General features: G+C 43.7%; 1 protein-coding gene across 2 annotated transcripts; it reads right to left on the bottom strand.

Moving 5' to 3' along the window:
• Nucleotides 1–101,072: 101,072 nt before the first annotated feature.
• EBF2 (EBF transcription factor 2) lies at nucleotides 101,073–250,219 on the bottom strand. 2 transcript variants are annotated; one of them, XM_073557143.1, is made up of 16 exons: nucleotides 249,951–250,219; nucleotides 242,087–242,243; nucleotides 203,742–203,805; nucleotides 203,448–203,503; nucleotides 202,956–203,029; nucleotides 187,205–187,273; nucleotides 132,314–132,395; nucleotides 130,010–130,151; nucleotides 121,352–121,482; nucleotides 119,175–119,301; nucleotides 115,583–115,671; nucleotides 115,168–115,233; nucleotides 114,893–115,067; nucleotides 114,563–114,748; nucleotides 114,062–114,220; nucleotides 101,073–102,743 (listed from the first exon to the last, which is right to left on the bottom strand). In XM_073557143.1, the coding sequence occupies exons 1-16, from the start codon at nucleotides 250,088–250,090 to the stop codon at nucleotides 102,712–102,714; spliced, it is 1,749 nt and encodes a 582-aa protein (XP_073413244.1). In that variant the 5' UTR covers nucleotides 250,091–250,219; the 3' UTR covers nucleotides 101,073–102,711. The 2 variants fall into 2 exon arrangements, with proteins under 2 accessions (XP_073413244.1, XP_073413245.1); XM_073557144.1 differs by having other exon boundaries at nucleotides 130,034–130,151.
• Between the last annotated feature and the right edge of the window lie 38,139 nt (nucleotides 250,220–288,358).

Raw genomic sequence — 288,358 nt, 5'->3', positions numbered from 1 at the left:
AGATTTGCCTTAAGGGTTATCCGAAGGGAGAAGAGACTAAGGACAGGGGAATAGCAATATCCTGAAGTAAACGACAAGACATAGACGCCATCCGTATAGAGTTCCTTGGACAGGACAACAAGTCACGAGAAACCTTGAGCTTGCAAACACTGAAGATAATGATCTAACAAGACTGAGTTCGTAGGACTGGTGGGGATCCTGGTCGGTAGATCTAGGGTGCCAATAGTGGACGAAATAGGATGCGGAACAGCTACATGAGTAAAGAGTCTTGCTGTTCAGGACTGTTGCAAAGAAGCTGGGTTGTAATGAAGTAGGGTGAAACAGTGTACTTCACCAGCCCTGGAGTAGACCACAGAGGAAGGATAACGTGTGAGTAAAAATGCTTCTTATTGTAAAGGAAATGTCCATAAGGCCACTTTCACACTTCAGGCTTTCGGTATCCGGCATGGTGCGGCGAAAAACCGGACTGCCGGATCCGGCGCCTGTTACAACCAGATCCGGCTTTCTCCCCGTGCTGTTTCATTGGTGCCGCATTGCGCCGGATGACAATGCGGCGCGTCCGTTTTTTCCCCGATCCGTAGAAAATAGCCGGTCCGGCGTCTGCAAAAAACATTGCATGCAACATTTTTTCTCAACGCCGGACCGGTTTTTCATACTGCGCATGCCCGGAAACCTTCTCTGCCAGGAATATATCCGGCAGAAAGAAGGATCCGGTGTCTGCGTTTGCGGCCGGATCCGGTAGTCCGGTTTTTCGCCGCACCATGCCGGATACCGAAAGCCTGAAGTGTGAAAGCGGCCTAAGACTTTGTACCCGCTATCCCTTGTACATAACCCTTACCAAGTTATCGTTCAGTTAAGAGTTTATTTTTGAACGGGAATCTCCTTTATTAAACTGCGGAACCTATGGTCCTGGCCAGCCAACACCACTGGCTACAGGCGGCCTGCATAAGGCCCTCACAGCACGAGTGCCAACACACAGCCGGTACCTTCACTTTCATGTATCGCGCCGGGGTGTATAAGGAGGAGACGAGTGCCTCACCAATGGCTGATACCTCACGTCGCGCTACAACAGCAGTAAGTTTTAGAGCTCAATTTTATTTCCTTTTGTGTCATCAGCAAAGACTGACACTTTTCTTTTGATCCCTTCCATGAGGCGACTAATAAAGAAATTAAAAGAACTCTGTTCCTTGCAGTCGCCACTGCTGATATTAGCACATTTATGGGCCCAATACCAACCTCCAGCTTTGTACATACTTATACCTCTTCACAACTTTTTCTCACCACTGATGACAAACTTACTGGACAGATCCATTTTCTTCCTCCAAATTTTGTGACACCGACTCTTGTTACAAGAGAGTCTAAGGGCTCATTCAGACGTCAATGATTTTCATCGTATGTTTAATTGATCTATGGCCATAGCCTGGGTTTTTCATGCAGAAAAAAAAATGGATCGAAAAAGCTACGCCCTCCCACTGATAGATCTATATGGAAATATCCTTTAAAGGGGTAATCCGGGACTTTAACATTGGTCATCAAAGTCTGATCAGCGGGGGTTCGACACCAGACAACCCCACCGATCTGGATGTGCAGTACCCGGCCGCGGCCTCTATTTTGTTGACTGAGCAGTGTCCAGCCGTCACTGAAACTGGGAACCGCTGATGGGTTGTTGTTCTAGGTGTCGCATCCCCACCGATCAGACATTGATGACTTATCCTAAGGATAGGCTATCAATGTTAATGTACGGAACAACCCCAATAGGACGCTATAACCATATTATTACATATACGTGTGTGACATTCTGAGATGATCCCCATGTGCGCTGACAACCTTCTTCCCATACATTAATGTCATGTAGTCTATAGCACATTGTGAATAATTGAGATCCAGTACACACACATCAGCCCGATAATTAATTCTTAATATCTTATTTGCATAATATTTCTCTTCACAAAAACAACTTCCTTCTCACTTCCATCTACCTCTGCAAAACTATAAACCGTCTCTAATTAACCTACAGACACTGCGAAAAAAAAAATCCAGATGGAAATTGGGATGACTGGGAACACAATTAGCATCATATATGTAAATGACTGTGAGCAGGAGCCCAGCCATGCCATGGGGAGAGTCAACCATCTATTCGCTTCTTTTTAAAGACAAATAATATATTTTATTGGAAAAAAATGGCACAAAATATATCAGTAATTTTTAAAATGTTGTTATTTTTTGGAAATTTTGAGATTTTTTTTAATTCCAGAGGAAATTGTGTCTAGAGAAAAATATCACCTTTTGGAATAATTATTTCTCAAAACTGTAATAAGACTGCATTTTACCATCTGTACTTCGACCACCACATCTGGACCCCCCTAATAACCAAACTTGAGGATATGATCCTGCAGGGTATATGGCGACTGCGGTGGCCGCTTTCATAAGAAAGTGAAGATTTTTGCTTTTTGGAAGGAATAATAAACTTTTTGTGTTGTCAAACACAAAAATAAAAAATTGGAGAGTGAAATTAATTAATTTTTTAAATAAAATTTTTTATTGTCTTTTTTTATCAGATTCGGTATTACGTCTCAAAATATATTACCCTTGTGAGACTAAATCAGAATCTTATTATAATTTTTAGTACATGAGGAGATAGAAAAGAAAAAGGTGGGGTATATGTAAGGGGGTGGAGATTCGAAGATCATCAATGTTCCACAGCACTTGTGACCAAATGTTGCCATCTACAGAGTATACTAAGTAAGGTGGAAATGGAAGATGAAAGGAGCGTTCCTGGGGGATTGGATTTGAAGAAAGCACCAGGTCAGTTGGTAGCTGTGGTACAGTTACCAAATATAAAAGGGCAGAGCGGCAAGGCAGAAAGGCAGTTAGCGATAAATAGTTAGAGAGGAAGGACGTGTGAGCAGTGGAACTCAGAGGCAGAATGACCAAGGAGTGGCCGGAGACTGAAACCAGAGGGAAGTCGTAGGTCAAGGACCAAAGTCCAGTCGACGCCAGTCGAGACAACAGATCCAGACTGCGTCATTGAAGACCTGAAGCCCAATCTTCCCCAGTTGAGCCCCATATCTGGATGCAGGTCAAGCGCTGAAGGTCGATATGAGGGAAGCAGACATTTACTTCCATAGTAGACATATGGTACAGTGTTATGATTGAGTCACCGTAGGAGGCAAAAACAGAACTGCCAGCTAAGTCCTGAAAACCAGAGAAGTTGGCAACTATCAGATTGCAGACCCCTGAACCTATCAACACAACTAGCAGTAGCCGTGGGGGGTTCCTACGATGACCTAGACCCCTCGATCACAGCCGGAGAGATACATAGGCCTAAAGAAGGAAAGGGGAAATCTAACTGCCCCAGAGCAGACCCCAAAGCAATAGGCAGCCCCCCACATATAATGACGGTGAAGCAAGATGAAAACACTTACACAGACAGAAAGACAGACTGAGCAAAGACGGGGCCCAAAAACTACCTAGATAGGAACGGATAGGAAGGCTGCTGTCTGCAATCTGCCAAAACCCTATCAGAGACAAAAGCCAACAAGCTGATATAAAAATGGCCCTGAAGCAACTAAGCTTCAAAAACTAAATCAGCACTCAGGTACTTTCAGAAGACAGAGCTCAAGGAACACTGCACACTCCAGCAGGGAGTGGCAGAATCCAAAAAGCAAGAAAAACAAAAACAAAACTTAGATGCAAAGAGGCAAAACAGAAAACTTAGCTTTAGGAGAGCAGGAATCAGACTGGTGTCCAAGAGTCCACAGAGAAATCACCTGCAGGGCAGAAAGGGCGTAGGCTGCCTTAAATCCAGTCAGTGACTCTACTCAGCCAATCGTCTTCATTAGTCCCAGGTACCTGATAATCAGGCTCACTACCTTCCTTCACTAGAATAGGGAGTTCACTAGGCCTCAGTGATGGAGGGGAAAATGAACTCACAACAGTACAGGGTGTGGGTAAGGGCAGAGCAGTGGAATGGACTGGTGCTGGTCAATGTGAGAAGCTCACATAAAGTATTAAGGAACTGGCTAGTAAAGACTTGCGGCATATCGGTAAGTACCGGAGACCCGTGCTTTTCCCAGTATACAAAGAATGTTAGGCTTGACGGGCCTATCATTGTGTGTGCCACCAGTGAAAGTTATAGCAGAAGAACATTAAAGCTCTGTTCAGAGATAGACTAGAGAATAAGATATTGAACTGTTATGCTGTTGTTAATGCCATTACTGCTAATATTGTGTTACTTGATACCCTATACACAAATAGCTGACTGTCTCCATAATTGACACCTTCTTTTTCGATTTAGTAAAATAAATTGCTTAGTTGGTTACTCCCGCCTCATCTCTAGCTGCATGTTGCATCCCAGTAACCTGTTTACATATACATCAGGCATAAAGTAACATATATTAAGATATAAGGGAAGGTGAAAAGAAGATCCCTCTGAGGCGTGTTTTTCCTTCTGCTCCCGCCCCCGAGGACATTTTCAGATTTCTATGCCCTTTTAGCATTCAAGCTACCATGATATTTTCGAGGTAAACCTAAATTCAGAAAAAAATAGGGTATGACAACTGGCTTTCCAGTAATATTGGATGTATGTCTATAAAAGGTGTAGTGGTTTATATTTGGAGGATTATACTGTGATGGAGATGGGACCTAAAGGGAATAAATAAACCCTTTGTATAGCATTGTGGAATCAAAAAAATAGTAGCAAAATCTGCAATCAATCAAGCTTATATTTCGGAGGCCTGGGCTGTACTTGGGTATGAAGACAACTCCTAATACCTGTAAGTTGAAATCCACTTTGTTGAGATTTGTTCAGCATACCTAGGGCAGACATTTCCTCAATAGCAATTTCCTATGGAACAAGTGCTGAGGTCTCGTGCCCTCTGTCCCTTGCAGATATAAGAGAGCCCCTGGGAGCCCCCAGTTCATTAGCTGCCTGATTAGTGAGTCTGTGTCCCCTGAATCCTTGGAGCGGGGTGTGTGATTAGCTTAGTGCAGGGGGCGCTCCCTGAGCACAGTGACACAATGGCAATACAATGTCACTCAGCATGACATTTAGGTCACAGTCACAGGCCAGGCGTCTACTCAGAAGACAGAGAAAAACTTATTCCTGGAGTTAACCTGTGCGTGTGCGCTGCGCGCGAGGCATTCATCTGAGGCTGGGTCTCGGAGTCAAGGCCTGAGACAACAAAGGGTTACTATATGGATAATGAGTGGATGACCCACCGTGGTCTGGAGTGGTGTCTACATCCATCAGCTAAGTCCACGAGTTACAGAATGACTGGGAGCACAACATTGTGCAGGTGATCACTATATGTGCCTTCTGCAGGGGGCGCTATAATGTCATTGGCTTATTCAGCGACTTATAGAACTTTCTAAATAGGTTTAGTTTTATTTATTTTTTTGTTTGTTACTTTACTGGAACCTATCAACGCTCAATCATTTTATTTTTTTACTCACAATGGCTGTGTGCCAAGGAAATCTATCTATCTATAATCTATCATCTATCTATCTATTATCTATCTTTATCTATCTATTATCTATCTCTACATATCTATTATCTACCTATTGTCTATCTATTGATCTAGGCTGGGAGTCGATTTGTCGCCTGCTGTGTGAGTTCTCATTGTGTGGGTTGTACTGGAGGGAGCTACGCACAAAAGCACAACTTACCCTCTTCCACATGGCGTATCCTAATGTTTTCTTGCCCCTTTCCTGGGATGCACTAGACCCTTTAAGAAGGATGCCCTCTGTGGATCATCACTGGTCATTCACGGTAGCACTAATACCTTTCACGAAAGATCTGCACCCAGAGCTAAAAGGCCACAATCTACCTGCTGTCACACCCCAAGAAACCGCAGACCATTAAGGAGCAGAGTAATTGCTACCAGGATGGTGAGCGAACTGCAAACTATGTCCTATGAGGAATGGTTACAGGATTTGATTAGCTTGCAAAAAAGAAGACTGAAAGGAGACTTAATAGCTGTCTACAAATATCTCAAGGGCTGTCACATTATAGAAGGATCATCTTTATTCTCATTTGCATAAAGACTAGAAGCAATGGGATGAAACTGAATGGGAGGAGACACAGATTAGATATTAGAAAAAACTTTTTGACAGTTAGAGTGATCAATGAGTGGAACAGGCTGCCACGAGAGGTGGTGAGTTCTCCTTCAATAGAAGTCTTCAAACAGAGGCTGGACAGACATCTGTCTGGGATGATTTGCGAATCCTGCTTTGAGCAGGGGGTTGGACACGATGGCCCTGAAGGTCCCTTCCAGCTTTAATATACTAGTATTCGACGAATTGGTTGGACTTGTATACACGCAGCTGTTGCGACCAGTATACTGTATACTCCTTCTTATCCTTCCATACAAAGCAATGTGACAATGCGGTTAATGGGAAAGATGAGTATCTGAAAATAGTTGCTCTTCCCCCGAGTCCCCTGTGACCAGGAGCCTTTAAGGGATCCATTCGTTCTTCTGCATGGCGGGTACACATGGGACTGGGCCGCATCCATAAAAGAAGCGGTTTATAGATAGAAATAGCTGAAGCCAATGATATTTATCTTCAGGTTATACCTTGTTCGGAGACCGTAAGAAGCGTCGTATACTCGTTCTTTCTTTGTACTGCCACTTCATTGCTTCTGATCTTACAAATCTTTCATTTCAATTAATGGGACAAGATGTGTGTCTGACTATCAAATATGGGGCTCATATATCACCGGGAGAGCCCACGCCCTCGGCCATGGTACAGATCAGCGCTATATGGACATCTGTGTCTCGTTATAAGGCTTGCTAATGGCGTCGGACATCCAATAGGTGGCACTTGAAAACCAGTTGTTTTTTTTCTTGAAGGAAAGCTAATTTCCATACCCTTTTCCCAGGGAGCATTGGGTGACCTACAAGTCTCCATGAGGAGAATCATCACCTCTCCATGAACAAACAGAAAAACAGCTTTGGGCCACCATAGTATTCACACTGGGTATAGTCTGCTGGGTGCTCATATAGTCATCCGGTGGGGTAAGGTTCAGAGCCTGAGGTGCTACATGCCCCAGGAGTGGTGACCTTAGGGTTCCTTCACTCACTGGGCGTGGGAAACCCACTTGAGTTTATGGCACATTTGCACTTCCCTTTTTCATTCTTTTTCAGCACACACCCTTTTCTGGGCCTTCTGGCTGTCTGGGAAACTTCAGCGCAGCGCTTACAAGTTCCGTAGAAAGGAGCTTGTAAGCGCTGTGCTCCTTGACTAGGAGACTGGTAATCTCTGATAGTCTGTAATGGTGACCAGTGATCTAGACAATGAACAGTAAGCTATTGAATAAAAAATCCCATCATTCTTGAGAAGGTAGAGAATCCATTTATATAATTGCCTTGTAATGTTTACATTTCCTGTTCTGTCTAGATGTCACCGTATCCCAGAATTCCAAGCGGAGGAAGTTCACCGACCGCCATATTGGGACACCCAAGTGATAGGTGTCTCAATATGGAAACTGCTGCTGGTACCAACCTATTGGGCGGTATCACCAGCGGAACACCGTCACACCACACACACACTCTCTGTATGCCGTACGCACCACACACACTCACACACTCTCACACTCCCACACTCACACTCCCACACTCACACTCTGACACACACACTCACACGGTACCACCAGCGGAACACCGCCGCACTGCGCCTGCATGAATTCCGTACAGGCGCAGTGAATCAGTAAATCTAAGCTGATTTATGGCACAAATGTTTGGCTGAACTTTAATATGGTCCTAAATTTACACCAGAGGAGCTCAGAAAAAAAAGTAAGAGCGTTATAACTCACTGAGGGATTCTTATTTTACTCATTCAATACGCGGTGCAAAGCAGAGGCTATATAAAAGACAAACGGTGCAAAACTAGTAATAAAACCCAATTGCAGAAATGATATTTAGCTTAAAATACGGGCATTGCTATGATTTTGGTGGCCCAGTATATACGCGCGTGTAGTCCGCCATGATTGTAGCCTGTGTGTTATTATGATGGACCCATTTTGCTCAGGAGTTTCCAGTTCATCTGATTCTCCATATCGTGTCACATCGGCGGCAGCATGTGCAGCGTAGTACAGCGGTGCACGGCGGATAGCGGACATATTGTCCTCTTCTGTAATGATGATGTGAAATGACACTTGTTCTATGGAGCCGCCGTCGCTCCACATATCCCAGTGTCGTCTCCGCGGTGGTTTTTCCTTTTGTGCTGGAGAGTGCAGTGTGATAAATGTGGACAGATGGCAGGCATGGCGCACCTGGAATATGTGCGGAGGAGAGGCGTCCCGTGGGGCGGAGGACATCTGCCCTAAAACACCACATATAACATAGGAATATGCCCACTTATATACCACTCATCAAGGAATAGATTACCAGACTACATCTGATGTACGACACGATTATCAACAGGATCACACAGCGCTGGATTATATATAATAACCAGTGATCTCCTGACTGTAGATTATCAGGACCAGATCACACAGCGCTGGATTATATATAATAACCAGTCATCTCCTGACTGTAGATTATCAGGACCGGATCACACAGCGCTGGATTATTTACTATATAATCGTCTAATTCTGTCTGTCTGTCTGTAATGGAAATCCCGCGTCTCTGATTGGTCGTGCCCGGCCGGCTGCGACCAATCAGCGACAGGCGCAGTCCAGCCGTGAATTTGCGCGGCATTCGAACGATGCATGCCACCCCTACCGTCGGGAGGTCTGCTGATCTCCCGATGGTTGCCGCGGGTCATCTCCTGCTGCACGGAGGTCAGCGGCGATGCAGCAGGGAGATGACCGGCGCAGCGCTCAATGTGCGGAAGGTACCCAGGGTCCAGAGGAGCGGAGACTTTCCTCCAGGCCCTGGGTACCATAAACCTGTAAAAAATAGAATTAAAATAAAAAATAGTGATATACTCTCCTTCCGACGGCCCCCAGACTCCTTCCCTCCTCTCACCTCGCTCCCGGGATCTTCCGGTCCCAGTAATGCTTTGCACAAAAGACCGCTGATGACGTCGTGCTCTCGCGAGAGTGACATCATCTCAGGTCCTTCGCGCTAAGCATTACTGGGACCGGAAGATGCCGGGAGCGAGGAGAGGAGATCGGGGGCCGTCGGAAGGTGAGAATAACCTTTTTTTTAAATTTTTTTTATTATTTTTTACATTCTATCTTTTACTATTGATGCTGCATAAGAAGCATCAATAGTAAAAAGTTGATCACAATTGTCAAACACTATGCTTGACAAGTGTGACCAACCTGTCAGTCACATTCCAAGCGATGCTTCAAATCGCTAGGAATGCGCTTGAATTCTGCACTCGAAAATCGCGGGAAAAACGCATGATTTCCTCAGGAAAATGCATGTGAATTTCGCATGCGTTTTTCCTGTTGCGGGAGTTGCGGAAATGCTGCGGAAATTTCCGCAGCATTTCTGCAATGTGGGTACTTAGCCTCAGTGTGACACCCAGCAGCGACCAGGCCCCCGCTGTGAGATCGCCGATCGTGGTGGATTGTCCTGGGCCATCTTTTGAACGTCGGTCTCCCACTGGCCATATTCTAGAATACCCGATGCGTTAGAATCGGGCCACCATCTAGTATCTAATATCCAGTGATCTCCTTACTGTAGATTATCAGGACCGGATCAAACAGTGCTGGATTATATGTAATATACAGTTATCTCCTGACTGTAGATCATCAGGACTGGATTCCACAGCGCTGAATAATATGTAATATCCAGTAATCTCCTGACTGTAGATTATCAGGACCGGATCACACAGTGCTGGATTATATCTAGTATCCAGTGATCTCCTGACTGTAGATTATCAGGACCGGATCAAACAGAGCTGGATTATATGTAATATACAGTGATCTCCTGACTGTAGATTATCATGACTGGATCCCACAGCGCTGGATTATATCTAATATCCAGTAATCTCCTAACAGTAAATTATCAGGACTGGATCCCACAGCACTGGATTATATGTAATATCCAGTGATTTCATGACTGTAGATCATCAGGACTGGATTCCACAGCGCTGAATAATATGTAATATCTAGTAATCTCCTGACTGTAGATTATTAGGACTGGATCACACAACGCTGGATTATATGTAATATCCAGTAATCTCCTGACTGTAGATAATCAGGACCGGATCACACAGCGCTGAATAATATGTAATATCCAGTAATCTCCTGACTGTAGATTATTAGGACTACATCACACAGCGCTGGATTATATCTAATATCCAGAAATCTCCTGACAGTAAATTATCAGGACTGGATCCCACAGCACTGGATTATATGTAATATCCAGTGATTTCATGACTGTAGATCATCAGGACTGGATTCCACAGCGCTGGATAATATGTAATATCCAGTAATCTCCTGACTGTAGATTATCAGGACTGGATCACACAGCGCTGGATTATATGTAATATCCAGTAATCTCCTGACTGTAGATAATCAGGACCGGATCACACAGTGCTGGATTATATCTAGTATCAAGTGATCTCCTGACTGTAGATTATCAGGACCGGATCAAACAGTGCTGGATTATATATAATATACAGTGATCTCCTGACTGTAGATTATCATGACTGGATCCCACAGCGCTGGATTATATCTAATATCCAGTAATCTCCTGACAGTAAATTATCAGGACTGGATCTCACAGCACTGGATTATATGTAATATCCAGTGATTTCATGACTGTAGATCATCAGGACTGGATTCCACAGCGCTGAATAATATGTAATATCCAGTAATCTCCTGACTGTAGATTATCAGGACAGGATCACACAACGCTGGATTATGTGTAATATCCAGTAATCTCCTGACTGTAGATAATCAGGACCGGATCACACAGTGCTGGATTATATCTAGTATCCAGTGATCTCCTGTCTGTAGATCATCAGGACTGGATCCCACAGCGCTGAATAATATGTAATATCCAGTAATCTCCTGACTGTAGATTATCAGGACAGGATCACACAACGCTGGATTATGTGTAATATCCAGTAATCTCTTGACTGTAGATAATCAGGACCGGATCACACAGTGCTGGATTATATCTAGTATCCAGTGATCTCCTGTCTGTAGATCATCAGGACTGGATCCCACAGCGCTGAATAATATGTAATATCCAGTAATCTCCTGACTGTAGATTATCAGGACTGGATTACACAGCGCTGGATGATATGTAAATATCCAATGATCTTCTGACTGTAAATTATCAGGATCGGATCACACAAAGCTTGATTATCTCTAATATCCAGTGATCTCCTGACTGTAGATCATCAGGACTGGATCCCACAGCGCTGAATAATATGTAATATCCAGTAATCTCCTGACTGTAGATTATCAGGACTAGATCCCAAAGCGCTGGATTATATGTAAATATCCAATGATCTTCTGACTATAAATTATCAGGACCGGATCACACAAAGCTTGATTATCTCTAATATCCAGTTACCTCCTGACTGTAGCTTATCAGGACTGGATCCCATAGCGCTGGATTATATGTAATATCCAGTAATCTCCTGACTGTAGTTTATCGGAACGTACCTAATTAAGCACTGAGGCCATTTAGAATAAAGAAAAATGATGACTGAATTTTGAAAAAAAAATAAAAAGTGAATCTTATTATGCTATAGAATCCATTCTCTCATCTCTCATCTTTTTACAGGTCAAAAATATCCCACCACTTTTACTTGCATTGATCATATATCCTAGTGTCAGATAAGCCACCAAGTATTTATATGCACCAACAACAGGGTCTTTCCCTACAGCTTTTGACACTCCTGGTGCAGCTGTATTGTGTTTCCATAGTTGGAAACAGTCTCGAATTTGCTGTGATTGTAACAAATTTTTGGAAATAATCCTAGGAAATTCGAGACAAGAATGCATGGTGGTTTGTGAAGCTTCTGTGTGCCTTTGGTTTTATCAATTACCATGGGCTACGTACTATGGATTCTCACTACAAGGAGGCGTACCTTGTTTGTCTGGAGCCCCAATGAAAATTCTGTCATTTACAATTTTTAATGTGGCCATTTGCCCCCATAAGACAACATGTACTACTTTTGCAAACCAATAGTAATATACCCATGTGCCTAGGCCTGGGGTTGTAGTGTAAGGGAGGGCCAGGACTCTGGTGGCAGCTGCGTCCAGCCCTTCCCCTACATGAAACAATACTATGCTCCTCGGCATATCTGCATCTCCAGATACATCCTCACCCGGGCACTTCCCAGGCCATAACGGTGCCTCTTCTAGGCGACTCACATCAAGGGAGACACAGTCCGACACAACTTTAACACTTTCTTTACTTAGGATTTTGCACGTTACCTCCACAGTTGGTACATCATCACATTTACTTGCTTCCTGATTTTTCCCTTGATTGCTGTCACCTCTGTGCAGTACACACCCGGACCGGACTGTACTAGACTGCTTCCCAGTTCCTTCCAGGTCTGACCTCACTACAATGACATTTTCTTCTGCCTGTTGTGCCCCAGACATGAATTCATCAATCACTACGTTTGGTGATCCCCGGTGAAGCATCCGGCCCGTCTGTACCGATCTCGTCGAATCTCCATCTCCCTTCCTCTCCTTAGTCCAGCCAACATCTGCCCTAAAAGCATTGGCCCAGGCAGAGAGACGCCACATGTTCCTTTTCCTGTTCTGACCCCCAGCCAAGACCTGCAGTGGCCATGGGTAACGTGGGCAATAATGACTTCACGTTACATGACTGCCAAGCTGTCCGGGCCTATAGCCCATGTAGATGTTGGGCACCCTGGCCCCTGTCTGACTAAACCACCCCTCCTCACTAACCTTATTCTCAGCAGCCCCTCCTACAATTAACCCTCTAAGAACCTACTAACAGGCCCCACTAGTATATCCCCACCTAGTTGCCCACAACATAATTACAACTACCCAACCTATGGGGAAACTATATACTAAGAGTGCCCTCCTCTAATGTCCCAAGAAAGGATGCATTAACTTTCCCTAACTGTACATATACAAATGAAACATAATATACATGCAGTATTATCTTACAAGAACAGTGGTAGTACCATAAGTCATGAGCGGTAATACATCGTTATACATGTAGCAGTACCACAGGCAATAATCATAAAAACATGTCTGTAAACATCAGGAACTGGAAGACAGTCAGAGGGAAGAGAAGCATAAGAGACATCATATCTTACCCCCTTACAGTATCGTGAATGCATTGTACCCAGTAGTGTAACTACCAAGTGGCACAGGAGGCGGTTACACCAGGCCCCACACTCGGAGGGGTCCACCCGGAGTTACTACCACTGCTAACAATATCGGCGTGTACAGCACTTTGATATACAGGTGCTTCTCACAAAATTAGAACATCATCAAAAAGTTAATTTATTTCAGTTCTTCAATACAAAAAGTGAAACTCATATATTATATAGAGTCATTACACACAGAGTGATCTATTAGTCAATGCCTGATGAAGAGCCTTGAACAGTCTCGAAAGATTGCAATGTGTTACCATCTTTTCAGTTAGCCATTAAAAAGTATCAACCACTGAGGACTCTCAATTCTAAATATTTTTTTATTTCTGTTAATGTTGATGATTATGGCTTACAGCCAATGAAAACCCAAAAGTCATTATCTCAGTAAATAAGAATATGTAACAAAAAACTCCTGTGAAGGCTTCCTAAGTGTTTAAAAAGGTCCCTTACTCTGATTCAGTAGGCTCCACAATCATGGGGAAGACAGCTGACCTGACAGATGTCCAGAAGGCAGTCACTGACACACTCCACAAGGAGGGTAAGCCACAAAAGGTCATTGCTAAAGAAGCCGGCTGTTCACACAGTGCTGTATCCAAGCATATTAATGGAAAGTTGAGTGGAAGGAAAAAGTGTGGTAGAAAAAGGTACACAAGCAACCGGGATAACCGCAGCCTTGAAAGGATTGTTAAGAAAAGGCCATTCAAAAATTTGGGGGAGATTCACAAGGAGTGGACTACTGCTGGAGTCATTGCTTCAAGAGCCACCACACACAGACGTATCCAGGACATGGGCTACAAGTGTCGCATTCCTTGTGTCAAGCCACTGATGACCAATAGACAACGCCAGAAGCGTCTTACCTGGGCCAAGGAGAAAAAGAACTGGACTGTTGTCAGTGGTCCAAGGTGTTGTTTTCAGATGAAAGTAAATTTTACATTTCATTTGGAAATCAAGGTCCCAGAGTCTGGAGGAATAGTGGAGAGGCCACAATCCAAGCTGCTGGAGGTCTTGTGTGAAGTTTCCACAGTCAATGATGGTTTGGGGCGCCATGTCACCTTCTGGTGTAGGTCCACTGTATTTTATCAAGACTAGAGTTGAGCAAAACAGGTCTGTCATATTCAAAAGTCGCCGACTTTCGCTGAAGTCGGGTTTCATGAAACGAAACCCGACCATAGCGTGAGGTCGGTCACGAGGTCGGCGACCAGAGCGCCAAAGTTGCGTTTCAAAAGATGCTTCCAGCGCCCTTTTTCAGCCAATGATGGAGGACGCACACTGTGGGCAACGCGATGACATAGCCACATAGGCATCGGTCACCACCATCTTTGAGAAGGGCATGCAAGTGATTGGCTGGCTTTGTGTGGTGTCACAGTGGCTATAAAAGGGCGTGAACGCCGACCGCCATCTTACTTATGGCGATCTTAGCATAGGGAGGGCTGCTGCTGATTCTGTAGGGAGAGCGTTAGGCAGGGAAGAAGAACCAAAAAACTGCTTCGGCTGTTAGCGATTTCCACTTACAACACAACACTTTGTGTGCAGTGACAGGAAAGGCTTTATTTTTGTGCATCATCTCTGTTGGTTATTAGGCTGCCTTATAAGGCTCCCTGATAGCTGCATTGCTGTTTGCACACTGCTGTGCAAACTGCTTTTTTAAAAGCAAAAATACTTTTCTTCCTCTTTTCTGCACAGCTACCAAGGGTTCATTTTTCTACCCTTTTGTTTGTGCAGCAGTCCGGCTTATTAGGCTTCCTGCGTCCATACTTGGACTGAGAGCATCATTGTCAGCGTCCTCAAATCTATAGTGAGATCCAAATTCTCACCAATACTACATACACCCTCTACCTTGTCATACACCATCCAATTTCAGCCTGTTACATTGAGGTGTAATCTCTACTGGGCCTGAGACAATAGTTCTGCGTCCTCAAATCTATAGTGAGATTCAAATTCTCACCAATCCTATAGACACCCTCCACCTTGTCATACACCATCCAATTTCAGCCTGTTACATTGAGGTGTAATCTCTACTGGGCCAGAGACAATAGTTCAGCATCCTCAAATCTATAGTGAGATTCAGATTTTCACCAATCCTATAGACTCCCTCCACCTTGTCATACACCATCCAATTTCAGCCTGTTACATTGAGGTGTAATCTCTACTGGGCCAGAGACAATAGTTCTGCGTCCTCAAATCTATAGTGAGATTCAAATTCTCACCAATCCTATAGACACCCTCCACCTTATCATACACCATCCAATTTCAGCCTGTTACATTGAGGTGTAATCTCTACTGGGCCTGAGACAATAGTTCTGCGTCCTCAAATCTATAGTGAGATTCAGATTCTCACGAATAGTAAATACACCTTCTACCTTGTTTTATAGTACCATATAGCTGGTGGTAATTTGGGTATATTTTCACAAAAATGAGCAAGTATGGTGGAAGACGCCATGGAAGTGGGCGGGGGTTGCCTGCTGGTCCCGATGGTGGTGGTGTTGCATCTCTTGGTAGTGGCAAAAGCACAATAGCACCTAAGGCAGGAGGTGTTGAGCCTGCATCATCGTCTTTCTCCACAAAGCCTCGAAGGCTCTCTTTTCTGGGAGTAGGTAAACCACTTTTAAAGCTGGAGCTTCAGGAGCAAGCTTAGGCTTACATTGCTGACACAGCCTCCAGCTCTCTCGACTCCTCTTCTGAAGTTTCAAAAAATGAAAGCACTGAGTCGTCATTGGAGGCTCCTGGTCAGGAACAACACCTTTCCTTGTGTCCTTCACCCCTACCAAAAGTGAAGGATGTGGCAGGCCACACTACCGATTACTCCATGGAGCTCTTTTCACATACCATGCCTAGGTTAGCAAGTCAAATCGTGAATTCCCCAGTACAAGATGAATCTGACATGGAGTGCACTGATGCACAGCCACTGCTAGATTTTTCTGCTGGTACATTCACTCAGAGCACTACATTGTCCTCGCAGTGTACTGAGCCAGAATCTGACCCTGATGAAACTCAGGTGCCCCTTCCCGCATACTATACCACCTTACATGGTGACACAGAGGAAGGTGCACATGACATTGAAGAGGATGTGATGGATGACCCAGTTGTTGACCCAGATTGGCATCCATTGGGGGAAGAGGGTGCCGCTGCCAATAGCTCAGAAGAGAAGGAGGAGGATCCGCAGCAGGCAACGACATTGCAACAGCTGTTATCTGGCATGACCGTAGCAGTCCAAAAACGTATTACAAAAACCCAAAGAGTTGCAGGACAGCTTTGCCAGACGGTCAAATTAGCACAGCGTGCAAGGCCTCAAAATGTCTTCCATAGTAGGAAGAGTGCAGTGTGGCACTTTTTTGAACAAAATCCTAATGATCAGGCAAAGGTTATCTGTAAGAAGTGCGCAAAGACCTTTAGCCGAGGGAAAAATCTGAGAAATCTGAATACCATTTGCATGCTTAGACATTTAACCACCATGCACTTGCAAGCATGGACGGACTACCAAACCTCACGTACCACATGTGCACCTGCTCCGCATGAAGGTAGTCAGCAACGCTACATCTCTTCCCCCACTGTAAGCCCACCAGTTAGCACAGCACCAGCAGCAAATGTCGAGGTGTCGTCGCAAGGGCAAAGCAGTCATGGAATCACAATGTTATTGCTGCGAAAGACTGAATCTAGGCCATCAGCAACACCACCAACACCATCGCCATCACCAACCCTCTCTCAGTCCGCCATGTCCACCGCTAGTTCCACCATATGCAGCTCTCAAGTCCAGCTCACCCTACCAGAGACTCTGAGTAGGACAAGAAAGTACTCATCCTCTCATCCGCGTACACTGGCTTTGAACGCCCACATTGCCAAACTAATCTCGTTAGAGATGATGTCCTACCAGTTGGTTGAAAGCGAAGCTTTCTGCGAGCTCATAGCCTACGCAGTACCACGCTATGACCTACCCAGTCAGCACTTCTTTTTGCGAAAAGCCATCCCAGCCCTCCACGTGCATGTGAAAGACTGCATTGTCCATGCACTCAAGCAATCAGTGAGTGGAAAGGTGCACCTCACAACAGATGTATGGTCCAGTAGGCATGGCCAGGGCCGTTACGTGTCCATGACTGCGCACTGGGTTAATGTGGTGGATGCAGGGTCCACAGGGGACAGCGGCGGTGGGACAGTGCTGCTGTCATGTCGGACGCTGTTCACACCACAGCGTCCGGCAGGCAGCGGTAGTTCCATCTCCGTCCACTATAGCCTCAGTGGCGCCGGCTTGATTTTACTCAGGTTATCTGGGGTTAATCTAGCTGGAAATCAGGTGGGATGTTTGGTCACGCCCACGGTCTTTAAATAGTCGTGCTGGCCTGTGGGCGTCGCCGATTATAGCTTGTGTTTTGTGCCAAGTGGTTCCGGTCTGGAGTGGAGGTGTTGGAGAGAGAAATTCATAGCTGGTGTCGTATGATCCGTTGTTACCTTTTCGTCTTCCTATATTTGTGCTTTGTTTTGCCCTGTTCACATTATAGTATTGTCCTGTGTGGTTGCGGCGTGGTGTGGTTTGAGTTCTCCCTGTCTGTCATTACTGTGTGGGTTTTGGTGGTTTGACAACTCACTGGGTGGAGGGTGGAGGGTTCAGCTTAGGGCTGAGCAGGAGATAAGGAGAGGCTGGAGGCTCAGGCATTTGCACCTTTAGCAAAAACCCTGGGTTGAGGGTCAGACAGGGTTTTCCCTAGTTTGAGGGACTCCGCAGGGGCCCGGGTTTTGTCAGCCTCCTTCGACCTAAGCCTCGCATAACATTATAATCGGCCCAACATTTTTCCATGGATTCCATGACTTCCATAATCCGCCAGTTGGCGGCGCTGTCCTTACAGGTCACTGAGTTGAAGGGGGCAGTTCAGCAGCAGGGCCTGGTTGTAGCTAATGTACAAGCGGCTTCTGCAGGTGCAGGTGCAGAGCCTAAGATTCCGCTGCCTGAACGATTTTCTGGGGAACGCAGCAAATTTGTCATCTTTCGGGAGGCCTGCAAGTTATACTTTCGCATGCGCCCGGTCTCCTCAGGTAATGAGGCTCAGAGGGTGGGTCTGGTGTTGTCATTACTGAGTGGGGACCCCCAAGCATGGGCGTTTTCCTTACCAGCCGACTCTGCTACATTTCATTCGGTTGAGAATGTTTTTTCAGCACTCGGGCTCATTTATGATGACCCCGACAGATTGGCTTTAGCAGAATCTAAGATCCGCGCCCTCCGTCAGGGGGAACGTATGGCGGAAGACTATTGTTCAGAATTTCGCCGTTGGGCAGTAGACACACAGTGGAACGACCCAGCGCTGCGGAGTCAGTTTATTCATGGGGTCTCAGAAAGAGTTAAACAGGCCCTCCTGATGTATGAGACTCCTGCATCATTAGAATCTGCCATGAGTTTGGTTATCCGTATTGATCGCCATTTGCGTCAAGGGGCGCAGGAGACGCTGCCTCTGGGGGAAAGCAGGGGTGCCAGTGTGGTTGCTGCAGATGAGCCCACGGAACCTATGCAAATCGCTGGGGTATCACATGTGCAGCGTTGCGTTCCTGGGTTCAGGAAGCATGGAGCATGTTTTTACTGTGGTAAAAGAGATCATTATGTAAATGCTTGTCCTGTGCTACCAAAGAGAGTCGCACCGGCGGAAAACTGGTAAGCTCAGAGGGTATGGAGGAGGCCCAACTGAGCGTATGCATATCCTCCATGATGGTATCTCAATGTATGCTCCCTGCCAGGGTTATTATTGCGGGCAGAGAGCTACCAATATCAGTGTTTGTGGATAGCGGTTCAGCCACCAATCTCATGGATGAGGAGTTTGCACGCATGGCAGGTTTCAAGATCGAAAAACTCCCTCATCCTATTCGCGTGGTTACCATTAATGCCGCTCCCCTCCCACAGGGGGAGATTACTGAGTTTGTAGCTGAGGTTAAACTCCACATTGGGGTCCTACATTCTGAGTGGGTTACATGTAAGGTACTCAATAATCTCCCAGCACAAATAGTCCTGGGTTTCCCATGGTTGTCTAAGCACAACCCGGTGATTGACTGGAGAACCCAGGACATAGTCCAGTGGAGCAGTTTCTGCCAGGAAAATTGCTTGGCCACATGTGTGTCCGCCGTGAAGTCCAGCCTTCCGGAGGCATTGCTGGATTTTGCGGACGTATTCTCTGAGAGGGGTTGCTCAGAACTACCTCCACATCGAGCCTATGACTGTCAAATTAGGTTAAAACCCGGGGCTAAATTGCCAAAGGCGAGGATGTTTAGTATTTCTGGTCTGGAGAGACAAGCTCTTAAGGACTACATTGCGGAGAGTTTAAGTAAAGGGCACATCCGGCCTTTATCCTCACCTGTAGCAGCGGGGTTTTTCTTTATTAAGAAGAAAGATGGGGGGTTACGCCCGTGTCTGGATTTCCGGGAGTTAAACCAGATTACGGTCCGTGATCCCTACCCGATGCCTCTGATCCCTGATTTGTTCAACCAGGTGGCTGGTGCGAAGTGGTTTTCCAAACTTGACCTCAGGGGGGCATATAACCTCATAAGGGTCCGTCAGGGGGATGAGTGGAAGACGGCATTCAATACCCCTGAGGGTCATTTTGAAAGCCTAGTTATGCCATTTGGGTTGACAACCGCGCCTGCTGTGTTCCAACATTTCATAAATGATGTATTTGCTCATGTGCTGGGGAAATTTGTGATTGTGTACCTGGATGATATCCTTATTTATTCGAGCGACCAGGACACTCATTTAGAGCATGTCAGGCAGGTGTTACAGCTGCTCCGTGAGAATAAGCTCTATGCTAAGCTTGAAAAATGCGTGTTTTTTTGTTCAAGAGTTGCCTTTTTTGGGATATATTGTGTCCGCCGCAGGGTTTAAAATGGATGCCGCGAAGGTGCAAGCGGTGCTGCGATGGGAACGGCCTGGTAATCTAAAGGCGCTCCAGCGGTTTCTTGGGTTTGCCAACTATTATAGGAAGTTTATTAAGAATTTCTCTACTATAACCAAACCGCTCACGGACATGACGAAAAAAGGTACCAATCTCGCTATCTGGTCTGAGGATGCGGTGCGTGCATTTGAGCTTCTGAAGAACCGTTTTGCTTCAGCCCCCATTCTGGTGCAACCGGACGTATCTAAACCTTTTACGGTGGAGGTCGATGCGTCTGAGGTGGGAGTGGGGGCAGTACTGTCACAGGGCTCGTCCTTGAGCAATTTGCGTCCATGCGCCTACTTCTCCAAGAAGCTGTCGCCGGCCGAACGGAATTACGACATCGGCAACAGGGAGTTGTTGGCCATCAAATTGGCTTTTGAGGAATGGCGACACTTCTTGGAGGGGGCGGCCCACCAGGTCACAGTCATCACCGACCATAAAAACCTGCTCTATCTGGAGTCGGCCAAGCGTCTGTCTCCCAGGCAGGCTCGCTGGGCATTGTTTTTTACACGTTTTAACTTTCTGGTGACTTACCGTCCTGGGGCGAAAAACACCAAGGCGGATGCCTTGTCCAGGTGTTTTCCGGGGGGAGAACCTCGGGAAGAGCCGGTACCCATCCTCCAGGAAGGTGTAGTGGTTTCGGCTCTCACGACTGAGGTAGAGGCGGAGATTGCCGAGGCCCAGGAGGAGGTACCACCAGGACTTCCCGCTAATAAGTCGTTCGTACCCCTTCATCTTCGTCTTAAAGTGTTGGGGGATCACCACGACTCGGTCCTGGCCGGTCATCCAGGGGTTAGGGGCACCTTGGAACTGGTATCGCGCCGCTTCTGGTGGCCAAAAATCCGGCAGGATGTGGTTTCCTACGTGACAGCTTGCATCACGTGCGCCAGGGCCAAGTCGCCCAGAACCCGTCCTGCTGGCACTCTACAGCCTCTGGGGATACCTAGTAGGCCATGGACAGAAATCTCCATGGACTTTATCACAGACTTGCCTGCCTCGGCGGGGAACACGGTCATCCTGGTGGTGATTGATCGATTTTCGAAGATGGCGCATTTTGTGTCGTTGCCTTCCTTGCCCAACGCGAAGACGTTGGCTCAGGTCTTTGTGCAGGAGGTGGTCAGACTGCACGGAGTTCCGTCGGACATAGTGTCTGATAGGGGTACCCAGTTTGTGGCGAAGTTTTGGAAAGCTTTTTGCTCACGATTGGGGATCAAGTTGTCTCATTCGTCGGCGTTTCATCCGCAGTCAAATGGTCAAACTGAGCGCATGAACCAAAATCTGGAGCAGTATTTGCGATGTTTTGTGTCTGACAACCAAGAGGAGTGGTCGACGTTCCTTCCCTTGGCCGAGTTCGCATTAAATAATCACCGCCAAGAATCATCGGGAGAGTCTCCGTTCTTTTGTGTTTATGGGCACCATCCTCAATTTTGTACCTTGCACCAGGGGGGCTCTGGGGGCGTCCCAGAGGAGGACCGGTTAGGAGTTCAACTATCATCGGTCTGGAGGAGTGTGAAACAGCGATTGCTGAGCATGAGTGCAAGATACAAACGTGTGGCTGACTCTAGACGCGTGCCAGGTCCGGACCTGTGTGTGGGTGATTGGGTGTGGTTAGCTACTAAAAACATAAAACTCAAAATTCCATCATTGAAATTGGGTCCAAGGTTTATTGGCCCTTTTAAGATTGCTGCCATCATAAACCTGGTTGCTTTTCGGTTGGAGCTTCCTGCGGTATACAAGATACACAACGTGTTTCACAGGTCTTTATTGAAAAAGGTGGTAGGCTCTGTGGACACGACGCCGATGCCACCTCCAGTCATGGTGGATGGCGATTTAGAGTTTGAAGTCTCCAAAGTGGTGGACTCTCGAGTACTGCGCCGTACTCTTCAGTATTTGGTGCACTGGCGGGGGTATGGTCCGGAGGAGAGGTCTTGGGTTCCAGCCTCAGACATACATGCGGATTGGCTGGTCAGTTCCTTTCACCGCCGTCATCCGGACAAGCTGGGTCCTAGGAGTCTTGAGGGCCCTGGGGTCCCTCGTAGAAGACGGGGTACTGTCATGTCGGACGCTGTTCACACCACAGCGTCCGGCAGACAGCGGTAGTTCCATCTCCGTCCACTATAGCCTCAGTGGCGCCGGCTTGATTTTACTCAGGTTATCTGGGGTTAATCTAGCTGGAAATCAGGTGGGATGTTTGGTCACGCCCACGGTCTTTAAATAGTCGTGCTGGCCTGTGGGCGTCGCCGATTATAGCTTGTGTTTTGTGCCAAGTGGTTCCGGTCTGGAGTGGAGGTGTTGGAGAGAGAAATTCATAGCTGGTGTCGTATGATCCGTTGTTACCTTTTCGTCTTCCTATATTTGTGCTTTGTTTTGCCCTGTTCACATTATAGTATTGTCCTGTGTGGTTGCGGCGCGGTGTGGTTTGAGTTCTCCCTGTCTGTCATTACTGTGTGGGTTTTGGTGGTTTGACAACTCACTGGGTGGAGGGTGGAGGGTTCAGCTTAGGGCTGAGCAGGAGATAAGGAGAGGCTGGAGGCTCAGGCATTTGCACCTTTAGCAAAAACCCTGGGTTGAGGGTCAGACAGGGTTTTCCCTAGTTTGAGGGACTCCGCAGGGGCCCGGGTTTTGTCAGCCTCCTTCGACCTAAGCCTCGCATAACAGCTGCCTAGCCCACAGTATAGGAAACAGTTGGCTGTAGGCGTTCGACCCTCCTCCTCCTCTTCCTCCTCCAGAAGCGAAAGCTCGTCCACAGAGCGCAGTCGCACGAGCACTCCATCCGCAGCTGCCAGTGTTGCACACGAGGTGTCCCACTATCGAACAGCTAGTGGTAAGTGTCAGCAGGCTGTGTTGAAGATGATGTGTTTGGGCGACAACAGACACACCGCGGAGGTACTGGCCGACTACTTGCAGCGACAAACTGAGTCATGGCTGGGCAGTCTACATCTTGAGGCAGGCAAGGTAGTTAGTGATAACGGCCGGAATTTTGTAGCAGCCATAGCTCTTTCAAAACTAAGACACATACCTTGCCTGGCTCACACCTTGCACCTGGTGGTGCAGTGCTTCCTCAAGAATTATCCGGAGTTAACACCCCTGCTCTATAAGGTGCGAAGACTGTGCTCACACATCCGCCGGTCGCCCGTACACTCCAGTCGTATGCAGAAGCTGCAGCTATTGCTCCACCTTCCCAAGCAGCGCCTAATTATCGATGTTGCAACAAGGAGGAAATCCACCCTGCACATGGATCAGAGGCTGTGCGAACAGAGGCAGGCTGTAATTCATTTGTGGGAGGATACACGGGCAGGCAGTTTGCAGGTAGACATGGAGTTGTCTGGTGTGCAGTGGTCGAAGCTGAAAGACCTCTGTAAAGTCCTTCAGTGTTTTGAGGAATGCACACGGCTGGTAAGCGCAGACGACGTCATCATAAGCATGAGCATCCCACTTATGTGTCTGCTCATGCAAACTTTGACGCACATTAAGGAGCAGGCGTCTGCAGCCGAGGATTAAGAGGAGGAGGGAAGCCTTGATGACAGTCAACCATTTTCTGGTTAGGGAAGTCTCGAGGTGGAGGAAGAAGAGGAAGAGGAGGAGGAGGATGATGGGGATGATTATTTTGGGGAGGAGGATGCTTCTCAGGGGGCAAGAAAAAATGTTGGCGTGGCAAGGTCAGGTACAGGGTTTGTGCGTGACTGGAGGGATGTGGATTTGCCAGAAAGTGCTCCTCCACCCAGCACTCTCAGTGCATCAATGACACCGGGAACATTGGCCCACATGTCTGATTATGCCTTGTAGATCCTAAAAAGGGACCCCCGCATTGCCAAAATGATGAACGATGACGACTACTGGTTGGCCAGCATCCTGGATCCACGCTATAAAGGCAAATTCCAAAACATCATGCCACAGGAGAACCTAGAGCTAATATTGGCTAACAAACAAGCAACTCTGGTAAACTGTTTGAGGCATTCCCAGCACACAGCGGCGGTGATGGCTGTCACACGAGTCGTAGGGGGGCAACATGGAAGAGGTGTTCGTGGTGCACACAGCCGAAGTGGCGTTGGACACAGGGGTTTCATGACCATGTTGTGGACTGATTCTTCAAGTACCGCTCACACGACTGGTAATACTGCATCGATCGAAAGTGACAGGAGACAGCAGTTGTCAACTATGGTAACAAACTACTTCTCCTATATCGATGTTTTCCCTCACCGGTCATTTCCCTTTGACTATTGGGCCAGTAAACTTGACACCTGGCCTGAATTGGCACAATATGCCTTACAGGAGCTCGCTAGCCTTGCTGCTAGTGTGTTATCTGAACGAGTCTTCAGTGCTGCTGGATTAATCCTGACAGAGAAAAGGACCCGTCTGTCGACCCAAAATGTTGATGAGCTAACCTTCATTAAAATGAACCATGCATGGGTTTCAAAGGATTTTGTCCCACCCTCCCCTGCTGACACGTAGGTTGCCAGAAAAATGGCTTGCTTTTGTCGTCCTCCTCCGCGGACTTCTCCAATTACTCCATTTGCTGCTGCTGAATGTCCAACATCAACATATGCCAATTTTTTCACCTCCCTAACTGGGCTGCCTCCCCCCACAGGGCCGGGGTTACCACCTGGCGCATGCACCCGTGCGAGTGCCGTTGCCCTGGACAGGTGGGTGGACACACTGTTTGGCAACGGCACTGGCACAAGGTCCCTCATAGTACAATCAAGTGTCTCTGACGGTGGGGGTGCACACCCGCCGTCAGACACACCGGCGTACTATGAGGGGCCCTGTGCCAGTGCCGTCGCCAACAAGTGGGCCCCCCTGCTTGCTCAGGATCCCAGCATTTGCAAAGTTGAAATACTTACCTTTCCCTGCTCCACCGCCATGACGTCTTCCGCGTTTCCTGACAGTGACATTCTGGTCAGAGAGCGCGATGACATCACGTCTGTACACCCTCTGCCTAAACAGTCCAAGTGCAGTGAGATGGAAGATGGGGACGACGAGGAGTCCAGACTAGTACAGGGATTCCCTAGCGAGGAGACTTATTTAATTGTTTTCAATGTTGGGACAGCAACTTTTGGGGAGCACTATACTCTGGAGAATGATATATGGGGCCCACCATACACTGGAGCATTCCAAAGGTGGACATCAGACACTGGAGCAGCATTTACAGGGCCCATTATGCACTGGAGCATTAGAAATGGGGCCCATTATATATATAGCATTATTTGGGCCCATAACACAGTGGAGCGTCATCCATGGGGACCAACATATACGGTAGCATTATGTGGAGCTCATCATATACTGTTTCAAACATTGTATTTGACCAATGATTCTGTATGGAGAAATAGATGGGCCTCATTACTCTGTATAGCGCACTATGCGGTGGCATAATACTGTATGGAGGAATATACTGTCTGTTTTTGGAGCTATTGGAGAATTTAAAATGGATATCAGTCATGAGATGTAAGAAGTGAAGTATTTTTCATTGTACTATACCGCTATTTCTCTGCCGTATCAGAGGATCATGAATTGTGGAATGTGTTAAAGGAGCCCATTGACACTCTTTGGCCCTGGGCCCACGAAAATCTGGAGCCAGCCCTACCCCCCCACAACTTTAGCCAAATAAACCCCAGTTTTCAATGCCTAACTATTATTATGAAGTAAATTAAGGTTGACAAGCTTAAGTAATAAGAATTGATGTTTTTGGCATTAAAAAGGACACTGTAGGTGTGTTTCCTGTCCTCCACTCACTGCCGACTTTTCTTCCCCATTGACTTGCATGGGGTTTCGTGTTTCAGTCGGCCTTCGACTTTTCACGATAATTGGCCGATTTCGTTCGACCCGACATTTGAGAAAGTCGGGTTTCATGAAACCCGACTCGACCTGAAAAAAGCAAAGTCGCTCATCTCTAATCAAGACCAAAGTCAGCACAGCCATCTACCAGGAAATTTTAGAGCACTTTGTGCTTCCCTCTGCTGACAAGCTTTTTGGAGATGGAAATTTCATTCTCCAGCAGGACTTGGCCCCTGTCCACACTACGAAAAGTACCAATACCTGGTGTACACACAACAGTATCACTGTGCTTGATTGGCCAGCAAACTCGTCTGATCATAACCCCTTAGAGAATCTATGGAGTATTGTCATAGGAAGATGAGAGACACCAAACCCAACAATGCAGACGAGCTGAAGGCTGCTATAAAAGTAACCTGGGCTTCCATAACCCCTCAGCAGTGCCACAGGGTGATCGCCTCCATGCCATGCCGCATTCATGCAGTAATTGATGTAAAAGGATCCCCGACCAAGTATTGAGTGCATTTACTGAACATACATTTCAGTAGGCCAACATTTCAGATTTTAAAATAATTTTTTCAAGCTGGTGTTATACAGTATTCTAATTTACTGAGATAATGACTTTTGGGTTTTCATTGGCTGTAAGCCATAATCATCAACATTACCAGAAATAAACACGTGAAATAGATCACTCTGTGTGTAATGGCTCTATAGAATATAGGAGTTTCACTTTTTGTGTTGAAGAACTGAAATAAATTCACTTTTTGATGATATTCCAATTTTGTCAGAAGCACCTGGAGGTAAGCTTTGCAGTAGAGCAGGGAGACATGATCTCTCTACACTACCACTATTTGTTGGGGTATTATACGTGGGAGCTAATGCGGAGGCCATTTTACAGATTGAAGCCTACCTTTTTGACCTTCATACTATGTGGTGACTACTGTGGTAGCCATCATAAAGTGTGGGAAATAATGTGGGGGCCATTATACAGTTTTAAAGCTACTGTGGGGGGGGCTATCATTCATAGTGGGAGCGACTGTGAGGGCCATTATACAGTGCGTGAACCTTTATACAGTGTGTGAGCAACTGTGGGGGCCGTCATGAACTGTGGGGACAACTTTGGGGGTCATTATACAGTGTGGAAGCTAAAGTGAGGGCCATTATACAGCTTGGGGGCTACTGTGGGGGCCATTATACAGTGTGGTGGCCATTAAAGAGTGTGGAGGCTACTATGAGGACATTAAGGAGACATTTTACTCTGTAAGGAGCACAGTGGTGGCATTTTTATGTGGGCAGTAAGAGTAGCGCTGTTTTTGTACCACAGCAGGTGGAGTAATAGGGACACATACGGCAGCAGCAACACAGTATTGGGTTATCAGCAGGATGAGGAATTTGTGCAGGTTGTGGATAGATATAGACGGTGCTGGAAATGTGAGACGTCAGATGTGTCTGTTGTAATCTCTGCAGACAAGTCCTGGCTGGAGAAGTTGTCATGTCGGTCTGGGCCAGATGGAAAAGACGGGAAAAGTGAATGACTCCATCAGAAAGAATGTCAGCTGTACTGTAAGTCACCATCTATAACTGTACTGTAATCTCCTATATGTTCTGCAGGACTGGTATCTACCACTATATGGTCACCGTATGGTGGTGATATCAGTGTCAATCTTTGTATAGAGATATATTTTCAGTAACAGCGCAGTCATTTGCTGAGGTTCCCCTATACCCACGATAAGGGGCCACCACTGTAGTTGTAATCATGGTTACCTGGTTAGGGGCCCATTCAGATGTTTCATCCCACCTGAACTGAACCCCTAGCTACGCCTCTGATTGTACCTCAGGCACCAATCCACAATGTGGGTCATTGAAATTCCAAGAAATAAATTAGTTAAATTCTGGAAATATCTAAATTTTTGGCCCTTTTGCCTCTATTTTTTCCACATACTGGATTGTATTAATAGACACCTCATGCACTCGGTATTATATCTATTACATATATTTTGTCTTCTTAGTTATTGGTATATTATTGTTGACCAGCGCGGTTACTCACATACCTTATAAGCTTCTCCCTTTTATATTTTTTAGTAGATTTCTGCTGCCCCTCTCCCACCTCCAGTGTCACAATGATTAATCGCAGTCTCAGACCGAGGTCAATTAGTGAGGGTCAGGTGGCATCGGAGGGTTAGGCTCATCTCTTTATTGAACACAATATTTTAGCACACACTGTCACCCCTCGGCATGATTTATGGCTGGACCAAGCTCACATTGCATCTCCTGCACCTCACGCCACCTCCATGGCTTCAGCACTCTCAGCTAATTATGAGCAAGCCAAGAGCACTAGGGAGAGAAGACGGGTTAAGAGATGCCAGAGGTGGGGGGCACGGTGCGGAAATGATGGAGGAACAGTAAAAAAAATTATATACAATGAGTAGAGACTGTTTAATGTAAGAAATTATTGGAGAGATGGGATTTTATGAACGTGAATTGATGTAATCCCTCCAGACTCCTGAGCTCCGTGTCCTCATCAATACATCATCAATAGTCGTCTAATGTGTGACGCGATCATCCATCAGCCAATAAGCAACTTTACTATTCTAGATTTGGACATAAGATGGTTGGTGCCCTGTATAGTACCCTCTATGGACGCCCCAACACCACCTTATGGTATCACAGCCCAACAGCTACCTAATCAACCAAAGCCATGGAAATGAAGCTCATCCCGTTTCTCAATAGGTTCTGACTTCAAGAATGGCCTTAGGGGAGGATTGCTTTTTTTTAGCCCAATTCATGGGGACCAGTGGTGCTCCCTTTTGAATAAAAGATATAACTTTAAAATATGTTTTGTCCTCTTCATTTGTGTTGAGTTTGGGGAAATATCTGTACACACTGCCATTGTTTTGGTGGTGTACTAGAATTAGAAGCCTTTGTTGTTAGGTGTTAGGTTTAATACATATAGGCTGTAAGCAGGAAATTAGTGTGTGGCTGCGACCATATGAAAGGCAAAAGTCCTTTGTGCTGAGGATCGCAAAGAGGTGGGCAACTAACATGCTACAGTACCCAAAGAGAGAGTCTTATGAAGGGTAAGCCGAAGGACAACTATTGAAGTCTTTTTCAGGCAGATTCTGCCTGGAACCCAGCTAAAAAAAATGCTAATATGTAAAGGGGGGTTAAGTTAATTGTGTTCATTGTTGTGTTTATGTCTTTTTGCTTACTGGTATTGCTACATGTTACATGTAGTACCTCATGTATGATATGGTACTGCTACCCCTTCTGGGTATTACTATTGCTGTGTCTCCATGTTCTTCATTGTATATAGTGTGATAATGTTCACTATGTTTCGTGTACAGTATAGGGAAAGTGTAGTGCTCTCAGTTGGACACTAAAGGGGAGCACTCTAGTATACAGAACAGCTAGTAGATGGTATAGGGTTAAGTATAGGAGGGGCTGCCGAGAGTTAAGGTTAGAGCAGAAGGGAAGTTGGTCAGACGGGGCCAGGGTGCCCAAAGTGTCCACATTGGCTATAGGCCCAGGATGACTAGGCAGCCATGCAAAGTTTAAGTAGCGACAGCCCACATTATCCACGGCCACTGGGCATCGTTGCAGTGGGCTAGTACAGTAGAAAGAAGATGTGGCGACTCATAGCCTGGGCGAACGCCTTTAGGGCAGGAGTCAGTTGGAGTGAGGAACAGAAGGAAGTTGAAGCTTCACAGGGAATGGAACAGATGGGCCGGATGCTTTTCCAGAGGCAACTAAACCGGGTGGCGGGTGATTTCAACTCTGGGTTGAAACAGGCAGAAGGGGTTGTCATCATGGCGAGGATAGGCCAGGAAGAAGCTGGGAAGCAGTCTACGACGGTCCAGTCCGGACGCGTGCCGTACAGAAGCGTCAGCAAAGTAGGGAAAGCTGAGGAAGCAAGTAAAGTTGAATGTGAACTCCATGATGTGCCAACTGTGGATATAATGTATGAAGTTCTAAGTAAAGAAAACGTTCAAGTTTTTCTGGACTGTGTCTCCATTACTGGGGGTTGTCTGGAAGAAGGGCCGATGCCGCCTTGGAAGTGCCCAGGGGGACCTGAACCTGGAGACGCAGGTATGCTGAGCAGTGGATTACAGTTTTCTGTGAGGGAAGGTCGGGACACAGATGCTTCAGGGTCTCTGGCCATGAATACAGTTCTGGCCTCCCCTTACAAATACAGCAAAAAGAATCAAAATATGCACAGCAATGTCAAAACGACTTGCTGTGCACATGTTCTGTCTTTTATCACTTCTAGTAAACGATTCAGGCTTCGAAAGCAGTGAAGTGACTAAAAGAAGTGACGTGAACAGAATCTTCATGTGTCTTCCCCTTGGAAGCCACCACTAACTTGTATATTAAAAATAAAACTGAGGCAAAAAACAACACAGAAGACGTCAAAGAAGACGTTTCATAAAAACACAAATAGCGTTTTATTGAAGCGTCTTCTGCTTCTAAAATTATGTGGGTACGCCGGCATCTAAAAGACGGCAGGTAGACATTCCATGATAGGTGCAGCTGCAAAGAGATGTAAAGTCGGTGGACTGATTGTGTTGGCTTCTCTCACAGGTTATGTGAAACACGTCTAAGGAAATGGAAAATATGGCACAAGTAGACTGTAGCCATGAGAGTAGTGGTCTGCAGAAAGTGAGCCCACCTTTGAACTTGTTTTTGTGCAGTTGTCATATTTTGCACTGTTTTGAGAACCAGAACGCACACAAAACATATTAAAGCTTAAAGGGGTATTTTCGATAAAGGATAACTTTTTGATTGCTGGGGTCCCAACCAGTTTCAAGTTCTGGGGCTAAATGGAGCTGTCGTTGATCATGCGCACTGCCACTCTATTCCTTCTCATGGTGATGCCGAAGATCAGCCGAACGCTGGTCTTCGGCACTGCCATAAGTATAAATGGAATGGCAGTGTGCATGATCAACCACTGCTCCATTCACATAGGGCTCTTCAGGTTGGTGAGGGTCCCTGTGGTTGGACGCCGAGCAATTGGGAAGTTATCCACCATCCCTTGGATAGGGGATACCTCCCAAATTTGAAAATACCTCTTGAGGTTCTTCTATGTCTTTCTTGGGATCGTGTTGCCAAATCTGTTCACATCAACAATACACAAATTTATAACATGTGTTATATTCTCTAATTATCACGATAATAGCCAGAGAGTCTGAATCATTTTTACGTAGGACCGTAAAATTCTCCATCCAAAAAGGATGCAAAAAATAAATTGGCATGTTCAGAAGACCTGTTTCCAGAATTAAATAGGTGTTTAAGGCAATAGTTTAGGAATGAGAAGTTTGGCATGGAGGAGATTGTGTATGAGCTGTGGCATATTATGGGAGGGTATAGTTGTTTTTGCTATAAAAATGAGTAATAGGAATCAATTATGATTTTCAGACACTAAGAGTACGAAATAAGATGGATTACTACAATATTACATCTGATAGAGAGATGTGTCATTGGAGAATGCTTAATGAGTTTTACTATGGTAGTCAGGATAAATGAGATGTTTCGCTGTTATTTATACCTAAAGTGCTATGGTATGGGCTCTCCTTGTGGAGATCTAGGTGGTGTAGGGGGGTCTTACAGGAAATGCTTCCTGGGGAAAATATGCAAATTAGCTCTCCTCTAGAAGTTGAAAACTGTATCTCTAGTGCCACAGATTGGTAATGCTATGTAAATCACACACTGATTTATTAAGACCTAAAAAACATGGCTAAGGATATCCCTGGTGATGTTTTATAGATAGTAAAGCAGACTTTGACTTACAGGCCACTACCTTTACATAATAGACTAGAGAGATAATTTTCTTCCTTATTGTGCAGAACTAATTAGCATTCCGAAGTGGCCAAGATATCTAAGATTGACACATAGACGTGGTAAGGTTACGTTTAGACTTTTTATATTGATTTGAAAAAATCAGCCAAGCCCACCGATTTAGCTGTGTCTACCCACTATATGGGGCCTCCAGACACTCACTTGATGGCAAATGTTATGAAAAAAAGAAGAATCAGGCCCGATATTAACATACTTGATTCTTTAGGCCTATGGGAGACAATTATGGAAGTGGTTTTTAGACTTCCTGTAAAGGACTGGGTGGTGGAACCACTGTAACATGATCCAAGGAGAACCTGTTACCTGTAGGCATGTGACTAGCTGCCTCACCAAGTCTGACGTCAGATGCATGGCAGCTGGTGATACCGCTATCTGAGCAGAGACAAGGGAAACGGAACCAGGTGCTACACCAGTACTGACATCAGGTAGATGGCAGCTGACTCCCAAGGGACATGAGACAGGAACAGCCAGGAATGGTAGAGTAAGCAAGTACAGGCAGGCACGGCTGGTATAATGACTGGCAGGACGGACACACAGGTAGGCGGGTACTGAAAGACATGACTGGTATACTGGCAGGTGGATGAAGGAGGCACAGCTGATATCCAGACAAGCAGGCGGGCATTGCTGAAAGACAGGCAGGCAGGTGCATCGGATAGACAGGCAAGCTAATAGACAGGCAAGCAAGCACGGCTAATAGACAGACAGGCAGATGGCTAATGTGAGGACAGATATACTGGGATACAAGCACTGGTACCTGAGAACTAGCAAGCGTGTTAGAAGCAAATTACAACGTTGCACAGGCACCTCGATGCAGGTGGAGGTGCCTTAAATAGTACTTTTCTCCCTGCCATTGACTGGAGACCCTTTATGACAGTGTATGGAGGAGGGAGCGCATCCTAAATACAGTGCGCAATGCACGTACCCCAGATATCAGCAGCAGAATAGGAGGGAGGAAGTGTGGTACCGCGGCCATGAGTGAGCCGGCATCTCTGCTGGGGAATGGCGGCAGAGGGCAGAGACGCCGGCGCTGCACTTCCCATTGACAGCTCGGACTGTTCTAAATCAAGGGTCAGGACTCCAGTTCAGCATATTGCTCCCATGTAGACATTTTATACTCTATTGTGTATATTTGGATGCAACCAGAAACAGAGATAGGAATTTTTCAAAACATTTTTTGGCCTCTATAAAGTAATGGAAAGTGGCTAATATTGTCACTACTAATATTTTCAATACTGGGTTAAAGGGACTCTGTTAGCACAGAATGACTGCTCAAACTAAGTCCCGCCGCTCGGTGCTTCACGGCGGGGCCAATATTTATATACACCTTCTCACCTGCCTGTTTTTCCTTCTATCTCCACCCGCTCATCTCTGATTGACAGCTCTGGTTTTCTAAAGCCAGAGAAGGGTGGAGATAGAGGGAAACCAAGCAGGTGGGAGGTGTATATAAATGATAGGCCCCGCCATGAACCACCGAGCGCCTGTACTTGGTTTGAATCTTCATTCTGTGCTGACAGAGTCCTTTTAAGTAGTATCCGTTCTTATATTTTACTCAACCTAGCCTTCCCACACACCAAAAACACCATCTACAGCATTGAAATAGCAGCCCTGACAATGGTCTTATATGGGCCTCTACAAAAAGCTATAAACCTCACTAAGAACCCATATCCTACAATGTGTGGTTGGCACAATATTATTAGATACGGTGGATCGAGTAGAATTGTGGAATACGACTCTGCCAGAGAGAAAGTGACGGTAACTAAATATCAGAATAAACAAATCAGTTTAAATGGTGCCTCAATAAAATAGGGGACACAAAATAGGACCCTAGAAATAACAGATACAATGCATAAATGGTATACACTGTACATGTGAGCATAAAGGGATATCAGTAGATCCCTACGTGTCACCAGTCACTCCATCCCTCCATAGCATGCATTCTATGGTGAATAGATAGCTAACCAGCAAAGTAAACAATGATAAAGGATATTACATTTTCCAGTGAAAGTTTACTGTAGCCTAAGTAATGACCAACACTGTGTCCTTTCACTCCGATGGGCGTTTCGCCTCGCTTCTTCTGGGGGCGTGTAATATTAACAAGCTTTTTTCAATCTGGTCTAATGACTAATATGGGATAGACAGCCATTCAGATATGGATTTCCAAGGTAAGCACATCAGCCTCATGCAAAAGAAAAACATGTTCATCCAGCAGCCACTGTGTCAAAAAGCTTCATACTTATTCAGTCAAAAACTGGGAAAGAATTAAATCGTAACAGTAGATATCCAGACTCCAGGTCTACGTGTTTCAAGCAGGCATTCTTAATCATGACGACACATCAGCCTAATCGGGCCTAGGAGGTCTATTTAATATCATGTCGGTTGTTTGTATTGTGAAATCTGGTGACAGATCCACTTCAAAAAGAAGGGGTCTTGGTTTCTCCCATTAGGGTGGAAAGAACGAGCTTTTACCACATCAGGAGAACAGCATTGTTACAAAGACATGGACGATTGTTCAAGAGTCATCGAGGCGGGCGTAAATCCCAACATCATAACTGGTTCTATGAGGATAGAGAAGGAAATAGGTAAGAAGTAAGAATAAGTTACGAGGTGGGGGGGGGGGATTTTTCTCCTTGACGAGATCCCTTGCCGGTGATGGAAATCTTATTGGGCTCCATAAGAAAAAAAACTTTCTCTTTTCACCATGTATAGGAGACAGCAACTCTACAAGTCAATTTCCAGCTCAGGGCCTTTTTATATTAGCCGTTTCTTTTTTTGCCTCCCGATTCTCACATCTAAAAATTGCAAAAAAAAAAAAATCCCCAAGCTATACAATCTCTGTGATCCGGATCAGAACCAATGAGATTCATGAAGGCACATCACACCTATTAATATGGGCACACACCATTTCTTTGATCTCTTGAACTTATAAAATTGGTGATATACCCTAAGTTAAAAAAATAAAAAAACAACTCTGTAACAGTAAAAACTTCCAATGCTATTCTTCATTTATAAGACGGACACTACGGGGAGATGTTGTCTTCTTGTTACCTCATTGGCAGGTTGGCGCTGGAGTCAGATGGTCCTTGGTTGCAAGTAAAAGGCGTGTAGACCTCAGACAGCACAGAGTATCGTTACAAGAGAGACAATGCCCCCCACGCGATGTTCCGTGTGTGCCAAGGTGTAGGGGGCAATAACAAGGCCCTTTCACATTATTGGATCATTTAAACCATTGTAGCCTGGAGGCCCAGCGAGCGGCGGTGTAATTACACACACACTGCTCGGATAATTAGGCCTGTGCACTGGAGGATCCTTCGGCCGGTGTGTGGGAAGCACAATAAGCAATGAACTCTCCTTGGAGACAAACACAGAATGAAGGATCTGCGGCTAGGCACCAATGCAATAAGCTGAACCTCAGCCAGAGCACAGATCAATAGTTTCTAACCTCCTGCTCACTATCTATTTAACCCCTTTCTGGACTTGCCGTTGACCTGTGATGACACTAGGTAAGAAGACGACATAAATAGGACAACTACTGTACTTCTGTGGGACTTTTAGAAGATTTGTCTTTAGATGTCCAGTTCCGTAAAGCTATGTGTTACAAAAGTTAAGAAAGGCTAAAATGTGCTAGCCATGTTATTGTTTTCTGATGGAGACCTTAAGTAAAGTCATCAGAAATGTATAAATAATATGAGAACCAACATTGGAAACTAAAATATCAATGCATGGTAGAAGGATTGGCATCTTCTTTTCCCATTCCTCCCATCACATTTATAAAAGTGGCCATACTATACAACGTGTAGAAATTCTAACACCCCTTCTCTACAAGGCACGCCTGAATTGAATGAACGTCTAGAAGATAGGGCTTAGAGTTGCATTACAGGAGGATTGTGTGGTGCCCAAGAGACCTGCGAACTCTTCATAGGGGGCCTCCGGATATTTCAGGAGAGTTGGCAGGAAAGCCCTTGACCCAATATATGTGAAGAAAGCCCGTGACCCAATCTTCGGCAAGAAAGCCCATGACCCAATCTTCAACAAGAATGCCCATGATCCAACCTTCAGCAAGAAAGCCTGTGATCCAATCTTCGGCAAGAAAGCCTGTGATCCAACCTTCGGCAAGAAAGCCCGTGATCCAGTCTTCGGCAAGAAAGTCCGTGATCCAACCTTCGGCAAGAAAGCCTGTGATCCAATCTTCCTAGCCCAATATAGTGCCTTTGGCTAGGGCACGACTCCAGATCCTCATTCTTCCTCCCATTGTTTATAAAGAGGGAGAGATCATCAAAAATGTATAATTTCCCATGGAGAAGAAGGATGTAGCCAACCTGAACTAGACCTTCATAGGCTGGGATAGATGACCTAGAATGTGGAGATAATAGTAGCATGCTACGTTACATCCATTCATAGAGAGGCGCAATGTTTGGTACATGGCACTTTGCACCCCTTGTGAAATATGCCAATAATAGGTAATTAATATCACCCTGTAATCCGCTCTCTAATTGTGAAATGGGAGAAATAGTTTTCCTACTAACATCCCATCCTCCAATATTTAAAAATGGAAACAGGAGCTTAAAATTTAGTCATACTTGTCAACTCTCCTGGGATGTTCAGGAGGCTCAAAGAAATGAGAGGAACCCTCCAACTCTTGCACGATCTAGTTTTATGAACATATCACATTATGCTAAAAATACTTTACCCAAATATCTACATAATAATGCCGTACAATGACCAAATAATAGTGCTTTTTTAATTTGTACAAATTTTTATTTAGTATGTCTTATGAAACTCCAGCTCCAGGATAAGGTGATGGATGAGACCCCACCAACGCGGTTTCTAAATAATTTCCTTTATTTTACGCTGATTTTACATCTCGTGTAACACGCAGTTTGTATGTTGTCATCCCACCTCCCATTGCTTCTGTCTGTCTCTGCAGACACCAGTCAAGTCCCAGTCAAAGTGTGGTGTCTATGAAGGGCATTTAGGGTTAAGTTGGGACCCCAAAGTGTGGGACTTCAAAGGGAGGTGGTGAGAGAAGCTGTCACCCGGAGGCCTTGTGTATAGGCTCCATACACATGCTGTTTGATCAGAATCAGCCGCACTTCCTGACCTGAGAGCCCAGACTCCCCTGCCACCTCCCGTCCTTTCACTCGTCAGCTCAGCAGGATCTGATTGAATGATGCCAGTAACAAGGGATGGCGGGTGGCTGGTGAAGCTAAATGGGGTGAAAGAATTAAACAGGGGGTCATTAGGAACCAACAAATCTGATGAAAACAAGCAATTAAAATGCATTCCCTCCTTAAATAAAAAACAAAACCCAGAAAAAATGAATCTGCTAATTTACATCATGTTGCGAGAAATTCTGTAGGAATCCTATTTCTTGGAAATCAATACTAAAACTATTATGGCTGCCATTACAATTTCCAAGGGGGTTAATGCTCAGCTCTGGTCTGGGGGTCCAACGAAGATCCAGTATTTTTTAAACTGTAGGTGGGGGTCTTTGTGACAGTTTTTCATTGGGTCCCAGGAGCTGTAAATTTTGCTTCTAATACCCACTTTTATATCATTCATGGTGTATCGAATGTGGCCTACCTGCCAACTTTTTTCATCTTATCCACTGCCCACATCCTACTACCATTGTAAATAGTGCAAACGACCCTCTTTGTCACACCCCAAATTAAACACAGACCCAATCAGACCCTCTAATCTAAAACAGATATCCTAAAAACAAACCCCAAACCCACTAAATGCAGACCCCAGAAAAGTTCCCGAAAACTAAAACAGACCTTAAAATTACAGTTCCTAGTCCAGACCCCATAAACAAACACTGACCCAAAGATCAAACCTTTGAAAGTAATACAGACCCCAGATCATACAGTCTAAAGTTAAGTAGACCCCACAACAGACCCCTTCCAGTATTACAGACCTCAGGCCAGACCCTGTAAACAAAAATAGACCCCCGACCAAACCCTAGAAACAAATAATGGTCTTAGACTGAACCTCCTAAATTAAGTAAGACCTAGACCAGACGCTCTAAAGTTAAATAGAACCCGGATCAGACCTCTTAAAGTTATACAGAACCTCTAAGGTAATATATACTCTAGAATCAATAAAGTTCACAGTCTAGAACCCATTACCGAACCCAGTTCAGACCCCTGAAAGTAATACCCATACCATAAATTACCTTGGACCTTTGAAATTAATGTAAACTACAGGCCAGACCCTCTAAAGTTATACACATCCTAGACCAGATCCCTATAAACAAGTAAAGAGCCTAGACCTAAACCCCCAACCAGTAATACAGACCTCAGACTGGAGCCCAAAACCAAATACAAGTCTTCAACCCAACCCCCTAAGATGAGTCAGAAATCAGACACCATTAAAGTTATACAGTCCCCAGATAAGACCCCCTCAAGTTATATATATCCTTGACAAAATCTCTACAAACAACTACAGACCCCTCAAAACAGACACTAGAATAAATATAATTCAGATTCCAGACCCCAAATAATGACCCCAGATCAGACCCTCTAAAATAAATACCCACTACATTCAGTACAAACCCCAGACCCAAAAATACTTCTAAAACTTTATTTATGATTGATGTTTAAGATCCCAGACCAGCATCAAATAGTGTTTGAGATAAAGTTTCAGTCTTATTTTGAGGTGGCCAGATCTAGGGTCTGCCCTATATGTAGAGGGTATAATTATTTGGTGGTCTGATTTGGGTTCATTATTTTATATGGTGTCTGGACTGGAAACTATCTTGATTCAGGAGCCTAGACGTGGGGCACCCAGGAGACTTGTCCGCTCTTCTGGGCAATGTAGGGGAGTGGGTCCAGGAAAGAGGACCGACTGTGTTTCTCGGCCGGAACTAAGAGGGCTGTCACCTGTGTTCCCGGGGGGTATGATTGCAGGCCGGGACCGACCTTTGACCAGGCAAACAGGGGGCGGGTCGACTATAAAATGAGCGTTGCAGGTAAACAAGTGAGATTGGGCATAGGAGGGAGGACCAAGCGGACCGGTCCCCTCAGATGTGAGTCAGCACTTCCGAGCGAGAGGAGACAGCATCCGACCTGACCAAGAGGGCTCTGACTACGTGCCCGGAGCAGAGTCTCTTCCCGAGCCGCTACAGAACGCAGGCCACGGTGCACCCTCAGGCGTGGTACTCCCCGTGCATTAAGCGGCTCTTCTCCACGGGCAATCCGGCCGCCACCATCGACCCCGTCATCGGGACCCGTGGCCGCCTCTGCTCAGTTACACACTGCGGCTACGACCTCCACATCGGAACCCTCGGCCGCCCCTGCTCCACTACACACCGCGGCTGCGGCCTCCACATTGGGACCCGCTGCCGCCTCTGCTCCGCTCCACGCCACGGCTGCGGTCTCCTCACCAGGACCCACAGTCTCATTCACTCCGCTCCTCACTGCGGAAGGCCCGGTGTCAGGAGAGCTACACGGGGCCCATATGCACCCCGCTGTACCAGAGAGCAAGGACTTCCAGACACTCCGGCAACACTTCCTCGGCTGGACACGTCAACTGAGGCACCGCCAGGACATTCCTCATACACTAACTCTGCAGGACATCAGAGACCGATAAGTGACTCTCCGTTATTCGTTCTCCCGTTCTAGCACCAAGGGTCCTTAGTTGCCCAGTTCAATATGGTCACGTCTCGCCCCGTATATTGTTTACTCTGTTTGCAATTGTGTATTTGTGCTTTACTTCCCTGCGTGGAAAACTCCTTGTCAGCTTTAACCTATATTTCTATATATAAAACTTGCGTTTAACCCTTTTTCTGCCTCCTGCTCTTCACTGCATCCTGCGTACCTGCTAGTTACCACAGCTTCTAGGAGGGTTCCCCCTTTTCTGGGAATCTTCTATACACAGACCTGGAGAGCTGACAAGTATCAGTTCTATCATGGCAGCTATTAATGGTGGTCTTCAGCTAACTGGGCTGAGATGATCCAGTAATACCTCCATAGATCGTTATTAGGCATTTTTAGAGACTAGTGATATCTTCTGGAGGAATTATCCTTCATTCTCCAAGATACCACCCACTAATGTCCACAAAACTCGGCCTGTGCCCATCACGCTGCTAATTATTTATGATAAAACCATCGATGTTCCATCTATATCTCGACCCATCTCCTGACTCCAAAAAATGACAATCACATCTCCCCCCCCCACCTCTCGTCTCTAAGTGCGCTGTTGGCTGTGAGTTTTGGAAATGTGACTCCTAAGTGACAAACGCTCAGTGGGACATCAAAGCTTCTTGTGTGAGAAGCCAGTATGTTTGTGAACAAGCGGCTTCCCAAAGGAGCCTCGGCTAATTGTATCACATCTCCAGTGCCTTTCAAAACAGTTTGCCGAAAACTAATCAGCGGAGGTAAAGTGCTTCCCGGGGGCCCTGTTTGACTGTCCCCTGAAGCTGCATTATTCCTGCAACTTTTCTTGTAATAGGGTACTCCATTAACCAATTTACTACTGAATCCGTCTGTCATACACGGCATAAGAGAGAGTCTGCTCTTATAGGGACATTAGATCGAGGCAAATCATATCAATCTACTCTACGTTTACTAGGCTGTAAACACAGGCAACTATTTCATCTATTATTCTCTTTAATTCCTTCCCAACTGGGCAGTTTTTCATTTTTGCACTTAAGTTTTTTTCTCACCTTCTTCTAATTTTTTCACCTTTCGATCATCATGACCGTATGAGGTTTTGTTTTTGGGGGATGACAAATAGGTTTGAATGACACCATTCATTTTACCATATAACGTATTAAAAAAATGTTAAAAAAAATGGGGTGAAAAAATGTAACTTTGACATTGTGTTTTTGGGGGGCAATTTGTTTTTACGGCAATGATTGCGTGGTAAAAATGATCTGACAACGTGGTGAGAGCAATTACTGTGTTATCAAGCTTGTATAATTTTAATGGCTAAGAAGAATTCCAAATTTTGTAAAAAAAAAATTTTGGTTCGTGTCAGCATTTTATGAGATTCGTTTCTGTCGAGCGAGCTGCATGTAAAGTGCTGCAGAGTGGTATTCATCACCGAGCTGCTGTCCCGTCACGCTCTGACACTTCACAGAAAAATTGTGTGGGTCCTGGTTGGGTGTTGATGTTGGTGTTTTGTTAGGGCCACCGGAAGCCGGTGGTATTGGCTGGCTAGGACCACGACTTCCACAGATCAAAGAAGGAGACTTCCATGTGTGGCGCCCTGCATCTTTACCGCCACAAAAGGGTTAAATATGTACTGTTTTGCATGTGTTTTGTGAGCAATGGGAGTTATGCTTTCTCTGCTAGAGACCACAACACACACACAATTTACCTCACTCCCTTACTTGTCTGAAGCTTAGAGCTTTGCAGACATACCCTATCTGGGAGGGGAAGGAGTCGAGAGTTGTTGTTTTCAGTAAGGAGGAGGAGAAGAAAAATGCTCTTGGAAGCCATTACACATGTGCTTCATCCAGGAGTAAAAGCTAAGAAGCATCAGGGAATCAGCCCCTAGGCCATCCATGCTTTCAGAGCAGGGTGGTAAGCTGAGAGACTGTGGATTTATACAACCAACAGCAGAGTGTTTTTCCCCGGGAATACTGCAGTGACTAGGATCAGTGAAGGATTGTGCTAGAAGGAACTTGAGCTGCTTCACACAGGACTGAAGCTGCAAGTTACCAAGGGGGAAATACACAGTGAGTAGTGGCTATACTGGAAGTTTCTAAACTCCGGGAAGCCTTGGTCCCTGAAGGGATTAGAATAGCAGGAAGCTTACACTGAGTCACAGCAGAGAGAAGTATAACTCCCATTCTGCAGAACAGACTTTAACCTGGTAAGAGTTGTAATATCTCCTCTGAACTGCACCTGAACTACAGTAAATGATAAAGTGACTTTCCTTGTCTCTTGCCTTTGTAGGGAAGATGACCTGACGGACGGACGTGTCAGAATAGAGAAAGATAGGTTTGCACAGTTTAGACAGGTGTCAGTTACTACAGTGGGGAAACAGCTATGAAAGTGTAGTGGACGTGCAGTACCTTGGGTTGACCATTAGATGGCAGGGAGGAGTGTGAGCAAAGGACTTGACATCAGCTTAGAGCTTTAGAAACCGTTGGTCATGGGGGGCGGAGTTAGTGACAGGGGCCCGGGAGAGCTATAAATACTGAGGGAGGGTTCCAGAAAGTTCCAGTCCCCAGGGGGAGCTCAAGTGACAGGAGGACTACGACAGTCTGGGCACTCTGAGGAAAACTAAACCAGGGGGACTGAGGAGAGAGAACGTCAGGGGGGTGGTCCTGACAGGAAAGTACCGCAGAATAGACGAGGCATCGAGATAAAGCATACCGTACTGAGAGAGTCTACTGTTCAGTAAAAGTACTGTTGGTTACAGGCCTAGGGCAGCCACAGTGACGGATCTGACAGGAGTGTCAACGAGTGAAGAGGGGACGGTGTACGCATACACGTCCCCAGTGTAAAGTACGGTGTGTGGGAAGCGGCTCTGGAAACGGAGGGCCGACAAGTAAAGCAAGTAAAGTGTATTGCATTGAAGTGCGGTGTACTGCAGAGGCTGTCAAGTGGGCGGCCAGAGAATAAAGCTTGGACCTGTTGCACCCGACATTTGCCTCCATCGTGTCTCTGTTACATCTCTGCGCGGTATAAAGAGAGACCACCCCCCCAGCTCAGCCCACCTCTACACCTTATTACTCCGTGCCTTCTACTTCCATCAAAATCTCTGGGGGTCAGCCCTGGTTGGAGAGGGTTTAGCATCTGCACTGCCATCACCATCTACTCCCCCAGGGATCATCTGCAGTGTCGGCTGTTCTACAGTCGAACACTCCAACTGGCGTCGAATCACTACATAAACTTTATCCCTAATCAATACTCCCCTTTTACATGACCGCCTGGGGCCATGGACCGGGTCACTGCCACTGTGACGCATCTCTTTAAGATGACTGGCCCGGTACCGAGTATTCCACGACCTCTGGGGCGTGTCACATGCAAACATGGGAACTTTACTGAACTTAATCAGGGTTATGTACAAGAAATAGCGAGTAGACAGTCTTAATCACATTTCATTCACAGCAAGAAGCCTTTGCACAGGCATCGTTTCCTTCCACTGAAGTCTACTCCAGGTCCGGTACAGCACACTGTTTCGCCCTACTTCATCACAGCCTAGCATGTCGCCACAGTACAGTTCAGCAAGTTATTCTACACCCACTCAGCGTCTTCATGTCCTATCACTATGGACGCCCAGGATCTACCACTCAGAACCCTCACCAGTTCCACAGTCTCAGTCCTCTTTAGATCTGTACCTTTGACGCTTATCAAGCTCAGAGTTTCTTGTGACACATTGTCCTATCCAAGAATCCCTTTAAGGTGGAAGTCCACTCTGTCTTTTCTGTCAGTTCCCGTCTCCTTCAGGCTGTGGATCTCCCTATGGCAGCACCGTACACTCATTGTTCTCCAACTTCTCTCTGCCTCTATTCAGGAAGTAATCTGCTTTCTCTGGCACTATCCTTTCCCACTGTGGGCTCTTCCCAAACATTAACTGTGACATGACTCTCTCTGTCTCTGTTAGCTACCTGTGTCTGGGAAGACAACAGCTCAGGGCCAGCTTTAGGTTTTCGTGGGCCTCAGGCAAAAAGAGAGTTTCAGTGGGCCCCTTTAACACATACCATGGTTCATGATGCATAGATAAGAAATATAGGAATAGTACAATGCCAAATATCCAAAGATTTCACTTACTTCTTTCATTACATGAGTTATATCTATTGTAAATTTTACAGTAGCTCAGAAACTGGCAAATCCTCGCAGAGCACAGTGCTTGTGCTGGGGGATTTAAAAGTCTGCAGTCACACAGAGTGACTGCAGACTTTTCATTTTAGATCAGAAAGTAAAATCCTCCATACAGTATTATGGGCACCACACAGTCCTCCATACAGAATTATGGCACCACATAGTTCTCTATACAGTATTATGGGCACAGCATAGTCCTCTATACAGTATTACGAGCCCCAAATATTGCTCCACACAGTTGACTGGGCACCACATAGTCTTCCATACAATATTATGGGCGCCACATAGTATATTGCTCCATACGTTATAATAGGTACCACATATTGCTCCATGCAGTAAAATAGGCACCACATCCATACAGTATTAAGGGCCCATGTATAGCTCCTTGCAATAAAATTGGCCCCATATAGTGCACCATACAGAATAATAGGTCCCACATATTGATCCAGACAGTACAATTGGCCCCATATAATGTCCATGCAGTATTATGGGCCCCATATACTGGTCCATACAGTATATTGGCCCATATAATGCTCCATACAGAATAATGGGCCCCACATATTGCTCTTTGCGGAATAATGGGCCCCACATAATGCTCCATACAGTATAATGGGCCCCACATAATGCTCCATACAGTATAATTGGCCCCATATATTGTTCCATACAGTATTATGGGCCCCATATATTGCTCCTTGCAGTAAAATAGGCCCCATATATTGCTTCATACAGAATAATGGGTCCCATATAGTGCTCCATACAGAACAATGGGCCCAACATATTGTTCCATACAGAACAATAGGCCCAACATATTGATCCATACAGTATAATGGGCCCCACATAATGTCCATACAGTATTATGGGCCCCATATAATGTCCATACAGTATATTGGCCCAAATAATGCTCCATACAGTATATTGGCCCATATAATGTTGCATACAGAATAATGCGGAAGTGATGTAGTAAAAATGAACACTTATTGCCATTGCCAGGCTTACTCATAGTTCACAGCAGATTATTGGGAACTGTCGGTAATAATATTATCATTGTGGATTTTTTATATATATACTGTACAACTATATATATATACTTGTCCAAAGTGTACAACTCCTTAATGTAAAGTATGGACTCTAGGCTTGCTTTAATGGGGTTTTGGAAAATTAGGAGAGCTCTCTATTAAAGGTTCCTCTAGCTCACGTAGATGTAATTGGGAGATTGCTGGTCACTTACCGTATATTGTTTCCCACTTCCAAATTTAAGGTCCCATAAATTTCAGAAAAAACAGTCAAATTCCATTGATTTTTGGGTAACCATTGGCCATCTAATATATAAAGGGACCTACCGACTCTATACCAAACAGGGAAAACTAGGATTGGACTTGTGGAATTTCAGTACCCGATCTTTTTCTTCTACGAGGAGATAAGCTGCCTTCAGAAGTATCTGGCAGAGGCTTACTTTATTCTTCCATTGGAATTATATGGACACTCAGATTAGCCAAAAGTTAATGTTGTCTGAAGACTCGAAAGCAGTGGGCCGGTTGAGCATTTGGCCTAGAGCTGGTCTTTATTGGAATAACAACAAAAGGCTACGCGTTTCGCCACCAAACCAGTGCCTTCCTCAGGGCTTAATGCAGTGACAAACATAAGAGATTTAAATGCAGGATTAAACAGGGAAGAGAAATTGAATCATACATATGAGTCAAAGGGCACAATACGAGAGGGAATTAAAAGAAAAATATGTTTATAATTGATAACACCGCCCTCGTTAAATTCAAGCCCGACGCTCTAGTATTCAGAACATACCAGTGTTAACCACAGTGAAACTAAGCAAGGAGTTGAATTTACAATTGATTTTCAATAATTCATAAATATAGAATATAAAAGGTTTGACTACAGAAAACAGAATCAAAAGGGCACAGTGGCCGGACTGCGCGCCACACAACAACGTTATGAGGATGTAAAATATAAAATAATGTTTACAAGTCTGTATTGCACATAAAAAAAAACAAAAACAAAATAAACACTTGAATGATAAAAATTATTTTTATCATTCAAGTGTTTATTTTGTTTTTTTTATGTGCAATACAGAAAGTATCGAGAGCCACACTCGGCTCTGAGAGAGGGTCATAGGTCACATCTAGCTACAATGGAAACCAAAGCCCCCATTAAAGATGAGCGAACTTGGGAAAACGTCCGCCAATCTCAAATTTGGTAGAACATTGCACATCCGTTTTCGTGTTTGTATTACCGAGCTTTTTTACTACAATTCGGCAAAAGTTGACAAAAGTTCCGTAAATGACAGAGGTAACTAAGGGCTCTTTCAGATATCAGTGGGGTAGCTTCTCTGGGGTGGCTGCGGGCTGCTATTTTTAGTCTAGGTTGGCAATATCCATGGCCCGTTCTCAAGGGGAGAAAGCTGTACCCTGGACAGCGAAACGCGCATCGGGGCCGCCTTTTGTGAGGTTATTCCCTCCTGTTGGCACTTTATTGGTAAGCCTGATCGTCCTTACATTTTACTTTTGTAATTGGATCATTAGGCCATGCTTCTGTGATCAGGCAATGCCTGCAGATTGACACGTGCATTGGATTTTTCCCTTAATGCTCTTTATTATGGAGGGTTTACCCCTATTCCCATAAGTACTATTGTTTGGCACCTCTGATATGTCTTGTATTGTGATTGCTATATTAACTGTTTATTAATAAAATTTCGATATATTTTTATTATAAAGCACTCGTAACTTCATTTCTCCTCCTGTGGTTTAATTCAATTCTATATATGTATATGCTGCTGTGAGCAGGTTGCGGAATGCAGTGTCAGACAGGAGACAGAGCAAGTGTTAACGTATTTTAGTTTAACAAGAATGTACTCCATGCAAGGAGATGAAGAGTTAAACAGGGATAATGAAGATAGTAGGTAATAGAGGGTATGCGGTTTTGGAAAATGCACGGGACAATGACGGTAACAGTTCTTAAGATACAAGTTATTCAATCCGACGACTTCCAGACTGTAGAGTCCACGAAACAGGCGTTGGCGTTAACAACGGTGAGCACGGGGTTAATCTGGTGTAGTCCTGAAGACAACGACAAGCTGAGTCCTCTCGGTAGTAGTCTCTGATGCCTTCTGCGGGATCTTAAGTTCAGCAGGTGCTTTGGAGGGTAAGGCACAGGTCGCAACAATGTCGGAGCCCAACGTGGCCCGACAAATATGCACCGGGGGGGGGGGTCAGGGTTCAGTTCACGGTCACACACCTGGTCCTTTTTAGGCAGCACGCACGCGGTACTCACGACCCCAGAGTGTTTGGCAGCTTTCTTAGTGGGGGTCAATGGGCACACAGTACATCTTGGTTCACAGTTTCTACGGGCGGCAGCGGGGATGCTGGAGCGCTGGCCTGCACTGCTACGGTGCGTGAGGGACGGAGCACTCACCTCCCCCTGCTGCACGCTGTCAGTTCCTGCCAAGTTTGCCTGTTTCCGTGCGTGCTTTTGCTTTTTAGTCTCTGACGCGCCCCCTGCTGCCAAGTGCATAGGTTGGTCCGGTTCTTTAAGCTTTCCCCTGGACAACAGAGAGGAGACAGCCCAGACAGTTGCAGACCCGGTGCAAGAAAAGTACCCCAAGTCCGGGCCTTCTGCTTACACTGCCCAGAGATAAATGTTTTTCAGCCCTTGCATAGCTTTACCAGTCTAGGAGTCTCACACCTTAAAAAAAATGTTTTCTGAAGTTTGCCTCAATGGGTCTTCGAGAGTGTATTACAAAAACCCTCCTTCTAATTTTTGCAGTCTTTGCATTGTCTGCATAGGATTTGTGAGTTTCAGAGTTCCTCCTTCATAAATTAAACGGGATGTGTCTGACCATGTCACACACACCACATGCCCAGATAAGGTAGTAAAATGTTGAAATTACATTTAGCCATGACAGCCGGTGGGTGTAGTTTTTTTTCCCTCTACTATGTCTTCCACTGTAGTTGTTACGACTGTGACTGCGGACATGGCCCAGCCGACGCCTCCTCGTCGCCCGACTATGACGACGTGGGACGAGCGTCCCAGATGGGGACAGACTGTGGACCCACTGGAACACATAGGGTAACCTAGAGATGTGACGTACAGAACTATATGACACCGCACAACTTCAGGAATGAAGAACATAAAGTTTACTCAAACGAAATCACAGTACATAAACGAAACATAACTATGCCAGGCGCCCGATTCCGCACAACAGGGAAAGGTACACGTCTCAGGATAACAGACGAAGGCATGAGGACATCACGGGTTGATGCAGTCCTGGGTTGTCTGGCACGGGCATACTAGGACGGTCTCTCTCTCAGGCCTCAGGCGTAGCACAGGCTCAGCAGGAGAACATCAGACACCGACCTCGGACAGACTTCAGATGATGGCAGGGGTCAAGGATAGGATCTGAACATCTGGCAGAGGACATCAGGCACCGGACATCTAGAAGTAGTCGTCAGACACCGGACATCAGGTCGCGGTCATCAGGCTCCGGACAAGAGGCCACGGTCAGCAGGCTCCGAACACCTGGCAGCGACCTAAAAAGGAACTCAAGCGGTCTGGTGCAAACCCCGCCGGGTTAGACTGGAACCGGCCGGGGATTGCACCGAATAACAAGCTTAGCACAGAGTAGCAGAAACTCAGCAGACACACCGGACTCCTACTTCCAAGATGAACCCAGGTTAGATCACAGAAAGTCAGTTAGCAAAGAGTCACAGTCACTGGGCACAGGGTTCAAGACAGAGAAGGACTTCAGGAACATAACACAGAGGACACAGTTCAGACAGGGTCAGGTACAGGAACAGATCTGGGTTCAAGGATTCAGGAAACAAGACACAACAGGAACATGCCTGGATATGCAGCATCCAGGAAAGCCGATCTGGGTATTCTGCCCCCAGAGCAGGCAGAAAACAGGACCCAGTTCAGACAGGGACAAAGGGCATCAGCTCTCCTCTCCCAGAACTGATCGCAATCAGAGCAGGAGCTGAACACACAAACACACATGGCTAGGTTCAGGAACTCAATGCAAAGCTCTGGCAATGCCCCACAGGGCAGGGAACTTTATATAGGAGCTGCCTCACAGCTATAGGCTGGAGCAGCAATTCTAGCACACACCCATTCCTCATAAAAGCAGGGGAGGTGTGGCCGCGCGCACACTAAGCACAGCCAGAAACAAATCAGCATACCAGAGGACAACTGGCAGCGGCGGTAAGTCATGCACACTGCAGAGGACCTTGCAACCCGCGGATAGCTTTCCACAGCGGCAGCCAGGGATCGCACATGTGGGTGGTGATGCAGTGCAGCTGAGCCACACTCGCATGTACGGATGCGCAGTGGAGCAGAGAACTGAGCAGCATCCATACAGGTAACAGACAACAGTATCCCTGCTAGTTAGGGGGAAAGGAGGCTTTTTAAGGGAATACAGGCTTTACCATGTTATTAGCCAGAGGTTAGTTCACACTAGGCAGTTAGAATAGTGACCCATTCGATTATGAGATTACCTTGACGTTGGTGAATGGGCTCACATCTTTTGGCCAAATTTTGTGCTAAGTATCTCGTATGTTTTTTTCTAAATTTCAAAAGCCATTATGCTATTCAAACTTCATATATTTCATATTGACATGCCTTAATGCAATTGAGTGCAACCATTTCCTCATTTTGATATGAACACATGAGGTTCAGAAACTCAATGCAAAGCTCTGGCAATGCACCACAGGGCAGGGAACTCTATATAGGAGCTGCCTCACAGCTATAGGCTGGAGCAGCAATTCTAGCACACACCCATTCCTCATAAAAGCAGGGGAGGTGTGGCTGCGCGCACACTAAGCACAGCTAGAAACAAATCAGCATAGCAGAGGACAACTGGCAGCGGCGGTAAGTCATGCACACTGCAGAGGATCTTGCAACCTGCGGATAGCTTTCCACAGCGGCAGCCAGGGACCGCACATGCGGGTGGTTATGCAGCGCAGCTGAGCCACACTCGCATGTACGGATACGCAGTGGAGCAGGGAACTGAGCAGCATCCATACAGGTAACAGACAACAGTATCCCTGCTAGTTATGGGGAAAGAAGCAAAGGGTTAAAGCAGAAACATGCAGAGTAACGCCGGGGAAACAAGGTACAAACACACCGCCGTTACAGTAGTCATAAGTGACTGGGAGATATGGTGAGAGATGGCCCAGCTATTAGGGGTGGAGGAGGCTTTTTTTTTCTCTTTAATTTTGCCATATATACAAGTCATTATACAGTAAAGAACGTTTCTTAATAGAGTGGAGCGAAACGGGTCGGTCAAATTCATAAGTCGGCGACTTTCGCTGAAGTCGGGTTTCATGAAACAAAACCCGACCATAGCGTGAGGTCGGCCATGAGGTCGGCGACCAGAGCGCCAAAGTCGCGTTTCAAATGATGCTTCCAGCGCCCTTTTTCAGCCAATGATGGAGGACGCACACTGTGGGCAACGCGATGACATAGGCATCGGTCACCACCATCTTTGAGAAGGGCATACAAGTGATTGGCTGGCTTTGTGTGGCGTCACAGGGGCTATAAAAGGGCGTGCACGCCGACCGCCATCTTACTTCTGCCGATCTTAGCATTAGGGAGAGGTTGCTGCTGCTGATTCTGAATAAGGGAGAGCGTTAGGCAGGGAAGAACCAAAAAACTGCTTCTGCTGATAGTGATTTCCACTGTACAACACAACACTTTGTGTACAGTGATAGGGGAGGCTATATTTTTGCGCATCAGCTCTGTTGGTTGTTAGGCTGCCTTATAAGGCTCCCTGATAGCTGCATTGCTGTGTGCACACTGCTGTGCAAACTGCTTTTTTAAAAGAAAAAATACTTTTCTTCCTCTTTTCTGCACAGTTACCAAGCGTTCATTTTTCCACACTTTTGTGTGCAGCAGTTCTGCTTATTAGGCTGCCTGCTGCCATACTTGGACTGAGAGCATCATTGTCAGCCTCCTAAAATATCAAGGGAGCTTCCAATTCTCCCCAATACTATAAACACACCTTGTGCCTGGTCATACACCTGCCTATTTTAGCCTGTTAAATTGAGGTGTAATCTATAGTGGGCCTGAGATAATAGTTCAGCCTCCTAAAATGTCTAGGGAGCTTCCAATTCTCCCCAATACTATATACATCTTGTACCTTGTTTTACAGTACCATATAGCTGGTGGTATTTTGGGTACATTTTTCCAAAAATGAGGAAGTATGGTGGAAGAGGCCGTGGGTTGCCAGCTGGTACTGATGGTGGTGGGGGTGGGGGCGGTGCATCTGCTGGTAGTGGCAAAAGCACAATAGCACCTAAGGCAGGACGTGTTGAGCCTGCGTCATCGTCTGGCTCCCCAAGGCCTCAAAGGCTCCCTTTTCTGGGAGTAGTTAAACCGCTTTTAAAGCCGGAGTTTCAGGAACAAGTTTTGGCTTACATTGCTGACTCTGCCTCCAGCTCTATCGCCTCCTCTTCTGAAGTTTCAAAAAATAAAAGCACTGAGTCGTCAGTGGAGGCTCCTGGTCAGGAACAACACCTTTCCTTGTGTCCTTCACCACTACCAAAAGTGAAGGATGCGGCAGGCCACACTACAGATTACTCCATGGAGCTCTTTTCACATACCATGCCTGGGTTATCAAGTCAAATCGTGAATTCCTCAGTCCAAGATGAATCAGACATGTAGTGCACTGATGCACGGCCACTGCTAGATTTTTCTGCTGGTACATTCACTCAGAGCACTACATTGTCCTCGCAGTGTACTGAGCCAGAATCTGACCCTGATGAAACTCAGGTGCCCCTTCTCACATACTATACCACCTTACACAGTGACACAGAGGAAGGTGCACATGAAATTGAAGAGGAGGTGATGGATGACCCAGTTGTTGATCCAAATTTGCATCCATTGGGGGAAGAGGGTGCCGCTGCCAATAGCTCAGAAGAGGAGGATCCGCAGCAGGCATCGACATTACAACAGCTGTTATCTGGCAGGCCCGTAGCAGTCCAAAAACGGTTTACAAAAACCCAAAGAGTTGCAGGGCAGCTTGGCCAAACGGTCAAATTAGCACAGCGTGCAAGGCCTCAAAATGTCTTCCATAGTAGGAAGAGTTCAGTGTGGCACTTTTTTGAACAAAATCCTAATGATCGGGCAAAGGTTATCTGTAAGAAGTGCACAAAGACCTTTAACCGAGGGAAAAATCTGAGAAATTTGAATACCAGTTGCATGCTTAGACATTTAACCACCATGCACTTGCAAGCATGGACGGACTACCAAACCTCACGTACCACATGAGCACCTGCTCCGAATGAAGGTAGTCAGCAACGCTACATCTCTTCCCCCACTGTAAGCCCACCGGTTAGCACACCACCACCAGCAAATGTTGAGGTGTCGTCGCAAGGCCAAAGCAGTCAGGGAATCACAATGTTATTGCTACGAAAGACTGAATTTAGGCCATCAGGAAGACCACCAACACCATCACCAACCCTCTCTCGGTCCGCCATGTCCACCGCTAGTTCCACCATATGCAGCTCTCAAGTCCAGCTCACCCTACCAGAGACTCTGAGTAGGACAAGAAAGTACTCATCCTCTCATCCGCGTACACTGGCTTTGAACGCCCACATTGCCAAGCTAATCTCGTTAGAGATGATGCCCTACCGGTTGGTTGAAAGCGAAGCTTTCCACAAGCTCATGGCCTACGCAGTACCACGCTATGACCTACCCAGTCGGCACTTCTTTTCTCGAAAAGCAATCCCAGCCCTCCACCTGCATGTGAAAGACCACATTGTCCATGCACTCAAGCAATCATTGAGTGGAAAGGTGCACCTCACAACAGATGCATGGTCCAGTAGGCATGGCCAGGGCCATTACGTGTCCATCACTGCGCACTGGGTTAATGTGGTGGATGCAGGATCCACAGGGGATAGCGGCGGTGAGACAGTGCTGCCTAGCCCACGGTATAGGAAACAGTTGGCTGTAGGAGTTCGACCCTCCTCCTCCTCCTACAGAAGCGAAAGCTCGTCCACAGAGCGCAGTCGAATGAGCACTCCATCCGCAGCTGCCAGTGTTGCACACGAGGTGTCCCACTATCGAACAGCTAGTAGTAAGTGTCAGCAGGCTGTGTTGAAGATGATGTGTTTGGGCGACAACAGACATACCGCGGAGGTACTGGCCGACTACTTGCAGCGACAAACTGAGTCATGGCTGGGCAGTCTACATCTTGAGGCAGGCAAGGTAGTTAGTGATAACGGCCGGAATTTTGTGGCAGCCATAGCCCTTTCAAAACTCAGACACATACCTTGCCTGGCTCACACCTTGAACCTGGTGGTGCAGTGCTTCCTCAATAATTATCCGGAGTTAACAGCCCTGCTCCATAAGGTGCGAAGACTGTGCTCACACATCTGCCGGTCACCCGTACACTCCAGTCGTATGCAGAAGCTGCAGAGATTGCTCCACCTTCCCAAGCACCGCCTAATTATCGACGTTGCAACAAAGTGGAACTCCACCCTGCACATGGTTCAGAGGCTGTGCGAACAGAGGCAGGCTGTAATGCATTTGTGGGAGGATACACGGGTAGGCAGTTTGAGGGAAGACATGGAGTTGTCTGGTGTGCAGTGGTCGAAGCTGAAAGACCTCTGTAAAGTCCTTCAGTGTTTTGAGGAATGTACACGGCTGGTAAGTACAGATGACGCCAATATAAGCATGAGCATCCCACTTATGCGTCTGCTCATGCAATCTTTGACGCACATTAAGGAGCAGGCATCTGCAGCCGAGGAGGAAGAGGAGGAGGGAAGTCTTGATGACAGTCAGCCATTGTCTGCTCAGGGAACTCTCCTGGACAAGGTGGAGGAAGAAGAGGAAGAGGAGGAGGATGATGATGGGGATGATTATTTAGGGGAGGAGAATGCTTCTCAGGGGGCAAGAGAAATTGTTGGCGTGGCAAGGTCAGGTGTTGTGAACTCATTTTCTGGTTTACCTCTGGGTTCTGGTGAGGGTGGTGGAGCTGGCTGTGTTGACAGGGGAGTCGTGAGTTCTCCATCTGGGCTCCCTCTAGTGGTGACAGTAGGTAATGAAGCTGATCTAAATGGCAGAGACCTGCCATCTGAGGAGGAGGACTGTGAGTGGACATCAGGAGTCTCTGACTCGATTTAAGTCAGCCGACTCCCTAATTTTGTGCTGATGATTTTCCTGCCCTGAGGTTCTGGTTTCCAGTTCTGTTCCTGCCTTCTCAAGCTAAGTGTGCTCTGCTATTTTTTCACATGAGATTTGGTCTGGTTTACTCAGTTTTTGTGGTCAGCCAGCCCCTGCTGGGGCTGTGCTGAATTTCCATTCTTATGTCTCTGTTTATGCCAGCTTGCTTTTTGTCCCTGATCAGATTGGTCTCTTTTTTGCTCTGTCTTCAGAATATACCAGAGTGCTGATATAGGGAATTGAAGTCTAGTGACTTCAGGGTTTTTGTTATCAGAAAGTGTTGGACTTTTTTTGGCAGGGTTTTGTGCGTGATTGCAGACAGCATCTTTCCTTTCCTGTCCTTTCTAGTTAGTGTGGGCCCCATCGTTTGCTCAGCCTATTTTTCTATCTGTGTTTGTGTTTTCATCTTGTCTCACCGACAATACATGTTTGGGGGCTGTCTATTGCTTTGGGATCTGCTCTGGGGCAGTTTAGATTTCCCCTTTTCTTGCTTTAGGCTTATTTAGTTCTCCGGCTGTGACGAGGCGTCTAGGATCATCGTAGGCACGCTCCATGGCTACTGCTAGTTGTGTGGATAGGATCAGGGGTCTGCAATCCGCTTAGTTACCAACCTCTCTGGTTTTCTGTGGCTTAGCTTGTTTTTGTTTTTCCTCCTCGGTGACTCATTCACAACAGAATCACCAGCCATACCGCAGAATCTAGGGTACTCAAAAGTAGGAAAAAAAAATTGTAAAAAGAAGTCCAACTCTTTCTGATAACAAAAACCCTGAAGTCGCTAGACTTCAATTCCCTATATCAGCACTCTGGTATATTCTGAAGACAGAGCAAAAAAGAGACCAATCTGATCAGGGGCAAAAAGCAAGCTGGCATAAACAGAGACATAAGAATGGAAATTCAGCACAGCCCCAGCAGGGGCTGGCTGACCACAAAAACTGAGTAAACCAGACCAAATCTCATGTGAAAAAATAGCAGAGCACACTTAGCTTGAGAAGGCAGGAACAGAACTGGAAACCAGAACCTCAGGGCAGGACAATCATCAGCACAAAATTAGGGAGTCAGCTGACTTAAATCTAGTCAGAGACTCCTGATGTCCACTCACAGTCCTCCTCCTCAGGTGGCAGGTCTCTGCCGTTTAGATCAGCTTCATTACCTACTGTCACCACTAGAGGGAGCCCGGATGGAGAACTCACGACTCCTCTGTCAACACAGCCAGCTCCACCACCCTCACCAGAAGCCAGAGGTAAACCAGAAAATGAGTTCACAACAGTCAGGTACAGGGTTTGTGCGTGACTGGAGGGATGTTGATTTGCCAGAAAGTGCTCCTCCACCCAGCACTCGCAGTGCATCATTGACACCTGGAACATTGGCCCACATGTGTGATTATGCCTTGCAGATACTAAAAAGGGACCCCCGAATTGCCAAAATGATGAGCAATGACGACTACTGGTTGTCCAGCATCCTGGATTCACGCTATAAAGGCAAATTCCAAAACATGATGCCACAGGAGAACCTAGAGCTAATATTGGCTAACAAACAAGCAACTCTAGTAAACTGTTTGTTTGAGGCACTCCCAGCACACAGTGGCGGTGATGGTTCTCCCAAGAGCCGTAGGGGGCAACATGGAAGAGGTGTTCGTGGTGCACACAGCCAAAGTGGCGTTGGACGCAGGGGTTTCATGACCATGTTGTGGACTGATTTTTCAAGTACCGCTCACACGACTGGTAATTCTGCATCGATTGAAAGTGACAGGAGACAGCAGTTGTCAACTATGGTTACAAACTACTTCTCCTCCCATATCGATGTTCCCCCTCACAGGTCATTCCCCTTTTACTATTGGGCCTGTAAACTGGACACCTGGCCTGAATTGGCACAATATGCCTTACAGGAGCTCGCTTGTCCTGCTGCTAGTGTGCTATCCGAAAGAGTCTTCAGTGCTGCTGGATCAATCCTGACAGAAAAAAAGACCCGTCTGTCGACCCAAAATGTTGATGATCTTACCTTCATTAAAATGAACCATGCATGGGTTTCAAAGGATTTTGTCCCACCTTCCCTTGCTGACACGTAGGTTGCCAGAAAAATGGCTTGCTTTTGTCCTCTTCCTCGGACTTCTCCAATTCCTCCATTTGCAGCTGCTGAATGTCCAACATCAACATATGCCATTTTTTCAACCTCCCTAACTGGGCTGCCTCCCCCCCCAGGGCCGGGGTCACCACCTGGCTCACGCACCCATGCGAGTGCCGTTGCCCTGGACAGGTGGGTGGGCCCACTCTTGGGCGACGGCACTGGCACAGGGTCCCTCATAGTACAATCAAGTGTCTCTGACGGTGGGAGTGCACACCCGCCGTCAGACACACCGGCGTACTATGAGGGGCCCTGTGCTAGTACCGCCCCTGCTTGCTCAGGGCCCCAGCACTTGCAATACTTACCTCTCCCTGCTGCTCCGCTGTGTAGTCTGGGCTGTTAAATCCTTCACTTTGACTGCTAATACAAATTTGGTGAACTGATAGATGATGATTTCCATTTGTTATGGACATCGACTCACAATGAGATGCAGTGGTGGTTTATCATCAGCTTTCACGGTTTTCCTACTCACAGACGTGTGACATTCCTGCCCACATTTTTAAATGTGTCCTCTCATGCCAATCCAATAGAATCGCCTACGGCCTGTGGCTTTTGTCTTTTGCACTCCAAAGTTACCTGACAGATCATGATAGGCAGTGAGGACAATGTCTACATCTCTCCCTGTGATCACAATTTGATGGAGATGAGTAACGGTGATGGATCCACTGTACTGCGATACAGCAAACCTTTCTTCACAAGAACTGTTTTCGCTGTCTCCACAGACAAAGTAATTGAGGGTCAGCATCGCCTCTGAGAATTCTCCCGGGAGTTTTTCCCGTGATTAGTAATTCCAAAATTTCTGCAACTTTCCGTCTGTACTTGTATCCATCTCGTTTCCTCTTGCGGAGAGTCTTGACTGTCTTACTGAGACTGAAATATATATGAAGATTGAAAAATACACCAACAGTGTATACTGGTGTACGCTTCAAATACATTACCCTCTTTCTACTTTTTAGATTCTTGTCTAATCCATACTGAGGCTGTGAGTGTCTTTGTCGGACTCCAGAAATATACACAGAGATTTTTAATGTTTAAACTATGCTATATATACCTGGTATCCAGTGATACTGTACCGTTTCTCGACTTTCTACAATCTTGTCGAATCCATACTGGGCCTGAGACCGTCTGAGTATGCCTCCTGATATATAGACATAGATTTTTAATGTGTAAACTATGCTACATATATACCTGGTATCCGGTGATACTGTACCCTTTCTCAACTTTCTACAATCTTGTCGAATCCATACTGGGCCTGAGACCGTCTGAGTCTGCCTCCTGATTAGAGATGAGTGGTGTTCGAGTCGACCTGTTCGCCAAGTTCAAATTCGAGCTGTTTTGGGCGGTGTTCGAGCCGTTCGTAGAACTCGAACACTTTACTTAAAATTCAGCTGTTCGAGATTCCGTTCGAGAACGGTTCGTTCACCAAAAGCGTAACTTTATTTTCACATTAATAATGGTTTTCAATATTAATTGACAGTTTCATGGCATAGTAGCGGTGTCTGGTAGCCAGCGGTGTAGTGCACCTGTCAAGGAGCTACACCATGTCTGTTTCTAATAATTTTTTACCGCATTTTGTCCAGAAAATCCTTTTGGGCCTTGTAGCACTGTCTGCTACTCAGCAGAGGCGCCCACCCGTGAACCTAGCTATGCCGCCTATTTATGAAAGAACCAGTTTTTGACTGCATTTAGCCCAGTAAGTACTTTGGGCCTAGTAACTGTGTCTGCTACTCAGCAGAGAAGCCCACCCGTGAACCAAGCTGTGCCGCCTGTTTATGTAAGAACCATTTTTTAACTCCATTTAGCCCAGTGAATACTTTGGGCCTAGTACCTGTGTCTACTGCTCAGCAGAGGAGCCCACCCATGAACCTAGCTATGCCACCTGTTTATGTAAGCACTGTCTGCTACTCAGCAGAGTTGCCCACCCGTGAACCAACCAATGCCGCCTGTTTATGTAAGAACTGCGTGCTTCTCAGCAGAGGAGCCCAGCTGTTAAGCAAGCTACAGCACCTGTGGTTTGGACACTTTAATTTTTCATATTCTTTCTGGAATGCTGGTTAGGCCTAATTCCGGATTTCTGGTTGACCTGCACTTACTGGGAAATCCTTGTTCGCGGGGAAGAATTGGAATCCCAGATCCCCATCACTAACGGGGTTCAGCGGGTTATCCGCACTTGTAAGCGACACACGCTGGTCCTTTCAGTGTAGTGCACATGCAGCCCTGGACATGTAAGGGCATGACAGACCTGTTATTGCTCGATCTCACGTGCCAGAGCCTCGCGTGTCCCTCTAGTAAGCTGGACGCGGACCGCGGGGGCATGCCAGAGTCTCGTTCGTTAACGGAATTAAGCTGACAAATCGCTAGCAAAACTAAAAATGGCCATGCACCACCACCTACAGAATCGACAAAGCTTGCAATCTGTGCATCTTTTCCGTGGCTGGCATGGTTGAGGTTGCCCGTGTGGAGTCCAATTAAGCCGCAGGCTCCACTCCTGGTGGTGCCCTTCTGGACATTCCTTTAAGGTTCAGCTTTGCAACCATACTGCCCCCGGAAACCAAACACTTTGCCTTCATGGACGCTGTTTGGAGGGTCATGGGAATAACGCCGCCCGATCGGCAGTTGGCATAATTTATGGTGGGAAGTCCGACGGTATATGATCGTCTTCGATTTTAGAATTTTAGATTTTTTTTTATTTTAGATTTTTAGTCCAGCCTTTCTTGACTTTATAAAGGCATGACATGCCTATATCTGTGTCTCCTCCTCCTCCTTTTACTCCTCCACCTCTTTTCTATATGTAGTTGCCCTTTTCCATATGTTATTTTTGTCTTCTGAGCATTTTGTCTGCTTTGGGACACCTTTTAAAGTGTTTTGTAATTGTTTTCTATGTGTTTGTATGTGTTTGTGTTTGCCTGACATTGTTTTCAACGGGGTTCGTCGGTGTTCGTCGAACGTTCGACGAACATTCGACAAACTTGCCTCCTGTTCGACGAACCGAACCGAACTCGAACAACAGCGGGGTGGCTCAACACTACTCCTGATATATAGACGTACATTTTTAATGTTTAAACTATGCTATATATACCTGGTATCTGGTGATACTGTACCCTTTCAGCCAGGAAGACCTCCTCCACCCACCACTCTAAGTGTATCATTGACACCTGGAACATTGACCCACATGTGTGATTATTTCTTGCGGATCTTCTTTTTATATTGTGGTGTGATCCATCCTGAGCGTGTGAGAGTCTGTGGGTTACGCCTGCAATTTATATGTAGATTTAAAAATTACCCCAACACTGTATAGAGCTCTACGCTTGTGATTCATTACCCATTTACTGCTTTATATATTCTGGTCTTATCCAAACTGACCAAGTGAGAGTCTGTTTCTGACTGTGGAAATAAATACTGAGATTGACAATGACCCCTACACTGTATACAGCTGTGCGCTTCAGATCCATTACCATTTTATGGCTTTTTATATTGTGTTGTAATCCATACTGAGCCTGAGAGCGTCTGTGTCTGCCTCCTGAAATATCTACGGAGATTTAGAATGTTTAAACTATACTATATATACCTGGTATCTGATGATACTGTACCCTTTTTCTACTTTTTATATTCTTGTCTAATCCATACTGAGCCTGTGAGCGTCTCTGTGTAACTCATGAAATATATAGGGAGATTGACAATTATCCTTTAACTGTATAGAGCTGTACGCTTCTGATACAGTACCATATATCTGATGTTATTTTGGGTACATTTTCTCCAAAATTTGGAAGTATGGTGGAAGAGGCCACGGACGTGGGTGTGGGGGGGCAGCTGGTACTGATGGTGGTGGTGCATCTGGTGGTAGTGGCAAAAGCACAATAGCAGCTAAGGCAGGAGGTGTTGAGCCTGCGTCATGGTCTGGCTCCGGAACGCCTGGAAGGCTACCTCTTCTGGGAGTAGGTTAACCGCTTTTAAAGCCGAAGCATCAGGAACTGGTTTTGGCTTACATTGCCAAAACAGACTCCAGCAAATATGCCCTCCTCTTCTGAACTTTCAAAAAATATAAGCACTGAGTCGTCAAGTCCTGGCTCCTGGTCAGGAAGAACCCCTTTCCTTGTGTCCTTCACCCCCACCAAAAGTGAATGATGCAGCAGGCCACACTTCACATTAGTCCATGTAGCTCTTTCTCATATACCATGCCTGGGTTATCAAGTCAAATCGTGAATTCCCCAGTCCAAAATGAATCTGACATGGAGTGTGGGTGGCCAGCCAGGGCAGTGGGGTTAATCGGTACCGGGCCGGTGTCTCAGAGGGATGTGTCACGGTGGTGGTGACCCGGTCCGTGGGCCTGGACGTCCATGCAAAGGGGTGAGTAACGTTTATTCGTGAATGATATGTGATGCCACCTGTGGTTTCTGATCAGATTGACCAGTGCTGCAGTGTCGCTTCTCTGGGACAGATGTTGTGGTGCAGCTAAGATGTAGAAGCCCTGCACAGGTAGGGCCGTAGTCGCAGGGCAGATGAAAGAGTTGGTAGATGGTGTGCAGTGCAGGATGTAGCAGAGTCGTGCGCCAGGCGCAGGCGAAAGATTACAGACACAGTCTTGCAGTTCCTTTACCTGTACTTGGTAAGTGCCGTCCAGGACCCAGAGTACAGATGGAGAAGGAGTTGGTCAGCCTGGAAGCAAATTAGGAATTCTCTCTCTGCAGATAGGTAGTGTGGCCTCCGTTCTAGCGCTTATCTGAGGTACTCGCAGTACTGAGTTCACTGAAGTTCCCCCTGTTGACTCTCTTTTGAAACTTTCTCGTAAGCCTTTTCCTTCTGGCTCACACAAGTCGCTGCTGGGGCTTCCGAGCCTTAGTTGGGAACAGAGCATTTACAGCTGCTACTTCCTCCGGTTTCTGCTGCAGGACCGTCAGTGTCCCTACAAACTCGAAGACCGGAATCCGGACCATGCGCTCCAGCTAGGAGTGAGCCTTAACTCTGCTCATCCTCCAGCTCCCCTTCTCACGTCCACACACTTCCCCTTCCCTTCACAGAGTGCCCTAACTTACCTCCTCCTGACCACAGAGAGCAGCTCCTCAGCAGTCAGGTTCAGAGCTCTCCCTGCTGGTCTGGAGTGGGAACTGTGTTGTGTGTTGGTTTAACTGCTTGAGAGATCCTTCGTTGCTCCCAAGCATGACATCACACTCCCTAGGAGGAAGGTAATGCCACTGTGGCGACCGTACTCCTGGGGCGCCACAAGTGCACTGATGCCCAGCCACTGCTAGATGATTCTGCTGGTACATTGACCCAGACCACTACATTCCCCTCACACTCTACACAGCCAGAATCTGACCCTGATGAAACTCAGGTTCCCCTTCCCGCATACTATACCACCTTACATGGTGACAAAGAGGAAGGTGCAGATGAAAGTGCAGGTTCCTTGAGCAGCTGGGGGGGCATACTCATGGGCGACAGCACTGGCACAGGGCCCCTCACAGTACGCAAAAGTGTCTCTGCCGGTGGGATCTGCCGTCAGACACACCGCCGTACTATGAGGGGCCCTGTGCCAATGCCGTCGCCAACGAGTGGGCCCCCCCTGCTTGCTCAGGATCACAGCAACGTTGAAATACTTACCTCTCCCTGCTCCACCGCCATGATGTCTTCCGCGTTTCCTGACAGTGACATTCTGGTCAGAGAGCGCGATGACATCACGTCTGTACGCCCTCTGCCTAAACAGTCCAAGTGCAGAGAGATGGAAGATGGGGACGACGAAGAGTCCAGACTAGTACAGGGATTCCCTAGCAAGGAGACTTATTTAATTGTTTTCAATGTTGGGACAGCTATTTTTGGGGAGCACTATACTCTGGAGAATGATAGATGGGGCCCACCATACACTGGAGCATTCCAAAGGTGGACATCAGACACTGGAGCAGCATTTACAGTGCCCATTATACACTAGTACACTAGAAATGGGGCCCATTATATATATAGCATTATTTGGGCCCATAACACAGTGGAGCTTCATCCATGGGGACCAACATATACTGTAGCATTATGTGGAGCTCATCATATACTGTATCGAACATTATATGGGACCAATGATTCTGTATGGAGAAATATATGGGCCTCATTACTCTGTATAGCCCACTATGCGGTGGCCATAATACTGTATGGAGGAATATACTGTCTGTTTTTGGAGCTATTGGAGAATTTAAAATGGATATCAGTCATGAGATGTAAGAAGTGAAGTATTTTTCATTGTACTATACTGCTATTTCTCTGCCGTATCGGAGCATCATGAGTTGTGGTATGTGTTAAAGGAGCCCAGTGACACTCTTTGGCCCTGGGCCCACGAAAACCTGGAGCCAGCCCTACCCCCCCACAACTTTAGCCAAATAACCCCCAGTTTTCAATGCCTAACTATTATTATAAAGTAAATTAAGGATGACAAGCTTAAGTAATAAGAATTGATGTTTTTGGCATTAAAAAGGGCACTGTAGGTGTGTTTCCTGTCCTCCACTCACTGCCGACCTTGGTTCCCCATTGACTTGCATTGGGTTTCGTGTTTCAGTTGGCCTTCGACTTTTCACGATTCCGTTCGACCCGACTTTTGCGAAAGTTGGGTTTCATGAAACCCGACTCGACCCGAAAAAAGGCAAAGTCGCTCATCTCTATTTCTTAACATTTTTTTTCCTGTAAAATCCATTTTATCTTCAGTTTAGTAAGTTTTATTGTTAGTCCGTAAAAGTGGAGTAATCCCCTGACAACATTGTTCCCAGCAGCGACCTGGGATTCAGAGATGCATCCAGACGTCTTCCCTATGCTGTTCCCATTCCATTTTAGAGCTGTTTCCATCCATTTCAGCATTTGTCTTGCCCCCCCCCAACCCTTCTGTTAGGGTTTTTTGGAAAAATTCTTAAATTTCCCATTGCCTTCCTTATATTCGGTCCTCGACTTGAGCCCCTCCGAGCATCTGACCTGCTTAATTAGCGTACCGAGCACTTGAGCATTTCAGTGCTCGATCGTCACTAATCAAGGAGCAGATGTTTACACCTGACTGTATCATCTGACTACACAGGGTTTGTTTGTAGTCTGTAACTATGGAAACGCATAAATCTACATAGCATCTGTCTGCAGAAAATGATAGATTTTTCAAAATCTTTTTATAGCAACTAAAGATCTGCACACATAGGACAGTGCCCAATCCCGTATTATAATTTAATTGCTTTTTGAACCCAATTTATGTGCAGTAAAAACAATACAGGCTTCTCCATCTGCACGTAACAGAGCACGAGTGTCACTCGTGTATTACAATAGCCCTCCTTTGTACTATGGGAAAATCTGTCACTTATGATTTGTAAGTTCCACGCATGCCGTTGTTTATAACCTCTCCCATGAATATTTCAGCGAAGGCGATGAGATCGATGTAGCCTCTCACACCGTATTGATCCGTCTGCCTAGTCCTCTTTCAAGTGATTTAATACAGACCTTCTCCCCAGTCTACCATATTAGCCTTCTTCCCCGGAATATTAAGGGGAAGCGCGACACTGAGGGGCTTTGCCATTACCTCGTGGGCATTTAGCCGGTCAGGCGTGTCAGTGATACCGATTACCATCATAATGAACGTATAAATGTAGCAGGACTGAATTTTTCTTTTAACTCAACATCACTTGTGTATAATGATATTGTAGAATTACCAGCAGTCTGGATGATACATTGGGGAGATCTATCAAAACTAGTCTTCCATTGAGCAACCAGGTACCAACATTTCCTTGCATTAGTTCTGAAAAAAATCATCATGATTGAGATGGGTTGTGCCAAATGACAAACCTAGGTCCGAAACGCTGGAACTTAGCAGAGCTAAATTTATCATAAACTTTAGATACCTTAGTAATAATGTGTAAAGTTTAATGGTTTCAAGGGGTTCTTACCTTGACAGAAGAGGAAAATTTAAGTTTCCACACTAGGAATCCCAAATTAAGTAAGTTCACCTACTTTTGGGACAGATTTACCCATTTTCAGCCCAAGATAGGGCCAAATTTAGCAGGATTGAAAACTGTGATATCCCACCAGCTGAGAAGTTTGGAGATCCCATTGTAAAATATTCAACAGGACTCCTAACTGTCATGGGTCTTTAGAAGAATTGTTTGGCCCAAAATGGACCAAAGGGACCTTTAGAGCTCCAGGTCCATGGTACGATTGCAACTATTCCATCTGCCATAGTTATGTCAATGCCCACCGGCAACGTTTATTACCTACAAATAGGTACATGTGATAAGGGAGTCTGAAGGTTATGACCACCACCGACAATGAAACCACCACCAATAACGAGAATGGTTTGATTCAGCAACTTTAGATGAGAGCAGTGGTCTCATGTGTTCACAATGGCTCCATTCACACAAGGGGCATGCAGGATCTGGGACCCCTATTTTTGTGATCGATGGGTTTCTGATGGTTAGGTAGTAAATGTTCTTGGTCGAAAAAGCCTTCTTTCATCATTTAATTGCAGTCCTATGTAAGGTTGTCTTCTCACATACGTGTTTCACAGCTGATCCTATAAGTCTATAAGACTGCTGAATTTGAGAAGACCCACGGCCTATCAGTCCATCACGGATATATGAAACCGGCCTAGAACTCATTATTATCACACCTCTATCATGACGTTTTGGAGCCGACCTAGGAATTCTTTCACACTTGCATATAAAAATATGGATGAAACACGGATGCGTAATCCAATTTCTTTCCGATTTGTTCTGTATTTTGTGAAAAGTTACCTTATCTTAATTTTCTTTCATCAAGTTTTTGTTATGGGATTTGTGGTAGCATTGGTGAAATTCACATAATAAACCAAGGAACAAACATCTAAATGTGAACTGTTCAACAGTAGACCCCATGCGTATAAATTCAGCTGTATAGGATAAAATCACTGTTCATACAGATCAGATTGTACAAGAGGTGTATGCCATGAACATTAAAAAATAATTAAAAATAATACACATTTATGGAAAAAAAACAGACCCGATATGGAGAAAGCTTTTGAAATATAATGGCCCTGTCCATAAAAATTGGAATGAATGAGGATCCCTAATATGGAGGTGTGAATGGGACAAGTGCAAGAGCTTGAAAACTAGACCCGTTGGTTCATCCAGACCGTAAGGGTAAATTATGAGAAGAGACATGTTCCCAAGGGATTACTGGAAAACTAGCTGTTACCTATCTGTAGAAATCCCTATTGTGATGGTTGCACTTACTGCACAGCAGATTACATTTTCCCAACAGGCCACGATGTGTGTATATGCACGCTCCTGATATTGCTGATTGTAATGTCTCCTTTCAAGAATAATTCCAAGTGTTTTAAAGGGAACCTGTCACCAGGTTTGGCTGATACAAGTTACAGCCACAACCTTTCAGGGCTGATATACCGCATTCTATAATGCTGTAGATAAGCCCCCGATACTCACCTGCAGGGCGGTCCTGTCCGATGGGTGTCGCTGGTCTTGGTCCGGTGCCTCCCATCTTCTTACGATAGCCGTCCTCCTGCTTTGTTCGTGTGGATGACGCGTCCCTGCATCATCCACACAGGCTCTCCGGCATCGCGCTCCTACGCAGGTGTACTTCTCTTCCCTGTTGGGGTCAGAGCAAAGTCTTGCAGTGCGCAAGCGCTGGGTCCCTCTGACCTTTCCTGGCGCCTGCGCACTGCAGTACTTTGCTCTGCCCTCAACAGGGCAGATAAGTACACCTGCGTAGGAGCGCAATGCCAGGGAGACTGTGTGGATGATGCAGGGACGCGTCATCCACACAAACCAAGAAAGAGGATGACATTGCAAGAAGAAGGGAGGCGCTGGACCAAGAAGAGCGACACCCCTTGGACTGGACCACCCTGCATGTGAGTTAATACAAGTTATTTTTCAGTTCTTCCAGGTCAGGTTGGGGGCAATTATACAGTATTATTGAATGCTGTATTTCAGCCCTAAAACGTGGAGGCCACATCTAATATCGGCCTAACCTGTTGACAGTTTCCCTTTAAGGAGATGGAGGGAGATATTGCCTGTTTTGTCCCTTGAACAGCAAGTGTGTTATCATGATGTGTAATGTGAATTGTGCTATGTGTTAATGGTGTTAATTATGTGTGTTGTTCAAAAGAAAGTGAGAGTTAATGGTTGGGACTAGCCCAGAATGGGAGGGACCGATATTCCCCTTAGTAATTTTTTTTTTTTAAATCAGCCATACGGTTCCTAAGAAATGGGTCTTTTTATTTGCTGCTAATTATTATGGTCTTTAGCCAAAGGGTTGTACTGACAGGATTCAAGGCAGCATGTCTTTAGGCTTCATGGAAACTGAACATTTGCTTAGGGATAGGTACAGTGGATATAAAAAGGGAAAACCACCCCTGTCACAATGCCATGTTTTGTCATGTAAAAAAAATCACACAAATAAGAATCATTTCAAACTTTTTTCATCTTTAAGGTCACCCATAGTCTGAATAAACTTGAATCTTTATGGATGGAAAAGGAAAAATGAAGAAATAAGATAATGCGGTTGCATAAATTTGCATACCCTTAAACTAATACTTTATTAAAGTATCATTCAAGGAAAAGAAGAAAATACTCACTTGGATTTAAAAAAAAGTTAAATCATTAGGTGCCAAATACTTTGCTAATATTTCTGCAACAAAGAAGCAAAATTAAACAAATTCATAAATAATTTATTTTGCTTTGCAGCCACAATTACATGCTGTATCCAGTTTAAGATTTTGTGAAAGGTCCTCTTTAGGCTTCATGCAGACGTCCAATTTTTCCGCCACGTACGAGAAAAATGCACCGATTATTCTGATCAGACCCTGATCTGAGTGTCATCCGGTTTTCTCATAAGTGGAGAAATAAAAAAAAAAGTCCATATTATCCTAGTGCGGTCCGATTTTTTCATGGATCCATTGACTTGTGTTGTCGATTTTGATACAATCATCAGATCAAAATTCGACATGTCTCAGCAATTTTCCGCAGGCCGATAGGTCCGCGAAAATTCATGGACATGTGAATGGCCCCAAGGACTATCACATGTATGAGTGCAATCCTTTAAAATACACGTGTGCGCGAATAGCAGACATCTGTCATGAGTCATATTATTTAACCCCTTCAGTGAAATCTGTTAAAAAAATAAAAGACTATGCTTTTTCATTATACCACCAAAAAAGTGTAGTAATATGCTACCAAAAAGTCGAAGGTAAATAAAAATTATATAGCTGAAAACGTCATCTTGTCCCTCAAAAAATTTGTTGCCATAAAGCTCCGTCAGTGTAAAAATAGAATTGCCATAGCTCTCAGAATAAAGTGATGCAAAAACAATTTTCTTTCTATTAAATTGTTTTTATAGCGTAAAATCAGCAATAACATACAAAATTATATAACTTTGGTATCGCTGTAATCCTACTGACCCCAAGAATAAAGCTGTCTTATCAATTTTACCACAAGGAGAATGGCATAACAAAAACTAAAAAACAATTCCTGAATTGCTTGATTTTGTTCACTCTGCCTCCCAAAAATCAGAATAAAGCGATCAAAAAAATGACACGTGCCCGGAAATGGTACCAATAAAAACGTCAACTCGTCCTACAAAAAATAAGCCCTCACATGACTTTGTCGGCAGAAATACAGAAAAATTATAGCTCTAAAAATATGGTGATCCAAAAACTATATTTTGCAAAAAGAAAAAGCGTCTTTTAGTGTGTGAAAGCAGCCAAACAGAAAAAAATATATAAATCTGGTATCGCTGTAATCGTACCAACCAGAAGAATAAAGTCGTCTAATCACTTTTACCGTTCGAGCCATAAAGGCATAAAAAATAAATAAAAGCAATTCTTGACCTGCTGTTGATTTGTTCATTCTGTCTCCCAAAGATTGTAATATGGCTTGGCTCAAATTTATCCTGCACTCTGCGTTGAGAAAGTACACTGGAGTTTCCATGTAAATCTCTTTAATACGTGATTCTGGCTGAACCTCTTGTGGAACATTCCCTATAATGAGACAGATGGAGGCACTGTGGAATACGTGTGTCCTATGATCTGGTGGAGTCCGGCGTGCATTTCTGCATGTCTGATAAAAAGGACAACGTTGAACAGAGGCCAGACAGAGTCCAAAGTAACTCTGCTGCCTCATATAGTGAATGGACCCTTTGGAGGTTTCATCTGAATCTCATCATATGGAGATTTAGATGGAAACCCTGATGCAAGTGCTCAGCGTAGAGCATCAGATAAATGTGATCCTAAGCGTTATGTAAAATGTTCCCAATAAAAGCTTCAACTCAATCCACAAAAAAAAAACAAGTCCCCACTCAGGTCCATCACCTCTCAGTAGAAATATAGAGGGCTTCCATGTTACTGGTAGTGCAAAGGCTCTGGAAAAGCAAAATGGCTCCTCACCTCCCAAAAGAATTTCAGAGAATTCTGCTATACAAAATTCAAATGCCCCCCACTCCCTTCTGAGCCCCAGAGTGTACCTAAACCACATTTAGAGTCCACATGTTTTGGAAAATCCTGTAGCAATGAGAGCCACTTAATTTGCAGGTGCATGCTTCCAGAACCACGGGCTGGCCATAATGTGCAGGCACCACAATGTATCTGCCATACAATGTACTGGGCCCTACACTGGCAGATTTGAAATTTTCACTCAGCACCATCCACTGCTGCTTGTTTTTGTGAAACACCCATGGAGTCAAAATCGTCATTAAACCTGTAAATAAATTCCTTAAGGGGCATACTTTCCAAAATGGGGTCACTTAGAGGCGATTCTGCTCTTCTGGCACCTAAGAGCTCTGTATATGGAGTCCGCACACTATTCTACAATAATTTCTCCAAAATTCAAATAGCGCTCCATCCCTCCCGAGTCTCACCATGTGGCTAAGCAGTAATATGCTGCCACATATGGGGTATTGCCACATTCAGTAGAATTTATGTGACAAATTTTGGTGCCATTTTTACCTGAAAATTTTAAATTTTGGGCTAAAAACATTTTTTGGTGGCAAAAATGTAGTTATTTTTTCTTCACTGCCCAATGGTATAAAATTGTGTGACACATTCGTGGTGTCAATATGATCACTGCACCCCTAGTTGAATTCAAGGGCTTTCTGAGCTGGGAAATCCATCCTGTCTGGCCTATGCTTTTACTAGTGGTTCAGTCGCTCGATCCTTGTTCACGTTCACGTCACTTGGCAATTGAAAAGGTTTTAAATACTAGAGTTAGGACTGTCCCACAAAGGGTTGCCTTGACGTGGCGGGATGGCTTGTACATTATTTTGATCAAAATTATGTTTACTATATACCCTTATTATTATTTATTACCTTTATGCATTATTTAAAGTTTATTTTTTACTCTTTTATTTTAGGATATTTGTGTTTTTTGCTTTTTGTTTTCTCTGGTTAATGGTCATGTGTTAATATGCACTTACATTGTGCATACACATTAACTTACTTTCTCAGTTCAGACTCCAGTTTTTTTTAATTCATTGGGGGTGTAGTTTGGGTCAAAGCAACATTTTAGTGCAAACGAATGGTAGTTTTCCATCTACTCAGCCTAATGTTATACAATTCTGTGAATCACCTGAAGGTTAAAAATGCTTAATTTATCCCTTGATGAATTCCGTGAGAGGTATAGTTTCCAAAATGAGGTCACTTGAGGGAGTTTCTGCTGTTTTGGCATGTCAGGGGCTCTTCAAATGTGACAAGGCATCAGCAATATATTCCAGCCAAAACTGAACTCCAGAACTTAGTTGGCGCTCCTTTCTTTCGAAGCTCAGCCGTGCACCCAAACAGTAGTTTTCCACCATATATGAAGTATCGGCGTACTTTTGTAATTTCATAACAATTTTGACTATCCATTTTCTCCTATTTCCATTGTGAAAATGAAAAATTTTTGCCAAAACCAAAATTTGTGCAGCAAAAAAATACTTTTTCATTTTCAGGGCTCAACGTCATAAAATTCTGCAAAGCACCTGTGGGTCCAAGGTGTTCACCACATAAGTGGTGATAAGTTCCTTGAGGGGTGTAGTTTTCAAAATGGGCACACTGTTTCCACTGTTTAGGCACATCAGGGGCTCTGCAAAAAACATCAGCTATCAATTCTTTTCAATTTTGCACTGCAAAAATCAAATGGTGCTCCTTCCCTTCCGAGCCCTGCCGTGCCCCCAAACAGTAGTTTTCCACCACATATGAGGTATCAGCATTCTCAGGGGAAATTGCACAATGGTCCATTTTCTCTTGTTAACCTTATGAAAATGCAAAATCAAATTTTTTGAGCAGAAAAAGTAATGTTCATTTTTTTTTTCCTTACACGATACTTTAATCCCTGTGTGAAGCACCTTAAGGGTAAATAAACTTCTTGATTGTGGTTTTGAGGACTTTGATGGGTGCAGTTTTTAAAATGGATTCACTTTTGAGTATTTTCTGTTATAGAGGCATCTCAAAGTAACTTTAAATGTGCTGTGGTCCCTATAAAAAATGTTTTTTCAAAATTTGGTTGGAAAATTGAGAAATTGCTGATTGCTTTTAAACCTTCTAAACTCCTAACAAAAAAAAAAATGATGTTTCAAAAATGATGCTAATGTAAACTACAGATGTGTAAATGTTATTTATTAACTATTTTGTGTAATATAACTCTCAGGTTTAAGGGCATAGCAAATTTAAATTTTGAAAATTGTAAAATTTTCAAAAGATTTGCCAAAATGTCGATATTTTTCACAAATAAACGCAAAAAATATCTGCCTAAATTTACCACTAACATAAATTACAATGTGTCATGAAAATCATTCTCAGAATCACTGGGATACATTGAAGCATTCCAGAGTGATTATCTCAAAGTGACACTGGTCATAATTGTAAAATTTGGCTTGGTCATGAAGTGAAAACAGGCTCAGGGGTGAAGGGATTAAAGAGAGTCTGTTTAAACCAAGCACAGGCACTTAAAGGGAATCTGTCACCGGAAGTTGTAGACCTATGTAAATAGTCTGGGTCTGGTCCAATGGGCGGTGTTTGTTCTTCTTTCTCCACCCCATCCGTGGCCCCCGTCCGCGATCTTCTCTGGTATTAGATTAATTCTTCTCCATAGTTCGCGCATGCGCAAAGCAATCTTGCTTCGCGCACGCGCAGTATGCTTTGCCCAGCTGCGGGCAAAGCCGATAATCATTACTGCGCATGCACCGGTACACTATGTCCTGGAACACAGCAAAATACTTCCATGACAGATTCCCTTTAACAAACCCTTGGTGTGGCCACACATTTAAGTACTCCTTCCAACCTACTTGCTTTTCATCGTCTCCCGTTCTTCCCTGGCTCTATAAAGCCTGAGCAGTCAATCAAAAAAGAGAGGTGTGAGGTAAGGATAGAAGGAATATAAACAGGTGTGAAGGGACGTAGGCAATGAACAGTGTTTATCCAATGTAGACAATTTTATTAGTGCCATGTCCTGATTAAAAAATTGTTAAAAATTGCATAAAATTTTTTATATAGGAGACCTGGATTGACTAGGCTGCCTATAAGGAGGCTTTGGGGTTTCGACATTATAGCCATTCCTGCTGGTCCTTAAAATGACTTATGAAAACCCCACATGCCACCTGGAAAAGGCTTTTTATGAATCCACTGGTATTATTTTATGTGTATGAGCCAACAGTGCCAGATCTGTGCTTGGGGGGGTCTGGAACAAAATACAGTTCACCGTATGCCGTAGTGACATTAACACTTGGATGGTGACCCCTCAAAATGTATGGAAATATATATCCTATGGTGTATTGCAATTTATGTTTGTAAGTCTCCCATGGCCCTAGAAGTGATTAAGTGCTGATGTATAAAATCTTCAGAATTCACACCCGTTGCTCGCTGCTCCCACTTGGCACAGGCACATGTAAGGAGTAGTGCTAGCCCTTTGGTGTGAGGAATTTGCACCATCTAAGTCGTTAATTAAACAGTTGTTAGTAGTGTTGAGCATTCCGATACCGCAAGTATCGGGTATCGGCCGATATCAGCGGTATCGGAATTCCGATACTTAATTCCGATACTTTTTTCATATCGGATTCCGGGATCGGAATCGGAATAGGAAGTTCCCATCATGCTATGAGCCTGCTTGCTTTGATTAAGCCAATGGGAATCCTCCGAAGTGTGGGCACATCCTGTTAGGCATGTAGGCATGTTAACTATTGGCATGGCTGTGATTGGCTGCCGAAATGATGTCATGATGCACTATAAAAGCCACCGCAGCCGCCATTTCTGGTCACTCTGCTGTGAATTCAGTTAGGGACAGGCTGCTGTAGAAGACTGTGAGGGACAGTTAGAAATAGCGATTCTAAAAACAATATTGTGCTTTATCCAGGCTACATAAACCACCACTGTAGCTTGCTTTTCCCTAGCAGCGCTGTTTTCACAGCTGTCTGCAAGGGCTGTGTGAGTGCAGCTCACGCTGTGGAGTGGGTCCTGCAGCCACGTCAGGCTGTAGGCCACCCAGTGTGATCACTGCTGCCTCATACATCTTTTATTTTTTGAGCTGCATTTTTTAAATAATTTCAATCTAGTGTGCTTCCATCCGTATCCATATACATTGGTTGCAAACACTAGTAGTAGACAGCGGAGCCTTTCTGCAGCCTTTCAGTGCTAGTGTCCACTTTGCTGCACTGTTCACGGCTGTCTGAGAGGTCTCTGACTGTGTGTGAGTGCAGCTCATGCTGAGTAGTGTGTCCTGCAGCTACGTCTGGCTGTAGGACGCTCAGCGTGCGTCACTGCCTCACACATATTTTTATTTGAGTGCAGCTCATTTTTTCTTCTATTAGTGTGCATCCATCCGTCTCCATCTACGGTGGTTGCAAACACTATATAGGAGTACACAGCGGAGCCTTTCTGCAGCCTGTCAGTGCCAGTGCCCACTTAGCTGCACTGTTGACGGCTGTCTGAGAGGTCTCTGACTGTGTGTGAGTGCAGCTCACGCTGAGTAGAGTGTCCTGCAGCTACGTCTGGTTGTAGGACGCTCAACGTGCGTCACTGCCTCACACATATTTGTCTCTGAGTGCAGCTCATTTTTTCTTCTCCTATTAGTGTGCATCCATCCGTATCCATCAACATTGGTTGGTTGCAAACACTATATAGGAGTAGATAGAGGAGCCTTTTTTTCTGGCTTGTGCCCTGCCGGCGCAGCCAGATTAGTATTACCCAATTTTTTTGGAGCCTCATCTTTTGCATTGTAGGTTACCTGCCTGCATTGTAATAGCTCCAAAAAGTTGGTGATACTATCAGTTTCAATTCTTTGTTCTCATACTTTGAGTTTGTTTCAAACAAAGAAACCACATAAAAAGTTCACCAAACACTACATTTTGAACTTGTGTAGGCCACATCAGCTCCTATTAAAGTCTAGTCCACACACACACACTTCATAAAATTAGTGTTTCTTGTACCTGTAACCAGCTGTTCAGGAATAAGCACACTAAGGCCCCCCTTTGTCCTTTTTTGCCTATCTTAAGCAGTCTTGCAAGATGAAGAAGGCAGGGAGTAAGGCGCGGGGGCGTGGGCGTGGGCGTGGAGTTTCAGCAGGGAGAGGACGTGGGGATTCTGCAGGGAGAGGACGTGGGGATTCTACAGGTAGAGGACGTGGGGATTCTGGGCCTGCTGCGGGCACCAGTGGATCAGCATCCCCCAGTTTTAGCAGGCAACAGTCCTTTATGCGCAGCTTTGTAGGACCTCAACGTACCCCACTGCTGCGGGAGGAACAAATTGAAGCCGTTGTCGGATGGATGGCAGCTAACGCATCGACTTCAATTACTTCCGCATCCTCTCAGGGTCAGAGCACCGAAGAGCAACCATCTGTCTCTTCACCACCTGCCAAAGTGCCCAGGCAGTCAGAGAGACATGGACAGGAGCCATCACAATCTCTACTTCTGTTCTCGGAATCTGTTGGCTTGGAAAGAGGGGGCCAGCCAAGCAGCATTCCTGAATGTGAAGAAGAGGGAGTATGCAGTGATGCGCAACTTCTTTGTCCCTCTGAATCTGAAGAGGCGAGTGGGCCAGTGCCTATGGTCAGCACACCTCAGTACGCATCAGATGATGACGAGACTCAGTTGCCACTTTCTGGTGCGTACGGTGCTGGCGAGACAACCCCGGAGAAGCAGCTGTTTGAAGAGGGGAGGGAAGATGATGAGGTCCTTGACCCATCATGGCGTGAGCAACAGGAAGGTGGTGGGAGCAGCTCGGAGGAAGAGATTCCCCTACCGGCCAAAACAGGAGGCAGAGGGAGGGGGAAGACTTGGTTGCCTGTACCCTCCACTTCGGCACCCGTTAGGAGCATTCCTCCTTCCAAAGGCAAACCGGGCGCTCACAAGAGTTGCAGTGCGTGGTCCTTTTTTGACACAGTTGCAGATGACATTTGCTTTGTCAAATGCAAGCTGTGTCATCAGAGAGTCAAAAGAGGGAGAAATGTCAGCAACCTCAATACCACAAATATGTGGAAACATGTGCGCACCAAGCACGAGTTGGAGTTGCATAGACACCCTCAAGACGTAGGCCAACGTACAGCACCACCTACCACCTCTTCAGTTCGTGTTGGGCCCTCTTCCTCCAGCTCACACACTGCTGGTTCGGCTTCCTCACAGGATCGCCAAGGAAGAACCTCTGCCACTGTTGTCCGGAGACCCTGTCAGATTCCACCCATAACAGCACGTTCCCATCCATCACAGCCATCGGTAGCACAGGCATGGGATAAAAGGCGCCCTTACTCGGCAAACCATCCCCGAGCACAGTCTCTGAATGCTGGCATTGCCAAACTTCTGGCAGTTGAAATGCTGTCATTCAGGCTGGTGGACACTGACACCTTCCGGGACTTAATGGCATTGGCAGTCCCCCAATACAACGTGCCCAGCCGCTTTTATTTCAGCAGGCGAGCCGTCCCTGCCCTGCAGAAACATGTTGAGGGCAAAATAAAACATGCGCTACTAAACGCCGTTAGTAGCAAGGTCCACCTGACCACCGATGCGTGGACCAGTAACCATGGACAGGGACGATACCTTTCCCTCACTGCCCACTGGGTCAATGTTGTGGAGCCGGGTACGGATCTGGAGAGTGGCGCTGTACGTGTTCTTCCAACGCCACGGATTGCAGGACTCCAGTCTGTACACATAGACTCCTCCTCCTACTCAAGTTCCTCAGAAACAGCAGAGCAGGAGCCTGTTACGACCGATATGAGCACAGCCGTGGCCAAACGTCAACAGGCTGTACTCAAATTAATTTCTTTGGGGAATCGAAGCCACACAGCGCAGGAGCTCTGGAATGCTATCAAGCTGGAGAGCGATGTGTGGTTTGGGCCAGCGAATCTCCAGCCGGGCTTGGTAGTGTGTGACAATGGCCGAAATCTGGTGGCAGCTCTTGGCCTAGGCAACCTCACACACATCCCATGTCTGGCACATGTTCTTAACTTGGTCGTGCAGAGCTTTCTGAGGGACTATCCGGATCTTGATGCACTGTTGCACAAGGTCCGCATAGAGTGCGCTCACTTGCGACGTTCCAGCACGGCAAGATCGCGCCTCGCTGCTCTGCAGCAACGATTTGGCCTTCCAGAACATCGCATCATATGTGACCTACCCACCCGGTGGAATTCAACGTTACATATGTTGGAGCGGTTGTGTGAGCAGCAGGCAGCAGTCATGGAGTACCAGCTGCATCAGGCGCAAACAAGTCGCACTGTGCGCCGTTCACACTTCAGCACCATTGAGTGGGCCTCTATGAAGGACATCTGCCTCGTTTTGCGTGCCTTCGATGAATCCACGCGGATGGCGAGTGCAGATGATGCACTAGTCAGCATGACTGTCCCCCTTATCTGCCTGCTTCAACAAACACTGCAAGCACTAAGGGATGAGGTTTCAGAAGAGGTGGAGGATGAGGAGTCCCAAATGCCATCTGCTTCTGGACAGTCTGCGCTACGTGTTTCCTCACAAAGGCCTAGGCAGGGGACACTTTGTGAGGAGGATGAGGAGGAGTCGATGGAGGAGGAAGACATCTCTCCAGAGGAGGGAGGTACACAAACCTCTACTCAGTATGTACAGCGAGGGTGGGGTGATGCAGAGCAGGTCGAGGTCACGCCTCAAACAGGGGACAGCGGTTCTTTGGCAGTTGGGAGTCTGCAGCACATGGTTGATTTCATGCTGCAGTGCCTGAGAAACGACCGCCGCATCGCCCACATTCTCGTCTCGGCTGATTATTGGGTGTACACCCTCCTAGATCCTCGCTACCGGGACAGCGTACAAAGGCTCATACCAACGTTGAACCGGGAGCGTAAAATGCGGGAGTACGAAGAGTCACTGGTGCAGTCCATAATGTTTTCCATTCCACCCGACAGCATTGTTGCAAGTGCTTTACAAAGCAGCTCTGTGCGTCGAGGCAGTGGAGGAAACTCTGCACAAAGAGGGAGCAGAGGCAGTGCCGCAGCACAAGGCAAGACCACTATGGCCCAAATGTGGCAAAGTTTTGTGTGTCCACCACAATTGTCTACACCATCAGCGACGCCTCGAGTCAGCAGGAGGCAACGCTTCCGTCAGATGGTGTCAGACTACATGTCTTGCCCTGTCGCTGTACTCCCAGATGGCTCTTCCCCCTTCAAGTTTTGGGTCTCTAAGCTGGATACATGGCCAGAGCTTAGCCAGTATGCATTGGAGGTGCTGGCTTGCCCTGCTGCCAGTGTATTATCGGAACGTGTCTTTAGTGCCGCAGGTGGTGTACTAACAGACCGTCGCACGCGACTATCTTCCGATAATGTTGACCGGCTGACTTTTCTGAAAATGAACAAGGCCTGGATCTCCAAAGACTTTGCTATTCCTCTTACAGACTAAATTAGTGGTAGGCAACTGTATCCAGGTCTGCTGGTGTGTTCATTTTTCTACCACCTGAACTATAATCCCTGTGCTTCAACACAGCCAGTTGTCGCTCAGATGTGTCGTCTGCACAGAGAAACACACTAGCTCCTGTGTTACTGGGGTTCAGTAATGCCAGCTGATCCCCTGCTGTGTGGACGGCAGAGTCACCAGCTCCATCAACATTCAAACCACTACTGATTTTTAACCGTGCCCAACTTAGGTCTCTGGCTCCACTGTCTCTACTATTTCCCCTGACCTCCAACCCCGCCATCTACATCTCTGAAGTGGCGTCAGCACAATCTACACTTGTTCCTGTGTTCCTGTGGCTCAGTCCCATCAGTTTATCCCCTGATGTGTGTCCGGCAAGGTCTCCTGCTCTGTCCACATTCCCATAACCAGTAGTGGGAATGAGGACAGAGCTGGCGAACTTGCCGGACAAACATCAGGGGATCAACTGATGGGACTGAGCACCAGTAACACAGGAACAAGTGTAGATTGTGCTGACGCCACTTCAGAGATGTAGCTGGCGGGGTTGGAGGCCAGGGTAAATAGTAGAGACAGTGGAGCCAGAGGCCTAAGTGGAGCATGGTTAGAATCAGTAGTAGTCCACAACCTCCATAAAAACCGCTGCCCATTGGCCTCTGCATGCGGCATGCGTAATCCTGGGCACCAACAGCGTCAGTTGGTGTTCAGAAGTGTCGTCTCCACAGAGCCAAACACATTCGTTCAAGTGTTAGTGGGGTTCAGCACTGCCAGCTGTTCCCCTGCTGTGGAGATGGCAAGTCTCCTGCTGCCTTCACCTGCCAAAATCCAGTAGGCCCCAGCCTGCTCCTCGCCTAATCCTGGGCTCCAACAGCGTCAGTTGGTGTTCAGAAGTGTCGTCTCCACAGAGCCAAACACATTCGTTCAAGTGTTAGTGGGGTTCAGCACTGCCAGCTGTTCCCCTGCTGTGGAGATGGCAAGTCTCCTGCTGCCTTCACCTGCCAAAATCCAGTAGGCCCCAGCCTGCTCCTCGCCTAATCCTGGGCTCCAACAGCGTCAGTTGGTGTTCAGAAGTGTCGTCTCCACAGAGCCAAACACGTTCGTTCAAGTGTTAGTGTGGTTCAGCACTGCCAGCTGTTCCCCTGCTGTGGAGATGGCAAGTCTCCTGCTGCCTTCACCTGCCAAAATCCAGTAGGCCCCAGCCTGCTCCTCGCCTAATCCTGGGCTCCAACAGCGTCAGTTGGTGTTCAGAAGTGTCGTCTCCACAGAGCCAAACACGTTCGTTCAAGTGTTAGTGGGGTTCAGCACTGCCAGCTGTTCCCCTGCTGTGGAGATGGCAAGTCTCCTGCTGCCTTCACCTGCCAAAATCCAGTAGGCCCCAGCCTGCTCCTCGCCTAATCCTGGGCTCCAACAGCGTCAGTTGGTGTTCAGAAGTGTCGTCTCCACAGAGCCAAACACATTCGTTCAAGTGTTAGTGGGGTTCAGCACTGCCAGCTGTTCCCCTGCTGTGGAGATGGCAAGTCTCCTGCTGCCTTCACCTGCCAAAATCCAGTAGGCCCCAGCCTGCTCCTCGCCTAATCCTGGGCTCCAACAGCGTCAGTTGGTGTTCAGAAGTGTCGTCTCCACAGAGCCAAACACGTTCGTTCAAGTGTTAGTGGGGTTCAGCACTGCCAGCTGTTCCCCTGCTGTGGAGATGGCAAGTCTCCTGCTGCATTCACCTGCCAAAATCCAGTAGGCCCCAGCCTGCTCCTCGCCTAATCCTGGGCTCCAACAGCGTCAGTTGGTGTTCAGAAGTGTCGTCTCCACAGAACCAAACACTTTCGTTCAAGTGTTAGTGGGGTTCAGCACTGCCAGCTGTTCCCCTGCTGTGGAGATGGCAAGTCTCCTGCTGCCTTCACCTGCCAAAATCCAGTAGGCCCCAGCCTGCTCCTCGCCTAATCCTGGGCTCCAACAGCGTCAGTTGGTGTTCAGAAGTGTCGTCTCCACAGAACCAAACACGTTCGTTCAAGTGTTAGTGGGGTTCAGCACTGCCAGCTGTTCCCCTGCTGTGGAGATGGCAAGTCTCCTGCTGCCTTCACCTGCCAAAATCCAGTAGGCCCCAGCCTGCTCCTCGCCTAATCCTGGGCTCCAACAGCGTCAGTTGGTGTTCAGAAGTGTCGTCTCCACAGAGCCAAACACATTCGTTCAAGTGTTAGTGGGGTTCAGCACTGCCAGCTGTTCCCCTGCTGTGGAGATGGCAAGTCTCCTGCTGCCTTCACCTGCCAAAATCCAGTAGGCCCCAGCCTGCTCCTCGCCTAATCCTGGGCTCCAACAGCGTCAGTTGGTGTTCAGAAGTGTCGTCTCCACAGAGCCAAACACATTCGTTCAAGTGTTAGTGGGGTTCAGCACTGCCAGCTGTTCCCCTGCTGTGGAGATGGCAGTCTCTCCTGCTGTCTCCGCATTACAAAGACAGTAGGCCTCTGCCTACACCCTCCTATTTCCTGGGCTTCAACACAGCCAGTTGTAGTTCGGAAGTGCCGTCCACACGGAAAGAGATACTTGCTCCCGTGTCTCAGTGGGGTTCAGTAACGTCAGCTGATCCCCTGCTGTGTGGATGGCAGTCTCTCCTGCTGTCACCTCATTCAAAATACAGTAGGCCTCTGCCTACACCCTCCTATTTCCTGGGCTTCAACACAGCCAGTTGTAGTTCGGAAGTGCCGTCCACACGGAAAGAGACACTTGCTCCCGTGTCTCAGTGGGGTTCAGTAACGTCAGCTGATCCCCTGCTGTGTGGATGGCAGTCTCTCCTGCTGTAAACTCATTCAAAATACAGTAGGCCTCTGCCTACACCCTCCTATTTCCTGGGCTTCAACACAGCCAGTTGTAGTTCGGAAGTGCCGTCCACACGGAAAGAGACACTTGCTCCCGTGTCTCAGTGGGGTTCAGTAACGTCAGCTGATCCCCTGCTGTGTGGATGGCAGTCTCTCCTGCTGTCACCTCATTCAAAATTCAGTAGGCCTCTGCCTACACCCTCCTATTTCCTGGGCTTCAACACAGCCAGTTGTAGTTCGGAAGTGCCGTCCACACGGAAAGAGATACTTGCTCCCGTGTCTCAGTGGGGTTCAGTAACGTCAGCTGATCCCCTGCTGTGTGGATGGCAGTCTCTCCTGCTGTAAACTCATTCAAAATACAGTAGGCCTCTGCCTACACCCTCCTATTTCCTGGGCTTCAACACAGCCAGTTGTAGTTCGGAAGTGCCGTCCACACGGAAAGAGACACTTGCTCCCGTGTCTCAGTGGGGTTCAGTAACGTCAGCTGATCCCCTGCTGTGTGGATGGCAGTCTCTCCTGCTGTCACCTCATTCAAAATTCAGTAGGCCTCTGCCTACACCCTCCTATTTCCTGGGCTTCAACACAGCCAGTTGTAGTTCGGAAGTGCCGTCCACACGGAAAGAGATACTTGCTCCCGTGTCTCAGTGGGGTTCAGTAACGTCAGCTGATCCCCTGCTGTGTGGATGGCAGTCTCTCCTGCTGTAAACTCATTCAAAATACAGTAGGCCTCTGCCTACACCCTCCTATTTCCTGGGCTTCAACACAGCCAGTTGTAGTTCGGAAGTGCCGTCCACACGGAAAGAGACACTTGCTCCCGTGTCTCAGTGGGGTTCAGTAACGTCAGCTGATCCCCTGCTGTGTGGATGGCAGTCTCTCCTGCTGTAAACTCATTCAAAATACAGTAGGCCTCTGCCTACACCCTCCTATTTCCTGGGCTTCAACACAGCCAGTTGTAGTTCGGAAGTGCCGTCCACACGGAAAGAGACACTTGCTCCCGTGTCTCAGTGGGGTTCAGTAACGTCAGCTGATCCCCTGCTGTGTGGATGGCAGTCTCTCCTGCTGTAAACTCATTCAAAATACAGTAGGCCTCTGCCTACACCCTCCTATTTCCTGGGCTTCAACACAGCCAGTTGTAGTTCGGAAGTGCCGTCCACACGGAAAGAGACACTTGCTCCCGTGTCTCAGTGGGGTTCAGTAACGTCAGCTGATCCCCTGCTGTGTGGATGGCAGTCTCTCCTGCTGTCACCTCATTCAAAATTCAGTAGGCCTCTGCCTACACCCTCCTATTTCCTGGGCTTCAACACAGCCAGTTGTAGTTCGGAAGTGCCGTCCACACGGAAAGAGATACTTGCTCCCGTGTCTCAGTGGGGTTCAGTAACGTCAGCTGATCCCCTGCTGTGTGGATGGCAGTCTCTCCTGCTGTAAACTCATTCAAAATACAGTAGGCCTCTGCCTACACCCTCCTATTTCCTGGGCTTCAACACAGCCAGTTGTAGTTCGGAAGTGCCGTCCACACGGAAAGAGACACTTGCTCCCGTGTCTCAGTGGGGTTCAGTAACGTCAGCTGATCCCCTGCTGTGTGGATGGCAGTCTCTCCTGCTGTCACCTCATTCAAAATTCAGTAGGCCTCTGCCTACACCCTCCTATTTCCTGGGCTTCAACACAGCCAGTTGTAGTTCGGAAGTGCCGTCCACACGGAAAGAGATACTTGCTCCCGTGTCTCAGTGGGGTTCAGTAACGTCAGCTGATCCCCTGCTGTGTGGATGGCAGTCTCTCCTGCTGTAAACTCATTCAAAATACAGTAGGCCTCTGCCTACACCCTCCTATTTCCTGGGCTTCAACACAGCCAGTTGTAGTTCGGAAGTGCCGTCCACACGGAAAGAGACACTTGCTCCCGTGTCTCAGTGGGGTTCAGTAACGTCAGCTGATCCCCTGCTGTGTGGATGGCAGTCTCTCCTGCTGTCACCTCATTCAAAATTCAGTAGGCCTCTGCCTACACCCTCCTATTTCCTGGGCTTCAACACAGCCAGTTGTAGTTCGGAAGTGCCGTCCACACGGAAAGAGATACTTGCTCCCGTGTCTCAGTGGGGTTCAGTAACGTCAGCTGATCCCCTGCTGTGTGGATGGCAGTCTCTCCTGCTGTAAACTCATTCAAAATACAGTAGGCCTCTGCCTACACCCTCCTATTTCCTGGGCTTCAACACAGCCAGTTGTAGTTCGGAAGTGCCGTCCACACGGAAAGAGACACTTGCTCCCGTGTCTCAGTGGGGTTCAGTAACGTCAGCTGATCCCCTGCTGTGTGGATGGCAGTCTCTCCTGCTGTCACCTCATTCAAAATTCAGTAGGCCTCTGCCTACACCCTCCTATTTCCTGGGCTTCAACACAGCCAGTTGTAGTTCGGAAGTGCCGTCCACACGGAAAGAGATACTTGCTCCCGTGTCTCAGTGGGGTTCAGTAACGTCAGCTGATCCCCTGCTGTGTGGATGGCAGTCTCTCCTGCTGTAAACTCATTCAAAATACAGTAGGCCTCTGCCTACACCCTCCTATTTCCTGGGCTTCAACACAGCCAGTTGTAGTTCGGAAGTGCCGTCCACACGGAAAGAGACACTTGCTCCCGTGTCTCAGTGGGGTTCAGTAACGTCAGCTGATCCCCTGCTGTGTGGATGGCAGTCTCTCCTGCTGTCACCTCATTCAAAATTCAGTAGGCCTCTGCCTACACCCTCCTATTTCCTGGGCTTCAACACAGCCAGTTGTAGTTCGGAAGTGCCGTCCACACGGAAAGAGATACTTGCTCCCGTGTCTCAGTGGGGTTCAGTAACGTCAGCTGATCCCCTGCTGTGTGGATGGCAGTCTCTCCTGCTGTAAACTCATTCAAAATACAGTAGGCCTCTGCCTACACCCTCCTATTTCCTGGGCTTCAACACAGCCAGTTGTAGTTCGGAAGTGCCGTCCACACGGAAAGAGACACTTGCTCCCGTGTCTCAGTGGGGTTCAGTAACGTCAGCTGATCCCCTGCTGTGTGGATGGCAGTCTCTCCTGCTGTCACCTCATTCAAAATTCAGTAGGCCTCTGCCTACACCCTCCTATTTCCTGGGCTTCAACACAGCCAGTTGTAGTTCGGAAGTGCCGTCCACACGGAAAGAGATACTTGCTCCCGTGTCTCAGTGGGGTTCAGTAACGTCAGCTGATCCCCTGCTGTGTGGATGGCAGTCTCTCCTGCTGTAAACTCATTCAAAATACAGTAGGCCTCTGCCTACACCCTCCTATTTCCTGGGCTTCAACACAGCCAGTTGTAGTTCGGAAGTGCCGTCCACACGGAAAGAGACACTTGCTCCCGTGTCTCAGTGGGGTTCAGTAACGTCAGCTGATCCCCTGCTGTGTGGATGGCAGTCTCTCCTGCTGTCACCTCATTCAAAATTCAGTAGGCCTCTGCCTACACCCTCCTATTTCCTGGGCTTCAACACAGCCAGTTGTAGTTCGGAAGTGCCGTCCACACGGAAAGAGATACTTGCTCCCGTGTCTCAGTGGGGTTCAGTAACGTCAGCTGATCCCCTGCTGTGTGGATGGCAGTCTCTCCTGCTGTAAACTCATTCAAAATACAGTAGGCCTCTGCCTACACCCTCCTATTTCCTGGGCTTCAACACAGCCAGTTGTAGTTCGGAAGTGCCGTCCACACGGAAAGAGATACTTGCTCCCGTGTCTCAGTGGGGTTCAGTAATGTCAGCTGATCCCCTGCTGTGTGGATGGCAAAGTCTCCTGCTGCCTACACAGTCGTACCACTACTGATTTTTAACCGTGCTCCAATTAGGCCTGTGGCTCCACTGTCTCTCGTATTTCCCCTGTCCTCCAACCCTGCCAGTTACAGCTCCGAAGTGGCGTCTGCACAATCCACACTTGTTCCTGTGTTACAGGTGTTCAGTCCGATCAGTTAATCCCCTGATGTGTGTCCGGCAATGTCGCCTGCTCTGTCCACATTCCCATTATCGGAATGTGGACAGAGCAGGCGACATTGCCGGACACACATCAGGGGATTAACTGACCGGACTGAACACCTGTAACACAGGAACAAGTGTGGATTGTGCAGACGCCACTTCGGAGCTGTAACTGGCGGGGTTGGAGGACAGGGGAAATACGAAAATCAGTGAATCCACAGGCCTAAGTGGAGCTTGGTTCAAATTAGTAGTCTACAACCGATCTTAAAATTTCTTCAATGCAGCCTAAGCCTGCTCCGTGCTTGTCCCTGGGCTTCAACACAGCCAGTTGTTGCTCGGAAGTGCCGTCTTCACAGAGTAAAACACTAGCTCCTGTGTTTGTGGGGTTCAGTAACGTCAGCTGTTCCCCTGCTGTTTTGATGGCAATCTGTCCTGCTGCCTCCCAATTGACAGCACATCAGGCCTCAGCCTGCTAAGTGCTTGTCCTGGGCTCCAACATCGCCAGTTGCTGCTCATAACTGACTTTGGCACGGGTACTCCCTCCTGCCCAGCTTGGTTCCAGCCCTGCCTGCTGTTTCCGGGAAGTGTCAATGTCAGTTTGCCACCCCAAGTTGCCATGTCGTGTTGCGGTTGGGTTAGCCGAGGCTAGGGTGCCAGCAGTTTAGGTGCTTCCTATGTGGACTGCGGGTTCTGGTAAGAAAGGTTTGTTCCATAGTGCCAGTAGGACAAGCACCCCCTGTAGGACTGTGTGATTCGGTAACTGCGGCCAGCTTGCGGCATGCCAACTTTGCTTTTCAGGGGTAACTTCTGATACCCCTCCGGGTTCCAGCACCGTCAGCTGGTTCTCATCAGAGCCTTTGGCCTAGGTGCCTCCATCTCGGTATCCGAGTTCCAGCAACGTCTGCTGGTCCTTGGTAGTGCTTTGTAGCACAGGTACCTCCTGCTTAGTAACCGGGTTCCAGCACCGTCAGCTGGTCCTCGGTTGTGCCATTGGCTCTTATTCCTTCTGCTGCCCCTCCGGGTGCCAGCACTGTCAGCTGGTCCTCGCTATTTCCATTTGCTCTTGCAGCTTATGCTACCCCTCCGGGTTCCAGCACCGTCAGCTGGTTCTCGTCAGAGCCTTTGGCCTAGGTGCCTCCATCTCGGTATCCGAGTTCCGGCAACGTCTGCTGGTCCTTGGTAGTGCTTTGTAGCACAGGTACCTCCTGCTTAGTAACCGGGTTCCAGCACCGTCAGCTGGTCCTCGGTTGTGCCATTGGCTCTTATTCCTTCTGCTGCCCCTCCGGGTGCCAGCACTGTCAGCTGGTCCTCGCTATTTCCATTTGCTCTTGCAGCTTATGCTACCCCTCCGGGTTCCAGCACCGTCAGCTGGTTCTCGTCAGAGCGTTTGGCCTAGGTGCCTCCATCTCGGTATCCGAGTTCCGGCAACGTCTGCTGGTCCTTGGTAGTGCTTTGTAGCACAGGTACCTCCTGCTTAGTAACCGGGTTCCAGCACCGTCAGCTGGTCCTCGGTAGTGCCATTGGCTCTTGTTCCTTCTGCTGCCCCTCCGGGTGCCAGTACCGTCAGCTGGTTCAAGAGGACAAAGAACAGGAAGACAACCACCAAGATGCAGAACAACAAGAGAGAGAAGACAAAGAAGCATAAAAAAAACAAAGCAGAAGAACATTAAGCATAAGACTAATACTCTGAGCAAATGATATTATCTTATTTATAAGCAGAAGAAGACTAAGCAGTGTATGGGGGTGAGTCCGTTCCTCCTCGTGGTGCCCCTGGAAAAGGCCTGCTTCTGCAGGCCAAACTGAACGCGGACAAATCCTGTTGTAAATCTTTTGTGACAGGCAGAACGGAAGGTGTAAACTTCTAACTTTTCTAGATAACAACTACAGGAATGCCTGACACAAACAAGAATATGATGAAGAAGAATAGGAAGAAGATGAAGAAGCTGAATATGTAGAATAATAATTGTTGAATAAGAAGAATATGAAGAATGTAAGAAAAGGAAGAAGAAGAAGAAGAAGAAGAAGAAGAAGAAGAAGAAGAAGAAGAAGAAGAATGTAAAAAAAGGAAGTAGAAGAAGAAGAAGAAGAATGTAAAAAAAGGAATAAGAAGAAGAATGTAAAAAAAGGAAGTAGAAGAAGAAGAAGAAGAATGTAAAAAAAGGAAGTAGAAGAAGAAGAAGAAGAATGTAAAAAAAGGAAGTAGAAGAAGAAGACATACATGTCTGGCAAAATATAAATGAGGCTAACATAGTCAATATCTTTGTAACTCCTAACATCTTTAAAAAAAAAAGTTTAATTCCTGCTATTCCATTTGATTGGGCTAAACCTCTATGGCTTTAATGTCTCCTCCACCTCCCACAATACATTCTACATTATTCTTAGTTGTTTTTCTTCATGTAGAATTAACCTACAAGGAAAGAAAGGTTTTTTTTTAATTCCGATATTTTGGCCCCATTGACTTGCATTGGTTCCCGGTATCGGAATCGGCGATACCGATACTTTTTTTTAAGATCGGCCGATCCATTCCGATCCGATATTTTCAAGTATCGGCTGGTATCGCTCAACTCTAGTTGTTAGTAATTGGCACAACATTTAATAAGGAAAATTTACAAAAAGTGTTTTTTTTTTCTCCATGGATTCCAAGAGACGGCATTGACTTCCACCATGGAGGTGCCTAATTCTGCTCTGGTAAATTCAGATAAACATATTAGACCATATACCACCTAAACCCAAACCAGCTCATGTTACTATTATATTAATTTTGAAGAAAACTCATACGGATAAAATATTAGGCCTAATTGATCAAAACTGTCAAAGTATAAGATTAGCTCTCTTGCTCATAGCAACCAATCAGAGTTTAGCATTCATTTATCCACAGCAATTTAAAAAATAAAAGCTGCGCTCTGATTGGTTGCCATGGGTGACAAAAACAGTCTTGATAAATGAGGCCTACTCTCTAGTGTATAAGAAGGACATAACTATTTATTTTACTAGCTTATATAGCAACTAGCTATTGAACCCGTTCTACTACCGAGTGGCGAGCATTTTTATTGGCACATTTATACAGTGTCTTCAATAAAATAGCTCCGGAGATCACGGTATGTGCATGCTCTGACTCTGCCGCCATTTTATTGAAGTAATGTACTACAATGTCAACATAGCAGTGCACACATGCCGTCTATAAGTATTGATGGCGACGACTGGCGCATGCGCACTGCTATGTTGACGTTGTAGTACAGTAATTCAATAAAATGGCGCCGGAGTCAGCACATGCACATACTGCACTATCCAGCGCCATTTTGTTGAAGACACTGTGTCTGCGAATTTGCCTACACAGTATCTTCAATAAAATGGTTTTGTAGTGCAGTATGTGCACACGCACTGACTCCGGCGCCACAGTACCCATCCTGGCTCTGCACAGAAAAACACATCCACAGATATATATACAGTATGATCCACAGCACTTTACACACATCATCATCACTGTCCCCGTTGGGGCTCACAATCTAATTTCCCTATCAGTACTTCTTTGACGCCGGAGGAAGCCGAAGGAAACCCACATGAGCGCCATGCAGATGTCCTTGGTGGGATTTCAACTTAGGACCCCAGCGCTGCAAACCAACAGTGCTAAACACCGAGCTGAACTAGAGCAGGTGGAGAGGAGGGTGACAAAAATTATTAAGGAATGGGTGGATGGTGTCCATATATAATATATGAATAGGCAGTACACAGATCTTTCTAATGAGCTCTTTACACCTCAGCCTGCAACGGTAACAAGGGGGATTCTTCTACATTTAGAGCAGTGTTTCCCAAACTGAAGTCCCCACAGCCCCCTAAAAGGTCATATTTTTAGGATTTCAATAGTATTGCACAGGTGAGAGATTTTCTGATGTCTTGATGATACTTCCACCAACTGTGCAATACGACATAAATTCCAAAAACATAACCTGTTGGGGGGCTGTGAGGACTGGTGTTTGGGAACAACTGATTTAGGGAAAAGAAGAGACCACCCCAAAAGATCCTTGCCTAAAAACTCAGCCACTGTAAGGCCACAGAACAGGCCAGAATGTGTGGTGAAGGCTCAGGAGATCAGACATTCGCATGGTTCAAGTCCCCTAACACGGCTAAAAAAAAGCTTTAAAGAAGTTAAAAAAAAATTATAACGACAATGGCACAGAATAAGCAAAAACTTATCCTAAATTATTATATAAATGGGGTAAAAAATGTTCCCACTTAATTTTAACTTTTACTTTTGTTATTAAAAGTTAAAGTTAAAAATGTGAATATTAACTTTATCCAGTTCCTAAGATTACATGCAAAAGCTAGTGTTGTTTTTTATAGTAACGGTGATCGGGTGGCCTGGCCTGTAAAATCGATTTAATTTTGTGATTTAATGTTCTTTACATCAGTTACTAGATTCCTCAAAGGAACTAGTTGTGGACTGGGGTCTTGTTTTAAACCCATTACTTTTTATATGTATAAAAAAAAATAGCATGATCAGGAAGGAACGGAAACGGACAGAAGAGGGCCCCTGAGCAAGAACAGTATATGGTCCTTTTCTGTCGAATAACTCATCGTAATGCACAATTCCACCTTCTTTGGGTGGGCCCCCGCTACCTCTTGGGCCCATGTGCGGCTGCTCAGGTTGCATCAATGGTATGTCGGCCCCTGTGGTCAGGGACTAAAAGAATCTAGGTCTTCTACTGATGAAATCAAGGATAACATAATGACATGGCTGGCAAAGTTGACAACAAATCCAACTTTGAATCATACAGATTTAGTCCAAAAGAATGGAAAAACCTCTATGAGGTGGTTACCAGTTGCTCCATATTAAGGGGAAATTTTCTTTCTTTTTTCCTGAATAAATGTCTGGATCAATGTCCGATCTCATAAATCCGTAGCCCTTAACTCTGTACATTAGATTTTAAAGGTTTTACAAAGTTTACTATTCCGATCTGTAGAAAAATACATGTGAGAGGTCGGTTAGAGCCAAAATCACTGGTCATTTAGTGTCAGGAACGTTACTCCACTGTGGTTTCTTGGGCCCAACAGAGATTGAAGGTCCCATCTTCCAAATAGACTTCAGTGGCAAGTGAATAACTCTACAGTTCTCTTCAAATTTCTTTTTCACCTTGCGGACGTTTGTTGACCATTAGTGTGTCACAGCTTGGGTTCGTTGGAGGAACCCTCAGTGATTTTGACTCGTTGAAAGTCCTGGTAAGAACAGCAAATCATCCCAAAGTTGAATATCCCTACCTATACAATTTACTTGTAAGTGAGCTTGAGGTCTCAAGATGTTAGACTTATCCAAGGTATGAAGTATCAACAACGTAATGGTCATAATACGGCTGGCATAAATGTTCATTAGGTCTAAGCTAAGTACGTGGGAAAATCCATTCATAACATTTATGCAAAATACAATTTCTGCCTTCACAAAGGGCCACACAACTGGATTTCATAAAAAAGTAATGCCTATTTTCTACATAGGTGTTGGCATGTAATAAAGTTTTATTGCTTAAACCAAAGCTACACTTCAAAACAGTCTATATTCCACCGTGGACCCGATGGTTGTGAGTTGAGGAGGGTCTCATTACTGTGCTAGACTAGGTGTTAATGGATGGGCTGTCAGTGGTAATATGATATGTCTACAAACATAGTATGTGTACGTATTGCTACAACCGCAGGGCCTTTTGTACTCCAAACAGCCAGACTTGTATGTTCAACAACCGTCATAACAAATGCACAGACTTTATCACAGTGCTATACACAAGGAGACATGTTGTGATACATACAAGTGAGATGGATAGAGCCAATGCGTGAGAACATTTTGGATGGGATTAGAGGTATCTGTGAAAATTATTTACCCCATCTCAGAGTTTATGAATGATATGTAAAATGACATTGCATGCAGTGAATTTCATTATGCCTTTACCACTCACCATTTTTCCCTCCTCAACCAATTCCAGTGGCTCATCTCTATGAGCCTCTCCCAACATCTGTGTCCGGCTGTATTGGCAATGCTTCTCCTCTTCTGCTCTCATCTCTGATGCAGTTCTTTAAGTTCAGCCCACGACTCAACTCTTACTAGAGTTGTCACCTATGTGAATGAATATGTACCTACCAGACTTCCTAGTGATCAAGGTTCTTCCTTCCTAGCTCCCTGTTTAGGAACTTCTGTGTTCTCCCATTCCTGGCCCCTTGTTTTCTCCCATTCCTGGCCCCTTGTTTTCTCCCATTTCTGGACCCATGTCTCTCTGTTTTGCCCCATGTGTCTCCATTCTTCCCCATGTCGTGTCCACTCAGCCCCATGTCATCTCCATTCTGCCCCATATTCTCTCCCATTCTGCCCCCATGTGTTTCCATTCTTCCCCCATGTATCTCCATTCTGACCCCATGTCATCTCCATTCTGCCCTCATGTGTTTCCATTCTTCCCCCATGTATCTCCATTCTGACCCCATGTCATCTCCATTCTGCCCTCATGTTGTCTCCACTCTGCCCCATGTGTCTCCACTCTGACATGTCACTCCATCCTGCCCCCAAATTACTCTATTCTGTCCCCATGTGACTCCATCATGCCCCCATGTCTCTCTATCATGCCCCCATGTCTCTCCAGTCTGCCCCATGTCATCTACATTCTTCGCCAATGTCATCTCCATCCTGCCCCCATGTATCTCCATTCTGCTTCCATGTATCTCTATTCTGCTGGTCCCTCTGCTCACCAAGCCCTATACGCCAGTAAGGGCTGTAATGCCCTGATGGCAGCCATCTCAGACTACCTGGGATACTTGTTATATACCCTCAGAACCTGAAAATGCATAGTAATGACCATTGTAGAATATATGGCTGTGCATACCCAGGCGCTCAGGTGACCTCTCTCCTTCCTTGGGAAATAGATGCAGGAATATGCATATATAAACATATATACTGTGCTCCGTACACCTAACCTCGTCTATAAATATAAAGCATTTGCTGTAATGCAGATACATGCATATGGATACATATTACTCTGCAGAGACTTTGCACTCTCTCTGCTCTTGAATTTGCATTTCTTGCATATTAATGTTGTCCAATTTACATAAATATGTAAATTGCTATCTTGGCTAGTTAAGCAACTATGGGGTTAATTCTGGAGATGTGGGTTATAAGCTATTTTAATATGTGTATCAAATAACATATGTTCTTACCCTTCTATATTCTCGCTCATATTCTCTGGAGGGGAAAACGGAACATATTTACTGTAGTGACAGTAAACCGGGCAGTAGATGAGATTTAAAGGGGGCTCTTATATAAGAAACCTCAATTAAGGCGCTTATAATATTCTTAATTTTAACATTTACTGGTGTTTTTTTTCTACCTCTCCTCCCTCTTTTCAGGTCCCTCGGTCAAATCACTACCCAGTTTTTGCAAACAAGGTAGTTTTTGCAGAGTCATTGCCAATTATTACCAAAGGTGATAAGACTAATCTGGTGTGCACCCCCCCTCCCCATCCAAGGCCCCTATTGGTCACCATTGCTGTTAGTCATTATCTCACTCCAGGTATAGTCCATCATAGGATTTTGATGTGAAGTACCGTATATACTCGAGTATAAGCCGACCCGAGTATAAGCCGACCCCCCTAATTTTGCCACAAAAAACTGGGAGAACTTATTGACTCGAGTATAAGCCTAGGGTGGGAAATGCTCCATAGATTATTCCCCCATATGCTGCCCCCCATAAGAAGCTCCATAGATTGTTCCCCCATATGCTGACCCCAGGAGAAGCTCCAGATTATTCCCCCATATACTGCCCCCATAAGAAGCTCCATAGATTGTTCCCCCATATGCTGCCCCCATGCTGCTGCTGCTGCTGCATGTAAAAATAAAAAAAAAAGACATACTCACCTCTCCGTCGCTGGGTGTCAGATTCTCACCTGTCCTGCGTCCATGGCTGCTCACCGCTATCTGCCACGTCATCAGTCAGTGACGTTCAGACTGCAGGGGGCGCGGCGCGCACTAACCACGTCACCGCGCCCTCTGCTGTCTGAAGTCACTGACCGATGACAGACAACAGCAAGCAGCCATGGACGCAGGACAGGTGAGTATCGCTATACTTACCCGTCCTGACGCTGTGTCTTGAGCCCCCAGCTTCTCCGCGCTCTCTCTTCCTGCCTTCAGCGGTCATGTGGTACCGCTCATTAAAACTCATGAATATGCGCATATTCATGAGTTTTAATGAGCGGCACCACGTGACCGCTGAAGGCAGGAAGAGAGAGCACGGGGAGAAGCTGGGGGCTCAAGACACAGCGTCAGGATGGGTAAGTATGACCTGACACTCCCGCCCCCCTCCCCCTCTGACCCCCTTTGTATATGACTCGAATATAAGACAAGAGGGGGACTTTCAGCCCAATTTTTTTGGGCTGAAAATCTCGGCTTATATTCGAGTATATACGGTACTTAGAGATGCCCATCAACAGACAAATCTGGGTTTTGTTTTGCCTTTTGAACCTTTAGTCCACAGCAGGGTGGTTGAGGTATAACCACACCGAAACAGAAACTCTTGTCACAAATTCGGCACGAAGATTCCAAATTTTGATTCGTGTTCTGATTTCCAAGCTTTTTTCCGAAAAATTGGCTAAAGTCGGACAAAGTTTGGAAAATGACCGAGTTCACTAAGGGCTCTTTCATACGACAGTGTTCCCGGTACCAGCACGGGCTGCAAAACGTCCTCGCACACATGCGCAGTGATGACACATGGATTACATCCCTATGTCATCAGTGTGACATGTACCATCGCCTGGGAATCAGCGCTATTGTTCATGCTGTTTCCCGATGCTGGGTGCTAAAGTGAAGACAGCTCACATCACTGTACCCTTGGGACAATGTTGAGAGTTGTATGCAGCGATTAAGAGCGAGAGCAGGCGGCGGCTGATGGGAGTAATTATCAGCAGCCACCTGCACTATCTATATATATAAAACTGAATGTATTGTGGGGATGTGACTCGCTTAGGTGCAGCGGGAGACAAATATGAGACAGGTTCTTCAACAGTGCATGCGGTTTATTCATGTCATAAACGCACAAGGCAGCGTAACACCAAAAAGTAGCCTTTAGCTCACGCAAAATAACACAAAATGTCCGTGGTTGAGGACTCAGAGCAGGAGTCTCAGCACACATGGGAGGCTTAGTCCTCCCCACACACAACTGCCTGGTTCAGGAGCAGGCCACATTATAAGGCTGTAGCCACACCCACAACCCAGCAGCTGACTGGTCACCTGACTGTGACCTCACCACAGGTCCTTCAAACAACAACAATAACCATATCTGGTATGCTTTACTTTTGCCTTACATTATAGAGACAAGCCATTTATGAGGCACATATCTCCCATCGATTACACGACCCTTAGCCCTGCCACAGTATGTATGTGTGTATCACCAACCAATCACGAAGCATCTTTCATTTCACCAGAGCTGTTCAAAAGAAGCTCAGCTGTGATTGGTTGCTATGACCAACAGTTTTCCTTGCAACCAATCACTAAGCATCTCTCATTTCACCAGAGCTGGTTAAAAGAAGCTGAGCTGTGATTGGTTGCTATGAGCAAGTTTTACCACTTGACAACACCTCAGCAGACACTGACATGGTGGGAGAAATCTAGCATCCCTGGGAACATAAGCTCCCAGCCACTGTCTGCCCCCCAGAAAGGAGCAGCGAGCACATGACAGAAATGAATCCCCCTTCCCGTGCCTATATACCCATCACACATCTTCCATTCCAAACCGTCAAAGTGTGAAAAAACAGATTCGTTGCAGATTTGCAAAAAACTGATGCATCGGATCCGGTTTTTGGACGCATCCGTCGCCGCAGCCAGTGTATGAAATTTAAAGGAACGGAACTCTGGAAAAGGGGAGAGTGACCCCAAGGTCTCTTAAAGGGATCATTGGTATGGAAGTTAGGGCAAATCCACACTGCGCTTTGGTACTGACCCCAGGCCTTTCTTAAAGGGATCTCCGGTATGGAAGTCAGGGCAAATCCATCCAGCGCTTTGGTTCTGACCCCAGGCCTCTCTTAAAGGGATCCCCGGTATGGAAGTCAGGGCAATTGCCTTCAAATGCTCTGGTACTGACCCCAGGCTCTCTTAAAGGGATCTACTGTATGGAAGATAGGGCAAATCCTTCAGCGCTCTGATTCTGACCCCAGAGTTCTATCAAAGGGATCATTGGTATGCAAGTAAGGGCAAATCCACTCAGCACTCTGGTTCTGATCTCAGGCTCTCTTAAAGGGATCCCCGGTATGGAAGTTGGGGCAAATCCACTCAGCGCTCTGGTTCTGACCCAAGGCCCCTCTTAAAGGGATCCCCGGTATGGAAGTGAGGGCATATCCACTCTGCGCTTTGGTACTGACCCCAGGCCTCTCTTAAAGGGATCCCCGGTATGGAAGTTAGGACCGTTCTACTCAGCACTCTGGTTCTGACCCCAGACTGATGGGATGATGTGGGATATTATGGGTAGTAGTCCGGTGGCTCTGGCTGACGAGATGATGTAGGATATTAGAGGTAGTAGTCTGGTGGCTCTGGCTGACGGGATGATGTATGATGTGGGATATTAGTGGTAGTAGTCCGATGGCGATGATGTGGGATATTATGGGTAGTAGTCCGGCAGCTGTGACGTGATGATGTGGGATATTAGTGGCAGTTGTCCGGTGGCTCTGGCTGACGGGATGATGCAGGATATTAGGGGTAGTAGTCCGGCAGCTGTGACGGGATGATGTGGGATATTAGTGGTAATTGTCCGGTGGCTCTGGCTGACAGGATGATGTGGGATATTAGGGTTAGTAGTCCGGTGGCTCTGACGGGATGATGTGGGTTATTAGGTGTAGTAGTCCGGTGGCACTGGCTGACGGGACAATGTGGGATATTAGGGGTAGTAGTCCGGTAGCTCTGGCTGACGAGATGATGTGGGATATTATAGTGAATGTGGCTATGCGGAGTGGGTGGGACTCTACACTCAGCTTTATATATATATATATATATATATATATATATATAATCATTATAATTTGTTATAACTAACCGTAGTTAGTTACTATGCCCGGGCAGCGCCGGGCTCTTCAGCTAGTAAATAAATAAAGGTAAAAAATTGTTTCCCCTGTATTTTTTATAACCAGCCAGGCAAAACTGACAGCTGCAGGCTGCAACCCTCAGATGTCTGCTTCAGCAAGGCTGGTTATCAAGAATAGAGGGGTCTCCACACCGTATTTTTTTAATTATTTAAGTAAATAATTTAAAAAAAGGCATAGGGTCCCTCCCAATTTTTGATACCCAGCCAAGCTAAAGCCAATGGCTGGGGGCTGGTAGTCTCAGGCTGCTAAAATAGCAGCCCGCAGCTGCCCAGAAAAGTAACATCTATTACATGCCCCAATTCTCGCGCTTTGCCCGGATTTTCCCACTTGCCCTGTGGCGGTTGCAACTAGTGTTAATATTTGTGGGGTTGATGTTATCTTTGTATTGTCCGGTGACATCAAGCCCACAGGTTAGTAATGGAGATGCGTCTATAACAAACAGCTGCATTGAACTCAAGTGACCTTACTGTTCTTGTTGGCAATTAAAAAAGTAATTAAAAAAATGTGTGGGGGTCCACTGTTATTTTCATAATCAGCAGAAGGAAAACCGACAGCTGGGGCTGATGTTAATATTAGTTTTTTTTTTTTCGTTTATTTATTTATTAACAAGTACACTAAATTACACAAGCAAGGCACAGCTCCACTCCTCCACTTGGATCTACAACTCCTGCTTTAAGATTATTATTCTTCACATATATATTTTTTGTATGTTATTTTAATTAATTTCCCTATCCACATTTGTTTCCAGGGCAATTGTCCTGCACTTACTCCACATTTTGCTTTCTTTTGCAGCCCCCAAGGCCTTGCTATGACAATTTTGCAGTCATTTTACAGCATTAATGTTTGGGGTCCAGGTTCGGGGTCTAGTTTGGGTCAAGTTCTGGTACTTGAACTGAATTTTGGACTAAAGTTCATCCGAACCCGATGAACCTGAACATCAGCGGGTCCGCTCATCTCTACTCCTAGAATTTCTTGATAAATGATTGAATCTTGTTCTCCACCATCCTCTATCCAATGCCATGCTTCACTGTAGGTATCATCGAGACCCCATGATGTTCACTCTAGGCATCACAGAACCACTGTCATGCTTCACATCTAGGTATTACCGTTCCATCACCATGCTACACTTTAGACATCACCAAGTCACTATCATGCTTCAATGTAGACATCACTGAGCCACTGCTATGCTTCACTGTGGGTATCACTGAGCTACTCCCCTTGCTTTACTGCAGATATTATTGAGCCACCACCATACATCACTGTAGGGTGTTGTTTTTAGGACATTCTTCATTTTCCCCCTCCAGACATACCGCTGATCTATAGGAACAAAAAGTTCCAGTTCCATATCATCACTCCATAGAACAGAATGAAAAACTTATTTTTCTGGTTTTAACATACTGGAGCTGACTTGAGCTTTTGGGTCATCAGATGTGTAGATCTCATAGAGTCTGGGCATGGAGACATTCAGTATTTAGTATGTTACTTACTGTGCAAACAAACATTAGCTCCTGCTGTCACCAAATCTTGCTGCAGGTCTCTGGCTATAACTCTAGGATTATTGATAGAGATGAGCGACTTTGCCTTTTTTTAGGGTCGAATCGGGTTTCATGAAACCCGACTTTCTCAAAAGTTGAGTCGAACGAAATTGGCCGACTATTGGGAAAAGTCGAAGGTCCGACTGAAACACGAAACACAATGCAAGTCAATGGGGAAGCAAAGTCGGCAGGGAGTGGAGGATAGTAAATACACCTACATGCCAGACCGCTTATTTAAAGTGCGCAAAATCTCTCCCCCCCCCCCGGACGCTGCACATGTAATCTCATTGCCCACAGTGTATGTCCTTGCTCAGTGACTGAATAAAGTCACGTGCAAGCATTCTGGGAAATCCGACTTTGGCGCTCGTTTTGCCGACCGCATGGCCAACTTCACGCTGCGGTCGGGTTTCGGTCAGCGAAACCCAACTTTGCCATAAGTCGGCGACTTATGAATCTGGCCGACTTTTTTCACTCAACTCTAGTTATTGACTATCTGATTCCTCAGCAAACTGGCTGCAGCCAATGACGACTTGTCAGCTTCCTATTTCAAACACATCCAGGTTATGTAGCCAAGTTTACTATAATTTTGCACTTTTGCACTACCAATTAATATATTAGTGAACTTGAGACTATTGTCCATGAGGAATAGGCTAAATCTCTCAGGATGCTGCCAGAAGCTGGAATCCTCAAGGTACCGTGAACTGTCTTCCCATGGGAGCGGTTGTCGCCTATTTCGCAGGAATGCACCAGTCATTATATCTTCTTTGACCAGAGATCAGTCAAAATCAAATACCTGCCTCGAAGACTGCAAGAACTGGCAGCTGGTATCAGGGTCACCTTCTTGAAGATGGAGTGCCAGCAGAGGTGGCATGCCAGCGACATGAACTGAGAAGAATAACCAGGTGAGTCCTTCCTGTGGAATAAAAAAGCCTGGGAAAGAGTCATTGAGGCATCTCGAGTTGGGTCCATCTCCTACTCTATATCCCACAGTCACTGGGGTCTCCACCTCCCATGAGAAGGTTGTAACCCATTTCTACATGTCAGGGGTCCCGACAAAACACCAGACTGTCAGGAACACCGCACTGCACCTGCTCACTGAGCCAGTACGCGTGTCCTGAGTACAAAACTGTGCACAAAGATACGGGTGGAATGGGGCAGCAGTGGTGACGATGCATGCTCCAGGCTCACAGGACCTGAAGCATGTGACTGCTGAGACTTGGTCTAAACTCCAGAGACCAAGGAGCTGAGGAAAACTCCTAGAAAGGTAACTACATGACAATGTTACCATAGACAGAGACAGAAACCAGATCAAGCCAGGGTCAAAGCACAAGATAGCACAACAGTACCAAAGGGTTAGGCAGAATGGATAGTCAGGACGTAGCAATAGATCAGAAAACCAGAACGGGCAATAGATGGTACAATAGGGACAAACTGTAACGGAGTAATGATAGCCAAGCCAGGAGGTCAGAACCGGAAAAGACAATAATACCAAAACGAGAGACGGAGTACAGAGTGAGGGGACAGACCGGGTCATACACGGGAAGCAAACAAGCAATGCAGTGCACACGCACACCAGGGGGGTCAGACACACAATCACAACAACAGTATAGCTGACAGAGAACCCTGGTAAAGAGTTAGTATAAATACCCCTCCCAGATCCTGAAAGAAGCCACGTGCACTTAACCCTGTGAGTGCAGGGCAAGAACACTGTCCAAACCATGACACAGACAATGGGTCACTTGCGGCCCAGACACCTGGGAACCGGTTTCCGGGAACAGGTAGGGGCAGTTCTCCCTCCTTGCCGCACCGCAAGATTCAGTTGTGCTTTTTGCACTGGAAAGGAATCACTAAGGAATTGTTCTGCATTTCTGAGGGCATAATACCCTAAAGAGTTGCGGGAATCCTGTTGCTGGACAGGACAGCTTGAAGAGTTTTGTTTTCCCCCTCACACTTTGTTTTTGCGCACATTTGCGCATTTCCTTGCTGGATTTAGGGACTCTGAACTCTCGATGGGCACGAAACCCTTTATGTCTCTATGGACTGTGCTACTGAAAGGAACTGTTACCTAGGTCAGGACTTTTTTTACTGTATCCTTCGATGAACTGTGCCAGTTGCACCCTTGTTGTAAAAGATTGTAAGAGACGGATGAGGGAACTGTGCTCATGGACTGATAAGCCAATGTTGTGTGGGCCTAAAGGCCGTTGTTATAGGTAACCATAGACTCAGATGAACACTAGTTGTACATTTCTGACTGAAAGGATCACTCTTGTTTAAACAAAAGTACAGGAGGAGGACTGGAGATGTGCTTATAAACTTTGTCAGACTGTATATTGGCCAACGGGCCTTGGATTATAATGACTGTCTTCTTTATCCTGGGGGTCAGTGAGCTGGCCAGGGACACTATATACCCCATGAAGAGAAGTCACTAAAACTTTATGATGAAGTGTATGAATGCATTAGAACTGTGTGATTGTCTTGTAGGTTTCCAGATGGTCGAGGACGACTATGTGCAAAGAGGGAAGAAATGTGAGGATGTGGACTGTCTTACCCCATCCCTACCCTGAATGCAACAGCGGTGTGCTTATGTGTAATGTGAACAGTGTTATGCATTTAATGTACATGTGTGTAATCCCTATGTAATATGTTATGGTAATGTGTAGAATAACAGGGTAGATGCTGAAACCCCATGATTGTGTATAAAGATAAGTGTTTATAGATAAAATAAGGCAAGGAATATTAGTAATATATGGTAAGAGATAGGAAATAGATAAGGAATAGATGGGCCGGGCGCCAAGGATTCGGAACTAGCAGTGATTTGGACACAGCTCATGTTTGCTGCTTCCAAAGCGTTGCCTTCTATTCCATGCAGGTAAATCTGCATGTGTTCACTGAACCGTGTGGATTTACCAAGTTCGATACAGTCTATTGGTATAATTTCTCTTGCGGAGACGAATGTCTCTGCAAGAGAAATTGACATGCTGTGGTCTAGAAAGACACGCCATATAGTGGACATGGGATTTCTTGAAATCCCATCCACTATGCTGTAACATCTGGATGCTGCGTGTTTGACTGCATAAATACGCATAAATATTCAGCCTTACTGATCATGGGCACAGACCCTTAATGTTAGGTACAGGCCACAAGATGGAAGGGGAATAGTGTTAATAAAAGGAGAGGTACTTCCTTGTTATAGGTGGTTAGGATTAGTGGAAGGTTTAAGCAAGTTATTTGTAGAGTTCAAGTGCAGTGGGTTGCTAGAGTCAACATGGGCCTATCACTCGGGGCAGTGGATTACCATACAACTCATCCATGCAAAGCCATTCGCCCTGGACCTTGACAATGGGCACATCACACTTGCAGGCTTGCAAGGGAAGATGGACATGGATCCTCACAGGTGGAGGATGATGGAAACCAGATGCACTGTCGATGGAGAGGGATCCCTAGAGATAGTGGAAACAGCAGGAAAAGGGATACTCTATCAAGTATGAGTGCTAGGGCTGAAGTTATGTCCGTTACCTGAGGGAAAGGCTGTAACTTGCTGTTCCCTATCCCACATGCTCCACTGTTATGACTGTGAACTGTTTAGTAAAAGTTTGACTGTTGAAAAGCACTTGGTGTCCAGTGGATTGTGTGCGGTGCTTCTTGACAATGGAAGCTTGGAGTCAGCGGAGGCCTATGGCCCACATGTGAATGTGATGCACCTCACACCTACCAGCACACCGGGACTGGCACACAATTTTCTCGTAGGGTGCCTGAGCATGCAGACGTAGCAGCTCATCCATGACTACTTTGCTTGGGCACCTTACGGTATCATAAATCAACAAGAAGAATTAATTTAAATGATCTACTGGGAGTATTTTTTAACCGTAATATCGAGTGATCTCCTAACAGTAGATTATCCTTCCAGGATCACACAATGTTGGGTTATATCTAGCATCCAATGATCTCCAGACTGTAGATTATCAGGACCAGAGCACACATTCATGGATTATATGTAACATCTAGTAATCTCCTGACAGTAGATTATCAGGACCAGATCACACATTGATCGATGTAACATCTAGTGATTTCCTGACAGTAGATTATCAGCACAGGATCACACAATGTTGGATTACATCTAACATCCAATGAACTCCTGACTGTAGATTATCAGGACCAGATCACACAATGATGGATGTAACATCTAGTGATCTCCTGAGAGTAGATTATCAGAACGGGATCACACGATGTTGGATTACACCTACAGTAGAGATGAGCGACTTTGCTTTTTTTAGGGTCAAGTCGGGTTTCATGAAACCCGACTTTCTCAAAAGTCGAGTGGAATGAAATCGTCCGACTATCAGGAAAAGTCGAAGGTCTGACTGAAACACGAAACCCAATGCAAGTCAATGAGGAAGCAAAGTCGGCAGGGTGTGGAGGACAGTAAACACACCAACATGCCGGACCGCTTTTTTAAAGTGCGCAAAATCTCTCTCTCTCCCCGGACGCTGCACATGTCATCTCGTGGCCCACAGTGTGCGTCCTTGCTCAGTGGCTGAAAAAAGTCACGTGCAAGCATTCTGGGAAATCCGACTTTGGCGCTCGTTTTGCCGACCGCATGGCCATCTTCACGCTGTGGTCGAGTTTCGGTCGGCGAAACCCGACTTTGCCATAAGTCGGCGACTTATGAATCTGGCCGACCTGTTTCGCTCAACTCTAATCTACAGTTAGGTCCATATATATTTGGACAGAGACAACATTTTTCTAATTTTGGTTCTAGACATTACCTCAATGAATTTTAAACAAAACAATTCAGATGCAGTTGAAGTTCAGACTTTCAGCTTTCATTTAAGGGTATCCACATTAAAATTGGATGAAGGGTTTAGGAGTTATATATATGGACCTAACGGTAACTTCCAATGATCTCCTGACTGTAGATTATCAGGACCAGATCACACATTGATTGATTTTATCTAATTTCCAGTGACCTCCTGACTGTAGATTATCACAGTTTATAATATATTATGAAAAGAACAAGCAGAAGCAGCTTTTATACAAAATTCCTTAACATGAAATTTAATCTGGATGGACATCTTGAATAAAACAAATAAAATAAAAAATAAAACTGACATTATCATTAATATTACCATTATTTGTCTTGTTCCTCTAACAAAGCAGATATCATGAAAGCAGCACTGTAAAAACCTAGAGAAATCAGAAGTCTTAGAGACTGGTCCACGATCTATCATCATCACAGGTATCTTCTTCTCGTCTACACATTGAGATAAGTCGCTATCAGTAGGCATGAGAGTTCCAAAAAGTCCAAAAAGAGATATTCTTGGCATTGGCACACACCAACATAATGAAGGATGGAAAATAAGGACATGTCTTAAATTATCATTGGTGCATTAATGTGGTAACGCAATAGTAGATAACATTTTCGCATGGCCAACACAAATCGCTTGATGGACGTACAAAGTGCTTTTTATCATATTGGTACAAGCGGATTTTCTTCTGTGTGCAAACAGATTTTGTTGTGCCTGGTCTATAAATTTATTTTTGGCCAGATATGGGATTTGTTTCTACTTTTTGGAATGCTATGAATGTCTTGTTTGTTTCATTAAGAAATATTATTCATGTATGGTAATTATTGGTAACCTAAACCAGTGATGGGGGGCGCTAGAGAGGCACTGTAAAATATCCAAAATGGACAACTTGAATCTTTAAAGTGACTGCATTGTGGTCTACGAAGGTTTCTCCGTCAACTCAACATCTCGAGTTCTGGTTCCACCTAATCTCTTAAAATATCACTAATCTGTCCACAAGTTTTAGACTTGTAGGAGAATAAATTAAACCACCTCTATAGACACAGCTATATAACTTTATGGCACCAGGTGGCTGCTACTTACTAGAGGGACGCTAGGTCAGGTTGAACCTGCCATAGGATCTAAGAAAAGGTGTTGGTAGATAGTCGTTTGTGTTCAAGGCGCAATCTAGAGGTGTGAGTCCAACCTTGGGTATAGATGCATGCAACCCTACGTGACACTCTACACATGTGTCTGGCATTTGTGAGACCACAGATCCCATCACCCATTTCATTATTTATTATTATGTATTTTTTTTTCTACGTCTAAATACAATAAGTTACAAGTTTATTCAATTAAATAATGTAAAACATATTAAAAATTAAAAAAAAAATGTAAGCATGTAAGCAGAAAACATACAGCATAGGAAGCAGATTATCCTTGTAGATAATGGCTGCACAGTCCTCCCTGCCGATACCCTGTTCGGTTCCTTTTTTCTAAAATGCTTTTTTTCTTTTTATTTTCTTCTCGACTCTCAAACATAAAATTGGTATCAGAAAAAGTTAGTTGAAAATAGAAATAGTTCTTTTTTTTCCTACAAAGAAGAAAAAAAAACCTAAGAGTATCCAAAATATTCCTTGTAGTTGTCCGAATTTCCAGCTCTGTACAGGACTTAGTGAAAGTTGTTCCATCATGTAGACATAAGATGCGTCGTATCCTTACGGATCACTTCTCCTTGCTATGACGGATGGTGGATCTCCATAGATAGGACCAAGAGGTCTTCTCACTTTTGTAGATGCCACCTCAGATGTGGACCACAACACGCAATGTCTTCATGCTGTCCCCCTGCTTCTCATAAATATACAAACAGTCCAATGCTTCCTCACATCGGTGGGACGACCAGGCCAGTCATAGCTGAAAACAAAACCAAAGATGAGTCAAGGTTACTTCTATCCCCAAAATACTTAAAAGACATTTATACAGACCCACCATCTTCTAAAACACCAATTAGGAATGAGTAACCACCACAGTCTTTTGTCAGACTTCTTATTTGGCCACTATATATTTGGCATTATTTGAGGACTGTATGGGAATATTGTGTGGCCCTGCTACGTAGGTTCTTTACAATAAAATTGTTTTGTAGCACTGTATGGGATCGATATTATCAATATCATGGATGGCAAGAAGAACAACAAATCAAGTTTGGAACAAATCAAGCTCGACGTGACTCAAAGCAAGGATCATCAAGCTACGACTTGCCTACTTTGGACACATCATACAAAGAGAGCGATCACTAGAGAAGGACATCATGGTCAGAAGAATAGAAGGAACAAGGCGAAGAGGAAGACCAACAACCCGATGGCTTGATACTATCAAGATAACGGTGGAGAAGACTCTGTTGGAACCATCTAAACTTGCACAAGATTGATCTTCTGAGAGATTGTTCATCTATCAAGTCACCATGGCTCGAGATCAAGCCGAAGGCTGCTAAATAATAATAATAATAGGATCGGTATTTAGTTTAATAGGAAAATGTTATCTGGTTAACCTATGGCACCGTTATTTCAGCACTAGGCATGGTTATATACTCATTATACAGTTATGCCAAAGGAGTTTCAATACATCTTATGTTGGGCTTATATGGGGTTGTCTGATATCCTAACTTCAGGACCACACTGCTCCCCTGCTAACTGGCTTCCTTCTTGCCGTGGGCTGTATGCTCCCAAAGATTGGCAGTTTGGCCAGCAGCATTGCTGCGCCACTGGCCCAATTGGTACTGTAAGGGGGTGAGATAGAATTACCTTCTTACTTCCCTTCTAATTGTCTTTTATTTGTTGGTGTTTACATATGTTAATATTGATAATGTCTATGATAAATGCTTGCGGTACTGCTACATAGAAATATGTATTACCGCTTATATTTTATGGTACTGCCACATTTATATATGTGTTACCATCCTTTGGAGAACTGTATGATGTTGTGTTTCTTAGTGTCAAACTGTAAATAATGTAATGTGACTGATGTTCTTGTACAGTTTAGGGTCAGTAAAGTGCATCCTTTTGGGGACATTAGAGGAGGGCACTTTAGTATATAGTTCTTATAGACAAGGGTAAGTGTAGTTCTGTTGTGGGCCACTAGATGGGGCATACTAGTGTGCACTGTAGGTAGAGTTTATAGGACGGTTATAGAGGGTTAAGTGTAGGAGGGGCTGCCGGGTGGTAAGACAGGAGTTTCTAGGAAGTTAGTGTCAGGAACAGCGCACTGAACTTGCTCACTGAGCCAGTGCGCGTGTCCTGAGTAAAGTAAACTGTGCTCAACGATACCTGTGGAGCGGGCAGCAGCCGAGTAGATGCGTACTTCAGAGCCGCAGGACCTGAAGCACGTGACTGCTAGGGGCGTGGCTTAAACTCCAGGGAGCTAGGAGCAGCAAGAGAACTCCTAGCAGGGTAACTGCGAGACAAAGTTACCAAGGGGCATAGACAGGGAGAATAGTCAGGACGTAGCCAATGAGTCACACACAGAGATAGCTGCAAGGTACAAAAGGGGCGAGCAGAGAGTAGTCAGGTCACAGTCAATGAGTCATACACAGAGATAATAACGTAGTACAGAATCAACAGACAAACTCACAATGGGAAACAGAACCGGGTCACAACCATAGAAAAAAGCTATAACAACGAACAGGCACAGGCACACAGGGGTCAGCACACTAGGCCAAAGGCAAAAGTATAACTGGCAGGGATTGAAGCTTCCCAGGGGTTTAAGAAGCTCTCCCAGAACCAGAAAGAGGCCACCATCATTAACCCCATGTGTGCAGGTCCAAACCTGCACTGAGCTCCAGACATTAACCCCTGACGTGCAGCGCAAAAACCTGCATTGGGATCATGACAGTACCCCCCTCTGAACGGGGGGCCTCTGGACCCCCAGGCTTCCCCGGGTACTTGGCATGGAAAGCCCGAACGAGGCGATCTGCATGTACAGAACGAGCATGGACCCATGAGCGCTCCTCTGGTCCATATCCCTTCCAGTGGACCAGGTACTGCAAAGAGCGGCGCACCTGCCGAGAGTCCACAATATGTCCGACCTCATACTCCAATTGACCCTCCACCAGCAGTGGAGGAACAACAGACTCAGAGTCCTCTTTGACAGACCCTGTGGGTTTCAACAGAGATTTATGGAACACACTGGATATTTTTAAAGAGGCGGGGAGGCGCAACCTATATGCCACTGGGTTGACTATCTCCATAATCTCGTATGGACCAATGAACTTTGGTCCCAACTTAGCTGATGGTACCTTTAAGTTGATGTTATGTGTGGAGAGCCAGACCTTCTCTCCCACCTGAAACATGTCTCCCGAAGTTCTCTTTTTGTCAGCAAAATATTTGTATCTCCCCTGGGCCCGAGAGATATTACGCCGGACTTCAGCCCAGAGGTTTTTTAACCGTTGAACGGACCCCTCTGCCCCTGGACAACCGGAATCCACCCGTGAAAACTCCCCAAAATGCGGATTAAACCCATAGTTAATCAGGAATGGGGACATGTTAGTGGACTGACTCACCCGGTTGTTAAAAGCGAATTCCACCAGCGGTAACGCATCACACCCATCCTCCTGTCTGGCGGAGGTCAGACACCTGAGAATTTGTTCCAGAGATTGATTGGTGCGTTCTGTCTGACCATTACTCTCCGGGTGATATGCCGACGAGAAGGAGAGTGAGATGCCCAATTTCATACAGAACGCCCTCCAAAATTTGGCCACAAACTGCACACCTCTGTCAGACACAACATTCAGGGGTACCCCATGCAATCGGACCACATGCTGCACAAACAACCTTGACAATGTTTCTGCTGATGGTAATGCTGCCAAGGGAATGAAATGGGCCTGTTTAGAAAACCTATCTACCACCACCCAGATCACGGTATTACCCCTGGAAGGTGGAAGGCCGGTAATAAAATCCATGGAAAGGTGAGTCCATGGCCTTTCAGGAACCGGTAAAGGTATGAGTTCCCCAGCCGGTCGGTTATGCGAGCTTTTGGAACGGGCACACATGCCACAAGCAGAAACAAAATCCTTGACATCGGACCTTAGTGAAGGCCACCAAAAACCCCTGGCTACTGCCTCTCTAGTGGCCGTGATACCTGGATGAGCACTCAGCCTAGACTCATGAAACTCCTGCAGAAGTCTAGGCCGCAACGAATCTGGAACGAACAGTTTATCCCCTGGCCTGATTGCCGGAGCTAGGGCCTGAGCCCTTAGATTTTCTTGTTCCAACTCAGTTGAGACCCCCGCTACTACCATCCTGGGGGAAGAATGGAGGACGGTGGCTCAGGGGGAGACACTGGATCAAAACTTCTGGACAAGGCATCCGCTTTAACATTTTTGGACCCCGGTCGAAAAGTAATGGAGAACTGAAATCGTGAAAAAAAAAGTGACCAACGGGCTTGTCTAGGAGTAAGCCTCTTAGCAGATTCAAGGTATGCCAAATTTTTGTGATCCGTGACAACCGTGATAGGGTGAGCCGCCCCTTCCAAAAAGTGCCTCCATTCCTCAAACCCCAGCTTGACCGCAAGAAGTTCTCTATTGCCTACATCATAGTTTTTCTCAGCTGAGGAGAACTTCTTGGAGAAGAAGGCACAGGGTTTGAGACTGGTAAGGGTGGCCGGACCCTGGGACAGCACAGCCCCCACCCCCACTTCAGAAGTATCCACCTCCACAATGAATGGTTTGGTTGGACGAGTCTGGTTGTACCAACACCGGGGCAGACATGAAACATTTCTTAATCGCTGAAAAGGACTCCTTAGCGAGTACAGACCAATTTTTTACATCAGTGCCCTTCTGGGTAAGATCCGTGAGTGGTTTAACCACTTGTGAGAAACTTTTAATGAATCTTCGATAATAGTTCGCAAATCCTAAGAAGCGCTGGAGCCCCTTGAGATCTCGAGGCTGAACCCAGTCAGCGATCGCCAGCACCTTCTTAGGATCCATACGAAACCCCTCACAGGACACAATAAACCCCAAAAAAGACAGTTCCTGTACAAAAAACAAACATTTTTCCTATTTAACGAACAATTGGTTCTCCCTGAGTCTCCGGAGAACTGTCCTTAGATGTTGCAAGTGAGATTGACTGTCCGGGGAATACACCAAAATGTCATCCAAATAAATAATAACAAAATGGCCTATCAGGTCAGAAAACACAACATTGATGAAATTCTGGAAAATAGCGGGTGCATTAGTTAACCCAAATGGCATAACCAGCTTCTCAAAGAGTCCTTCTGATGTGAGGAATGCAGTTTTCCACTCGTCCCCTTCCCGAACCCTTATCAGATTGTAGGCCCCCCACAGATCTAACTTGGAGAACCATTGGGCCCCTGCTAACTGGTTACATAAGTCTGGGATGAGGGGAAGCGGGTAAGTGTTCCTAACCGTTATCTTGTTAAGTTCTCGAAAGTCGAGGCACGGCCGCAAACCACCATCTTTTTTCTTCACAAAGAAGAATCCTCCTGCCACAGGTGACACAGAAGGCCTGATATGCCCTTTGCGGAGACTCTCAGCTATGTACTCCTTCATGGCTTGGCGCTCAGGCCCAGACAAATTGAACAATCGAGCCTTAGGTAACTTGGCTCCGGGTACTAAATCAATGGCACAATCGTAGGGTCTATGTGGTGGCAGCGCCACAGCCTCACTTTCGGAAAAAACGTCTTTGAAATCCTTCAGGTACTCCGGAATACCTTCCAGACCGTCAGAAGACACAGACACGGATTTAACAGTGTTAACAAGATGTCCCAGGTTATCACATTTATCATTGCATCCCCATTGAGTGATTTCCCCTGTAACCCAATCAATGGTAGGATTATGGCGTTGAAGCCAAGGCATCCCCAGTACCAGTCCTGCAGGCAAGTTATCTAGCACAAGACAACTTAGTTTTTCCACATGAGTGGAACCCACTTTTAGAGAAAAAAGTTCAGACCTGCAACAGATACCGCCCTGGGTAAGAGGAGACGAGTCAATTGCCACAAGTTTAACAGGATCCTGAAGCCTGACTGTCCCTATCTTATTGAGAGTCATAACTATGGTATCAATCAGATTCACAGCAGAACCACAGTGAACAAAAGCAGTAGTCTGAACAGGACCATAACCAAGTTCCAGTTCCACCTGCAGCACCATTTTTGCACGTGAGGAAAATTGTACCTGAAGGGCTGGGTAGCCTCCTTGACTACTACCCAGACCTAGTCGTTTCCCGCCATCTTGGAGGATGACGGACAGGAGGGGCAGTCCTTCTTCCAGTGTCCGGATTCCCCACAATAGAAGCACAACTGCTTCTCCCGGCGGCGTCTTCTTTCTTTTTCCTCATAGGTGACAGCGTCACCTCCATAGCCACAGGAAGAGTCCGGGTGTCATCTCCACTGAAGAATAATGGTGTTTCCAAATGCATAACGCCTCTAGCCCGCAGTCTGCGATCCATGCGAACCGCTTGGGTCATGGCATCCTCCAGGGAGTCAGGCTGAGGATGGAGTGCCAAAGCATCCTTCAGACATTCACACAGGCCTCTGTGGAACAGCCCCCGAAGGGCGGCATCACTCCAGGAAATCTCGGCTTCCCAACGTCTGAATTCAGTACAGAACCATTCGGCTGAGTGCTCCCCCTGACAGACACTCATCACCTTGTCCTCAGCCAACCGCACTCTATCAGGCTCATCATAAATAAGCCCTAAGGCTTCAAAAAACGCATCCACAGACATTCTCTCAGGGGCAGAAGAGGAAAGCGAAAATGCCCAGGCTTGTGGGGACCCCCTAAGCAGGGACATAACTACCCCCACCCTCTGTTTCTCTTCCTCAGAGGAGCGGGGTCTCAAAGAGAAAAAGAGCTTACAGCCCTCCTTAAATGCCCTGAAATCATCTTTATTACCAAAAAACGTATCTGGCAATTTAACCGAGGATTCGGGTGGGACCTAAATGACATCTCTATTCCCCACCTGTTGGAAGCCTGCGGAAAGTACCCCCTGAACTGAATCCTCAACCCGCCGTTGAGACTGGACCAGAGCTTAGTGTTCCAAACTAAGCTTCTGCAGTGACTGAGTCAAGCATTTCACCTGCTCAGATAAAGCACACATTGGGTCCATGCTGCAGAAGTGAGGAGAGAAAAAAAAATTGCAGGCCAGTTATAATGTCAGGAACACCGCACTGAACTTGCTCACTGAGCCAGTGCGCGTGTCCTGAGTAAAGCGAACTGTGCTCAACGATACCTGTGGAGCGGGCAGCAGCCGATAGATTCGTACTTCAGAGCCACAGGACCTGAAGCACATGACTGCTAGGGGCGTGGCCTAAACTCCAGGGAGCTAGGAGCAGCAAGAGAACTCCTAGCAGGGTAACTGCGAGACAAAGTTACCAAGGGGCATAGACAGGGAGAATAGTCAGGACGTAGCCAATGAGTCACACACAGAGATAGCTGCAAGGTACAAAAGGGCGAGCAGAGAGTAGTCAAGTCACAGGCAATGAGTCATACACAGAGATAATAACGCAGTACAGAATCAACAGGCAAACTCACAACGGGAAACAGAACCGGGTCAGAACCATAGAAACAAGCTATAACAACAAACAGGGACAGGCACACAGGGGTCAGCACACTAGGCCAAAGGCAAAAGTATAACTGGCAGGGATTGAAGCTTCCCAGGGGTTTAAGAAGCTCTCCCAGGACCAGAAAGAGGCCACCATCATTAACAACATGTGTGCAGGTCAAAACCTGCACTGAGCTCCAGACATTAACCCCTGACGTGCAGCTCAAAAACCAGCACTGGGATCATGACAGTTAGGTTAGACGGGGCCAGGGTGCCCAAATGTCCACATGTGCTATAGGCCCGGACAGCTCGGCAGCCACGTAATGTTAAAGCGCTGCAGCCCATGTTATCCACAGCCACTGCGCATCATAGCAGTGGGCCAGAACAGGGAAAGAAAGATGTGGCGACTTATCGCCTGGGCGGATGCCTTTAGGGCAGGAGTTGGTTGGAGGAGGTGAAAGAAGTTGGAGCTTCGACGAGATCAGTACAGACGGGCCGGATGCTTTACCAGAGGCAACCAAACCTGGTGACTGATGATTTCGAGTCTGGGGCAAAACAGGCAGAAGGAATTGTTATCATGACAAGGTCAGGCCAGGAAGGAATTGGGGAGCAGTCTAGGACGGTCCGGGCATGTACTGGACAGAAGCGACAGTCAGAAAGGGAAGGATGAGGAAACAAGTGAATTCCATGATGTACTAACTGTGGATGTAACATGTGAAGTACTCAGTAAAGAGAAAGTTAGTGAACTTGGACTGTGTCTCCATTGCTGGAGGTCGCCTGGAAGAGAGACCGTCATTGCCTGGGAAGTGCCCAGAGGAAGCTGAATTTGGAGATGCAGGTATGCTCAGAAGAAGAATACAGTTTTATGTAAGAGAAGGGCTGGACATAGATGTTGCAGTAATGCAGGTTACGACTACAGTCCTGTCCCTCCCTTACAGTGCCATCTACAATGCTGCAAGCAGAAACATCTTTGCCTATGCAGAATCGGTGGAGCAAAAGGACGCTGAAGCTCGCCAGGTCTAGCATTCAGGCAAACTTGCAAGCATTGCGCTCCTTGCCTAGGAGATCGGCCACCACTGATAAACCGCAGAAGTGGGAGGTAACTTAGACAATATGCAGTACAGTATAGAAATAAAAATCCTTCCATTCTGGAGAACTAAGCAGATTTTTTTACTAAGAAGTAAATTGCAAAGTTGCTTATTTTTTAGAAGCAGTTTGCAATTTTAACCATTTAACAAGATGAGACAAACGCCTTAACAAGTCGCTGTTAAAGAATGAGAAGTCACTATATATATAGTATATTATACAGTATATTAAATAATATATGTATAAATAATCTGAAATTGTATATGTTCTATATTTCATTTTAATTACTTTTTAGAGCCATCATATTTATATTCTTTAGAATTATTATCGCTTCATTTTTTTTATTTGACCATTTTTTGCATCCATTTATGAACGTTCTTTATACGCTCCTTATTTTTATTCTTCCTGGCCATCTCATAATATCCACCGACGTAGGAAACCAACAGCTCGTTCCAAGGAGCACACGTTGAGCCTTGGCCCGATCGGAGAGATTGGAAGTGTCCGTGGTGTGTAATGTCCACTGTTCTCTATAGGAATGGCTTAGACTGAGTTTCATTGTCCTGAGCGAGCGGTATGACTGACAGGCGGACATATGTACACACAGCCTGCGCTCTATCTGATGTGTAACACAGGCCGGTTTCCTGCCTGGCTCCACATCTTCCCTCTGCCCTGCAGAGTTTTGCTGGCAGTGAAGGGATGAGGGGAGCTCCCTGGGGTGCGAGAGAGACCTTTTTGAGCCCAGTGCTGAAAGACCGGGCCTGGGAGTGAAATAAGATCTGCGGATATTCCCCAACCTCTCCACTGCTCAGGTTACCACCATCACAACCTATAATCACTTTACTGCCAGAAATCATACATACGACTTAATGTATACAAACTGAGGAATAACCCTGCAATATATGATATAGTAATATATCCAAAGCTACATATGCACATGTCATAATAATATAAAGCAATCAAACATCTGATAGCATAACATAATATAAATATGATATAACATTACCTAATAAATAATGATAATATAAATAATATAATACAATATAAAACATGATAATATGACAAAATATAAATAATATAACATCACCTATAAAAATAATGATAATATAAATAATATAATACAATATAAAACATGATAATATAATCTAACATAATATAAACAGTATAATAATATAAATAATAATATAATACAATATAACACATAATTGCATATCATAATGTAAATAACATATAATCACATAAAATAATAATATTATAGAAATAATATTATAATACAATATAAACATGATAATATAATATAAATCATCAAAATATAGCAATATAATATAAATAATAATAAAATATAACTCATAATATTATAACATAATATAAATAATAATATAATTCAAATATACATAATAATATAAAACAGCATAGCACATAATAGTATAGCATAATATAAAAAATATTATAATATAACATAATATAATATAAATAATAATATAATAATAATAATAATAACAATAATCTTTATTTTTATATAGCGCTAACATATTCTGCAGCGCTTTACAGTTTGCACATATTATCACTGTCCCCGATGGGGCTCACAATCTAAATACATAATATATATTATATAATATATATAATATATAATATAATACAATATAAAGCATTTTATTATTATATAAATAGATAAGTAAAATAATAATGTAATATAAATAATAATATAATATCATATAAATAATTTAAATAATAAATATAATGCAATAATATAATATAACATTGCATATTATAAATAATATATCCTAACAATGTAAAAGAGCATAATCTAATATCATTTACAAATTATGTAATATATGTCATTCTATTAGCCTTTTGTGCATTGCACATGTCGATATGAAGTTTTGTGAGTAGCCCTGTCTCTTTCTCCCTTAGTCAAGCAGAACAGCACAGCCCCATGCTGGGATCCCTGTAGAGATTTCCCAGCAGCCTCTCTGCTCATGCTTTTTGACAGGTCCCAAAGGAAGAGGGACAGTGAAGCTTCAGTAGAACTAGCTGGGGCTGCGAGTCGCTTATGTAAGGTGCCAGACTCATTGGAGAGAGCAAACATCACTCCGTGATCATGGGAATGGTATATACATGTTAGGCTATGTGCACACGGAGTTTTTTGCCTCTGCGGATTTTGTAGTGGTTTTGCCCTGCGGTTTTACACCTCATAATGGATGAGGTGTGAAACCGCAGCATTTCTGGACAAAAGAATTGACAAGCTGTGGATTGTAAACCGCAGCAAAACCGCGCGGAAAAATCCGCAGCATGTGCACAGTGTTTTCCAGTTTACCATTGAAAACAATAGTACTGTACAACGCACCTAAATCTGCTGCAGATCCGCAGCTGCAGAAACGCTGCGGATCCACAGCAGAATCCGCACCGTATGCACATACCCTTACATTACTGGACAGTGAAGTTAAAAAAAAAATATATATATTCAGGAGAATGTGAACTTCCCCTTTAAATGGAATATGTCTTTTTATCTGTAAAGTTCCGCTTTCATACACACTAAGTAGTAATGACAGGGTGAATCAGGGACCGCAAGGTGCAATTTTTGCACTGGCAGTTGGAGGATTAATAGAGAGCACAGAAACAGATACAGGGTCCCCTGTAGAAAACATGTGGTCCACCTCTGTCAGGCACTACCTACCTATACACACATGTATATACAGGCATACACACATTCCAACACATATCTAAAAACTACACGTGATAATACATAATAGACGTGTTCACACATATACACTGTACATTACACACACGCGCACAAGCATATACAAGATCCACAATTATATATACCTATGCACAGTGGGGTTTTTTTAGCAAGACAACCTGAAGATTATTTAATTACATCTTGGCAGAAATCTTTGTAAGCATTACGTGTTCACTTTTTTATGGGTTCTACAGAGGAAAAATAAATAATTGCGCCATTTTTTTAACACAATAAATAATCTCTTTACTGTATTGTAGGGGTTTATACAATTACAGGAAAATCAAATAATTTAAAGCTATTTTCTGGTTTGTGACATTTTTGGGGGGTTTTGACTTAGAAATAGTGATGTAAAATAATGGCCAAATACTTAATGTGTGAATGTGGCCTAATATACTAGTAAATAGAGATGTGCTGGCATATAGAGAAGTTTTTATGTACCAGTACAATATGCCTGTAAAGAAGAAGAATACTATTTATACTTTTCATGTACCAGTACAATATGCCTGTAAAGAAGAAGAATACTATTTAAACTTTTGGGCAGAGAAAATTATCTTATACATAGTAGTACAGTCTGTGGCTCACTGTTAAAGTTTTTGATGCCATATTACAGGTTGTGAGTTTGAATGAGTCAGGGAATCATGTAGTGTATACGTAAGTATTACCTCACTGGGTGGCATCTAGTCAAAAGACCCCTATGCAGCTGCATATATATATATGGAATGTCCACCCCTGATTCAGGCTACATTCATCAAATATGTATGGTCACCTTAGAACTTTCCTGATACTATGCCTTGTTTTCCATATAAAAATATACTTTTTGTTTTAAACATTTCAAAACATGCTATGTGGGATGCCCTCACCTCTGAAACCATTACCATTTCCACTGGAACAGGCTGGAGATGGGGAACCCTGCGGTCGAATAACTGGGGCGAAGGCACTCTTCTGTTTCATGGAAGGGAAGACGGAGGAGGAAAAAGGCAGGATGGATGAACTTCCAGAAGGTGGGCTGGACGGCATGACTGCAGAAAAATAAGGCATGAGTAAAGACACAGCCATTAGGACAATTAAAACTATTCTTTGAAAGGCAAGCCAAATTCTGTACATTCATTCTAGCAAAACCTTGACAGGCTGCAATTCATACCACAGCCACTGGGGGAAAACATATAGACACTACAGCATAAACATCTCGTGATTGAATATCACAAAATCATATATATATATATATATACAGTATATATATATATATATATATATATATTTTAATCTAGTCATCTCACACCATTAACCTCGAGAGGAAAGAAGACATCTGTAAAATTGTCTCAGCCTATATATTCCATCAGTAGAGTGGATAAATTACTCACTGCCATAGGGCGATGTAGTGGGTGAACCATTGATGAAACCTGGAGACCCAGGGACCCCCAGGTTAGACATTGGGACGTTGCTGTAGCCATTCATGCTGTTGCTAGGGGTGCTGTAATTAGACTGTTGTGGGGTGGAACTGGTGGAATAGCCGCGAGGGGAGATACTGCTTGTATTTCTTATGTATCCTGTGGAGGAAACACATAAAGGATGATCTGTTATGACGGGAGATCTGACGAACAGTAGAAACAATCAAAATGGTAATGACGGGAAGTACAAAGACTAGGCGAGATCACGGATCCTATAAATACACATTGTACGATGCCACTTACCCTGATTATTGGCCTGTGTTTCTGAAATTGTGACTCCTAGTTGCCCTCCATATGAATTAATGCCCATCATGCCACCGTGTACAGGAGAGCTTGAGAGAGTAGGGATTTGATTGTGGTTGCGAGGGACACTATATAAAGCCTCAGCAATGTCCGCCGCTCTCTTGAGGATAATATCCTGTTGGAAAAAGGAAGAAGAAGGTTGTCAAGATGATCAAGAAGATCAAAGACCTAAACATGAGAAATTTGCTCCCAAGAAGGATTGTAAGAATCGTTACCTGATTATTATGTGGGGTCCCATACAACGCTTCTACCAAATCTGCTGCTCTTTTAAGTAACATTTCCTAAGGAAAATAGAAGAAACTGGTGAATGACGAGAACCAGAAATTTCCAAGGACTTGGTGACACTCAAGACAAAGGGGGCACTGGATGGAGCTGTCCCTGGTCCTGGTCCCATCACTATGAGGCTGACTTTGAATATATGTGCTGTATACAATATATGTATATAATTATTTTTTTAATAAAGCAGATTTTTTTTAAGCTTTTTTGCCCTGTAGTCCGCAATTTCCACTTTTACTATTTTGCTTAAACGTATTATCTTAAAATTGCAAATTGGCAGAATGTGTCCTTGAAGAACGGCATATAAAACATCTGCTGTGGGCATTTCCTAGTAGGAAGCTATGCTCGTCTTACCTTTGCAAGCCTCTCAGGGTCTCCAGGATGTCTAGGGATCACCTTCTGTAACCTCTGGAATCCATAATCAATTGTAGGCTCATTTAATGCTGTTGAGAGAGAAAACAATCATATTAGTGATCATGTAAATGTATGTAGAATATAAAGGAGTCGCCAATTAATTCATAGTTGTGGTCTTACTAGATAAGCTGATATGGATGTGTCCACCATACTTACCCCGAATCTCGCTAAGGGCTCCACTTTTTCATAAAATCCAAAAAATTCTCATGCAGACACATATAGCACAAGAAACCCGCCGCCCAGAGATATGCCTTTTTTTAAGCAGGTCATCTTCGCCATTTAAATGTCTTGAGCCAAGAAGAAATGTAAAGAAAGACATATCTGTAGTTGGTAGCCATCTTGACTATCTAAGAAAGACCAGTAGACCACTCCTCATGTTGTTTCCTTTTTCATGTATTACATAAGTGGGTTTTTAGAAGACCATAAAAGGTGTACGTTTATCCCATCAATCTGTATATATTTTGGAAGTGATGATATTCAATGATATCTTTGGAGTAAATGAGTCCCTCTCCAACATCTGTTTCAGGACTAGGACCAGTATCTCCATTACTCTATTGCACGTCAGGGATCTATATGAGTGTCCAATTCATGGGACTCCATAATCAGCCCCTCATCTTGTCAACAGGAGATTAAACTGTAATAATAGAAGGATGCAGAGTAAAATCATATGTTAGAACCTACATGGTGGCGTGATAAAGTCACCACCAAAGGTTACCTCCCCAGCTTTTGGGTCAAATACCAAGTGGAGTCCATATTCCTTCCATTTCCTGAGGTTGCCTGTATATAGTATGTACAAATTAATGTTAACTAAACCTCTGATTTTGGCAGGTTCAGCTCATTATCCAACATCTTTTATATTAGAATTCAACATGATTGATTCTTGTCTTGATCCTCCGGGAAAAGAAGGATGGGGCATGTTGAATTATTTTGCCCAATCCTTGTAGGAGATATGCCACTGCCAGAGTTGTCTGTCAGCTGCTTATTTTCCTCTCCCTGTTGAAAACATCTAAAATCTTGGCCAACCACTAGTCGACATTTAGAACCACCTCAACTTTAGGTTTAGTTTCCCAAATTTCCGAAAGACCTGAGATCTTGCGTCTGGGATCCATCACCCCTTTGTACAATCCATTGGATTGTATATTTTGTAGACTAGGAATGCTATCGATATAAACCATGTGGGTAAATCACTACTAGAACATATAGTACAGCCTCCGCCTCCTGTTTATCTACGTGAAACATCCTCCTATTAAAGAGAAGGTCACGTCCCCACAGAAGCGGCATTTCTATTTACTTTTTATTAAGTAATTACAGAGAACATGAATTTTAATATAACGGGAGCCAGACGAGAGGGAATCTAATAGAAAAAAAAAACTAAAAAAAAAAAAGTAACGTTGGCTAAACTTAGATTTTCCCCAATCCCAGTGGGTGCGTTTAAGCAGTTTAATAATACCCATTTCATCTGTCATTGAATTGCAAACCCCAATTGAATTAAGCTGGATGAGATTTACTGTATATCCTGGGAACGGTGGAAGATGGAAATGCTTCTATAGCATGTTCCATTGCTCTGCTGGCTGACACACATTACACCTTGCAAATTGATGTAAAATAAGTGTTTTTTACCATAAATGTTTTCTTATTGAACCTAGCAGCTCCTTCGAGACACAAACATTTCCAATAACGATGAATCGCAATGTTGATAATTTGCCGCCAAAGCAAGGTGCGAAATGTTGACTATTAACTCCAGTTTAGGCTGCTAAAGTGTAATTTAATATTATTGTACTTATCGTGTCTTTTTATTTCTTTTTTTAAGCTTTTTTTATTTTTACATTTCTAGTACTGGTTAACAATCACACACCACTAACCACCAATCCAGGAAAAAAGTTATAGTCGTTGGTGCCCATCTACGGTACTTTTTCAAACCTTTATTTGTCCTCTGTAACATGGATCCCTGCTCAGATTTTTTTAATACTCATAAAGCCAAGTGGGCTTTTCCTCTTCCCTCCTGGAACCCATAACTGATAACTGGGTGACCTCTATGGTAAGTACACCCTTTCATATTGATTAATAGACCAACTATAGTAAGGATAAAGAGAGAGGTCTCCATAGGAAAAATAAAAATATAGTTCTCTACCCCATCTTTAAGGGTCAGTAAAGTTAAAATGGTGGCCCTTCCTGGAACCGGTTAGCCCCATCACACCAATAACTATCAGGGCCAGGAAGACGTTATAGTTGTTGGTGTCCATCTGCTTTCCAAGATTTTTGGGTTAATTTCCAAAACCTTTGTTTATCCTCTGTAATGTGGAGCCCTGTGGAGATTTTTAGTACTCATCACACCAACTTGGCTTGGCCTCTTCTCTCTTGGGACCCATAACTGTTGAATGGGCTACATCTATGGTAAGCATGCCCTTGAATGACGCTTCAGCTAAGATTAGGATAAAGAGAAGGGGGTCTCTCTAGAAAAAATAAAAATGGAGTTCTCTACTCCTTGGAGGATATTGCCACTAAACTTCTAGAGTGATGACATGATCTACAGATTGGTCCTTCCTTGCCTTTGTTCTTGGTTTGAGATAATTTTGAGATAAGTAGTGCAAGAAAACGACGTATGAAAAATTGAAAAATAAAAAACATTTACAAAATTTGATTGGGTGATGTGAGTTTTCCAAACATGTTTTTTTTAAGCTGGTCATCTCACCCACAAGAAAGGCAAGGAAGGACATAGGAACAATACGACGGTGGAAGGGAAAACTTTGAGATAAGTGGTAAAAGACGACCATGTATGAAAAATTGAAAAATAAAAAACATTTACAAAATTTGTTTGGGTGATGTGAGTTTTCCAAACATGTTTTTTTTTAAAAAACTGGTTATCTCATCCAGAAGAAAGGCAAGGAAGGACATAGGTCTTCCCCATTAAGAACAATACTACGGTGGAACGGATAACTTTCAGATAAGAAGTGCAAGATGACTATGTATGAAAAATTTAAAAATAAAAAACATTTACGAAATTTGATTGGGTGATGTGAGTTTTCCAAACATGTTTTTTTTAAGCTGGTCATCTCACCCACAAGAAAGGCAAGGAAGAACATAGGTCTTCCCAATTAGGAACAATATGACGGTGGAAGGGAAAACTTTGAGATAAGTAGTAAAAGACGACCATGTATGAAAAATTAAAAAATAAAAAACATTTACAAAATTTGTTTGGGTGAAGTGAGTTTTCCAAACATGTTTTTTTAAAAAAACTGGTCATCTCATCCAGAAGAAAGGCAAGGAAGGACATAGGTCTTCCCCATTAAGAACAATACTACGGTGGAACGGATAACTTTCAGATAAGAAGTGCAAGATGACTATGTATGAAAAATTTAAAAATAAAAAACATTTGCGAAATTTGTTTGGGTGTTGTGAGTTTTCCAAATATGTTTTTTTTTCAAACTGGTCATCTTCCCCTTTAAGAACAATACTACGGTGGAAGGGATTGCGTGGGGTGAGAAATAGACAACAAGTGACCTAAAAATAACTTCTGGTCCCTATGTTTTACCTGTGTATATAAATCTCCCCGGGGCTCCTTTGCAAAACTGTTTGGATTTGTATGATAATGTCACCTCTACCACACCTGGGATGTGCCGTGGCGGAGTCTGCACTCGGATGGCATGTGGAGTGATAAGCTGTGGATAAGAAAAGCAGTTTGTTAAAATATTAAAGGAAATGTGTTATCAGAAAACAACCTATTGTTTTATCAGGTTTTTATGTTTAATATCTGTAAAAAAAAGTTGGCAATGCATTTTTTTTTTTATTTTTCATATAATGATCTATATAAAAATTAAAAATCTTTCAAATTTCACCCTGGCCACTGGGACTATATTAGACTCAAACTTCCTGTTTTCTATAGAAAACTTTTCAGAAGTCTCATTATCATCACAGACAGCATTACAATGACAGATGATAACACAGGACCCACCATTCAGAATAGGTGATATCAAAGCTCACCTCCTCCTTTCAAAATTACCTTTGCACACGGAAAGTATGAAAAATTAGCCAAATGGGCAGCAAAATTGGCTGATAGGATTTCATATTGATGAGTGCAATATTATACATCTTGGGAAAAGATTTATTAATTATATTTACATTGGGTACAGAAAGTATGCAGACCCCTTTAAATTATTCACTCTTTATTTCATTGCAGCCATTTTGTAAATTGAAAAAAGTTCATTTTTTTCTCATTAATGTACACTCTGCACCCTTCATGACTGAAAAAAACAAATGTAGAAATTTTTGCAAATTTATTAAAAAAAAAACTGAAATATCACATGGCCATAAGTATTCAGACCCTTTGCTCAGTATTGAGTAGAAGCACCTTTTGAGCTTGTACAGCCATGAGTCTTCTTGGGAATGATGCAACAAGTTTTTCGCACCTGGATTTGGGGATCCTCTGCCATTCCTCCTTGCAGATCCTCTCCAGTTCCGTCAGGTTGGATGGTGAACATTGGTGGACAGCTATTTTCAGGTCTCTCCAGAGATGCTCAATTGGGTTTAGCTCAGGGCTCTGGCTGGGCCAGTCAAGAATGGTCACAGAGTTGTTCTGAAGCCACTCCTTTGTTAATTTAGCTGTGTGTTTAGGGTCACTGTCTTGTTGGAAGGTAAACCTTCGGCCAAGTCTAAGGTCCAGAGCACTCTGGAAGAGGTTTGACTTTAGTTAGTTGACTTTGTGGAACTTTCTCTCATCTCCCCACTGCATCTGTGGAGCTCAGCCACAGTGGTCTCAGTATTCTTTATCTCTCTCACCAAGGCTCGTCTCCCACGATTGCTCAGTTTGGCTGGACGGCCAGGTCTAGGAAGACTTCTGGTGGTCTCAAACTTGTTCCATTTAATGATTATGGAGGCCACTGTGCTCTTAGGAACCTTGTGTACTGCAGAAATTCTTCTATAACCTTGGCCAGATCTGTGCCTTGCCATAATTCTGTCTCTGAGCTCCTTGGCCAGTTCCTTTGACCTCATGATTCTCATTTGGTCTGACATGCACTGTGAGCTGTGAGGTCTTATATAGACAGGTGTGCACCTTTACAAATCAAGTCCTATCAGTTTAATTAAACACAGCTGGACTCCAATGAAAGAGTAGAACCATCTCAAGGAGGATCACAAGGAAATGGACAACATCTGACTTACATATGAGTGTCTGAGCAAAGGGTCTGAATACTTATGACCATGTGATATTTCAGTTTTTCTTCTTTAATAAATTTGCAAAAATGTCTACATTTCTGGGTTTTTTTCAGTCAAGATGGGGTGCAGAGTGTACATTAATGAGAAAAAAATGAACTTTTTTGAATTTACCAAATGGATGCAGTGAAACAAAGAGTGAAAAATGTAAAGGGGTCTGAATACTTTCCGTATCCACTGTATACGCTAAATGAAAATGATTGAGAACTAACTATTATTATCAATGATAAGCTAAATGATAGAGATCAATGCCAGTCTGCTGCATGGAAAGCTAGCAAGATATTGTCTCATATTGTAAAGTAATATTCTATCCCTTTCTATATACAGGCATTTTCGACTTTTATGGCAAATTGGTCAATCAATGCCCGTTTTTTTCTTTTTTTGACCCAGTAACTACGTCTTTGCCCAACAGATAAATCTTAGATACTATCTTTATTTTACCAAGTTATGAGATTTAACTAATATCCATACTGTCATAAAAACAAGATAAAATGTACTAACCTCACTCCAAACCAACATCGTCCCAAACACCACTTGAAGACCATCAAAGAAGTTGTCCCCGATAATGATGACCATAGCACCTCCGGTTGTCCAACCCTCACTTGGACTGATGGCTTTGATGCATGGTGTGGCTGTAAACATATGAAAAAAAATTGTCCTGTTATGTAGAGCTTGGGCTACTTTACCTCACTTTATCGGTCATCTCCCTTGGATTTATGCCAGTAATAGACAAATCTGGTGGCAAAGTTATGTGGGCATCACATTAGGTAACATCTCAACAATATACAAATTAGTGCCAACAAGATGTGTCTGAATATTACATGTATTATATATGAGATGCATGTACATAACATACATGCTAACCAATGTTTTTCAAATATTTTTAACTTTTTTATTACATTCAATTTTCAATATTTTCACAACTTATCAATAAAAAGCAGTCATTAAAGTTAGAAATGTAAACTCAAAAAGATCCAAAATTAAATATGGTAAGAAAAAAGGGAACGTTTTATATAAATACAATGAAAAAAAAAAATCTATCTATATTAAAGTGAAAATAAAAAATAAATTATAACCATCCCCGGGTATTATTAAGAGAAGAGTCAGATGCCCATATAAATTTGACAGGGATCGGAACGCAATGTCCGACTGGCCGGCGGCTCTTCCCACCCGAGCATGACAGCTGCATAGAAATACATGATGTCACACGCCAGACGGGAGAGCCTCCAGCCAGTCCAAGCATTGAGTTACGATCCCAGTCCAATTTATACGGCCGTCTGACTCTTCCCTAAAAGTGGAATATAACACCTATATTATTCATGTGCTCAGCCAGGAATAATACAGAGACTTTGTGCTCGTGGGATTAATATAAGCTTTACATGATTTCAATAGTATTTTAAGAGGACCTGACTCTCCTTAAGGAGACCCGCTCTGTATGGAGTCTTATTAACAATGCTCTATGGGAAAACCATGCAAATTAGATCTTTTCTGGTAGGCTAAAGCTCACACGTACTGCCCATACTGTACAAGACTGCTACTCGGTGTTCGACCCTTCCCCAAATCTTAAAGCGTGAATAAAGACGGGTCAGAACCCAACGTTTTTAGCCACACTTGCAAAAAAAATGCTTCCACCGGAAAGAGAGAATTTGCAGGTTTTAATTCTAAGGGTATGTGCACACTGAGTTTTTTTCCAGAGTTAATAGAGCAGAAACTGAGAGTAAACTCAATGTTATTGAGGATTTTTAAGATTTAGAGGAGGATTTGGAGAGTTTCCGTTCAGTTTTCATTCAGTTTCTGCTCCAAAATCTTCTCAAAGTTCTATCCTAAGTCTATGTGCACACAACTTCTTTTAATCTCAGACTAGCCCAACAAGTTTTTAAACCAGTAGACGCTTCAGGAACCTCCGGAGGTTTTTTTTCTCCTGAAGGTTTTTTTTGTGTTTTTCTGTAGGTTCCTGAGCATTTTTCTTACGATTTTAGCCACCAACGTTTTTTTGGTGGGTCTCCTCATGGTTTTTATGAAGTCTTTTTCTTTTGTCGTTTTCTGGTCATTTTTTTAAATTCCATTGAATGATGAAACCACTAGTGCTTTTTTACCCACCAAAAATGTCCGCTCGTCTTTTGAGCTTCTCCATTGACTTGTCTTGTGAAATACAGAGCGTCTTCAGAGCGGAAAATCCCTAAAGCATGGACAAGTTATTTCTTTGACCCACGTGGACATTTTAGAAACCTGAAGCTGTTCTGAAGCCTACACATGTGCACAGCAAGTCATTTTTACATAGAAATGCACATGTTCATTCTTTTTCAACTTTTTTTCAGGGGGTTTCTGCAGCGAAACCCCTGAAAAAGACATTGCGTGCATATAGTCAATGAGTGTAAACTCCAAGTTTTTGAGCAGTTTTGATCCTTTGAGGGGAATTTTGGCTATGTGCTCATGGAGTATTTCAATGAGTTTTTAGAGTAGAAACTTAGCAGAAACACTTTCGATCCTTCTAAAAGTTGCTAAACTCAAAAACTTGGAGGTTCTGCTCAGTTTCTGCTCAAAAAAACTCGGCAAAATGAATTGGTGGGCATATATACAGCCTTGGAGAGTTTCTGTTCCCAAAACAAAAAGACTCTGTGTGCACATACCCTTACAGAATGACAAGAGCCGTAAAGTGGTACATGGAGTCCTAACGAATCTACCCTTGGCACTCAGAGATGTTCTACCCTAGGAGAAATGGCGCAGTAAGCTTCCATGAAATTTGAGACCCAGTATGGACTGCATTGGTTTCTGTGGGCGCCATACTATGACTTTATACAACTTGAAATATGCCGAGTGCATAAGGCCCAATTTAAAAAAAAAAAAAGTCCTAAGAATGAAACATTGTCCAGATACATGACGAGCACATAATAGGATGTATCTCCGCAGAGTAAGCTCACTAAGGGGGGGTATTTGGTATCATGAAGTCGAGCTGTCAGGACGAGGGAGAACTCGCACCTGCGCTGGGGCCCACTTCATGTTTATTCTGGGGGAATTGCAACCCTATATTTCACACTTAAGTCCCGAGTTTCCTTTCCAAATTCTTTATATGGGTGTGTTCTGACTACAATCTCATTTCATTACAGAGTTGTGGATTACAACCAGACATGAGCAAAACTATATATCCTGTGAAATAATGGAAATACCCATCATACCCAAGCCAAAAAAGCACATTTTACATCTTTATAGTGCAAACTGAGAAACCTATCGGAAATAAATCCAAACCTGAGAAATTCAATCTAAGCATGGCAGGGGGATAAAACAGGGGAGAGAGCAGGATACGGAGCAGGGGATGGAGCAGGGGACAGAGCAGGTGAGAGCAGGGGACATAACAGGGAACAGAGCAGGAGAGATAGCAGGGGATGGAGCAGGGGACAGAGCAGGTGAGAGCAAGGGACATAACAGGGAACAGAGCAGGAGAGATAGCAGGGGATGGAGCAGGGGACAGAGCGGTGAGAGCAGGGGACATAATCGGGAACAGAGCAGGGGAGATAGCAGGGGATGGAGCAGGGAACAGAACAGGGGACGAAGCAGGGGACAGATCAGGGAACAGACATGGGGACACAGCAGGGGACAGAGCAGGGGACAGACAAGGGGACAAAGCAGGGGACGGAGCAGGGGACAGAACAGGGAACAGAGCTGGGGACATAGCAGTGGACAGAACAAGGGACGGAGCAGAGGACAGAGTAGAGAGAGCAGGGGACAGAGCAGGGGACTTAACAGGGAACAGAGCAGGGAAGATAGCAGGGGATGGCGGAGGGGACAGATCAGGGAACAGACATGGAGACACAGCAGGGGACAGAGTAGAGGAGAGAGCAGGGGACAGAGCAGATGATGGAGAAGTGGACACATCAGGGGACAGATCAGGGAACAGAGCAGGGGACACAGCAGGGGACAGAGTAGGGGAGCTAGCAGGGAACAGAGCAGGGGATGGAGAAGTGTATATAGCAGGGGATAGAGCAGGGAATGGAGCAGGGGAGAGAGCAAGGGACGCAGCAGGAGATGGAGCAGGGGACAGAGCAGGGGAGAGAGCAGGGAACAGAACAGGGGATGGAGCAGGGGACTGAACAGGGGACAGAGAAGGGACTGAGCAGGAGATGGAGCAGGGGACACAGCAGGGGACAGAGTAGGGGAGCTAGCAGGGAACAGAGCAGGGGATGGAGAAGTGTATATAGCAGGGGATAGAGCAGGGAATGGAGCAGGGGAGAGAGCAAGGGACGCAGCAGGAGATGGAGCAGGGGACAGAGCAGGGGAGAGAGCAGGGAACAGAACAGGGGATGGAGCAGGGGACAGAGCAGGGGACTGAGCAGGGGACTGAGCAGGAGATGGAGCAGGGGACAGAACAGTAAACAGAGCAGGGGAGAGAGCAGAAGAGAAAGCAGGGGACTGAGCAGGGGATGGAGCAGGGGACAGGGCAGAAAAGAGAGCAGGGGACTAAGCAGGAGACGGAGCAGGGAACAGAGCTGGGGACAGAGCAGGGAAAGGATCATGGGACAGTGCAGGGAACAGTGCAGGGGAGAGAGCAGGGGGTGGAGCAGGGGACAGAGCAGGGAACACAGAATCAGCCATGTAGCAGGATAACTGGGTAAATAGTTAAGAAGGATATCAGATTTCAATTTCTCCGAAAAGTAAAATAGAGCTGAATCAGATTTTTTTTTATTTAACAACAGTTTGGAGTTTCTCCAAAATGTAAAATAAAAAAAAATATATTCAAATAGTTTTTGCGGAGATTTGAGATCTAGGTGAGACATTAAGGAGTTTTTACTCAGTTTCTGCTCCAAAATCTCCTAATAAAAATTTTGTGTGCACATAAGCATGTAAAGAAAACCTAAAACAGCACTGATAGTAGAAAAAAAAATTATGTAGATTGTAAGCTCTCACGAGCAGGGTTGTCTAATTTTGCTTTAATTATTGTATTGTTAACGTTGTTACTTATGATTTGTGATTTGAAACTGTTAAACTGTAAAGCGCTGCGGAATATGTTGGCGCTATATAAATAAAAATGATTATTATTATTATGTGCTAGGTCATCTAGAAAGTTCTTGTATATGTCAATTAAATTGGAAAAAACACCGGAGGTGGAGAAAATGCGTAAATATAATGTATCACACAATCTAAAATTAAAAATTGTACTAGTTGTATTTGTTATTTTATAATATTTATATAATATTAGTTATATACATTTTATATATTATAATTTTTTATGTTTTTATTTATTGAATTACAAATTATCATTATTGCTTATATATTTTTATATATAAATGTTTATATATATATATGGTAATTCAATAACTTATTATTATTGCTGTTGTTATTGTTATTATTAATACTGCTGCTTATATATATTTTAATATATAGATTATATATTTATATAATTTAATTACAGAATAATAATAATTATTATTGTTATCATTATATTATTATTATTATATTTATAGTTGTTGCTGTCGTTGTTTTTGCTGTTATTATACAAATTAATTTTCTGCACAGTTTGTCTAAAAAACATATAAAACTAATATTTTAAGTTAAAAACTAATTTACGTTTACATATGCCTTTTTCAACATCCAAACCTGAGATAAAGCTATAGGAATATATATATATATATATATATATATATATAAAGCATAGTGATAAAAACAAATTAAAAAGACTATAAGACAATGCTAAGAAGAAAGGCATTGAGCTGCCATAAAACACTATACTGTGTAGACTCTGTAGTTCATCGTTCATTTTTATTCTTTATGATATAATTTAGGAATCGATATTCCTTACAAAACATTCATCATTTTTTTTTATCATCTTATGATTTGTCGATCCACCCAAAAATCTATATATTTTTTTTAAATTTGTCTTAAATGTTTACAAGTTAAACTATCCTCTAGAAATGCAAGCCAAAAAAAAATGAATCAGAGAGTCCTAAGGAAAGAAGCAAGTTTTGTGTGCATATTTTTTATTTTTTTTTTATGGCTTCTTCCCCTTCCATATGGATAGGCCTCACAACTCCATTTTCCATCAGGAGCCATAACCAGCCTCAATCTATCACTCGGCTTCCACCACTGACAGGGTCAAAGGTTCCTCAGATCTCTGGCTAGGTTCCAAAAAAACGGAGCAGCCAGTCAATCAAGTCCAATCAGTTTAACCAAAGCTGGACTCCAGTCCAGCCCCGCACCCTGGGATTTATTTCCACCATTTGACCGCCCGCCGGGGGAAAATTAACACCACACTAAATTCCTCACTGATTCAATCATTCTCTTCCAGTTCATTAATCCCTCACATGGTTAATACAAGATGTGTTGAGTAGGAATAACCAGTCAAACCATACAGAAGTGATACTGGGACATCAAGCAATCGTGATCTAGATCTCCGACACTTAAGGAAATCGTTCTCTGGGCTAATACGGAGGTAATTATTAAATCACTTCACTTTCAGTGTATATTATAGGGCGGGAACGCTACGAGATGGGCTCACATCAATGCCTGTCATTCAGACTTTAGAGAAAAAAGTTACTGAACAGAATGATTTACCAAAGCAAAATGCTTGTTTGTACATGCTTACACATTAAAGGGGTTGTCCAGGCTCGGGGCTCAAGTCTGCAGACATTCTAGATGACTACAGACTTGTGAATTCTCACAGTGCGCACAGCGATCATTGTCAGGATTCTCCGATGCAGGCACTGGAAGCAGGTGGTAGTGTATACAATCTGCATACTTCCGGCCACATTCCAACTAGACGTCCCCAGCCTCACTCAATTTACGTGTATAGAGCACCCCTGTGCACATTTAGTTGGCACATGGCAGTATGTATCAGGATTCTCCGGCACCGACATCGGAAAATCTTGACAGCGTGCACCCTGCGCAATGTGAGGAATCAGAAGTCTGCAGTCAAACAGGGTGACTGCAGATTTAAACCACCAAACCTGAATAACCCCTTTAAGATATTCAGGCCTAGGGTTTAAATCTGCAGTCTCTCTGTGTGACTGCAGACTTGTGCTTCCTCACAGTGCGCAGGGTGCAAGCTGCCAAGATTCTCCGATGTCGGTGCCGGAGAATTCTGATACATACTGCCACAAGCCAACTAAACGTGCACAGCTAGTCTCTATACAAGTGAATTGAGTGAGACTGGGGACATCTAGTTGGAATGTGGCCAAAAGTATGCACAATCAGTGGCTATATATTGAATTTTTTTTTAAATCTTTTATGTATTGTGCTGTGGAATTTCAAGAGGACTTAACACCATTTTTCTAAATGATAGGTATTAAATCATAACAACATATTTAAATACAAGTCATTAAAAAAAAGTATATTAAAAAATGGCTCTAAACTCTAAAAGCCAATTTTATATATCAGGTTTTTTTTGTCATTTGTGAAAAACGGTCTGGGATTTTTTCTATATGCTGGATCCAGTTTTGGTCTGTGTGTCAATTTTTGCATCTGCTAGCCTATAACCATTAATGAGGACATGTCACTTGATCAGAAATGGACAGTGTTTGCTATTATTTTATTCTTGCTTCTCCCCTGTGTATTCTTTAAAAAAAAAATCTGCCATACGGTTCCAGAGGTATGGGCCTTTTAGCTTAAAGCTAATTGTTATGGTCTTTACAAAGGGAGTGTGATGCACAGGCTCCTCTGGGGCATGTCTTTAGATTGCTCTGCATAATTACCCTGTTAGCCACGCCCCCTTGCTAAAGACTATAAAAAGTAGCACTAATTAAAGGCCTATATCTCTGGAACAGTATAGTGGATTAAAAAACAATCGGAATACTCAGGGAAACAACTGGAATAACATAAGAACAGAAAGTCTACACTTGACCTGTTGAAAGGTCCTCTTTAAACTGTAAAATACGGACAGCAAAATTGCTTACTTCTGTATAGTAGATGTTTTTTTTCACCGGGCCATTGCGTTTCATTGGCGCGTTTGATCTGCAGCATGGGTCGAAGACGGACATGGCTGCATTCTTTTTTTTTGTGTGGACATTCGGTGAAGAGGCACATTGATTGTAATGGATCTGTGATCAATCTGGAAAAATATGGGACGGAACACATACCCCAAAAAAACTGATTTATGAAACTGGCCATATTTGCGACCAATGATGGGTAAGGAGGATCTTTTTATGTCCTTGGTACCTCTCCACAATCCTCAATAGTAGACTGAGAGAGACCTCGCTAAATATCATGAATTTTCATAGCGCCGGTAACTATCCATGGCAGTAAAAAGCGAGTGTCAGAACCATGACATCACCCCAACTTCTCACACCTGACAATGTATGGCACCGAGGATAGTCACTAGGGTTGCTCTCCGTCATAGACATTACACCTTATGATAGCTAGTAATCTTTCTATAACATTTTTTAATTACTGAGAATTAGAAATTTAACTATTATTTGAAAAACAAATTATAATAGATCCTTTCTAATTTTAGGTGTGTCTAAGTGACCTCAAACTATCTGGCTAGGGGGAAAGAGATGCTAACTTGTGGTAACCAGCATCCGATTTAACTACACATTGCGGTATCAGAATTTTTAGACTTCTTGCAAATTGTTTGAATTTGCAGGAACCTGATCGAAGACAATTCACAGCGGCTTGATCCGCTCATTGCTAGCTGCCATTAATAACTCGAATGGCAAGCATGTAAAACCTTGGCTGCCATAGTAAAAGTTGCTCTTTGTATGCAGTCTTTTTCTATGCCTCATATTAGTAGGTCCCAAGTAGCGTAATGCCTCTACGACCACCATAAGCCTTAATATGGAACTATACAATAGAGTTGTCTTCATATTTGGTCTTCAGGACCAGAAATAACTTTGGAAGAAAGCTCTGACGTGAATAGAGGTTGTCACGGTCAGTATCTTGATAGTAAGTCAGATATGGCCAACTGGTTAAGGAGAAAATGGTCCTACAGTTACAAAGTGTCTATGGAAGCGGTTGTATATTAGTACATGAATTGAAGGAAAGAGTTCAGAATACTATGAGTAGTTACAACACGATAGTTCACCAGTAGAAGTGGAACATCCAGCTAATAAGTTGTGTGCAAAAACAAGTCAGTTAGAAATAAATGAATCAACAGTACTGTCAGCATTAGCGTAGGTTAATGTAGCGTTGATGTCTCTGGTTGCAGATAGTGAAAGAATGAGAAGACCGTACCGTACTCCAGACAAGGGTCCGTACCTTCGGTAGGGTCTAGCCTTCTTGCCCGCCGCCCATGCTTCGAGTTGTTATGAACAAACATATTATCTGACACGGCCAGGACATGTCCATCTACGTTCACTGTGGTGGAGAGGACAACCTGTAAGAACAAACATGTCAGATATCGAGCCCCAAATTTCCTCATCTTCTCTTTATTCAAAAGGGAAACTCATAAGTGGACTGAGTTCATTATTTGGGTAAAATAAATGCAAAAACTTTAGCAGAGGTAGAGCCTGAAATTCAGAGTCCTTTCTGAAATCTAAATGCGAACTCCCAACTATAGAAAGAAAGCCTTTGTGCAATTGTGGGCTACAATCTGGCTGGGAAACTAGCATGTAACTCAAGTAAGACCCCCTGTAATGCCTCTAAAGTGGCCCACAATTGTAATTTTTTTTTAACCAATTCTCAGCCTTCATTTACTATGGCTGTGGTGGTCTCACAATCATTTTCTTCCCTGGGTCAAGGGCATTGACATTCTGATATAATTGTTGTATTATTTTCACGGAACTTTGTAACATAACTCATGGTTTCATGAGATCTTGTTTCTCAACAGGATATGAATATGCTTAAAATATGCACAACATCTTTATGACAATGTTATTAATTCCTACAATAAGTTGTTCTGTGCACATTTACATCCAGAAGTATAAACACATCACTCAAGTAAAAAGCAATCGAACACCTCCTGGTAATATTTCCATCCTCTACGATAAACCCTCTTTAGACTCCACCTCGGGTTCAGAGCCTCTAGGGCTGAGGGTCAGACAAAGTCAAGCTCAGAAACACTACACAAGAGACCCACTGACCTTGGGAAATCTTTACATCTTATCTAAACAGATCAAGGTCAGTAGGTCTCTCCGCCACCTTAACTGTTTCCATGTTTAAGAGGGCTTGAGGTGTCAAAGTGTCCCTGAGACATGACAAGAAATGAGACTGAAGGTTCAGACCACATTTTAGAAAAAGCTTCTAATTCACAAGCAGCACTAGTATGAAGGTGTTTATGGAGAAATTGAATGATATTTATGGTATAAGAATTTGAATCCCACAAGACATATGCTCTATCTGTAATTGTGAGATGTTCAAGCGATTGAGAAAACTGGTTCTGGTTTAATTTTGGTTGCTAATCACTTACATCTCTTAGCATATCTCCTCTATAATCAAACTCAATTTTGGATAAACATTTTTTTCTTATAAGGGTCATTGAATGATAATCTGATGACAGATCGTCCCACTGCTGAAATCTTTACCTATCAATTGTAAACTGTTCAATTTCCCTGCAGTGCCTCCACTGGACAAATAAAGTATTACACAATTCTGTTTAACATGTATGGGTTGACGATATAATGTATATACAGTAAGTAATGGGTCAACGATAGAAAGAGATTCTCTGTACTGCCTCTCTTACTCTCTAACCTACAGAGCATCGTGGGTTCTTAATCCGGAACCTCCATCTTTTAATTCAATGGTCTGAGAAGCCCTCCTACAGAAGGAACAAAATGGCATAGAGGAAGAACTCAAAAACATCGATCGATGTCTACCAATTCAATGTTCTAAGAAGCCCTCCTACAGAAAGAACAAAATGGCATAACATCGATGTCTACCGATGGGTGTCTTTACTTTACGTTGGCTTAAACCACTAGACATGCTTGAAAGCTTTTTAAAGGGAGTCTGTTAGCACAGAATAACTGTTCAAAACAAGTACAGGCACTTGGAGAATCCTTGGTGTTGTCAAGCAATTCAATACACCTTCCCACCCTACTTGTTTTCCCTCTATTCGCACCTCTCCTCTTCTTTGATTGACAGCTCTGTCTTTATATAGCCAAAGAAGGGTGTAGATAGATGGAAAACAAGCTGGTGGGAAGGTTCACTGACCTGTTTGGCCACACCAAGGGTCCACCAAGCACCTATACTTGGTTTGAAAAATCATTCTATGCTGACAGATTGCCTTGACTGAGTCGACTTTCCCCTACAGGGTAGCTTCTTGTAGGTGGTACTAAGAGACAGTGTCCTCTCTGGAGTGAACCTAATTAGCATATTTTTTCCCCAAATAGCATTGCCTTTTTAATTCTCTAAGCAAGTTACATCTGCACAATTATTCCATAATAAGATATTTTAAAATTGACTCTCTAAACCATTTTTCAATTTTGTACCCTGTACATTTGTATTAAGACTCTTCATGTATTAACCCTTTTCAATGTGTTATAATCTATGTGTATTTTATACTTGCTTGAATAGATTTTATTAGAAAAATTAAATACAAACCTGGAACCGTCTCATGTCTCGGGGGTTTCCTGCTGTCTTTAGACAGTTCTGGTTACATTTCAAAAAGAACTTGAGGAAGAACCTAATGGAGATAATACAACATATTAGTCCAAGAATCTAACATCCCAGGGCTTGACATAACATCATATTACAATACATACTTCAATTTGACACCTTACAAAATAAGCATTATATACAGCAATAATCCTAATTGACACAAACTTGGCTCCATCCCTCATGACAGATTTGTATGATCATGAAATACTGTATACATTTTACTATTGTATGTTTATATACTGTAATGAGGACCAAATCATTAGTACCTATATATGAGGGCTTAAAATCTAAAAAGCATAACTTTCAGTGTACAAAAACATAACATACAAATATATCCTAACTGTATTAAACATTCATTAACTGCAGACCTCTCGGGTGAAGTAATGCTAATGCTACAAAGCAGAGACCAGGTTGATGACCTAGATCTGAATGAAGAATAATCAGGCTATTTGTGTGAACCGTGTAGACAGAAAACTTGTGTGGATGCTTGATGAGTGTTATTTTTCTTAATATGTAATTATGGTACTTTGTATATCTTTACTTTAAATACCTACACACACTATATTTGAGATGTTAAATGTATGTAGATCATGTGGTGTTATTTAAAAGAAATTCAATCATTTGTAAAAAGTTGAGGACTATATTAATGATATTAAAGAGTTAAACTTTCAGTAAAAAAAATTAAAATAAGGGACCGCAATGGGGTCAAATATTACCCGCAATTGTGCAATAATTTACAATATAATATACTAATCTATTTTTTTCATACTGTATGCTTATTTAGATATACACTGGATTGAAGAAGATCTCTACAACATTCAGCGCGACTGTTTTTTTTTTTTTTTTAAAGATTTCTGCCATGTATAGCTTCAACATTAAAAATGCAAGATTGACAAAATGTCCTTTTATGGATTGTGCAGTTAAAAGAATATTTTTCAAGACCTTCTTGTATTTATAAAAGAAGCATTATATATGCGGTATATTATATTCCTGTTACATACAATTTTATAATTTCATAATTACACACATATATTTACTATATTAATGTATTGGGTGTAACATACTGTATATTATGTCACATTATGATAAAAAATATAATATTAAATGTTTATAAGTAGAAATGAATAAAAATGATAGTATATTTCAGACATTATTTATTTTATTTAATGATGGATGATGAGCATTTGGAGTGTAGTAGAAATAATACACCTAGTTATCTCTTTTTATCACTTGCTCCAGGCTGAGAATTATGCTGTTTTCATACTACTTCTCTGGTTACATAATACATTTAATTTCTATGTATACACATGAAGAACATCAGCATAATGTAAGTGCTAAAATGAAACATTAGATACCTCATCATAGAAAGCCACTGACAGCTACATGTCCCATATCCAGTCTACGACTAGAGGAACATTTAACACTTCTTCTAAGTTGTACAAACATGCAATTTGCTGAACGACTCTCATTTACTTCTATTCTCCATCTAGTTACGTCTTTGGTTAAACAGCAGCTGACATTCCTGAATATTCAAGTAGTTTTTTTTTTCTCAAATTAACACACTTTTTATTGCAATTTTAGCACTTTAGAGTCTACTTATCCATAACAGCAGTTTCCATATTAAAGACGTGGCAAACGATCTGAAGACAGGATGACTTTGATATGAGATTTCCTAATGATTTACAAATGCTTCATCAGTGTAAATAATGTTTGGCAACACATTTATCAGATTTAATGATTGGAGGTTTGTTTTGTTTTTTTTCTCTTGCTCCTTTAACTATGGAATTTGATGCAGTTTTTTTTTTTCAATCAGTTTACATCCATACCCAAAATGAAAAAAAAAAAAAAATCTAAAAAATATTGGGTGTCAATTAAAAAAAAGTTAGTGTATTTTATCTAGAATTTTATACTTTAATTTTTTCTTATTACTTTTTTTAGTATTTATGTTTGCTAACTACTGAGCCTTTACTAAGTGTTTAGAAACGGTACGGTACATTTAGACCTGCAGATTTTATCATAGATTTGGATATTTGGTATGGCTGTGGATTTGTATGTGTATTTAATATAATTTATTATACCATATGCGTGTCTCTACGTATATAGGTAGAGTGGAGTGTGTGTTTGTATCTATATATATATATATATATATATTATATATACATGTTCTGGTTTAATATTTACACACACATATATATATACGGTTTTGTGGGTAGCTCTGTTTATATATACAGTATATATATATATATATATATATATATATATATACACGAAACCAAAGCTAAATGTACAGTTCAGACAAGAATACATATATATATTATTTATATGTATATATATATATATATATATATATATGTGCCAGCCCATGTGCAGATGTAGCCGAGCTGATGATATATATATTATATATATATATATAGTATATACAGTATATATATGCATATATATACAATATATACACGCACTAATAAAGGTTTATGCAGAATGGCTAGTACGGAATGCTAGTTGTGCTGGGACAAGCCCTTAGTTCCCATATATACACTATATACAGACATATAATATTATATACACGGTGAGGCCAGTCCGGCAGGCCTTCTGCACATTAATACCGAGCTGCATGTACACACGGCGTATGTATGTGAGAGGCAGGAGGAGGGTGGGAGCGGCGCAGGAGACGTGTGTGGGTCATAGCTGTATGTTCCCGCAGTAAGTTTGGGTCCCAGGTGAGTCGGTCGGTTCCTCTTGTTACTATGACAACCACATTTACTGCAGTCCCAAAATCCCATCACAGCGCACACGTACAGAGCAGAATTAAAGGCAGAGGCACACAGCAGTCTGTAACACCAGCCGACACACACCGCGCCGCACCACACAAACCGCACACAGACACACGGCCAGGGCTGCAATTAGCGGGAATACTACATACCACGCCGCACCGAAAGCACATAGAGCTGAGAGACAGAGCGCTAGATCTCTTTTCCACTACATTTAGCCCTAAGATTTGGCTCCTGAGAGGTGAATTGGGGGGTCTGCAAATGTATGGGGGCTAATTGTCTGTTTACACACATCTGAACCGAAGTGGGGAAAGTCCATAGGGATTAGTGTGCGCAAGTGTCCACAGGAAAAGGGGTGCAAGGTGTAAGAAAAGAGCGATACTAAAAATAAGCGAAATATAGCACAACATTAAATAAAGGAATAACAGCTCTAAAATTCCATAATAGTTGTGTATATATATATATATATATACACAGCTCTGGCAAAAATTAAGAGATCACTGCACAGTTTTATAAAAATCTGCTTCTCTACATGTCTGACAACCATTCCATTCCGGTTTCAATTGAATTCCAACCAGAGTACACCTCATTCTATTTAATGTGCTTCTGATTAGGTGATCACCTGAACCAAATCTCATTTAACAAAGGAAAGTATAAAAACCCTGCTGTGGTGTTCACAATCCTCTTGCAATAGGACAAGCTGGATGGTAAAACAAGTGCTAGTAATATCCCAAAAGTAATAGGAATGAAAAAAAAAATCACTTTTAACCATGCCAAAGGAGTTGAAAAGAATAGTCTTGAGTGAGGGCTCAATTCTGGCTTTACTAGCAGAGGGATACAGTGAGTGTCATGTTGCTTCCATCCTTAAAATTTCTAAGACAGCAGTCCATTACAACAAGGTCAAGCAGCAGACATTGGGGACAACAAAGCTACAGACCGGCAGAGGGCAAAAACGACTCTCCACTGACCGGGATGACCGTCATCTTATTCATATGTCACTCAGCATCCGCAGGATGACATCAAGTGACCTACAAAAGGAATGGCAAATGGCAGCTGGGGTGAAATGCACGGCAAGAACAGTTCGTAACAGGATCCTAGAGGCAGGGCTCAAGTCATGTAAAGCTAGAAAAAGCCTTTCATCAATGAGAAACAAAGGAGAGCCAGGCTGAAGTTTGCCAAAGTTCATAAGGATTGGACCATAGAGGACTGGAGTAAGGTAATCTTCTCTGTTGAGTCTAATTTTCAGCTTTGCCCAACACCTGGTCATCTAATGGTTAGCCAGAGACCTGGAGAGGCGTACAAGCCACAGTGTCTTGCACCCGCTGTGAAATTTGGTGGAGGATTGGTGATGATCTGGGGATGCTTCAGCAAGGCTGGAATTGGGCAGGTTAATCTTTGCGAAGGACGTATGAATCAAGCTGCATATAAGGTTATCCTGGAAAAACAGATGATTCCTTCTGCTCAGGCAATGCTCCCCAACTCTGAGGACTGGTTTTTCCAGCAGGACAATGCGCCATGCCACATTAGGTCAATCAATGTGTGGATGAAGGACCACTACATCAAATCTCTGTCATGGCCAGCCCAATCTCCAGACCTGAACCCCATTGAAAACCTCTGGAATGTAATCAAGAGGAAGATGGATAGTCACTCACAAGCCATCAAACAAAGAAGAACTGCTTACATTTTGGCACCAGGAGTGGTATAAAGTCACCCAAAAGCAGTGTGAGAGACTGGTGGAAAGCATGCCAAGACACAGGAAAGCTGTGAAAATCATGGTTATTCTACAAAATATTGATTTCTGAACTCTTCCTGAGATAAAACATTAGTATTGTTGTTTCTAAATGATTATGAACTTGTCTTCTTAGTATTATTTGAGGTCTGCAAGCACTCTGCATTGTTTTGTTATTTTGACCATTTCTCATTGTCTGAAAATAACTACAAAATTTAGTGCTTGGAAATTCGGAGACATGTTGTCAGTAGTTTATAGAATAAAAGAGAAATTTACATTTTACTCAAAAATTCAAAGAGAAAAATCAGAGAAAATGAAAAATTTGCAGTGGTCTCTTAATTTTTGCCAGAGCTGTATATAGCTCTACGTGTGTGTGTGTATATATATATATATATATTGCTTACACACAGTTTATTAATTATATTACATACACACAGAACAATATATATAGGTATATATATATACTGCTCTGCGTGTGTGTGTATATATATATATAAATATACTGTTCTATATGTATATACAGTATATTGCTCTATGTGTATGTATATATATATATTGCTCAATATGTGTGCGTGTGTGTATATATTTACTGTTCTGTATATATATATATATATATATACTGCTCAAAAAATAAGGGGAACACTAAACAATGCATTGTATTGTTTAGTGTTCCCTTTATTTTTTTTGAGCAGTATATATATGTATAACTCTATGTGTGTTTATACAGTATATATATATATTGTTCTGTGTGTATATATGGTTAAAAAAACAATGGTGATGATAGTACAGAAATTCAGAATATTAATAATATTGAGAGAATAATGATATCAGTTATTAATAGGACGCATGGACACATTCAGCACTGACTCTCTCCTAGTCATGTTGACTGTGTCTTTCAGGAGTTAACGCTCTCTTGCACTCTTCACACCCCTTGCCGCTCCCAGCAGTAGCATGAACAGATAAATAAGCCATTATTTCCACACTAAATACGTGGCAAACGAACTGACGACAGGATGAACAGAGATTTTTTTTCACCGAGACCACTGCACCTCCTGTCTATCGCCTTAGTCAACTATGGCAGCTCTGACCTGTTTGAGTAAAGAGAATGAGCTGTAATACCAGATTCGGCCAATGGACAGAAGAGGCGCTGTTTCTGGGAAATAAGTGTTTTGGACAATTACTTTAGGTCTGTAAGTATTGGTATGGCTGCATAGGCGCCTGTCCCCCAATAAGAATGATACCTTTTTTATAACGATCCGATATGCCAGTCATGAGAAATCTTGTGTACAAGCCATATGCAAATCAGGCTGGAAGTGCACTGGGGGCGTGTCAGGGCACTTGGTAGAAGCACCTCCAGCCTGATTTGCATATCGCTTCTAAGGTAGATTTCTCATGACTGGCACATCGGATTTTTACAAAAAAGGCATCATTTTTATTGGGGGACAAGCGCCTACACAGCCGTACAGCTACTTTCATATATAAAATTATGCTGACAGTTTCCCATTAAGTCTCTCCTCAAAAGTCACAACTTATTATCACCCAACCACGGACTCACAACAATACACTCCAATCACTTTCGTTGACCACAAGCGTTTGTAAAAACTGGGGTTTCCCTTTGCAATTACTCATAAAGTACTGGAAATAGGTTTTTGGGTATAATTTAGCAGTTAGGGCTCCATTTATATATAAAGCTTCAAATCCCCTGCATGAACATAAAGTCAAATGATAAAATTCTGCCTACCAGTAGTCTCCACTAGAGGGAGCTTATCTCATTACTGTTTACACATTGATCTTAAAGGGAAACTGTCAGTGGGATCACCTCTACTAAGCTGTCTAGATGGGCACACAGCTCATACAAACATAGAATTGTAGAGTTGGAAGGGACCTCCTGGGCCATCTGGTCCAACCCCCTGCTCAAAGCAGAATTCGCTAAATCATCCGAGTCAGATGTCTGTCCAGCCTCTGTTTGAAGACTTCCATTGAAGGAGAACCACCACTTCTCGTGGCAGCCTGTTCCACTCATTGAGCACTCTAACTGTCAAAAAGTTTTTTCTAATATCTAATCTGTGTCTCCTCCTCCTCATAGGAAGCCGAATAAAATGATACCTTGATATCTGTGATCCAATGTTTTATTCCTGAGAAATACATATTTTTCTTAATATGCAAATCAGCTGTTAAGATCTATGGGCGGGACATATATCTTCCTGAAAATCTGCCTCCAGAGCTTATTTTAAATGAAAGGTGTCGTCACCAGTGTGAGACATGTAGATCAGACGCGCACACTGTCAGTCACTACATGTTGCATTGGTAATACCCCCTCTCATTTACAATAAGTTCTGGAGGCAGATTCTTGGGGTGATCTATCTCCCACCTATGGAGCTTAACGACTAATTTACATATTAAGAAAAATGTGGATTTCTTTGGAATAAGACATCAGATCACAGATATCAAAGTATCATTTTATTACATTAGTAATGCCCCCGTTTATTTACAATAAGCTCTGGAGGCCGATTCTAGGGGAGATCTATCTCCCACCCATAGATCATAACGGCTCATTTACATATTAAGAAGAACGTGGATTTCTCTGGAACAAGACATCGGATCCCAGTTATAAAGGTATCATTTTATTCAGCTTCCTGTGACCTACATGGCCACGTAGACGCTTAGGAGGGTTGACCCTACGGACAGATTCCCTTTCATAATAAAACAGTGTCAAGTGAGCGCCGTCTGGTGGTTGCTACAGGCAGACTTTTTTTTCTCCTAACTTTATGTATATACATATACATTTTCGAAAAAATATTTAGATTTTATTTATATTACATATTTTGAGATATTTCAAGGGATTGATAAAAATGGAGGTTTGCAACAGTTTCAAAGCGATGTCACATTCTTACAACCTGAACCAGATTACCCACTGCGGGGTAGGATTTTTGCAAAACGCGTCTCACTTTTTTTTTACTTTTGATTCAATTTTCTCCAAAAAATGGCAAAAATGGCAAAAATTGCGGAACATTTTGCCTGTCTGTGTGATTTTTGCACCTCCTTCGCGACGAACGCTCCATTTTTTCTCGAAAACCGGGCCGCGATATCCGACAGCTATATATTTTTTTTCCTCTCCCCTTATAATCATCCAATGTTTGTTAGGATCATTAAACTAAAACTGACTTTTCACCTGCTCCCATACCATATGCAGCTGCAAATTTTTAAATTAAACTATGAAACCATGCATACATTTACATATATTACGGCATACCCTCTCCATTTAACATGCAAATGTACTCCAATGTTTCAGAACACCTTCTGTCGCTAATTAATTTGCTGAATTATAATTAGACTAATCCTGCATAATTAATAAGCGCAGACTTCTTTTTTTTTAATGTGTTTGAGGCTCTGTAAGACTCAGCACGGGCTTTCGATAAACTGCTAAATAAGTGTCGGGGAGAAAGGAGTAAATAAACAAGACGAGGAGGGGCTTAGGGCTTAGGGAGAAAGGTAGAGGGGGTGGGTAGGCAAACAAGCGCTGGAGGGGTCCTTGGCACAGGAGGCGCTTTGTGCGTGGCTGGTGGGTGCATCAGGGTGTGAATGTACCGAGGACGTGGAGCGATGATCGCGGAAGCCTTTTCGAATGTCGCTTGTAGTACAGGGCGGGTGGAAAGGATTAGCGAGGCCGTATGTTGCATTAGGATGTGTAATTCTATTAAAGTCGGGGTATATCAAAGCCCGAAGCGCGAGCGTGGTGGTTTGCGAGCTCCGTCGGACGTCGGAGTCATTTTGCGTCCCAGGTGCCAGGAGCAGCTGAGTGATCCAGTGAAATGATTAAGCTCCATTAGTGTCGAATCCGCTTGGTGATGGAGAGGAGGGCATTCCAAATAGCCGGTGTTTAATGCCAAGAAATACTGCGGGGATACGCCTGGCAGCGCTACAGCATTCAGGGCAGTGGGGGGGGGGGTTATTGTGTGTGCAAGAATAAAATCAGAAATATAAATAAATAGGTTGCATTGTAAAAATAAAAAATAGATGTGGCTCAGTGGTTAAGAGCGCCAAATAGAAAAAATAAATATTTTTGTTTATTTTTTGTGTGTGGACCTTGATCAGTACTTTGATTATTGACGTCAGGGGCCAAATTGGCATTCTGTTCACAAAAAAAGAAAATCTGTGTACAAAATCTGTAATGGGGGTCCTAACCTGTATGGAGAAACACTGTAGGAATGAAAATGGCACTGCTATGTCATTGAGAGCTGTGGGACCTGCCATGAACTCATACACAAGCACATACTCAAATATTAATTGAAGACATAAGAAAATTGCCACCCGAATCCATTGACTAAATACTCTGGCTAAGGAAGAATTGGTTGAAGCCAACCTCTCTCACCTCCTTGGCATCCAGCACCTGCATATCCTACCCTTTCCCAGCTGCCCTGTAGCATTCATGATTGAGAAAACCATATATATACAAAAAAAGCAAGACGACTATAGAATAGGTGAAATGTAAGGTGGGTGGTTCAGTGGTTAAGAGCACACCAGTAAATCATATAACAGGTATACTTTATAGTCCTAGCTGCAATTTATGGTTGTAGATCTATACTTACATAAAAATACATATTCTTAGGAAAACAGCAACATGTTTGAGTGAGTGGCTCAGTGGTTAAGAGCACACTCGTGAATAAAATAACAGGCATACATTATAGCTGATGGTTGGGAAACCATATGTATAAAAAAAAAGACATATACAAAAGAAAATAGCAACATATTAGAATTAGTGGCTCAGTGGTTAAGAGTACACCAGTGAATAAAATAACAGGCAGACATTATAGTCTTAGCTGCAATTGATGGTTGGGAAACCATATACATACAAAAGAGACATATACATAAGAAGATAGCAACATATTACAGAGCGTGGATCAGTGCTTAAGAGTACATCAGTGAATAAAATAACAGGCATACATTAAAACCTCAGCTGCAATTGATGGTTTGAGGACCATATTCACGCAAAATGACATTTTCCTAAGAAAATAGCAATATATTAGAGTGAGCGGCTCAGTGATTAAGAGCACACCACTGAATATAGTTTACCGGCATGCTTTTTATTATTTTTTTTTTTACGCACTCATTTAATTACTTATTTCAAGGAATTCTGACCAATAAATCACTCTCTAACGCCAATTTCTCACCGAAATCCTTTGGAGCCATTTTCAGTGTTCATTGCTTGAAGCCCGTTCACATTGGTTCAGCTTATAAATGCTCTAAAATCACTTAACCAATGGGCACAGTTAACCCACTCGAATAGTCCCTAATTGTGCCCGTCTGTTAGCCCCTTCGATCCCTGAACGTCTTTCTACGATTGTCCCAATATTTCATCACAGATTGTCATTGCAGACTATTTTGTTAGGCAGCATATTCCCCGAGAAAGTTTTTCCAACCTCATTCAGATGACAAAACCAAGTCAGCAACAGCTTTTTTTTTTTTTTTACCTCTCAGTACAAGGACTATTACGAGGCAGAAATGTGCAGATCACTGAGCTTTTAATATCCTCTGGTAGTGATTAATTACCTCCAATACATAACATTGGAACAGTGCCACCCGGTGGTCAAATTAATCACTGCGCATCGACAACAGTTGGGTGACAGTAATATAAAGTAAAAAAATAAAGTGAAAATATAAAATGTCAGGCTGGAAACGTGTGGGCTTAATTCTAATTTATATCACCCTCTACTCCAGATGTATCCATATCTTAAAGAATAAAACTTAAGGCAATACACTTGTAAGCCATGACAGCCCTAGGAGCGCACTGCCAATGACCCGCACCTCGCTGACACACTTCCGTCATACAGGGAATGATATCAGCCCAGTACAGCTGTTCTATATCCTCCAGTATCACATAGCGGCGTCTTAATTAAGCGGCCGTGTGTGTATACAGCTGTATCGCTATCTCGGTATTATAACATACAGGTGTTTATAGGAAGGGACTTGTCAGAAAAATCCTAAAAAGGAGGAGTGGGGTTTATAAAAATGGAATTGTTCCATTTCGGAAAAAAAACTTAATCCAACATTCTAAATCTGCAGACTACCTATACACAGCGCCACTCCTGTCTACATGCTGTGTCTGGTATTGCAGCAGAGCCCCATTCACTTCAAGGTTGGGTTGTAAATATGTTTGTGCAGTATTTAAAGGGATATTTCATTGGCTTTTTTAAAATTTAAACTGAGTTCCTCCTCTAATTGCCACGGTTCCACTGATTCTGGAACAGTTTTTCTTTTTCTTCTGCGACCCACCATTCCAAAGTTAGGCTCCCTGGTAATAAAAATGGGCGTTACTTTTTTCTCCTCTACAACGCTGGCCAATGAAAACGTGGCCACACCCACAGATAAGTTCTGTAGCAATTTCCAGCTGGTTGAAGGGAACATTTTCATCTTTATTACCAGTAGGCATAACTTTGGAACCGACGGGCACAGAAGAAAAAGAAAAACTGTTCCAGAATCGGTGGAGAAGCAGCAAATGGAGGAGGTATTCAGTTTAAATTAAAAAATCCAGTGAGAATTCCCCTTTAAATGGTGCAACTGTATTTGCAGTAAAGATTTATAGGGCAATTTACAGATACTTAAAGGGATCCTGTCTCGTTGATGAGTTCTCTTTAAAAAGGGAAGAGGAAGGCACATAGTGACCTGAAATTACATGGTTGTGAACAAAACGGAGTGCGTAAACTTATACCGACCCAACAGCGGGTGACGGGCACCTGCCCGGGCAGACGTGCTGTCGCTCCGCTCCTGTGGATTATCATCCCATGTTATATAACAGAGCAGCGAATATAAAGACCCGTGATGTAAGACGTCGGTATAAATCTCGGTATTTCCAGGGCAAACATATGATTTTAGGGCAGTAATTGGAAGCGCACTTGTATTTCCATGAAATATTGACTCTCCCACCCAACACTCAGCGCAGCCAAAAGCCTGGAGATGGCGAAGAATAAATCACTCGCTCGCTGCTTTACGGACAAGGAGAAAAACAAATCAAATTTGTCTGCGGCCCTAACTGCGCAAAGTCGTTGCTTCCAATTTAAAGGAGCTCAATAGAGTCTGACGCCAGCGAGTAGCACTTAATAAGCAGTGATGGATGGTGAAACGAAATGTGTTCTCTCCGCTCGTGTTACCAGCCACGCCGAGGGGGAATCTCACTCCATGCCTGCCTTACTGACATGTGTGTCTCAAGGGGAGGCTGCCATCTTTAATTCATAGCGCCCTCCCTCCGCCCCTCCGGGCAACACAAACATACAACTTCCCATCAATTTACAGACACAGATTTGCAGTGAAAAAAAATCAATGAACTGATCTTTAATTCTTGTTTTTTTTTCTTTTTGTTCTTTCAGGGTGAAGGTCGTGATAAGGAAGATGAGGGGGCGACCTCCCCTTATAGGGACCATGGACTGCACAAGGGGGTCTCATGTCTGGGTGTGGACCATGGGTGAATATGGACAGATTCAGATCTATCTATCTATCTATCTATCTATCTATCTATCTATCTATCTATCTATCTATTATCTATCTATCTATTATCTATCTATCTATCAATCTATTATCTATCTATCTATCATTTATCTATCTATTATCTATCTATTTATCTATCTATCTATTATCTATCTATCTATTATCTATCTATCTATCTATCTATCTATTATCTATCTATCTATTATCTATCTATCTATTATCTATCTATCTATCTATTATCTAACTATCTATCTATCTATCGTTAGGCCATAGACAGAGAATATTTTAAAAATATTTTTTATTGATCTCTCTATTTATAATACAACATATCTGTTTTTCTATCTATTAAATTCTGAATATCATCTGTTTGACAGCGTACGTGGGACGGAGGTCTATAGCAAAGAAGTAAAAGTCCATAAAACTGGCTGATTCAGCTCCATCCTGCCCACAGTCTGGCGAGAACAAGAGGACCTGATGCTGGTTTGTCACCCACTCCCCTTGCCTGACCCATGGGTGGTCTTCTCACCCTTCTATGCCAATATATTATTGCCTTTGTGGAGAGGTGGGCCTCTGTCTCTACGAGGGTCCTACATAACACATATAGGCTGCATCCCCCCGATTATTATTTTCTGAGTGTATTTGTTGAGGATATTCGTACTTAGAAGTAAAGGATGAGTAGACGTCTAGGGTTGAAGGGTTACATAACACGCTCCCATATATGCTGCCGATATGGTGCTTTGTGCCACATGATACATGACTTCATGCCTATTAATATGCATTATAAAACATACCTTTTAATAAATGTATTTTTTATTAATAGTGACGGGAGTTATTTGGAAATTAGAGAATAAAAATCACCATACTATAGAATAGTAATGATATAAAACCGACATAAAAAAGTCACATAAAACAATTAAAGAAAAAAGCATTAATAATAAATAAATAAATAATACTAAATAAAATACTAAAGTAACAAAAACTTTTAAGAATGCAAATGAAATAAAAAAAATTGCAAAATACGTAAAGAAATTAATAATAAAATTATTAATCAAATAATTTCAGAATAGATATGCAAAAAATGTAAAACTACAATAAAACAATTGCAAAATAAATAATAATAAAACAAAATAAATAATAGCGTCATTTCAAAACACACACGTCAAGAAGAAAAATAAATGAAATAAAAAAACCTAATAAAACAATCGCAAAATAAATATGTAGCGAAAAAACTTTAAAACAAAAGAAATAAATGATAACTACATTTCAACATAAGCGCGTAAAGTAAGAAAAATGAAAGGGTTAAAAAAAAACGTAAGAAAACAATCGCAAAAAAAAATACTGAAATAATAGAAGTAAATGACAAGCTCACGTCAACATAGAAAGAAAATAAAAAAAAAGAAAGAAAAAAATAAATGGAATAAACATAAAACTATCAAAAAAAATAATCGCAAAACAAATCTGTAAGAAAAAATAATAATGAAAGTAAGTAATAAAAAAGTCTTTATAAGACAAATAAAGTAAAGGAAACACATAACTGTGATACTGATAACATAATTATTCTGTAAATTAGTAAAAAAGATGATTTAAAAAAACATAACTAAAAAAAAAATTGCAATAAAAAATATATAAAATAGGTAAATAAAAAAAAAAAAAATGAACCATGATAAAATTGTATATATATATATATATATATATATATATATTGAGATGTGGGGCAGTGGAAAGGGAAAGTGATGATGCTTCTCCTCATTAATGATGTGACTGTCATCCCAGCCCAGTGTGATAATATTAGTTGAAATATTTTCTGTAGTCACCTAATGTAAACATCCAACAGGGGGGAAGGTCACTTCAGCCTCTTCCAGCACCTCCCAGGAGACCCCCCTGTTTACATAGGCGTCCCCCAGGACCTAGAGGAACAAGCTGAGCAGATGTCTAGGGAGGAGAAGACGCCACTGACTGTTGTGGGGGGAGGGAGAGGAGTTGAGGTTTGGAAGACTTGGAACAATAAGGATGAACATAGATCTGCGCGTGGGGCTGTCATGCTCTTTGTCCAGGTCTTTGTCCCTCCATCATAGGGCGGGGGACCGGTGTTAGTAGTTTTGTGCCTGGGACAGGGTCTCCTTCCCTTTAGTCCTCTATGGACTATCATAGTCACTCATTGACCTTCTCTCTATTCCTCCCTTCCACCTGCGGGATGCTCCGCTTTTGGGAAGTACACGACGCTTGGGTCTCTTCTTGGTCATTGGTGTGCGCCATGTTGTCCTCCTCATCTTATAGATGACAGTGTCTTACATTGCTTCACTTAGGCTTCACTCTTGGTTTCCACCACTAGTTGAATCCAGAAATTGCATTAGACTATATTTGGTTATAGCAGGGGGGAAAGAGTCCCTCTAGTCTAGATCCGACTATTCCTACTCCCCCCCCAAACACGTGTAATAAGGGTCTCGGTGCTGCGTCACTGGGGACATCACTGGAAGATTTCTGACAAGTGATGGACAGATAAAGCCTCTCCTGAATGGGCGCAGGCAGATGGAAACACACAGCTTGTCTTAAATATTCATTTCTTTCCCTTAACCGGATTCCCCAGTTTCCACAGAATCGTTTTTTCCTGCGATATCAGGGATATATTCCACGGGGGAATATGCGGAGGGAAACGTGGAAGGAGATAGGGTGAAAGATGGCAGAATATTAAGTCAATATCGAGCAGCATCGTCTAGTTGTTTTGACAGGAGCCGCGTTCACATGTAGGGTCGGGGAAGTGTGTTTGTCAAACGTAGCAGAATTTAGTTTTTTTTTAATTTGGCAAAACTTAACAATAATATTGCCATATGTTATCTGCAGTTTTACATAGGACTGCATGTGCACCTCCTGCACAGATGATTTGGTCCCAGAGGTATATGATAATGTCAATTCACCTCGTAAGATCTATGGGAGATTGTGCTCAAATTTTCTTGTAGGGTTTCAGGAAGCTGATATGTAGGTCACCTCAAAGAAGCTGTGACCCATCGAGGCCTGGACTCCACCAGATCTCTTCAGTGCCCTGAGGTATCTGGCACAAGACGTAAGCGGCAAACCCTAGTAGTCTTGTACGCTTCTTGCTGCGGCCTACATGGATCGGACTTGTTTTTCACCACATCCCATAGATGATCAATCACACTGAGATCTTGGGGATTTGAGGACAAGTCTTCACCTCGATATCTATGTCATGTACCTCACGCCATTTCTGAAAATTTCTGTATTGTGGAAGGGGCATTACCCTACTGGAAGAGGGCACTGCCAATAGGTAGTCTCGCTACCATGGAGAAGGGTGCAATGTTTTAGGTAGGTGAGAGGTGTCACATCTACATGATGCCAGTATCTAAGTTTTCCCAGCAAAACATCGCTCCATCACACTGTTTGTCTTCTTCGGATAGATCATCCTGGAGCCATCTCTTCCCCAGGTAAGTGATGCACATGAAATCAGCCATTCACAAGATGTAAAATGTGATCCATCAGACCAGACATCTTCTTCCACTGCTTTATGGTCCAGTTTTGATAACCATGTGCCAACTGTAGGCAATTTTGGTGGTTGACAGGGATCAGCATGGGCTCCTTATGACTCAACAGCCCTGTACACTGCAAGCGGAGATGTTCTGTGATTTCTGACAACTTTCAAAGGCAGCAGTAATTTTTTTAGTCATTACTACTACAGATGTCGTTCTTTTGTTGGATCACAAGAGACCTGACCGACTAGTCTTCTCTCCCCACACACATCAGTCAACCTTAGGTGCCCAAGACCCTGTTGCGAGTTCCCAAGTTCTCCTTCCTTGGACCACATTCTGTAGGTACTAACTACTACATACTGGGAACTCCCCGCACTATCGTTTCAGAAATGATCTTTCCAAATCGTACAGTCATCACAATTTGGCCCTCGTCAAAGTCCTTACGCTTGGTCATTTTTCGTGCTTCCAACAAATCGACATCAAGAGCGAATTGTTCACTTGCTCCTAATATATGTATCCCTGAGAGGAGCCATTGTCAGTAGACAATCAATGTCATCCATTGATGTCAGTGGCTTTAATTTTTTTTAATTTTATGGTAGTAGATATAAAAGCACCACTTTTGTCTATAGGCATAGGTCCCACTTCATTATTTCTGTTTCTCCACTATTCTGGGGTAATTTCTGCTTTTTTAGTGGCTTTAGCATTTGCGCCTTACTATATACGTTTTACGTCAGTGTTTACATTTTTTTTAATTGAGTCTTTTTGTTTTTTACTTTTCCTCAACAACTTTGCTTAACTTTTACCAAATGTTGCTTTTTTTATACTGTATATACAGCTCACTCCAGTCTTTGCCAAGAAAAAAGTTTCTGGAAGCGTTTCCAATTTGATACATTTTTATGACTTTTTATGAAAAGATTTTTGACCTTTGGTACTGAAAAGTTACAAAAACGTTAGATACAAAAATAAAGGGCATTTTTTATTTTCTGCCAAATTTATAACCCCTAATTTTAAGAATTTGGCCCAAAAACCGTCAGCGAATACTACAAGACAAAAAGAAGAGTAACTTCAATAAATCATAAATGATGAACAGGGCCTTTAGTCTCTTGTTGCAGCTCAGCTCGACATATACACAATTGAATGCAAAAAAAGCTGCCATGCCAGGGACATCCTGTAGACAAGAGTGACGCTGTTTCTAAAAAAAATGAAAAAAACTATTTTCTGAACCTGAATCATTCATATAAATATGATTTTATTATCTCAGTTGTGAAGATTTTTCACTCAAAGCACGAAGTGAAAAATTTGCAATTTTGCCCCCTTCAAAAAGAGGTTTACGAGTAATTACCATGACTGATAATCTATTCTGTCGCCATATCTTATACGATTTGTGACCACTGAAGAAACAAGTCCAGGAGCTGTCTGCGCCTAAATGAGATACCGGCATGTCTTTGGCCCTAGAGACGTCGTCCTAACCGTCCCTCAGAGTTTCTGTAGGTCTCCTAATTTCACCATTTAGCGCTTTCCAGCAACGGATTCGCTTCATTTTGTTCTTACTGCGACTTTCACCCCTGTAATCTGCAACTTATTCCCTTGTCTGCCTCTTGTAATGGGCCTTGCACATTTACGTTTCTGGCGCTGTATAAGTCCAATTGCCTGCATGAAGCGATTTTCCCATCGAGGAGTATGCATTCATTCATGGTCACATTACACTCTCTGTACTTTGACCACTAATGTTCCTTTTTTTAATAGGTCCTATTACTTTCCAGTTTCGTATTCTCTTCCTTTGGCTTAATAAGTATATCTGAACTACTAAAAAATGCCAAAAAAATACACTGCTCAAAAAAATAAAGGGAACACTTAAACAACAGAATATAACTCCAAGTAAATCAAACTTCTGTGAAATCAAATTGTCCACTTAGGAAGCAACACTGATTGACAATCAATTTCACATGCTGTTGTGCAAATGGAATAGACAACAGATGGAAATTATTGGCAATTATCAAGACACCCTCAATAAAGGAGTGGTTCTGCAGGTGGGGACCACAGACCACATCTCAGTACCAATGCTTTCTGGCTGATGTTTTGGTCACTTTTGAATGTTGGTTGTGCTTTCATACTCGTGGTAGCATGAGGCAGACTCTACAACCCACACAAGTGGCTCAGGTAGTGCAGCTCATCCAGGATGGCACATCAATGCGAGCTGTAGCAAGAAGGTTTGCTGTGTCTGTCAGCGTAGTGTCCAGAGGCTGGAGGCGCTACCAGGGGAAAGGCCAGTACACCAGGAGACGTGGAGGGGGCCGTAGAAGGGCAACAATCCAGCAGCAGGACCGCTACCTCAGCCTCTGTGCACGGAGGAACAGGAGGAGCACTGCCAGAGCCCTGAAAAATGACCTCCAGCAGGCCACAAATGTGCATGTGTCTGCACAAGCGGTTAGAAACCGACTCCATGAGGATGGTCTGAGTGCCCGACGTCCACAGGTGGGGGTGGTGCTCACAGCCCAACACCATGTAGGACGCTTGGCATTTGCCATAGAACACCAGGATTGACAAATTCGCCACTGGCGCCCTATGCTCTTCACAGATGAAAGCAGGTTCACACTGAGCACATGTGACAGACGTGACAGAGTCTGGAGACGCCGTGGTGAGCGATCTGCTGCCTGCAACATCCTTCAGCATGACCGGTTTGGCAGTGGGTCAGTAATGGTGTGGGGTAGGATATCTTTGGAGGGCCGCACGGTGTTGGGCTGAGCACAACTCCCATCTGTGGACGTCGGGCCCTCAGACCATCCTCATGGAGTTATATTCTGTTGATTAAGCGTTCCCTTTATTTTTTGAGCAGTGTATATTAAAGCCAGAATGATAACTCATCAGACTTTAAAGCAGCTTACTGGCATTGAGAAGACATTACTAGCAGAAATGTTTTCCTTCAAGCTATAAAAGCCATAAAAGTCGAGGGGCTTATGCCAAACTCATATTTATGTTTAGCCTTCTATTTTACTTCTTTTGAACTCTTGTTTTGTACCCCCTTTTTTAAAAATTGAGAAATGGGTCCTAAATGGATGGTTATAAGAATCTGATGAATGTAGGTCTCAATCCTTGAGGCGATATCCAGTGTAGATCAAGTTTTGAGGTCAGTATCATTGTATATTAGAGATGACTTGGCAGAAATCAAATTTGCGTCAAATTTTTAGGAATTTGTGGAATTTGAAAAATTTGTGATTTGCTTTGGCTAAAAGCCAGAAAAGGATCAAGTGATGTCGGGTGGGCTTTCCCCATAATGCCTGACATCTATCACATCACATGCTATGGCAACAGTCAATCAGGAGGGATGTTCATAGCCTGTATAAAAGCCAAGGCAGGAAATGCAGCAGCCATAACATGGCGAATCTGAACAGTGAGAGGATGTCACAACTTATCCATGGAGAATATGCCATAAAATACTGAATAAACTGTAAAAGATAATGTATGACAGCACAGAAGTATAGAAGATTAGTGTGTGATGAAAAGAAAATAGTGTCATACCCGTCTTTTCAAGCTGATTGGAGGCCTCGGGGTACATTCAATTTGCATTAAATTTTGGCAAAATTGGTGTATTTGAATTTCAAAAATATTCGATCATGGCTATTGTACAGACTTTTGTATACTTTTATGTGGTTTGGTAGCAATAATTCCGCGATATTTTAGTAGTTCTGTTCTCGGCAGCCAGGATGCTAATCACACACATGGTGTGAGGCTCCCTATGTAGACGTGTAAGGGCACGGAGAGGTCTGTACAGTGAAAACCTCACACAGGATCCCGTCTAACGCTCCCTCCTGTACTTCCTCTCTGCAGGACCATATTTTGTTTCATTGACACCGTCCAGTCCTCGGCGCTCGGCTTTCCAACACACCAGCGCACCTCATTAAATAAAATAGTGTAAAACATGCCAATTAATATATTAATGTGCAGGCTGCGGGGCGGGAGGGGGAGCAGGCCCCAAATGTCCCATGTGAGAGGCAGCCAGCTACAGACCAATCCAGCAGAGACTCGTTTAGAAATTACCCACAATGCCTCACCAAAGTGTGTTTCTGATACCAGAATGCACAGGGGGGCTTTAAATAATGGATTGCACCAGGAATCATTAAAAACAAAATGCAATTTTTTTTTTTCTTCCTGTGGATTTTTCTTTTCCTTTGGCGAGGATAAAATGCGAGATGTAGAATTCGTGCGCCTTCCGACACATTCGGCATTGTTACTCGCTCTTAACCCCTTGCTTCCCGCCAGCGAGGAAGGCTTTTATGCATGCGAGCGGCGTACACAAACGCTTGCCCACATTTTTCTGTTTTCCATCTGAAGTGTTTGGGACTTGTCCTTTGGGGGGGAGCAGAAAAATACAATCTCAGCAAGGGCTGTTGGGTAAATTCTGGCAGACCGAACTCCCACCTAAGAATGAGTTCCCACTAAATTGTCTTCTTACATCCGTGATGTGATCAGAATTTAAAGGGACTATCCAGGACTCCGAAACAGCGCCACTCTTCTTCATAGGTTATTTTTGGTATTGCAGCTTAGTCACATTCGCAATAATGCTGTAATAGCTTAGACAAGACCATATGCAAAATTGATGCTGATGTCAGACTAATGAGGTCCTAGTGGGACAAACTCCCAGTAATCAGAATGTTATATTCTGTCCTTTGGATAGGGGTACTTGAAATTTTGAAAAAACCCCTTTAAGGTGCCCATATGGGTAAGAGCAAAGGAGCCAAACCCAACTAACTCATGTATATGGAGGTCTCCAGATTTTGCTCCATGAAGATGATGATGAGGGAACGAAGGATCAGGCATGTTCAATATCAATGCCTAATCATTTTACTCTCCATGGTAGAGGTGTAACTGGAAAATAAACCTCTGCTTCCCCCAAAAGACTTTCTGATCTGATCGCCACTTACATACTATAATTAATAGCCAGATATTCTATTAGCTTCTCTTGCTCTGGAGGACTCAGCACATGAGAATTGTGTAATACTTCACTTCCCCTGCGGTGGTGCTGTAGGGATGGCAAAGTCTTCTTCTAGACCTCTTCTTCTAGACTTCCAAAACTGACTAACTCGAAGGAGGTTGTGTAGTCGTTAAATTGGAAGGTTCTCAACATATGGTTTATTGACATTTATTTAATCTGGCTATTTGATGGTATTAACCACCACCCCCCGTATTGTAACACTTCCTTATTTATTGATCGATAATGCTCTTCATGGTATTTATAAGATATAATCCCTCTCTACATTTATAGGATTAGTCAAAATCCTGTAATGGAAGATATCTCCACCACTGCATCAATAATGATTTCTCCCTGGAAAATGAGGCCATTTCATGGACACAAGCATCAGAGCAGCAGGTACAGCAGCTGCAATAGAATCCAACAACTAATGGGAGGGAGACAAATTCACCAAAACTTAAAGTGCAGTTCCATTTCTGAGATATCAGTATGTTTATCATTCCCATGCTGCGACATCACTGTGTTTTTTATCCCTTTACTGTGACATTATTGTGTAAATAATTCTTGTACTTTAACATCACTATGTGTATTTTCTCTGTACTGTGGCATCACTGTGTTTATAATCCCTGTACTGTGAAATCACTGTGTTTATTATCCCTATACTGTGACATCACTGTGTTTATTATCCCTGTACTATGACATCACTGTGTTTATTATCCCTGTACTGTGACATCACTGTGTTTATTATCCCTATACTGTGACATCACTGTCTTTATTATCCCTGTACTATGACATCACTGTGTTTATTATCCCTGTACTGTGACATCACTGTGTTTATTATCCCTATACTGTGACATCACTGTGTTTATAATCTCTGTACTGTGACAACTGTGTTTATTATTTCTGTATTGTGACATCACTTTTTTTTAATTTCTGTACTGTGACATTTCTGTACCTACTATCTCTGCACTATGATACCAATGAGTTTATTATCGCTACTGTAACATTACTGCTTATTATTTCTGTCACATCACTGTGCTTATTATCACTCTACTGTGAAATCACTGTATTTTTACCAGGCTGTGCTTTGTTGTTTCAATAAAATCAGTGTTTTAATAACAGGAGATTATCACTGTGACATCAATGTATGTATCTTCTCTATACAATTACATCACTGTGTTTATAATCCCTGTACTGTGACATCACTGTGTTTATTATTCCAATACTGTGACATCACTGTGTTTATTATCCCTGTACTGTGACATCACTGTGTTTATTATTCCAATACTGTGACATCACTGTGTTTATTATATCTGTACTATGACACCACTGTTTTGTTATCCCTGTACTGTGACATCAATAGGTTTATTATTCTGGTACTGTGACATCACTGTGTTTATTATATCTGTACTGTGAGATCATTTTGTCTATTATCCCTGTACTGTGACATCACTGTGTTTATTATCCCTGTACTGTGACATCAATGTGTTTATTATTCCAACACTGTGATATCACTGTGTCTATTATATCTGTACTGTGACATCACTGTTTTGTTATCCCTGTACTGTGACATCACTGTATTTTCCCTGTACTGTGACATCACCGTGTTTATTATCCCTGTACTGTGACATCACTGTGTGTATTTTCCCTGTACTGTGACATCACCGTGTTTATTATCCTTGTACTGTGACATCACTGTGTTTATTATCCCTGTACAGTGACATCAATGTGTTTATTATTCCAATACTGTGACATCACTGTGTTTATTATATCTGTACTGTGACATCACTGTGTTTATTATATCTATACTGTGACATCACTGTGTTTATTATCCCAGTACTGTGACATCACTGTGTGTATTATCCCCGTACTGTGACATCACTGTTTTGTTATCCCTGTACTGTGACATCACTGTGTTTATTGCTCCGGTAATGTGACATCACTGTGTTTATTATATCTGTACTGTGACATCACTGTGTGTATTATCCCTGTACTGTGACATCACTGTGTTTATTATCCCTGTACTGTGACATCACTGTGTTTATTATTCCCATACTGTGACATCACTGTGTTTATTATAGCTGTGCTGTGACATCACTGTGTTTATTATATCTGTACTGTGACATCACTGTTTTGTTATCCCTGTACTGTGACATTACTGTGTTTATTATTCAGGTACTGTGACATCACTGTGTTTGTTATATCTGTACTGTGACATCATTGTGTTTATTATCCCTGTACTGTAACATCACTGTGTTTATTATCCCTGTACTGTGACATCACTGTGTTTATTATTCCAATACTGTGACATCACTGTGTTTATTATATCTTTACTGTGACATCACTGTGTTTATTATATCTGTACTGTGACATCACTGTATTATCCCTGTACTGTGACATCACTGTGTTTATTATTCCAGTACTGTGACATCACTGTGTTTATTATATCTTTACTGTGACATCACTGTGTTTATTGTCCCTGTACTGTGACATCACTGTGTTTATTATCCCTGTACTGTGACATCACTATGCTTATTATCCCTGTACTGTGACATCACGAGCGCCGATCAGTAAACTTTTACCATTCAGCAGTTTACACAAGCAGACCAAAGTAAACGATGCGTGCAGAGTGATCTACCATTGATTGCCAAGTGCACATAGTCTTTACTACACAGGTTTACACAAAACAATGAATGCCAGGAATAATGATTTTTGATTGGCAGCCTGTTTATACTGCAATAAAATAGTGAAATAAACATTTTTGACAATGGTCATTCGTGATTATCTTGCAACGCAAATGCCCTTTAAGTGTATTATCACTGCACTTTGACGTCACTGCTTTTAATATTTCTGTACTGTGACATCACTGTGTTTATTATCTCTGTACTGTGACATCACTGTTTATTATCCCTGTACTGTGACATCACTGTGTTTATTATCTCTGTACTGTGACATCACTGTTTATTATCCCTGTACTGTGACATCACTGTGTTTATTATCTCTGTACTGTGACATCACTGTTTATTATCCCTGCACTGTGACATCACTGTGTTTATAATCTCTGTATTGTGACAACTGTGTTTATTATCTGTATTGTGACATTTATATGCCCAATATCTCTGTTCTATGACATCACTGTGTTTATTATCCTTGTACTGTGACATCACTGTGTTTATTATCTCTGTAGTGTGACAACTGTGTTTATTATCTGTATTGTGACATTTATATGCCCAATATCTCTGTTCTATGACATCACTGTGTTTATTATCCCTGTACTGTGACATCACTGTGTTTATTATCTCTGTACTGTGACATCACTGTTTATTATCCCTGCACTGTGACATCACTGTGTTTATAATCTCTGTATTGTGACAACTGTGTTTATTATCTGTATTGTGACATTTATATGCCCAATATCTCTGTTCTATGACATCACTGTGTTTATTATCCTTGTACTGTGACATCACTGTGTTTATTATCTCTGTAGTGTGACAACTGTGTTTATTATTTCTGTATTGTGACATCACTTTTTTTAATCTCTGTACTGTGACATTTCTGTACCTATTATCTTTGTATGATGATTCCAATGTGTTTATTATCGCTACTGTAACATTACTGTTTATTATTTCTGTCCATTAATGTGCTTATTATCACTCTACTGTGACATCACTGTATTTTTACCAGGCTGTGCTTTGTAGTTTCAATAAAATCAGTGCTTTATTAGCAGGAGATTATCACTACAGGACTAGGTGTAACGCGCCTCCTAGTCTAACCACGCTCCCAGTCTTGATTGGCAGTCAAAATACAACGTACACAGAAAGCAGCCAATCAGTATTGTGAGCAGGGTAATACATAGCTCAACATTCCAACCTCTGCTAGAATTGCAGCAGAGAAAACTGTGATTCTATCACAACTTCTGCACCCTGTAAACTAAATGATACATCGCTGAAATTAGGGTCTCAGTCCCTCCATCATGCTGCAGTTGGATTACATCCCACCATCTGCTGAAGCATTTCCAAAGTGATCATCTGCTTTGGACAACATCATTTTTGTTTAAAATAATGCAACCAGTAATCAAATTAATTTCCCTGCAGCACCCCCACAGGAGGATTGAAGCATTACATGGTATCTGTTTGAGATTAATGTTTTCTGTGTAATACGAGCTAGGTCCTCAAGAAACAGAGATTCTTTATAGCTAAAGGATCCAGGTCCTAAATGAGCTGAGAATACCCTAATAGGATACATATTGGGGTATATTAGGTAGACCCTTAGTTGTAACACCAATTTGGAGCCTTTTATGGAGGTTTGTAAATGGGATGGAAAAAGTAACTGGATTAGATGGATTTTGTGATATGATATTCATATGATACTGGATTCATACTAGGGTGCACCAACACCCCATAGAAGTCTATGGATGTCGTATGACAATTACTCTTGTGCACAGGAGCCCTAAAACGCCAAATCAATGAAGAAGCCGTATGTATATGACCCCAATTATCCATCTGCAATCAGCAATTAGCTATTACCTTCCCGGGGAAGATTGGACAATGAACGCCGTCAGGTTGATTGCTATGGATTATTGCATTTTTTGGACTAAATGCACTGACAGTAAATGAGTCTTTGATGGCTTTAATAATAAACGCCAGGAGCCGATTGGCTGTCGGATTTTTAGTGCTGATTTGCCACTTTGAGCATCGTTACATAGTTAAACAACCCTTATTGCCTCTTGTACCGTCCCCCGAGATACTTGTTAATATCTAAAGCAGGTTTAACTCCAGAACAGATTAATGATTTGTGCCATCGCTTTATAGGACCAGTAAAGAGATTAACAAGCCAAGCCCTAGATACAGACGTAAAAGGGCTGAGGGTGACTGGTACAGCGGGGTACGTGTCAGGGATGGAGCAGGGCTGAGGCTGACGGATACAGCGGGGTACGTGTCAGGGATGGAGCAGGGCTGAGGCTGACGGGTACAGCGGGGTACATGTCAGGGATGGAGCAGGGCTGAGGCTGACGGGTACAGCGGGGTACGTGTCAGGGATGTAGCAGAGCTGAGGCTGACGGGTACAGCGGGGTACATGTCAGGGATGGAGCAAGGCTGAGGCTGACGGATACAGCGGGGTACGTGTCAGGGATGGAGCAGGGCTGAGGCTGACGGTTACAGCTGGGTACGTGTCAGGGATGGAGCAGGGCTGAGGCTCACGGATACAGCGGGGTACGTGTCAGGGATGGAGCAGGGTTGAGGCTGACGGGTACAGCGGGGTACGTGTTAGGGATGGAGCAGGGCTGAGGCTGACGGGTACAGCGGGGTACGTGTCAGGGATGGAGCAGGGCTGAGGCTGACGGGTACAGCGGGGTACGTGTCAGGGATGGAGCAAGGCTGAGGCTGACGGATACAGCGGGGTACGTGTCAGGGATGGAGCAAGGCTGAGGCTGACGGTTACAGCTGGGTACGTGTCAGGGATGGAGCAGGGCTGAGGCTGACGGGTACAGCGGGGTACGTGTCAGGGATGGAGCAAGGCTGAGGCTGACGGATACAGCAGGGTACGTGTCAGGGATGGAGCAGGGCTGAGGCTGACGGATACAGCGGGGTACATGTCAGGGATGGAGCAGGGCTGAGGCTCACGGATACAGCGGGGTACGTGTCAGGGATGGAGCAGGGCTGAGGCTGACGGGTACAGCAGGGTACGTGTCAGGGATGGAGCAAGGCTGAGGCTGACGGATACAGCGGGGTACATGTCAGGGATGGAGCAGGGCTGAGGCTCACGGATACAGCGGGGTACGTGTCAGGGATGGAGCAGGGCTGAGGCTGACGGGTACAGCAGGGTACGTGTCAGGGATGGAGCAAGGCTGAGGCTGACGGATACAGCGGGTATGTGTCAGGGATGGAGCAGGGCTGAGGCTGCGGATACAGCGGGGTACATGTCAGGGATGGAGCAGGGCTGAGGCTCACGGATACAGCGGGGTACATGTCAGGGATGGAGCAGGGCTGAGGCTCACGGATACAGCGGGGTACATGTCAGGGATGGAGCAGGGCTGAGGCTCACGGATACAGCGGGGTACGTGTCAGGGATGGAGCAGGGCTGAGGCTGACGGGTACAGCGGGGTACGTGTCAGGGATGGAGCAAGGCTGAGGCTGACGGATACAGCGGGTATGTGTCAGGGATGGAGCAGGGCTGAGGCTGCGGATACAGCGGGGTACATGTCAGGGATGGAGCAGGGCTGAGGCTCACGGATACAGCGGGGTACATGTCAGGGATGGAGCAGGGCTGAGGCTCACGGATACAGCGGGGTACATGTCAGGGATGGAGCAGGGCTAAGGCTCACGGATACAATGGGGTACGTGTCAGGGATGGAGCAAGGCTGAGGCTGACGGATACAGCGGGGTACGTGTTAGGGATGTAGCAGAGCTGAGGCTGACGGGTACAGCGGGGTACGTGTCAGGGATGGAGCAAGGCTGAGGCTGACGGATACAGCGGGGTACGTGTTAGGGATGGAGCAGAGCTGAGGCTGACGGGTACAGCGGGGTACGTGTCAGGGATGGAGCAGGGCTGAGGCTGACGGATACAGCGGGGTACATGTTAGGGATGGAGCAGGGCTGAGGCTGACGGGTACAGCGGGGTACGTGTCAGGGATGTAGCAGAGCTGAGGCTGACAGGTACAGCGGGGTACGTGTCAGGGATGGAGCAGGGCTGAGGCTGACGGATACAATGGGGTACGTGTCAGGGATGGAGCAGGGCTGAGGCTCACGGATACAGCGGGGTACATGTCAGGGATGGAGCAGGGCGGAGGCTCATGGATACAATGGGGTACGTGTCAGGGATGGAGCAGGGTTGAGGCTGCGGATACAGCGGGGTACGTGTCAGGGATGGAGCAGGGCTGAGGCTGACGGATACAGCTGGGTACATGTCAGGGATGGAGCAGGGCTGAGGCTCACGGATACAGCGGGGTACATGTCAGGGATGGAGCAGGGCTGAGGCTCACGGATACAGCGGGGTACGTGTCAGGGATGGAGCAGGGCTGAGGCTGACGGGTACAGCGGGGTACGTGTCAGGGATGGAGCAAGGCTGAGGCTGACGGATACAGCGGGTATGTGTCAGGGATGGAGCAGGGCTGAGGCTGCGGATACAGCGGGGTACATGTCAGGGATGGAGCAGGGCTGAGGCTCACGGATACAGCGGGGTACATGTCAGGGATGGAGCAGGGCTGAGGCTCACGGATACAGCGGGGTACATGTCAGGGATGGAGCAGGGCTAAGGCTCACGGATACAATGGGGTACGTGTCAGGGATGGAGCAGGGCTGAGGCTGACGGGTACAGCGGGGTACGTGTCAGGGATGGAGCAAGGCTGAGGCTGACGGATACAGCGGGGTACATGTCAGGGATGGAGCAGGGCTGAGGCTCACGGATACAGCGGGGTACATGTCAGGGATGGAGCAGGGCTGAGGCTCACAGATACAGCGGGGTACATGTCAGGGATGGAGCAGGGCTGAGGCTGACGGGTACAGCGGGGTACGTGTCAGGGATGGAGCAGGGTTGAGGCTGCGGATACAGCGGGGTACATGTCAGGGATGGAGCAGGGCTGAGGCTGACGGGTACAGCGGGGTATGTGTCAGGGATGGAGCAGGGCTGAGGCTCACGGATACAGCGGGGTACATGTCAGGGATGGAGCAGGGCTGAGGCTCACGGATACAGTGGGGTACATGTCAGGGATGGAGCAGGGCTAAGGCTCACGGATACAATGGGGTACGTGTCAGGGATGGAGCAGGGCTGAGGCTGACGGGTACAGCGGGGTATGTGTCAGGGATGGAGCAGGGTTGAGGCTGCGGATACAGCGGGGAACGTGTCAGGGATGGAGCAGGGCTAAGGCTCACGGATACAATGGGGTACGTGTCAGGGATGGAGCAGGGCTGAGGCTGACGGGTACAGCGGGGTATGTGTCAGGGATGGAGCAGGGTTGAGGCTGCGGATACAGCGGGGTACATGTCAGGGATGGAGCAGGGCTGAGGCTGACGGGTACAGCGGGGTATGTGTCAGGGATGGAGTAGGGCTGAGGCTCACGGATACAGCGGGGTACATGTCAGGGATGGAGCAAGGCTGAGGCTGACGGGTACAGCAGGGTATGTGTCAGGGATGGAGCAGGGTTGAGGCTGCGGATACAGAGGGGTACGTGTTTGTTTTGCATGGGACTGTATGTAGTGGACATCTCACATTATTTATCTATAAACTGGCAGCAGATTAATTGGGCTGTGGAATATGGTGGCACAATATAAGAGGAAGGATGGAAGGAAGGATTATAGAGAGAAAGAAAGAAAGAAAGAAAGAAAGAAAGAAAGAAAGAAAGAAAGAAAGAAAGAAAGAAAGAAAGAAAGAAAGAAAGAAAGAGAAAAAGAAAAAAGAAAGTAAAAGAATTTGAGAAAAAAAGAGAGAAAGAGAGGGAGAGAAAAAAAAATTGAGACAGAAAGAAAATGAAAGAAGGGAAGAAAAGATTTCCTCGGAATATGATCTGTTCCTTCTTATCTCTGGCACTGGTGAGATTGAGCACTAAGCTGGTGCCAAGCATCTTCTTCCGGCCATTAGACTCCATGCTGGGCACATTCGCTACTCTTCTCTGTGCTCCTTATACAAGATCCGATATCCCAGAGTCTGCGCTGTGCCTCCCAGTCGCTCCCATTGACATGTTACCATGTTAGTAGAAGTCAACATTACGGATTTTACCTGCAGGATTGGTGGAATATATTGGCATGTGTAGGGAGTATGTTTTACGTATCCACAAGCTGCAGACTTCTTATTTCTGGAGAAAGTCTGATTCTGTTGCGGAATCAGCACAATTTTATTGCAGATTTTTCCCACTGACGTCAATGAGGAAATAAAAATCTGCAATCAGAACCTCAGACAATAAGGGTAAGTTCACACTGGGCATTTTTGCAGCGTTTTTTTTCACCACCCATTCAAGTTATTGGGTGAGAAACGCTGAAAGAAATGACGTGCTCTATGTTAAAAAAAAGCAGCAAAGCACAAAATGGCAAAAAAACAATGTGTGTGCATGAGATATCGGAAATCTCGTAGGCTTTGCTGGTCCTGTAAAAAGGAGCTGAAAACTAGCATTAAAAAACGCAACAAAAACGCCCAGTGTGAATGTAGCATTAAAGATACAGAGAAATAAATTTTAAATCAATATTCAGATTCTTTTTGCCGCAGCCACAGGAAATTCTAATTTGCACCAAAATCTACAATTTTTTGAACATTTTTGCTAACTTCCAGCAGTAAATTAGACACATGGGGAGTTACCCCGAGCCTGCTATGACTGAAGGGGTGCATACTTTTTTTGACATATCTGATACATTGCATAGCAGACCAGCCACAAGGGTGGCTCAGTGGTTAGCACTGCAGCGCTGGGGTCCTGGGATCATATCCCACCCAGGACAACATCTGCAAGGAGTTTGTATGTTCTCCCCGTGTTTGCGTGGGTTTCCTCCGGGTTCTCTGGTTTCCTTCCACACTCCAAAGCCATACAGATAGGGAATCTAGATTGTGAGCGCCAACTTGGACTGTGATGATAATGTCTGTAAAGCGCTGCAGTATATGTAGGTGCTATGTAAGTATGGGGAGTGTATATAGGATGTAGTCTTTTATGGGGAAGTTACCACTGTAGATGACAAACCCCACAAGCTTTCCCCAAATTCAGGTTCAATCATGTGTTAGAGCTCATTCAGACATCAGTTTTTCTCGTCTGATTTCTTTCTGTGGTTTTCACAGATATAATTTGTACCTATTATAGTCTATGGGGCTGTGAACATGTCAGACCAACTGGTCTGCACAAAATCATGAAGACTTGGCTGATTTTGATCCGAGTGTTGACTCAAAGTCGCCAATGTAAGTCTATAGGTCCATTAAAAAATCGGACAGCACATGGATGCCATCGGTGTGCGTCCATTTTTCACTGACTTTTTGATAGAAGCTGGAGAAACTTCTATCACTTCATTTTTTCATCCAAGAAAAACTCATCAAACTCGAACCAAACTCTGACCATAAAAACTAAGGCTTCATTTAGACGTCCGATTTTCGCATACAAGCACTACCTGTGTTTTTCATGGATAGCACTCGTACCCATGATATTCTATGGGGCCTTGTACATGTCCAATTATTTTCCTCAGACCGAGTGATACGCTGAAAATATCGGAGATGTCCATTTTTGATCCGATGGTCGGATCAAATTCGGCATTGCGAGTCTATGGATGTGTGAAAAGCTCGGACCGCACTCGGATGACATCATGGACTGTCAGAATGGAGAAGGTGGAGAAACATTTCTCCACATACAAGAAAAATGGATGACCCTAGGACCACACTCTGATCAAGCTCTAACCAAACTCTGCTCAAAGACTGGTAAGAATAATTGGTCCGATTTTCGTATTCTGAATGAGGCCTGACATTGACCAAAACTTTGATGACTCTGATCAGAAACGTTGATGAAGCTCGGACTGTGTTTTGTGTACAAGAAAAGTCAGTGATGTCTGAAGGTGGCCTTCGTTGTACTGAATCTACCAACACAAGGGAGAAGTTGGGAGAAAAAAGCCCCACCTAGAAGATGACATTAAGGTCCCATTCAGATGACAGTGATCTTTCTCCTTCGCGTAAAATGCTTTGATTTCCATCAGTGTTTTTGGATGAGATTTTGAGCACTGTTGGGTCCATGTTTTAGTATTTACTATCAGTGACTTTTTCACATGCTGAAAGAAACAAAAAAGCCTCTCCTACCAATTAAAAACACCGACTCTACACTGATGGCTTCCCTAAGCTATCCATAATTATCTCGGACCTATAGACTTGCACAACTGATTTTGATCCTTGATTTTGATCAAAAAAGGACATGTCTCCATTTTGCGTGGTTGGCAAGAAAAAATACACTATAATAGGTAGGTGTGAGCAACATAAGAGGACCATCTCCAAATCAACGAGTGTCAACATCCACAGCGCTGTACAGAGGTCATCCCTCACATCAGTCCCGGAACTATTGAGGCTGTCAATCACATTTCTAAATGATCCAATCAGTATTTTTCCCCTCCTTGTAGTCCATGGAAGGAAATCCATGAAAACACGGGAATAATATGCAAACTCCATGCAGATGTTGACCCTTTGGTCAGTCTCAAGCCCAGAACCCTAGAAAAAAATATCATGAACCTCGTAAATTTTTAGAAAAAGCCACATCTATGTCAATTCAATGTTCCCTATATACATGACACCCAATGTTCCCAATATTCCTCTGTTTGGGTGGGATTGGGAAAATTACACACAGTATGTGTATACTGACCACTATTCTTGGCCAACTCTGAACATCACCATTAGTGTCACAACCACTATTAGTCTCCAAGAGTTGGGAGCCTGGAAAGTTGCCCTAAGCTAATAGGACCTGCCCCGGTGAGGTCATGGACCGTGTCGTAGACCTGTACGGGATACGCTTGTGTGGATCGCCGTTCCCATTGTGTTTTCAGAACAGAACTACATGTCCTCTCACAGAGGCCTGCTGCCATGAAATGTGCTGCTCCCCTAAAACATTTGGCAGGAAAAGCAAAATGAAATGAAACTGGTTTTTGGAGAAGCGGAAGGTCAGAGGCGTTCTCCCGCGCCCGGCACATGAGAGGTGAAGTCTTTCCAAGCTGTTCTCAAGTCTTTGCTAGGCGATGATCTTACATCCGAATGTCACAGGCGCTGTGTCACAAAACAGATGTTCTCCCAGCCCTGATTGCTGGAACTTTACTGTTCTTCAGTGCAGCACACAGGCCAAAAAACTGTGCGATTGTGTGAACTAAGGGGGATGTTACTGAGGTTTTGAGAAGTAGAGAGGGAGGAAGAGTTAACCCCTTATAATGTTCTCCTATATGCCTGAGACCCAACACATACCAACTACAGGAGAAGGATCAATAACAGCCCAAAACCGTGACCCCTGGATGGATTATCGTTAACATTTGCGGCTTGGGGTCAGACTATGTCCTTATTAAGGCTGTTCCAGCAAATTAAACTGAGCAGAAAAGGCATCTTGTGCCACTTGATGGACCCTTCATGTTCTACAACTTCTTGTAGACCATGAATAGTTGGACATCGGCGCTCAGTTTATGTACCGCCTTAGGGCTACGTAGTTTATGTGTATTGTATTTATTGTACTGTAAATTGTGAACAGATGTGGAATATACAATAATGCAGAGATTTACTCATCGGGACTCATCAAAACTTGAGCTTCTGGACTGCAATGCAGAATCTGTAACAAGGACCCCTCACCCATCATGAGCTATTTATCATTCCGGTTTAATCTGAAAGCAGCTTAATATAGGGCGAGAAAGCCAGATTCCAATGATATTTAACTTACTAGGCTGTGTGTTGAAATTTCACTACAATCAGTGTTTTGTCAGCAGGTGATTATCATTGAAGGACTAGGTGTCACGTGCACAGAAGTGAGATTAAGCTGTGTAACCCACCCCCATCACTGATTGGCAGCTTCCTTACAATATACACAGGAAGCTGCCAATCAGGGGTTTGGGCGGGATTATATACAGCTCAGTATTCTGAGCACTGCTGCATCTACAGCAGAGAAAACAAGGATTTTATCAAAATGACACAAAGCAGCCCTGTAAGTGATACACTGCCGGAATCAGGCTCTCTTGCCCTATATTATTCTTCTCCAAGATTACATAGCAAAAACTTGCTGACAGATTCCCTTTAAGTCCAAAAATTTCCTATGTGAGAAATATTGGAATGCTATGGCCATCTTAAAGGATATTTTATGGTATTCAAATCTAATAAGTGGGTAAAAATAAAGGGTTGTTTCCACAAAAAAAACAATATACTGTATCCCTTATCCAAAGGATTGGCTGTTAGTTGAAGACTGCTGAAGGTCTGACTGGTAAGACCCCCAGCAATCCAGAAATTGTTGGTCTGAAACCCTGAGAACAAGGCTCTGCTCTGGTCTTGGATGGAGCGGAGTTCTACATACTTGATCTCCTCTCCGCGCAATACATTGTGTATTGAACTGCCGGTGGTGAATTTCCAGTACTTCCAGTGGCAAACACAGATAGAAGAGGACCCATATACAAGAACAGTATATGGTCCCTTTTTTGTGTCTGTGACAGGACCTGCTTACTACTTTAGAGGTGGCTGTGGCCCCCTTACCTCTTGGGCCCCATGATGCACCAATGATGTCTGCCCCTGAGTAGCCCAATAGACATTGACTGGAGCGGAGGCAGCACTCTGGGCTGCAGAGCCTCATTCTCAGGGATCAAGAGCTCCAATCTTAGGATCACTAGGGTAAGAGCATCCGCAACCCCATGAATTAGCAAATTAACATCCTAGGGTATGTGGGGGTTTTTTTTGGTGTAAAGGGAATCACCATAATAAGAGCTGAGAGTAAGTACAAATAATTTCTCACATGCTGGAGGACCTAGTCCATGTATGCACTTCACTGACTCATATCAGAACTGTGTAATACCTCATTTCCCCTGCGGTTGTGCTGTAGAGAAACTGATCAGTTGCTGCTAGGCTCTTCCGCTGATTATGCCAGATCGTTATGATTAGGAGCAATCTTCTAAAAAAAAAGTCATGTCCAACGTCAACAACCCCTGTCATGATGTTGAAATTGCCCACGAACAAAGATTACTCATAGATTTTATTTCAAAAGGAAATATTAGAAGCAGCATTTGACACCACGAGTGGCAGATCAATAGCCCGCTTCCCCTAATTAGCAGCGAGCGGCGTCCGACTACATAAGGGAAATTTAAATACATATTGATACAAATAGGGATGAAAGAAGCCAAAGATCTTATTTGCCGTTCCTAATTGTGAAGCATAAATGTTACCGCAGCTCCTGAGCGTTTAAGAAAAGACTTTTTCACAGACTCCATCGAGCCCTCGGCTAATTAAGAAAGAAGCAGGTGCACAGAAATTTCTAATTTAGGCAATTGTTTGTAATTAATAATGTTTACTTCCAGCGTCCTATCCGAGGCGGCCGGCCAAACCTCTGGAGTGATATCAGCCATTAACTGCAGTTCCCACTGTAATAATTAGTGGGAGGAGGGGAGGGATGGGGAGAAGAAACTTATAATTTGAGGTGGTCTTTCTTTATTGCGGGTGGATGTTTCATTTTGCTAATTAATGATACGTTCCGAAAGTCTAATAATGCTGTAATCAAGGTGTAAAGGCAGAGGAAGCAGAGACAAATTTGTCATCAAAGGCTACACTGACAACGAGGTTGGTTTACACTCAGTCCTTTTGTTAATGGGGGATTCCCATCTTGTAAAGCTAAGATACATCATCACTTAATGATCGGTGGTGGTCCAACCTCTGGAACACCCATCGATACTGGGAAAGAAGGGACTGATTGAACTCGGAAGGGCTAAACTAGCACTGTGGTCCTTTCATTCTAAAGATCCGTGAAGGTCCCAGAAGTCAGATCCACACCGATCATACATTGATGACATATCCTAGTTATACACTATCACTTTATGATCCGTGGTGGTCCAACCTCTGGAACGCTCGTCGATACTGGAAAAGAAGGTACTGATTGAACTCTGAAAGGGCTAAACTAGCGCTGTGGCCATTTACATTCTAAGGATCCCTGAACGTCCCAGAAGTCAGATCCACACCAATCATACATTGCTGACATATCCTACTTATACACCATCACTTTATAATCGGTAGTGATCCAACCTCTGGAACTCCTGCCGATTCTGAGAAAGAAGGGACTGGTTCAACTCTACAACTGCTTCTCCTTATACCCCAGCTATAAAGAGAAAATTGGAAGCAGAGCTAAACTAGTGCTTCAGCACCTACATTCTGAGGACTCGTGGAGGTCCCAAAAGTTAGATCTATACCGATCATCCATTGATGACATAGCCTAATTGTACACTATCACTTTATGGTTGATGGTGGTCCAACCTCTGGAACTCCTGTCGATACTGGGAAGGAAGAAACTGATTCAAATTTGTATCTGCCTCTCCATGAGCACCAAGAAATAAAGAGAAAATAGGCGGAAGAGCTAAACTAGTGCTGCGGACCCTTCATTTTGAGGATACGTGAAGGTCCCAGAAGTCAGACACGTACTGATCATATAGTGATGGCATATTCTACTTATACCCTATCACTTTATGATCGATGGTGGTTCAACCTTTGGAACTTTTGCTCATACTGGGAAAGAAGGGACTGATTTTACTCTGCATCTTCTTATCCATGCACCACAGCTATTAAAAGAAAATAGGAAGCGGAGCTAAACTAACGCTGCAGACCCTTTATTCTGAGGATCCGTGAAGGTCCCAGAAGTCAGACCCACACTGATTGTATAGTGATGCCATATCCTACTTATACACCATTTCTCTAAGAAATCTGAACATCCCCTTCAAAATGTGCCAAAATGAGTAAATCTTTTGAAATTCTATTTCTGCAGCTTCGGCAATTTTTTACCAAAAAAAAAATAATTTTCAACGAATGGTAGATACGGCAAAGCCTCCATTTGCCCAGAAAATGTGTATGTAACACTCTGAGGTCTCCTAGGACAGCATTAAACACTTTTCAAGCTCCTTAAAGCAAACACAGCCTTCCATGTGGCTAACCATATTATTTTAAAAAAAAAGTAATAAATCAGCTCTTCTACATCACTTTTAGGGTCGTAACGACCAATATAATTTATCATCCTTCTACTTTCCCTTTAAGTGGGCATATGTGATCACAAAACTGCAGCCTGGGAGTGTGAGGGTTACTCCGCGTAGCTTTCTGGGAAGTTCTTTGCTTATTTTGAGGTCCATTGGGATTCCCCATTTACCACACTCAGCAGAGCCGAGGTCAGCAGGTCAAAACGGAGAGATCCCCGCAGGACGTGCAGAGACTACTTTCCACAGCTAACAACGTTCCCCCTGCACTTATCGCCCCGCACACTGCTCTAATATACTCCTATCTCTAAGCCCACGCTATACATTACACGCACGCCATCTCCTTGCTATGCATTACCCGTACTGCCAAGAATGAAGACAAAACACATGATGAAGATACAGTGAAAGAAAATAAATTGCCCCAAAATTTATCTAAAAAATTATATGTGTCATAAAAAGGACTAAAAGTGGACTCACAAGATTGGGGTCCCTGACCATTGACAAAACAAAAGATTATTAGTCATTACATAATAAAATTTCCTTCCATCTGACAATCCAAAAATTTTACACTCAACCGAATATGTAAACATATGTATTTCTGTATGTCTAATTTGTAGATTGTCAACGGGTAGACAGTCGCACTCAAAATTGAATGTCACTTGCATCAGAGTCATTAAAGGAATTATTATGATTTTTATTAATTTTTTTTTCAATAAATCAAGAAAAGTGAAAAAACACCACAAACAGAGATCAGATTCCAAACATGAGTATTACACGGTTACGTTTCGACCTATACCTAGGTCTTTCTCAAACCATACTCAATAGGAGTGTCAAGGTATATGGAAAGAGGACAATTTTTCAGGGTCCCAAAGTAAGGGCTGTGGCAAGAGAGCGGCAGGGATCTGCAGTGACAACACTGAAAAGGTGAAAATGAAAAGGTGTGTCCAAACTTTTGGTCTGTACTGTATGTGTACCACTTCGTCTGAGTCCAAAATTTTTTCGATAATTTTTAGACTGTTGGATGGATGGAAATTCCATAATCTAATGATTAATCTTTTGTCAATGTTCAGAGACCCCCAATGTTGTGATCCCACCTTTAAACCCCCTTGTATTACCCGTATACATTTTTAGATACATTTGGGGCAATTTCGTTTCTTTCACCGTTATTTTCACAGCCAAAAACGTATCCCCTTCATGCCCAGTCTTGTAAGTTTAACATTTCTAGGTGATTTTTGTGAATTTTGAAATGACCGAAACATTGACTATATTTTTTTAACCGGCGTATGTAAGATTCAACTTGATCCCTTGACAAAAAATTTTTTACGAAAATTTGCAGATTCAGATCCCTGCTTTTGACCCCATAAAGTCAACAACTTGATACATAATCACCTAAAGCCCCCGACCAAAGGATCAGTGCACCCAAAAAAAAAGAATCGGGACATCTTTACCCAATCTACAAATTAGAAAAAATAAAGACGCGCACTCGTGCTGTAGGAGGAGGTGCTGACAGAACGTGGATATACCACAGGTAAAAGTCAGCGGGTAGACAGTCGCACTCAAAATTGAATGTCACTTGCATCAGAGTCATTAAAGGAATTATTATGATTTTTATTAATTTTTTTTCAATAAATCAAGAAAAGTGAAAAAAAACCGCAAACAGAGATCAGATTCCAAACATGAGTATTACACGGTTACGTTTCGACCTATACCTAGGTCTTTCTCAAACCATACTCAATAGGAGTGTCAAGGTATATGGAAAGAGGACAATTTTTCAGGGTCCCAAAGTAAGGGCTGTGGCAAGAGAGCGGCAGGGATCTGCAGTGACAACACTGAAAAGGTGAAAATGAAAAGGTGTGTCCAAACTTTTGGTCTGTACTGTATGTGTACCACTTCGTCTGAGTCCAAAATTTTTTCGATAATTTTTAGACTGTTGGATGGATGGAAATTCCATAATCTAATGATTAATCTTTTGTCAATGTTCAGAGACCCCCAATGTTGTGATCCCACCTTTAAACCCCCTTGTATTACCCGTATACATTTTTAGATACATTTGGGGCAATTTCGTTTCTTTCACCGTTATTTTCACAGCCAAAAACGTATCCCCTTCATGCCCAGTCTTGTAAGTTTAACATTTCTAGGTGATTTTTGTGAATTTTGAAATGACCGAAACATTGACTATATTTTTTTAACCGGCGTATGTAAGATTCAACTTGATCCCTTGACAAAAAATTTTTTACGAAAATTTGCAGATTCAGATCCCTGCTTTTGACCCCATAAAGTCAACAACTTGATACATAATCACCTAAAGCCCCCGACCAAAGGATCAGTGCACCCAAAAAAAAAGAATCGGGACATCTTTACCCAATCTACAAATTAGAAAAAATAAAGACGCGCACTCGTGCTGTAGGAGGAGGTGCTGACAGAACGTGGATATACCACAGGTAAAAGTCAACGGGTAGACAGTCGCACTCAAAATTGAATGTCACTTGCATCAGAGTCATTAAAGGAATTATTATGATTTTTATTAATTTTTTTTCAATAAATCAAGAAAAGTGAAAAAAAACCGCAAACAGAGATCAGATTCCAAACATGAGTATTCCACGGTTACGTTTCGACCTATACCTAGGTCTTTCTCAAACCATACTCAATAGGAGTGTCAAGGTATATGGAAAGAGGACAATGGTTTTTGCCACTGCACTTGGGAACACTTTCCAAGTTTTCCCAATTTTTCGGACTGACTGACCTTCATTTCTTTAAATAATGATGGCCACTAATTTTTCTTAACTTAGCTGCTTTTTTCTTGCCATAATACAAATTCTAACAGTCTATTCAGTAGGACTATCACCTGTGTATCCACCAGACTTCTGCACAACACAACTGATGGTCCCAACCTCATTTATAAGGCAAGAAATCCCACTTATTAAACCTGACAGGGCACACCTGTGAAGTGAAAACCATTTCCGGTGACTACCTCTTGAAGCTCATCAAGAGAATGCCAAGAGTGTGCAAAGCAGTAATCAAAGCAAAAGGTGGCTACTTTGAAGAACCTAGAATATAAGACATATTTTCAGTTGTTTCACACTTTTTTGTTAATTATATAATTCCACATGTGTTAATTCATAGTTTTGATGCCTTCAGAGTGAATCTACAATTTTCATAGTCATGAAAATAAAGAAAACTCTTTGAATGAGAAGGTGTGTCCAAACTTTTGGTCTGTACTGTATATATTTTTTTATTTCTGTCCACTAATTTGCAGATTGGGTATAGAAGTTATGATTTTACATAAACTTTTTATGGGTGGTCAAGGGTTGTAGGTGATTATGTGTCAAGTTGTTGACTTTATGGGGTCAAAAACAAAAATTTGAATCAGCAAATTTTAGTAAAAAAAATATTTTGGCAACAGATCAAGCTGAATCATACATGTCTGTTCATAAAATACAACAGATATTTCTGGCATTTCAAAATTCACAAAAATCAATTAGAAAAGTTAAATTTACAAGACTGGGCATGAGGGGGTTAATACCTATAAGTTTTTTTATATATAAATTTGGTAGAATAAATGTATGTAATACACACAGGCCTTCCAAATATCAAATACGGTATCACTTTCTCACGAGACATACCTTTATTAAGTTTTTACTTTTTTTATTTTAGGGTCTTATTTTATCTGTAAGCTCCTATCAAATATATTAAAAGCAAAATTGGGCATAAATGAAACATGAAAATTTTGGTAAAATTTGGAAATATACATAAGAAAAACTAAGCAAGAATTTTAATTTGGATGCTAAAATATAATTTTACCAAAATTAGGACAGATTTTTTCTTAAAATCCTGAACAATAAAAAATAAGTCATCCATCAACTATATGTTATTTTGTGGGTTAAAAAAGAAAAATTAATAATTAAAGAGAGAGAAAAAAATACTGAAAATTATTACCACAATTATTTTTTAAAATTGTTTTATAAAAATTAATTTTGTGATTTTTGTACAATTTTTTCACATTGGATTTTTTGTGCTATTGAAAAATTTATGAAATTTATGCCCTGGAAAATTAAATGTAAAAATACAGAGAATTAATAAAAAAAAACACGAAACCATGCACATACATTCTCTGAAGAAAAATACAATTTTGTAAAAATATTTTTTATTTTTTTGGTAAATATTAATTACATTAAATCCACTTATCATAGAAAGCTTGGGGTTTCTAAGTGCCTGCGAAAACATATGAAACTGAATACAGGTGTTATAACAGGATTTAATTTTTAGGTTCTCAAGAAATTATTTTCCATTTAAAACAAATTTGCCTACAGAGGTCCGATCTGCACAATATTCCAGGTATTTCATGTATTTCCACAGAGTGACCTCCACTCATTGATTCTCACAGTCCTTGGAAACACAGATCATAAACATCAAGATAAACACCTCCCCGAACCTCTACTTCGGCCACCCATGGGACAGGCCAACAAAGAACCAGGTCAACAAGGTCAGCGTCAAGACCACCACATTTAGATTCTTCATAGGTCTACACCCTTCCATCAACCTCCAACACCTCAATAGCTAGATGATACCTTCAAGCCTCCCACTTCTCAAACACAAATATACCAAGGTCTTGGAGGTCCTTACCGAATGACAACTCACTATGTCCATCCTACAGGAGCTTAGAATAGAATCGTTTACAAGAAACCACAAAACTAATCAAGAAAAATCAGCATGGTAAAAGAAAAACTGGTAGATGAAGGTCCCACATCTTTAATGGGAATTGGTCCCCATCTTGCGCCACCGGGAATGATTTCTCCATTTACATTTATGGGAGTTTGGAGCTTTTGGAACTTCTGGAAATATCAATGGAGGGAACCATGTATGGTGGGCCACCAGTCCATTCCCAGTTGTGCAAGACAAGCAACCGATTTTGAGGTAGATGAGATCCCGAAGTTGGGACCTGCATCTATCAGACATTTATGGCTTATAATGTAGATGTCTGAGATAGCTATACCATCCTTTGCCCAAATTTTCACTAAGACAACTCAGATACTAAAATCAGTGTGGAGATCCAGCATTCAGACCCCATCGATCACCAAATTATCTCCTATTCCTTGGATAGTTGATAATTTGTTTTCAATGGACAACCCCTTTGAATGGGAACTCTGAAGTTTGAAAGATAGCTCCTGTCCATGAGATGGGGGATAACTTGCCTATTACTCGGAGTTCTACCTCTTTGACCCCCACTGATCCCGAGAACCATGGCTCTTCAATTGAGCAGAAGTTGATCATGAGCAATTCCGCTGCTATTATTAATAGGAGGATGCCGAAGACCAGAAGACCAGCTGTCTCCTGAGGTTTCATTAAAAATGAAGAGAGCGGCAATGTACATGCTTAACCACCTCTCCATTTTAACAGGCTCTTCAGAAGCCTGGGTACTTGGGATCGGCAGGGGTCCCAGCAGTTGGACCCTTTGATGGATGGGGTATAACTTTGATATCTGAAGAATTTAAGAATAGCCATTTAAGCAAAAAAAAAAGACTGCAAAAATTGACATTGATTCCTCCCGAAACAGCGACACTCTTGTGCATTGGCCAGGTCTGGTATTACAACTCAGTTCCATTCAAGTGAAGAGAGCTCAATTGCTGCATCAGAAGAACGGCATTGGTGCTTTTTCCGGAAGACACACAAGATTGTCTGCTTTCTTCCAGGAACACCGCCACTCTGGTGGCTAAGGTGTAATACCAGACATAGCCTATTGACAACAGTGGCGCTATCTCTTGAAAAAAAGCAGTCATGTTTTTCTAAGTTTCTCAGATTCTAGTCTGAATGTGCTGGGTTCCTCGGACAGTGGACATGCTGGGAGTAGTAGTTATATAACATCTGGAGAGCCCCAGATTGCAGACCACTGTCTTTTTACTTAATGGGATGCCTGTGTGTTCAGTGGTGAGGTGATCCCCATGTGTTCTGCTGGTGTACTGAGGCACCATGGGCGGGCGTGCGGTGATGGGTAATACTGAAGATCCTCTGTGCCTCATTAGCAAATGGGCTCCCATCAAATGTGTATTATTACACTGCAGCCTTCTCCCAGCTCCAATCTCCTGCCTGCCCAATAAAGCTACAGGCTCGCTCGCTGAACCCGCAATTACTCCCCAGCCGTCTGCGCTGAAGCTTTTCTGGCTCGTAACATATGCTGAGGCTTCATAAGCAAACAGAGGTATTAAAGGGAGAAGCAGCAGAGATATTAACCTTCTCGGGATCGTTTAATTCCTGGGATTTACTCTCAGTGTTATATATATTAATATATAAAAAGATTTATAATAACACATGAAGCCATAGGACAATCGCATACATAGCAATTACCCAATAAGATATTATTATTGACTTTAGATGTACAGGCGACCCAATTATACACATTCAGGGTCTTGGAGAGCGTGTGGGATTAGAAAATGGGTCTGCTTTTTTTCTTACCAGAAACAGTGCCACTTCTGGCTGTGTTTGGTTTTGCAGCTAAATCCCGATTGACTACTTAAAGGGCATCTGTCAGTAGGATCAACCCTCATAAGCCATCTATATGGGCATTATGGTCATAGGGCACTGAATAAAATGATACCTTGATATCTGTGATCTGATATCTTATTCCAGAGAAATCCACATTTTTAGTAATATGTAAATGAGCTGTTCAGATCTATGGGTGGCACACAAACCTTAACAGCTGATTTACATATTCAGTAAAAAGTGGATTTCTCTGGAATAAAACATCGGATCGCAGATATCAAGGTATCATTTTATTCAGCTTTCTCTGACCTACATACCCATATAGGCGACTTAGGAGGGTTCAACCTACTGACAGATTCCCTTTAAGTGAAGCTGCGCTTAAGGCAAGTGTGGCGCATCCATGGAATTAAGACACAAAACAAGCGTCAGTTATTTTCTTCTTAGAAACAGCGCCACTCTTGTCCATTGGTTGTGTCTGATATTGCAGCTCACTCCTATTAGTTTGAATAGATTTCAGCTGAAATACAAAACACAACCAACGGACTAGAGCTCCGCTGTTTCTGGAAAAAAGGTGACAGAAAATCTGACCCATTATAAATTCTGTATGTCCAACAGTCCAGAATGTATGTGATCTGGTGTCTACCATGCATAATTTATGCCCTTAATGCTGTTTTTTGGCTTTATTCCATCACTACCCATGGAGTTCAAATAAATCTGTTATGGGGTCTAGTTATCACAATGTGTCCTTGTTAGCCAGAATTAGAAGAACGTGGCTGCTTTCCTTTAGAAACAGCTCCACGCATGTCCACAGGTTGTATCTGGTATTGCATTTCAGTTTCATAGAAATAGTGCATAGAGTTGAGCTGCAATACCAAGTACAACCTGTGCACATAAGTGGCGCTGTTTTTGGAAATATGAATAGCATCCATTTTGTTGCTGACAGTTCCCTGTGGCCTAAGGGTCAAGAAAAGGGTACAGAATGAAAAAAAAACAATCACCCTGCCATTCTGACCTAAGTGGCAATCCAGACGCCATAATGGGGAGGGTTCACTTACACCTTTGCCATAGGGCCCCCATGTCCCTTCTGTAGATTTCGCTCCCCATTAGTTTCTATGGGATTCAGTCTTTGCTGCTTCTCCCCCAATGAATGAACTATATTACATCTGGCAGTTTCCAGGGAACAGTCGCCTCCGTCCCCCTCTGGAAGGGAAGGAAAGATTTACAGCCCATTGTCAACACAGATAATGGCTGTTAATTTGTTATTGGCCGTGTAAAGGTTAACACTGAAATAATTCACATTACTAATCCCGCACCATACGTATGGAGCAGGTAATTACCAGCTGTACCTGCGCCGCGCCGCACCGCGCCGTGATTGATATCTGCCGCTATTACAGCACAGCTGACGGTATAAAACCGCCGGCTACAAAGTACACACGTTATTCTACTTATATATACTACAGATCCAGTCATCGAAGTAATCTACAGTCAGGAGATTACTGGATGATATACGTAATCTGTGTGATCCGGTCCTGATAATCCACAGTCAGGAGATCACGGGAGGACATACCAATTCTGTGTGATCCAGTCCTGATAATCCACAGTCAGCAGATCATTGGATCACATACGTAATCTGAATGATCCGGTCCTGGTAATCCACAGTCAGGAGATCACTGGATGGCATACGTAATCTGTGTGATCCGGTCTTGATAATACACAGTCAGGAGATCACTGTATAAGAATTCTGTGTGATCTGGTGCTGATAATTCACAGTCAGCAGATCACTGGATAACATACGTAATCTGTGTGATCCAGTCCTGATAATCCACAGTCAGGAGATCACTATACGCTATACAGAATCTATGTGGTCCGTTACTGATAATCCACAGTCAGCAGATCACTGAATGATTTGCGTAATTTGTGTGATTCGGTCCTGATAATCCACAGTCAGAAGATCACTGGATATTACTTATAAACTGGCACTGTGTGATTTAGTCCTGATAATCTACAGTCAGGAGATCACTGGATATTACATATAATCCAGCGCTGTGTGATCCGGTCCTGATAACCTACAGTCAGGAGATCACTGGATATTACATATAATCCAGCGCTGTGTGATCCGGTCCTGATAACCTACAGTCAGGAGATCACTGGATATTACATATAATCCAGCACTGTGAGATACAGTCCTGATAATCTACAGTCAGGAGATCACTGGATATTACTTATTTTCTAGCTCTGTGAGATCCTGTCCTGATAATCCACAATCAGGAAATCAATGGATGCTATGCATAATCTATGTGATTCACTCTTGATAATCTACAGTTGGGAAGTCACTGGATGTTTTGTATAATCTATGTGATCCTGTCCTGATAATCTACAGTCAAGAGATCAGTGGATGCTTCACATAATCCTGTGCTGTGTGATCCTGTTTTGATAATTTAAAGTAAGAAGATCACTTGATATTATATTTAATCCACCGCTGTGAGATTCTGTCCAGATAATCTACAGTCAGGAGAGTACTGGACATTTGATATAATCCAGTGCTGTGTGATCCTGTCCTGATAATCTGAGGCCTGGATGTCACTGGATATTGCTTACAACCCCAGCATTGCACTGATATGTTGATGGACATCACATTGTGCAGCTCACTGGATTACTGTTTGCTGTGGGTAATGTGTGTTTGTGGCCGCTCAGCACGTGTGGGGCATTAGTAAGGGATAGTAAATTAGGATGACTCTCTTAAGAAAACACACATAATGGCCCTCTCTCGGTGTCTCCCTCTGAGCTATTACTGTCTTGTATTAAAGGCTTTCACCTCCAAAATCAGTTACAGATGTGCCAGGAGTGGTGTGAATGGCTCTGGATCATGTTCCTCCTGATTGTCTTACTTCATAGAAAATTGAAACAAAGTAAGAACAGATTCATTCAGCGAAATTTCGAAATTAACTTAAGAAATACAACGTTTCTGTCCATTGACTAAAACTGCACAAATTGTGAGAAAACATCCTAGTACCATGGGGGGGGGGAGCGTCTTAGCACTGTAGGGGAAAACATCCTAGTACCACAGGGAAACTGTGTAAGTACAATATGGTAAATGTCCTCTTACCATGGGGGAAGCGTCCCAGTACTGTAGGGGAAAACATCCTAGTACCACAGGGAAACTGTGTAAGTACAATATGGTAAATGTCCTCTTACCATGGGGGAAGCGTCCCAGTACTGTAGGGGAAAACATCCTAGTACCACAGGGAAACTGTGTAAGTACAATATGGTAAATGTCCTCTTACCATGAGGGAAGCGTCCCAGTACTGTAGGGAAAAACAACCTAGTACCACAGGGAAACTGTGTAAGTACAATATGGTAAATGTCCTCTTACCATGGGGGAAGCGTCCCAGTACTGTAGGGGAAAACATCCTAGTACCACAGGGAAACTGTGTAAGTACAATATGGTAAATGTCCTCTTACCATGGGGGAAGCGTCCCAGTACTGTAGGGAAAAACAACCTAGTACCACAGGGAAACTGTGTAAGTACAATATGGTAAATGTCCAAGTACCATGGGGGGAAGCGTCCCAGTACTGTAGGGGAAAACATCCTAGTACCACAGGGAAACTGTGTAAGTACAATATGGTAAATGTCCTAGTACCATGGGGGGGAAGCTTCCCAGTAGTGTAGGGAAAAACAACCTAGTACCACAGGGAAACTGTGTAAGTACAATATGGTAAATGTCCTAGTACCATGGGAGGAAGCATCCCAGAACTGTATGGAAAAACAACCTAGTACCACAGGGAAACTGTGTAAGTACAATATGGTAAATGTCCTAGTACCATGGAGGGAAACGTCCCAGTACTGTAGGGAAAAACAACCTAGTACCACAGGGAAACTGTGTAAGTACAATATGGTAAATGTCCTAGTACCATGGGGGGAAGCGTCCCAGTACGGCTGGGGAAATTGTCCTAGTACCACAGGGAAAACTTCCTAGAATGATGTGGGAAAATGTCCTAGTACCACAGGGAAAACATGTTAGTTCCATATGGTAAAAGTCCTAGCACCACAGGGAAAACGTCCTAGTGCCATGGGGGGAAGCATCCTAGTACCACGGGGAAATGTGTTAGTACCATATGAAGAATGTCATAGTACCACAGGGAAAACGTCCTTGTACCATGGGGGGAAGTGTCCCAGTACTGCTGGGAAAAACATCCTAGCACCACACGTGTTAGTACCATGATATTGCTGGGGAAAACATCCAAGTACCACAGGAAAAACATCTTAGAACAATGTGGGAAATGTCGTAGTACCACAGGGAAAACATCTTAGAACAATGTGGTAAATATCCTAGTACCACAGGGAAAACGTCCGAGTACCATGGGGGGAAGCATGCCAGTACTGCTGGTGGAATCATCCAAGTACCACAGGAAAAACATCTTAGAACAATGTTGGAAATGTCCTAGTACCACAGGGATAACGTCCGAGTACCATGAGGGGAAGCATGCCAGTACTGCTGGTGGAATCATCCAAGTACCACAGGAAAAACATCTTAGAACAATGTGGGAAATGTCCTAGTACCACAGGGAAAACGTCCTAGTACCATGGGGAGGGAGCGTCCCAGTGCTGCTGGGGAAAACGTCCTAGTACTACAGGGAAAACTTGTCTGTGTCCTAGTACCACAGGGAAAATGCCATTGTACTGTGGGGAAGCGTCCTAATAATGTGGGGAAAAACGTCCTTCAACTGCAGGGGAAAACATCCTAGTACCATGGAGGAAAACATCCTAATACTGTGAGGAAAACATCTTAGTACCGCGGGGGAAAGTGTACTAGGATTACAGGGGAAAATGTCCTAGTACCATTGGGGAAAATGTCCTAGTAACATAGGGAAGAAATATTCTAGTATCGTGGGGGAGAGCGTCCTATTCTGTGGTAGAAAACGGCCCAGCGCCATGGGCGAAAATATCCAAGTATCAAAGGGAAAATGTCTTAGTACCGTGTGGAGAAAACATCCTAGTACTGCAAGGGAACATATCCTAGTACCGTGGAGGAAAACATCCAACTACCGAGGAGGAAAACGTCCCCGTCCTGCAAGGGAAAATGTCCTATCACCACGGGGAAACACTTCCCAGTACTGCGGTAGAAAACATCCTATTATCGAGGGGAAAACATCCTAGTACTGCATGAGAAAACATCCTAGTATAAAGGGGAAACTGTGTTAGTACCGTGGGGGGAAATGTCCAAGTAGTGTGAGGGAAAACGTCCCAGTACCATGGGGGAAAGTGTTCTAGATTCACAGGGGAAGACATCCTAGTTCTGCGAGGAAAAAATTCCTAGTTCTGCGGGGTAGAAAACTTCCTAGTACCGCAGTGAAAACATCTGAGTACTGGTGGAAAATGTCCCAGTACTGCAGGGGAAAATATCCTAGTACCACGGGGGAAAACATCGTAGTACCGCAGTGAGAAACACCCTAGAACCGTTGGGGGAAAATGTCCTAGTAACGCGGGGGGAAAACATCCTGGAACCATGGGGGAAACTGTCCAAGTATAGCAGGGGGGAAACATCCTAGTACCACGGGGAAAAACGTCCTAGTACTGAGGAAGGAAAGGTCCTAGTACTGTTGAGTAAAATGTCCTAGTACTGTGGGGGCAAATTGTCTTCGTACTGCAGGAGGACACGTCGTATGACCGCTGGGAAACGTCCTAGTACTGTGGAGTAATATGTCCTAGTACTGTGGGGGAAAAACATCCTAGTATCATGGGGGAAAATGTCCTAGTACTGTGTGGGAAAACATGCTAGTTTCGTGGGGGAAAACTTCCTAGTATCGCTGGGGAAAATGTCCTAGTACTGTGGGGGAAAATGACCTAGTACCACGGGGAAAATGTCCTAGTACCACGGGGAAAATGTCCTAGTACTGTGTGGGAAAATATTCTAGTTCTCTGGGAAATGTCCTAGTAAGATGGGCACTAAACCAAAGTGAATGTAAGAGAATTACATGGTGCTGAACTCTGAGGGTATGTTTCCACTTAGCGTATTGGACACTGCGGAAACCCCTCTCTGGCCAAACCGCCGCCCCCTTTCTTCGCGTGGTGATACCGCATGTGTTCATTGAACACATGCGGTATCACCGCATCGTATCCATAGACTCTGTAATCTAAGCGTCTACGCAAGATAAATAGACATGCTGCGGTCTAAGAAGAAGCGCCGCATGTCCGTAATTTCGGGTGTGTCACCCGCGTTCTTGCACACATAGTGGAGACGGGATTTCAAAAAAATCCCCTCCACTATGCTGTAACATATGGACGCTGCGGATTGGACGCTGTGGCTGTACGGAACGTCCAATCCACAGCAAATCCTGATGTAATCCTGAACGTGGAAACATACCCTGATAACTAACTCCTAATTATTACAGGAGCACAACCAAAAAAGCCTTAAAAATAAGAGAAAAGCATCTGAAGGCCACAGAGTTCAGCTGCGATGGATGCATAATGCATCTGTTGGCCAAATTAAAAACAGTACACTATGGACCTCCAGAACTAAAGGCCATCATACATATTAGACCACCAAACCCCCTGAAATTCAGAGGGACAAGTCAACCATCTAATGTATTTCCCAACTGTCACCACGATAGAAAATGTCAGGAGAAAGCACGATCATACATGTTGAGTTTCAACATGCCCAATCCTTTGTTCTCATGGAAGATAAGCTGCCTCCAGGAATGTCTTACCCTGTGTATGGGGAAAATGGGAGAACCAAAATGTTGCCAAAAATGTCAAGGTATTTGGACACCTTAAGACCCATTTACATAACCCTATTCTGGCCCGTGACATGATACCAAACCCTATCGTGACACACAATTCCATGAAGTTTCGTGTATAAGACCCAATACTGGTAATATTACCAGACCAGTACTCCCTTACTGGTGGAATCTCTTGATTTGTATGGATGGTAGGACCTTCATTTTGGCCCTTAATTTTGTGGCTCTTGAGCATAGATATCAGTCTTAAAGCTGCCTCAATATGACTACATTTTTCCAAGATGCAAAGCATAAAATGAATGTAAACACAACATGACACATATAGAAGGACAAAAGTCACAAAACATAAACCAGTATACAATGCACAGCATAAAGACAGCATAAAATGTCATAAATCGATGCCGCAACACACAATTACCATGCGCAGAATAAAGGGGCTGGTTCATCTTCTAAAATGGATAAAATTGCAAAGTTTTATAAACCAAGCAAGTAACTTCTAACTAAAAATCTTGAGAATGAACCTAGGTGACAGGAAGTGGCCAGTTTCTTAGGCATAGAACACAGCGCTTGCAGTCTAGTGATCTGACTGCAGACACAAAGCTGCCTCTGCTTGCAACAATGCACAGTGCGCAGTTTGGCAATAATGCTGTCCCAAGCTGTCAATCATCAGGATCGCAAGTAGATCAATTTATCAGTTATTCTGCCCTTCATCGGCAACCATGACTAGTTCACCCATGCATCAATAGGCATGAAGAGTGGCATTAAGAACCTACAACTTAGGGAAAATGAAGGAAGACTCATAACCATGGAAATACTGGGGGTTAAGATAATTTTAGACAGATGAAAATCAGTGCTATAAATGCTGGCATCAGCACTGGTATGCCCTTGACAGAACACAAATCCCAACCAGAGACAAGGCATCTTCCTAGTACAGACTCACTAGCCGTCTAGGGAATGTACAAGCCCAGTTTACAGCAAGGGAGGGGTGGTTCACTCCGTAGTAATAGCCCTGAGCGATAACACGCATGAGACTAGAAGCCTATAGTAAAGCAAAATTCACATCCGATTCTCAGGCTGTAATTACCAGCAAGAAACATGGAGTAACAAGGGAGTATATTATCTATACTCCGAGCACACACAGCCCATGTGAAGAGGCATGATGAAGACTGTGTCATATTAATGTATGGTAATGAGTAGAGCCCTGTACGTGGTGTGCATGAAGGCATTATTTCTTATGTGGGTCTGAGCATGCGCCATGTATCTGGGGTTGTGTCTGATGAATTGTGGGTCTGAGCATGTATCTAGGGTTGTGTATGGTGACTTGTGGGTCTGAGTGTGCGCCATGTATCTGGGGTTGTGTATGGAGACTTGTGGGTCTGAGCAAGAGTCGTGTATCTGGGGTTGTGTATGGAGACTTTTGGGTCTGAATGTGCACCGTGTATCTAGGGTTGTGTATGGTGACTTGTGGGTCTGAATGTGCGCCGTGTATCTGGGGTTGTGTATGGTGACTTGTGGGTCTGAATGTGCGCCGTGTTTCTGGGGTTGTGTATGGTGACTTGTGGGTCTGAGCGTGCCCCATATATCTGGGGTTGTGTATGGTGACTTGTGGGTCTGAATGTGCGCCGTGTATCTGGGGTTGTGTGTGGTGACTTGTGGGTCTGAATGTGCGCCGTGTATCTGGGGTTGTGTATGGTGACTTGTGGGTCTGAGCGTGCGCCATATATCTGGGGTTGTGTATGGTGACTTGTGGGTCTGAATGTGCGCCGTGTATCTGGGGTTGTGTATGGTGACTTGTGGGTCTGAGCGTGCGCCATATATCTGGGGTTGTGTATGGTGACTTGTGGGTCTGAATGTGCGCCGTGTATCTGAGGTTGTGTATGGTGACTTGTGGGTCTGAGTGTTCGTCATGTATCTGGGGTTGTGTATGGTGACTTGTGAGTCTGAGCGTTCATCGTGTATCTGGGGTTGTGTATGGCGAATTGTGGGTCTGAGTGTGTCCTGTATCTGGGGTTGTGTACTGAGATTTCTGGGTCTGAGTGAGCGCTGTGTTTCTGGGGTTGTGTATGGAGACTTGTGGGTTTGAGTGTGTGTCGTGTATCTGGGGTTGTGTATGGCAACTTGTGGGTTTGAGCATGCATCATATATCTGGAGTTGTGTATGGCGACTTATGGGTTTGAGTGTGTGTCGTATCTCTGGGGTTGTGTATGGAGACTTGTGGGTCTGAGTGTGCGTTGTGTATCTGGGGTTGTGTATGGAGACTTGTGGGTCTGAGCATGCACCGTGTATCTTGGGTTGTGTATGGTGACTTGAGGGTCTGAGCATGCACCATGTATCTGGAGTTGTGTATGGAGACTTGTGGGTCTGAGTGTGTGTCGTGTATCTGGGGTTGTGTATGGAGACTTCTGGGTCTCAGCAAGTGCAGTGTATCTGGAGTTGTGTATGGAGACTTCTGGGTCTGAGTGTGCATCGTGTATCTGGGGTTGTGTATGGTGACTTGTGGGTCTGAGAATGCACCGTGTATCTGGAGTTGTGTATGGAGACTTGTGGGTCTGAGTGTGTGTCGTGTATCTGGGGTTGTGTATGGAGACTTGTGGGTCTGAGTGTGTGTCGTGTATCTGGGGTTGTGTATGGAGACTTGTGGATCTGAGTGTGTGCCATGTATCTGGGGTTGTGTGTGGTGACTTGTGGGTCTGAGTATGTGTCTTGTATCTTGGGTTGTGTATGGAGACTTGTGGGTCTGAGTGTGCGCCATGTATCTGGGGTTGTGTGTGGTGACTTGTGGGTCTGAGTGTGCGCCGTGTATCTGGGGTTGTGAATGGCGACTATTCTAGGACATGATGAGCTGATGTCAAGGACCCTTAATGCTATGACAATTTATTTTTACCAAAAACAGCGCCACTCGTGTTTTCAGCCAGTGTTTATTATTGCAGATCGGCCTTTATTACCCTCGTGTAATATCAGACACAAACTGTGAACAAAGGTGCCGCTGTTTCTTATAAAAAAAATATGGTGCAAAATTTTTTGGCGAGGTTTTCTCACTTTTGAAGGCAAAGTATGTAGTGCAAGGGCTTCTAAAAGTGAGATCCTTCCCCCCTCGCCAAATATCTGGACTTGCCTCTATAATAAGAGTCATCTGCACTAGATGTTTCGTGAGACAGTCACCTCATAGTTGCAGTCAAGAGAGGTGCACAACACGACCCCATTTGATGAGCAGGAAGCCTAAAAAAAAGCATGCTTCCAAAAGGTCATCATCATTAAAAAAGGTTCTACGTTTTTTTGTGCCTACAGCCTCTATGATGACCTATGCGTATCCATGGTAACAGACTACAAACACACTCTGTGTAGTCTGAACCCGCACTCTCGGACGTGTCAAATTAGAAGGGGGTATTCTCATCTCATACATTTATGCCATATCTTCCGACACCTAACTGAAGTACCGATCCCCATCTTATGCTGCCATTAATGTGGAGGTGGCCGAGCATGAGTGGCCACTTCTGCACCCACAGGGTTGCAAGACAAGGTTTTATTCAGCCATATTTTTCACAAGATTGGAGTACTTCTTTTACCCAGAAGAAGAGGACAAGCAGATATATGAAGTTAAATATGAGTGCAGGATCAGACTACACAGAGTTTGTTTGTAGTCTGTTACCAAGGAGACACATCGGTCTGCATAGGAGCTGTAGGCACCAAATGTAGAGTTTGAATTTAATTAACAAGTATTGAAAAGTTGCTTTATTTTTTATGTATTGGAAAAAAAAAGATATATGAAGCGGGGCATAGATATGTGAATCGGGGCATAGATATGTGAAGCGGAGCATAGATATGTGAAGCGGGGCATAGATATGTGAAGCGGGGCATAGATATATGAAGCGGGGCATAGATATGTGAAGCGGGGCATAGATATATGAAGCGGGGCATAGATATGTGAAGCGGGGCATAGATATGTGAAGCGGGGCATAGATATGTGAAGCGGGGCATAGATATGTGAAGCGGGGCATAGATATGTGAAGCGGGGCATAGATATGTGAAGCGGAGCATAGATATGTGAAGCGGGGCATAGATATGTGAAGCGGGGCATAGATATGTGAAGCGGGGCATAGATATGTGAAGCGGAGCATAGATATGTGAAGCGGGGCATAGATATGTGAAGCGGGGCATAGATATGTGAAGCGGGGCATAGATATGTGAAGCGGGGCATAGATATGTGAAGCGGGGCATAGATATGTGAAGCGGAGCATAGATATGTGAAGCGGGGCATAGATATGTGAAGCGGGGCATAGATATGTGAAGCGGGGCATAGATATGTGAAGCGGGGCATAGATATGTGAATCGGGGCATAGATATGTGAAGCGGAGCATAGATATGTGAAGCGGGGCATAGATATGTGAAGCGGGGCATAGATATATGAAGCGGGGCATAGATATGTGAAGCGGGGCATAGATATGTGAAGCGGGGCATAGATATGTGAAGCGGGGCATAGATATGTGAAGCGGGGCATAGATATGTGAAGCGGGGCATAGATATGTGAAGCGGGGCATAGATATGTGAAGCGGAGCATAGATATGTGAAGCGGGGCATAGATATGTGAAGCGGGGCATAGATATGTGAAGCGGGGCATAGATATGTGAAGCGGAGCATAGATATGTGAAGCGGGGCATAGATATGTGAAGCGGGGCATAGATATGTGAAGCGGAGCATAGATATGTGAAGCGGGGCATAGATATGTGAAGCGGGGCATAGATATGTGAAGCGGGGCATAGATATGTGAAGCGGGGCATAGATATGTGAAGCGGGGCATAGATATGTGAAGCGGGGCATAGATATGTGAAGCGGGGCATAGATATGTGAAGCGGGGCATAGATATGTGAAGCGGGGCATAGATATGTGAAGCGGGGCATAGATATGTGAAGCGGGGCATAGATATGTGAAGCGGGGCATAGATATGTGAAGCGGAGCATAGATATGTGAAGCGGGGCATAGATATGTGAAGCGGGGCATAGATATGTGAAGCGGGGCGGGGCATAGATATGTGAAGCGGGGCGGGGCATAGATATGTGAAGCGGGGCATAGATATGTGAAGCGGGGCATAGATATGTGAAGCGGGGCATAGATATAAGGGCAGTGCCCACTTTACTCAATGCCCGCCAGCTCGGCTCCGGTGCCGGTTGTGTGGCGTGTTGCACCCCTGTGTGTAATGTGCTTACTCCATGCTGCTGTCCATATCCGCTGAAGCAATGGCTTTTGCAGATGAGAGCAGCAGATGGTCCTAGGAATGTACAGCGAGCCAAAGGTCTCACAGGACAGCAGAATATTTATCAAGGCCGAGAAGACACCCTACCACCAGGACAATGCAGCGCAGCATCCCTACAGTCAGAACCACAGACAAGACATGGCCCCAGCGGCCCCGGAGAGCAGATTGTAAGGACAAGCCGGCAGGCGGTATATAATACCCCCATACTGCCACCTCACCACAGTACGGCATCGTACAAGGATAGCTCTGATAGGAAGCAGTGACAACCAGGGACACCACCAGTCTGCCATGTCAGCCCAGATGTCCTACCTGTCAATGATCACGGGGTCAGATGGGGTCTCGTTCCGGTTACCGCAGCTTTTCTTTTCACAGCAACGACTGAAACATAGAAAGAAAGATGGATCAGATTGAGTCCGGCATACAGGGGCAAAAATACCACCCGATGGTGGCCGGACACACGGGGCAAACGATCACAGTCAGAGATAATTAGTATTATTATTATTACGCTTTGTTTATATAGTGCCAGCATATTTTGCAGGGCTTTACAGACATTATCATTACTGTCCCCATTGGTCTCACAATCTAAATTCCTTATCAGTATATCTATGGAGTGTGGGAGGAAACTGGAGAACCTAGATAGATAGATAGATAGATAGATAACTACGGGCAGCACGGTGGCTCAGTGGATAGCACTGCAGCGCTGGAGTCCTGGGTTCAAATCCCACCAAGGACAACATCTGCAAGGAGTTTGCATGTTCTCCTCGTGTTTGCGTGGGTTTCCTCCGGGCACTCCGGTTTTCTCCCACATTCCAAAGACATACTGATAGGGAATTTAGATTGTGAGCCCCATCAGGGACAGTGATGATAATGTGTGCAAACTGTAAAGCGCTGCGGAATATGTTAGCGCTATATAAAACAAAAAAATAAAGATAATAGATGCTGCCTTCATTTTTCGGATCATAGTATGAGGTTTGGTGTATACTTGGAAGGATTTTTTGCACCCTATGTGTCTTTTTTGTGCTGCTTTTTGATTTTAGTTTTTCTAGATAGAAAGATAAATAGAAAATAGATAATAGAAAGATAGATAATAGATAATAGATAGATATTAGATAGATAATAGATAGATAGAAAGATAGATGATAGATAGGTAGATAATAGATAAATAGATAGATCATAGATAGAAAGATAGATAGATAGATAGATAGATAGATAGATAGATAGATGATAGATAGATATGTGGCGCCCCTGAGGCTCAGTCACCACAGAGGTACTGCACCTTCTCCTAAGGTGTGGTGCCCCACCAACTAGGTAGGTTGGGAACTCCTTTCCACACTCCAACATCTGCATCCCACACACAGGATAGTTCAGTAGGTCCGCCTAGCAGCTTCAGGCTGGGGGTAGCAGAGCACCCTTCGTGGAACCCTGCTTCGTAACACAAGATGTGCTGGGAGGTGGGTGGAGTTAGTATAAAAGAGGGGGAAAGTGAAGAAGTGTAGGTCAGTCTGACAGAAGGTCTGTCTGGGGTGAGTCCCAGAGAAGTTCAGTTCTGAAGTTAGTTTGAGTTCAGTTTGAGTTTAGTTTAGAAAGAGTGCTGCAGCTGCCTCAGTGATCTGAGCCAGCTGGCACGGGAAAGAGAAGAGAAGGAGAAAGACGTAGAACTGCCACCTAAGATTCCATAAGAGAGAAGGAACAGCGCGGAACGAAGGAGTAGGAGAACAGAGAGGAGTTGTGGGTTGGAAGAGGAACCCTGCCTATAGGTTCTCAGCGCAAGGCCGGGGCCCGGTCCCCGAGGTTGTATGGACACTTATGGTTCTGCAGCAGACACCGGTGGAGTAGTTGGCTGTAAATGCACTACTCCCATCCAAGACTTGGGGCACAACAGCAACTGGATAGAGAGCCGGGACTTCTGAAAACGGAGTCCCCGATAGAGGCTACAGCTGTCTGTCATACAAGTAAGGTTCTAGGAACATCTGACAGGAGGAATTCCAGAGAACTACGGTACTGGAGTTCTTCACACTAAAAGGCGCAATAGAGGAGTCGTTCAGGAAAGGCACATGTTGGCGGAGTGTTGGAGAGGAGAACCCTGACTTACCCGGGAGGTTGATTGAGTCTCTACCCCGGAGGACTCGGCACGGAGGCAGGCACCAGTGGGTACCACGAACTGTGAGTAAAGCTTTGAAACTACAAGCCCTGGTGTCCTCCCTTCATTCGCCGTTAACACTTCCAGCACCGCTACATCTGGGTACCAGCATCTATACCATTCTGCGCCTCTCCTCATACATTGCGCCTACACTGCCCTGGGACTACAGCTCCACCTGTGTGGTGCTACACCATCTTTGCTGCACCCTACCATCAGTCCCAGCAGATCTGTATGCAGCGTTGGCCTAACACCATACTTGCCAAACACCACGGGTGGCGTCACGAACTATTCTACCATTAACTACATCACCGCCATGGATATTGGGCGCCCAGGGCCACGGACCGGGTCACTGCTGCTGTGACACCTTCCCTCTGACACCGGCCCGGTACCGAGTACCCCGCTGCCCTGGGTGTGAGGGCGACCCAGATAGATAATAGATAGATAGATAGATAATAGATAGATATAGATGATAGATAATAGATAAATAGACAGATCATAGATAGAAAGATAGATAATAAATAGATATAGACAATAGATAGATAGATAGATAGATAGATAGATAGATAGATAGATAGATAGATAGATAATACATAGACGGCCACGACTCAGTGCACACAGAGAGAAACATCTATGACATTACAGTCAACAAAAGTGGCAAAAAGCTGCACTTATGTAGAAGTTTAGGACTTCATATTCTTAGTGGCAGCATCAAGGGAGACTTTGTAGGAAGGTGAATACTAAACTTCCATGTGGGAAGAAGTGTAGCAGACTGCGTCATTACAGATATGGACCTGGCAAATATCGTCGCCTTTATAGTCACTCCTCAAACGCACCTGTCAGATCACAGCCAACTTCTTCTGTACATGAAATCTACAATGAAACCATCCACACTAAAACCTCAGCCGAGTGACCACTTCAACCGGCCTCCATGTTGTAAATGATCCAAGAAATCGGCAATAAAATATAAACAGGTTCCCAGCTGACCCGAAATACAGGAGATGCTCCACCACTTCTACAACTACGAGTACCAGTCTAGCCCAGAAGGAGCGAGTCAAGCAGCAACAGACCTCAATGATATATTCTACACCATGGCCAGATTGTCTGACCTTACAAAAGTCAACTACAAGAGACCAAAAGAAAAACAGATGAATGGTTGGTTTGACAGACAATGCAAAGCTGTACAAAAGACCCTGAGAACAGCCTCAAAAAAGAAACAGAGACACCAACCACCCAGGTCTGAGGGATGCCTATGACACCATACAAAGGCAGTATAAAACAATCCTTAGGAGGAAGAAGCAGAGTTACATCTGTACCAAACTTAGCCAACTCAAAGACGCCCTCTAAGATAACCAGTGGCATAACTACAAAGTTATGGGTCTTGATGCAAACTTTTAAATGGGGCCCCCCATGCCAAAATACACACACATCTCCACTCCGTACACCTCGTGCACACACAGCTCCGCTCCGTACACCTCATACACATGCGGCTCTGCTCCGTACACCTTGCACACACACGGCTCCGCTCCATACACCTCATACACACACGCTCCACTCCGTCCAAAATTGTACACACACAGCACTGCTACATCCACACTGTAAACCCCTCCTGACCCCACACAGAAACTTTACCTCATCCAGCACCATGACAACCAGCACAGCAGAAAGCATGAAGGAGGAACAGCATCCAATCCGGTGTGAAAAAAATCAATTCATTTATTCTGCCATCAGTACATCAGTACAACGTTTCGACCATAACATGGTCTTTTTCAAGAAAAAGACCATGTTATGGTCGAAACGTTGTACTGATGGCAGAATAAATGAATTGATTTTTTCACCCGGATTGGATGCTGTTCCTCCTTCAAGCTTTTTGTGAGTTATGGTTCCTGCTGGGTCCCGGGACTTTGGAATGTGCATCCTATTAACTAATCTGAGTGCTGTTGGGTGTATCTAATTGTTTAACCAGCACAGCAGAGTCCTGCAGACACGGAGGCCCCTGATCATGTGACCCCTGACTCCTCCCCTCCTGTGACCTCATCACAGGTCCTGTGCACATTGGAGAAAACAGCCTAGCGACGGGCTGCTGTCAGTGCGGTGGGTCTCTGTGGGAGGGTGAGGATGGGGTGCATGGGGGGCGTGGCGGCTCAGTGCAGTGCGGGACGCGGGTGGGGGGTCAAAAATGAGACTGTCCCACGAGAATCGGGATGATTGGGAGATATGCCTGCCGGGCCCCTGACTCCCCCCAGGCCCGGTCGCAGTGGCGACTCCTGCGACCGTGGTAGTTACGCCTCTGAAGATAACTATGGAACCACATAGGCACAAAAAGCAAGAAAAATAGCATCCATATCCAAAACGGCAACATCTGACTTCAGTACTTCAGAGACCTCTATAAAGACATCGCGAAGGAAGGACTAAGCCAAAAACAGAAAAAAAACACAAAACTAAAGGCAATGAAGGAAAAAGTAAAAAATTTTCAAAACCCTCTGGCTACACCAATCACATTATAGGAAGTTACAGAGAGGATCTCATCCATAAGGTGTAGAAAAGCCAGTGGCCCGCATGGAATCCCACCAGAAATGCTGAAGTACAGCCCACCAGAAATACAGACAGCAATGGTTAAACTGATTAATATTGTGCTGAGTGCCGGCTACTTCCCTCGTACCTGGAACCAAGGCCTCATCACATCTATCCACAAGATTGAGGGCAGGTATGACCCTGTCAACTACAGAGGCATATGTGTCAGCAGTAACCTGGGGAAACAGTTCAACAGCATCCTGAACAAGAGGATCCTGAGTTTCCTTAACGAGCACAACGTCCTCAGCAAGAGCCAAGCAGGTTTCAAGACAAACCACTGTACTATGGACCACATCTATACCCTGCACAGCCTCTTTCAGAGCCACGTCCACAACAAAAAGTGCGGGAGGATATATGCCTGCTTTCTGGACTTTAAGGCTGAGTTCACACGTGGCGTTTTTTTCGCATTTCCGCGGCCGTTTTAACCGCGCGATTTTGCCGCGAAAACACGAAAAATAAGCATCCCATGCATTCCTATGGGATTCCGCAATGCTGTGCTAATGCTGCGGTTTTTACCGCGGCGGAATCGCTTCGCGGTAAAAAACGCAGCATGCTCATTAATTTCGCGGAATCGCGGCGATCCCGCACCCATAGGAATGCATTGTTCTGCTTACTTTCCGCATGTGGCTGTGCACACCATGCGAAAAGTAAGCAGAACATTTGCGGATGGTACCCACGGTCCGGAGGAGAGGAGACTGTCCTCCGGGCTTTTGGTACCATATCCCTGTAAAAAATAGAATTTAAAATTAAAAATATTGTTATTCTCACCTTCCGACGTCCCGCGCAGCCTTCCCGCCTCTCTCCACGCTCCAGGTCCCAGTAAGCCTTTGCGAGCGATGGCGTCCGTTCTCGCGGGATCGCGAAGTCTCGCGGTCATTCGCCCGACGTCACAATCCCACGAGAACAGACGTCATCGCGGTAATTGTCGCAAAGGATTACTGGGACCGGGAGTGTGGAGAGAGGCGGGAAGGCTGTGCGGGACGTCGGAAGGTGAGAATAACAATATTTTTTTTTTTTATTATTATTTTTTTTTACATTCTTTTACTATTGATGCCGCATAGGCAGCCTCAATAGTAAAAAGTTGGTCACACTCGTCAAACACTATATTTGATGAGTGTGACCAACCTGTCAATCAGTTCTTCAAGCGATGCTACAGATCGCTTGGAAAACGCTAGCAGTTCTGCAAGCTAATTACGCTTGCAAAATGCTAGTTTTTCCGACGGAAAATCGCGGGAATTTAAAATGCGATTTTCCTGCGGAATGGAATTCCAGAATTCTCGCGGTAATTTCCGCGAGAGTTCCGCTACGTGTGAACCCAGCCTTAAAAGGCCTTTGACTCAGTATGGCACCCGGGCCTATTTCTGAAACTGATTGAGAATGGAATAGGAGGAAAGACCTATAATGTCATCAAAAGCTCCAACATCGAGAACTACTGCAATGTTGTACTCTTACAGGAACAGACAAATACACCTACCTGGGCCTGTAAATTCACCAGTCAGGGAGCTTCAAACAAGCCATATAGACCCTGAAAGACAAGGCCTGTAAAATCTTCTATGCCATTTGAAGCCACCAATGAGGGTTTGGATAAAAATCTTCAATTCCATCATCACTCCCAATCCTCCTGTACAGCAGCTAAGTTGGGTGTCCTCACACATTCCCAGACTGGTCATGGTGGGATTCAAACCCAACAGAAATATTCCACCTGGAATTCTGTGAGCACCTTCTCTAGGTCCATCGAAGCACCACCAACAGTGGCTGAGCTGGGCAGATTCCCTCTACACCTAGCAACCCTCAAGATGGTTCTGTCATTCTGGGCTCACCTACATAGTAGCAATCCAAGTTCCCATCACCATAAAGCCCTACTACATATAGGTGGTACCACAAACCAGGACTCCAGGAACAGCTCACCCAAACCCAACAGGACCAAACATCAATCAGAGCAGCCTGAAAAAAAAACAGAATCAGGAAGATGGTAAACAAGGACCAGGAGAGGTATATCAGTGACTGGAGGAACTACATCATCCAGAAACTGACCATGTACCAGAGTCTACAAAGAGAGCCCAGAGACCACCAGATCCAGAGTCGGTATAGACTCAGTGCCCACAGTCTGGCCATCGAGGTCGGCCGGTACAGACAGCTACAAGCCCAGGGAGGGCAGACTGTGCCCACACTATGACCTGGAGGATGAGACCCACCTCCTGCTACACTGCACCAAATACTCAGCAGTGAGGGACAATCACTTCAGGAAGCTCTGCAATCTCTTCCTGGCTGTTAAGTCCATGGAAGAGGAAGAGAAAATGCTTATCCTGCTGGGTGAAGAAGAGCGCGTGGGGGAGAGCAGCGCAGTATCTATGCTCAGGGGAGACACCAGCGCAGCGCGTGGGTGAGAGAGCAGCGCAGAATGTAAGTGCAGGGGAGAGAGAACCGCAGCACATGAGCGAAGGGGAGAGCGCAGCACAGTCCATGAGGGTAGGGGAGAGAGCAGCGCAGTATGTGAGTGCGAGAGAGAGAGCAGTGCAGTACGTGAGCATGGGGGAGAGAGCAGCACAGTATGTGAGTGCGGGAGAAAGAGCAGCGCAGTATGTGAGTGCGGGAGAGAGAGCAGCGCAGTATGTGAGTGCGGGAGAGAGAGCAGCGCAGTATGTGAGTGCGGGAGAGAGAGCAGCGCAGTATGTGAGTGCGGGAGAGAGAGCAGCGCAGTATGTGAGTGCGGGAGAGAGAGCAGCGCAGTATGTGAGTGCGGGAGAGAGAGCAGCGCAGTATGTGAGTGCGGGAGAGAGAGCAGCGCAGTATGTGAGCGCGGGAGCGAGAGTAGCGCAGTACGTGAGCACATGCCATGGACTGCAAGAAAGAGAGATGTGATATGCCACGGACTTCCATAGCCCCCACCCTAGATTCCCCCACTACAGTCCCTCCCAACATCCCCACAGTCCCGATCCCTACTGGACACTTGCTTTGGCAAAACTAATGTTTATTTGGTCCTGTCAATAAAGCGTCTTTGAATTTGGATAATAGATAGAAGGTAGATAGATAGAGATATACCGTAGATAATAGATAGATAGATAGATAATAGATAGGTAGATATAATGACGTGTGAAATGATTGGGGCTTTATCTCTGTATTATTGAGGCTTTATCTCTATATTATTGAGGCATTATCTGTATATTATTGAGGCATTATCTGTATATTATTGGGGCTTTATATCTATATTATTGGGGCATTATCTCTATATTATTGAGGCATTATCTGTATATTATTGGGCCATTATCTCTATATTATTGAGGCTTTATCTCTATATTATTGAGGCATTATCTGTATATTATTGGGGCTTTATATCTATATTATTGGGGCTTTATCTCTATATTATTGAGGCTTTATCTCTATATTATTGAGGCATTATCTGTATATTATTGGGGCATTATCTCTGTATTATTGAGGCATTATCTGTATATTATTGGGGCTTTATATCTATATTATTGGGGCTTTATCTCTATATTATTGGGGCATTATCTCTATATTATTGAGGCATTATCTGTATATTATTGGGCCATTATCTCTATATTATTGAGGCTTTATCTCTATATTATTGAGGCATTATCTGTATATTATTGGGGCTTTATATCTATATTATTGGGGCTTTATCTCTATATTATTGGGGCATTATCTCTATATTATTGGGGCTTTATATCTATATTATTGGGGCTTTATATCTATATTATTGAGGCATTATCTCTATATTATTGGGGCTTTATATCTATATTATTGGGGCTTTATATCTATATTATTGAGGCTTTATCTCTATATTATTGGGGCTTTATATCTATATTATTGAGGCTTTATCTCTATATTATTGGGTCTTTATGTCCGTAATATTGGAGCTTTATCTCTATATTATTGGGGCTTTATCTCTATATTATTGGGGCTTTATCTCTATATTATTGGGGCTTAATCTCTATATTATTGAGGCATTATCTCTATATTATTGGGGCTTTATATCTATATTATTGAGGCTTTATCTCTATATTATTGGGTCTTTATGTCCGTAATATTGGAGCTTTATCTCTATATTATTGAGGCTTTATCTCTATATTATTGAGGCTTTATCTCTATATTATTGGGGCTTTATCTCTATATTATTGGGGCTTAATCTCTATATTATTGGGGCTTAATCTCTATATTATTGGGGCTTTATATCTATATTATTGGGGCTTTATATCTATATTATTGGGGCATTATCTCTATATTATTGGGGCTTTATATCTATATTATTGGGGCTTTATATCTATATTATTGAGGCTTTATCTCTATATTATTGGGTCTTTATGTCCGTAATATTGGAGCTTTATCTCTATATTATTGGGGCTTTATCTCTATATTATTGGGGCTTTATCTCTATATTATTGGGGCTTAATCTCTATATTATTGGGGCTTTATCTCTGTGTTATTGGGGCTTTATATCTATATTATTGGGGCTTTATCTCTATATTATTGGGGCATTATGTCCGTAATATTGGAGCTTTATCTCTATATTATTGAGGCTTTATCTCTATATTATTGGGGCATTATATCTATATTATTGGGGCTTTATATCTATATTATTGGGGCATTATCTCTATATTATTGAGGCATTATCTCTATATTATTGAGGCATTATCTCTATATTATTGGGTCTTTATATCTATATTATTGAGGCTTTATCTCTATATTATTGAGGCTTTATCTCTATATTATTGGGGCTTAATCTCTATATTATTGGGGCTTTATATCTATATTATTGGGGCTTTATCTCTATATTATTGAGGCTTTATCTCTATATTATTGAGGCTTAATCTCTATATTATTGGAGCTTTATCTCTATATTATTGGGGCTTAATCTCTATATTATTGGGGCTTTATATCTATATTATTGGGGCTTTATCTCTATATTATTGAGGCTTTATCTCTATATTATTGGGGCTTTATATCTATATTATTGGAGCTTTATCTCTATATTATTGAGGCTTAATCTCTATATTATTGGGGCTTAATCTCTATATTATTGGGGCTTTATCTCTATATTATTGGAGCTTTATCTCTATATTATTGGGGCTTTATCTCTATATTATTGGAGCTTTATCTCTATATTATTGGGGCTTAATCTCTATATTATTGAGGCTTAATCTCTATATTATTGGGGCTTAATCTCTATATTATTGAGGCTTTATCTCTATATTATTGGGTCTTTATGTCCGTAATATTGGAGCTTTATCTCTATATTATTGAGGCTTTATCTCTATATTATTGGGGCTTTATCTCTGTATTGTTGGGGCTTTATCTCTATATTATTGGGGCTTTATCTCTGTATTGTTGGGGCTTTATATCTATATTATTGGGGCTTTAGCTCTGTATTGTTGGGGGTTTATGTCTGTATTTCAGGACGTGCTATTACTACAACCCTCATCATATAACCCTATAATAACGGCACATGTGGCTTCCCAGTCATGGGGGCGACTATAACTTCCATCATAGTTTACTGGTATGATCCTACAATGGCCGCCATGCACGGCCCAAACTTGTGGTAATGCATGAAGAATGTACTGACATAGCAGAGCTGAGCCGTAGACACACACGTCTCTGCACACACACATTGCTCCGCACACACACTCGCCATCAGCCTTTGTGTTACATTCTGCTCCCGCTGATTGCATAACAAAAGTGTATAAATTCCCACCATCTGTCTGGGTAGGACGTGGTGACCAGGAGCCGTGCGCCCGGCCCAGCGCGGAGCCCCAGCTGTGAGCATTGCAGGTTGTCAATGTCTCTCTTATTAAGCAGCTGTGGGGTTGATGTCGCCCCCATCAGTCTGCTGCGCCATTGTAGTGGACGGTGGGCAGCAATGCTCCATAGGGTCTACCAACACTTCTGCATCTCTACATTCATTTCTAATAACAGGTTTTGCCATATACATTTTTGGGGGCTGAATGCGAAATCTAACGGGGTCAAATGTTACCTCTGCAAGCTACTTGGATGGAATGCCAAAATCTGGCAGCATGAAAAGGGTTAATGACTCTGCTCTCCACCTGTGGTCTCCGGCGTCAGGACCTCTTTATAACTTTTGTATTTTTTTTTTACGATTTTCCGATGAAAAAGGTGACAATTCTCGGGTCGGTGATGAGACGCGAGTCACTAATTGGGTGCAGTAACTAATTAGCCTTTTGTTCCCGGACTGAATCAGTAAGGAGCCGGGACTGAACAAGATGGCGGTACGGTGTATAATTAGAGAGCTTATTAAGTTGGCGGCATCCGTCCTAAGAGGAACCAGGTAAATGATGTCCTATCTAGGAGCAGATGGAGAGGTGACCTCTCTCGTAATGACTCCTAATATTAGAGATCCTACAGATATATATGGTCGAGTCTGGGAGGCCTCGTATCGAGAAATTCTGCCTTCTGACTGATGGATCATCCTTAGTCTGGGAATGAAAGGGTTACTGAATCCCAATTTGCCTGATTGTGGTAATTTAGTTCACTCAGAAGTCTAAATTATAGGAAAAATTAGAATTCAAAGCTAAAGTGTCGGAGTGAGATAAACAGGTAGCGTCCTGGGAAATGCAGAACATATGGCCGTCCTGAGGAGGAGAAGCTTTCATCTGTTCCGTTCTTCCTCCACTTTCGCATTGCAGAATGGTAAATGAGTGTGAGTAGACCTCGCTGATTGCCTACAGGACACCCAAGCGGGGGCCATAAGGGACTTACACATGATTTATCTATATATGGAGGGTCTCCCAAACCTTGTGGAGATGATTTTTTTGAGGCCGCGTTAATATTTGATGAGAATGTAACCCGTTAAGGCCTCTTTCACACATCAGTTTTTCGCCGTCAGGCGCGATCCGGCTTTTTTTTGTAAAACTGGATCCGGCAAAATGCAATGCCGGATCCAGTTTTTCCCCATTGACTTGCATTAGCGCCGGATCGTGCCGGATGGCATTGCATTTCATCCGTTTTTTGCCGGATCCGGCTACTTGTCTCATTCCGGCTTCTGGAAAAAACGGCTACTGTAACGTTTTTTGTATCTGGCGAAAAAGCCGGAAGCGCCGGATCCGACGCTTCCGGCTTTTTGCCATAATGAAAGTCTATGGGCGCCGGAATGCGCCGGATGCAGAAAAAGACGGATCCAGCCACCGGATCCGTTTTTTTAAGTCTGCGCATGCTCAGATCCAATTGGCCAGCCCCCAGGAAACAGATATAACCTGCTAGACGGATCCGGAATAAAAACGGATCCGTTTCTACAGTTCTCCAAAATTTATGCCGGATTCGTTTTTTCTAAAAATAGCCGGATCCTGCCTGACGGCAAAAAACTGATGTGTGAAAGTAGCCTAAGCTTTAGAATCCGGTGATTTACTTGTGTAGTTGTCATTTCCTAATCCATCACTGAGGTTAGAAGGGGACGGTGGTATACCGGGTGGTCAACGCACAAAATGGGTCAACTAGTGAGCATGGCTTAATAGCCTGGCAATTATACTAAGAGAATCAAGAACTTAAAGAGGTTGTCCAATGTAGAAGACATTATCACCTGTCCACGAGATAGAGCGGTGGGGGTCCTAGCAGTCAGAAAGGGGCACTTCTATCCCTATTAGAATGGAGTGTGCCATTCCTTCTCCAAGGGAAAGTTATGGACTGCAATCGGCTTTTCCTCCATAAAAAATGAATGAAGTGGGGGTCAAGCATGTGTACTGCCGCTCCATTCTAACAAGGGAGAAAAGTCCTTCTTGCAATAGATGGGGTCCCAGCAGTCAGAGACCCACCAATCTGTAGGTTATCACTTATCCTGGATGGGGAACATATATACCAGGAAGGGGCCCATGATGGGATATTAGTAGAGGATGGGGGACATAACTACATAATGGGGGAGAAGGGAAATATGTATGTCGTTATAGGATTTAAAAAGCTACAAGAGCTCATACATCTGACCAACTTGAGTCAGGGATGGGCGAATTCATATTTTGCACTATGGCCCATCAGATTCTAGTTACGCTACTCAATGATAGAATCATCATTAGTAATTTCTAACTTTTTCATAGTAGATCTCTTGCTATTTTTTTCCCCTGGAGAGGGATTTTTCAATCTATGAAGATATTGTGGTGACACAAGAAATCCAGTTATCTTTTGCACTACACTCCTACATAAAGCAGAATCAGGGACAATATTGAATTTAAAGAGTGGTCTGAGGAATAATGGTGATAACGGTTCAGGAGTCAATTTATGAAATGTGATAGGCCTGATTAAAAAGAAGTGTTTTAGGGCGCACTTAAATTGAGGATGTTAAAAATTCATCTGAAAGGGTAGCACATGCCAGAGATCTGGTGCAGTAGGAGAAAAGTCTTAAAGGCGGAAGTGGGAGTTTTAGATTATGGAGGAAGTTAGACTTGGTAGAGCATGGGTAGCTTGGTAGACAGAGAAGAGAGAGGAGATGTACTTGATGGATGTTTGTCTCTTTTCCTACTGTTCTATGTAAATATGTAGAATAATGCAGCACTATGAAGAGAAGTACACTGGCAGACAAAAATGAGGAGGAGGTGTAGGGTGGTGTAGCACTGTGTAGAGGATAGGTAAGGAGGGAGACAGTCATGAAGAAGGAGATGTAGGGTGGAACAGCACTTTGGAGATAAGAGGTACGGTGGTAGACAGAGATGATGAAGGAGATGTAGAATGTTGCAGCACTGTAGAGAGGACAGTTACGGTGTTGAATAGAGATAAGGAAGAGATGTAGGGCGGTGCAGAACTGTAGAGAAGACAGGTAGGGCAGTAGACACAGATGAGGGAGGAGACGTAGTGCAGCAATATGAATAGGACAGGTATGAGGATAGAGAGAGAGGAGGGAGGAGATGTAGGGAGGTGCAGCACTGTGGAGAAGACAGGTATGGCTGTAAAGGGTCAGGAGGGAGGAGATGTAGGGCGGTGCAGCACTGTGGCAAGGACAGGTATGGCAGTAGAGAGGAGGGAGGAGATGTAGAGCAGTACAGCACTGTGGAGAAGACAGATTCGGCGATAGAGAGAGGAGATGTAAAGCGGTGCAGCACTGTGAAGAGAACAGGTACAGCGGTGGGGAGAGGAAGGAGGAGATGTAGGGAGGTGCAGCACTATGGAGAGGACAGATATGGCACTAGAGAGAGAGAAGGGAGGAGATGTAGGGAGGTGCAGCACTATGGAGAGGACAGGTATGGCGGTAGAGAGAGAAGGGAGGAGATGTAGGGCGGTGCAGCACTGTGAAGAGGACAGATACAATGGTAGAGAGAGTGGAGGGAGGAGATGTAGGGCAGTGAAGCACTTTTGAGAGAAGAGGTACGGTGGTAGACAGTGATGATGAAGGAGATGTAGAATGGTGCAGTACTGTAGAGAGGACACTTAAGATGTTGCATGGAGATAAGGAGGAGAAGTAGGACGGTGCAGCACTATGGAGAGAACAAGTATAGCATTAAAGAGAGAGGAGAGAATAGATGTAGGGCGGTGCAGCACTGTAAAGAGGACAGGTACGGTGGTATGAATAGAGGAGGTAGGAGATGTAGGGTGATACAGTACTTTGGAAAGGACAAATATGGTGGTAGAGAGAGAGGAGGGAGAAGACGAAGGGTGGAGCAGCACTGTGTAGTAGACCGGAACGGCAGTAGAGAGAGAAGAGGGAGGAGATGTAGGGCGACGCAGCACTGTGGAGGGGACAATTATGATGGTAGAAAGAGAGAGGAGGGAGGAGATGTAGGGCGGTACTGCACTGTGGAGAGGATAGGTATGGCGGTAGAGAGAGAGAGGAGGGAGGCGATGTAGGGCGGTGCAGCACTGTGGAGAGGATAGGTATGGCGGTAGAGAGAGAGAGCAGGAAGGAGATGTAGGGCGGTGCAGCATTGTGGAGAGGATAAGTATGGCGGTAGAGAGAGAGAGGAGGGAGGAGATGTAGGGCGACACAGCACTGTGGAGGGGACAATTATGATGGTAGAGAGAGAGAGGAGGGAGGAGATGTAGGGCGGTACTGCACTGTGGAGAGGATAGGTATGGCGGTAGAGAGAGAGAGGAGGGAGGCGATGTAGGGCGGTGCAGCACTGTGGAGAGGATAGGTATGGCGGTAGAGAGAGAGAGCAGGAAGGCGATGTAGGGCGGTGCAGCACTGTGGAGAGGATAAGTATGGCGGTAGAGAGAGAGAGGAGGGAGGAGATGTAGGGCGGTACAGCACTGTGGATAGGATAGGTATGGCGGTAGAGAGAGAGAGAGGAGGAAGGAGATGTAGGGCAGTACCGCACTGTGGAGAGGATAGGTATGGCGGTAGAGAGAGAGAGGAGGGAGGAGATATAGGGCGGTGCAGCACTGTGGAGAGGATAGGTATGGCGGTAGAGAGAGAGGAGGGAGGAGATGTAGGGCAGTACCGCACTGTGGAGAGGATAGGTATGGCGGTAGAGAGAGAGAGGAGGGAGGAGATGTAGGGCAGTACCGCACTGTGGAGAGGATAGGTATGGCGGTAGAGAGAGAGAGGAGGGAGGAGATGTAGGGCGGTACAGCACTGTGGAGAGGATAGGTATGACGGTAGAGAGAGAGAGGAGGGAGGAGATGTAGGGCAGTACCGCACTGTGGAGAGGATAGGTATGGTGGTAGAGAGAGAGAGGAGGGAGGAGATGTAGGGCGGTGCAGCACTGTGGACAGGACAGATACGGCAGTAGACACAGAGGAGGGAGGAGATGCAGGGTGTTGCAGCACTGTGTAGAGGATAGGTATGGCGATAGAGAGAGAGAGCAGGGAGGAGATGCAGTACTGTGGGCAGGACAGATACGGCAGTAGACACAGAGGAGGGAGGAGATATAGGGCAGTGCAGCACTGTGGAGAGGATAGGTATGGCGATAGAGAGAGAGAGCAGGGAGGAGATGCTGGGTGTTGCAGCACTGCGGAGAGGATAGGTATGGCGGTAGAGAGAGAGGAGGGAGGAGATGCAGGGTGTTGCAGCACTGTGGAGAGGATAGGTATGGCGGTAGAGAGAGCAGGGAGGAGATGTAGGGTGGTGCAGTACTGTGTAGAGGATAGGTATGGCGGTAGAGAGAGAGAAGAGGGAGGAGATGCCGGGTGGTACAGTACTGTGGACAGGACAGATACGGCGGTAGACACAGAGGAGAGAGGAGATGCAGGGTGCTGCAGCACTGTGGATAGGTTAGGTGGTAGCCAGCGATCGGGGAGTAGATTTAAGGCAGAGGAACACTGTGGAAAACTTTTTGGATGAGAATGATATTTATATTGTATTTTATAGTAGACGGGCAACAAATGCTTTAAGGGAATGAAACTTCTGGTGAGGAACAATTCGACATGAAAAGATGCCACAGAGAGAATACTTCATACCTGCACATGACCTCATGAGTGAGCAGGACGCGGCACATCTCTGGATTCTTATTCTGCCCTTCATATGCTATGGGCTGCAGGAAACTGAGAGTTAGTATAGGGTTACACACCATCTCCTACCTTAGAGGGTAGTAAAGTCTATAATTGCCAAATCTCTTCTCTTTACCTTCCTTATACTATCCCATCTTAGCACAGAATTGTGCCCTTATGAGCACAAGAGAAAGAGGTGCCCGTTTATATAGTATTAAACCCTACTGAACAGTAAGTTGAAGCTTCTGGATCCCAAAACCAGATGAGTATCAGGGCCCCAAACCTACTAGGTGCCATGTATAATACTGGTGTCTTCTTATGTGGAAGACGAGACTTTGGGCCTCCTTTAGGCACCAGGACCCGGTAGTGATTGCTACCCTTGGACTCCATATTGCTCCATCCCTGCGGCACCCAAGACCAGATGATATATAGTCCAGGCTCACTGAGCTGAATGGAACCAACCTGTTTTGTCACTGAATCGATTAGTCTCACAAAAAGATCTTGTTCCGTTCGGACACCTTAAAAGACAAAGAAAGGAATGAGGAGCAGAAAACATACAAACCTGCAAAATACATAAAGTGTCGGTAGATGTATGACCGACTGTATGTACACTAGCAAACAAGGAAAGAACTAGGAAAACCAACACTAGAAAAGAAAATAGCAAACAATGTGAAACACACTGAGGCCTAAAGAATAACATTACCTTATTACAGATGTAGCAGAGCTAAGTTTAATGTTTAACCCTTCGGGACTCACCATTGCTATAGAGAAGTTGCAGCCGATAATGGGTGCCATTATTGGTTTTCTCAGTGCTCAGCTCCTTCAAAATAAGAGGGATATATGCAAATTATAGTATTCGGTATTTGTGCACATATATATATATATATATATATATATATATATATATATACAGTGCGGAAAATAGGCATTTGATACACTGCTGATTTTGCAAGTCTTCCCTCCTACAAAGAATGGAGAGGTCTGTATATTTTATCTTGGGTACACTTCACCTGTGAGAGACAGAATCTAAAAATAAAAAAATAGAAAATCACATTGTATGATTATTACACAATTAGTTTGCATGTTATTGCATGAAATAAGTATTTGATCCTATAGAAAAGCAGAAAAAATATTTGGTGCAGAAACCTTTGTTTGCAATTACAGAGGTCAGACATTTCCTGTAGTTCTTGACCAAGTTTGCCCACACTGCAGCAGGGATTTTGGCCCCCTCCTCCATACAGATCTTCTCCAGATCGTGCAGGTTTCAGGGCTGTTGCCAGGAAACATTGAGTTTCAGCTCCCTCCAAAGATTTTCTATTGAGTTCAGCTCTGGAGACTGTCTAGGCCACTGCAGGACCTTGAAATGCTTCTTACGGAGCTACTGCATAGTTTCCCTGTCTGTGTGTTTCGGATCATTGTCATGCTGGAAGACCCAGCCATGACCCATCTTCAATGCTCTTACTGAAGGAAGAATGTTGTTGGCCAAAATCTCACAATACATGACCCCATCCATCCTTTCTTCATTATGGTGCAGTTGTCCTGTCCACTTTGCAGAAAAGCACCCCAAAGTATGATGTTTCCCCCACCATGGTTCACGGTTGGGATGGTATTCTTGGGGCTGTACTCATCCTTATTCTTCCTCCAAACCTGGCGAGTGCATTTGATACCAATAAGTTCTATTTTGGTCTCATCTGACCACATGACATTCTCCCATGCCTCCTCTGGATCTTCCAGATGGTCATTGGCAAGCTTCCCTGCGGGATTTTATACCGTGACAGCGTAGTGTGCTACTAACGATAATGTTTGAGACTGTGGTTCCAGCTCTCTAAAGGTCATTGACCACGCCCTCCTGTGTAGTTCTGGGCTGATTCCTGACCTTTCTCAGAATCATCCTTACCCTATGAGGTGACATCTTGCATGGAGCCACAAACTAAGGAAGATTGACAGCCATCTTGTGTTTCATCCACTTTCTGATAATTGCGCTAACAGTTGTTGCCTTCTCACCAAGCTGCTTGTCCATTGTCCTGTAGCCCATCCCAGCCTTGTGCAGGTCTTTAATTTATGTCCCTGGTGTCCTTAGCCAGCTCTTTAGTCTTGGCCATGGTGGAAAGGTTGGAGTGTGATTGATTGTGTGTGTGGACAGGTGTCTTTTATACAGGTAACAAGTTCAAACAGATGCAATTAATACAGGTAATGAGTGCAGAGTAGGAAGCTTCTTAGAGAAAAACTAACATATTTGTGAGGGCCAGAATTCTTGCTGGTTGGTCGGTGATCAAATATTTATGTCATGCAATAAAATGCAATTTAATTATTTATTGCCTACGATAAAAAAAATTACAGACCTCTCTATTCTTTGTAGGTGGGAAACTTGCACAATTGCCAATGTATCAAATATTCATTTTCCTCACTGTATATATATATAGTATATATATATACAGTGGGGAAAAAAAGTATTTAGTCAGTCAGCAATAGTGCAAGTTCCACCACTTAAAAAGATGAGAGGCGTCTGTAATTTACATCATAGGTAGACCTCAACTATGGGAGACAAACTGAGAAAAAAAAATCCAGAAAATCACATTGTCTGTTTTTTTTTCATTTTATTTGCATATTATGGTGGAAAATAAGTATTTGGTCAGAAACAAACAATCAAGATTTCTGGCTCTCACAGACCTGTAACTTCTTCTTTAAGAGTCTCCTCTTTCCTCCACTCATTACCTGTAGTAATGGCACCTGTTTAAACTTGTTATCAGTATAAAAAGACACCTGTGCACACCCTCAAACAGTCTGACTCCAAACTCCACTATGGTGAAGACCAAAGAGCTGTCAAAGGACACAGAAACAAAATTGTAGCCCTGCACCAGGCTGGGAAGACTGAATCTGCAATAGCCAACCAGCTTGGAGTGAAGAAATCAACTGTGGGAGCAATAATTAGAAAATGGAAGACATACAAGACCACTGATAATCTCCCTCGATCTGGTGCTCCACGCAAAATCCCACCCCGTGGGGTCAGAATGATCACAAGAACGGTGAGCAAAAATCCCAGAACCACGCGGGGGGACCTAGTGAATGAACTGCAGAGAGCTGGGACCAATGTAACAAGGCCTACCATAAGTAACACACTACGCCACCATGGACTCAGATCCTGCAGTGCCAGACGTGTCCCACTGCTTAAGCCTGTACATGTCCGGGCCCGTCTGAAGTTTGCTAGAGAGCATTTGGATGATCCAGAGGAGTTTTGGGAGAATGTCCTATGGTCTGATGAAACCAAACTGGAACTGTTTGGTAGAAACACAACTTGTCGTGTTTGGAGGAAAAAGAATACTGAGTTGCATCCATCAAACACCATACCTACTGTAAAGCATGGTGGTGGAAACATCATGCTTTGGGTCTGTTTCTCTGCAAAGGGGCCAGGACGACTGATCCGGGTACATGAAAGAATGAATGGGGCCATGTATCGTGAGATTTTGAGTGAAAACCTCCTTCCATCAGCAAGGGCATTGAAGATGAAACGTGGCTGGGTCTTTCAACATGACAATGATCCAAAGCACACCGCCAGGGCAACGAAGGAGTGGCTTCGTAAGAAGCATTTCAAGGTCCTGGAGTGGCCCAGCCAGTCTCCAGATCTCAACCCTATAGAAAACCTTTGGAGGGAGTTGAAAGTCCGTGTTGCCAAGCGAAAAGCCAAAAACATCACTGATCTAGAGGAGATCTGCATGGAGGAATGGGCCAACATACCAACAACAGTGTGTGGCAACCTTGTGAAGACTTACAGAAAACGTTTGACCTCTGTCATTGCCAACAAAGGATATATCACAAAGTATTGAGATGAAATTTTGTTTCTGACCAAATACTTATTTTCCACCATAATATGCAAATAAAATGAAAAAAAAACAGACAATGTGATTTTCTGGATTTTTTTTTCTCAGTTTGTCTCCCATAGTTGAGGTCTACCTATGATGTAAATTACAGACGCCTCTCATCTTTTTAAGTGGTGGAACTTGCACTATTGCTGACTGACTAAATACTTTTTTTCCCCACTGTATATATATATATATATATATATATATATATATATATATATACTTATACAGGCAGGAATGGAAAAAAAATGCTGCAAAGTAAAAATGCTTTAAAAAACGCAATTGTTAAGTTTATTTTATCTATTAACAAAATGCAATGGAAACAAAAAAAATATTTAGATAAAATCAATATTTGGTGTGACTGCCTTATGCCTCCAAAACAGCATCAATTCTTTTGTACACAGGTTTTGAAGGAACTCGACAGGGAGGTTGTTCCAAACATCTTGAAGAACTAACCACAGATCTTCAGTGAACAAACTGCTTTCTGTTACAGCCAAATATTTCCCATGTAGTCTCTTCGGTCCAGAGCACCTGCTGACATTTTCCTGCACCCCTGTTCCAATGTTTTGTCCATAATTGAGTTACTTGGCCTTGTTTCTATATGGATGGTAAGATTTTTGGCCGCAATTTTTCCAGTAACACCACTTCTGGACAGTCTTCCATGAACAGTAGATAGATGTAGTCAAGTCCCACTGGTTGCTGGCAGATCTGAGTTGATGGCACTGCTGGACATCTTCCAATTCAGAAGGGAAGTAAGCATGATGTGTCTTTCAACATTCCTTAGCCGACCATTGAGAATACAGTCCTCAACGTAGACGATTTCTAGGTGCTTCTTCAACAAGGTTTGAACAGCACTCTTGAAGCCACAGTCTGCTTTGAAATCTTTGCCTGGGAGAGACTTTGCTGATGCAGCATAACTACCTTGCATCTTGTTGCTGTGCTCAGTCCTGCTATGATGTATTTGACATGTGACTTGAAACTGTCTTCCACAACCTCACCATTATATCAGAGTTTGACTGTTCCTCACCCAATTTTAAGCCAAACACACTTCTGTTTCTGTTTCAAATAATGACTGTATTTCAAGCTACATATACAAATAATGATCATTATTACCTGTTTGGCATAGTTTGTTACTCATAGACCTAACTATAATCCTACGTAATCCCTGACTTTGCACAAGTGTATCTAGAAGAATGGAATCTGTTTTGAAGGCAAGGCTGGTCACGCCAAAATCAGAAATGATCTAGATCTCTCTATTGTTCATTCACTTTGCATGTTGTAATCTAATGAAAATAAATTATATATATAAATATTGAGTCCGCTAATGAAAAGATAGCCTAATATCCACCACAAAGAGGAGGATTTCCTCATTAGTCGCGTAATCTGTGCGGGATCAGTGATCAATAATCAATACTTCATGGTAAATTAGTGCCTATCAATGAGCAGAGGATATGATATCACAGATCAATAAGCAATAAATCACACCGGGGATATGTAATAAATAGCAGCTGTCTCATGGCACCGTCAGGCTATATTCAGAGCCCGATCATTAACCGGGGCTGCAGGGAACTGTTGCGGAGCTGTATAAGTCCTCAATAGTGGACATATCAGGTTATTGTAAGCACATATAACGCAAAAGTCAAGACGTCAATGAAAACCACATGCACAACAGTGAGAGTATTCTGACAACACAAAGGCGGCATTCAACATAACACATACATCACTGTGTGCACGGCAGAGTGACGTCTAACATACACATATAGTGGATAGAAAATGTATTGTAGAGGCGGCACTACACAACGTGCCACATACAGCTCTCTATAGACCCACAGATGATCCTACTCTCCATGTACCACATACAGCTCTCTATAGACCCACAGATAACCCTACTCTCCATATACCACATACAGCTCTCTATAGACCAATAGATAACCCTACTCTCTATATACCACATACAGCTCTCTATAGAACCACAGATAACCCTACTCTCCATATACCACATACAGCTCTCTATAGACCAATAGATAACCCTACTCTCTATATACCACATACAGCTCTCTATAGAACCACAGATAACCCTACTCTCCATATACCACATACAGCTCTCTATAGACCCATAGATGATCCTACTCTCCATGTACCACATACAGCTCTCTATAGACCCACAGATAACCCTACTCTCCATATACCACATACAGCTCTCTATAGACCAATAGATAACCCTACTCTCTATATACCACATACAGCTCTCTATAGAACCACAGATAACCCTACTCTCCATATACCACATACAGCTCTCTATAGACCAATAGATAACCCTACTCTCTATATACCACATACAGCTCTCTATAGAACCACAGATAACCCTACTCTCCATATACCACATACAGCTCTCTATAGAACCACAGATAACCCTACTCTCCATATACCACATACAGCTCTCTATAGAACCACAGATAACCCTACTCTCCATATACCACATACAGCTCTCTATAGACCCACAGATGATCCTACTCTCCATGTACCACATACAGCTCTCTATAGAACCACAGATAACCCTACTCTCCATATACCACATACAGCTCTCTATAGAACCACAGATGATCCTACTCTCCATGTACCACATACAGCTCTCTATAGAACCACAGATAACCCTACTCTCCATGTACCACATACAGCTCTCTATAGAACCACAGATAACCCTACTCTCCATATACCACATACAGCTCTCTATAGACCAATAGATAACCCTACTCTCTATATACCACATACAGCTCTCTATAGAACCACAGATAACCCTACTCTCCATATACCACATACAGCTCTCTATAGACCAATAGATAACCCTACTCTCCATATACCACATACAGCTCTCTATAGAACCACAGATAACCCTACTCTCCATATACCACATACAGCTCTCTATAGACCCACAGATGATCCTACTCTCCATGTACCACATACAGCTCTCTATAGAACCACAGATAACCCTACTCTCCATATACCACATACAGCTCTCTATAGAACCACAGATGATCCTACTCTCCATGTACCACATACAGCTCTCTATAGAACCACAGATAACCCTACTCTCCATATACCACATACAGCTCTCTATAGAACCACAGATAACCCTACTCTCCATATACCACATACAGCTCTCTATAGAACCAAAGATAACCCTACTCTCCATATATCACATACAGCTCTCTATAGAACCACAGATAACCCTACTCTCCATATACCACATACAGCTCTCTATAGAACCACAGATAACCCTACTCTCCATATACCACATACAGCTCTCTATAGAACCACAGATAACCCTACTCTCCATATACCACATACAGCTCTCTATAGACCACAGATAACCCTACTCTCCATATACCACATACAGCTCTCTATAGACCACAGATAACCCTACTCTCCATATACCACATACAGCTCTCTATAGACCCACAGATAACCCTACTCTCTATATACCGCATACAGCTCTCTATAGACCCACAGATAACCCTACTCTCTATATACCGCATACAGCTCTCTACAGAACCACAGATAACCCTACTCTCCAAATATCACATACAGCTCTCTATAGAACCACAGATAACCCTACTATCCATATACCACATACAGCTCTCTATAGACCCACAGATAACCCTACTCTCTATATACCACATACAGCTCTCTACAGAACCACAGATAACCCTACTCTCCAAATACCACATACAGCTTTCTATAGAACCACAGATAACCCTACTCTCCATATACCACATACAGCTCTCTATAGAACCACAGATAACCCTACTCTCCATATACCACATACAGCTCTCTATAGACCACAGATAACCCTACTTTCCATATACCACATACAGCTCTCTATAGACCCACAGATAACCCTACTATCCATATACCACATACAGCTATCTACAGAACCACAGATAACCCTACTCTCCAAATACCACATACAGCTCTCTATAGAACCACAGATAACCCTACTCTCCATATACCACATACAGCTCTCTACAGACCATAGATAACCCTACTCTCCATATACCACATACAGCTCTCTATAGACCCATAGATAACCCTACTCTCTATATACCAAATACAGCTCTGTATAGACCCACAGATAACCCTACTCTCCATATACCACATACAGCTCTCTATAGAACCACAGATAACACTACTCTCCATATACCACATACAGCTCTCTGTAGACCATAGATAACCCTACTCTCCATATACCACATACAGCTCTCTATAGACCATAGATAACCCTACTCTCCATATACCACATACAGCTCTCTATAGACCATAGATAACCCTACTCTCCATATACCACATACAGCTCTCTATAGACCACAGATAACCCTACTCTTCATATACCACATACAGCTCTCTATAGACCATAGATAACCCTACTCTCCATATACCACATACAGCTCTCTATAGAACCACAGATAAACCTACTCTCCATATACCACATACAGCTCTCTATAGACCCATAGATGACCCTACTCTCCATACACCACATACAGCTCTCTATAGACCAACAGATGACCCTACTCTCCATATACCACATACAGCTCTCTATAGAACCACAGATAACCCTACTCTCTATATATCATATACAGCTCTCTATAGACCCACAGATGACCCTACTCTCCATATACCACATACAGCTCTCTATAGACCCATAGATAACCCTACTCTCCATAAACCACATACAGCTCTCTATAGACCCACAGATAACCCTACTCTCCATATACCACATACAGCTCTCTATAGACCCATAGATAACCCTACTCTCTATATACCACATACAGCTCTCTATAGACCCATAGATAACCCTACTCTCTATATACCACGTGCAGCTCTCTATAGACCCATAGATAACCCTACTCCCCATATACCACATACAGCTCTCTATAGACCCACAGATAACCCTACTCTCCATATAACACAAACAGCTCTCTATAGACCCATAGATAACCCTACTCTCTATATACCACATACAGCTCTCTATAGACCATAGATAACCCTACTCTCCATATACCATATACAGCTCTCTATAGAACCACAGATAACCCTACTCTCCATATACTACATACAGCTCTCTATAGAACCACAGATAACCCTACTCTCCATATACCACATACAGCTCTCTACAGAACCACAGATAACCCTACTCTCCATATACCACATACAGCTCTCTGTAGACCATAGACAACCCTACTCTCCATATACCACATACAGCTCTCTATAGACCATAGATAACTCTACTCTCCATATACCACATACAGCTCTCTATAGACCCACAGATGACCCTACTCTCCATATACCACATACAGCTCTCTATAGACCCACAGATGACCCTACTCTCCATATACCACATACAGCTCTCTATAGAACCACAGATAAACCTACTCTCCATATACCACATACAGCCCTCTATAGACCCACAGATGACCCTACTCTCCATATATCACATACAGCTCTCTATAGAACCACAGATAACCCTGCTCTCCATATACCACATACAGCTCTCTATAGACCCATAGATAACCATACTCTCTATATACCACATGCAGCTCTCTATAGACCCATAGATAACCCTACTCCCTATATACCACATACAGCTCTTTATAGACCATAGAAAACCCTACTCTCCATATACCATATACAGCTCTCTATAGACCCATAGATAACCCTATTCTCTATATACCACATGCAGCTCTCTATAGACCCATAGATAACCCTACTCTCCATACACCATATACAGCTCTCTATAGACCCACAGATAACCCTACTCTCCATATACCACATACAGCTCTCTATAGACCCACAGATAACCCTACTCTCCATATACCACATACAGCTCTCTATAGGCTCATAGATAACCCTACTCTCCATATACCACATACAGCTCTCTATAGGCTCATAGATAACCCTACTCTTCATATACCACATACAGCTCTCTAAAGACTCATAGATAACCCTACTCTCCATATACCTTATACAGCTCTCTATAGACCCACAGAAAACCCTACTCTCTATATACCACATACAGCTCTCTACAGACCTTAGATAACTCTACTCTCTATATACCACATACAGCTCTCTATAGACTCACAGATAACCCTACTCTCTATATACCACATACAGCTCTCTATAGACCATAGATAACCCTACTCTCTATATAACACATACAGGTCTCTATAGACAATAGATAACCCTACTCTCCATATACCACATACAGCTCTCTATAGACCCACAGATGATCCTACTCTCCATGTACCACATACAGCTCTCTATAGAACCACAGATACAGTAACCCTACTCTCCATATACCACATACAGCTCTCTATAGAACCACAGATGATCCTACTCTCCATGTACCACATACAGCTCTCTATAGAACCACAGATAACCCTACTCTCCATATACCACACACAGCTCTCTATAGAACCACAGATAACCCTACTCTCCATATACCACATACAGCTCTCTATAGACCCACAGATGATCCTACTCTCCATGTACCACATACAGCTCTCTATAGAACCACAGATAACCCTACTCTCCATATACCACACACAGCTCTCTATAGAACCACAGATAACCCTACTCTCCATATACCACATACAGCTCTCTATAGACCCACAGATGATCCTACTCTCCATGTACCACATACAGCTCTCTATAGAACCACAGATAACCCTACTCTCCATATACCACATACAGCTCTCTATAGAACCACAGATGATCCTACTCTCCATGTACCACATACAGCTCTCTATAGAACCACAGATAACCCTACTCTCCATATACCACATACAGCTCTCTATAGAACCACAGATAACCCTACTCTCCATATACCACATACAGCTCTCTATAGAACCACAGATAACCCTACTCTCCATATACCACATACAGCTCTCTATAGAACCACAGATAACCCTACTCTCCATATACCACATACAGCTCTCTATAGAACCACAGATAACCCTACTCTCCATATACCACATACAGCTCTCTATAGAACCACAGATAACCCTACTCTCCATATACCACATACAGCTCTCTATAGACCACAGATAACCCTACTCTCCATATACCACATACAGCTCTCTATAGACCACAGATAACCCTACTCTCCATATACCACATACAGCTCTCTGTAGACATAGATAACCCTACTCTTCAAATACCACATACAGCTCTCTATAGACCACAGATAACCCTACTCTCCATATACCACATACAGCTCTCTATAGACCCACAGATAACCCTACTCTCTATATACCGCATACAGCTCTCTATAGACCCACAGATAACCCTACTCTCTATATACCGCATACAGCTCTCTACAGAACCACAGATAACCCTACTCTCCAAATATCACATACAGCTCTCTATAGAACCACAGATAACCCTACTATCCATATACCACATACAGCTCTCTATAGACCCACAGATAACCCTACTCTCTATATACCACATACAGCTCTCTACAGAACCACAGATAACCCTACTCTCCAAATACCACATACAGCTCTCTATAGAACCACAGATAACCCTACTCTCCATATACCACATACAGCTCTCTACAGAACCACAGATAACCCTACTCTCCATATACCACATACAGCTCTCTATAGAACCACAGATAACCCTACTCTCCATATACCACATACAGCTCTCTATAGACCACAGATAACCCTACTTTCCATATACCACATACAGCTCTCTATAGACCCACAGATAACCCTACTATCCATATACCACATACAGCTCTCTACAGAACCACAGATAACCCTACTCTCCAAATACCACATACAGCTCTCTATAGAACCACAGATAACCCTACTCTCCATATACCACATACAGCTCTCTACAGACCATAGATAACCCTACTCTCCATATACCACATACAGATCTCTATAGACCCATAGATAACCCTACTCTCTATATACCAAATACAGCTCTGTATAGACCCACAGATAACCCTACTCTCCATATACCACATACAGCTCTCTATAGAACCACAGATAACACTACTCTCCATATACCACATACAGCTCTCTGTAGACCATAGATAACCCTACTCTCCATATACCACATACAGCTCTCTATAGACCATAGATAACCCTACTCTCCATATACCACATACAGCTCTCTATAGACCATAGATAACCCTACTCTCCATATACCACATACAGCTCTCTATAGACCACAGATAACCCTACTCTTCATATACCACATACAGCTCTCTATAGACCATAGATAACCCTACTCTCCATATACCACATACAGCTCTCTATAGAACCACAGATAAACCTACTCTCCATATACCACATACAGCTCTCTATAGACCCACAGATGACCCTACTCTCCATACACCACATACAGCTCTCTATAGACCAACAGATGACCCTACTCTCCATATACCACATACAGCTCTCTATAGAACCACAGATAACCCTACTCTCTATATATCATATACAGCTCTCTATAGACCCACAGATGACCCTACTCTCCATATACCACATACAGCTCTCTATAGACCCACAGATAACCCTACTCTCCATATACCACATACAGCTCTCTATAGACCCATAGATAACCCTACTCTCTATATACCACATACAGCTCTCTATAGACCCATAGATAACCCTACTCTCTATATACCACGTGCAGCTCTCTATAGACCCATAGATAACCCTACTCCCCATATACCACATACAGCTCTCTATAGACCCACAGATAACCCTACTCTCCATATAACACAAACAGCTCTCTATAGACCCATAGATAACCCTACTCTCTATATACCACATACAGCTCTCTATAGACCATAGATAACCCTACTCTCCATATACCATATACAGCTCTCTATAGAACCACAGATAACCCTACTCTCCATATACTACATACAGCTCTCTATAGAACCACAGATAACCCTACTCTCCATATAACACAAACAGCTCTCTATAGACCCATAGATAACCCTACTCTCAATATACCACATACAGCTCTCTATAGACCATAGATAACCCTACTCTCCATATACCATATACAGCTCTCTATAGAACCACAGATAACCCTACTCTCCATATACCACATACAGCTCTCTATAGAACCACAGATAACCCTACTCTCCATATACCACATACAGCTCTCTACAGAACCACAGATAACCCTACTCTCCATATACCACATACAGCTCTCTGTAGACCATAGACAACCCTACTCTCCATATACCACATACAGCTCTCTATAGACCCACAGATGACCCTACTCTCCATATACCACATACAGCTCTCTATAGACCCACAGATGACCCTACTCTCCATATACCACATACAGCTCTCTATAGAACCACAGATAAACCTACTCTCCATATACCACATACAGCCCTCTATAGACCCACAGATGACCCTACTCTCCATATACCACATACAGCTCTCTATAGAACCACAGATAACCCTGCTCTCCATATACCACATACAGCTCTCTATAGACCCATAGATAACCATACTCTCTATATACCACATGCAGCTCTCTATAGACCCATAGATAACCCTACTCCCTATATACCACATACAGCTCTTTATAGACCATAGATAACCCTACTCTCCATATACCATATACAGCTCTCTATAGACCCATAGATAACACTATTCTCTATATACCACATGCAGCTCTCTATAGACCCATAGATAACCCTACTCTCCATACACCATATACAGCTCTCTATAGACCCACAGATAACCCTACTCTCCATATACCACATACAGCTCTCTATAGACCGACAGATAACCCTACTCTCTATATACCACATACAGCTCTCTATAGGCTCATAGATAACCCTACTCTCCATATACCACATACAGCTCTCTATAGGCTCATAGATAACCCTACTCTTCATATACCACATACAGCTCTCTATAGACTCATAGATAACCCTACTCTCCATATACCTTATACAGCTCTCTATAGACCCACAGAAAACCCTACTCTCTATATACCACATACAGCTCTCTACAGACCTTAGATAACTCTACTCTCTATATACCACATACAGCTCTCTATAGACTCATAGATAACCCTACTCTCTATATACCACATACAGCTCTCTATAGACCATAGATAACCCTACTCTCTATATAACACATACAGGTCTCTATAGACAATAGATAACCCTACTCTCCATATACCACATACAGCTCCCTATAGACCATAGATACTCCTATTCTCCATATACCACATACAGCTCTCTATAGACCATAGATAACCCTACTCTCTATATACCACATACAGCTCTCTATAGACCTATAGATAACCCTACTCTCTATATACCACATACAGCTCTCTATAGACCCACAGATAACCCTACTTTCCATATACCACATACAGCTCTCTATAGACCAACAGATAACCCTACTCTCCATATACCACATACAGCTCACTATAGACTATAGATAATTCAACTCTCTATATACCACATACAGCTCTCTATAGGCTCATAGATAACCCTACTCTCTATATACCACATACAGCTCTCTCTAGACTCAGAGATAACCCTACTCTTCATATACCACATACAGCTCTCTATAGACTATAGATAACCCTACTCTCTATATACCACATACAGCTCTCTCTAGACTCATAGATAACCCTACTCTCCATATACCATATACAGCTATCTATAGACGATAGATAACCCTACTCTCTATATAGCACATAAAGGTTGCTATAGACAATAGATAGTCCTACTCTCCATATACCACATACAGCTCTCTACAGACCATAGATAACTCTACTCTCTATATACCACATACAGCTCTCTATAGACCATAGATAACCCTACTCTCTATATACCACATACAGCTCTCTATAGACCATAGATAACCTTACTCTCTATATACCACATACACCTCTCTATAGGCTAATAGATAACCCTTTTCTCTATATACCACATGCAGCTCTCTATAGACTCATAGATAACCCTACTCTCCATATACAGCTCTCTATAGACCCACAGATAACCCTACTCTCCATATACAGCTAAAAAAAAAATAAATCTTTATTTTTATATAGCGCTAACATATTACGCAGCGCTTTACAGTGATGCACACACTATCATCACTGTCGCCGATGAGGGTCACAATCTAAATTCCCTATCAGTATGTCTTTGGAGTGTGGGAGGAAACCGGAGTACCCGGAGGAAACCCACGCAAACACGGGGAGAACATACAAACTTCTTGCAGATGTTGTCCTTGGTGGGATTCGAACCCAGGACCGCAGCGCAGCAAGGATGCAGGGCTAACCACTGAGCCATCTGTGCTGACCCACAGATAACCCTATTCTCTATATACCACATACAGCTCTCTATAGACCATAGATAACCATACTCTCTATATACCATATACAGCTCTCTCTAGACTCATAGATAACCCTACTCTCTATATACCATATACAGCTCTCTCTAGACTCAGATAACCCTACTCTTCATATACCACATACAGCTATCTATAGACCCACAGATAACCATACTCTCTATATACCACATACAGCTCTCTATAGACCCACAGATAACCCTACTCTCTATATACCACATACAGTTCTCTGTGGACCATAGATAACCCTACTCTCTATATACCACATACAGCTCTCTATAGAACCACAGATAACCCTACTCTCTATATACCACATACAGTTCTCTGTGGACCATAGATAACCCTACTCTCTATATACCACATACAGCTCTCTATAGAACCACAGATAACCCTACTCTCTACATACCACATACAGGTCTCTATAGACAATAGATAACCCTACTCTCCATATACCACATACAGCTCTATAGACAATAGATAACCCTACTCTCCATATACCACATACAGCTCTCTACAGACCATACATAACCCTACTCTCTATATACCACATACAGCTCTCTATAGACCATAGATAACCCTGCTCTCTATATACCACATACAGCTCTCTATAGACCATAGATAACCCTACTCTCCATATACCACATACAGCTCTCCATAGACAATACATAACCCTACTCTCCATATACCACATACAGCTCTCTACAGAACATAGATAACCCTACTCTCTATATACCACGTGCAGCTCTCTATAGACCATAGATAACCCTACTCTCCATATACCACATACAGCTCTCTATAGACCCACAGATGACCCTACTCTCCATATACCACTTACAGCTCTCTATAGAACCACAGACAACCCTACTCTCTATATACCACATACAGCTCTCCATAGACAATACATAACCCTACTCTCCATATACCACATACAGCTCTCTACAGAACATAGATAACCCTACTCTCTATATACCACATACAGCTCTCTATAGACCATAGATAACCCTACTCTCCATATACCACACACAGCTCTCTATAGACCCACAGATGACCCTACTCTCCATATACCACTTACAGTTCTCTATAGAACCACAGATAACCCTACTCTCCATATACCACATACAGCTCTCTATAGAACCACAGATAACCCTACTCTCCATATACCACATACAGCTCTCCATAGACAATAGATAACCCTACTCTCCATATACCACATACAGCTCTCTACAGACCATAGATAACCCTACTCTCTATATACCACATACAGCTCTCTATAGGCCATAGAAAACCCTGCTCTCTATATACCACATACAACTCTCTATAGACTCATAGATTACCCTACTCTCTATATACTACATACAGCTCTCTAAAGACCATAGATAACCCTGCTCTCTATAAACCACATACAGCTCTCTATAGACAATAGATAACCCTACTCTCTATATACCACATACAGCTCTCTATAGACCATAGATAACCCTGCTCTCTATATACCACACACAGCTCTCTATAGACCCATAGATAACCCTACTCTCTATAAACCATATACAGCTCTTTACAGACCATAGATAACCCTACTCTCTATATACCACATACAGCTCTCTATAGACCCATAGATAATCCTACTCTCCATATACCACATACAGCGCTCTATAGACCCACAGATAACCCTACTCTCCATATACCACATACAGCTCTCTATAGACCACAGATAACCCTACTCTCTATATACCACATACAGCTCTCTACAGATCCACAGATAACCCTACTCGCTATATAACACATACAGCTCTCTCTTGACTCATAGATAACCCTACTCTCTATATACCACATACAGCTCTCTCTAGACTCATAGATAACCCTACTCTTCATATACCACATACAGCTCTCTATAGACCATAGATAACCCTCCTCTCTATATACCACATACAGCTCTCTATAGGCTCATAGATAACCCTACTCTCTATATACCACATACAGCTCTCTCTTGACTCATAGATAACCCTACTCTTCATATACCACATACAGCTCTCTATAGACTATAGATAACCCTACTCTCTATATACCACATACAGCTCTCTATTGACCATAGATAACCCTACTCTCTATATACCACATACAGCTCTCTATAGACTCATAGATAACCCTACTCTCCATATACAGCTCTCTATAGACCCACAGATAACCCTACTCTCTATATACCACTTACAGCTCTCTACAGAAGATAGATAACTCTACTCTCTATATACCACATACAGCTCTCTATAGACTCATAGATAACCCTACTCTCTATATACCACATACAGCTCTTTTTAGACCATAAATAACCCTACTCTCTATATAGCACATACAGGTCTCTATAGACAATAGATAACCCTACTCTCTATATACCACTTACAGCTCTCTACAGAAGATAGATAACCCCGCTCTCTATATACCACATACAGCTCTCTATAGACCATAGATAACCCTACTCTCTATACACCACATACAGATCTCTCTATAGACAATAGATAATCCAACTCTCTGTATACCACATACAGCTCTCTATAGGCTCATAGATAACCCTACTCTCCATATACCATATACAGCTCTCTACAGACCACAGATAACCCTACTCTCTATATACCACATACAGCTCTCTACAGACCATAGATAACCCTACTCTCTATATACCACATACAGCTCTCTATAGACTCATAGATAACCCTTCTCTCTATATACCTCATACAGCTCTCTATAGAACCACAGATAACCCTACTCTCTATATACCACATACAGCTCTCTATAGACAATAGATAACCCGACTCTCCATATACCACATACAGCTCTCTATAGACAATAGATAACCCTACTCTCCATATACCACATACAGCTCTCTACAGACCATACATAACCCTACTCTCTATATACCACATACAGCTCTCTATAGACCATAGATAACCCTGCTCTTTATATACCACATACAGCTCTCTATAGACAATAGATAACCCTACTCTCCACATACCACATACAGCTCTCTATAGACAATACATAACCCTACTCTCCATATACCACATACAGCTCTCTACAGACCATATATAACCCTACTCTCTATATACCACATACAGCTCTCTATAGACCATAGATAACCCTACTCTCCATATACCACATACAGCTCTCTATAGACCCACAGATGACCCTACTCTCCATATACCACTTACAGCTCTCTATAGAACCACAGATAACCCTACTCTCTATATACCACATACAGATCTCTATAGACAATAGATAACCCTACTCTCCATATACCACATACAGCTCTCCATAGACAATAGATAACCCTGCTCTCCATATACCACATACAGCTCTCTACAGACCATAGATAACCCTACTCTCTATATACCACATACAGCTCTCTATAGGCCATAGAAAACCCTGCTCTCTATATACCACATACAACTCTCTATAGACTCATAGATTACCCTACTCTCTATATACCACATACAGCTCTCTAAAGACGATAGATAACCCTGCTCTCTATAAACCACATACAGCTCTCTATAGACAAAAGATAACCCTACTCTCTATATACCACATACAGCTCTCTATAGACCATAGATAACCCTGCTCTCTATATACCACACACAGCTCTCTATAGACCCATAGATAACCCTATTCTCTATATACCATATACAGCTCTTTACAGACCATAGATAACCCTACTCTCTATATAACACATACAGCTCTCTATAGACCCATAGATAATCCTACTCTCCTTATACCACATACAGCGCTCTATAGACCCATAGATAACCCTAATCTCCATATACCACATACAGCTCTCTATAGACCCACAGATAAAAATACTCTCTATACACCACATACAGCTCTCTATAGACTCATAGAAAACCCTACTCTTCATATACCAAATACAGCTCTCTAAAGACGATAGATAACCCTGCTCTCTATAAACCACATACAGCTCTCTATAGACAATAGATAACCCTACTCTATATATACCACATACAGCTCTCTATAGACCATAGATAACCCTACTCTCTATATACCACATACAGCTCTCTCTTGACTCATAGATAACCCTACTCTTCATATACCACATACAGCTCTCTATAGACTATAGATAACCCTACTCTCTATATACCACATACAGCTCTCTATAGACCATAGATAACCCTACTCTCTATATACCACATACAGCTCTCTATAGACTCATAGATAACCCGACTCTCCATATACAGCTCTCTATAGACCCACAGATAACCCTACTCTCTATATACCACTTACAGCTCTCTACAGACCATAGATAACTCTACTCTCTATATGCCACATACAGCTCTCTATAGACCCACAGATAACCCTACTCTCTATATACCACATACAGCTCTCTACAGACCATAGCTAACCCTACTCTCTATATACCACATACAGCTCTCTATAGACTCATAGATAACCCTTCTCTCTATATACCTCATACAGCTCTCTATAGACCATAGATAACCTTACTCTCTATATACCACTTACAGCTCTCTACAGACCATAGATAACTCTACTCTCTATATACCACATACAGCTCTGTATAGACTTATAGATAACCCTACTCTCTATATACCACATACAGCTCTCTATAGACTCATAGATAACCCTACTCTCTATATACCACATACTCTCTACAGACCATAGATAACCCTTCTCTCTATATACCACATACAGCTCTCTATAGGCTAATAGATAACCCTTTTCTCTATATACCACATGCAGCTCTCTATAGACTCATAGATAACCCTACTCTCCATATACAGCTCTCTATAGACCCACAGATAACCCTACTCTCCATATACAGCTAAAAAAAATAAAAATAAAATAAATCTTTATTTTTATATAGCGCTAACATATTCCACAGCGCTTTACAGTTTTGCACACATTATCATCACTGTCCCCGATGAGGCTCACAATCTAAATTCCCTATCAGTATGTCTTCGGAGTGCGGGGGGAAACCGGAGTACCCGGAGGAAACCCACGCAAACACGGGGAGAACATACAAACTTCTTGCAGATGTTGTCCTTGGTGGGATTCGAACCATGGACCCCAGCGCTGCAGCGCTAACCACTGAGCCATCTGTGCTGACCCACAGATAACCCTATTTTCTATATACCACATACAGCTCTCTATAGACCTATAGATAACCCTACTCTCTATATACCACATACAGCTCTCTATAGACCAACAGATAACCCTACTCTCCATATACCACATACAGCTCCCTATAGACCATAGATAACCCTACTCTCTATATACCACATACAGCTCTCTATAGACCTATAGATAACCCTACTCTCTATATACCACATACAGCTCTCTATAGACCAACAGATAACCCTACTCTCTATATACCACATACAGCTCTCTATAGACCAACAGATAACCCTACTCTCCATATACCACATACAGCTCTCTATAGACCATAGATAACCCTACTCTCTATATACCACATACAGCTATCTATAGACCATAGATAACCCTACTCTCTATATACCACATACAGCTCTCTATAGGCTAATAGATAACCCTTTTCTCTATGTACCACATGCAGCTCTCTATAGACTCATAGATAACCCTACTCTCCATATACAGCTCTCTATAGACCCACAGATAACCCTACTCTCCATATACAGCTAAAAAAAATAAAATAAAATAAATCTTTATTTTTATATAGCGCTAACATATTCTGCAGCGCTTTACAGTTTTGCACACATTATCATCACTGTCCCCGATTGGGGTCACAATCTAAATTCCCTATCAGTATGTCTTTGGAGTGTGGGAGGAAACCCACGCAAGCACGGGGAGAACATACAAACTTCTTGCAGATGTTGTCCTTGGTGGGATTCGAAACCAGGACCACAGCGGAGCAAGGCTGCAGCGCTAACCACTGAGCCATCTGTGCTGACCCACAGACAACCCTATTCTCTATATACCACATACAGCTCTCTATAGACCATAGATAACCATACTCTCTATATACTGCATACAGCTCTCGATAGAACCACAGATAACCCTACTCGCTATATACCACATACAGCTCTCTATAGACTATAGATAACCCTACTCTCTATATACCATATACAGCTCTCTCTAGACTCATAGATAACCCTACTCTCTACACTCACTGGCCACTTTATTAGGTACACCTGTCCAACTGTGTGTTAAGACTTAATTTCTAATCAGCCAATCACATGGCGGCAACTCAGTGCATTTAGGCATGTAGACATGGTCAAGACAATCTCCTGCAGTTCAAACCGAGCATCAGTATGGGGAAGAAAGGTGATTTGAGTGCCTTTGAACGTGGCATGATTGTTGGTGCCAGAAGGGCTGGTCTGAGAATTTCAGAAACTGCTGATCTACTGGGATTTTCACGCACAACCATCTCTAGGGTTTACAGAGAATGGTCCGAAAAAGAAAAAAAATCCAGTGAGCGGCAGTTCTGTGGCCGGAAATGCCTTGTTGATGCCAGAGGTCAGAGGAGAATGGGCAGACTGGTTCGAGCTGATAGAAAGGCAACAGTGACTCAAATTGCCACCCGTTACAACCAAGGTAGGCAGAAGAGCATCTCTGAACGCACAGTGCGTCGAACTTTGAGGCAGATGGGCTACAGCAGCAGAAGACCACACTGGGTACCACTCCTCTCAGCTAAGAACAGGAAACTGAGGCTACAATTTGCACAAGCTCATCGAAATTGGACAGAAGATTGGAAAAACGTTGCCTGGTCTGATGAGTCTCGATTTCTGCTGCGACATTCGGATGGTAGGGTCAGAATTTGGCGTAAACAACATGAAAGCATGGATCCATCCTGCCTTGTATCAACGGTTCAGGCTGGTGGTGGTGGTGTCATGGTGTGGGGAATTTTTTCTTGGCACTCTTTGGGCCCCTTGGTACCAATTGAGCATCGTTGCAACGCCACAGCCTACCTGAGTATTGTTGCTGACCATGTCCATCCCTTTATGACCACAATGTACCCAACATCTGATGGCTACTTTCAGCAGGATAATGCGCCATGTCATAAAGCTCGAATCATCTCAGATTGGTTTCTTGAACATGACAATGAGTTCACTGTACTCAAATGGCCTTCTCAGTCACCAGATCTCAATCCAATAGAGCATCTTTGGGATGTGGTGGAACGGGAGATTCGCATCAGGGATGTGCAGCCGACAAATCTGCGCCAACTGTGTGATGCCATCATGTCAATATGGTCCAAAATCTCTGAGGAATGCTTCCAGCACCTTGTTGAATCTCTGCCACGAAGAATTGAGGCAGTTCTGAAGGCAAAAGGGGGTCCAACCCCTTACTAGCATGGTGTACCTAATAAAGTGGCCAGTGAGTGTATATACCACATACAGCTATCTATAGACCCACAGATAACCCTACTCTCTACATACCACATACAGGTCTCTATAGACAATAGATAACCCTACTCTCCATATACAGCTCTCTACAGACCATAGATAACCCTACTCTCCATATACCACATACAGCTCTCTACAGACCATACATAACCCTACTCTCCATATACCACATACAGCTCTCTACAGACCATACATAACCCTACTCTCCATATACCACATACAGCTCTCTATAGACAATAGATAACCCTACTCTCCATATACCACATACAGCTCTCTACAGAACATAGATAACCCTACTCTCTATATACCACATACAGCTCTCTACAGACCATACATAACCCTACTCTCTATATACCACATACAGCTCTCTATAGACAATAGATAACCCTACTCTCCATATACCACATACAGCTCTCTACAGAACATAGATAACCCTACTCTCTATATACCACGTGCAGCTCTCTATAGACCATAGATAACCCTACTCTACATATACCACATACAGCTCTCTATGGACCCACAGATGACCCTACTCTCCATATACCACTTACAGCTAACTATAGAACCACAGATAACCCTACTCTCCATATACCACATACAGCTCTCTATAGACAATAGATAACCCTACTCTCCATATACAGCTCTCCATAGACAATACATAACCCTACTCTCCATATACCACATACAGCTCTCTACAGAACATAGATAACCCTACTCTCTATATACCACATACAGCTCTCTATAGACCATAGATAACCCTACTCTCCATATACCACATACAGCTCTCTATAGACCCACAGATGACCCTACTCTCCATATACCACTTACAGCTCTCTATAGAACCACAGATAACCCTACTCTCTATATACCACATACAGCTCTCTATAGACAATAGATAACCCTACTCTCCATATACCACATACAGCTCTCCATAGACAATAGATAACCCTGCTCTCCATATACCACATACAGCTCTCTACAGACCATAGATAACCCTACTCTCTATATACCACATACAGCTCTCTATAGGCCATAGAAAACCCTGCTCTCTATATACCACATACAGCTCTCTAAAGACCATAGATAACCCTGCTCTCTATAAACCACATACAGCTCTCTATAGACAATAGATAACCCTACTCTCTATATACCACATACAGCTCTCTATAGGCCACAGAAAACCCTGCTCTCTATATACCACATACAACTCTCTATAGACTCATAGATTACCCTACTCTCTATATACTACATACAGCTCTCTAAAGACCATAGATAACCCTGCTCTCTATAAACCACATACAGCTCTCTATAGACAATAGATAACCCTACTCTCTATATACCACATACAGCTCTCTATAGACCCATAGATAATCCTACTCTCCATATACCACATACAGCGCTCTATAGACCCACAGATAACCCTACTCTCCATATACCACATACAGCTCTCTATAGACCCACAGATAAACCTACTCTCTATATACCACATAAAGCTCTCTACAGATCCACAGATAACCCTACTCGCTATATAACACATACAGCTCTCTATAGACTCATAGATAACCCTACTCTCTATATACCACAAACAGCTCTCTCTAGACTCATAGATAACCCTACTCTTCATATACCACATACAGCTCTCTATAGACCATAGATAACCCTCCTCTCTATATACCACATACAGCTCTCTATAGGCTCATAGATAACCCTACTCTCTATATACCACATACAGCTCTCTCTTGACTCATAGATAACCCTACTCTTCATATACCACATACAGCTCTCTATAGACTATAGATAACCCTACTCTCTATATACCACATACAGCTCTCTATTGACCATAGATAACCCTACTCTCTATGTACCACATACAGCTCTCTATAGACTCATAGATAACCCTACTCTCCATATACAGCTCTCTATAGACCCACAGATAACCCTACTCTCTATATACCACTTACAGCTCTCTACAGAAGATAGATAACTCTACTCTCTATATACCACATACAGCTCTCTATAGACTCATAGATAACCCTACTCTCTATATACCACATACAGCTCTTTTTAGACCATAAATAACCCTTCTCTCTATATAGCACATACAGGTCTCTATAGACAATAGATAACCCTACTCTCCATATACCACATACAGCTCTCTACAGACCATAGATAACCCTACTCTCTATATACAATATACAGCTCTCTATAGACCATAGATAACCCCGCTCTCTATATACCACATACAGCTCTCTATAGACCATAGATAACCCTACTCTCTATACACCACATACAGCTCTCTATAGACAATAGATAATCCAACTCTCTGTATACCACATACAGCTCTCTATAGGCTCATAGATAACCCTACTCTCCATATACCATATACAGCTCTCTACAGACCACAGATAACCCTACTCTCTATATACCACATACAGCTCTCTACAGACCATAGATAACCCTACTCTCTATATACCACATACAGCTCTCTATAGACTCATAGATAACCCTTCTCTCTATATACCTCATACAGCTCTCTATAGACCATAGATAACCCTACTCTCCATATACCACATACAGCTCTCTATAGACCCACAGATGACCCTACTCTCCATATACCACTTACAGCTCTCTATAGAACCACAGATAACCCTACTCTCTATATACCACATACAGCTCTCTATAGACAATAGATAACCCGACTCTCCATATACCACATACAGCTCTCTATAGACAATAGATAACCCTACTCTCCATATACCACATACAGCTCTCTACAGACCATACATAACCCTACTCTCTATATACCACATACAGCTCTCTATAGACCATAGATAACCCTGCTCTCTATATACCACATACAGCTCTCTATAGACAATAGATAACCCTACTCTCCATATACCACATACAGCTCTCTACAGACCATATATAACCCTACTCTCTATATACCACATACAGCTCTCTATAGACCATAGATAACCCTACTCTCCATATACCACATACAGCTCTCTATAGACCCACAGATGACCCTACTCTCCATATACCACTTACAGCTCTCTATAGAACCACAGATAACCCTACTCTCTATATACCACATACAGCTCTCTATAGACAATAGATAACCCTACTCTCCATATACCACATACAGCTCTCCATAGACAATAGATAACCCTGCTCTCCATATACCACATACAGCTCTCTACAGACCATAGATAACCCTACTCTCTATATACCACATACAGCTCTCTATAGGCCATAGAAAACCCTGCTCTCTATATACCACATACAACTCTCTATAGACTCATAGATTACCCTACTCTCTATATACCACATACAGCTCTCTAAAGACGATAGATAACCCTGCTCTCTATAAACCACATACAGCTCTCTATAGACAATAGATAACCCTACTCTCTATATACCACATACAGCTCTCTATAGACCATAGATAACCCTGCTCTCTATATACCACACACAGCTCTCTATAGACCCATAGATAACCCTACTCTCTATATACCATATACAGCTCTTTACAGACCATAGATAACCCTACTCTCTATATACCACATACAGCTCTCTATAGACCCATAGATAATCCTACTCTCCTTATACCACATACAGCGCTCTATAGACCCACAGATAACCCTACTCTCCATATACCACATACAGCTCTCTATAGACTCATAGAAAACCCTACTCTTCATATACCACATACAGCTCTCTATAGACCATAGATAACCCTACTCTCTATATACCACATACAGCTCTCTATAGACCATAGATAACCCTACTCTCTATATACCACATACAGCTCTCTATAGACTCATAGATAACCCGACTCTCCATATACAGCTCTCTATAGACCCACAGATAACCCTACTCTCTATATACCACTTACAGCTCTCTACAGACCATAGATAACTCTACTCTCTATATACCACATACAGCTCTGTATAGACTCATAGATAACCCTACTCTCTATATACCACATACAGCTCTCTACAGACCATAGATAACCCTACTCTCTATATACCACATACAGCTCTCTATAGACTCATAGATAACCCTTCTCTCTCTATACCTCATACAGCTCTCTATAGACCATAGATAACCCTACTCTCCATATTCCACATACAGCTCTCTATAGACCCACAGATGACCCTACTCTCCATATACCACTTACAGCTCTCTATAGACCATAGATAACCCTGCTCTCTATATACCACACACAGCTCTCTATAGACCCATAGATAACCCTACTCTCTATATACCACATACAGCTCTCTATAGACCCATAGATAATCCTACTCTCCTTATACCACATACAGCTCTCTACAGACCATAGATAACCCTACTCTCTATATACCACATACAGCTCTCTATAGACTCATAGATAACCCTTCTCTCTATATACCTCATACAGCTCTCTATAGACCATAGATAACCCTACTCTCCATATACCACATACAGCTCTCTATAGACCCACAGATGACCCTACTCTCTATATACCACATACAGTTCTCTATAGGCCATAGATAACCCTACTCTCTATATACCACATACAGCTCTCTATAGACCATAGATAACCCTACTCTCTATATACCACATACAGCTCTCTCTTGACTCATAGATAACCCTACTCTTCATATACCACATACAGCTCTCTATAGACTCATAGATAACCCGACTCTCCATATACAGCTCTCTATAGACCCACAGATAACCCTACTCTCTATATACCACTTACAGCTCTCTACAGACCATAGATAACTCTACTCTCTATACACAACATACAGCTCTGTATAGACTCATAGATAACCCTACTCTCTATATACCACATACAGCTCTCTACAGACCATAGATAACCCTACTCTATATACCACATACAGCTCTCTATAGACTCATAGATAACCCTTCTCTCTATATACCTCATACAGCTCTCTATAGACCATAGATAACCCTACTCTCCATATACCACATACAGCTCTCTATAGACCCACAGATGACCCTACTCTCCATATACCACTTACAGCTCTCTATAGAACCACAGATAACCCTACTCTCTATATACCACATACAGCTCTCTATAGATCCACAGATGACCCTACTCTCCATATACCACTTACAGCTCTCTATAGAACCACAGATAACCCTACTCTCCATATACCACATACAGCTCTCTATAGACAATAGATAACCCTACTCTCCATATACCACATACAGCTCTCTACAGACCATAGATAACCCTACTCTCTATATACCACATACAGCTCTCTATAGACTCATAGATTACCCTACTCTCTATATACCACATACAGCTCTTTCTAGACTCATAGATAACCCTACTCTTCATATACCACATACAGCTCTCTATAGACCATAGATAACCCTACTCTCTATATACCACATACAGCTCTCTATAGGCTCATAGATAACCCTACTCTCTATATACCACATACTGCTCTTTCTAGACTCATAGATAACCCTACTCTTCATATACCACATACAGCTCTCTATAGACTATAGATAACCCTACTCTCTATATACCACATACAGCTCTCTATAGACCATAGATAACCCTACTCTCTATATACCACATACTGCTCTCTATAGACTCATAGATAACCCTACTCTCCATATACAGCTCTCTATAGACCCACAGATAACCCTACTCTCTTTATATACCACTTACAGCTCTATACAGACCATAGATAACCCTACTCTCTATATACCACATACAGCTCTCTATAGACTCATAGATAACCCTACTCTCTATATACCACTTACAGCTCTATACAGACCATAAATAACCCTTCTCTCTATATACCACATACAGCTCTCTATAGACAATAGATAACCCTACTCTCCATATACCACATACAGCTCTCTACAGACCATAGATAACCCTACTCTCTATATACCATATACAGCTCCTAGAGACCATAGATAACCCCGCTCTCTATATACCACATACAGCTCTCTATAGACCATAGATAACCCTACCCTCTATACACCACATACAGCTCTCTATAGACAATAGATAATCCAACTCTCTGTATACCACATATAGCTCTCTATAGGCTTATAGATAACCCTACTCTCCATATACCATATACAGCTCTCTACAGACCACAGATAACCCTACTCTCTATATACCACATACAGCTCTCTACAGACCATAGATAACCCTACTCTCTATATACCACATACAGCTCTTTATAGACTCATAGATAACCCTTCTCTCTATATACCACATACAGCTCTCTATAGACCATAGATAACCTTACTCTCCATATACCACATACAGCTCTCTATAGACCCATAGATAACCCTACTCTCCATATACCACATACAGCTCTCTATAATCCCACAGATAACCCTACTCTCCTTATACCACATACAGCTCTCTATAGACCCACAGGTAAGCCTACTCTCTATATACCACATACAGCTCTCTATAGACCCACAGATAACCCTACTCACTATATATCACATACAGCTCTCTATAGATTATAGATAACCCTACTCTATATATACCACATACAGCTCTCTATAGGCTCATAGATAACCCTACTCTCTATATACTACATACAGCTCTCTCTAGACTCATAGATAACCCTACTCTCCATATACAGCTCTCTATAGACCCACAGATAACCCTACTCTCTATATACCACTTACAGCTCTCTACAGACCATAGATAACTCTACTCTCTATATACCACATACAGCTCTGTATAGACTCATAGATAACCCTATTCTCTATATACCACATACAGCTCTCTACAGACCATAGATAACCCTACTCTCTATATACCACATACAGCTCTCCATAGACTCATAGATAACCCTTCTCTCTATATACCTCATACAGCTCTCTATAGACCATAGATAACACTACTCTCCATATACCACATAGAGCACTCTATAGACAATAGATAACCCTACTCTCCATATACCACATACAGCTCTCTATAGAACCACAGATAACCCTACTCTCTATATACCACATACAGCTCTCCATAGACAATAGATAACCCTACTCTCCATATACCACATACAGCTCTCTACAGACCATAGATAACCCTACTCTCTATATACCACATACAGCTCTCTATAGACTCATAGATTACCCTACTCTCTATATACCACATACAGCTCTCTAAAGACCATAGATACCCCTGCTCTCTATAAACCACATACAGCTCTCTATAGACAATAGATAACCCTACTCTCCATATACCACATACAGCTCTCTACAGACCATAGATAACCCTACGCTCTGTATACCACATACAGCTCTCTTTAGACCATAGATAACCCTGCTCTCTATATACCACACACAGCTCTCTATAGACCCATAGATAACCCTACTCTCTATATACCACATACAGCTCTCTACAGACCATAGATAACCCTACTCTCTATATACCACATACAGCTCTCTATAGACCCATAGATAATCCTACTCTCCATATACTACATACAGCGCTCTATAGACCCACAGATAACCCTACTCTCCATATACCACATACAGCTCTCTATAGACCCACAGATAACCCTACTCTCTATATACCGCATACAGCTCTCTATAGGCTCATAGATAACCCTACTCTCTATATACCACATACAGCTCTTTCTAGACTCATAGATAACCCTACTCTTCATATACCACATACAGCTCTCTATAGACCATAGATAACCCTACTCTCTATATACCACATACAGCTCTCTATAGGCTCATAGATAACCCTACTCTCTATATACCACATACAGCTCTCTATAGACTATAGATAACCCTACTCTCTATATACCACATACAGCTCTCTATAGACCATAGATAACCCTACTCTCTATATACCACATACAGCTCTCTATAGACTCATAGATAACCCTACTCTCCATATACAGCTCTCTATAGACCCACAGTTAACCCTACTCTCTATATACCACTTACAGCTCTATACAGACCATAGATAACCCTACTCTCTATATACCACATACAGCTCTCTATAGACTCTTAGATAACCCTACTCTCTATATACCACATACAGCTCTCTTTAGACCATAAATAACCCTTCTCTCTATATACCACATACAGCTCTCTATAGACAATAGATAACCCTACCCTCTATACACCACATACAGCTCTCTATAGACAATAGATAATCCAACTCTCTGTATACCACATACAGCTCTCTATAGGCTCATAGATAACCCTACTCTCCATATACCATATACAGCTCTCTACAGACCACAGATAACCCTACTCTCTATATACCACATACAGCTCTCTACAGACCATAGATAACCCTACTCTCTATATACCACATACAGCTCTTTATAGACTCATAGATAACCCTTCTCTCTATATACCACATACAGCTCTCTATAGACCATAGATAACCTTACTCTCCATATACCACATACAGCTCTCTATAGACCCATAGATAACCCTACTCTCCATATATCACGTACAGCTCTCTATAATCCCACAGATAACCCTACTCTCCTTATACCACATACAGCTCTCTATAGACCCACAGGTAACCCTACTCTCTATATACCACATACAGCTCTCTGTAGACCCACAGATAACCCTACTCACTATATACCACATACAGCTCTCTATAGACCCATAGATAACCCTACTCTCTATATACTACATACAGCTCTCTCTAGACTCATAGATAACCCTACTCTTCGTATACCTCATACACCTTTCTATAGACCATAGATAACCCTACTCTCTATATACCACATACAGTTCTCTATAGGCCATAGATAACCCTACTCTCTATACACCACATACAGCTCTCTATAGACAATAGATAATCCAACTCTCTGTGTACCACATACAGCTCTCTATATGCTCATAGATAACCCTACTCTCCATACACCATATACAGCTCTCTACAGACCACAGATAACCCTACTCTCTATATACCACATACAGCTCTCTACAGACCATAGATAACCCTACTCTCTATATACCACATACAGCTCTCTATAGGCTCATAGATAACCCTACTCTTCATATACCACATACAGCTCTCTATAGACCATAGATAACACTACTCTCTATATATCATATACAGCTCTCTATAGGCTCATAGATAACCCTATTCTCTATATACCACATGCAGCTCTCTATAGACTCATAGATAACCCTACTCTCCATATACAGCTCTCTATAGACCCACAGATAACCCTACTCTCCATATACAGCTCTGTATAGACCCACAGATAACCCTACTCGCTATATTCCACATACAGCTCTCTATAGACTATAGATAACCCTACTCTCTATATACCACATACAGCTCTTTATAGGCTCATAGATAACCCTACTCTTTATATACCATATACAGCTCTCTCTAGACTCACAGATAACCCTACTCTTCATATACCACATACAGCTCTCTATAGACCATAGATAACCCTACTCTCTATATACCACATACAGCTCTCTATAGGCTCATATATAACCCTATTCTCTATATACCACACACAGCTCTCTATAGACTCATAGATAACCCTACTCTCCATATACTATATACAGCTCTCTATAGACCCACAGATAACCCTACTCTCCATATACAGCTCTCTATAGACCCACAGATAACCCTACTCTCTATAGACCACATACAGCTCTCTACAGACCATAGATAACCCTACTCTCTATGTACCACATACAGCTCTCTACAGACCATAGATAACCCTGCTCTCTATATACCACATACAGCTCTTTATAGACCATAGATAACCATACTCTCTATATACTGCATACAGTTCTCCATAGAACCACAGATAACCCTACTCTCCATATACCACATACAGCTCTGTATAGACCCACAGATAACCCTACTCTCCATATACAGCTCTCTATAGACCCACAGATAACCCTACTCTCTATATACCACATACAGCTCTCTATAGACCATAGATAACCCTGCTCTCTATATACCACATACAGCTCTTTATAGACCATAGATAACCATACTCTCTATATACTGCATACAGCTCTCCATAGAACCACAGATAACCCTAATCTCCATATACCACATACAGCTCTCTATAGACCATAGATAACCCTACTCTCTATATACCACATACAGCTCTCTATAGGCTCATAGATAACCCTATTCTCTATATACCACACACAGCTCTCTATAGACTCATAGATAACCCTACTCTCCATATACTATATACAGCTCTCTATAGACCCACAGATAACCCTACTCTCCATATACAGCTCTCTATAGACCCACAGATAACCCTACTCTCTATAGACCACATACAGCTCTCTACAGACCATAGATAACCCTACTCTCTATGTACCACATACAGCTCTCTATAGACCATAGATAACCCTGCTCTCTATATACCACATACAGCTCTTTATAGACCATAGATAACCATACTCTCTATATACTGCATACAGTTCTCCATAGAACCACAGATAACCCTACTCTCCATATACCACATACAGCTCTGTATAGACCCACAGATAACCCTACTCGCTATATACCACATACAGCTCCCTATAGACTATAGATAACCCTACTCTCTATATACCACATACTGCTCTTTATAGGCTCATAGATAACCCTACTCTCTATATACCATATACAGCTCTCTCTAGACTCATAGATAACCCTACTCTTCATATACCACATACAGCTCTCTATAGACCATAGATAACCCTACTCTCTATATACCACATACAGCTCTTTATAGGCTCATAGATAACCCTACTCTCTATATACCATATACAGCTCTCTCTAGACTCATAGATAACCCTACTCTTCATATACCACATACAGCTCTCTATAGGCTCATAGATAACCCTATTCTCTATATACCACACACAGCTCTCTATAGACTCATAGATAACCCTACTCTCCATATACTATATACAGCTCTCTATAGACCCACAGATAACCCTACTCTCTATATACCACAGACAGCTCTCTACAGACCATAGATATCTATTATGAATGTGTCACCGAGGAGGAAAAAACCTAAACATGCTAAGCCCAGAAAAACCAGAGAGGTTGGTGACTGTGCAGATTGCAGATCCCTGATCCAAACCACACAACTAGCAGCAGCCGTGGAGCGTACCTATGATGCCTCGTCCCGGCCAGAGGACTAAATAAGCCTAAAGCAAGAAAAGGGGAAAACTAACTGCCCCAGAGCAGACCCCAAAGGAATAGACAGCCCCCACACATGTATTGACGGTGAAACAAGATGAAAACACAAACACAGGCAGGAAAATAGGCTGAGCAAACGATGGGGCCCAAACTAGCTAGAAAGGAGAGGAAAGGAAAGACACTGTCTGCAATCTGCCCAAAACCCTACAAAATAAAGTCCAACACTTCTGATAACAAAATTAACCCTGAAGTCATTAGACTTCTCCCACTATATCAGCACTCTGAAATATTCTGAGACAGAGCAAAAAGAGGCCAATGTAATAAGGGACAAAAAGCAAATTGGCAAATACAGATAAATAAGAGTGGAAATTCAGCACAGCCCCAGCCGGGACTGGCTGACCACACAAAACACTGAATAGAACAACAAAATCAAGTGTGAACATTAGCAGAGAAACTTAGCTTGAGCTGACTGGAACAGAGCTGAGAACCAAGACCTGACAAGCAGAAGGAATCACCAGCACCAGAGTAGGGCGTCTGCTGTCTTAAATCCAATCTGAGATTCCTGAGGTCCAATCTTCATCCTCATTATCAGGTGGCAGATCTCTACTGATTAAAGCAGCCTCACTACCTCCTGTTACCACCAGAGGGAGCCTGGAAGGAGAACTCACAACTGGTAGACCAGAAAATGAACACACAACAGTACCCCCCTTGAGGAGGGGTCACCGAACCCTCATCCACGCCACCAAGCCGATCAGGATGGGCCCGATAAAAAGCATGAACCAATCTATTGGCATGAATATCAGAGGCAGAGACCCAAGAATTATCCTCCTGGCCATAACCCTTCCATTTGACCAAATACTGGAGTCTCCGTCTAACAAAATGAGAATCCAGTATTTTCTCTAACTCTTAATCCACATTGCCTTCAACCAACACAGGGTCAGGAGGTGCTGCTATAGGAACCACTGGCTCAACCTCACCTTCAACAGAGATTTGTGAAATACGTTATGGATTTTGAGCGTAACTGGAAGAGCCAATCGAAAAGAAAGAGGATTAAGAATCTCCAAAATCTTATAAGGTCCAATAAATCTGGGCTTAAATTTTGGAGATGCAACCTTCATAGGAATATTCTTAGACAACAACCAAACCATATCACCCACTTTAAACCGGGGACCAATGGTCCTATGCCGTTTGGAAAATCGCTGGGCCTTTTCCTGAGAGAGTGACAACTTATCCACCACTTGGTCCCATATCTGCTGCATTCTCTCAACCACAGTGTCCACACCTGGGCAGGACGAAGATTCCACTTGCCCTGAAGAGAATCGAGGATGAAACCCAAAATTACAGAAAAAGGGTGACATCAAAGTGGCGGAACTAGCTCTATTGTTCAGCGCGAATTCGGCCAAGGGCAAAAATGAGACCCAATCATCCTGATCAGCAGATATAAAACATCTTAAATAAAACTCCAAGGTCTGGTTTGTTCTCTCAGTCTGTCCATTGGTCTGGGGATGAAACGCGGAGGAGAAGGATAACTGAATTCCCAAGGAAAAAGAAAAAAGGTCCAGCTTTGCAAATTCAAGTCCAATTTATTGTTAAAAACAAGTCCAAAACAGAGCAAAAAATGGTGTGCTCACATGAGTAACAAGTAGTAGATTACACGTTTCGAACAATAGCTTGTTCTTTCTCAAAAGAGTGTTTTGAGAAAGAACAAGCTATTGTTCGAAACGCGTAATCTACTACTTGTTACTCATGTGAGCACACCATTTTTTGCTCTGTTTTGGACTTGTTTTTAACAATAAATTGGACTTGAATTTGCAAAGCTGGACCTTTTTTCTTTTTCCTTGGTTACTGCGTGAAGACTGCACGTGGTCCGGGCTATCCACTACACATGCCTTCAGGTGAGCTGGCTTTTTTTTTTCTCTTTTTAACTGAATTCCCAGACTGGAACAAAAGGCTTTCCAGAATCCGGAAACAAAACTGAACTCCTCTGTCGGACACAATGTTCTCAGGAATCCCATGTAACCGAACCACCTGTTGTAAAAACATGGGCACCAACTCAGCGGAAGATGGCAACTTTGGGAGTGGTACAAGATGGACCATCTTCGAAAATCTATCACAAATCACCGTGATAACAGTCATTCTCTGAGAGACAGGAAGATCAGAAATAAAATCCAATGAGATATGGGTCTATGGCCTCTTGGGCACCGGCAGGGGCATCAGCAACCCACTAGAACGAGAACAGTGTTTAGACCGAGAACAAGTCCCACAGGACTGTACAAAATTCCTGACATCACGAGATAAGGCAGGCCACCAAAAGGACCGACTCACCAAATCTCTGGTACCAAAAATACCTGGATGACCAGCCAATGCAGAGCAATGAATTTCAGACATCATTCTCTTTCTCCACTGGTCAGGAACATACAATTTTCCCATAGGGCAACGCTCAGGTTTAGCCTCCTGAAATTCCTCCAGGGCGCGTCTCAAATCGGGCGAAATGGCAGAAAGAACTACCCCCTCACCTAGGATGGTAGTAGGCTCGGTCACATTAAGAGAATCGGCAAAGAAACTCCTAGAAAGGGCGTCTGCCTTAACATTCTTAGTGCCCGGAAGAAAAGAGACCACAAAATTAAAACGTGTGAAAAACAAGGCCCACCTAGCCTGTCTAGGATTCAAGCGTTTGGCCGACTCCAGATAAATCAAATTCTTGTGATCGATGAGGACCACAACTTGATGTCTAGCTCCCTCCAACCAATGTCTCCACTCCTCAAATGCCCATTTCATGGCCAATAATTCCTGATTCCCCACGACATAGTTGCGTTCAGATGGGGAGAACTTTCGAGAAAAGAAGGCACAGGGATTCATCTTAGAAGTCACAGGGTCTTTTTGGGACAAAACAGCTCCTGCACCAATCTCAGAAGCATCTACCTCCACCTGAAATGGAAGTGAGACATCAGGTTGCCGTAAAACCGGAGCTGAAGTAAATCTCCGCTTAAGCTCCTGAAATGCTGAGACAGCCTCAGGAGACCAATTCAGCACATCAGCGCCCTTCTTGGTCAGATCAATCAGTGGTTTGAAATACCAGAAAAATTACCTATAAATTTATGATAGAAATTAGCAAAACCCTAAAACTTCTGGAGGGCCTTCAAAGAAGTAGGCTGAACCCAATCATAAATGGCCTGTACCTTGGCCGGGTCCATTTCAATAGTCGATGGAGACAAGATAAATCCCAAAAATGAAATCCTCTATACACCAGAGAGGCATTTCGATCCCTTAACAAACAGGGAATTCTCCCTCAAAATCCTGAACACAGTCCGGACATGTTCCACATGAGAATCCCAATCACTAGAAAAGATCAAAATATCATCCAGATAAATGATCAAAAACTTATCCACAAAGTCACGGAAAATATCATTCATAAAGGACTGGAAGACAGAATGGGCATTAGTGAGCCCAAAAGGCATCACCAGGTACTTAAAATGTCCCTCCGGAGTATTAAACGCCATCTTCCATTCATCTCCGTAGATAACCCTACTCTCTATATACCACATACAGCTCTCTATAGAGTAGTGTAGCGCCTTATATGGAGTAGGGTAGCACCTTATATGGAGTAGGGTAGCGCCTTATATGGGGTAAGGTAGCGCCTTATATAGAGTAGGGCAGCCTCTTAAATGGAGTAGGGCAGCCCCTTATATTGAGTAGGGTAGCGCCTTATATGGAGTAGGGTAGCGCCTTATATAGAGTAGGGCAGCCCCTTATATGGAGTAGGGCAGCCCCTTATATTGAGTAGGGTAGTGCCTTATATAGAGTAGGGCAGTCCCTTATATGGAGTAGGGCAGCCCCTTATATTGAGTAGGGTAGCGCCTTATATGGAGTAGGGTAGCGCCTTATATGGAGTAGGGTAGCACCTTATATAGAGTAGGGTAGCGCCTTATATGGAGTAGGGTAGCACCTTATATAGAGTAGGGCAGCCCCTTATATGGAGTAGGGCAGCCACTTATATTGAGTAGGGTAGCACCTTATATGGAGTAGGGTAGCCCCTTATATGGAGTAGGGTAGCACCTTATATAGAGTAGGGTAGCGCCTTATATGGAGTAGGGTAGCGCCTTATATAGAATAGGGTAGCGCCTTTTATGGAGTTAGGTAGCGCCTTATATGGAGTAGGTAGCGCCTTATATGGAGTAGGGTAGCGCCTTATATGGAGTAGGGTAGCGCCTTATATGGAGTAGGGTAGTACCTTATATAGAGTAGGGTAGCGCCTTATATGGAGTAGGGTAGCCCCTTATATGGAGTAGGGTAGTGCCTAGAGTAGAGTAGGGTAGCACCTTATATGGAGTAGGGTAGCCCCTTATATGGAGTAGGGTAGCGCCTTATATGGAGTAGGGTAGCCCCTTATATAGAATAGGGTAGCGCCTTACATGGAGTAGGGTAGCGCCTTATATGGAGTAGGGTAGCGCCTTATATGGAGTAGGGTAGTGCCTAGAGTAGGGTAGCCCCTTATATGGAGTAGGGTAGCGCTTTATATGGAGTAGGGTAGCGCCTTATATGGAGTAGGGTAGTGCCTAGAGTAGGGTAGCCCCTTATATGGAGTAGGGTAGCGCTTTATATGGAGTAGGGTAGCGCCTTATATGGAGTAGGGTAGCCCCTTATATGGAGTAGGGTAGCGCCTTATATGGAGTAGGGTAGCGCCTTATATGGAGTAGGGTAGCGCTTTATATGGAGTAGGGTAGCGCCTTATATAGAGTAGGGTAGCGCCTTATATGGAGTAGGGTAGCCCCTTATATGGAGTAGGGTAGCGCTTTATATGGAGTAGGGTAGCGCCTTATATAGAGTAGGGTAGCGCCTTATATGGAGTAGGGTAGCGCCTTATATGGAGTAGGGTAGCCCCTTATATGGAGTAGGGTAGCGCTTTATATGGAGTAGGGTAGCGCCTTATATAGAGTAGGGTAGCGCCTTATATGGAGTAGGGTAGCGCCTTATATGGAGTAGGGTAGCCCCTTATATATTGAGTAGGGTAGCCCCTTATATGGAGTAGGGTAGCCCCTTATATGGAGTAGGGTAGCGCCTTATATAGAGTAGGGTAGCGCCTTATATGGAGTAGGGTAGCGCCTTATATGGAGTAGGGTAGCGCCTTATATGGAGTAGGGTAGCACTTTATATACTGTAGGGTAGCACTTTATGATATAGCATATTGATATGTAATGTTTATGTTAGGATCAGTCTGGCGGGGCGTTATGACTTTTGTGTACATGGAATATAATACATTAATATCACACATTATGCCATATGAACCCACCTTATCATTTTCCACAAAGTCCACGAAGGAGGTGCGCTCGATCTCTATGGGCTGCCCCTGCCGGTCATACAGCGCCAGCACAAAGTGGAAAAAGTTAGATTTCCGTAGGTTGGAAGGCGGTTGCTTCTCAAAATGTGCCCGGGACACGGCGACCCCACTGCAAAGTGCAAGGAGACAACACGTTATGGAGGCAGATCCTACAGAACGGTCACCATATACAGTCCAGTGTGCGGAGAGAAAGACCATTATTACATGTAACTAGATGGTGGCCCGATTCTAACGCATCGGGTATTCTAGAATATGTATGTAATCTGTCACCCCATTTTTGCCCCATAAGCTGCGGCCGCCGCCATCAGGGGCTTATCTACAGCATTCTGTAATGTAACCTGAAAGAGAAGAAAAACACGTTAGATTATACACATCGGGGGGGTGTCGCGGTCCGGCGCCTCCCATCTTCATATGATGCCGTCCTCCTCCTTGCTTCTGCTGCGGCTCCTGCGCAGGCGTACTTTATCTGCTCTATTGAGGGCAGCGCAGAATACTGCAGTGCGCAGGCGCCGGGAAGGGTCAGAGAGGTCCGGCGCCTGCGCACTGCAGTACTTTACTCTGCCCTCAACAGGGAAGATATAGTACGCCTGCGCAGGAGCCGCGGCAGAAGTAAAAAGGAGGACATCATCGTATGAAGATGGGAGGCGCCGGACGGGACGGTGACACCCATCGGACCGGACTGGACCCCGGGGAGATTATAATCGAACTCTTTTTTCTTATCTTTCGGGTTTCATCGGGGAACCGTCAGGAGATCAGCGGCTAGTGCCACAAATCTCCCGACCGTAGGGGCGGCGTACGTAGTTCGAATTCTGCGCCAATTTGCGGCCGGACTGTGCCAGTCGCTGATTGGTCGCGACTAGCTGGGCACAACCAATCAGCAACGCGGGATTTCCGTTACAACAGACAGACAGAATTAAATGATTATATAGTAGATAATCGGATTGTAACGAATAGCTGCAGCGGGAACCCGGATACCTGGAGCGCTCCTGATGATCAGGGGAGAGATAGATAATAGATACATAGATAACAGATTGTGCAGTGTACCGGTAGGGAAAGGGTTAAATGTTCTAAGAATCGCACAGGATACATGTGTTGCATCTTAACATATAGAATGTCTACATAGATAGATAGACAGATAGATAGATAGATAGATAGATAGATACTAGGTAGATAATAGATAGATAGATAACTATCTATTATCTATATATCTATCTGTTATCTATCTATCCATCTATTAACTATCATCTATCTATTATCTATCTGTCTATTATGTATCTATCTCTCTATCTATCTATCTGTCTATCTATTATCTACTGTATCTATTATCTATCTATCTGTCTATCATCTATCTATCTAGCTGTCTATTATCTATTACCTATCTATCTATTATCTATCTATCTATCTATCTATCTATCTATCTGTCTGTCTATCTTTTATCTATCTATCTATTATCTATTAACTATCTATCTATAATCTACCTATCTATTATCTATCTATCTATCTGTCTGTCTATCTATTATCTATTACCTATCTAATATCTATTACCTATCTATCTATTATCTATCTATATATCTATTATCTATCTATCTATTATCTATTACCTATCTATCTATTATCTATCTATCTGTTATCTATCTATCTGTCTGGCTATCTATCTATCTATCTATCTATCTATATGTCTGTCTGTCTATCTATTATCTATCTACCTATCTATCTGTCTATCTATTATCTATCTATCATCTATCTATATGTCTAATCTATCTATCTATCTATCTATCATCTATCTATTACCTATCTATCTATTATCTATCTATCTGTCTGGCTATCTATTATCTATTATCTATCTATCTATTATCTATTACCTATCTATCTATTATCTATCTATTATCTATCTATCTATTATCTATCTATCTCTCTGGCTATCTATCTATCTATCTATCTATCTGTCTATCTATTATCTATATATCTATCTATTATCTATCTGTCTATCTATCTATCATCTATCTATTATCTATCTATCTGTCTGGCTATCTATCTATCATCTATTATCTATCTATCTACCTATCTATCTGTCTATCTATTATCTATCTATCTATTATCTATCTATCTGTCTATTTCTCTATATCTATCCATCCATCTATCTATTATCTCTCTATTGATAGACAGGTCACACAGCTCTGCGCACACTGGGTTGCTGTCCTGGAGCACTATCTGGAGTTCCCAGCCTCCTCTCCAGCACAGAGCGCCCCCTCGGTGCAGTGGTCAGTGATGTTATGGCAGCTCTGGGGTACAGTCTCGCTGACCATATTACTGATGGTTGGTAAATCTATGAGCGACTTCTCTGCCGGCGACAAAGAGGAGAGAGCGGAGCAGCCAGCAGCTGTACCGGGCCCGGACCGGACTGATGGCTGGAGGGAGCCCAGAGCGGGGAGCAGCACTGGGTGGAGGGGAGACACCTGGATTATGGAGAGTATGAAACTATAAAAGGGAACTGCATCAGGTCCGCTGCCTCCATTAGCTACATGTACACAGTCCCTCCAACTCACCGCCATGAAATGTCTAATCATGTAAAGTACGGAACTGGTAATAGAGAGAGATAGATAGATAGATAGATAGATAGATAGGTAGATAGATAGATACATGATAGATAGATGGATAATTGATAGATAGATGATAGATAGATTATAGATAGATAGATAGGTAGATGATAGATAGATAGATAGATAGATGATAGATAATAAATAGATAGATGATTGATAGATAGATAGATAGATAGATAGATGATAGATAGATTATAGATAGATAGATAATAAATAGATAGATAGATAGATAGATAGATAATAAATAGATGATAGATAGATAGATAGATGATTGATAGATAGATAGATGATAGATAGATTATAGATAGATAGATAGATAGATAGATAGATAGATAATAAATAGATAGATGATAGATAGATAATAAATAGATAGATGATAGATAGATAGATAGATGATTGATAGATAGATAGATGATAGATAGATGATAGATAATAAATAGATAGATGATAGATAGATAGATAGATAGATGATAGATAGATTATAGATAGATAGATAATAAATAGATAGATAGATAGATAATAAATAGATGATAGATAGATAGATAGATAGATGATTGATAGATAGATAGATAGATGATAGATAGATTATAGATAGATAGATAGATAGATAGATAGATAGATGATTGATAGATAGATAGATGATAGATAGATTATAGATAGATAGATAGATAGATAGATAATAAATAGATAGATGATAGATAGATAATAAATAGATAGATGATAGATAGATAGATAGATAGATAGATAGATAGATAGATTATAGATAGATAGATAGATAGATGATAGATAGATAGATAGATGATAGATAATAAATAGATAGATGATAGATAGATAGATAGATAGATAGATAGATGATAGATAGATTATAGATAGATAGATAATAAATAGATAGATAGATAGATAGATAGATAATAAAAAGATGATAGATAGATAGATAGATAGATGATTGATAGATAGATAGATAGATGATAGATAGATTATAGATAGATAGATAGATAGATAGATAGATAGATAGATAGATAATAAATAGATAGATGATAGATAGATAATAAATAGATAGATGATATATAGATAGATAGATAATAGATAGATAGATAGATGATTGATAGATGATTGTTAGATGATTGATAGATAGATGATAGATAGATTATAGATAGATAGATAGGTAGATGATAGATAGATAGATAGATAGATAGATAGATGATAGATAATAAATAGATAGATGATAGATAGATAGATAGATAGATAGATGATAGATAGATTATAGATAGATAGATAATAAATAGATAGATAGATAGATAGATAGATAGATAGATAATAAATAGATGATAGATAGATAGATAGATGATTGATAGATAGATAGATGATAGATAGATTATAGATAGATAGATAGATAGATAGATAGATAGATAATAAATAGATAGATGATAGATAGATAATAAATAGATAGATGATAGATAGATAGATAGATGATTGATAGATAGATAGATGATAGATAGATGATAGATAATAAATAGATAGATGATAGATAGATAGATAGATAGATAGATAGATAGATAGATTATAGATAGATTATAGATAGATAGATAATAAATAGATAGATAGATAGATAATAAATAGATGATAGATAGATAGATAGATAGATGATTGATAGATAGATAGATAGATGATAGATAGATTATAGATAGATAGATAGATAGATAGATAGATGATTGATAGATAGATAGATGATAGATAGATTATAGATAGATAGATAGATAGATAGATAATAAATAGATAGATGATAGATAGATAATAAATAGATAGATGATAGATAGATAGATAGATAGATAGATAGATAGATAGATAGATAGATTATAGATAGATAGATAGATAGATGATAGATAGATAGATAGATGATAGATAATAAATAGATAGATGATAGATAGATAGATAGATAGATAGATAGATAGATGATAGATAGATTATAGATAGATAGATAATAAATAGATAGATAGATAGATAGATAGATAATAAAAAGATGATAGATAGATAGATAGATAGATGATTGATAGATAGATAGATAGATGATAGATAGATTATAGATAGATAGATAGATAGATAGATAATAAATAGATAGATGATAGATAGATAATAAATAGATAGATGATATATAGATAGATAGATAATAGATAGATAGATAGATGATTGTTAGATGATTGATAGATAGATGATAGATAGATTATAGATAGATGATAGATAGATAGATAGATAGATAGATAGATAGATAGATAGATATGAGTTAGGCACATAGATGTTATGGATAATTCTTGCTCTCTTCTCCTTCTCCCCTTCTCTCTCTTTCTTGCTCCTCCGGGTTCTCTGTGCGGACCGTCCCCTCCATGTATCGCACTGTATATATATATATATCTCCCACCCTATGTCCTATGCTGTATATAATATGAGTGAGGGCTGTAATAATAGTAATATCCGTATCACACAGACCCGAGCTTCTTCCCGCCGACACTAATGTCGCCCTGATATACCGCTCATCTCTCGCCGCACTCTCCACAGCTTGTAGTCCGATGCTCGGACACTGATAGTGATATAATCTCACATTGTATAATACACTGCACGAGTCCAGAGCATTAGTATCCGGGTATATAATAATAACACCACACTGGCCCGATGTTATAGTATCAGCATCATGTGTATATATATATACTGCTATATGCCCGTGACACTATTACTGAGGGGCAGAAAGTTCCAGATGTGTTCACACGTTGCGGTAGAGGGCCGTCCTGTAATTGTCGGTATAATCCCCTATTATAATCATTTATTACAGGACGGACATGAATAATAAGTTATAATAAATAGTCCAATGGCCGAAACCCGTAATAATTCCCTGTATGAGGGCGCTGCTGGATAGGAAAGAGAAAGTTTTATGGCAAAGACTCCGGCACCAGAACCCGAAACCCCGAGCAGCAGACGGAGCCCAGTGTCCTTATCACCACGGATGGTCATCAATCATAGGGGGAAGATTACAGCTCCTCAATATTCCCGCAAATATCCCTCATATTCCTGCAGTCCTATGTAAAATCACAGAGGAAAACACTAGGATATTCACCAAGAGTTGTGTCCGATCTGCTAAATCTGTCTTTATGTTATGTACATGAGATAGAAAGATAAATAGATAATAGATAAATAGATAGATAATAGATAGACAATAGATAGATAATGGATAGATAGATAATAGATAGATAGATAAATATAATAGATAACAGATAAATAATAGATAGATAATAGATAGATAACAGATAGATAATAGATAGATAGATAAATATAATAGATAACAGATAGATAATAGAAAGATCAATAATATAGATAATAGATGATAAATAGATAGATGATAGATAATAGATAGATGATAGATAATAGATAGATAACAGATAGATAGATAACAGATAGATAATAGATAGATAGATAATATAGATAATATATAGATAATACATGATGATAGATAGATAGATAGATAGATAGCTGGACACTGTATAGACATTAGATGCAGGATGTCTGCCGGCTTCGCTCTCTGATGGATTATTATTCAGCTATGTATCTGCAGAGAAGTGAAGTTCTTACAGAAGTTTCTTGGCGGCTGTAGATGTCGCAGATCTGTAGATGTCGCAGATCTGTAGATGTCGCAGATCTGTAGGTGTCAGCCAGTGTCGGGGGTAGGCTTGTCCCCGGGTGACAGTCGCTGGCCCCGGCCGTGTGTCCTCCGCATCCTCTCGCTGACACAGGCACGCTCCTTCCTCCTCTTTGACCTCTCGCTCTCCAGCTGCCGGGTTGATTCCACAATCTCCATCATTTATGGTCGGTGCGACTTCTTCATCTTCTCTTCACCCCATTGTTGTCGTTCCAGCCGTGATCAATCGATTCCCAGCATAGATTTTACTAATCCTCAGTGACCGAATGGGAGTTGTAGTCCCAGAACTTCCTGTAGGGTCTGATGGCCCTTCTCACCCGACTTTACTGCATGGTCTTGCTGGGACTTGCAGTGTTATCGCATTGCCTTGCTGGGACTTGTAGTGTTATCGCATTGTCTTGCTGGGACTTGTAGTGTTATGACATGGTATTGCTGGGACTTGCAGTGTTATCGCATTGTCTTGCTGGGACTTGTAGTGTTATGACATGGTATTGCTGGGACTTGCAGTGTTATCTCATTGTCTTGCTGGGACTTGTAGTGTTGTGACATTGTCTTGCTGGGACTTGCAGTGTTATCTCATTGCCTTGCTGGGACTTGTAGTGTTATGACATGGTATTGCTGGGACTTGCAGTGTTATCTCATTGTCTTGCTGGGACTTGTAGTGTTGTGACATTGTCTTGCTGGGACTTGCAGTGTTATCTCATTGTCTTGCTGGGACTTGCAGTGTTATCTCATTGTCTTGCTGGGACTTGCAGTGTTATCTCATTGTCTTGCTGGGACTTGCAGTGTTATCTCATTGTCTTGCTGGGACTTGCAGTGTTATCTCATTGTCTTGCTGGGACTTGCAGTGTTATCTCATTGTCTTGCTGGGACTTGCAGTGTTATCTAATTGTCTTGCTGGGACTTGCAGTGTTATCTCATTGTCTTGCTGGGACTTGCAGTGTTATCGCATTGTCTTGCTGGGACTTGCAGTGTTATCTCATTGTCTTGCTGGGACTTGCAGTGTTATCGCATTGTCTTGCTGGGACTTGTAGTGTTGTGACATTGTCTTGCTGGGACTTGCAGTGTTATCTCATTGCCTTGCTGGGACTTGTAGTGTTATGACATGGTATTGCTGGGACTTGCAGTGTTATCTCATTGTCTTGCTGGGACTTGTAGTGTTATGACATGGTATTGCTGGGACTCGCAGTCTTGCTGGGGCTTGCAGAATTACAGCAGTGTCTTGCTGGGTCTTGTAGTCCCCTAACTTCGGAATAACAAGTCTCTATGACTAGTGATGTGTCCTACCATGCACCACATTGTCCGCTGGATCTTGTAGTTCTCCAGCCTGAATCCATATATAATGCCATACTACCCTGTCTCCTGCCGGACCTTGGAGCTTGCCCACCACTGATACCTCCTGATGTCCTACTACAAGCTCCAGACTGTGCCCGCCGCTATCCTGGGACTTGTAGTCCCCCACTCCTACAGAACCAATACAGCATGCAGTCAGTAGGAAAGTTTCTGTGCCCAGTGTGTCTCCATTTCTTACCTTTGAGCCGCCACCTTGGCATCCACAACTCCAACATTCCTCACCCAGGACCTGACAGGATCCATGCCAATGCCAGCTGGAAGGGCTTTGTCTCTCAGGGCAGATCCTCCTCTTCCTAAAGTGTCCTGGACCCCAAACATTGAGAGCTGGCAGCAGGCAAGTTCTGGGGAGGTGCCAGGGTCCCCCACATGCAGCCTCTTGCCAGCCCCCTTGTCACCTGCCCCAGCACCACAGCAGCAGCAGCAGCAGGGTGACCCCGATCCTCTGCCCTGTACACTATGCACTGAGAGCCAGCATCAGCTCAGAGCATGAATGAGCCCCCCAGAGGGGAGGGACCACCCTGCAGCCTCCTTCTCATTGGACAGCTCCTTGGACAGGACCCTACCCACCATTAACCCCTGCAGTGCCGCAGCAGCTGAGTCCTGCCAGAGTTCAAGGCACTGACACAGTGATCAACAGAAGAATATGTCACTAGTGTCTGATCCATCATTCCCAAAGAAGAGGAGGAAAGTGCACAGATTCAAGGAAAGAAGAAACTAAACTAATGAAGAAAAGGACACAGTGCTTGACCTAGGAGCTCACACTCCGGGAAGAAAACGAGTAGATGCAGCCGCAACAACCTTGGAGTCTCCAAAAATTACATTTTTATTAAACAAAGAAAACGGAACAAGGGAAAAAAAAACCTCATAACAAATATTTAAAACAGCAAAATAGTAGGGAAGATATTTCCATTTTAGCACACGATGAAGCTAAAACCTGGAACTGCCCCCCATTTAATATCCTTAACTTTGGCTATTATTGTCTCTTACTATAGCGCCATTTTTTCCATGGCGCTTTACATGTGAGGAGGGGTATACATAATAAATACAAGTACAGTAATCTTAAACAATACAAGTCACAACTGGTACAGGATGAGAGAGGACCCTGCCCGCAAGGGCTCACAATATACAGGTAAGCAACTGAATCCCCACACTAACATAAAACATCCAAAAACAATCACAGAAAATAAGTATAAATACCTAAAAGATGTGTGGCGGGTAAAGATCATATACAGAGGGGGAAGCAAAGGTTGCGACCCCTTTCAATGCTACTGACAAGCTTCCTCTGCTCTACACATAAGAATATACACCGTGATGTAGTAATGCAGATCTAAAACGCAGTGATGTCACAGTACAGTGATAATAAACACAGTGATGTCACATTACAGGGATAATAAACACAGCGATGTCACAGTACAGAGATAATAAACACAGTGATGTCACAGTACAGGGATAATAAACACAGTGATGTCACAGTACAGGGATAATAAACACAGTGATGTCACATTACAGGGATAATAAACACAGCGATGTCACAGTACAGGGATAATAAACACAGCGATGTCACAGTACAGAGATAATAAACACAGTGATGTCACAGTACAGGGATAATAAACACAGCGATGTCACAGTACAGAGATAATAAACACAGTGATGTCACAGTACAGGGATAATAAACACAGTGATGTCACAGTACAGAGATAATAAACACAGTGATGTCACAGTACAGGGATAATAAACACAGCGATGTCACAGTACAGGGATAATAAACACAGTGATGTCACAGTACAGGGATAATAAACACAGTGATGTCACAGTACAGTGATAATAAACACAGTGATGTCACATTACAGGGATAATAAACACAGCGATGTCACAGTACAGAGATAATAAACACAGTGATGTCACAGTACAGGGATAATAAACACAGTGATGTCACAGTACAGGGATAATAAACACAGTGATGTCGCAGTGCAGGGATAATAAACACAGTGATGTCACAGTACAGGGATAATAAATATAGTGATGTCACAGTACAGGGATAATACATACAGTGATGTCACAGTACAGGGATAACAAACACAGTGATGTCACAGTACAGGGATAATAAATATAGTGATGTCACAGTACAGGGATAATACATACAGTGATGTCACAGTACAGGGATAATAAACACAGTGATGTCGCAGTACAGGGATAATAAACACAGTGATGTCACAGTACAGGAATATTAAACACAGTGATGTCACAGTACAGGGATAATAAACACAGTGATGTCACAGTACAGGGATAATAAACAGTGATCTCACAGTATAGGGGCAATAAACACAGTGATGTTACAGTACAGGGATAAGAAACAGTGATGTCACAGTACAGGGATGATAAACACAGTGATGTCACAGTACAGGTATAATAAACACTGGGATGTCACAGTACGGGGATAAGAAACAGTGATGTCACAGTACAGGGATGATAAACACAGTGATGTCACAGTACATGGATGATAAACACAGTGATGTCACAGTACAGGGATAATACACACAGTGATGTCACAGTACATGGATGATAAACACAGTGATGTCACAGTACAGGGATAATACACACAGTGATGTCACAGTACATGGATGATAAACACAGTGATGTCACAGTACAGGGATAATAAACACTGGTATGTCACAGTACGGGGATAAGAAACAGTGATGTCACAGTACAGGGATGATAAACACAGTGATGTCACAGTACATGGATGATAAACACAGTGATGTCACAGTACAGGGATAATACACACAATGATGTCACAGTACATGGATGATAAACACAGTAATGTCACGGTACAGGGATAATAAACACAGTGATGTCACGGTACAGGGATAATAAACACAGTGATGTCACAGTAAAGGAATAATAAACACAGTGATGTCACAGTACAGGACCAAATTTCTAGCACTCCTTAGCCGATCACGTGACCTATCACGTGATTGTGACTTTATGCAAGGTCCTGTTCCTTGCCGGCTTTCAGCTCCTACACAGCACTTCTGTCGCTGTGCAGCGGTGTGATTTTGCTAACAAGGTGGGCGATTGTCACCGGCCAGGGCATCGTCCTTTACCTGCCATCACATTAGGGGCACTTCATCATTTAACCCTCGATACTGATTTTGGATATATTTTTTACTTGGATTACAACGGGACATTTCTTCAGCACAAGGACCTTTGGCTCCCAGTGGAAGCAACTACTGTGCGCATTTAGCCTTGCATTGGGACTACAAAGCACCGTCTGAACTTGGCCCTATCCTGGTATTGAAAGGTACTTGTCTGCTTAATATAATTGTGTGCTCCTATTTTTTTTTTTTAAATTATCCTGAGTTTATTTCTCTAGGCACATTAGTGCTCTATCTTTGTTTATTATATTTTTTATGGGCCTTGCATGTTATATTTTAGAACGTTTATTTTTGGACTTTAGGACACATTTTTTAGCGCAAATATTTATATGTTTATAATAATAAACACATTGATGTCACAATACAGGGATAATAAACAGTGAAATCACAGTACAGAGACAATAATCACAGTGATGTCACGTTACAGGGATGATAAACACAGTGATGTCACAGTACAGGGATAATAAAAATAGTGATGTCACAGTACAGAGATAATAAACACAGTGATTTCACAGTACAGGGATAATAGACACAGTGATGTCACGGTACAGGGATGACAAAAACAGTGATGTCACAGTACAGGGATGTTAAACACAGTGCAGGGATGATAAACACAGTGATGTCACAGTAGAGGGATGATAAACACAGTGATTTCACAGTACAGGGATAATAGACACAGTGATATCACAGTGCAGGGATAATACACACACTTATGTCACAGTAAGGGGATAATAAACACAGTGATGTCAGAGTACAGAGATAATTCACATAGTGATGTCACAGTACAGAGATAATAAACAGTGATGTCACAGTACATTGATAATAAAAACAGTGATGTCACAGTACAGGGATAATAATCTTAGTGATGCCACAGTACAGAGATAATAAACAGTGATGTCACAGGACAGAGAGAATAAACATAGTGAAGTCACAGTACAGGAATATTAAACACAGTGATGTCACAGTACAGGGATAATAAGCACAGTGATGTCAAAGTACAGAGATAATAAACAGTGATGTCACAGGACAGAGAGAATAAACATAGTGAAGTCACAGTACAGGAATATTAAACACAGTGATGTCACAGTACAGGGATAATAAACACAGTGATGTCAAAGTACAGAGATAATAAACAGTGATGTCTTAGTAAAAGAATAATAAACACAGTGATGTCACAGTACATGGATAATAAACACAGTGATGTCACAGTACAGGGATAAGAAACAGTGATGTCACAGTACAGGGATGATAAACACAGTGATGTCACAGTAAAGGAATAATAAACACAGTGATGTCACAGTACAGGGATAATAAACTCAGTGATGTCACAGTACACGGATAATAAACACAGCGATGTCACAGTACAGGGAAAATAAACAGTGATGTCACAGTAAAGGAATAATAAACAGTGATGTCACAATACAGGGATAATAAACACAGTGATGTCTCAGTACAGGGATAATACACTCAGTGATATCACATTACAGAGATAATAAACAGTGATGTCACAGTACAGGAATGATAAACACACTAATGTTACAGTTCAGGGATAATAATAAACACATTGATGTCACAGTGCAGCGATAATAAACACAGTGAAATCACAGTACAGAGACAATAATCACAGTTATGTCAGAGTACAGGGATGATACACAGAGTGATGTCACAGTACCAGGATAACAAATAGTTATGTCACAGTACAGGGATAACAAACATAGTGATGTCACAGTACAGGGATAATACACACAGTGATGTCACAGTATAGGGATGATAAACAGTGATTTCACAGTGCAGGGATAATAGACACAGTGATGTCACGGTACAGGGATGACAAAAACAGTGATGTCACAGTACAGGGATGATAAACACAGTGATGTCACAGTACAGGGATAATAAACACAATGATATCACAGTACAGGGATAATAATCTTAGTGATGTCACAGTACAGAGATAATAAACAGTGATGTCACACTACAGGGATAATAAACACAGTGATGTCATAGTACAGGGATAATCAACACAGTGATGCCGCAGTACAGGGATAATAAACACAGAGATGTCACAGTACAGAGAAAACAGTGATGTCACAGTACAGGGATAACACAGTGATGTCTCAGTACAGGGATAATACACACACTTACGTCACAGTACAGATATAATAAACAAAGTGGTCACAGTACAGGGATAATAAACAGTGATGTCACAGTACAGGGATAATAAACACAGTGATGTCACAGTACAGGGATAATAAACACAGTGATGTCACACTACAGGGATAATAAACACAATGATGTCATAGTACAGGGATAATCAACACAGCGATGTCGCAGTACAGGGATAATAAACAGTGATGTCACAGTACAGGAATAATGAACACACTGATGTTACAGTGCAGGGATACGAAACACAGTGAAGTCACAGTATAGAGACAATAATCACAGTTATGTCACAGTGCAGGGATAATACACACAGTGATGTCACAGCACAGAGATAATAAACACAGCGATGTCACGATGTCACAGTACCATGATAACAATCAGTGACATCACAGTACAGGGATAATAAAAAGTGATGTCACAGTACATGGATAATAAACACAGTGATGTCACACTACAGGGATAATAAAGACAGTGATGTCACAGTACAGGGATAATAAACACAGTGATGTCACAGTACAGGGATGACAAACAAAGTGATGTCACAGTACAGGTATGACAAAAACAGGGATGTCATAATACAGGGATGATAAACACAGTGATGTTACAGTACAGGGATAACAAACACAGTGATGTCACAGTACAGGGATAATAAACATAGCGATGTCACAGTAAAGGGATAATAAACACTGTGATGTCACAGTGCAGGGATAATAAACACAGTGATGTCACAGTACAGGGATAATAAACACTGTGATGTCACAGTACAGGGATAATAAACACAGTGATGTCACAGTACAGGGATGACAAACAAAATGATGTCACAGTACAGGGATGACAAAAACAGGGATGTCACAATACAGGGATGATAAACAGTGATGTTACAGTACAGGGATAACAAACACAGTGATGTCACAGTACAGGGATAACAAACACAGTGATGTCACAGTACAGGGATAATAAACACAATGATGTCACAGTAAAGGGATAATAAACACAGTGATGTCACAGTACAGGGATAATAAACACAATGATGTCACAGTAAAGGGATAATAAACACAGTGATGTCACAGTACAGGGATAATAAACACAGTGATGTCACAGTAAAGGGACAATAAACACTGTGATGTCACAGTACAGGGATAATAAACACAGTGATGTCACAGTAAAGGGATAATAAATATTGTGATGTCACAGTTTCTACACTCCCTTCCACCATAATAAGTCATCACTCTTTGCACAGAAGTGAAAGAGTAGACGTGGGCCCTTTGATTGTTGGAGTCTATAGCAGCGCTACATCTGCTACCCCGGTAGTTACACGCATACAAAGTGATGTAAAATCTATAGCAGTGCCTTCATTGATAACCCTGCGGTGTAGACCTCCTCAGAGCTGCTGTTCCCAATGCTCCCATCCTGTGTGTGTATTCATGGGTCCCACTGTGGGTCAGGGGCCATTGTCTCACTGCTTGCTGAGCACTTTGCAGGAGAGCACTCAACTTTGTGTGAAGCAGTGTTTATTCTATCACTTTAGTAAATCTCCACGTGTCATCCGTCATTGTAGAGTATCAATAACTAAAGACGCTGAGCAGGCGGGGAACGGCGGATGGCTGAACGCTCACAGTCCTATAGGCCTGCTATGTACATCTCTCTACTGTATCTATTATCTATCTGTCTATCTATTATTTATTTACATATTATTTATCTATCTATTATCTATTTATATATTATTTATCTATCTATTATCTATCTATCTATCTATCTATCTATCTATCTATCTATTATCTATCTATCTACCTATCTATTTATCTATCTATTATTTATCTATCTATTATCTATTTATTATCTATCTATCTATCTATGTATATATTATTTATCTATTATCTTTCTATCTCATACCATTTATCTATCTATAGTTGTGGCCAAAAGTATTGACACCCCTGCAATTCTGTCAGATGATAATACTCAGCTTCTTCCTGAAAATGATTGCAAACACAAATTCTTTGGTATTATTATCTTCATTTAATTTGTCTTAAATGAAAAAACACAAAAGAGAATGAAGCAAAAAGCAAAACATTGATCGTTTCACACAAAACTCCAAAAATGGGCCAGACAAAAGTATTGGCACCCTCAGCCTAATACTTGGTTGCACAACCTTTAGCAAAAATAACTGCAACCAACCGCTTCCGGTAACCATCAATGAGTTTCTTACAATGCTCTGCTGGAATTTTAGACCATTCTTCTTTGGCAAACTGCTCCAGGTCCCTGATATTAGAAGGGTGCCTTCTCCAAACTGCCATTTTTAGATCTCTCCACAGGTGTTCTATGGGATTCAGGTCTGGACTCATTGCTGGCCACCTTAGAAGTCTCCAGTGCTTTCTCTCAAACCATTTTCTAGTGCTTTTTGAAGTGTGTTTTGGGTCATTGTCCTGCTGGAAGACCCATGACCTCTGAGGGAGACCCAGCTTTCTCACACTGGGCCCTACATTATGCTGCAAAATTTGTTGGTAGTCTTCTGACTTCATAATGCCAAGCACACGGTCAAGCAGTCCAGTGCCAGAGGCAGCAAAGCAACCCCAAAACATCAGGGAACCTCCGCCATGTTTGATTGTAGGGACCGTGTTCTTTTCTTTGAATGCCTCTTTTTTTCTCCTGTAAACTCTATGTTGATGCCTTTGCCCAAAAAGCTCTACTTTTGTCTCATCTGACCAGAGAACATTCTTCCAAAACGTTTCAGGCTTTTTCAGGTAAGTTTTGGCAAACTCCAGCCTGGCTTTTTTATGTCTCGGGGTAAGAAGTGGGGTCTTCCTGGGTATCCTACCATACAGTCCCTTTTTATTCAGACGCCGACGGATAGTGCGGGTTGACACTGCTGTACCCTCAGACTGCAGGGCAGCTTGAACTTGTTTGGATGTTAGTCGAGGTTCTTTATCCAACATCCGCACAATCTTGCGTTGAAATCTCTTGTCAATTTTTCTTTTCCGTCCACATCTAGGGAGGTTAGCCACAGTGCCATGGGCTTTACACTTCTTGATGACACTGCGCACGGTAGACACAGGAACATTCAGGTCTTTGGAGATGGACTTGTAGCCTTGAGATTGCTCATGCTTCCTCACAATTTGGTTTCTCAAGTCCTCAGACAGTTCTTTGGTCTTCTTTCTTTTCTCTGTGCTCAATGTGGTACACACAAGGACACAGGACAGAGGTTGAGTCAACTTTAATCCATGTCAACTGGCTGCAAGTGTGATTTAGTTATTGCCAACACCTGTTAGGTGCCACAGGTAAGTTACAGGTGCTGATAATTACACAAATTAGAGAAGCATCACATGATTTTTCGCACAGTGCCAATACTTTTGTCCACCCTCTTTTTTATGTTTGGTGTGGAATTATATCCAATTTGGCTTTAGGACAATTCTTTTTGTGTTTTTTCATTTAAGACAAATTAAATGAAGATAATAATAACAAAGAATTTGTGTTTGCAATCATTTTCAGGAAGAAACTGAGTATTATCTGACAGAATTGCAGGGGTGTCAATACTTTTGGCCACGACTCTATCTATCTATCTATCTATCTATCTATCTATCCATTATCTATCTATCTAATATCTGTCTAATATCTATCTATCTATCTATCTATCTATCCATTATCTATCTATCTAATATCTGTCTATTATCTATCTATCTATCTATCTATCTATCTATCTATCTATCCATTATCTATCTATCTAATATCTGTCTATTATCTATCTATCTATCTATCTATCTATCAGCTCTGTAATATATAAAGCTCAAAGTGTGTGTGTATGTATGTCCGGGATTGGCATCCGCACCGTCGCAGCTTCAGCCACAAAATTTGGCACAGTCACACGTCTGGACCCCGAGAGCGTCCTAGGCTATGTTGTAAGGTGAAATTTTAACCCCGCGCATTCCAATTCACCAAACAATTTTGCCCCTATCTACATACTGGGGAAAAAGTGTGTGTATCAAGCCCCTCCCCTCATTATGATGTCATAATGCCCCTATTTGCATACTGGGGAAACAGTGTGTGCGCGTCAAGCCCCTCCCCTCATTATGATGTCATAATGCCCCTATTTGCATACTGGGGAAACAGTGTGTGCGTATCAAGCCCCGCCCCTCATTATAATGTCACAATGGCTGTCATGGCGACGCTGATGTCATCATAGGTTGCAAGCCCCGCCGCTCATTATGATGCCATAATGGTTGACTATGGGATCATGGATATGTATGATGGGTATATGGGCACGGGACTATGGGATGGAGGATAATTATAATTTGCTATAACTAACCACAGTTAGATACTATGCCCGGGCAGCGCCGGGCTCTTCAGCTAGTCTATATATCTATCATCTATCTATCTATTATGTCTCTATTATCTATCTATCTATTATCTATCTACTATCTATCTATCTATCTTTCTATTATCTATCTATCTATTATCAATCTATCATCTATTATCTATCTATCTATCTATCTATCATCTATCTATTATCTATCTATCTATCTATCTATCTATCTATCTATTATGTCTCTATTATCTATCTATCTATCTATCTATCTTTCTATTATCTATCTATCTATTATCCATCTATCATCTATCTATTATCTATCTATCTATCTATCTATTATGTCTCTATTATCTATCTATCTATCTATCTATCTATCATCTATCTATCTTTCTATTATCTATCTACCTATTATCCATCTATCATCTATCTATTATCTATCTATCTATTATGTCTCTATTATCTTTCTATCTATCTATCTATCATCTATCTATCTTTCTATTATCTATCTATCTATTATCCATCTATCATCTATCTATTATCTATTTATCTATTATCTCTCTATTATCTATCTATCAATTATCTATCTTTCTAGTATCTATCTACCTATCATCTATGTATCACCTATCTATTATTTATCTTCTCTCTCTTTCTCTCTATCCATCCACCTATCTCCCATTTATCTCTCCCTCCTTTCCGCCTCCTCAGTAGCCTTCTCTCTTTCCCCGGCCTTTGCTTTGTGTAGATCTATAACCTCTGAGCAGATTTGAAGACAATTAATGTAAATCTGCTCGGAAACACCATCTGCCATTAGAGGAATCAGCTGCCCCCCTTAACCCCTTCTTTCCTTGTGTTATCCTTCTCCTTTGTGACATTGGGATTCCGGCTTTGAGTCGTACTTTCCCCTGACAACCCTCCCCTTAAAGGGGTTAATCTGTCAGTAACCTAACCCTGAAGAGCCTCGGGGCTTAAGCACTAAGGGGCAAATTTTAAATTTAGAGGGCAAGTAAGAGGGTTATTAAGGTTTCCTGATTTGCAAAATGGGAAGAAAAAAATACAAGTGCACTGAATGTATTAATTGGTGAAATATCCTGTGCAAATCTGCTCCTGTGATCCGCACCATTTACCTGCCAATGACAAGAGATATATACACCATTGTCTAATGATCGGGCTGTTGTGGCAACACAATCAGTGCCGCATTCATGATGGACGTGACAAGCATGGGTTAATAATGGTCATTTAAAAGGAAAAGATGATTCTCGAAAAATTTAAAAATCAACATTATTACAATATATGTAAATTATACTTTAATATTCCGTAATAGGTTGATAATGATCAATTGATTATTATAAAGGGTTAATTAAAGGAAGAAGTTCATTTTAGTTCCCTAGCTATGCTGATATGAGCCTGAGCTCGGCCATAAATTTGTAGGCACAGCTTAGAAAAATTTGCTTTTATGTTTAAAAAAATAGACCAGACCCCTCTCTGGGAAACTGATAGGATCTGTCGGGCAGAAGCTCAACCTGTGTGATCCATGCTCCTCTGAGAGCAAGTGTGAGGGGACTGTCTGGCATCTCCCATAGCCTAATTTTTGTAGATAGCTTTCAGTGATTTTTTTGAAAGACAGCGCCATTTTGTCCTGTGGCTGTGTCTGGTATTGCAGCTCATAGGCATTAAAAAAAGGATCTGTCACTTGCCATAAATATGTAACATTTTTTATCTGGTGTAAAAGCCGCTGTTCTCCTGAATCCGGCGCTGTTTTTCTTTTGTTCCTGCGCCTTTCCATTCCTGAGATACGACCTCTTATTTCCTATATATAAATCATGTCTCCTTAGCCAAGTGGGCATTGCCCTCAACTTCTATTTATGGACATATTCTTGGGGGCTCCACCCAGTTGCCTAAGAAAAGTAGATATATATAGAGGGAAAAATAGGCCGTATCTCAGGAATGGAGAGGCGCAGGAAAAAAAGAAATACAGCGCCGGATTCAGGAGAACAGCGGCTTTTACACCAGGTAAAAATAAAGACATATTTATGGCAAGTGAAGGGTCTCATTAAATTGGCAGGTTTAGCTGACCAAATCTAGTGGCTCTGTTTCAGGAAAAAAAAAGTGGCTTTATCTCATACAACCTCTTTAAGACTACCAAAACTACCAAACTCAAACTCTTAAGAACCGGGTGATTTTTCATTCTTGTGCTTCCATTTTTTCTATCACTTCTTCCACGAGTTATAACTTTAACACCTTACAATGTAGTGAATAATGTGAAAAAAAATCTCAAAGAGATAAAATGGTGAAGAAAAAAAAAACCAGAATTCCTTACTATGATATTTCAGTGTATTCTGACATCACTGATCTCCTATGATGTCCAGCCACAGACTGGGCTTCATAGGAGATTTCACAGGGAAGGCATGGAGGCCTTCAGAAGGCTGCCATGATGGATGATTGGTGTCCCGTGATCACATCGATGGGGGTGTTGATGGCTGTCAGACATGATGTCCACTGTTGAATCCTTTTAAATACCACTAATCAAAATAGGTTCTGTCACTAGGTCAAAAATGTCCAGTTTTTGCTCTTATTTTATTCCCGCCGTTCCCCTGAGTAATATAATCCGCTTTTACCTTATGTTTAAATTTTTCCATATGGTTCCAGAGATAGGGTCCTTTTTCTTTGGTGCAACTTTTTATGGTCTTTACCAAGGAGGCGTGGCTCAAATAGGATGTTCTGGAGGTGTGTCTTTAGGATGCTCTACATTATTACCATGTGAGCACCACCCCCTTAGTAAAGAATAGACCAAAAAAAGGCCCATAGCTCTGGAACTATATGGCAGATTTTAAAAAAAGAAAAAAGAATAATATTCAATGAAACAATGGGAATAAAATAAGAGCAAAAATTGGATCCTTTTGACCTGCTGAAATGTCCCCTTTAAGGGGTTGAATTGATGCAACCAGAGCTATCTGCGATCACATCAGATACTGTCAGTTGCCAGGTACATTTCAATTATGTAGTGGTGTTTGGGAGATTTGAACTTCGAGACCACTCTAATCTATCTGGACGATATCATTGTCTTCGCTCCCTTGTTTGAAGAACATCTTCGGAGACTAGAGCAGGTGTTGAGTCATCTACAACAGTATGGTCTAAAAGTGAAGCCTCAAAAGTGTCATCTGTTTTGCACTCAATTGAGTATCTGAGACACGTTGTCTCTGCAGAAGGAGTGAGACCATTTCATGAAGATTGCTGCGGTGCAAGATTGGCCTACTCTGAAGACCGTGAAAGACATGTGGGCCTTCTAAGGACTCACGGGATATTTCAGACGTTTTGTAAAGAACTTTACTTGCATCGTGAACCCGCTGCTGGAACTTTTGAAGGGGGTACCGTCTAGTGCTAGAAACAGAACTGTACAGTGGGGTGAGCGACAAGAGGAAGCATTTCAAGCCCTGAAATTGGCCTCAACAGAGGCACCGGTGCTATCCTATGCCGACTTTACACAGCCGTTCATTCTGCATATGGATGGGAGTTTGCAAGGGCTTGGAGCAGTGCTGTCCCAGATTCAGAAAGGAGAAGAACGAGTCATCGCTTATCCAAGTCGATCTCTTAATAATTCAGAGAAGAACCCAGATAAATACAGTTCTTTCAAACTGGAGTTGTTGACGTTGGTGTGGGCCATGACAGAGAAATTTGCTGAATATCTGTCTGGTTCGGAAGTTCACAATCCGTTGGCACACCTGGAAAGAGCAAAACTTGGGGTGCTGGAACAACGCTGGGTAGCTAGGATGGCGAAGTTTCCTAATAAAATCACCTACAAAAGAAGAGCAGAGAATACCCATGCCGATGCCTTGTCTCGAGTGAACTGCCAGGAACCAGGGCCTAACCGTGATGAGGAATTGGAGGCTGAAGAGGTTCCTAGATTCAGAGACTCTGCCAGGATGGTGGCAGACACGCTGGAGCAAGTACAGACAACGTCTTGTGCGTGTCTACTGGGACAATCCCGTGATGAGTGGGTCCAGATACAACAGGAAGACGTAGAACTGGCTCAATTGAGAACGTGGGTGTCATCCAAACAACTTCCCCACCAGCAAGAAAGAGATGCTCTGTCCCCTGGTACCTTGCGGATGCTGCGGCAGTGGGAGAGACTACAGCTGCGTGAAGGAGTTCTGTACCAGAAAATTCTACTGCCATGAGAGCTGGGTGTCACCTGACAAACAGTGATCCCTGAAGCGTTACTGCCCCAGGTGGCTACTGAGGCCCACGAGAGAGGAGCTCACTTTGAACCGGAAAAGACCTTTCAGTGGCTGAAACGACTATTTTACCATCCTCAGTTAAAAGCCTCCTCATGGAGGAAATTTGTCAACTATGTCGGAGCTGTGAGTTGGCCAAGCCACCTGAACAAAGGGCCCACATACAGGCCATAGTGACGCCTGCTTCTCTAGAGTTGCTAATGGTAGACTATCTGACCATTGGCCCAGTGCATCAGGGATATGAACACTGCTTAGTGATGACAGATCATTTCTCAAAATTTGCGGTAGTGACTCCAACGCGAGATCAGACAGCCGAATCCGCTGCCTACGCCATCTGTAAGAACTTTATTCAGGTGTACGGGTGTCCAAAGCGCATACACTCAGATCAAGGTGCCTGTTTCCTTGGAAAGGTGATGGAGGAGTTACATCGGTTGTATCAGATCGGGTAGTCTAGGACAACACCCTACTACCCCCAGGGAAACGGGGCCTGCGAGCAGTTTAACCATACTCTGATACAGATGCTAAGGACCTTGGAAAAGGATAGGAAGGCTCGATGGCCTGCGTACGTGGCTAAGCTGGTATGGGTATATAACAACTGAAAACACAGCACCACCAGTTACACGCCTTATACTCTCCTATTTGGTTGACCAGGTAAAGACATTACTGAACTGAAGTTAGAGCCCGAGGAAGACTACCCACGGACAGAGATGTCCACTTGGGTTCGAGAACATCGACATCGGTTACAGACTTTGCATCGTTTGGTACAAACCAGGCTGCAAGAGTTGGAACATCCCAAGACCGCTCCTCTGCGTGGGACAGCTCTCCGGATGGGAGACCGTGTCCTGGTTCGAGAAAGGCGTCCTTGCGATAAGCTGGAATCCCTCTGGGAGAAGACCCCGTATCTGTTGAAACGTAGATTCAACGCTAAGGGACCTCTTTACGAAATTCAGCCTGAGGGGGTGGAAAATGTTCCTACTGGCATAGTTCATCGAAACATGTTATGCCCCTGCTTGTTAAAAGATCCCGACCAAGTACAAGAGACACCGGCTGCTCCAATTCTGCCAGTTCTTGCTGAAGACGAAGAAGAGGAATCTGATGCCGACGGCTCGGTGGGGGAAAATATATCTTCCAGTCCCCGAGAACAACCTAGTTCAGTTGCCCCAGCGGAATCTACTGTTCCTTCTATCCCACAGAGCTCCGAGCATTCTACAGCAGGCGCACCCTCTAACAGATACAATCAGGATCAGTTCATTTGGCGGCAAATAGTTCAAGGACTGGAAGAATGTGCTAAGAAAACTCTCACCCGTGGAATGGCGAGCTAAAAGAGAGGGTGAATATAAGAGGAAGGACAAGATCGGGCATATCTCTCTCGCACCGGTTCCGGGACTACTGGGATTGTCCCCGATGTTGCAGAGGGGAAGACTTTCAGACAAGGACCAATCCTTCCATGTGGCTGTGGTAGGCGGAGCTGGGCTAAAAAGCACAGTGCATGGGAAAAGGGTCAGAGTCCAGGCAGGAAAGCTAAGCAGACAGTCAGGCGCAGTGTCAACTGGGAGAGCAGAGCATCCATTGGGCGCAGACCGACTTGACAGATCCCCGTATAATGGTCTACTGGGGGTGGGTGACAGACTGCCAGCTTCCTGCTTACCTCTGTGTCTGAAGGTGACTCACATTCTCAACCAGAGACTGCAACATGCGCGCGGTGCAGTGAGGAGCAGGTGACTAGGCCAGAGCCCCTTAGCCAGATACTTGCGTACACCGCGGAGCGAAGTCTCATTCTGGCAGTCCCACGTACTGGACTGAGCACAGCTTGTGGCGTTCGTGAGTGTGGGAATCTCCCATAACCTTCAAGTATCCTTCACCCTCTCTGTGGACTGGAACCCCGTCTTCTACAGACACCACTGAGAAGTCACGTGCCGCTGTTGTCCGTGCTACCGTTGGAGAACCGAGACGCTGCAAACAAGAAGACTACAGTCTGATAAGCTTGACCTTCTCCCTCCTATTAAACTCTCATTCATACCTACCTTTCCCCTTCCATACTCCCTGTCCTATCCTCCGTTCTAACCTGTCATGTGCCGCTGTTGTCCGTGCTACCGTTGAAGAACCGAGACGCTGCAAACAAGAAGACTACAGTCTGATAAGCTTGACCTTCTCCCTCCTATTAAACTCTCATTCATACCTACCTTTCCCCTTCCATACTCCCTGTCTAGTCCTCCGTTCTAACCTACCCCCGTTTCCCTACACTCCCTGCTGTTAATGAAATCCTGTTAACTCTTGATCTGTCTCCTGTCCGTGATGACATCCCATGTTCCTGCGATTTCTACACATGGGCGATGATTTTTTATGGGATTGTCACTGTAAGTCCCCTTTAACACAAATTCTTACTTCATGTGCAGTAGACATAATAGTAAAAAAGCAAAACAAAAAGCATATGTTGTAACTGTACGCACAGTATACACCCACAACTATCTCTTACACTTTCTCATATCCTCTCTACCATATACCATGTTCAAAAAAATAAAGGACACTCTTGTACATCACAATATAAGCAAAGTCAATTAAACCTCTGGTAGCACAAGACGCCACCTGCAGATTCCATGAGTCCCCGACATCCTGTAGTGGGACCTGTGCTTACAGGCCAGCACCACGCACATCGATTGGCATTGTCCAAAGAACACCAGAATTGGCGGGTCTCCATTAGCACCTCTTTCTTTTCACCTTGTGCACATGTCAGCCATTAAAAAGTCTGAAGACACATGGTGAACGTTATGCTGTCTGTTACATCATCAATCATGTCCAGTTTGGTGATGGGTCAGGGATGGTCTGCGGTGGTGTATCTTTAGAGGTTTCCCACAAACCTTCATGTGATAACTAATGGTAACCTGAATGCTGTTAAGTACAGGGATGAAATCTTCAGCGCCATTGTCAGACCTTACAAGTGATTCATGGGCCCTGGGTTCCTCCTGGTACAGGACAATGCTGGGCCTCATCTTACCAGGAATGTGTGGTCAGTTCCTGGTTGATGAACCTTCAATGTTATTGACTGTCCCTCAGGTTCCTCAGACCTGACTAGAATTGAGAACCTCCATGAATTTAAGTATCTGTGACGGAGTCAGCTTACCCTGAGTCATTTTCTTTAGAGTGGACCATCTGGGTCGTGGAACCCACCCACCTAGGGCGAGCTGACCTTGTGAGGAACCACCCCCTATACAGGGAGTGTCAGGTGCAAGACCAAGGGGGTGAGCCACCACGACTGCTGGGACCAGACGGCCGGCTCAAGGAAGACACAATGTGTGTGTCTGACGACAAGGGACGTGCAGGAAACAAGACAAGATGTGAGTTCAAGGTATCTTCATTAAGGAAAACTTCAGGGTAACATCAGGTGCAAGACGTGATAACACAGGGAAAACACAGCAAGGTGCGTGCGAGGGCACACCAAGATCCATGGCATGGTACGTGCTAGATGGCATGCCTGGGTACAGGCAAAGGCACGATGATGTCGGACTCCGGACAGCAGGCAGCGATCAACAGGGTCATCTGGTTCCGGAACTCTGATGGCGATCGGCAGGATCCGGGCATCCGGCAAGCAAACCAGGGTTCAGGCAAGGAGGCACAACAGTGTTCAAGACATGGTGCGTGTTAGGGAACACGCCAGGGTCCAAGGCTAAGTTCAAGGCAGGGTGCATGCTAGGGGCACACCAGGGTCCAGGGCAAGGTGCAAGGCAGGGTTCAACACACTAGGCATGGTGCGTGTATAGGAGACACGCCAGGGTTCAAGGTCCAAGGTCCTGGGCGCGCTAAGGAAGCCGCCAGGATTCAAGATTCAAGGTCCTGCGCCTGCTAGAGGCACCCCAGGGGCACGGTACAAAGAATGGTCCTGACCGTGCTAGGAGGCATGCCAGGGTACAAGGCTAGCGGCAGGTTCCACACGTGCTAGAGAACACGTTGGGCTATGAAGTTCAGGACAGAGCACAGAACAAGGTACAAGCAAGACAAAGATTCAAGACAGGTCAAGGAACTCAGAACACGACAGAGAGACAAGGTTCAGGACAGAGCAAGGAAAGCAAAAGACTTGTGCAAGAGTAGCACAAAAATGCACAGTGTGAGAAACAGCGTGGGTGCAAGGGAGCAGGGAAAACACGACTGGGGCACCGGCAGGCGGTACCGGCTGGAGGCACAGGCAGGCGGGCACGACTAGAGGTGGCATGGCTGAGGCACAGACAGGCGGAAACCACTAAAGGCGGCACGGCTGAGGCACAACAGACGGGCACGGGGCGACCAGGTGTGTGCAAGAGGGCACGCAGCCACAAGGCAGGGCTAGGCAAAGGTACAGGACAGAGATGCGTGTGCTACGGCACGGCAAAGCCTAGTACGAGAGGTGCAAGAGCGCACGAAAAACAGAGACTAGACACAGAGTTCAAGACATGGTCCTGCGCATGCAGAGGGCATGCCAGGGGCAGAGTTCAAGGCAAGGTCCTGCGCGTGCAGAGGGCACGCCAGGGTCAGGGTTCAGGACAGAGAGCGGAACGTAGGCAGTAGCACAGAGCCGGGTACAGAGGCATAGAACTAGCAGCGGAGCGTAGGCCGAAGCCCAGAGCCGGGTCAAGGCGGAGCCTTGAGACTAGACACGGAACATAGGATGAACAACAAGGCAAGGAAGAGCTTAGGCAAGACATAGCGAAACAGGCTAAGGCAGAGAACAGAGGAAGTACTACAAGACAAAGCATAGCAAGGACAAACACAGCACGAGAGACAACACAAGACATGGCACGAGACAAAAGGCAGAATACAAGCACAGAGCGTGTGCAGAGACACACGACAGGGCAGAGTGCAGGGGCACAGAATACAGGGAGCGACCAAGCAGCCATGCAGGGAAGCAACACGATACTCAGGCCCCGACCATAGGAAGGGGCGGTCTGATATAGCACCTGCACTTCCGGGTCAGGACCAGGGAAGGACTTCTGGTTCAGATCCTCCAGGATCATAGAGAGCATTCCTAGATCAGACTGGGCTGGACCATAGAGAAGGTCACATGATCAGGGGCTCCAGAAACACTGAGAGATTAGCTGGATCAGACAGTGCTGGAACATAGGAAAGGTCACATGATCAAGGACAGGACCACATAGAGGATTGCTGCAGGCAGAGCAGAGACGGGTGGTCACACAGCAATAGTGTGTAGCCATGAGGTAAAACGCACATGCGCACTGGCAATGGCAGGCAGCCATGAGATGAGGCACGCGTGCACACTGCTCCAGGCATCTTGCAGCACAACAGTCACGAGGTGCGTGTGCACACTGTTCCAGAGATCTTGCAGCATAACAGTCACGAGGTGCGTGTGCACACTGCTCCAGGCATCTTGCAGCACAACAGTCACGAGGTGCGTGTGCACACTGCTCCCAGAGATCTTGCAGCATAACAGTCACGAGGTGCGTGTGCACACTGCTCCAGGCATCTTGCAGCACAACAGTCACGAGGTGCGTGTGCACACTGCTCCCAGAGATCTTGCAGCATAACAGTCACGAGGTGCGTGTGCACACTGCGAGACCCGCGGGGCGCCCGCAGGGACCGGACCTGGGGACAATGAGGCATGACAGGCATGACAATGGGGATCATGCAGCGCAAGCAGCATGACCGGCATGACGGGCATGACAGTATCAGTGCATCTGACTCCGACAAGTAGCGTCACAGATGGTCCAGGAGCCACTGATGTCCTCACCAAGGTCTGGCAAGAGATACCTCAGGATACCATACAGACCACTGAGTCACATTTTGAATTGCAGTGATGAAATTCATCCAATTTTACACTTTGATTTTTAGGGTGATTAGGTCCTCAATTGGTTGATGTTTTGTTCTCACCAAATTGCACAATTTATAACTAAAGATCTTCACCTTGAATGTTTTGTTTTCTTTGATCTGATGTGTGGTTTAAGAGCTCCTTTAATTTTTTTTTTGAGCTATGAATATTCAGTGTAGACAAGGTATTAGTATGGAAGAACCTCAATATGGGGAACTGGAGCAGAGGCCATTTGCATTTTAGTAACCCCACAAAATCTCATTAATAAGGTGTAGTACTGCTGATGATGACATGGGAATGTACTATAATTACCGAGGTCGTCGTGATGATGTATGGAAGCGCGTTTTGGGTTCAATTCCTTCACTCATTGTGATTAAATAGTGACTATCATATGTGCTGTTTTTCTCCTGCGTAACTGGAGTTAAAAAAAATTATTATAGAGGAACATGGTGGGCACCACTGACACGTCTTCTAGGACAAAAAAAAAATACTTAAAAGGGAAGTTCACTTCAAAGACTCCTATACCTATGAGAGAGAACTTGGTTGAACATATCAATTTCTACCATCTAATATGTATGGGGGGCCACCAACTCTCCACCAAGATGGGTGACCTGCATACTAAATTTCCTGAAATGATATAATTTCAGGTGTCCAGAATTCACCTTTCCCAATGAAAGCACATGCACCCTGAGGCTACCATGGTATGTATTAAAGGGAAGGTGGAGTGGATAGCTGCCAGCCACATGAGGCAGCACCTTCAACAGAGCAGTTCGGACAAGATTGCAGGTAGCAGTGGAGGCCCCTATGATTACTTCTGTCTTTTGATTTGAGCTAATGGCCCTTCTTTGGGTCATGTCTGGGGTACTCTATCCAGTAGCTTTATTTGCCCTAATAGGCACATGGTAAGACCAAATGGGCTAAAATCAATGACTGGCAATGCAAGGAAAATGGACCTTGTCAAAGCCAGGTTTGCCTTCCACTTAACCCTATGTCTAAAAACCCTGGTCAAGGTAAAGTGGCTTGATGGCAGTCCCACATGCATCCTCTCACTTGACCCTAAACACTGTCCCCCAGCTATGCACCTGCTCTGTAGCAAGGGTTTAAGCCATTCGCATGGCCACTTCCTAGATCCAGTTGCCCAGAAGCATTGATCTGCATTAAGGTTTATCAATAGAGAAGTGTAAACTTGTGAATTGACTGAATCCACTTCTGTCCCAGAAGTCCCATGAAAGGAGAATTAGAGTATAGCGAGCCTATGGGGCAAATTTTGAGTGCAAGAAGGTGGTATAGACATAAGGCCTAGTTTCACTCAACGTTCCACATAAACCAGCCGTGGTCTTCAGAAGAAATACTTTGTACTTGTCCACCAAATTTGTCAGAAAGTATTATACGCATTTTGTCTCTTGGGAGATGTGTGCAAGGTCTTGAAATAGCAGTGGGTTGTCCTTTGGGGGCGATGACAGTGCCTCCAATAACGCAATTGCAGGAGCCTATTGATTTTGCACTGCTGTTTTCAATGACAATGGAGTGGGCGTAAGCTGAGATATGGCTGGCAGACACCCATGTGCACGCTTACAGATATGGAGACACTGCCAGCATATAGCTTCTGTCAAAAGCTGTAAAGGCGGACAAGGGAGGAAACTATCCTCAGGAAATTTTCATCCTTTAAGATTTCAACACTATGTGGCCTTCTTGTCACTCCAAAAAGAAACTCTATACTTCAAATAACTAATCCTGTGCCAAGTGTAATCCAAAATGTAGTTCTGGGAATTATGACACCTATGTGAGATATCGGACTGGGTAGCCAAGCGAACCATTAGTATTGGTTGGCTACAGGTATGGTATCTTCTGTATTCTCTGGCTGGGGGTCAATGGTACATTTTGTAATTAGTGTCTGACCATCACTGGTACATTGAGTGGTCAAATCCCAACTGGCCTAGTGTCTTTGGAATCAACAATGATCCATCTAGACTAGTGGATCCACTAGGCGGTTGAGCAGTCTTGTTAACTCCAATGGTTTCTGAGAATGTTGACTTTTTCAAATCTCAGACAATTGATAGTAATTTTTATTGCACAGATTGAGTCATAATTTATGTAGTAAGAAGAATCATCCAGATATGGAAGGTTGGGAAAGGTTAGTGGACTCTGAGGCTACAAGGAAAATAAGGGCATATAAATATAAAAACAAAAATGAGATATTTTATGAAAAATAGAGAACATTTGGTAAAACTGGGGAGCAGAAAGGGTCAGTGACCTTTTTTCCTTGTCAAAACTTTTCTGATTCTAGGTTCAGTGACATTATCTGTGACGGAATGGCTCCTGTTAGTGGGATTTTTGACAGCAGTTGTTAGTTCTTGAAGTTGATCTCTTGGTTAGCCGGAAAAATGAGCAAATCTAAGGATCTGGGCAACTTTCAAAAGACCAAATTTGCAATAGTGAGCGGCAGCCAGGGCCGTTTTCATGGCCCACATTGGTATCTGCTTTAGAGCGCCCTGACCACCCACATCACATATATGCAGTGCTACTGTCTCACTTGCCTGGTTCTCCGAGGCCTCCCTTAGATGTAGAGACACTCCATCCTTTGATCTGGCACATAAAGAGACAGAGTCCAATTCCAACTTTAAACGTGGAACTTTAGTTTTTTTCAATTGCAGCACATCCACATCAGTTACAGCATCAACACAGAGTTCTGCAAAATTCACATCCTTCACTTTCCCTGTGCTCTTCTCTACATACTTCAGTTGGTACACGGGTCGTCCCGTCTTGACCGGTACTGAAGTGTCCTCCCTGTTACGCTTCACTACGTTCAGGACTTCCCTTGTCTGTTTCGCCCCAGACATGAGGGCATCTGCCCATATAGTAAGCTGCCACATCTTAGAGTGACATGCTTGTCAGTAATTCTGCACTTCTAGCCCAACGGCCGTGTATGGCTGGGCTTCCCACTTCCCAACGTTACGGAGTTCAACGCCCTGTCCGGGCTCTGTAGCCCTACTGCCCATAAAAAGGAAAACTCTCTATCTTATCTGCGGTTGGCTCCTCCTACTGTAGTAACATAGTTATTAAGGTTGAAGGAAGACTTTAAGTCCATCTAGTTCAACCCATATCCTATCCTAACTTGCCCTAACATGTTGATCCAGAGGAAGGCAAAAAAAACCCATGTGGCAAACAGTAAGCTTCACATTGGGGAAAAAAATTCCTTCCCGACTCCACATACGGCAATCAGATTAGCTCCCTGGATCAACGCAATATCAAGGAAATTAGTGTATATACCCTGTAATATTATACTTTTCAAGAAAGGCATCCAGTCCCTTCTTAAATTTTATTAGGGAATCACTCATTACAACATCATATGGCAGAGAGTTAATCCGCGTCTGTGAGTATGCTTAAACCTTCTTTCCTCCAGACGTAGAGGATGCCCCCTTGTCCCCATCACAGGTCTAAGGCTGAGTTCACACGTGGCGTTTTTTTCACATTTCCGCGGCAGTTTTAACTGCGCGATTTTGCGGAAAAACATGAAAAATAAGCATCCCATGCATTCCTATGGGATTCCGCAATGCTGTGCTAATGCTGCGGTTTTTACCGCGGCGGAATCGCTTCGCGGTAAAAAACGCAGCATGCTCATTAATTTCGCGGAATCGCGGCCATCCCGCACCCATAGGAATGCATTTTTCTGCTTACTTTCCGCATGTGGCTGTGCACACCATGCGAAAAGTAAGCAGAACATTTGTGGATGGTACCCATGGTCCGGAGGAGAGGAGACTGTCCTCCAAGCTCTGGGTACCATATCCCAGTAAAAAATAGAATTTAAAATAAAAAATATTGTTATTCTCACCTTTCGACGTCCCGCGCAGCCTTCCCGCCTCTCTCCACGCTCCTGGTCCCAGTAAGCCTTTGCGAGTGATGACATCCGTTCTCGCGGGATCGCGAAGTCTCGCGGTCATTCGCGTGACGTCATTGCGAATGACCGTGAGATGTTGCGATCCCGCGAGAACAGACGTCATCGCGGTAATTGTCGCAAAGGATTACTGGGACCGGGAGCGTGGAGAGAGGCGGGAAGGCTGTGCGGGACGTCGAAAGGTGAGAATTACAATATTTTTTTTTTTATTATTATTTTTTACATTCTATCTTTTACTATTGAAGCCGCATAGGTGGCCTCAATAGTAAAAAGTTGGTCACACTCGTCAAACACTATGTTTGACGAGTGTGACCAACCTGTCAATCAGTTCTCCAAGCGATGCTCCAGATCGCTTGGAAAACGCTAGCAATTCTGCAAGCTAATTACGCTTGCAAAATGCTAGTTTTTCCGCTGGAAAATTGTGGGAATTTAAAATGCGATTTTCCCGCGGAATGGAATTCCGGAATTCTCGCAGTAATTTCCGCGAGAGCTCCGCTACGTGTGAACCCAGCCTAAGAGTAAAAAGATCATTAGAAAGGTCTTTGTATTGTCCCCACCTATATTTAAACATTGTAATAAGATCATCCCTAAGCCTTCGATTTTCCAAACTAAATAACCCCAAGTGTAATAACCTGTCTTGGTATTGCAGACCCCCTAGTTCCCTAATAACCTTGGTCGCTCTTCTCTGCACCCGCTCCAGTTCAGCTATGTCTTTCTTATACACCGGAGACCAGAACTGTACACAGTATTCTAAGTGTGGTCGCACTAGTGACTTACAGTATATAGAAGTAAAATTATGTTCTCCTCATGAGCATCTATGCCTCTTTTAATGCATCCCATTATTTTATTTGCCTTTGCAGCAGCTGCCTGACACTGGCCACTAAATGTGAGTTTGTCGTCCACCCATACACCCAGGTCTTTTTCAGTGACAGTTTTGCCCAGTGTTTTACAATTAAGTACATAATTATACATCTTGTTCGTTCTACCCAAGTGCATGACCTTACATTTATCCCCATTAAAGCTCATTTGCCATATATCAGCCCAAGCTTCTAGTTTACATAAATCCTCCTGTAATATAAAATTGTCCTCCTCTGTATTGATTACCCTGCAGAGTTTCGTGTCATCTGCAAATATTGAAATTCTACTCTCTATGCCCCCTACAAGGTCAATAATAAATATGTTAAAAAGAAGCGGGCCCAAAACTGACCACTGTGGTACTCCACTGCTAACCATGACCCAGTCCGAGTGTGCTCCATTAATAACCACCCTTTGTTTCCTATCCCTGAGCCAGCTCTTAACCCACCTACACATATTTTCCCCTATCCCCATTGTTCTCATTTTATGTATCAACCTTTTGTGTGGCACCGTATCAAAAGCTTTTGAAAGGTCCATGTACACCACGTCCACTGCATTTCCTTGGTCCAGTCCTGAACTTGCCTCTTCATAAAAGCTTATCAGATTAGTATGACAGGAACGGTCCCTTGTAAATGGGTCGCCCTCCCAGGGCTGTGGGGTACTCGGTACCGGGCCGGTATCAGTGGGATGTGTCACGGCAGCAGTGACCTGGTCCGTGGCCCTGGGCGCCCAATTAATAGGGGAGATTGAATGGTGGAATGTAGTGGATTTAATGAATAGTTTGTGACGCCACCTGTGGTGTTCGGCAATTGAGATGTTAAGCCGACGCTGCATGCAGATCCTCTGGGACTGGAAGTGTGGTGCAGCAAAGATGTTGAAGCTCCCCACAGGTGGAGCTGTAGTCCCAGGGCAGTGTAAAGGGGATGATAGTTGGGAGACGTGGATGGTGCAGCAATGTAGCGGTGCTGGGGGTGTTGGTGCCGGAATGAGTAGAGGACACAAGGGCTTGTAGTTCCAAAGCTTTACTCACAGTCTGTTGTCCAAACATGTGCCTGCCTCCATGCTGTGTCCTCCAGGTCAGGGGCTCAGTCAGCCTCCAAGCAAGATGGAATGCTCCCTTCCAACACTCCACCAACATGTGCCTTTCTGAACGTCTCCTCTATAGCGCCTTTGAGTGAAGTACTCCCAGTACTGAGTTACACTGGAGTTCCTCCTGTCAGATGTTCCCAAGAACTATACTTGTATGGCAGACAGCTGTAGCCTGCTTCGGGGACTCCTTACTCCTAAGTCCCGACTCACTATCCAAGTTGCTGTTGTGCCCTCAAGTCTTAGATGGGAGTAGTGCATTTACAGCCCACTACTCCACCGGTGTCTGCTGTAGGACCCTTAGTATCCATACAACCTCGGGGACCGGGCCCCGACCTTGCGCTCAGAACTTCTAGGCAGGGTTCTCTTCTAACCCACGTCCTCTGTTCCCTTTTACTCCTACGTTCCATACTAGTCTTTTCCTTCTTATAGAAAATCAGGGTTCTCGTCAATGTCTGTCTCCTTCTTTCCTTTCCTGTGCCAGCAGACCCAGATCACTGTGATCTGCTGCAGCACTTCCTTCTTCCATCCCTCTCCCAGGGATCTCCTCTCCACCACTCCGAACTGAGCTCTCAACTCAACTGACCTCAACTCCTAAACCTTCCCACTCTTTTATGTATTCTAACTCCACCCGCTTCCCAGCACGTTTCGTGTTCCAAGCAGGGAGCCACCAAAGGTGCTCTGCTACACTCCAAGCAGGGAGCCGCAATGTGGCTTTGCTACACTACTTTGTGATGATGGGTGCAGGTGTTGGAATGTGGTCAGGAGCCTCCAACTTACCTGGATGGTGGGGTACCACACCTCAGGAGTAGGTGCAGTACCTCTGTGGCAACTGAACCCTCAGGGGCGCCACATTAACCCATGTTGATATTGGGTCATAAGGTTGTTCGTCTCCAGATACTCCAGTATAGTATCTCTTAGAAAACCCTCCAGGATTTTACCCACAGTTGAGGTTAAACTTACTGGCCTATAATTTCCAAGTTCAGTTTTTGTCCCCTTTTTGAATATTGGCACCATATTTGCTATACGCCAGTCCTGTGGTACAGACCCTGTTATTATGGAATCTTTAAAGATTAAAAATAATCGTCTATCTATGACTGTGCTTAATTCCTGCAGTACTCGGGGGTGTATCCCATCCGGGCCCGGGGATTTGTCAATTTTAGTGATTTTTAGACGCCGCCGTACTTCCTGCTGGGTTAAGCAGGTGACATTTAATGGAGAATTTTTATCCCTGATCATGTTATCCGTCATGGGATTTTCTTGTGTAAGTACTGTTGAAAAAAAGTCATTTAGCATATTGGCTTTTTCCTCATCCTCATCCACCATTTCACCCAGACTATTCTTAAGGGGGCCAACACTATCGTTTTTTAGTTTCTTACTATTTATGTAGTTAAAGAATATTTGGGGATTATTTTTACTTTCTCTGGCAATGAGTCTCTCTGTCTCAATCTTTGCTGTCTTGATTTGCTTTTTACAGAATTTATTTAATCTTCTGAATTTATTTAATGCCTCATCACTACCTACTTGCTTTAATTCTCTAAATGCTTTATTTTTATCTCTTATTGCGCCCCTTACAGCTCTATTTAGCTATAGTGGTTTCTTCCTATTTCTCGCATGTTTATCCCCATACGGTATATATTGTGCACAGGTCCTATTCAGGATGCTAATAAACGTCTCCCATTTTCTTTGTGTATTTTTATGTCTCAGGATATCGTCCCAGTTAATTGCACCAAGATCATCTCTCATCCGTTGGAAATTTGCTTTCCTGAAGTTTAGTGTCCTTGTAACCCCTCTACTACACATCTTATTAAAGGATACATGAAAACTTAGTAATTTGTGATCACTATTACCCGAGTGACCCTCAACCCTTACATTTGATATGCGGTCTGGCCTGTTGGTTAATATTAGGTCTAGCAGTGCCCCCCCTCTTGTTGGGTCCTGAGCCAGTTGTGAAAGGTGATTGTCTCTCATCGTTGTCAGAAACCTATTACCTTTGCTGGAACTGCAGGTTTCGGTTCCCCAATGTATTTCAGGGTAGTTGAAGTCCCCCATAATAATGACTTCTCCTTGAGTCGCTGCTTCATCTATTTGCTTTATGAGGATATTCTCTGTAGCTTCCATTATTTTTGGAGATTTATAACAAACCCCTATCAGTAATTTATTATTTTTCCCCCCTCCCCTTATCTCTACCCACAGGGACTCTACATTTTCATTAGATTCATATATATTATCACGCAGGATGGGTTTTAAGGATGATTTTACATATAAACACACGCCTCCCCCTCGCTTATTTGTACAGTCGTTTCTGAACAGACTATAGCCCTGTAAATTAACTGCCCAGTAATGGCTCTCATCCAGCCATGTCTCAGATATCCCCACCATGGCAGAATTATGCTCCAACAACATTAACTCCAATTCCTCCATCTTGTTGGCGAGGCTTCTGGCATTAGTATACATGCACTTTATGTATCTCTCTGTACCTCTATTCTTTCTTAAATTATTAACTGTTCTAACCCCACCCCCATGCCACCCCCACCCCCAATTTCATTATTTGTGCCCAGGTCTCTATCTGCACTGCCTTCCCCTCCTATAAAGGGAATACCCTCTCCCCCCGTCCCTAGTTTAAACACTCCTCCAACCTTCTAGCCATTTTCTCCCCCAGCACAGCTGCACCCTCCCCATTGAGGTGCAGCCCGTCCCTAGCGTAGAACCTGTAGCCAACTGAGAAGTCGGCCCAGTTCTGCAGGAACCCAAACCCCTCCTTCCTACATCAATTCCTGAGCCACTTATTATTATACAGTGGGTACAGAAAGTATTCAGACCCCTTTACATTTTTCACTCTTTGCTTCATTACAGCCATTTGTAAATTCAAAAAAAGTTCATTTTTTCCTCATTAATGTACACTCTGCACCCCATCTTGACTGAAAAAAACAGAAATGTAGAAATTTTTGCAAATTTATTAAAAAAGAAATATCACATGGTAATAAGTATTTAGACCCTTTTCTTAGACAATCATATTTAAGTCACATGCTGTCCATTTCCTTGTGATCCTCCTTGAGATGGTTCTACTCCTTCATTGGAGTCCAGCTGAGTTTAATTAAACTGATAGGACTTGATCTGTAAAGGCGCACACCTGTCTATATAAGACCTCACAGCTCACAGTGCACGTCAGACCAAATGAGAATCATGAGGTCAAAGGAACTGCCAAGGAGCTCAGAGACAGAATTGTGACAAGTCACAGATCTGGCCAAGGTTACAGAAGAATTTCTGCAGTACTCAAGGTTCCTATGAGCACAGTGGCCCTCCATAATCCTTAAATGGAAGAAGTTTGAGACCACCAGAAGTCTTCCTAGGCCTGGCCGTCCAGCCAAACTGAGCAATCATGGGAGAAAAGCCAGAGGTAAAGAGAGGTAAAGAAGTACCCCAAGATCACTGTGACTGAGCTCCAGAGATGCAGTAGAGAGATGGGATAAAGTTCCACAAAGTCAACTATCACTGCAGCCCTCCACCAGTCAGGCCTTTATGGCAGAGTGACCCAACGGAAACCTCTCCTCAGTACAAGACATATGAAAGTGCGCATAGAGTTTGCTAAAAAAACACATGAAGGACTCCCATATTATGAGAAATAAGATTCTGTGGTCTGATGAGATGAAGATAGAACTTTTTGGTGATAATTCTAAGTGGTATAAGTGGAGAAAACAAGGCACTGCTCATCACCTGCCCAATACAATCCCAACAGTGAAACACAGTGGTGGCAGCATCTTGCTATGGGGGTGTTTGACAGCTGCAGGGACAGGACGACTTGTTGCCTTTGAAGGAAACATGAATGCAGCCAAGTACAGAGATATCCTGGATGAAAACCTCTTCCAGAGTGCTCTGGACCTCAGACTTGGCCGAAGGTTCATCTTCCAACAAGACAATGACCCTAAGCACACAGCTAAAATAGCAGAGGAGTGGCTTCAGAACAACTCTGTGACCATTCTTGACTGGCCCAGCCAGAGCCCTGACCTAAACCCAATTGAGTATCTCTGGAGAGACCTGAAAATAGCTGTCCACCAATGTTCACCATCCAACCTGATGGAACTGGAGAGGATCTGCAATGAAGAAAGGCAGAGGATCTCCAAATCCAGGTGCGAAAAACTTGTTGCATCATTCCCAAGAAATGCATGGCTGTACTAGCTCAAAAGGGTGCTTCTACTCAATACTGAGCGAAGGGTCTGAATACTTAAGATCATGTGATATTTCAGTTTTTTTTTATAAATTTGCTAAAATTTCTACATTTCTTTTTTTTCAGTCAAGATGGGGTGCAGAGTGTACATTAATGAGAAAAAAAATGAACCTTTTTGAATTTACCAAATGGCTGCAATGAAACAAAGAGTAGAAAATTTAAAGGGGTCTTAATGCTTTCCGTACTCACTGTAAATAACAGTCTCTTCTCCGGAAGCAAATAAGGTCCTATTCATTGGTGAGTCAGCATTACCCTGGTCTCACTCGGTTGGGACCCCAGAAAAAAGAGCTCAAATTCCTTCTAAACAGAGGTCCTCAGGTCAACACAACAATTGCCCCATCAGTCCATGAATACAGTCCATCCGCTTTCAACCCCGTTGGGGCATCGGGACATCCTTCCTACCTCCCCCCAACATTGGACTTTGTGGCAAGGACACAGTCCATCAGTCTCCCATCAGTTCATGCGATGGGAACACAGTCCTTTTTCTCACCTCTGCCCATGAGAGAGACAAAAAGTCACTCCAATGCATTCTCACCTACCAGCTAGGATCCAGTCCCAGGCTGAGGGTGTAGGGCCCTCCAGTAGCTGCATCATCTATACAATCCAGCAGGGGGATGCGCAATGGGTGCAACAAAACTTGGAAGGCGAACAAAACTTTTTGCAGGTGCCTGGCCATCAGCATGGGGAGTCCCAAATATGTGGGTCTTGGACAAGCTGGAGCTTTCAGCCTTTCATGAAGGTGCAACCAGCACAACCTGGGCCGCTCAGCTCTAGTCTCCTTTCCTTCTTCAGACTAGGGTTTCTAAACCCACCATATTAGACCAAGGTCTCTTTGTCCTCTTTCTTCCTCAAGTAGACAGTAGAGTGGGCTCCCTGGGTTAAGTAAACCACTGACAGATTGGCTGCTACCTCTGGCACTCTTGTGCTCTTGTCCTCGGTTGAGACCCGTTGTAGTCTCACCACTGTGGTTCCACAGGGATCCTGGGTGCTGTCACCTCCTGGCAAAGCTATTTGACCTTTGTCTCTCTACTTTCCTCTGTTCTGACTCTAGAAACCATAATTGCAAACCAGCACCATGGTCCATCTTCCTTTAGGAATTGCACACACTCTACCTCTTGCTGGCTTTGACCCTGCCGGAGCAAGCCGGTGTTGACATAGACCCTCTGCCTGGTCTTCTCTTACATGTGTGGGGAGGGTGACTTGACGGACGGACTTGGAATAGGAGTGCAATACCTAAGTTTGACCACGAGATGGCAGGGGGGAGCGTAGTTCAGGACTTGACAGCAGCTTAGGGCTTTAGAAACCGCTTAGTCATGGGGGATGGGGAGATAGGAACCCAGGAGGGAAATTTCCGAGGAAGGGGATAAATAGAACAGGACAGGGTTCCAGGTTAGGTTAGTCCCGGGAGGAACTCAGGAGGAGAAGACTCAGTATGGAGGACTGACAACGGTGGAGAGCTCGACCAGGGGACTGATAGGAAGAGACAGTCAGGGGGGGTGGCCCCGACTCGAAGAACCGCAGAACAGACGAAGCCCCGGGGGTACCGATTGGACGACGACCTCGGACTGGTGAAGCGCTGGCGGTAGATAGGCCTAGGGCAGCCCCAGCGAAAGATCCGCGAGGAATGTCACTACGACTAAAGGAAGGTGAAGGTACCCGGGCCTGAATACGGAGAGCTGTAAAGGAGCTGCGGTGTATGGCTACGGTCTTCAGGAGGATGGCCAATAAACTCGGACCTGTTGCAACCAAAATCTGCCTCCGTCTGGTGTCTGTGTCATCTGGTAGCGGTAAGCAGTGGACCACCCCCCAATCCGGGCCATTACTACACATGAGAAAACAAGCCCTGCTTGTGGTCATAATACATTACAGTGCAACTGGTCATCAGTTGGGCAAGTTCCTCCCCATCAGGGCTGCTCAACTGGGCCCAGACCCAGTGCTCCCTCTCATTCTCGGCCTGGACCACCCCCGCAATTTGCCTTGCCTGCATAACCAGTGGTGTGCATCTTGGGTTGGGGTTCACCTTTGGGCTAGGTGGGGGAACCTTTGGGATCAGAGGGAGATCCTTCAGCATAGTTGTGGAACCCACTGGTGTCTGCGCCTACAAGTCTTCCAGAAGTTTGGCCCTTCCGCCGACTGTGAATCAGATTGCCGTCCATGGCCCCAGCTCCTGCTTGACCTTGTTCTCTAGCAGGCCGCCTGCCCTCACCTGCTTGCACACTATGTCCATAAGTTGGCGCAACAGTCTTCGACCACCTCTCTCCTCAGATGACTCACTCCGTGTCAACATAATCTGCCACTCTGCCATCTTTGCTCGGCACTGCTCCTGGTCTGACTTAGAACCCACAAATGGAGCCGTCTCTTTCACCTCCATAGGCTCGTCATGGCGCCGCTTTTTGCTGGGTAGAGTCCACTGTGTCTCGTTTGTCACTTTTTGTCAGGATCTCACTATCCCTCCTGCTTAGTCTTCTCTTACTTAGGGTTACCCTTGTAAGTTGCACTGCTGACTCTGCACTCCAAATCCAACTCTTTCCAGCTAGAAAACATCACTCTCCTCAAACACTATCCTTTCCCACTAAGGGCTAGTCCAAACATTAACTCTATCTTATCCTATAGTCAACTACCTACCGTACATATCTGTCACATTCTACCTTATACATTACCAACATTGCCTGTAACATTATGCATTACATTACAAATCTTTCATTACTACACACTATACAGGAACACAATACATTACAATTACACAATATGTACATAAGGCGCAAGACATAATACCCATAAAGCGAATGGTATTGTCAGGGGTAGGAATGCGACAGCCATAGTCCACCATTAATACAGGAGATCTGTAGAAGTCTAGGACTTCTCTCCATAGTGTTCAGTGTAGAGAACCTGCACCCACCGATGAATAAAGTACAAGGCCAATATGAAAGCTGGTTGGAATTGATCTTCTGGAGAAGCGCTGTGTGAGCAGAGCTGTGATGGCCGCTCTCCGGCCTAAGTGGTCCGAAAGCGAACAGTTTACTACATCCCATTGACCGGAAAAAAGTCACCTAGATCAAACCCAAGCATGTTTTATTGATGGCAGTCGCTCCCCGCTATTTACTGTCTTCTTTTCTCCCTATTCTTTTCTCCAATGTGAAGCTTACTGTTGCCACATGGGTTTTTTTTGCCTTCCTCTGGATCAACATGTTAGGGCAAGTTAGGATAGGATATGGGTTGAACTAGATGGACTTAAAGTCTCCCTTCAACCTTAATAACTATGTTACTATGTTACTATGTATTGATCAGAGCTCAGGGTTCCCGGTGACAGTCTCAGGCCGTCGCAATGTCTGAGCTTTCTTAATGTAAGGAGAAGGAATTAGATTTGTCCACAAGCTCATAGATGTGTTGTGTCCAGTCACTCAGCTGTCACAATCATTGCTAAGCAGGACTGTGTGTGGGACTGTCTTTCACAGGCCCGGACGCGGGGGAATTCAGCTACAGACAGAGCTGCTCATCTTGCTGCAGGCGATGCTGGCAGGGGCCCTCCCGGTGTAACCCCTGTACTTGCCCCGGCTGGGTGGGAAAGGGTTAAATGTCTTTGTATCTTGTAGTCTTCTCTCAGGAGGCAGCAGTAAACTGTACAGAACAGAGATCCTTCCCCAGGGTCTCCAGCTCTTCTCATGAAATAACCGCTGATTTATGCCAGGCTCCACGCACACTGCCGCTTTTTATTTCACAGCTTAAAGCCAAATTATCACTAAAATGCACTTATGCTTCATTTACTCCAAACATAATGTGCTGGCGTGTTTCCTTCATCTAGTTTACTGGGTTACGTCATCTATCTATTTATCTATTAACTATTTATCTATCTGTCTATCTAGTATCTATCATCTATTATCTATCTGTCTATATATCTATCTATTATCTAGCTATTATATAATATCTATTATTTATCTATCTATAATCTATATATTATTTATCCATTATCTATCTATTTTTCTATCTATTTATCTATTATCTATCTATCTACAGTTGTGCTCAAAAGTTTACATAACCTGACATAATTTTTGTTTTCTTGGCCTTTTTTCAGGGAATATGAATGATAACACCAAAACTTTTTCTCCACTCACATGGTTAGTGGTTAGGTGAAGCCATTTATTGTCAAACTACTGTGTTTTCTCTTTTTAAATGATAATGACCACCCAAAAGATCTAAATAACCATGACCAAAAGTTCACATACCCCATTTCTTAATACCGTGTATTGCCCTCTCTAACATCAATGACAGCTTGAAGTCTTTTGTGGTAATTGTGGATGAGGTTCTTTATTTTCTCAAATGGTAAAGCTGCTCACTCTTCTTGGCAAAAGCCTCCAGTTCCTGTAAATTCCTGGGCTGTCTAGCATGAACTGCGCGCTTGAGATCTCGTTTCAAATGTACCCAAGCACTAAATTGCTGTCTGAGTAGAACTCAACGTCCTTGATTTCCAGGTCAATTTCTGTCCAGATAAGTTCAGCTAACTCTACTGCTAGCACAGCCGCACAGATTTCCAGTCTGGGTATTGTGTGCTCCTGGACTGGCGCTAGTTTTGTCCTGCTCATAACAAGTCTTACATGGCATTGTTTCTGTTAGGCGTCGGATTCCTGGCACTGCACAGTGGGAATCCAGAGCCAGACATCCTGCGGTCTCCCATTCTCCTCCGACCGCTCGGACTCCTGCTCAGCAATCTCGGCGAACCAGGCATTCCCCGCAGACTCGTTCTGTGAGCCTGGATGTTGCTGCCACCTCTGGTGCAGCAATGATAACGCAACCTGCTTTGCAGGGAACTGCTCTAGAGGCTAAGTCCTCGCGCCGTGCGACTGGGCATGCCCGCAACTTGTCCTCTCAGTGGAGAGCAGGGGTCACATGTGAAGGTCCTATGTCGGATCTGATTGGTCCTTCCTATAGTACTGGAAGGTCCCGGAAGCGCATGGCTATAAAAAGCCTGCATGGCGGCTCGGCCATGCGCTAGTGTAGCATATTATGCTGTGTGTGTATGGTGATGGATGCATGGACTGGTGTCTGACTTATTATGAAACCCCTTCCCTCGGATATTACGAATGGTGACAGTATGTTGGGTTAGTCAGCTCCAGATTGTGGCAGGCTACACGCCACTGAGCCTTCCTCACCTACACTAGCGTCCGTCGGTGCCCGGCTCCTCCGGCATCGTCGCTTAGCGGCTTCAGTTACGGCCGCGCTGCAGTAGTAGCAGCTTTTGGTGTTCGCGGCTGCGACGCCACACGCCGGCTGACCTGTGCAGCTAACAGGTTCAGCCTTTACGTCTAAGTTCATACTTTGGCGTCTCTGTGACTAAACAGAGTCCGCTCTCAGGCTCTCGGGTGACGTTAACCCGAGTGCTGTATCGCACTTCTAGCGTATCTGCCATTGTCCAGCAGCGGTCTTGTCATCTACCGCACGGTGGACCCCGGGCGGCGAACGCGCCTTCCATTATTTATATCTGGTGCGTTCCGCCGACCCTAACATTACACTAGCGCCAGGGTCTGGCTGGCAATGGCAGACGTGCAGCAGCTGCAGCGCTACATTCGGCAGCTGGAGAGCAGGTTGGCGGCTATTGAGAGCACCAACTCAGCTGCGAATGCTGCGCTAGCTGCTGCTCAGACAGTCGCTGAGGCTGTCTCACGTGCGCCCACACTTTTGCCCCTGCCGACAATGTCTCGCCTCCCGCTCCCCGATAAGTTTTCGGGTGATAGTGCCTCCTGTAGGGGATTCGTTAGTCAGTGCTCCATCCAGCTGGAGTTGCTGGCTGCACGGTTCCCTACGGAGCGGGCTAAGGTGGGATTTATTGTCTCTCTGTTGTCTGGCCGGGCATTACAGTGGGCCACGCCATTGTGGGAACGTGGTGATCCCGTGGTACAGGGGGCTGCTCAGTTCCTCGCGGCTCTGAAGCAAGTCTTCTTGGGACCACGGGTCACCCACGATACGGCTCTCCAACTGTTATCTTTAACACAAGGGTCACTTTCGGTTAGCCATCATGCTGTCCAGTTTCGGACACTGGCTTCCGAGTTAGAGTGGCCGGACAAAGTGTTGGTCCCGGTGTTTTGGAGAGGCCTGGCTGAGCACGTAAAAGATGCTCTAGCTACTAGGGAGATTCCCACCAGTTTGGAGGAGTTGATCGCCGTTTCCACCCGCATTGATCTCCGCTACACGGAGTGCGGGTTGGAACGAGCGCAATCCAAACGTAGGGTTAATTTGGCTCCCACCTTTACTGAGCCGCTGAAATTTCCCGCACAGGAGCACCTCTCCTCTGAGCCTATGGAGGTGTCTCGCACCGGCACTAAGTTGCGTCCGATGCGAACCTCTGTGCGCTGTTATCGGTGCCGACAGTTGGGCCACTCGGCTGGCACATGCCCTCAGCGGTCGAAAGGACGACCACGTTCAGTGGCCGTAGGTGGTGGTCAATCCAAGGTGGGACCCTTTTCACCCAAACCGGTGTTCCAGGGTACATTAGATAGTGGGTCCTCCTCCTGGGAGGCAGAGGTCACCCTGGATTCCGGGGCCGAGGGGAACTTTATGTCCTCGACTTTTGCCCAGAGACACGCTATCCCTCTGGTGATACTCCCCCAACCTCTGACCATCAGGGTGGTAAATGGGGCACCGTTACCATCTCAGGTGACCCATCAGACAGCCCCACTCGGACTCTCTATTTCACCCTCACATCGGGAGACTCTGTCCCTGCTAATTATGCCCAATGGCATCGATCAGGTGCTCCTCGGAGTTCCCTGGCTTCGTTGCCACTCCCCGCATATTGACTGGGCTTCAGGGAGGATACTGGGCTGGGGCAAGGACTGTGAGGGAAGGTGCCTGAGGGGCAGCGTTCAGGTGGCTTCCACAGAAGTGCCTGCGGATCTCTCCTCGCTCCCCAAACCCTACCACCATTACGCGGACGTCTTCTCTAAGAAGTCTGCGGAGACGCTCCCACCGCACCGTTCCTATGATTGCCCGATTGATCTCCAGCCAGGCACAGAGCCTCCCCGAGGCTGTGTTTACCCTTTATCACTCCCTGAGACGGAGGCTATGTCCCAGTATATCCGGGAGAACCTGGCTAGGGGTTTCATCAGAAAATCGGTGTCACCGGCTGGTGCCGGATTCTTCTTCGTACAGAAGAAGAACGGAGAGCTACGCCCCTGCATCGACTACCGAGGTCTCAATGCTATCACGGTTAAAAACAAATACCCCCTACCGTTGATCTCGGAGTTATTTGACAGGTTGCGGGGGGCCCGGATCTTTACTAAACTAGATCTGCGGGGTGCATACAACCTGATCCGCATTCGCGAAGGAGACGAATGGAAGACAGCTTTTAATACCAGGGATGGCCATTACGAATACCTGGTTATGCCCTTTGGCCTTTGTAATGCCCCAGCTGTCTTCCAAGATTTTGTCAACGACGTCTTCCGCGACATGCTCTCTACCTCGGTGGTGGTCTATCTGGATGATATACTCATCTTTTCGCCAGATTTGACCACCCACCGGAGAGACGTCTGCAGGGTCTTTGACCGTCTGCGGGCGAACTCGTTATTTGCCAAGCTGGAGAAGTGCCAGTTTGAGCAGGAGTCCTTGCCGTTCCTGGGCTATATCATCTCGGCCCAGGGGCTGGCCATGGATCCGGCCAAACTACAAGCGGTAATGGACTGGCAGGAACCCCATTCCCTCAAAGCGGTGCAGCGCTTTTTGGGGTTCGTGAACTACTACCGCCAGTTCATACCACACTTTTCCACACTGGTGGCTCCTTTGGTTGCTCTCACCAAGAAAGGAGCTAACCCCAATGCTTGGTCAGAACATGTCTCCAAGGCCTTCTCGGCTATAAAATCACATTTTGCTGGCGCTCCCATATTACATCGTCCCGATGTGGATAAGCCGTTTATCCTTGAGGTAGACGCTTCTTCCGTCGGTGCAGGAGCAGTCCTTTATCAAAAGGATGCTCAAGGTCGGAAGCACCCCTGCTTCTTCTATTCCAAGACCTTCTCACCGGCGGAGAAAAATTACTCCATCGGCGACAGGGAGCTGCTAGCCATGAAGTTGGCTTTTTCTGAATGGAGACATCTCCTGGAGGGAGCCCGGTTTCCCTTTCTGGTATATACGGACCATAAAAACCTGGTCTATCTACAGACGGCCCAACGCCTGAATTCCCGTCAGGCCAGGTGGTCGCTCTTCTTCTCACGATTCCGCTTCACCCTCCACTACCTCTCTGGAGAGAAGAACGTCCGTGCGGATGCTCTCTCACGTTCAGTGGTCTCAGCGGAGGAGGGAGAGGCTGAGCCTCGGTTAATTCTCCCGCCGGAGAGTTTTACGACCGTGGCTCCAGTTGCGCTCGAGTCGGTACCACCGGGCAAGACCTTGGTGCCTCCTCAGCTACGGCCGGAGGTCCTCACCTGGGCACATGCCTCCAGAGTGGGTGGCCATTTTGGTAAAAAACGGACCGCCGAACTCCTGGCAAAGTCATATTGGTGGCCACATATGGCTCGAGATGTCAAGGAGTACGTGCAGGCATGTGTTTCGTGTGCTCGGAACAGACCCTCTAGACAGAGGCCGGCGGGGCTGTTGTTTCCCCTGCCAGTGGCGGATAGACCATGGGAGATGGTTGGCATGGACTTCATAGTTGGCCTGCCCAAGTCTGGTGGCAGTACGGTCATCTGGGTGGTCACCGACCATTTTTCCAAAATGGTGCATCTGGTGCCACTCGCACGCCTGCCTTCCGCTCGAGGTCTGGCCACCTTGTTCATTAAACACGTATTCCGTCTACATGGCATGCCGGACAAAATCGTGAGTGACCGTGGTCCCCAGTTTGCGTCTCGGTTTTGGAGGGAGCTCTGCAGTTTACTCAGCATCGAGCTAAATCTATCCT

This window comes from Dendrobates tinctorius, unplaced genomic scaffold, assembly GCF_039654945.1.
Source record: "Dendrobates tinctorius isolate UK_male_01 unplaced genomic scaffold, ASM3965494v1 ptg000245l, whole genome shotgun sequence".
NCBI lineage: Eukaryota > Metazoa > Chordata > Amphibia > Anura > Dendrobatidae > Dendrobates > Dendrobates tinctorius.
The sequence above is the reverse complement of the archived record's forward strand: the minus strand, read 5'-3'. Positions and strand labels throughout refer to the sequence as shown.

Bases quoted from the DNA above. Each gene is read 5' to 3' on its own strand.
- EBF2 (XM_073557143.1), bottom strand. From the start codon at position 250,090: ATGTTTGGGGTCCAGGACACTTTAGGAAGAGGAGGATCTGCCCTGAGA. The intron at 115,068-115,167 runs GTAACGATTCTT...TTTTTCCAACAG, and splicing joins GGACCCCACATAATAATCAG to GATATTATCCTCAAGAGAGC. The intron at 114,221-114,562 runs GTGAGTAATTTA...ATTTTTCTGCAG, and splicing joins CACTACATCGCCCTATGGCA to TCATGCCGTCCAGCCCACCT.